Below are 258,893 nucleotides of genomic sequence, written 5' to 3'. Positions count from 1 at the left end.
AAAACAAGCCCAAAAGTGGCGAGCCCTTCGCCCTTTAAACATATGCATATGAAACATTTTTTGACACATGACTGAGCACTCTAAACCCATACATAATTTTAACAACACAAATCTGGTATTTTTAGATGGGGGTATTAATGTATATATTTATATTATAATTTGGGGGTCCTTGACAAGAAAATGTTTACTTCGTTCTTTAATGTTTAACTACTATTATTTCTAATTTGTGTGATAATTTGGTTGACTATTTTGAGTTGTCTCTCTTTTTTGTATAGCTTTGTTGCTGTTATTATGTTACAGTTTGTGTTGCAATTAATTTGTTTTGGTTTCAAAAGGTTTCAAAATGTCACTATTGTTCATGTATGTGGTGCTATATAATACTGCAACAACTGACAATAAAAAAAAGGTTTAAACAAACAACAACAAAAAACAACAATAACAGTTATCAGGGGTATGTCGCCGCCCCGTGGCTCTTCCAGCGCATTGCACGTTCGTACTTCCTGTACATTCATAGGGCGGAGGAGAGGCGGAAGCACTGAGTAGACATTTCTTTCGCTGAGCAGCAGAAACATTTCTGTATTTATCATTCAAGATGCCGGTGAGTAAATGATCCTCAACAACTGAACAACCATCGTTTGCCGTGAGATTTGACAGGAACATTCTTATTGAAACTATAACTGTCGATGATGGCAACGGTCGTGGATAAACTGTGGGCAAAATGACTCGAGCCTCTTTGCTATCCTGGTTAGCTTACTAAATGGATGCACGAATGATCTATTTACTCTGTGGATGTACAAATGTAACCAGGTTACTTCAATTAAACGGGTTACGTTTGTACACTGGCCGAGTTGTAAATGGATGGCTGTGTGTAACGTTAGTTAATTTGATCATTTGTTCCAGGCGTACCACTCCAGCTTGATGGATGCAGACACCAAAATGATTGGGAACATGGCTATGCTTCCACTCAAGACACAGTTCAAGGGACCTGGCCCCAAAGAAAGTAGGTTTCTGTCCCGCGTTTCATTGTTCAGCTACTTGAAAGAGATCAAACCACTGTCTGTCACTGTCAAGTAATGCGTTCTTGATCAATAGAACATCCCTGGTAGTTTTATACACATTCTACCACTGATATATGGCACTTATTAGGCCTGATTTATTGTATGACAAGTACTCTGTGTATAATTAAGGATGTAGGTCACAGGAGTTTGCTGTTATTACCATATATGGTATTATGTGTCCATCATCAGTTTGTGGTTTTTAGGTCCAGCTGTGTGTGTGTGTGTGTGTGTGTGTGTGTGTGTGTGTGTGTGTGTGTGTGTGTGTGTGTGTGTGTGTGTGTGTGTGTGTGTGTGTGTGTGTGTGTGTGTGTGTGTGTGTGTGTGTGTGTGTGTGTGTGTGGACAGATCACAGGTTTTCAAGGTGTAATTTTAAGTCCTGGAAGGGTTGTTCTTGGTACTCAATCAATGTTTTGTCGTTTCAGCCAAAGACACGGATATCATCGATGAGGCTATCTATTACTTCAAAGCCAATGTCTTCTTTAAGAATTATGAAATCAAGGTGAGAAAATAATCTTGGTGCCAATGCATGGTATGTGGCCAGTGTTCATTATTTTGACTGAGACTAAAAGACTAAGGTTTTGATACTAAGACTAATCAATTTCAGATGACTAAAATATGACTAAAACTAAATGGTGTGTTATTCAAAAGACTAAAACTAAATCAAGAATTTGCTGTCAAAATGAACACTGTATGTGACTTGGTGTGACAAGTGTTTTAGGGAAGTGACTGACTGGGGCCTACATCAGCCGCTTTAAACATTAAGAGGCACAATGCTTTTGCTGAGTATTGTTTACCCCTTACAGATACAAATGGGCAGAGTCCTTGTAGTTACCAGCTGCTGCTGCTGTTGTCAGTCCATTTACTGTATATAGCTGTTAGCATTACAATGTTATGAATTCTCACTATATTGCTGTTAGCCCTGCCACTTGGTGTCGCTTTTTGCTCTGTTTCTCCACATGTCTCAACTTGATTCTGCCCTCAGCAATGCAATCTTCTCATAGTTTTGTAGTAGTTAGACATGACAGGAACTGCATTTAAAGCAAGTTTCTGTACCGTAGTAGTTTGCAGGATGTACACAGTGGAAAAAATATTTCATTTGATTATAATCACTAATGTGTTTTTTTGTTTCAGAATGAGGCAGACAGGACATTGATCTATGTCACATTGTACATATCTGAATGCCTAAAGAAGCTACAGAAGGTAAACTACAAGTAATTACAATTTAAGTATACAATGAGCCTAAGGATATGGTACTTCCAGCACAATAAGTTCCTCAGTGTTTATTTAACTCTGAGGGTGTGTAAAAATGGAACCAAATGCATCTGGGTCCAATTTACCCTCACAATTAACATATTTACTATGTGTAGCAGAACAAACAAAATAGGGATGTGTACACTGTATTCAAGTATCGGTACAATGAATATAATGTGACTGATGCATAGTGAATTAAAATAGTCAATCAGAATAAACTGGTGGATGTGGATAGGAGGGTTATTGTTGAGGTCTTGAGTGTTCATTAGCCTCCTTGTCACTTGGAATGGTTGTGTGATCCCACGCAATATACTTTGCATATAATTGCTTACTTCAATTGTGATGAACCACATTTGAATTTCAGACATGGCTTATTGCCTCTTATTTGGCTAATGTGCAAAGCAGATTTATGAATCACTGCATTCACCTTTAGCTTAGGAATAGAAAACTGCAAGGCATAAAGAAAATGGTAGTTAATGCAATGGCCTAATTGAATGGACAACAACAACAAAAAACTATTAGTTTCATTGTTTGGTGATCTCACGCATGCATTGCTGTGCTTTGATCTTTCCAGTGCAGCTCTAGGGGCCAGGGAGAGAAGGAGATGTATACTCTGGGCATAACTAACTTTCCCATCCCTGGGGAACCTGGTTTCCCTCTCAATGCCATGTATCTCAAGCCTACAAACAAGCAGGAGGAGGGTACGTAAAACCCACTGACATGCTGGCCAGTGAAATTTTACTGTAGCAATAATCAACTCAGAGACGTGTGGTTATCGAAAAATAACACACTCTGGAGACCTAATTGCATTTGTGTGCATTTGTTCTGTTTCGATAAGTTCTTCATCCTAGTGGCAACAATTCAAATATATAAGTAGTGTTTATTCATATTTTGGGACAATTTACTCTTTAAAATAGAAACTTTGGGACCTGATAATAAGTGTTACTACTCCAGCGAGTGGGTGAAGCTGTGACATCCCATCCCATCCTATCATATAATAGTCAAGTCTTTTGCACACACGTAAAGTTGAGTTTGACAGTCATGGTGTGGTGTGTAATGATGCCAACATTGGATTTTTTCCTTGTTTCAGAAACCATGAGGGCGTATCTCCAGCAGATCCGCCAAGAGACTGGTTTGAGGCTCTGTGACCGTGTGTTTGACCCTCAGACAGACAAACCAAGCAAGGTGAGATCAATTGTGGAACTCAGAGCATTTATAAAATAAAGCATCCAAATAGTTCTTCTACTGTATAATTGGCTTACATTTGTCTTTTGATGGTCAAAAAACGTGCATATCTTGCTCTGTTCCAATAGCAGTTACCTAAGGCTATGTTCCATGTTCAATCTTTTGTTCAATTCATTCTGAGGTATTTGATCTATATGTGCTTAAAAATGGACAACAATGAAATGCGGGGCTGCTTCTGTCCATAAGCTAACCAGCTTTGTGTCCAACAAATGTATCAGCCCAAAATATGCCAGCAACAATGGGAGACTACTTGGTAACAGTAGACTGAAGTAGCAACAAATTAATTGTAATTTAATGCACTTAAGTGGAAAAAGATACACAATGGTTACAGTAAAAGGAGCGATTTAAAAAATGAGTGACATGGGTTTTAGTTAAGGTTTGGTTCTAAAATACTGCACTTTACATCAATGATTTATGAAGAAATAGTCTAATTGATAGACAGTGTACATTATCCATCTGCTCAGCTGTTGAATTGATGAAACACTATACAATTGAATACAATTGAATAGCTAGTCTCAACATCAAGTACAAATTCCAAGTATAGTTGTGTTGTACAGTACATCTTTCAACATAATACCAATGCAGTGAATGGTCTGGCTGAAAGTTGTTTTTAACTGTGGATTCTTTCTTTCTTTCAGTGGTGGGTGTGCTTTGTCAAGAAGCAGTTCATGAACAAAAGTCTGTCAGCTCCTGGACAGTAAAGAACTTATGATCTCCACTTTGTACTCTGCACATTTAAGATGGGTGGAATTTTGCTTTTTTTTATGTTCTTTTGTGCTTCTGGGTTTGTGTGGCCAACGTGATTTTTATATTGAATACAAGTCCAAGGGTATGTCTTAACTTGTATGGTTGTTAAACCGTTTTGAGCTGTTGCTTAATTCAATAAAGCAATCATAGAGATCGGAAATTAATCTGTCCTATTTAATCCTCTGTGCCTCACATTTTAAAGAGTGAATAAAGTTGGTCATAATAATCATCTGTTTCAACTGATTGTGGATAAACACTAAAGAAAATGAGTACAATTTAATGCAGCACTGTAATTACGCATAGTTTGTAGTGTCCCTTTTGGATATACAACTCAAATGAGTAACAAACAATGTTAGTGAAGAATATCCACACAGAGCTTTATTGCTTGTAACAATAATGCGCACAAACCTTTTAAATGGTTGACATTGCACACCGAAAAGACTTCACCAAAAATATCCATACAAGGAGCGTAACATGACATCACCTAGATCAGTGGTTTTCAAACGTGTTGCCTAAAACACACCAATGGGCATGTTACAATATCAAGGCGTGCCTGTGTTCTTACTAGCGACAATAGCAGCTGTGCAATGTCAACATGCCACATTGTGCACTTGTGGAGCAGCACATTCTCTGTGTGAAGAATATCCACACAGAGCTTTATTGCTTGTAACAATAATGCGCCTTTTAAATGGTTGACATTGCACACCGAAAAGACTTAACCAAAAATATCCATACAAGGAGCGTAACATGACATCACCTAGATCAGTGGTTTTCAAACGTGTTGCCTAAAACACACCAATGGGCACGTTAAAATATCAAGGCGTGCCTGTGTTCATACTAGCGACAATAGCAGCTGTGCAAGGTCAACATGCCACATTGTGCACTTGTGGAGCAGCAATTTTTAGATCTCATTTATGTATATATTGATTTCGCCTCTATTAGGAAATGAATGCTGTTATAGTAAATTATGAAATTATTCATAACCTTGTTTAGTTTTATACAGGTATTGAAATGTGTCACAAAATCAAGGCACGCCTCGACTTGTCTCACGCACACCAGTGTGCCTTGGCACACCGTTTGGGACCCACTGACCTTGACCATTCACCCGAATGGTATCGTGCAACGCAAAAACAACATGAGCTTCTCCAAGAGAATACAAAGGCAGGCAACTTAAGTTTCTATACAATTCTTCATATTTACATACACAAAAATACTGCTGTAGAGCTGAGATCTTGTATTACAAAAAGTATCTGCTTCATGTCTCAATTGCTTGATTTTTGGTTTCTCAAAAATACATTGAGCTAAAAAAAAAACAAGTGGAAGCATCCGGACAGGTTTCACATAAACTCTCTTTTGCTTACAAGGAGAGAAATTAAGGCAGTTTTGTGATGTTTTCCCCCTATGAGAAGGAACACTTTCACTGCCAAGCACTTATTTGTCTCTCCATCTCTCTTGAAAAGCTACAAATGTTGCAAACCTGAAATTGCATAAGTGAGGACACTGTATATGTGGAGTAGATGGCTCAGTGTGGCAGGTTGAATGAAAATATCTTCAAAAAGATAGAACATTTATAAACAATAAATAAAGTAAACTAAAAAAAGACAATTAGGCAGAATAAGTGGGTATATGTTTCTCCAGATCTTTTTACAAATATGCTCATATGACAAATTATAGGCAACCTCCTCAATTGCAGCCGAGCCTGTTTGATAGCTGTTGCATGCAGTGGCGGCTGGTGCTGATTTTGTTCAGAAATTCAGTGACATGTTTTTGGAAACCCTAACGAGTCACCTTTACATTTTGTTTCTTAAGTTTGTTTGGATGCGCTGGATGGTGTGCCTCCCAACCTCTTCATTTCACGTTTTTTATTCCAATTTCAATGTAATAAATGGGTGATTTAGTAAAGAAGTCCACCTCATTAATTTCTGCTTTGTTATATAAGGATTTGCAATTTTTTTTTATCATGTCTTGTTTTGCTGCGAGATATACCCTTTAAATGAGCCGCCCCTTCTTGCAAGTGTCAGGTTTACCAGTTTACTGTATTACACAGGCTTGGGGCAACTATTAAAATACCCACAGCAGCCCATAGAACAACTGTATACTCTGCAGAATTCCATATACATATTGTTTTAATAGTTTAGAAATTCACCATAATCACACCACCATCCAATGTATTTATCATTATACAGTTTTGTCTGCATACCAACATTTTTAAAATTCCTAAAAACAAAATTGGGGGAAAAACAACTCATTTGTTGCTATACTGGACCATATACTGTAAGCTTGTTCAAAAGGTAAGAATCTACATATAGAAACATTGCTCAACAGGAACCTGAGTTCTGCCCAGCAATCTTATTATTCAACGGTTGAGCTTTCAGTGCAACCACTACTTCAGTCCCCTTCAATTCCTATCTGGGGAAAAACAAAACAAACATCAATGCCATGCAATTATGATCTGATCACAGAAACATGGTTGGTTACATATTCAGAAAGCCTGCATACGGTAATACTGAAATTACCATTATCCAAGTATTTATGATTAATACAATGCCAAATATTGATGTAGTTCTAAAGCAAAATTCACCCTCATGAGTTCACGTAGGGGTGGGTAATATGATGAAGGTACATTGCCAATAAACAGTGCCTCATGATTTGCTTTGACAGGTTGTGTGCATTGTGTGTAGTCTGCAATCCACTTTCACCAGGCAAAACAATGAAATAAAAGAAACAAACTATTTGAATTTTCTTTGTGAATTCATGGCAATTCTTCCTTCCTGTAATTTGGAGAACAGTTTTGTGATCATAATCTTGTGAGTTTATCGTCTGTCACCGTTTGTACTTCCTGGGAGTGACGGTTATAAGGGTAATGCTGCATCCTTGGCTACTGCCACAGACACAATATCCATAATGTCCACTTCGCTCTGTCTTGTCAAGGCACTGTTGAATAAAATGTGGACTGACTGAAGCCAGATCACAACATAATATCACCCACTCAAATTACCAAGACATTCTAGGTAACTTGTAGCTCAGCAGTGCAAGTTGTACTACATTGTATTTACCATTTAAAAGTTACCACATACTGTAGATAAAAAAGATAATCTTACAAAGATAATCTTACACAATTTACAGATCATGCAAATTCATACTCATCCCTTTGCAACTCACACAGGGTGTTCCACAAGCATGCTGGCTGAATAGCAGAGTATTTAAACATTTCCAGACAGCTACTTATTTACTGCCCTTTCTCGTGAGCTTCATCTTGACTCTGATCGTCCTACTGACACAAGGAACCTTGCATCCAACTAATTTCAAATGAAAGATCAACTGTTACACATTGCTTGTTTGTGTGTGCCTGTCACATATCCAATATATATTTGTCTGTCTAATCAAACATTCACTCACTTGTGTTTGTAACATTAATGTTCCGTGTGTCTCATCAGTCATACTTGTACAGAATAGAGCTCAAAGACACAGTCAAATGATTTACCAGGTCTAATTTTTTATGCTGGTTAAAACATTTGTTTTCCCACTACAACAGAACACAGTGGACCAAAATGGAAATGGGGCTTTACAATATTTGCTTATTGCTATAAGCTACTGTACCCTAATAGGCCTTCACCTTCCATCTAAGCTGCTCAAAGTTGAATAAGACTTGGTAATAATTTGGCTAAGATTGCCTGCTAGAATACAGCCATTATGGAAGACCCCTGGGCCCTTCCACCCAACCTTCATACTTTCCCACCCCGGTTTTCAACTGGCTACCATTTCCACCCAGCTAGACCCTGTACTCCCTTGTGGAACACCCTGAACTCACAGGAACATCAGTCAGCAGTCAACACAAATCCCCTGACAAGTGGTGGTACTCACTCCCAAGTCAATTAGAAAACCTAGTCAAAAGCCATCTCCTGACTTTTCCGTACACAGCGTGCAACTTTCTTCTTGAACTCCCCCTTGGGATCCTTCCTCCATTCTTTCTGCAAAGCAGAGCACAAAAAACAAAAAATATTTCATCACAAGCACTTTTCATAGGCTAAATATGTCTAAAACCCACAAGACGAACTTAACGGCTTTCAACCTGGGGTCCCTATAAAAGGGAATGGCATTATAGGCTAAATGTTTTTAAAAATCTACAAGTTCCCAACACATCACAACATGTGAGCTTGTAGATCTGCCATTTTAGCTAATTTAATGCAACACTAATATACAAGTATAGAAAGGGGCATTAATTTATGAAGAAACATGAAAAACAGATGAAAAATGGAGATACAAAGCTTCTGCCCGACAGTGACGACACATCTATTTTGACCAAACTTCATAAAAGTGCCATCAATTATAGTATAATAATAATGCTTTTTTTAAATATAGTTTATAATCCACTTTATATCAAGTATAGTTCCCAATGCAACTGAATTAATAGGTGTTTGAATCAGGTGATCGTGTTTTAATTGCAGATATTTTACATTTGACATCAGGACCAATCCCAGCATAGAAATATCCAAAAGCAAAACCATAAAAAGGCACTTACAGCTGCATCTACATTGGCAGGAGATTCATCGTTGGGGTCTGCCAACATGGATATAACGCTGATCATGATGGTCTCCACTGTGTGGATTGGCAGCCAACGCTCCTCTGGTTTCTCATAGCCATACTTGTCCTCTCCAGGCTCATGCAGAATTGAGATGCATACATCGCCATTCTTTGCCACTGGTAGCAAGCAAAATGAAAAATCAAGACATGCACTAGGATTTCTGATGTTCTGATATGCATCAGTAGTCAAATCAGTCCAAACTTTAGTCCACATTGCTCTGCCTAGATATACTGACTTTCAGTGGTGAAAAAAGTACTCAAATGTTTTACTTAAGTAAAAGCATCAATACTGCAATGTTGAAGTACTCTGTTACACGTAAAAGTCAGGAATAAAACAAATTTGGCATCCAAATGTACTTAAAGTACCAAAAGTAAAAGTACTAAAATGTTTGAAAATAGCAGATATACAAGCTCACAACGCGTCGCGATGCGTCGTGTTGTGAGCTTGTAGTATAAAATAGGGCTAAAGTGGTTAATGTATGTTTTATAATTTAATAATTTATATCTGCAAAGTAACTAGGAAATTAAGTTTTCAAATCATTGTAGTGGAGTAAAAGTACAATATTTTCCTCAGAGGTGTAGTGGAGTAGAAGTAAAAGTATAGTGTATACTGGAAATACTCCAGTAAAGTGAAAGTACCTTAAAATTTGACTTAAGTACAGTACTTGGGTAATTGTAATTAGTTACTTTACACCACTGATCAGTAGTCAAATCAGTCCAAACTTTAGTCCACATTGCTCTGCCTGGATATACTGACTATTATACATCTGTAGTCAGTTACTTTCTAGGCAGAGAAAATGTGTTCATGAAATCTTTGGCCACAAGAGAGGTTATGATTAGGACGACCCACACACTGCAGAGTGCATTTCAAGGCAATCTAGCCACTAGTTTTCAGGATATGTCCCAGAACACATATGAAACATGTTCAGAATAAGTGAGCATAAATCCAGTTTACTTGCTTGATACCCAACCATAGGAGCTGTAAACCACTATATATCTCACATAGACTGCTGACACCTGACTGTCTCTGTGTAATGTATGCTACCATACGATCATATTAAACCTGGTTAATTACCTGATCAGATTGAGACTTCAGTGTATTCCTGTCAAGTTACAGGTTTATTTCACATTTATGTTTTATTAGACTTAGTGTGAGGAAGAGCATACCGCTTGAAATGTAACTAGTGGATGTGGATAATAAACATTATTAACAAATTAATTAATGGGAGCTACGTGTGGGCTGTCTTAATTAATGTAACCATTACTAGCCTAATAACATATTTTGTCATGTAATGAAGGATAGGGTTTACCATTGGGATGCCAGATTTCTGTGATGAACTTCATCTTGGGAGGTCTCAAAGGGTAGTCATGGGGGAAGATCAGGTTTGCTTTGAAGAAACCTCCCTCACTGCAAATGAGAGAAATGTCACAGTGACCAAGGACCAGAGCAAGCAGTGTCAGTGAAATAGCATAATATAGCACAGCCCTGAAACATGACTGTCATGACAGACGAGCGTCATGTGAACCATGGCTAAATATATCACAGCCATTTAATGTAATATCAACTCACAACAGTGTGTCTTGTGGACCAATGATGACCACTTCCCACTGGTAGATGTCGTCATCGTCTATGAGACCAGCAGAGAAGCCCTCCACAGGGTTCTTGTTCAACTCTGGAACATAACACTTGGATTAGGATTTATTGCCCATAAATCCTAGATATTCTCAAGGATTTGAGATATTATAATAATTGTAATGTTGTGTGATGATAAGACATCCGATCGTCTAATCCTTTTTTTTTTATTACCATCGCAATATAGATGGTCATTTCCAGTGGTGGAAAGTAACTAAGTACAAAAAATAGCCGATCTACAAGCTCACAACATGTCGCGTTGTGAGCTTGTAGATCGGCTATTTTCCAAGTATTTTAGTAGTTATACTTTTGGTACTTAAAGTATATTTTGATGCCAATACTTTTGTACTTTTATTCTAGTAACGTTTTTAACACAGGCCTTTTACTTATAACAGAGTATTTTTATATTGTGGTACTGCTACTTTTACTTAAGTAAAATATCGGAGTACTTCTTCCACCACTGCCCATTTCTTTAAAAACAAATCCTGATATTTGATTTTTGTCCATCAATCGGCTAGCCCTAAAATTGACCATGCTATGCAGGAGTTTGACCTAAACAACTGAAAAAACTAAACAATCTTATTCTCATTCATTGCTGCACTTTCCAATCTGACATCACATTGTTGATGATGAGTTGATGAGTGTGTTCTCTGCGTCTTCTAATCTAAAGGATCTCTGACTCTGAGCTGCCCTTTAAACATCATTAATGGACAGATGGGAGTGCTGAAATACTACCAGTGGTGGAAGAAGTAACTCAGACATTTCACTTAAATAAAAGTAGCAATACCACGTAGAAATACTGTTACACGTAAAAGGCCTGTGTTCAAAATGTTACTTGGAGTAAAAGTACATAAGTATTGGCATCAAAGTATACTTAAAGTACCAAAAGTAATATTTGAAATGTTTGAAAATAGCAGATCTAGATCTGCTATTTTCAAATAACCTGGCCTGTGTATAAAACAGGACTAAAGTGGTTAATGTATGTTTTATAATCACGATGTATATCTGCAAAGTAGAGCAGTAAAAGTATTGACAATTGGAAATACCTCCATTTTGTACTTAAGTACATTACTTGAGTAAATGCACTTAGTTACTTTACCATTGAACACTACCAGCAACGATTGCTAACAAACATTTAGCATCAACATTTATGTTCGCATATATAGTTCATTATTAAGGATCTACGTATTCCAGAAAACAACAACAATGACATCACAGCTGTTGTCCAAAATTAACACTTTATTTAGCGAATAGAACTTTTACCTGAAAGTTGTTTACGAAGTAACAGTGATGATTGTTCAGTCATGTTATTATTGTGTGATCTCTCTAGCAGCGTGTTTCAATAAGTGACTGATGATCCAGTTCAACTAAACAGCTAAACGTTACTATATATCCGCAGTGCTGTGGACCACGTTTGTTGCAGGCCTGTTGTTAAGGGTTGGCTGGTGGCTGCCGGGAGGGACGTGTAATCTGTGCAAACAACTCAAATTACCAGAAACGAGGTTAACAGTGTTCTCTACTAGAGCACCACAAGCTGCCTGGAATTTACACAGCGCGCATGCGCACCTTCACGCTGTGCTTCCGGGTTGGTTGCCAAGGAGTACATTGAACAAGGAAAGGCCAGGTACTTTAAAGGTAGGGTAGGTAAGTGATTTTCTTTGGTTAAAATAAGTGTTAAATAGCTCTATATTCTGATAGTACTCATTGCTATAGAGTGTTTGTTCAGTAAAAGGAGTCTCCAGCTCTTTATAAAACAGAACATGCATTTTTGTTTCAGTTTCATTTCCAATTTTATCCAATCAGGATAGAGAACTCAATCAGGATATAGATTAAACAAGTGAAATTGGAAGTGATGACACTAAGAAATGAGCAGGCAATATTGGAACTGGAACACTATAAAAATGAAGCTTAAAAATGGGTACTTTCTCCTGATTGGCTGAGATTTTGACACCTACCGGAAAATATATTTTATGTTTATTAAGAGCTGGAGAGACGGGGAGACTCCTGTTACTGAACAAACACTCTACAGCAATGATTACTATCAGAATATAGTGCTTTAACCTTTTAACAAAATACTTCTTGTTTTAACCCAAAAATATCACTTACCCTACCTTTAAGGTACCAAAAGTAGACTAGAAAGTACTCATTATGCTGAATGTCCCATTTCACAAGTGTATAAAATCTTTTGAAAATAGCAGATCACAATGCATTGCATCGCCACGCGTATAGATCGGCTATTTTCAAATGTTTATAGGGCTGAAGTGGTCAATGTATGTTTTGTAATAATAATCAAAACTAACAAAGTAACTATAGTAAATACAAATTTCAAATAATTGTAGTCGAGTAAAAGTATAATATTTGCCTCTGAGATGTGGTGAAGTAGAAGTAAAAGTACTGAAAATTGGAGATACTCCAGTAAAGTAAAAAATACCTCAAAATTGTATTGAAGTACAGTACTTGAATGAATGTACTTATTACTTTACACCACTGCTATTAATGTAGAGCCATCGTTGTAAAGCAACTTCATGTCACTGTCACACCCTCTGACCTGCCCTGTCTTCCAAGTCTGTTTTGGTTAAGACAACCAAAACAGACTTGGGCTTCAAGGAGCCCTTTTATTCACAACCACTTATTAGCACAAAAACCTCTACATTATTTCGAAAATTGCAGATCTAAAAGCTCACAACTGTCGCACTCGTGAACTTGAGACAATAACTCTTTCCGCCAATAACCTCTGAAAATCTACATGCCACCTCAGTAATATTGAGACATCTAGCAGAACTGGGAAACCTTGAAAAGAATTAAATCTTCATTCTTTCTTTCTAATACTTTTTATTTGTAGAATTTAGGTTATTAAAGTAAATGCAAAGAATCTCTGTGAGTCTAAACAGATAGAGGAGATGATCCTCAGCCTTTCCCATTTAATCTGTTCTTTTGAAAACAACATCACATTTATTTTTTACATTTCCTTCATTGCTTCAGCATACAACATGCTTACCACTACTACAACATTATTACCACTGTGGTGGAAGATAGTAATCTACTGATAAATGTGGCGGTTGTAGTTGTATAACAGTGGTAGAAGTAGTAAACCTTGTATTCTATGTGTTCTAGTGTGTGCTTGACAGAACCGTGCAGTAGATGGCAGTGCAAGCCACAGAGCAGACCTTTTAGGTATTATAATTCTTCTATCATGCAGTCAGTGAGAGAACGAATCTAGCGGATTGAGAACTTCCCTATATATACTGCATACCTAATATATCATTACTGCACATGAAGAGCTAGAGTCCATTTATATATCTCCAGTAACATGGCAGTCAGTAAAAATACATTTTCAATTACGCCCATGCAACATCACTCATAAAGCCTCTTTTGAGAAAAACATATTTTTGTGGACACATATAGCCATAAAAGTCTTAATTACTTTCTGTCAAACAAAAACATAGCGCATGATAACATCTGCAGGTTGTACCCAATTTCAACCAGTAATATGATGACAGTTGATACAGTGGTGAAAGGGCTGGAGGGCACTTGCCTGGAATACTAACGGGATGAGCGTATACCTGTATGAGAGAGTATAAATCTGAGATGGGAGATGACCGGCTGTCCGTGGCCGTAGAATCAGTAGAATCAGTACTTCTGTACGGGGCCGAGACATGGACGCTCACAGCACAGCAGGAAAAGGCCCTGGGGCCAGTTGCACCACCTCACACTAAGTTCAAACTTAGCCTAGTTATAGCTTAAACTCATTCAATCCAGGAAAGTATCTCTGTCATTTTAGATTTTTGAATAGCCAAAGAAATCTAAAAATGACACGGATACTTTCCCGGCTAAATGGGTTAAATGGCTTTTTTAAAAGCCATTTAAGCTATAACTAGGCTAAGTTTGAACTTAGTGTGAGGTGGTGCAACTGGCCCCTGGATGGCTACACAAGAATGCTACAAATGGCACTTGATGTCACATGGGAGGAGCGGATCAGAAATGTGGACCTCTACGGGGGCCTCCTGTAGGGTCATGGACAAGGTCAGGGAGAGAAGGATGAGGCTGGCTGGGCACTGTGTCAGGCACTCAGAACTGATGGCGACCCCACTGACTCGGTGGAAGCCAACCCAAGGCACAGATAGGAGGAGATACGGACACACCACCTATACGTGTACGTGGACACACTGCAGAGTGACAGCGGAGCCCAGCAACACTGCAGAGCTCCGGACCCTGACGCTGGATAGGAGGGCGTAGAGGGCGGCGATCCAGGAGTCCCGAGTTGGTGTCAGCTAGTCCACACCCTCGCATTGCATTGCATCTGTCAATCACACTTCCACACAGAGATGATTTAATATGCTAGAGACCAGAGGGCGGTGCTACTCTGTTAAATGTCACAAACATGGCGGACGTGTGTTACAAACAATCTTGTTTTAAAGTGAAACTGGACCCAAGAATATGTTTCTTAAAACATCTGAGGTGAACAGTAGGCAATGCAGTAACATAAACCTGATGATTCAGCACTGCATTGTTGCAGAACAGGACGCAGCATGAGCGCCTTAGAGTTTATAGATACCATAGCCCGAAAGGGACATGCCGTGTGTGAAGGTTGGAGACATTGTTGGAGAACTCTGCTGATTTAACCCTGCCCCCATCGGCGTTGGCTGAGATCCAGCGAAAAGCCTTTTCAGCTGATATATATATGTGTGTGTGTGTGTGTGTGTGTGTGTGTGTGTGTGTGTGTGTGTGTGTGTGTGTGTGTGTGTGTGTGTGTGTGTGTGCGTGTGTGTGTGTGATTAATTTAAAAAAAAGAGCTAGAGTCCATCTATATCTATATATGGCAGTCCGTTTTCAAGCCCATGTAACATACATACCACTTATAAAGCCTCTTTTGAGAAAAAAACATATTTTTGTGGAGACAGTTAGCCAGATTAACAAGTAGACTGGTTTTGATTTGAAAGTCTGATGTCTCTTGATTCGGGCTGATATAGCATCACAGTGGAGAAATAGGTTTTTCACATTGTTGGAGAACTGATTTAACCCTGCCCCCATCGGCGTTGGCTGAGATCCAGCGAAAAAAGCCTTTTCCTTCCTTTAAAACCCTAAATGAACTGAAATGTTAGGCTATACTGTACATGTAGGCATGGTACTGCAAAACACATTGTTTGTTTGTTGTTTATCACTTATGTAGGAGTTGTTGTTTTTCAGCGACATACCCTGCTTTTAATAATAGAGCATTACATCTTCTTGGCAGAGCTCAAGAGCCTACATGGCTGATTACAGTGTTTTGATTTAAATGCACTCCCTCACAAATACCCTTGGAGTCTCCTGTACGTTCCACCAAGAAATTAACAGGCAAGTCAAAATGATTAATAAATGGCTGATTAATAATTCTAATTTAATCACTTTATTTCAGTGAGACCCCGCCCTTGTGTCCAATATCATAACATTAACATATACGATGATGTCATACAGTAGTTATATACTACTGTATGACAATAATGTCACATTTGTATACAATTGTGTGATATTCCAGACAAATATGATGGTGCTGCAGTTAAACATACTGTACAATGATGTCACAGTCAAATATATCAAAGTATTCTTTCCAAGACATTTTAACATGACAGTTAATCATGTTTGTGTTTTCCCTTTCATGCTGCATCGTTTGAGTGCATGTGAGTTGTTGGGCTCTTAACCACTTAAGCTCTATATACTTCATCATTCATAATGACAAATAGTGATAATAGCCGAATCGATCTATATGCTCACGACGCATCGCGGCACATTCTGAGCTTGTAGATCTGCTATTTTTTGCTATTTCTGACGTCATAGTTCATGTGGTTAACCTTACAAGCAAGGTGACACAAAGTAGTGCTACCATATTTATCAATCTGGCATAAAAATTAATCACTGTCTCCCAATTACATTAAATAAGGAACGGGCATCAAGGACAAATAAGAAATGATAGCAAAAGTTAATTTAAAATCATGGCATCTTACGTACTGTTGACAATACGGCCAAAAGATTCTTCTGGACAGGTGTGTGGCAAATATTTCCTTGAACTTCAAGAGTAATAGTATTGGTAGTAAATCTTATTTTAGGCGAGCACCATCATATGACAAAGTATAAATTGGGTTTCAGAAAGAGGAAATAAAATAAAATTTGGTGCTGGTATGGTCCCTTTGTTAAATAAATAAGACAATTTGAACCAAATGGGTGTATAATAGTTATATAGACTACCATCACAAAGCTGATTAACTCAATGTACATTTACAGAGATCAAGCCAGGAATGGGATTCTGCAGTGTAATATGTATGTAAATGACTTATCATGTCCCCGTCTATCCATCCATATCTTCTCTGTCTCTCTATCCTTAGGCCAGTCTATACAATGATAGCAGTGATGAGAGAAAGCAAACAATGTATTTGGGGTAAGAAAATGAAACAAACACAAATGGTGTTAAGTCTGGGAGACCAAATTTGTATATATCACTGTGCTACTGTAATCAGCAGGTGCAATCACAGAACATTAGTGAGGGTGATAATTATTTTGCCTCTCTCATAAACAAGTCAGTACTTGATATAATGGACCTTAAAATACAGAATGTACTGTTGCTATTTGGTGACTCTTAAAATATATTCAGTTTAAATTATTTATACTAATTGCAAACTTATGCTGCACTAGATGGTATATGAAAGAGTGGAGACTCTTCATCGAAGCCAAGATCCCAGTTTTTGCAACAAACAAATGCACATGCACACGCACACGCACACGCACACGCACACGCACACGCACACGCACACGCACACGCACACGCACACGCACACGCACACACACACACACACACACACACACACACACGCACGCGCTCTCACACACACACACACACACACACACACACACACACACACACACACACACACACACACACACACACAAATGTAGTGAACGTGAAAAACCCTCCATCAGGCACACACACCACGCACGCTTGTGGTGTGTGTGTCTGACACCCATAAATGTAGTGAACATGAAAAAAAAAACATCAGACACACACACACACACACACACACACACACACACACACACACACACACACACACACACACACACACACACACACACACACACACACACACACACACACACACACACACACACACAGTAGTATGTTTATCCTTAAACTTGGGTTGGGTTAGAGAGACTAAAGCCTGATTTATACTCTCCAACGTGATGCTGATGTGACTTGATGGTTGACAAATGAATGGTGTTCATGGTCAGATTGATCTACCTATATGTATCCCTGCCTGTATTTATCGAATTGCCTTTGCCATATTCTAATATTGTAATTAATTGTACTGAAATATATTTTTTACGGCGTGGCCCTGATACCTGTAGGAGGCTAGCCATCTATAAAAGGGTTTGCCCCTCTAGCTGTGTTTCTGCGTTTGTGTTTATTCAGAGCGAACCTTCCAACGAGCCCAATTTTGGAGTCATACGTAATCGATCACCGACGTCACAGGTCCACATGGAAGTCACGCCATTTCCGATTTTCTATTTTTTTATATTGACACAGACATTAGCTTACAATTCCCCATATCACATACTGTAGATACAATTAGCAACATAATGGACCAGTTTCTAATTTGCTTCATGAAGAAGCAATTTAGAATTTTAAGTGCTTGTGAAGGACTTCCACCACTGGGAGCTGACTCTGCTTTTTCGTCATGCTCTGTGTGGGTATATGAACCTGACCTTTCCAGCGCTGACTGGAACCCTCCCCCACAATGCTTGCTTTGCTCATTGCTGATTGGCAGGGTGGACCTGGGAATGATCGGTAGAGTGGAGCTGGGAGGATCGTCAGCAGAGCTCAGCAGTGACCGCCCACTTTTAGAACTTTTTGGCCTTGGTGCCGGAAGTCAATTTCCCTTTCATTTACCCCATAGACGTTTCAGAATATCCTTATAGTATAAATAGTTTTAAGCCTGGAAGCACGCCAACCAGCCTATTGATTTGGGTCAAAAAAGAATTGGAAAACGCGAATGTACACCACATTGTAATAGTGAAGGAACCACTCATCCTGTAAACCATTGTGCATACCTCTCCATTGATTCCAACCAAGCGATAGTTTGGCTTGCTTCTTTTAAACTTCAACCATTGTCATTATTATATTGTTTATAATTTTAATAGTGTCGTAAAATATCTTATTTGACTTGTAGTGATTTTCGACCATGATGTACAATTGTGTCTCCAAGTTATGGGATCTGCGGTAGAAGAAATTCTCGTGACATTAGCAGGAGCGGTAACATTTTCATGGTAACACATGCTCCACCAATCCTAGATATATATCGCTACTACACTTTAGGACTGTGGTAGTGTAGTTTTATGACATCGCAAATGATACTTATTTTTCTTAAAACTAAACTGATTGCATACAGACATGTGGCTTCTACATGAGCATATAGCATTATTTTACAACCACCTAGCTTGTGGTAAATCTACCTTGGATTGTTGCAACCTTGCAGCTGATAATAAAATCCTCTAGCAGAAAATGAATGGGATTTTTACTTCCGACACCTCACTGTTGAGCTCTATGGGGCACACCTGCAGGCCCGGTGTGTACCAGGCTTTAAATATCTATGCCTCCCTCCCCTCTGGTCCCTCTCCTCTCTCCACCAGGTTGCTTTGTGTTTGGAAGCCTGGCTTTGTTCTATACCTTTTCATGCAGCACATAAACTCTCGCTAAAGCAACTGCTTACGCTATGAGCTTCATCCCTACTTGACTGATCCTTTGTGGGTTTGTTATTATGCCATGGCTCCTAGGATGCGAGCTGTCTAGACGAGGTGTGTGTGTGTGTGTGTGTGTGTGTGTGTGTGTGTGTGTGTGTGTGTGTGTGTGTGTGTGTGTGTGTGGCTAATCTGGATCAGCGCCGTGTGAGCTGCCAGTAGACCAAGGAAGTAAATCCCCAAATACTTTTCAAAAAGTGTGAATATTTATTAAATAGTATATTTTTGTCTGTGATATTTTTTTTATTTTATTTACTGAGCCATTTTTTGACACTAGCACTACTTTCTGTAATGTGTGTACTTTGATTAATTTTACTAGTGCAATCAATGCCTGTTCAGGGCATGGCCAACGTGTTTGGAAGTTGAGGATCTTTCGAAGCGGGTTGGTTCCTGAGAACCTCTCATCCAATAAACTGACACTCGACACTGCACTCCTTTGGGTCCTCAGCAATACACCGACCAAGGGTGAAGTCGATTGGATGAACGGTTCTCAAGATAAGGACAGATATAGCCTACAGATAAACATACAGTACATACACAGATTCCTGGAATTTACAGATCGCTATGTTGTTCATAATGTGTTTTAGGAAACTTTTATTGTATCTGAACCAGTCAGTAAAGATCTCAGATTATTTGACTGGTTCATTTACACATTGTACTTTGGGTGGAATTATCGCATACAGTATGCCTCTTCTCCTCAATTAATGGCACACACAGAGGCCCTAGAAATATATATGACTTAAGATATTTTAGCATGCAGAGGTGCCTGTAGCGCTGGTTAAATGTCTTGAATTAAATTAGTCACAGATGGTATGCTCAGTGGACATGAAAAAAACCTCCATTCAGACACACAGATCCCACACACACGCACGCACACACATTAATACAAATGCACATAAATCCACACATTGTTGTTGTTGAGTAGCCCTACTTGTGATAATTGACTTGCATCATTTGTTTAACTTACACTTACAGTAATTTGGCACTTCGATCAGAGATTTATATCACCTTGACATTGCTGCATACTTTTCTTTTGGGTGACATACAGTATAAAAGAGATTATTGTGTTTGTGGTTTGTCCATTATATCTGACGTATCCTGCTAAATGATTGTACCTCAGGGGTGGGCAACCTTTACGGTTACATGATCACTTGCCAGTTTTCCAAGGCCATTGATTGTTATGCATTATTATAGACTGCTAAATAGAATAATGCAAATATTTGAAAATAATGAGTGTATTTAAAAGTGCCCATGTCTGACACATCAATGCAATTCTGCCTCCCACTATGACTATACCATCAGGTTTTTCCCTTTTTGGTTCCATAGTGATAATTATTATCCATGTCAAAACATGGATAATAATTATAATTAAATGTCTATGGAACCACATGGGAAGTGAAATTGTGGCATAATTTTAAGTCTGATATGTTTCCTATAAGAGTTCTAGACTACAGGGGCAAGACAAGAAGCAAGAATGTAGCTTTGGTTGTTGTAGACTGAAAGAACGAGCCCGATCGATGGTCTTGAAGGGCGGATCCAAACCCAGCCGCCCGGATTCGTGCGGGGCTTCCTATTGCTTCACCAATCTATGTCCCCGCCTCCCCTCCCCCCCACGGCCTGTGCACGGAGTACGCTGACGTCACCAAATTTAGAGCGACGCCCCTCTGCACTCTGATTGGTTAGGAGATAACAAGGTCCTAAGACCATCGTTCCTGCATCGTTCGCCCAGGCTTTTTTTCTTTTGTAACAAAAAAAAAAAGGATGGGTTTCCGAGGCTATGGTTGTTGTGACTCAAGTCTTATTCTAGGCACTACATTTGTTTCCATCAATTGAGGTACTAAAACGACTGTGAGTATTATGACACCACACCATCCAGTCCTAATCCAAACACAAAAAAAAAACTTTTAATTATTGTATTGGCTTATGATGAAGACTGACTGCCGCATTAAGATTTCTGAGGATGGTGAGTGACAGGGTAAGATTCTAGCACAGGTAAGAGGGACAGTATTGCAATCTAAACCTTCTTTCACATCTGCTTTGCATTATGTGGCTCTTTTTTCTCTCCAGCTTATTTTGCTGTGGATTGAAGAAGAAGAAGAAGAAAACAGGAAAAAATAAAGGCGACCAATGCAATTCCATCCCTATTGGACCCTTGGCAAATTGGCCCTTTATCAAACAGGGGCCTCATCTATCAGGCCAAAGACTGGTATTGAAATTGCCCCGCTGACCACAAATCAGACCAATGGATCGGCCTTTATCTGAGACAAGGCCGTCATCACTCTATAGTGGCCGAGAGGGGGGCAGGAACAGAACCTGGCCTTTTAAGAGCCTATCTGGCATTCCTATACTGATGGATGTAGCCTTCTTGACCTCTCTGTGACCAGGGACAGTTGGAGGTAGGCCAAACCATTGCTTAGCCTCAACCATTATGTTGTTGCACATGTGCTTGATTGTCTATTGGTCACTTTGTAACTCTTACTCATACTCACCTTCCTCTCTTTCTCTCCTCTGTCAGTGCTTGTCAATGTATCTCCTCCATGTATCTCTCTCTTCCAATCTCTCTCTCTCTCTCCCTCCCTGTCCTCTACCGTTCTTTTCTCTCACTGCCCACATTCATTTTCTCAGCCAATCAATGCAAATGAAGAAAGACTATAATAAAGGACAAGACAAATGGATTCTGTATTGTCAACTGTTCCTCCCCAGTTTTAAACATTGTTCCTCCCTCTGTGACTGATGAAAAGTGTAGTCAGATAATGCTTTTCCTTGTCATAATCTACACAAGCAACTTAACGTATGTCCATATATATGTACTACCCATAAGATATGGCCTATTCTGGACGGTCTATATGTGAAAGTAATATGGAGGATAGAAAATGTTATTAGAACGGGACCAAAAAACAAACAAACACCGGGAATGAGGAGATGAAGGCCTACACTTGGACTGATTCCAGTTGGCATCACGATCGATTTGCCCATAGGTCAAAAGGCATGAAAAGTTTATAGTCGACAAGTTTTGATCACGGAAGTGCATATGACAGCGATACAGGATGATCCCCCTGACCTATGATCTATCATTCATTGGCTCCCTTCCTTGGCAGCTTGCTCTTTTGTGCATCCTCACTGATCAATTCCATGAGTTATGGGTTTAACTAAAAGCCCATCTGCAATCCGACCCCCTTTTTAATTATGTTTTAAGTGCTCTGTTTTTATTTGATTAGATTCAATCACAGTGCAATTAACCCAATGTGATTTTGTTCATACTCAATCAGAGATAGTGATGTTGTCTTTATATGCAGATTCATTAACAGAGAGAGGTAAAGACACCTGCTTTGTGCCATTGGACCTCTTTGAATACTATATAGACGTTGTAGTAGAGTATAGCAGACATCCGCACATATCAGATTTACGTAAGGTTAAATATTATTCTGACACTCCTTGTGTGTTCACTGTGGCAAACTCTGAGAACATTGCAAATTAAAACAAACTATACTGTTATTTGGAAACAACAATTTGATGCCACCCTGGTGAAATAAGTATTCTGTTTAACCCATTAAATCCGGGAACGCATCTCTGTCATTTTAGATTTCTTTGGCTATTTAAAAGCTCATTGCGCGGCACCGAGTGCCGCGCTATGAGCTTGTAGATCTGCTATTTTTGAATTTGTGCAAATCTTTGAATAGATATTTTTAAAGTGAACATTTGCAAAATATTTTGTTCCAGGGACCCCTCCAGAAGCAAGGATTTGAATTATGTTCACTTTAAAACAATATATATTCAAAGCTCATAGCACAGCACTCTGTGCCACTTTATGAGCTTGTATATATGCTATTTTCGAATAGTCAAAGAAATCTAAAAATGACACAGATGCGTTCCCGGTCTTAAGGGGTTAAGGCCCCAGCTTGCCCTTGGTACCGCCAAGGAAAGTGAGGTATAGTAAAATGCTAATCAAATTTTTACGAAAACCTATTCTGAATTCTGTAAGCCTTATCCCATCCCCTTGACTCTGTATATGTGAGGCGTTATCAGTCCCCCGGGGAAAGCAGGGGAACCTTGGCCTGCACACAGCCAAGGAAGGGAAAAAAAGGAAATCTTTGGAGGGAAGAACACCCACACACACAATAGTTGCTTCCAGAAAGTAAAACAGGTCAAGACTCCAGTGGTCTGATAACAGAGGAGGCCTCATGAATTAAAGAGCGGTGGAGGAAATATGACATTTTTCTTTTCCATTCTGTCTATCGGGATTACGCGCTTGCCAGTGAAATTACCTGGAGAGAAGCTGGTCCGATAATGGACTGCCAGAAACGCGATTCACTCTAGTAATTTCCTGCACCTGTAAGGGCAGAGTGGCATTGAAAATTGGAAACACTTTAACTACCTTGTGGGAAATTTGAGAGAGGGGGGGTCACATTATCATAATAGATAGCTTGTATTTACTTCAATACCCTTTTTTTCTATTTTGTAATAGAGCCCATTTCTGCCCCTAGTTTTTGTCGCATTCCAAAGCCAATAATTTGATGACCGGTAGGAGACTGATCAATAGAGACTCAATTGAGTGTCCTACTGACCGATGACCCGGTCATCAAATTGTTGGCTTAGTAATGCGCCCAAAACAAAAACAAATCCATGAATTTAAGGCTTCATGGGGTGTGTAATTGATAGAAAATAAGTATTTTTTTTGGGTGAACTACTCCTTTAAGGGAATGATCCAGTGTTGTTAGTATAATACTACATTCATATTATATAGACACTGACACACAATAATATTACATATGGCTTTACTTTGAAGTGCCACAGTGCATTCAATAGGACTCCCATCTCACTTATGCATGGGGATAACAGGCTGGGAGGGGATAACAGGCTGGTTGAGTCTCATTCTGTTGTTTTACAGCAAAATACTTCTGTTCTGTTCTGTTCTGTTCTGTTCTGTTCTGTTCTGTTCTGTTCTGTTCTGTTCTGTTCTGTTCTGTTCTGTTCTGTTCTGTTCTGTTCTGTTCTGTTCTGTTCTCTCTCTCTCCTTAGAGAATGGAGTGATTGATAGGGAAGTGGTAATAGGAGAGCAGGGCAGGAATAGACGAGGCAGTAGTTCTTCTTTCTCTAATGATTGGTTTAAGTGAGTGTTGTAATGGGCTAGAATACTGGGGCCTGTGATTTACGGGACCTCTGCCTGTCATCGTGGCATGGAGGCATGCTTTAAGGGCTGTCCAATCTTAAGCTTTCCAAGTCCTAACTTTATTTTCCCCCAAGGAAACGAAGCTATCTAGTTGCACTGAGCAAAATGTATAACTGGTGTCCACTCCTGCCAAGTGTGGCATTGCATGCTTATAATGGAGTAAACACAAGAGGAGTGGCCTTCTCCCAAACTAACCTTTTAGTTTGGGGGGCGTAATGGTGGGTGGTGAGGCAGAGGCGTGCAATAGCAACAAAATCCCTGCAGAATGAAAAGTTGGATCCAATTTCCTACAGTATAAGCCCTGAAGTTTAAAGTTTGTGAGACTCAAGAATATTTATACCATGATTAGTGATGAGAACTAATCTGAGTTATGATCTCAGCAGAGCGATAAAAGCAAGAAAGTTGAGGCACAGTTGAGCGGAAATGACTCATGTAGTCAGGGAAAGGGATCACACACCATATCAGGACTTCAAAGGAAGTCCCAGCTGCACAGTGAACATTGCTGACTTCCTACCAGATGAGCTGAATAGTTTTTATGATCGTTTTGAGGTTATTAACAACGACTTCCTGGAGGAAGCCCCCCGACACCGCTGACACAAGCAGGGGTCTGGTCTCTCCCTCAAGTGCGTAGGCCCCGCCTGCTTCAAGTAATCCACTATAGTTCTGGTGCTGAAAAAAGCAAGGTATCATGCTTTGGCATCCTGTTGCCCTCACTCCCATAGTAAGCAAAAGCTTTGAGACATGTTAAGGGGCACATTTTTTGCATACAGTTCAGCATTCAACACCAAAGTCCCCTCCAGAGTCAACACTAAGCTCAGGGACCTAGGAATTAACCCTAGCTTGTGCATCTGGATCCTGGACTTCCTGAAAGGTCAACACCGGGTGGGGATGATGAGCACCAACATCTCTGCCCCTCAGCACAGGAGGCCCCAGGGCCGTGTCCTGAACCCACTTTTCTATCCCTGTACACCAATGACAGTCTGGCTATACGCACAGCTCCAACTTGGTGATAATTAAAGCTCACTGACAACATGACAGAGATAGGCTGATAAGTTATAACCAACAACGACGGAATGACCTAGGAGAGAGGTCAACAACCTGACACAGTGGTGCCAGGAGAACAGCCTCTCTCTCTCAATGTTGACAATACCAGAAAGCTGATCGTAGACTACTGGAAGATATATATGAGCGAGGCTGGACCCCATCTACATCAATGGATTTGCTGTGGAGCGAGTTAGCACCTTCAAGTTCCTCTGCGTTCACATCAGTGAGGACCTCTCTTGGGATATGCACACTGGCCATGGGGTGAAAAAAAAGGCCCAAATCCTATCCTATTCTACAGAGGCACCACTGAGAGCATCCTTATTAGATGCATCACTGACTGGGAACTGCACTGCACTCAACCGCAAAGTGTTGCAGAGGGTACAGGCACAGAGCATCAGTGGATGTGAGCGTCCCTCCCTCCATTATTCTGGATAAACACCAATTGTTGTGTGAGCAGGTGCCATCATGGCGTTATGGCATGCATTATTACAAACCCTGACCCTAGCCTAATGTTTTTTGGAATATTGAGGTTTCGAAATAAAGGGCTGTCGGACCAATCGGCAGGCCCCATGTGGGTGCCAAAGCCCGTAGAATTATCAAGGACCCCAGCCACCCCAAACATGACTGTTTCAGCTGCTACTGTCTGGCAAGCGGTATCGCAGCCTCAAAGCCCAGGACAGCTAGTTACACCAGGCAACCAGGCTTATGAACAATAGTAAATGTTGGCAGAGTTACTGTTATAGTACAATAGCTAATGGGGATATAAACAAACATGAACAACATTTTTTCTTCTTCTTTTTTATTTTATTGTATAAATGCAGGTGGCATGTGTGTGCACATGCACCGACACTCGCTCAAACACACAAACACGCATGCACACACGCATGCACGCACATACACACACGACTATATTTATAATTATTATATGTAATTATACAGTTATTTTTAATTACTATTATTACAATTGTTACTTGATTGCTATTCCAGAATCAGAATCAACTGAATTGTCACATTAAATGATTACAGGTTTAAAAGTTAAATTATTTTTTGTGCAACCTCACATTTACAGTTACAGGGCGAGATAGAATAGGGAAAGAGAGAATTGAGAAAAGGGGAACACAGAAGTAAAATAATAGGAAAGCACAGTCAAATAAAAGTTCAATAAAGTGTATGATTTAAAAACTAGCAATGGCTTGGATAATACTACAGATGGCAGTAATGTGTCTTGTGCAGATGAAAAACTAAGTTAAAATCACAGTTAATTAGACCCTCCAGAAAAACGCGGGCAAAAATCCTTGATTATGCGGGCTAAAACTCTTGATTATGCGGGCTAAAATCCTTGATTCTGCGACGAAATATGCAGGGTTTTTTGCAATTTTATGCGGTGAAATTGCGGGAAGTTGCGAAATATGCGGAAAGTTGTGAAATATGCGGCAATATGCGAAATATGCGATATGCGAAAAGTTGCGAAAAATGCGAAATATGTTAAAAGTTGCGAAATATGCGGAAATATGCGATGCGAATCGCATATTATGCGATGCGATGTGCGTATTATGCGATGCGATGCGCATATTATGCGATGCGATGCGGCCTTTTTGAAAAAACGTTACCCCCGCATAATTATGCACCATTTTGCTGATTATGCGGTAAATTCTGCGATCGCATAAACGCATTTTTCTGGAGGGTCTAGTGAATGTGACATGGTTAAAGAAAATAATAGTTGAAAAAGAGAAAGGTGAGCACTCATCAGTTGAATAGTTCACAGTTCACGTGTATCGGTTCTGGCAGAAACAGTATCTTTGAAACGATCACCAACACTCACTTGGTCCTTTTAGGATCTCTTATTTATTATGTAGCCCCAGCAGCAGATCACTCACAGCCTTCCTCAGTGTGAATCATTCGTGCTGAGGAAGGCCGTTGGCCCGAAACGTCTGTGAGTGATCTGCTGCTGCTGGGGCTACATAATAAATAAGAGATCCTAAAAGGACGTGAAGTGAGCGCCGGTGATCTTTTCTAAGACAAAGAAGAGAAAAGAACACCAAGTATGAAATAGCATCAGATAGCAGCAGGTATAAAAATCACGGTTTCATCAGCATGGTAAATGTGGCATGATTTACGGAAAACCTAGCAATATAAAAGTAGCGCGTATTGAGTTACCATCTCTTGTGCATGATATCAACTGTAAGTATAATATACTTAAAGGGGAATTTTGGACTAAGGTTGTCTTACCGTATTTGAATAGCTTTCCCCCCCTTTTTTTATGAGATCTGACGTTCATAGTGACAGAACACTATGCAAACGGGGAAAAAAAGGGAAAAAAAGGAAATCTCGCTAGACGAGACTTCCTTTTTTTTTTTTTTTTGCATAGTCTTCTGTCACTATGAACGTCAGATCTCACCAAAAAAAAAAAAAAAAACTATTAATATACGCGATATAACACAAGGCCTATCCGCGCACGTTTTAAGCTGTGGCGGACCCAGGATGGAGTTATGACATTTTTCTACTGTACCATTCATCCTAAGATATCATAACATCATAGAAAAGGTAAGAAAACCTTAGTCCAAAATTCTCCTTTAACTCAACTGATAGTGATAGTGTTAGTGCCACAGCAGAGAGTGCAGACGTAGTCATGAGCAGTGGTGGAAAAAGTACTATTTTTTGGTACTTATAATAAAAGTATCAATTCTGCAATGTAGAAATACTTTACTAAAAGTAAAAGTCTGGAATTCAAAATGTACTTGAGTAAAAGTACAAAAGTATTGATTGCAAAATGTACTTAAAGTACCAAAAGTAGAAAGTACTCATTATGCAGAATGTCCCATTTCACAGTTTTCTAATGTATAAAATGCATAAAAATCTTTTGAAAATAGCAGATCTACAATCTCACAATGCGTCGCATGGCGTGTAGATCGGCTATTTTCAATGGCCGAAATGTATGTAGGGCTGAAGTAGTTTTGTAATCATAAAATCTAAAATCTACAAAGTAACTAATGTTTTCAAATAATTGTAGTGGAGTAAACGTACAATATTTGCCTCTCTGAGATGTAGTAGAGTAGATGTAAAATAACTGAACATTGGAAATACTCCAGTAAAGTAAAAAGTCCTCACAGTTGTACTTAAGTACAGTACTTGAGTACATGTACTTGTGTTACCTTACACCACTGGTCATGAGTGATAATATGCCTGAATGACGGACTGTGCAATACAGCATGTCGACATTTCTTATTGTCTTGTTGATACAATGTCACAACCAATAATTGTACCTATCTATGAGATGTAACAAATAAAATCTTGACTTACAGTTTTATTTAATGCCTATGTCATATGTAAAACAGGTATTCCTCACTTTGTGAAAGGTCATAATGCCCTACACGTAGTCTTGTGATGGGCAAACAAAGCCAGAGGGAGGGAACAGTGTGTAAATAGTTTCTCTAATGGAGTTCTAATCGGAGTAGACAATCTGGAGAGAGCTGCCCCTGGCTGTGCCAGTTGGGATGACAAGACGGAGGTGACAGTGTGGCGGTTATTATTAGTGCTATCATTGATCAGACAGCCGCAGTGTCCAGGCCGGAGAGAGATGATGGATTTGGTGGCTCCAGTCCGGCTAAGCCATGGATTCCGTCAGAACTGCATGTGTGTGTGTGTGTGTAGACACTGGAGAAATAGGGAGAGAGAGTGAGATAGAGACAGATGTATGTGTGGTGACGTCCGTCCAAAGGCACTTTGAGGAATTATGAAGGTTTATATCCATCGATTGGACAGAGATTGGAATGATCAATTGGAAAGGAGATGACTTTTTTTTTTTTTACATTTCTGATTACTTTTATTTTCTTTGTGCAAAAAGAAAATGTCATGTTATTTGGTTTATACACTTTTAATTAATTTAATTAATTGTGTAAAACACTTTGTAATACCTATTTCTGAAAGGTTATACAGAAATAAATGGTGTTATGATAGGAAAATGTAATGAGGCCTCAAAAGTCATATGTCAATGAAGTTTTTATGAACAACCCACCACAGTTCAAGTGGGTTTCATAGCCCTGTGCTCAGTGCTTTGAGGATTATAGAGCTCAATGCCTTTTACGAAAAGTGAGGATCAAGTTAGTACAAATCATTCAATACTATGTCTGCTGTCTGCTCTTTTTCTCTTTCACCATACCCATGTCTCTGATACACATATGCTCTCTCTCACACACACACACACACACACACACACACACACACACACACACACACACACACACACACACACACACACACACACACACACACACACACACACACACACACACACACACACACACTCCAGTCCAGAATTAAAAATGTAAAAGTACAATATTTGGATCCGAGGTGTAGTGGAGTAGAAGTAAAAGTATTGGAAATTGGAAATACTCAAGTAAAGTACCTCAAAATGTACTTAAGTACAGTACTTGTACTTTACACCACTGCACACACTCTTTCTCTCTCCACTGTATTTGCATCTTCTATCGGAGCCTCTCCTAATGAGACATGTGTTTTCATGAGATTTCACACTTTATTATTGGACTTATTCATGCATGGTCTCTTGTGGCATCACTGACACAGAGCCAGACAATAAGTGACCTGCTTTTGACAGCTGCTAGTCTGCACAGATGCGGCATCACGAATGATATCATTTGTCAGAAAGTCGTGTAGTGTGGGCCATCTATAGCAAGCAAATCAAACGTTGGAGTCCATCATTTGACAACCAACCAGGCTGCATAGTCCTTTCCCAATGCCAATCATATGGTACAATACAACTTTGATGCGACAGTCAAATCACAAATTCAATGTTTGAACTACCGATCTTGCAAAACACTCCCTTATCTTGACCATTTCAATCAAAACACCTCTTCTTACTTCTTGCTAGCTATTCAACAGCATCTTTGCTACTGTAAACTTGGATCATTACAAAGTACGCTTTCAAAATGATTAAAACACATAAATCAGTTCTCATCTTCCACAGATCAAGCAGACTTGTTCCCAAGCTTATTTAGTGTTAAAAGAGAGGGAAAACACATATTTAGACAAAATACAATGCTGCAATAACACACAAATAAACCTTATTATACCCTCCCCACCACAAAAAGGGGTTTTGCTATTGTTTAAAATAAAAAGCTCCTTGCTACTCCTCCATGGTAAGTGCTTGAAGGATAGTGGGCGCCTAGTGAATGTGATTAGCCAGCTAGGATCTTTATTACCCTCGGTAAAACATTCGGGACTTAATGTGCGATAGAGCTCCTTTCCTTTTTTTCCCCTTTATGCACTGCTGCAGTGCGTCCCGTCCTCCTCTCCTCATTACAAACATGCTGGGCCTGCATTTCGACACCCCTTGGCTATCCTGGCCTCACACCCCTCCCTTCCAGAGCTAACAGGGGTTAAGCGCCTTCATATGTCACTCTGACGCACCCAAGGCCTGGTGGGTAAACACTGACAGGTCATCCTGCGGTGGCAAAGTGTACTTCCACTGTTCAAAGATCCATCCGGTTGTTTTAGACCAGTGAAGGGGCCCCCCAACTAATGGGCAAAACACTAAGGTTTTTATGACAACACTTTTGAGATTTTCATGGGACCTGGTCCAGAAAAGGTTGATAAGCACTGTTTTAGACCTCTCTGTCAGGGTGGAGTGCAGTGGGCATTGCATCAACTCTTTCAGTCTGCTAGGTGTAAAATTAGATGATGTACATCCATTGTGAGTCTCTGCCCGCATTTACTTTTTCCAAAATATTTCTCAGTGTACCCTCTGCTGTGTTAGTTTCATCCCTAAGACGAATTAAGTGCTAGAAATGTCTTTGCTATGTCATGTATGTTACTTTTTTATTTCCATTGATTCCAGCCCATTAAATTCCAGCTAACTGGCCTTCGCCAGGCCGGAGGGCCGAATACCAAACAACCGAAGTCCAGAGATTATAGGCAAATACATGCTCCTTCCGACGTTGGAAACAACTGCCATTTGTAGTTATATCACTTCCCTTTCCGGAAAAAGATTTTGGACATCCAAAGAAGCATGTATTGCGCTTTTTTTCATCCGTACGTCTGTACGTCCATCCGTATGTCCGTCCATCCGTCCGTCCGTCCGTACGCCCGCACCCGGCATTAAACAGTTTCACGATTTGCGTCACGGAGGTGACACGTTTTGCGTCACCTCAGTTCGCAGCCCCGTGCGCAAGCTTGTGAGACGAGCCCATTGGTCGAAACCGTTTTCGCTCGTTCGTATTAGTGGCCCCAGCTAGCCTGGTTCCAAACCATAGACCCCGCCCACTCTCTGAGTGGACTGCCTCTTGGTCTGGTGTTGAAATGTGAGCCTAGGATATCTTCGATACCGTCCAGTACCGTCCAATGAGAGTCGGAGGTGGGGGTGGGTCTAACGACAAGCCAATCTGCTAAAACAAGCTGTGCGATGACGTCAGATGTAGGCTGATCCGTCGATCTCTTGTGATTGGTTTAGGGAAATTCGAATCCCCTCCACCTTGTAATCGCCGACACTGCAGCCAATTTCAGACTGAAGCTCTACGCAGCTTCAGGCTGATAATCAGGCTAGCCCCAGCCGTTTTAAGCTGCAGTACCTATGAATGGCCAGCATGTCCAATGCGCTTGAATGCAACCACTGGGTTCTGGGGGCTTGGTTGTACCGCGGTTCTGGGGGCTTGGTTCAGAGTATGGGAAGCCATCGGCGCCCCTCATTGGCTGGCCTTTAGCCAATAGGGAGAAAGGTGAGAAAGTGAGAAAGTGACGACTAGTTGCAGCGTCTGCTTATTGACAGCTTGTTGCCAAGCTGTAAAAAAAAAAAAGCCAATTGTAACGACTGCGGACTGTAGGCAGTATACAATAGGCTTGTCTCTAAATCGACATAGCAATCGTTTAACAAATTGCTTAACAAGAACAATGTTGGTGTTACTATCTCTAAGCATACTACAAAAGAAGTTAAATCTTTCTCTGTGGAAAAAAATGTTTTGTACTCGATCGCAGTATCTCTGGTAGTAGTAGTAAGACCTTTCCAAGCCGTGGCCCATAGGGTAGGAGCCTATATCTCCTGTTTCTGTGGCATGAGATGGCTAGATGTAGAAGTACATCCCCCAGCCATAATGTACAAGTACACCCCCTAGATATGATTCTAGTATGTCGCGGGGACTTACTGTACCCCCAATCCAACCCTTGATGCCGAGTGCCAAGCAGTGAGGGATTGGGTCTCATTTCGTAGTCTTTGGTATGACCCAACCCATCTCAGGGCGGACATTCTGACCACAAAGCCACTGAGCTGGTTAGATTTTAGAGCTTGGTAGAGAGCTAGAGGTAGTCTAATAAAACATCTAGTCCTGGCAAATGTGTAACTTTTAACCAGGGCTTTTATCCAAAGAACTACTGAAACTGAGAAGTAATTGAAAAAAATATTGAATTCATTTGTGCAAATGAATTTCAAGCAATTGCACCGGAGGTTACAAGCACATTCTGTCAGTGTTACTTTAGCTCTCTATGTGGCTCGGAGTGGATCAAGGAGGCCATTTAGCGAGCACTGAAGGTACAGGTATGGGGCTGCAATGCAATCTGTTGCTGTCTATCCCACTTATTCAAGGCTGAGGACAAGGGGTTGCTGTGTGGGTAGCTGTTATTTGGTGGTGCAGAGGTGCAGAGCCGGAGTATTAGTGAGATACTAAGGAAGTATGTCAGGTATCAGTGGTCAACTGAATACATACAAATTGCCATGGATGGCCTGGTGAAGAGAACCTTGGTAGCCTCCCTTCGCTCACGTCACCAAAGGTACCAGTTTATACCGATTAATTACATGACTTGTTTGAATGCCTGCTTCTGATTGGTCAATCATGGCATTCTGAAGACTGTTATTTCTTGATGGCAGACCACTGCACTGCCTTTGTTGTCTCCACCAGGCCGGATGGCCAGAGACTGTTTTCGCCATTTGTACCAGACTACATTTTCCGCCATTTTGCTTTTCAAAACACACTTTTTGCTGCTATGACAAATTATCTCTGAAGTGATGTGATGTATCAGCGCACTTTTCTTGTTTATGTTTCAATGGAAGTGGAAACTTTTAAGTTAATAAGCTTGCTTAATACAGTAAATATAAGTAGGTGTATCAAAACATGAAAATATACAGCTTTCCGTCAGTCCTGTTTCAGTTTGACTAAATTAACAACAGTATAATCTTAAGAAGGCTACAGAGTTTATGTTGCTATGCAAACAGTTCCAACTAATCATTGTTCATATTATTTTTATTTTTTTTATCAAATTATGAATTGATTTTTTAAGTAATAACCATATAATGAGCAGGATAATGAACATCAAGGCGGACATATTGCGAATTTAACCGCATCTGTTCATTAGGCCACCCATTACTCAGTGATGATTACATATCAAGGCAAAGTGAAATGCATTTCTGTCAAAATAGTTATTCATAATTAGAAAACACAAGCACTGCCTCTGCCTCTTGAAGGAACCATATTGTCAGGTTATTAAAAAACATGGCAGGGAGCTGTCCCCTCCTCTTAGTTTGAGAGACATCATCCATGTGTTTCTGATGTGCCAAGCATGCTAATACATCATCGCTGTCGGACAGAAACCATGTATCTCCATGTATAATACCCCCCTGCACCTGTCATGCAAAATGGCAAAAAATAGTTGATCTACAAGCTCACAACACATTTTCACAATTTTTGAAAAAGTCTACCTTTTTTTTAATAAATATATGCCAAAAATAGGGATGTATGTCTGTGGGTTTGAAAATGTCACAGCATCTATTAGGTGCAATAAATATGTTTTTCAAATGGAGCCCAGCATTGTGAAAGCATTTTTTGTTTTGTTTTCTTTAGTACTGTTTTCAGCAACTGCACAATTTAGGGGTGAGGATGTGCATGTCCTTCTTCTTTTTAATTTGAAAATGTTATGCCTATAATGCCCAAAATAGGGATGCCAGGTTGAAAGTGGTTAAGCCTGTCTGTGGGTCTTACAATATTTAAGTAGAGATCAACATGCACACTCTCAAAAATGTTTGTGGCGCTGGGAGTAAATCCCCTTAGATTAAAACAAGACAAAATGAATAAATAAATCATACAAAAATGCATATTCCCACACACACTTTTCTCTGCTTTATTAATCAACGTTTTGGCCACACACTGTAGGGACCTTCATTGGATCTTGATGAAGGTCCCTATGTGACTGAAACGTGGATTAATAATTGTAGAGAAAGGTGTGTGCAGGAGTATGCATTTTTGTGTGAATGTTTTTTTAATTAATATTTAACCAATACAAAATATTAACTACATTGGATCCATTGGAACACACCTTACATATTTTCCATTTCCTGAAAAGAAACCGTTTTGGACGTACATGGTTTCCGCCCTACACTAGCAGTGACAAAATGACAGATGAATGTCTACTAATCTCTGATGTTGTAAAAGTGCTAATGACAGTTTCCTTTAACGGCTCTGTGATTGACTTCATGACAATGATTCATTGTTCACATTTTAATTGAAGCTGTCTGTTGGTCGTCCCAAGCTGTATGGAATTAGTCTGGAAACATAATTCACTGACTGGGAGGTCAAACCTTAATTCAAAAGGTAATGGGTACACCGTCCTCAAAAATGACACCTTTGTGAGTATGGCTAATTAATCAACTTTCTTTAATTTCTTTAGACAAAGCTTGGATCCTCTATCCCACCCCCAGGTGAATATATAGTCATTTAATTAAACGACGCAACACAAGCCACCAGGAGTCACATAGCTCTCAATTACAATTCTGGCTGTCCATCACATGGAGTGCCTTCGCAAAAGCAAGGATGAAGTAGAAAAACTGCTAGAAATCACTTTCACACCTCAGTTTAATATCATATCATTATTTAGAGTGCACCAGTGCTCCATGGCAACCGTGTCCACATGTTAAAAAGGACGGAAGCTAATGGATGAACATTTCCTCCAAAACAGGCCTGTCATTGTTGAAGGCTCCTTCAATTCATGTCCTCCATTCGTTGGTTCACTGGATATCCAATCGTGTGTGTGTGTGTGTGTGTGTGTGTGTGTGTGTGTGCGCACGTTATGAGCTGGGGACTTAATGACATATCTACCTATCTCCTACTAGACACCCAAATTTGGCTTTGCTACAGGATGTCACTGCACCAAATTGGCTTCTTTCTCAGTATTAGTTACTCTACAGTATGTAATGGCCAATGATGAGAGTTCAGGCTTGATCTGAGCCCTTGCCCTGACTGCCTGTCATTGGTAATGGCTGAGGGTGCAGTCCAGTGGGTGAGTAAAGAGCACTGCAGGTTACACATCATTCTTCCCTTGTGGGGGGAAAGGTCTCACTCAGAGCTTGATAAATGTTAATTACTCTACACTGACATCAGCTGACAGGGGCCAGAGAATACAGCCCTGGCAGCAAGCAGTAGTTTAAAGTTATGTCAATGATGGTCTTTGTGCATGGTGTTTTGCATTTGTGGCAGAGAGCGAGAGAGAGAGAGAGAGAGAGAGAGAGAGAGAGAGAGAGAGAGAGAGAGAGAGAGAGAGAGAGAGAGAGAGAGAGAGAGAGAGAGAGAGAGAGAGAGAGATGTAGGCCCAAAGTATAAAGCATGAATATATACAGAAGATGGTTGGATGAAAGCATACTATCACACTTATGTTGTGGCAGTAATGCTTTGTGGCATGTTAATGCTCTGTTCATTCAGTTATCCAAGGATACATCATTGTTAATGTTACATGGAACGAATGCTCTCAACGATCATACATTTCAGACTATGATCTTTCTGAGTGCACTATGTATTCTATGTTCTGTGCCACAGGCCATTACAATTTTTTTCTTCTTTTTTTTAAATCATAATTGTCAGTTTACCCACTTTTCATGTCATGTTTATCTTGTGGTTTGTGATCCTTGGTTGGTTGGTCTCTTCTCTGCATACTAAACAAAACTTCAAGATTTCAAATGATATCGCAAAACTGTTAACGTTTTCCAAGAGGAGCTTTCAAATAGTAAATGCCTCTCCTCCATACATATATCCTCCTTAAGCATACAGATCAGCTAATAGTCGCACTGCTTGTAGTCAGAAGAACAAAGGCAGCAGCACCAATGTAATCTAATCAATACTTAAGTGTTTTTGTCTGTAAGGGAACACATGGTCTTGTGTGCAAATCAGCTTCTGTATCTTGTAGAAATACTAAACAGACAAAAGCAGGCAGACTGTGTGCGGGTTCATGTGGTCTTTTTGTAGTGTGTATGTGTGTATGCGCAAACATGAATGTGTGGGTGTTTGTGTGGACAAAAATGACAAGCAGACTAAGTTCTGCAATGCTCCATTCGGGGTCCTCTTCTGTTCAACATCTACATGCTCCCACTGGCTCATATTATGGAAAACAACAAAATACTTTATCATAATCATTCAAACTACACACACATTTACATAACCGCATCATCAGCGAACTATGGTCCAATACAAACACCAAGTAAATGCATTTAACAAATCAACGATTTGATGTCTTCAATGAAACAAAGACAAAACTAAAGTAATTGTTTTTGGAGCCAAGGCAGAACGATTAAAAGTCAGTGCTCAACTTCAAAGTTAAACCCAAGCCAATATCTTGGTTTAGTAGTCATGGACTCAGACCTGCATTTCTACAGCCACATCAAGACAATTACAAAGTGAGCCTACTATCACCCTAAGAATCAAGGATAAAAGGACTTAGGCCTTGGCATGATTTGGAAAAACCTACATCCATACATTCATCTTCAATAGACTTGTCGATCAGACAACTGCAGCTGATTCAGAACACTTCTCTTGGAGTCATTACCAATACCAAGAAAGTGGATCTATCAAAGAATTGATTTCAAAATGCTACTGTTGGTTTATAAAGAATCCAGATTCCTCAGGTATTCTCAGCGATAGGGATTGGCTCAGGGAGTGGGATAGGTCAGAACTAAACACGTTTTTATGCACCACTATCTGGAACAAACTTCTAGAGTTTACAGTTCTTTTAAATCAAAACTACAAACCTTTCTTCTTGCCACTGCCTTTTACTGAGTTTTTATTAGTTTAAATAATTTCATCTGCAGTGTACATTTACCCTCTAATTTTTCTTTTTTATTTGAACTTCTTTCTTTTTTTATTGTATTCAAATGTCTTAATGTCTCAATGCTTCATGTTTTATGTAAAGCACTTTAAATTGGCTCGTTGTGTGCTATTATACAAATAATGTGTTATACAAATAAACTTGCCTCGTCTTGCTTATTGTAAGAAAGGCAGAGAGAGGCACCAGTTAAAGAGTCAATGGAGTGATGAACAGTTTGTAAGTTAACGAGACAGTGAGATAATAACATAAAATGTAATAATAACACAATAACATAAAATCTGTTCTTTCTTCCATAGTTTCTTCAACAATGTAATCCAAATGGTCTCCTGCAAACCACTATTAGTGTGTTGAGTGCATAAGCTGAGATATTCTTGTGTTTTTGTTATTCTTTTATTTTTCATCCCTGTATGCAATCGGCGCACATCTACGAGGACCTCACCTCACATGATGTACAGTACATATATATCACAATGTATATTCTGCCTCAGGTGGCTAAAGAAATACACCATGAACCCTCGCATCCTCAGGAGCAGCACCTTCGAGAGCATCCTGATGAGCTACATCACCGCCTGGTATGGAAATGCACCGCACTCAATTGCAGAGCGCTACGGAGGGTGATGCGGACGGTCCAGCTCATAATCTCTCCATCCAGCACATACTATGCCAAGCGGTGTGTAGCCATGGCTAAGTGGATCATTGAACAATCTGTTCATACTGCTACTGTCAGGCAGGCGATACTGCAGTATCAAATGCCAAATGAACAGTCTAAAAGCCGGGACAGTTTCCCCAGCCAGTCTTATATGCCCCCATTACATTGGTACTATCATTTAGGTATATGCAGTAGGACTGTGAATACACTCTCGTTGGCATACATGTCATGCATATTTGATATCTGCAGCTATTTGATGTCTTTTATCTGCACGAGACTGAGTATCTCTGTACTACACACTTTGTTTTGATATTTGATCTTTTTTTTTATTAAATGTAACTAAAATATGTAGGTAGCTTACACTAAAAAGGATTATTTTATACTATTTTATGTGACAATAAAGTGAATTTGAAGTTGAAGCTGGAGTGGAGACGGAAGGTCGCAACTGATGACCCTCCGCTGAGTAAATGATCCGCTGCAGTCTGCACCGGTCCTTGACAGTAGAGAGAACCAGATGGTGATGGATGCGGTGCGATGACTCGATGATGGCCGTGTACAACTGGACCATCATTTTCTTTGGCAGGTTGAAGAAGGTTCAGCTGCTGCAAAAAGGACATCCACTGCTAGGCACTGTTGGTGATGGAGGTGATGTCCTCCTCCCACTTGTGGTCCCGTGAGATTACTGTTAACAAGAATTTGAATGACGTCACTCCACGGTGTTGAGTGTTGTTGTTGTTCAGGCTGCACCAGGAAACTGGGTGGTCAACCTCCCAACGATATGGGTGCTTTGTTTCCTCAGCTTTAGTCCTATAATCCATTATAGCTGTCATATTAGGGGTTATGTTCTTATATGATTTTTAATTAAAACAATGAAAACAATGATGGCCTCTTGCCAGGCCATTATTGCAGAAAACGCATTTTCTGTTAATAATAATAATAATAATAAGTCTAATAATGGCGTGGCTCCTACGTGGATCTCGATGTGGCTTGTCTTTGACGTCAGTCATCTATGACGTATCTATGATTTATGATTTTTTTTTAGAGACATTTACAATTCAAAGGAAGATTCAAAAGGAAGATTTACAATTCAAACACTATCGGTATGCAACTCCAACGGCGCTAAGTGTCATAAGTGGACACTCGCTCAGCTAATGCCTTATGCCCAAGTCCACTTCTGACTGTGTGCCTGCCTTACGGTAGTGGGTGGGACTATCTGGAGTGTTGAAAAACAACATGACAGGGAGTCCCATCGTGTCAAACAGATGAGGCATGGTCAGATTTAGCGACTACTCATCACTCAGATGGATTTGTGTCACGGGCTACGCCTTGTGGACATATTTTGGCCCTGGACTCAGCAGCAGGATCTCTGGTCTGGGACTAACTATTGTCCTCAGCTAGGCTACATAATATGACGTCCCAATTACAGAAAAAGTGACGAGAGAGAGAGAGAGAGAGAGAGAGAGAGAGAGAGAGAGAGAGAGAGAGAGAGAGAGAGAGAGAGAGAGAGAGAGAGAGAGAGAGAGAGAAAGAAAGAGATTGGGGTGGGGGGGGGGGGCAGCTAGTCATGGTTTAATTGGTCTAATTTGCTCCGCCACAGCAGCACCTTGTGCGAAAGGTAATATATATTTGTTCAGATTAACCACACTTTCTTTTCTGATTCTGAGATAGGAAGCTCATGTCAACTGTTTGTCCCCTATAGGGGGCACTGTTGGTTCTCTTGAGCTATCCAGGGCAGCCCAACAGGTTGTAGCGACTGCCTGTAAACAAGACTTCAGGAACTGAGGAAGAGAGAGAAGCTGTCTGAGAGCTGAACTAGACAGTGGTAGAGAAGAATTGATCAGGAGAGGGGCCAGCGTAATGAATGACTCAGCAGGAGCCAGGAGCTGTCTGGGAATTGGAATTTGGAAGGTCCCCGGGCCGGTTGGTTATCCTCTCCGCGGTCGCCCTGGCGTTGTCTACTCTACAGTGTCCTTGAGCAAGACACTCAACAACAGCACAGATAGTAACAGCTCCCCACGAGCAGGTTCGTGTTGCCTGGCTGGCTGACTCACTGTCAGTGGTGGAAAGTAACTAAGTAGCCTACATTTACTCAAGTACTGTACTTTTTACTTTACTGGAGTATTTCCAGTTTTCAGTACTTTTACTTCTACTACACTACATCTCAGAGGCAAATATTGTAGCCTACTTTTACTCCACTGCAGTTATTTGAAAACTTTAGTTAGGCCTACTAGCTACTTTGCAGATACAAATTATTATATTATAAAACATACATTAACCATAGCAGCATTTTATACATAGGCTATTTGAATCTACAAGCTCTCAAGTGTTGTGAGCTTGTAGATCTGCTATTTTAAAACATTTTAGTACTTTTACTTTTGTTACTTTAAGTATATTTTGATGACAATACTTTTGTACTTAAGTACTTCTTCCACCACTACTCTCTGTTAATGTGAATGGGTGAAGGCAAAGCATAATAAAGCACTTTGGGAAAAGGCGTTATAGCAGACCATTCTCCATATTGAGAAAGTGCTGATATGAAGTGGAGAAAGTAAGAATTACATTTTTTATTTTAGTCGATTCACCCAGCTGTCCAGCACCAATTAGTCCTTGTGGACTAAATTGTGACTAATTGGTAATAGGCTATTTACAAGATTAACTAGACCATTTGCACTATTTTGTTTTGCAGTTGTCAACTGGAACCATGGTGGCCCTCGGGCTACTATAGGCCTTTAGAGAGAGCCTATATGAAGAATAAAAAATAAAAAACAACCTAAAAAGTAATCTGTAGCCTAATCAAGTTCCATTTTGTCTTGGAATGTGAAGGGTTACAAAAATAAATACAAATGAATTTACTTCCTATTAGAAAATTCTCAAGTAGGGTAGTTCATTAAAAAAGTCAAATGACAATAAAATGGATTAGTCATAATATCATGGTCCCTAAAAGATTTTTGTTATGCTAAGAAGTAGCGACCAGCCGGCAGCCGCCCACTGTGTAGGTGTTGTGATTCATGATGGCAGCCACGCGTAACGTTACCGCTGGGATTTCCACGTCGTTTTCAGGTTCACCTTTACTGAAAAGTTGGGTTTAATCTTTGTAGCCTTGGATCAAGACGGTCATCGGTCATAATGATAAATATGACAGTCTTGTATCATGGCTAGGTTTAATCATAAGAGGAAGACCCACCCAGAGCTTGATTTGGTGCAGCTGAGGCTGCTTGAAATGCGTTTCAACTCCAGACCAGCAGCCTATCCGTCGATCAAACAGGAAGCAAAAATAGCCTAGGAGGCCTACTGCATTGTTTACTTTTGGCAAAGAAAGTGCACTGGTCCTGGGCCAAAGATGGATTTTCTGATTAAGGAAGTTTATTAGAAACACTTCAAGATGAAAGCTATATGTTTTCATGTTTGCATTAAAACATTTGGGACCAGGCCTACTTCCCTGATGCTCTACAGCAGTGCTTCTCAAACTTTTTCATGTCAAGGACCCCTAAATTAATGTGTATTTGGCCGCAGACCACCATCTGAAAATACTTTTTTGCCAAGGACCCCATACAAGATTTGTGGTGTTAAAAATGTAAAAAATATTCAAACATTTTCAAAACAAAAAATGTAAATAGCTGATGTAGCCTATATTAGGGCCCTGGGGGTCCCCGGACCCCACTTTGAGAACCCCTGCATTAGACCACGTACCACCATAACTCTGAGTGTGTAAAATTGGAACCAAATGGACCCGACCATTTGGTTCCATGTTTACACTCTCTATCCATCATTTATCTGTGGACCCCCTGGAACCCCCACAAGGACCTGTGGGTCCCCGGATTCCACTTTGAGAACCACTGCTCTACAGTGATTATGACTGAGTGATAATTTCCACAATGCTGCCTTTTCAAGTTTAATGGACAGCCATGGTGCATATTTCAACCACCCCCAACTCCATCTAACCCATGCACTGTCAGTATACTGCTGACATTCATCAGTTTCTCCTCAAAAAAGAACTGAAAGGAAACATGGCACCAGTGTGTACACTGTCACATGCCTCATCCTCTACAATCCCTGTGTCCACTCACTGCTTCCGTAGAGAAAACATAGGCTACTCGAGGGACACGATCAAAGTGTCTACGAATACCTAGGACCCCAATGGAAACAAGACCGCAAGGACCTTTTTGGTGTTATCCTTTTACACAAAGTGTTTGACTGTACTCGTGCTGTTTTACATTTCTGTCTAATAAAATATTCAATCAATCAATCAATCAATCAATCAATCAATCAATCAGACAGACTTAATATCCACGAGAAGGAATTACTGATGACATGACTGATGACAAGCTGAAGTTTTGTAATTATAATCAAAATCTACAAAGTAACTGTAAAAACTAAAGTTTTCAAATAACTGTAGTGGACTAAAAGTACAAGGTTTGCCTCTGAGATGTAGTGGAGTAGAAGCAAAAGTACTGACAATTGGAAATACTCTGGTAAAGTAAAATTCCTTGAGTAAATGTACTTTACTTTACACCACTGTTTGCATGACCCCGCCATCAACGACTTCAGCCAAAAAGGCAGGAGAATGGACATCGTTTTCAAGTAATATTCTTCTTTCTCATCAAAGGGCAAGTTATTATTCTTTTTTTAAAACAACGTATATCCGCCATGCCAACTGATTGTATTCTGGCCACTGCTGCTGCCTGCCACTGTTTTGTGTAGCTATATGTTAAGGTTTATTTGGGAAAACGGACATGCAGAATTACCTGTCAATCTGTAAATTTACCCAGTCAGCAGCTGCTGTGCACTGCGGCTGCTGTCCGCGGTGCTGAAGTGACTGTCGCTGAGGGTTGCTTGGCTGTGTCTGCGCTCAGATGCCTGTCATGATGTCTAGGCTTGGTTTACATGACATTTTGTTGGGTTTGTGTGGAGGGGCTGCCTGTCTGCTGTCATTGCGTTTTGCTCTCCCTGGCCCATTGTTTTATTCTGCTGAAGTGCAGCGTGCGTGATTGATGGCATTTATTTGTGAAGTGAATTTGCATTGTGCTTAATTTAGCTGTTTTCGTTGAGACTGAAACTCTCGCTCATTGCTTGCGCTTTGCTCGTTGCAATGCTAAGGCTGGATTAGAGTCTTATTTTGTGTTTCATGGAACTGTCAAAGGTAGCGTTTTTGTGGTGGGCCAAGGCATAAGGCCAAGGTTTAATTCACGGTTAGTCATAAACTGTAGGCTAAATAGTGTGTTTTCATTCATGGCGACTTTTACCTCGGTCATTTCTGTTTGCATTTCATGTTTTATTTCATAATGGACATTTGTTATACTGATACATTTCGGTTTCAAACACTTTAATGTTGTCTTTTTAGCCATCCCAGTGCTGTCCAGATAAATAATAATAACAATTATTATTATTATAAAGCTTAGAACCTGCAAGATAAATACTTTCTCGTTCAAAGTCATACTGACAACCTGGCATGTTTTATTTCTGAGTTATCGAAATCCAAATGGCTTTTCTTGGCTTGGCTTTAATAGACTAAGCCTATAGACTCTAGGCTAGTAGGCAATGCAATGACATATGCCTAAAGACTTGTGCACCAAGCTTTATGCCATGATGAAAAGCAAAGGCTCAGTGAGGATTAAACAAGAAACAACTTAATTTCAAAATAATTAGGTTTGCGGCAAGCCTGACAACCAATTTCATAGCAGCCTATAGACGAACAAACTTACTTTAATGTCTCTTGCCATTGTTGTCATTCTCTTTCATTCCTGGGCCAGCTGTTGTTCAGTTTGGCAAATGTCCATGGCACTTACTACTTACAACTTGTAGCCTATACAGTCGTGCTATGGATAAGAGCGTCTGTTGTCACAATGTTCAAATTGTATTATATATTATCATATTCTGGCGCAGTGAAGTGTTTCCTATATATATTAAATTATAGGTCTTATTGTTTTAACTTGTGACAAGAGCTCGGGATTGCATGAAACAATGCTGACGTGAAGCCTGCAAACCCCCTAATTTGCCGATCCAGCCCTGAGTGCATCTCATTTTGGTTCAGCCTCACGCCCACAGTCCTGGATACTGAGCGACAGCAGCAGAGAGCACTTTATTCACTTGAGATTTGCTCGTCTTCGTGGCGCGAAAAGTTGGGACTATTTCTGAAAATGTTGCAACATGAGACTTGTCATACCACCAGGTGATTTATCTCTAGACCGTGGAAAAACTCATGACTCCGGGAACAATAAATTAGCTGCGCGTTCATACAATTTCAAGGGAAAGAGAGAAAGAAACTGCTCAACAACAGGCGGACTTAATTTTGTTCTTGGTTGTTATAAGAACATCTAATCACAACAGAAGCAGTGGTTTTGATTCCATAATCGGATGCTAGATGAAGTGACTGCTACGTCGTATAGTGTAGGTAGGTTATGCATCAAGAGGAATGGTAAGCTGCAAATAAGTCATTTTCCCTACCGGATAATCTAACTGCGTCTACGTGACAAACTTTTTTTTTTTTTAAGAAAAAAAAGACTAGTTTTCTTGCTCTGTAACGTATTAGGCTTATATAGTCTAATAGTCGTACAGGACGGCAATATTCCACGGATGATAATTGGCAGCGCATTCGTTTTTATCATTCTGATCATCTGACCCCTGTATGGACCTCTGAGGGTCTACCTCTGCCCCAAGAAGATCCGTACCAACGCGCACTTGGACCAGTGACCGGTCGGTCTAATGTGAAAACTATCATTTTAGGTTGATGACTGATAAGAGAGGCTACGTGTCTCTCCTGCGCAACCAATGAGCACCTGTTATTATCCTTGGCTGAGCTGAAACGCACCGTGCAGGGCAGGCTAAATGGTAATATATCCTACACCACGAAGCCCAAAACGAATGCTCAAAGTTCATTAATTTAGATTTAGCTGTTGTTGGAGTGTGATCTTTAAAAAATAAAATAAAATAAAATCTTTTCTACTGGTGCGAAATAAGCAGTAGCCTAACGTATGTGCACATCGCATCGCATCTCCCCGTTTTCCTCGTGGAACCAAGTGGTCGTAACGGTCTTTAGCGACCGTAATGATTCGTTCTTCCCTTAATGTATGTGATGGCCGCAGGGCACGGAATGCAACACTTTTGTCCCAGACGGAACGCTGCGCGAGAATAAATCCTATGTAAGTTTGGACGGTCTCTCCAAAGGAATATCTGTAGCGGTTGTTGGAGCCGCCAGCCGCACTTCTCTTCTCTCCCCCCTCGGTTCAACTTTGGGGATGGAAGGAAAGATGAGTCTTCGTTGTGGCATCGGATCAATGCCGTGGATGGGGCTCGCTTTGCTCCTAGTGTGCAGAGGTGAGTGTCTAAAACAAGTGATCATTTTAGAGTGTACACAACATGTTACTTTAGTAACACTCTCAGTCTATCGGAGTTACAAATGGATACATTAGGGTATTTTACTGTGCAAAAGTTCAGTATACTGGCATGCAGCTGATGGAGAATCATGGGAATGTAGCCAAGACATGCTTTCTTTTTGTTATTTTAGTTGCAATCATTACATGTACTTACATTGTTTATTTGTTTAATCTGAGGCAGGATTACATTTATTTTAGAATTAGATGTAGTTGCAAGATGTGACAGAATAAACGTGACATTGGTGTGTGTGTGGTGTGTTGGTGTGTGTGTGACAGACACGCACGCACGCACGCACGCACGCACACACACACACACACACACACACACACACACACACACACACACACACACACACACACACACACACACACGCTGCAAGCATGGCCAGCAGTGCAGTGAAATACACTACTGAGGATATTACTGGGTCCTGCTGGGGCTGGTATGCATTGTGCTGTCACTTGTAAGGAGTAACACATTATTTAAAACAAAAAAGTCAATCTCATTATTCCTTTTGTTTGGTTGAAGTACATTTGGGGCTAATAGTTTTCTCAAAGGTGTTCTGTGTTATTATACTGTTTGTAGAGCTATCCAAGGTAGAAAGTGGATGCAGCCCCAGTTACATAGTCAATCTAAATTGGGATCAACAGGTATGAAGTCAACTTTGAGTGTAATATTCTCATAATTGCAAACTTGCTATATCTGAGGTAGCTTCTAAAATGTATTAAAGTATACATAGAAAAGTAAAGTAGCACACATTTTTCATTTACAGTGTGTGTGTGTGTGTGTGTGTGTGTGTGTGTGTGTGTGTGTGTGTGTGTGTGTGTGTGTGTGTGTGTGTGTGTGTGTGTGTGTGTGTGTATCAGTGATAACGTATCTATGAGAGTTCCATTGCAAAGTTAAATTAACACTAAGGATTTGACTGTGTTTATTGGGCCATGGCCTACTGTGCTGTCCAGCTGTTGTCTTAATGAACTTTGTCATGGTCTTAAGGACCCGGTGCATTTCAAACGTAAAGTAAGAAGGAATCCTGCACACTGTGCCTGCTCCAGCTGTTGTTTGTGTGTGTGTGTGTGTGTGTGTGTGTGTGTGTGTGTGTGTGTCTGTGAGAGAGAGTTTGTTTTCAGGCCTTGTAGCTAATGCATTTATAAAGACAAAATCAGCCATCTCCATGTTTACTGTGCCATTGAACAACAACGTTACTTATTTTTTTATAGTAATAGCAAAGGATGTCAGGATATACTGTTGTGTTCAAATACAATGCCGATGCCCCCCCCCCATACACACAGAGACTGAATTTCCATTCTGGACTACTGCCAGTCTGACCACATTCCCACTTGGCACAACACATTCCCGGTTCATCGGCGACACACGCCAAGTTTGGTCGGACGGTGGCCGGGTAATGTCCAGACATACAGACAGACAGACAGACAGACAGACACAGGTTTGTGAATTAGAATAGATGGATATCTGAAGCCACTAACTATGATATGATACGTTAACATGAAGGGTGGACTCAGATTGACCATGAAAGATGTGTGCGCCAGTGTGTACGTACACCCCTTCCAGCCCCCACACGTCCAGACAACGGCCACGCACGCACGCACACACGCATGCACACACGCATGCACACACGCACACACATATGCACGCACGCACAAAGCTCCACTTCCACTCAGACTATAAGGTCTCAGCTTTCATTCTACCACCCAGTGAGCTGAGTCTCAGGGGATATTACTACAGTAGATGGCTTTGAGCAGTCTCCTCGTTCCATTGTGGGAGGGGTCAGCAGGCCTTCATTCTTCTTAAAGAATAGCTAGGAGCTTGTGGAATAACCTGACTTCGTAGAACTTCCCCATATGAACTCCCTGACTCCATCGCTGTTTCTCTATATATGGCTGTCCTGTGGACAGTAAGCCTAAATGACCAGAGTCATAAAACAAGGCAGTAGTTGTAAATGGAATCCATGGCTAAACAGCTGAAGTCTACAGGCTGCAGTCTAGAGTGAGCTATATGTTAAACATCATACGCAACTGCCATATAAAACCCTATGAGATTTAAATCCTGAGTTATATATAGTTGCGTGGCGGGTGTCGCACACAGAAAATAGCTGATCTACAAGCTCACAAGGTATCATGCTGCTGGCTGTAGATCAGCTATTGTCGGTGCACAACACCCTGTGCAACTAAGTATAACTCAGACTGTATTCACACAGCCAACCTTTCTGACAGTTGCATCCCAGGAGATATGCTAGGGTGTGGGTGTGGGTGGCTGTACAGTCCTCCTTTTGATGACAGCCTGTTAATGCAATTGTTTAGTTACACAGAATATTTTCACACATACCGCTGAGTTCATATGAGTTCATGGACAATCACCCACAAATATTGGCTGCCCGTGTATCACGATATTGTTTCTCCTGCTTGACAATTGGAAAATATGGTCCAAAACTATATCTATAAATGCACAGAAGCTCTCTCTGTGTGTGTGTGTGTGTGTGTGTGTGTGTGTGTGTGTGTGTGTGTGTGTGTGTGTGTGTGTGTGTGTGTGTGTGTGTGTGTGTGTGTGTGTGTGTGTGTGTGTGTCTGTACAATCCTCGTTTTGATGACAGCCTGTTAATGCAATTGTTTAGTCACACAGAATATTTTCACACATACCGCTGAGTTCATATGAGTTCATGGACAATCACCCACAAATATTGGCTGTGTATCAAGATATCTATAAATGCACAGAAGCTCTCTCTCTGTGTGTGTGTGTGTGTGTGTGTGTGTGTGTGTGTGTGTGTGTGTGTGTGTGTGTGTGTGTGTGTGTGTGTGTGTGTGTGTGTGTGTGTGTGTGTGTGTGTGTGTTAAGCTAATGTGTGAGCAGGAGGGAAAGCTAAGGTCAGTTTGTCAGTGTCCTCATATTGTTCTTTACATATTTGAATGTTCAACAATAGCAAAGTAACATTCTGATTAGATAACAGCTCATTCATTTTGATAACTCAGAGTGGTTCATGACAATATGACAAGAAAGGACGTTTCTTAGGTAGGATATTGCCAAATTGTCTCCCTAGAGACAAATGTACAATTCATACAAATTGGCCCAAATAAACCAGAAAGGGTGAACAAAGACCTTCTTTTAAATTATTCACATGAACCCCATCATCCTTGTTCTGGGAATGTCATAATAGGTGAACATTTGGTGAAAAGTTTTGTTTTACTAATGTGAGCAGATACTGGAGGGAAGAAAGGGGAACAGAGTATTATGTTCCGACATCAAGATGAAACATCCCTGTTTCCTTTCTTCTCTCTGGGAAGAAGCTGGAGCTTGGGGAATACTGCAGACTTTTGCCTATGGCTGGTACTGGAAGAGCCACTGATACATGCATACACAATCATCACATGAAAGCATGTGTGTAAAATTTGTGACACTCTTTGACGCAGGTATGCTAGAACACACACATAATACATGCATGCACACACACACGCACACACACACACACACACACACACACACACACACACACACACACACACACACACACACACACACACACACACACACACACACACACACACACACACACACACACACACACACCACACACACACACACACACACACAGTACAAATCTCCATGGGCAAACAACGTCTCAGGCATCCAGCTGGGCAGGAATTGCACACTGTGGGAGGTATGGAGACATTAGCATAACTAACAGAACACTCGACTTGCACGATCAGCCAATACAAAGCAAAGGGAGAATCAGAAAGTCCAAACAGAGCAGTGAGAGATACATCTGACTTTTCAGAGAGAGAGAGAGAGAGAGAGAGAGAGAGAGAGAGAGGAGAGAGCGAGAGCGCAAGAGAGCGAGAGCGCGAGAGCGCAAGAGAGAGAGAGAGAGAGAGAGAGAGAGTAAAAAGAGTGTTTAATTCATTTTTACACTCGAAGCATTTTGTTATCAGGGCTTCTATCTCAACACTGAGTTGGCCTCACACTGTTTGACTTCACCGGAGAGTGCAGATGTTTTTGGAATAACTTGTCGCAGGAAGCCCAGAAATATTTTAATTTTCACAAAGAGAGAACGGTGTAATTTCTTCTTGTTTAAGTGTATCCTGTCTGGTTTCCACACAGGATGTCGATGAAGATGGTATAGACTCTCCCTGGCATTTATCATTATTTACCCAAGACAGGATAAGAGGTGATAGCCTTGTGTTTTTAGATTCAGGTTGAATGGAAACAGCAGGGCACTCGGGAGGAAACATTTATAATAAAGATACAAAAGTAATGATTTCACCCAGCAGTCTTCTCGTCGTTCTGTATTGTAGGTGTGCATAAGTCTTGCAAATGTTTAGATATTTACGTGGAACATTTTTGGATTCCACAGCATGAGAAATGGGGGGGGGGGGCGCATATGAGCAGGGTCTTTGTTAACCCAACTCTAATGCCTGAAAGTTGACATCTCTGTAGCTTGGACAGTTACCTGAAATGTATCTACCGGTAGTTACTTTCTGTCTGAAGAAGAACAAACATCAAATGTCCTGCTTTGAGCACTTTCTCTACTTTTTTGGCGCATCCACCCAAAAGAATGGCAGGCCAGGCCTATACAAAGATGCTCCCTGGAGTGATCTTATACTTAAGCACTACACCCCATGCACAGACCGCACTCGCATACATATCATTGTTGCTCCTCCTCTTCTGAAATTATTCTGGCACCCCTGGTTACACTGCCATAAAAGTACTGTGGGGGACAGTTACTGTATACCTTTTACCTTGGTTTCTCTCATTCTCTGTCCCTGTCTGTGTCTCATTCTTGCTTCAAGTTACTCTGGGTGGCTCTCTTTTCAACTCTGTTTGATTGCCTGGTTGTCTAGTTCTCTAACTGAGGGAATTCAGAGCTACTTCCGTTGATTGATGTCGCACCTGGGTCATTGTAAGAAAACATAAGAAGTAACAAAAACAAAACACTAAAAATAAAACAGCAGAAGTTCCAGTTCCAACAAAACTATAGCCTACAACTTTATTTATTTTACTGGAAGGGAAAAAACACACAGGCAGGTGAATTTTAATTTGAAACTTGATAGACACTTCGTATCGAAAACTGAGGGAAACTATTCCACACCTTTAGAAATGTGATTCCCAAACCAAGACTCAATTCCCTTACCAATTTTCAGCTACACTGCCCCAAGAGAGGTAAACATTGCTGAGAGCTCCAACCAATAAAAAATTGTATTAGAAATAAGATTTCCTATCCTCCATAACCTATATCCGTATAGGGGTTAAATGGTTGTATAAAATAGGTCAGCCGAGACACACAGCACTTCATCCACACTGATAAACAGATTGGGATTCTCTAAGCATTTTAATTTGCTTAGTATTTCACTAAATATTGTCCAAACCGCAGAATATGGAAAGCGAACAGCAGACCATGTGATTTGTGAAGCGTAATACAAACTATAGCTGTAATATGCAGACCATAGCTAGACCATTACAAACTTTTGTTTCCTGTTCATCCAATTTGTCCTATAAATGGAATGCAGGGCCAGACTGGTGCCTGCACAGACTGGTGCCTGCACTTGTGCACATTTTGTTGTTTTTCTTCTCCTCAAACTCATTCACTGGTTGTATTTATGTTCTGTGTTTATTTTGGCGTTTAGACACAGTGGCCAGGAGAATCAGCAGTAGATATTGATCAATTTGTGGGGCCCTAGGCTACCTGTGCTCAAAATTGTGAGCACTAATATTGGTAAATTTCTAGTAAGCATTGTATGTGTTGATCGACTTTATTTGGTCGGAAGATTGCAATCTGTGCGACAACGGATTTTTCCCCCGTGCTTCAATGGTTGTGTTTGCGTGAGGAGTGTTATGTGTGTTCATAGTTCAGTTACAACGTCAAATGTCTTTTATCACAATTTGTCGAATAATGAATGTGGGTACAGAATAATCAGGATCACAAATGGTTATTGTCTCCGCCAGGCCGTAAGGCATGGCGAGAGAGTATGTTTTAACCCTCCGTCCGTGTGTCCGTCCGTGTGTCCGTGTGTTACCACCAAATCTCCGGCACCGTGGCCCGGTCGCTGCGAACTGTGCACACACACTCCCTGGATGCCAATTCAGAACCTCTGCCTCAAATTTTTCACATGGGCCTGTTTATAGGCGCCACCAGGAGGCCGATTTGTGCAAAACCGATTTTTTTCACATTTTCCTACAGTTTTTAACCCAAACGTCATGCAAATCGGTACACAGTATCTCTATAGGCATGTGATCAACCCTGATCTGTCCGATTTCCCATATTCCATCCTTATTGGTTATGGTTGCCATCCAAAGTTTTGCAGGATTGGTCCGTTTTGAACAAACTGCCTCAAACCATGAACGCAGCGTGCGATTTCCGTGAAATTTCACACGCACATTCCCACTAGCCGAGGAAGAAATGCCACCCTTTTCACATTGGCCTGTTATAGCGCCACCAGCAGGTCTAATTTAGCAAAACACATTTTTGGAACAAAATGCTTCAAATCATGAATGCAATGTCCGATTGCCGTGAACTACCTAAGAATAAATGGCACCCTTTTCACATTGGCCTATTATAGCGCCACTAGGAGGCCACAATAACGTATCTGACCTGGCGGAGACCTGTGCTCCGAGGAGCACTTTATCTAGTTCTGTCTTCATCTTATATCCAAACCCTCACTTTTTCTGATCACCTTCCAAATTGTCCTTGCTCACTATACAATAATCCTCACCCCATTATTATCATCCTCCGATCCTGCATTCCTCCCTACCCCGTAAATGTTCTCCTCCCTCTCTGCTCATGTCAATCTCCTGCCTCTCTCTTTTCCTTCCGCCGTCTTTTTGTTTTACTTGTCCCAACCTTTGTTTCCTCATACGTAATAATGAAAGTATCAATCAATCAAAAAAGACAGGAACGTGGGATGATGAGGTAAATTAGTCAGTTAAGTTTTCATTCATAACAGGCTTGAGCCCTGTGAGGTGTGCCGCAGAGAGCCGCCAGGCGGGCAAGTGCCTGAGCGGTGCGATGGCCGCACTGTCGAATCAGCGCTATTAGAGTTGGCATACTGATGGAGTAGGAATACCTGCGGGAACGATGCAAAGTTGGGAACGGTGCAAGTTGGGAATGCATGCTCCACCCAGTTACGGGTTATTATACCCCTTGTACCCATTGTCAGAGTCCCATTCTATGCCCACATATGGAGATCTCTGTATCTGTCTGTCCTTGTCCCTTGTATGCCCATACTGTATATGGGTATCTATATCTATATATGCATATATGCGTATGCCTATCCAACCAACTCGACACCAAGCACCACACTCCCTTTGCTCCTCAGAGATTGGTCGTGGCGGTTCCAAGATACGTGAACTACAGATACGCACGCATGCACATACGCAGAGTAGGGATGGTATCCGATATAAACCGATGTCGATATGAATCTCATTCTGTATAAAAAAAAAATAATAATAATTTTGTCCATTCTGAAAAAGGCATATAAACACTGAATTTGAAAAAGCAATGCCTCTTTATTCCAAATCTAGGCATGCACCGTTATTGAAATGTTGGCCCAAAATTATTTATAAAATAAAATATCTTGGGCTGTGGCCTTTACAGAAGTAAGTGTGTTTTAAAGTGCGTTAGTGGGGGAAAATAGATGCCATTTATACACATTTGGCTCCATTATGCAGACATCAAGAGAGCTACATTTGTGTTTCAAATCGTGGTTTCGTTATTTGAGCTTAATGTGGAGATTTTTGTCCCATTACATGAGATTTGAAAGTTTTGGCAAACTACCTGACCAAATCTCCTTGATTATCTGATCATTTGTAGCCATAATGTGTGTTTGTATAATCTTATCTATGCCAAGTTGGTTCTTGCATCCTATCCAAAGCCAATCACATTGGTTTTACAATGTATCCTCTTAGTCCTTCTATCACTGTGTTCCACATAAGCAATATATCTGAGCTGCTTCGGGCCTTCCCAGGGCCAGATCTGGGCTCAGTGCCTCAGTAATAGAGGATAAATCAGTTCTTAAAAGGCCCATAACGGGGAAGCCGATACCATCGCAAAAACCCATGATTTAAACAGAACCATGAAATCCCTTTGTTGTGCTGCAGGACTGAATGTGAGAGAGTGAGCTTGTGTGGGCTCTTGGTGCTGGTCTAGGGACTCTGAGTGCAGCATTTTTCCAGCAGGTAATTGAAAACTTCTCTCTCTGCCTGTGCATGTAATCTCCATAAATGCAGCATTTCGCGCTCTCCCGAGGATGCATGCCTGCATTTTTCTGTGGAGGTATATGGGATGGAGGGAGACGTGCCGCTTTTATTTGTTAACTGATGAGGGAGACAGAGAGGCTGATGTGGTCCACTCATGTCTCATCACTGCCCCAGGTGGTCTTTCTATCAGAACTTTCAGTCTCTTCCTTCCCTGCTGTACTTGAAACATACCATACTGACTGACCCGCAGCTAATGATGTACCGTAGGCTAAATGTTTCTCTGTGTATGTGATGCCACTCACAACTCAAATCTCACATCTACATCTCTCTGATGCGAGATCCTACAGTAAGTGAGACAACTTTTCTCTATGCACTGATGGCACGCATTGTGTATTTGCAAGCGAAGGTTTATGGGCATTTTATAGCCTTCGTTTGAACTGTTACAGTTGGGCCATTTTGTGCAACACACACCCCTCCTGCAACATTTGAGTAGCCAATCGGAATGGAATCTGAAGAATTTGACTGATACATCTTGATCACATGACAGCAGTAGTAGCCAAAACTGTGTTTTGAAGAAAACACAAAATGGGTTGCGTGAGTTGCGCCATGATCCAAGGATTCCAGGGGGAAAATTGTACGACCTATGGTTAAAGAGTTACAGGATGAAACTGAGAAAACAGTCAGCATACAATAAATGTCCTTTTTTTAAATGTACCTCTCCACAGACAGAGCAACGGACGTGTTTCAACCTAACAGGTCTTCCTCAGCGTAAAAGAGTTATAGGACAAATGGTGAAGCTCCATCATAAGGCCGATTTGAAAGCAACTTAAACTGAGAGCAACGTCTGGGGTGCACACAAAAGCCAGAGTAGACGTTAAAATCACCCCAGAAATGTTTTAAAGTGAATTACCCCTTCCTATAATACATTTCTAAACCCAAAACCCCCCAAAAAAACCTGCCACTGTGTGGGACTAAACACAAAAACAACATATCAATGTCACTAACAAGACACGCCACAACGTGCAGAATTACTACGCGCAGTCTGTAGGCCACTTCATACTGCTCAGCACACATCTGCCCCCTCGCAGCATAATTAATTGCGGCCAACACAAACTCACAACATTACAGTCGGCCATGTTGTTCCTTAGCGTCATCGCCGACCACCGCCCAACGAGACCCAAGTGAGGTCAGACAACACACTCCATATTTGGGCATAGCTCCATTGGGAACATCTCCTATTATGGCTTTATATATTATAGAGACCAACAAACACAAAGCACCGCGCAGCGGATAGGGGGGAGGGGCGCGCAGCGCCCCGACCCTCTAGTTAAATTACATTACATTCTACCAAAAAGAAAATGCTGGCACCCTAATAGGATTTAGGTCATTTTTTACAGGATATTTTAACAGATTTTAGACCGATATTGTATCATTTGTCTGTTACTCAGGGGCAGAGGAGGGGTCCACAAACACCATATTCCAGTTTTATGCTGAAACTGCCATGAAATCGCAGCCAAATAGAATAGTGCTGTGTAACTTTTCAGTTGACTACAACCCCCGGTACCCATGGCATTTTCAAAGCACCTTGTAAATCCCTGTTTGAAATCGTTGGCTGCAAGTGTTAGCCCCAAGTGGCTAGTAACAAGACCTCCCCTAGGCTGTAGAGATGTCACACGTATGTAGTGTAATAATATATTAGACGGAGGACTATAATCTGTGAACTTGTCCTTTAATTAATACCTGTTCACCAGACTCTGAATCATTTTGTCTAAAATGGTGTCGCTATATGGGTCAAGATGATTTTCTTTTCCATCAAATAGGCACCTTGCCATGCTGTCTCACATGCTGTGCAGATTCCTACAATCTGTAAGGCTAATTAGTACTATTTCCAATTCCTTGTCGTACAAGGCCAGAGCTCTTTCATGTGTAAATCTGATTAATTTACCCTATGGTGAGCTCATCAGATTGGATTTACATTTAGAGCTGTTTTTCGTACATCCTTCCCTGAACCCTCTCAGTGGGAGTGCTGGACTCACAGGATTTTGATGACCTGACATTTCCTGGCTAGCCTTTTCTCCAGCAGCGCTACTCACAAAGACAAGTCCGCTAAAATCAAAGCTAGGAAAAGGCACCCTGCTGCTTTTTTAAAATCCGAGTTTAGTGTGTTATGTTAATTTTGTATTGGGTCCAACTGGGTACTTATGTGGTTCAGAACAAGGATCAAAGGCCTTCCACAAGATACAGTAAAGAAGAGTGTTGCTGGCTATATTTGTTGTGGCAGTTACAGTAATGGGTGGATATAATCCAGGATGCCAAAGGACATTTTCTCAAGTTGTACAGTGGTGGTTTAACATCATGCCTGACTGTTTTAGGCTGAGTGTGGTTGATGAACAAATAAATCAAACTAAAAAAGTGCGCTCCTTGGAGCGTAAGTCTCCATCAGGATAGGTTGCCTACCCAGGGCCTGCAAAACCTGGAAGCAAGAATGGAAATGGAATCTGAGAAATCTGACAGATTCATCTTGATCACATAACTCCAGAGATAATATGTATGGATTTGCATGAGTTTTGGACAAAATCTGTAGGAGAAGTAGGATGTGTTTTTAAAAGGATCCCTGGCTAATAAGCCTTATAACCCTTAATACATTATAATTGCCCTATTTAACAAAAAATAGAAATGAAAAACACCTGAAATATTGTATTTATTTTAGAAATAGTTCATGTTTTACTCAATAGGGACAACTTCCGTCGCAAATTGATGATGTAATTTATCCATGTGTGGTCCAGCCCTATGGAATGTATGGAATGCATGTGCTAATAAAACATAATTCAAATATTGCTTTGATGCTCATATTAACCTTAGGAAGTATTAAGTTGTTTTTTATTAGCACATGCATTGGGAGCGGTCCCTATTGAGTAAAAGATTAACTATTTCTAAAATAAATAAAATATTTAAGGTGTTTTTAATTTATAATTAGTTATATAGGGCAATTATAATGTATTAAGGCATATAAGGCTTAATAGCCAGGGATCCTTTTAAGAAGACGCTAAATGGCACAAAGGGCGGGGCCTATCTGGGTAGTTGCGTCATAATCCAAGGAATATAGGGGAAAACATTTCTTGATTGTCCGACCTATGGTTTAAGAGTTATAGGCCAAAATGTGAAGCAGGCTGTTGTAGCCGACTTAGAGACTTTAGGGTGGCGGTTCTTCCTTTGCATGGACAGAATCTAAAGGAGTAGCAGCAAAAACGATGTTTAGCAAAATGGAAAATCTTGTTAGGTAAAAATTGGCCATTGCCTATTCCTTGATCCAAGGAATTCAGGGACATTCTTTTCTGACTGCATGACCTACAATTCCAGAGTTGTAGGCAAAAACATAAATTCCCCTGTTATAGCGCCACCATGAGGCCAATTTGAAGTTGATTTGAGGTTCTTCCTAGGCCTACTGGGAATTTGCGTGCAAAGTTTCACGCTGATTGGTCCAACAATGCCGGAGATTAGCTGAACAACTATTTGTCTGGCCTGGCATACATTTTCTACACTTACAGTACGTTTTAACTGCGGGCGACTCTCGGGCGATCGCCGGGCGACATCGTCCAAAAGATAAAGAAAATCCATCTTTCATCGCCCCCCCGCCCACTTCGCCCTATCGCCAGTAGTTGCCGGCTCTCATAGACATATAATGCACTTCCGGAAAATACTATCCTGATCGCCCGCAGTTAAAACGCACCGTCAGCCACTGGAAGACTTTGAATGAATTTATATTAAGTCTGCTGCCTAGAGGAATATTAGCCCGAACAATCACAACACGTCGCAATGTGACGTATTGTGATCTATTTTCGCCAAATGTCCCAGATTACGGACACTAGTGTTGATGTGGTTAAAATGTTTAATTATTTTTTCAGCACTCTGAAGAATGATTAGCTTGCCAATCATGAGATATTCATTGTATGATGCTACATTTCAATTTCACTTTAAACAACTAAGAATTCATATGTTGCAGTAAACACAGCAGAACTAATAAGATAAAACCGCAGGCTAAATGCAGAACAGATGCACAATGAGGCACTTGTAACAATGCTATCACTATAAATTGCAATTGCTCTTCCATTCATTAGGTTTTCCTTTCCTTTCTTAATGATGTTTATTGTATGTTTGTATCCGCCAGGCCGAAAGGCATGGCGAGAGAGTATGTTTTACCCCCTGTCCGTCCGTCCGTCCGTCCGTGTGTCCGTCCGTCATTCGATCTGTCTGTGTACAGCTAATCTCCGCCACCGTTGGCTTGCTCGCCGTGAAACTGTGCACACACACTCCCTGGATGCCACAGCAGAACCTCTGCCCCAAATTTTTCACATGGGCCTTTTATAGCGCCACCAGGAGGCCGATTTGTGCAAAACATATCTTTTGACAGTACTCCTACAGATTTTGTCCAAAAATCCTGCAAATCGGTACACAATATCTCTATAGTCATTACACGAAACGGGTATTTCAGATTTTTCATATTCCATTCTGATTGGCTAAAAATGTCTTCCAAAGTTTGCAGGAGTACTCCGTTTTGAACAAAATGCCTCAAATCATCAACACAGCATGCAATTTCCTTGAAATTTTGCACGCATATTTCCACTATGCCGAGGACGAATTGCAACTTGACATTTTTCAAATCAGCCTCATGGTGGCGCTATAACAGGCCGATTTGTGTTTTTACCTATAACTGCACCGATCTGTGTAAAACTTTGTAAGCGCACTCCTTAGAGGTCAAGGAAAAACATTTGCCCTGCATTTTTCACATCTGCCCTTTATAGCGCCACCAAGAGGCCGACATATGTAAATATGTTTTTTTTATATTACTCCTTCCGATTTTATCAAAATTTCACGCACATCGGTACAGATGATCTCTATAGTCATGTGATCAAGACGGATGTGTTTGATTTTTCATATTCCATCCTGATTGGCTAAGATTGACATCTAAAGTTTGCAGTAGTGGCTTGTTTTGAACAAAATGCCGCAAATCATGAACGCAGTGTCCGATTGCGGTCAAACTTTGCACACACATTCACACCATGTTGAGGAGCAAATACCACTCTTTTAACATTGGCCCGTTATAGCGCCACCAGCAGGTCTAATTTAGCAAAACACATCTTTTGAACAAAATGCCTCAAATCATGAATGCAGTGTCCGATTGCCGTGCAAGGCCAAAGAAGAAATGCCACCCTTTTCACATTGGCCTATTATAGCGCCACCAGGAGGCCACAATAACCTACCTGACCTGGCGGAGACCTGTGCTCCAAGGAGCACTTTTTCTAGTTTAGAGTATGTTTTACCCCCTGTCCGTCCGTCCGTGTGTCCGTCCGTCCGTCATTCGATCTGTCTGTGTACAGCTAATCTCCGGCACCGTTGGCTTGCTCGCAGCGAAACTGTGCACACACAGTCCCTGGATACCAGAGCAGAACCTCTGCCCAAGATTTTTCACAGGGGCCTGTTATAGCGCCACCAGGAGGCCAATTTGTGCAAAACACATTTTTTGACAGTACTCCTACAGATTTTGTCCGAAAATCCCACAAATCGGTACACAGTATCTCTATAGTCATTAAACGAAACAGGTCTTTCAGTTTTCTCATATTCCATCCTGATTGGCTAAAAATGTCTTCCTAAGTTTGCAGGAGTGCACCGTTTTGAACAAAATGCCTCCAATCATGAACACAGCATGCAATTTCCGTGAAATTGTTCACGCACATTCCCATTAGGCCGAGGAAGAACTACCATTTGAACATTTTCAAATCAGCCTCATGGTGGCGCTATAACAGGCCGATTCGTGTTTTTACCTATAATTGCACCGATCTGTGTAAAACTTTGTATGCACACTCCCTATAGGTCAAGGAAAAACCTTTGCCCTGCATTTTTCACATCTGCCTTTTATAGCGCCACCAGGAGGCCGACTTGTGTAAAACACATTTCTTTATACTACTCCTTCCAATTTTATCCAAATTTCACGCAAATCGGTACACATGATCTTTATAGTCATGTGATCACGACGGATGTGTTTGATTTTTCATATTCCATACTGATTGGCCAAGATTGACATCTAAAGTTTGCATTATTGTCTTGTTTTGAACAAAATTCTGCAAATCATGAACGCACCGTCCAATTGCGCTCAAACTTTGCACGCACATTCACACTATGTTGAGGAACAAATACCACCCTTTTAACATTGGCCTGTTATAGCGCCACCAACATGTCTAATTTAGCGAAACACATGTTTTTAACAAAATGCCTCAAATCATGAATGCAGTCAGTGTCCGATTGTCGTGCAAGGCCTAAGAAAAAATGGCACCCTTTTCACGTTGGCCTATTATAGCGCCACCATGAGGCCACAATAGCCTACCTGACCTGGCGGAGACCTGTGCTCCGAGGAGCACTTTTTCTAGTTTTTTTCTCCTTTCTTTTCTAGTACTATCATAGTATATTAGTACTAGAATAAAAAGAGGGATTGGAGGCTTAAATCTAGCCCTGCAGGTGTGGTATTACAGGCTTCTCAATGGGAATCAGACGTGTGGTGTGAAGTATAAGCTCTTGCGCTGCACAATGTATTCTGTATAATCACAATTCACTTTCCCACGCTTGGAGCTGGCACATGGAAAAGGGTATATAGCCTGTGACATGCATGGCACTGACAAGCCATCATTGACACCAGGCGTTTGCCTTTCTGTGTGACACTGCTGTGCCTTCAATCCAGTGAGAAGATTCCTTCTTAATATCAAATAACCAAACAACAATAAAATGGAGATGTTGACGGTTATTTGAGGAGCTTAAGCATCATTGCACCCATGTTATTATGTTGTGAAGTGGCTGTGTGACTTAACCTAATAGACAACACTCAGATGTGTTTCACAAAAGCACATTATCTGTCATTAGTGTGGTGATTTCTTTAATACATTTAGATGAATGAGACTCTGAAAACAAGCAGACAACAAGTACAGTATGCACCACAGCGTTTGGCTGGGCCAATCAAACAGCAGTTCCAAAATTTAATTTGTACAAATGGAACCAAATGGACCCGGGCCATTTGATTCCATTTGTACACTCTTTTGAGTTATATAGAATTGAACTCTGTGTATTCATTTATTTTCCTCCCACATTGTCTCAGAATCAAGCAACAGATCTGGACTACTGAATATTCAATCAATGAGTTTTCGTAGACTAATTATAACGTACATCTTCATAAACAGGGAGTGTGCATGTGGTGACTCAATAACTCGCGGCGGAAAATAAATAGATTTTTGTATTTTTACTCCAAGGCAGCTGTGTTGTGTGCCTGTGTGTCTGATGAGGGCTGCACGCAATAAAGATGTTATATCTTTATTCCTCTTTATATGATAATTCAGGCCAGCAACATTGCAATGCATTGTGCTGATTCCCTGCCTCAGCAGCGTCAGGATTGCAAGACATCTATTCTTAGCCATGATGAAATTAATGGAACATTTTATTGGGTGCAGGTTGTGCTTGCGGTGTTGCAGCATTGTAATGAAGAAGAATGTTGAGGAATGTTGGGAAAGGGGGGATGTTGGCACGCCCCCAGGCAGGGCCTATTTGCCATTGAATTGGAAACACTAAGTCCTCCTTCCTTGAAACAAGTTATGATTAATGTGGTTGTTGTTGTATGTTTGTGCACACATGTTTACTGATTGAGTGAGTACAGCACGTGCCTATAAGCATAGGAACATATGCATTAATGTTCACTCACAGGCACACATGCCTGTTGTTTCCTTTTTGTGACACAGCTCAATTGAATTATAGTGTGTAATGTTTTGTGTAACTGTGATGTGGATCGAAATAAACTAAACTAAACTAAAAAACGAAACTAAAGCTATAAACCCAAGTGCACTCACACATGCATGCAGACGTGGTCACGTGGATGCACATACTGTACCTGTACGTGCATGCACGCACGCACGCACGCACGCACGCACGCACGCACGCACACGCACACACACACACACACACACACACTCGCACTCGCACTCGCACTCGCACTCACACACACACATGCACACAAAAATGGTTCATTTAGGTTTTTGTAGCTCTCAATTTGACAATGATTGCTATCTTACATTTAGTAGTAAAATTCATGTTAGCAATTATATATGGTAGTACTGTATGTCAATTAAAACAAACCACAAGTTTAATTCTGATGTTCCTACTGTACATACTTTAAATACCTCCCAGGTGTGATCTGTGCCACTGTCAATAATGATGTCCTCTGACAGCAATGTGTCTTTTCTATGATGTCCTTAAGAAAGACATGGTACTACTCTCTCTACTCGCTCATAAGTCACACTCAAAACCACTTTGTGAGACTAGACAGCGATTGGCTCTGGTCAAGGTGCCACACAAAACATAGGACAATAACTATTTACAATACAAACAGCAATGTGCATATGACAGTATTTATCTTCAATATCATCAAGGAAAGAATTATACATGCTGTATACTGTGTTGTAATGGAAATCAGCTGATGAGCAGCAGTCAGGGTACAAGGTGAAAGTTACCCTCCTACAATTCTGTTTTCCATTTCCAACTAACTATATCAACACAAAAAAACACCCACAAGTACCTCCTCTCAGCTTACCGTGACCTCTGAAGATGTCATAGCTATGACATGATTTCTTGACATTGTAGAGGGCCATTAAGTCTCTGAAGATATTACTGATCAACTATTCTATTACAAACCATGCTTAATTAAATGGCTTTTCGCCACGTGGTCGTTTCCAGCACACACACACACACACACACACACACACACATACACACACGTGCGCGCGCACACGCACGCACGCACGCACACACACGCGAGTACACACACGCACGCGCGCACGGGCACAATGGAGTGTCCAATTGCTGATTATGGCAGTGGCTGTCCCAGCTGCATGTAATTGACAGGCTGTGTAAACACCATCTGTGTGTCAGGTGAGAAGAGTTCACCTTCACAGCTAGTGTTTAGCCCAGAAATGACCAGCATACTGCTTACAGACAACAGGCTAACTGCTTAGTAGCTGCTCAGTGACCCATAAAAAGATATGATAGTGTCATAATAGCCATCTGGTCTGTCTCTGTTGGTTCTATTAATACATCTGCAGGCTAATTTGAGGCAAATGAGGAGAGGAGCTGGGCATGCAAGGGAGTCACATATTAACGGTTAACGCACGCACACACACACACGCACACACGCTAACTCTCTTGGTGTCTCTCATTCATGTGTGCATTTCCGTGCACACGGCATGCATACGCATACTTACACTAGTGCATGCACACTAAAGCATACACAACGTAATGAGTAAATATTCTCAATGACTTCATAGTTTCCTTTAGACTCAAAGTTTTCTCTTGATACATTTTGTGACCTTAGGGCCCATCATTAAAGATTGGCGTGTGTGTGTGTGTGTGTGTGTGTGTGTGTGTGTGTGTGTGTGTGTGTGTGTGTGTGTGTGTAGGGGGGAGCAATTGTAATGGGAAACAAAATAGAACTGTTTTCGGCACACCATAATTATATTTCAATCATGCAAATGAGTTGGGTTTTGGTAGTTAGAGGGCTGTTGGGGTGTGTAATTGAAAAAGCGAAAGATTGTCTCGCATCAAAATGTCGTGGAATGCGCTGGCTGGCTGCTAATCAGAACAGCCCCGGTGTGCCGCACCCAGATCGGAGCCTCAATCTCACTAGAATTGAATCGTTTTATCTTAATTAACTGTGCACAATCCATCCAGGTTTGTGAACAACGCCAAATTTGTGCTCTTAGCCAATTTGTACAGAGGAAAAAAAATATCCCTTTTACTTTAATACATATCCCCCCCCCCAATTATTGGGGGTGGGGCAGGCTTGACAGGGATCTGCGATTGAATGATAGAATGTTGTCTGTCTGGATTTATAGGTGGGCATCTAAAGCAGATTATCTGCTACTGATGGAAGGCCACTAGGCCAATGGTTTTGATAATGTAGGTGGTGTCCTTACTCTCTTGGTGTCTCTCATTCATGTGTGCATTTCCGTGCACACCAGTGGCGGAGCGTCCGGGGAGGCCAGGGAGGCGGCCGTCTACGGGCCCGCGACCCTGGAGGGCCCGGGCCGTCAGATAGTAAATCGGTAAAATCAGGCAAAAATAAGAATTAAACAACATAACCCTAACCTAACCCTACCCTAACCCTAAAACCGAAATAAAGTGACAAAAAGCCTCCCAAAAAGTGACCGAATCCGCCCAAAGATTGGCGCGCGTGTGTGTGTGTGTGTGTGTGTGTGTGTGTGTGTGTGTGTGTGTGTGTGTGTGTGTGTGTGTGTGTGTGTGTGTGTGTGTGCGTGCGTGCGTGCGCGTGGGTGTTTTCTCCACAGTTAATGGCAAGATCCCCACAGAGAGAGCATGAGTAAATGAAATAATGAGAGAAAGGGGGAAAGAGACAGTGTGAGGGAGATGCTGTAATTGTAATAAAAATTAGTTTTTTTTACTAAACGCTTTATGCCCATGGTTTTGTTTCTTCAAACTTTGTTTGCTTCTTATTTTGTCTCACTGTCAACAACACCCCTCGATCGACATCCTCCCTGACTGTCAGCATAGTTCTCGTGAAGGAGTCTGTGAGAGATATGCCAGATTTATAATTGGTTGTGCATCGTGTCATGCAACTAAGTATAAATCAGGCTTTAGACAAGTAGAGCGCCCTCATTTATCAAACTTGCATGCGTCCAAAAAGTAGGCATTGCATTTTAATGCATTGCTCTCTGTTTATCAATATGTCATCAATTTGACGTAAGCGTATATAAGTCTCAGCTCGTGTAGGCTATGTTTTTCAGCGTGGACTTGCGGATAATCTGACAGGAATCTAAACATACTACTCCCAAAACCCATAATCCATGTCAAAATATTCAATTTGATAAAGCCAACATCTATATTAACCCTAACCCTATGTATCATATCTCTAACATAAATAGGTATCTGGGTTAGTAAATAAAAGAAACAAAAAACTAAAATAAATAAAATGGATACAAGTCCAGAGCACGTGCGCTAGGCCTCAATGATATGTAATGATTATGAGCTCATTCAACTCTGGCACCACCCCTCATGTGAACGTCCTTTTGTGTAAAAAGCTTTATCACTTAACCGTTGGTTCCTTGTGTCCTGATCCTGACGGCCTTTGCTGCATGTCACTCCCCACCTCTCTCCTTATTTCCTGTCAGCCTACTGTCCTATCCATGAAGGCATAAAACCCCCCAAAAATCTAAAAATAAAACCATCCCAGAGTCATCGGTGACACAAACGCCAAGTCAATCGGTCGGACAGTGTCCGGTTATGCCAAGGACAGGTGCGCACAGACACAGGTTCTGTGAATATACTGTATAGATGTTTAGCTGCAACCTTACAGCTAGTATAAGCCACTCAGTCGGTCTATCAGCCTGTCCAAAGGTTTTTAAAAAAAGTGCAAACAAGAGCTGGCCACAGCTTACCTTGGATTACGTTCTTGTTCTGCTGAGAATTTGTGGTGTCAGGAACCAGGGTAAGTATTATAAATTATAAATATTGTCTGTCATGTCTTGTACTGGGAAGGATCCGGAAGGCCTCTATCATTCATATTACGTTCCACTAGCCAACCAGAGTGTGACATTTTACTCTGGTCACTGGTATTTACCTGTATTTTAGAAACATTTTTTTTGATGAGTAAACCTGAAAGCCCTGCGCTAATCTTCCCCACATCTTCAGAAAGCAATTCTTCAATCTCAGCTAAATGAAAGACAAATGTGCCTAATTAGTCAGGCAGCGGGTGTAGTGTAAATGGTTGGTTTTGGCTGCCGGGCACGTCTCCTATGGCGGGCTATAAATATTGACTGTAGTAGATTGGGTGCAGTGAGCAGAGCAGAGGAGAGACGGTGGAACGGGGCCGACTGTGACAGTATAGTGACAGCCTCGGTGCTCATCCCTGCAACACGCTCCATAAACGGGGTGTGTGTGTGTGTGTGTGTGTGTGTGTGTGTGTGTGTGTGTGTGTGTGTGTGTGTGTGTGTGTGTGTGTGTGTGTGTGTGTTTTTTCAGTGCAGGTTGTGTGTGCTCATCTACCGTGCTGTATGTACACTATTTGTGTGACTGTGAAGGACTTGATTTGTGCGTGTGCTTTTGTCCCGTGTCTGTCGGTGTACAGTACATCTATGTATGTGCTGTGGGGGCTCTGTTTATATGTCTGTGCTCCTGTGTCTATGTGGCATAGTATACGTAGATGCAGGCTGGTGAGAAATTAAAGGAAAAATAAAACAACAACATAATGTGCCTTAGCAAGGTGTTGGGCCAACCACGAGCCCCAGAACAGTTTCAATGCACTATAGCATCGATAGTACAAGTCTCTGGAACTCTAATGGAGGGATGGAACACCAGTGTGTTTTGATGATGGTGGTGGACCTGGGAGACAACAATGTCTCCCGTTCAACTGATCCCACCGATCCGGTGGGATCCGACACAACATAACAGAGCCACCTCACTGTTGTGCTCAAACATTCAGGCCTAGATGCCGTTCTCTTGGTGTACACCGCACATGGTGTCTCGCCCACTTGTGGAGAATATGGCAAAGGATGACTCATCTGACTTCTCTTTTTCTCTTGCCACAGAGCATGATAGGATGTTATTATGGCCATATCCATTTTAAGGCATGAACGACAAGCAGGTGCATAAAGGTAGCCTTACAGCATTATATTTTGGATTTTAGACTATATTTGCACAGAATTTCCATAACTTTGATTGGCTCAGCTGGCCGGCAATAAATCAAAATATGGACTAATCTCAAGTCATGGCCATAATATTCTGTGGTGGTGAGTGCCGTCCATGTGTCTGGTTAGAGTCAGCTTTGGGACAGTTGATTGAAGTCATACTATGTTACATAAATGTTTGTATTATTTTGCGGTGACACCTCACATACAGTAGCTCCTTTGTCATTGTCTCCGCCAGGCCAAAGGCATGGACGAGAGTATGTTTTGCACCCTGTCCGTCCGTCCGTCCGTCCCAGCTAATCTCCGGCACCGTTGGCCCGATCTTAGTGAAAATGTGCACACTCCCTGGATGCCAGAGCAGAACCTCTACCCCGAATTTTTCAGATTGGCTTGTCAGCTGTTATAGCGCCACCAGGAGGCCGATTTTTGCAACAAAAAAAAAATTGCTATTACTCCTACAGATTTTGTCCAAACATCACGTAAATCGGTGCACAGTATCTCTAAAGTCATGTGATCAAGACGGATCTGTCATAGATTTTTCATATTCCATACTGATTGGCTAAGATTGGCTTCCAAAGTTTGCACGAGTGGCTTGTTTTGAACAAAATGCCTCAAAACATGAACGCAGCGTCCGATTGCCATGAAAGGCAGAGGAGGAAATGGCAACCTTTTCACATTGGCCTATTATAGCGCCACCAGGAGGCCACAATAACCTATCTGACCTGGCATAGACCTGTGCTAGAAACTACTTTTTCTAGTTACAGCATGGGTCTACATGGAAGGAATTCTGAACGCTAAATATATATTTTGGCGCAAGTGTTGGGGGCAGACACTTGCAAGTAAAAATGTTGTTTAATGATCTAAATAGAAGTTGTGAAAAACACATTTATGTCGAATGGTTATTGTGAAAAATATACCAGTGAAAGATGATATCAAATAACTTTTGTTTAATTGAAAAAGTTACACAGTATTTAAGCTTTTGCAGAGATCTTTACAAGCTTCTCGTAGAGCTTTTCAATTCAAGTGGTAACGTTTTACAGGACTGGACTGTGTATTCCATGTATTATTCATCTTTGTGATAGCATCCCGACCTGCACGCAACACAACATCGCAGTGACTCTAGTGACTGCTGTTGTGAAGTCTCTTTATGCATCTGTGTTCGATGCTTCATCTTCAATATGTGCATTGTTGTTGATTTGTGGTAGGACAATTTGGCATTGTACAGCTTCACAACACTGTTGCACACACAGTTTTATACAAAACCTTTCATATGTGGCAGTCTATCCATCTTGCTGAGTATTGCCCTCTCGTGTGAAGTGTGTGCGTGCGTGTGTGCGTGTGTGTGCGCGTGTGCGTGTGTGTGATAGATGGAGAGAGGGAGAGAGTGTGAACTTGTGAAGCAGAGGATTTGGTAGAGAAGAATATATTTTCTGCGTTTGCTCCCCCACAATAGCAGCTGAAAATCACTGATTTAAAGGTGCAATCCATAAGTGTTATATGTCTCTCCTGTAGCCTAATTTATATGATGATGTCTGAACTCCAATAAAGACGGCAGGTGTACAGTTTAGTTGAAATAATGTTGTATTCATTCAAATAAATCCTGAGTTGCAGTTTTAAGTCAATCACATTCAGCTACCCATTGTACCCGTCTGTCTGTGTTCCATGTGCCCATATTTGCAGATGTCTGTTTCTGTCTGTGTCCTTTTTATGCCCCATATATGGAGATATCTGTATCTGTCAGTCTTTGTCCCTTTTATGCCCATATATGGAGATCCCTGATGTCATCAGTATATGCCCATATATTGGAATACCACAAATTGGTTGGATTGGCGGTACTGGACAACTCGATATCCGAACTACTCGACGGCGGGCAACGCACTCCCTCGAGTCCTTTCCACTGCGCTCACTGCGTTTGAAGTCGGTCGGTCCCATATACTGTATGCACATGACCATATACTGTATGGGCATAGCGGTCAGATCTGTGGCTCTGTACAACCGGATGTTTGTATCTGTCAGTCCATGTCCATTTTATGCCCATACATGGAGCTAACTGATTTGTTTGCGGCTGATTGCCATGACGACACATTGAGGTTAGACAACACACTCCTATTTGGGTGTAACTGCCTTGGGAACTCCTTATGGTTATGGCTGAGTCAGAGTGACATCAGAGGTCCGCCTGCCCGCAGGCCCGCCGGCCAGCCCTCGCATACCAATTTTAATATAGGTTTGTTATTCATTATTTGAATGCTGTCTAGCTGTGATTAGCTAGCCATCAAACCATTTCAGTTATTGCAGACAAAAAGCCCCTTTCAGTCATCTATCACTTAAGATGGCTTTGATGGGTGCCAAATGGTATCTTGCAGAATTTAAAAGCAATGGCATTTCCTGTAGATGTCAGAATCCATTATCATGGGAAGACGCTGTAAAATTGGCTAATTTGCTAATAGTCCAGAAGGCATCAAAGTCAATTCCCTTAGAGAAGAGATGAGTTGATGCTTTTGAAGGCAACATTCAGCATAGTTGAGGCATGGCTGGCCCATGGGATTACCTGGCAGAAACTACCCATTGTGTAAAACAGCCATACTCATTAATTCAGTATAACAATAAATGGCATATAAAAGCACAGAGAATGCCAATGAGTGGTAGGCTGCATAGAGACAGAGAAAGTTAAAGCGTAAGTGGCAGAAAGACCAATAGAGACTGATAAAGGCTGAGACAGAGAGTTTACACTTTGCTGAAAAGTTAGAGCAGTGCTTGTTTAAAATTTGGAGACCTTTGTGTGGCTGTCCAATATTAATTTCACATCCAATGAACAGTGTGTGCTCTCGGGCAGGCAACAGTGTGTACCCGTAATGCACTCCTTTACATACCCCACTGCCCACTGCTTTATGGGATGATGGGCTAATCACACATCCTGGATCGCACAATCACTCAAAAACTGGAAAAAAAAACACACAGACAAGACAGATAGGACACACACACACACACACACACACACACACACACACACACACACACACACACACACACACACACACACACACACACACACACACACACACACACACACACACACACACACACACACACACACACACACACACACACACACACACACACACACACGTTTGCAACATTCCTGAGAGAGGCTCAGCATTGATGCTGAAAAAATGATTAATGAACTCTGGCATATTATCCATACATCCATACACTCACCGACCACTTTATTAGACACTCCTCTCCAACTGCACATTAACGTACATTTCTAATCAGTCAATCATATGGCAGCAACACAATGCAGGGATGTACACATGGTCAAGACGATTTGCTACAGTTCAAACCGAGCATTAGAATGGTGAAGAAAGATGATTTAAGTGACTTTGAACGTGGCATGGTTGTTGGTGCAAAACGGGCTGGTCTGAGGTCTGAGGGCTGGTCTGAGGTCTGAGGGCTGGTCTATTTCAGAAACTGCATGACCCACTGGGATTCCCCCACTTTCTCTCACATACCCCTTACAGTACCTCTATGTACATCTATTCTAGATCATCGTTCAGACTCAGAGAATCACTTGATTTTGTGTGGAGCGACAAGGCAATCTGAGACGGACAGGGTAAGGCCTTTAGTTTAGCTTACAGTTGTATCCCCCCAACGTGTATAAATCCCCCCTGTATGAAGCATTTAAGGGGTGAACCCCCCCTACCATCCTCTATTTTTAATATTATGTTACAACGTATCTCTGAGTGATGCTTTAAAACCCTCCTGTAACCATTTTAATTGAATGACTAATGTTTATTTAGTGTAATCTGTGTTTTTGCAATACTTACCACAGCACATTTTCACTATTAACTCACAGCATCCCTAGATCATTCTTAAATGTTTTATGAATATTGCCCCCTGTATGACTAAGCACAACTGCTACCCCAAAGTGCTTTTATCTCTCTAACAGCTCTGGCTGGCAAGGTGTGAATGTGGAAACAACAGAGCCTGCTGTTGACAAGGATAACTGTGCCAAGTTGGACACAGAGGGGCAAGGCATGACAGCCAACATGATGCTTTTAAGAGACTAAGTCAGGTGCCTTGTTAAAGTACCACTGATTGTTGAACATCAGTCATCAATAAAGACTTTGGTGTTAAATCAACTGCAATTACTGATAAAGGACTAATACCTCCTTTGGTTTTTCCCAGAGTGCCTCCTCTCAATATTGGCAGGAAGCCATCTCACTGTTTTGATTCATCTCTTTGAGCCACAATCAAAGTGGGGTAAAGTCTTTTGTTTTGACGGGGCCTGCATGAATCCAATGGATTTGTCTAAGGCCATGCACTCTGTGTCAGATCGATGGCAACCACCATAAACAAGAAGGGTAACTCATGCTTGTATTTAGGAGAGGTCATTATGTTTCAAAGAAGATTCATTTTGGGTTCCCAGTTTGATTTGAGATTATAATAAATTAGAAGGCTTACTGTATGTATTGATCCCCACACACACACACACACACACACACACACACACACGCACGTACACACGCTCGCACGCACGCACGCATGCATGCACACAACACACGCACACAATGCACGCACAGTAATGGGTATGCAGGCTGATGCCATCGGTGGAGAAATGGAGCAGATTGGTCTCTGTTCTAGTTGGCGTCTTCTTTGAGAATGGAATATTCACCACCATGCAATGAAACAGACGTCCATACGGATACCCTCTTTTGAAATTTGTCGCTAGAATTCTAAAGAAGTTGGTACAAGGCAAAGGATGAAAAGCCTCCCTCCTTTCTAATAATGGGTCAACCCATTAGGGTGTAATCCCGTAATGAGACCATTCCATACTTGGGCTATAAGTTCAACATCGCTGGTGAGTGGGGGGAGCAAGTTGAGGAGCTCACTAAAGAGTTTCTCCATCGCCTCAACCTGATCGATCTGTCTCCCCTCCCTATAGTCATGAAGCTCGAGGCTGTGACAGAAGTGGCCCTGGCTAAGATACAACATCTCTTTGCCAATGTACACATCCCACAAAATGCATCGAGAGAAATGACAAATAGAACTGTCCAGCTGGCCAGAAAATGGGTTGACCTAAACACACACTCCACACGAGACATACTCTTCCTTCCATATGGCGAAGGGGGGCTGGGGGTCCCAAATGTAGAGTGGATCTATGTAGCAACCAGGCTAATCCACCTACTTTACATGCTCAATAATGATGATGGCACTCTCAGAGAAATGGCCAGGGTATCACTCCTACTGGACTTACGCAGGTCAGCTCATAGGCAGTTTGGCTGTGTGGAGGAGAAGGTCCTATATGTACCCTTATAGGTGTCCATGAACTTTCCAATCCTGTTATATTTGTTCCTCTGTAAAGTATGTTTGTGTGTGTGTGCGTGTGCGTGTGCATGTGCATGTGCGTGTGCGTGTGCGTGTGCGTGTGCGTGTGTGTGTGTGTGTGTGTGTGTGTGTAGGCGTATCTATATTTATATAGGCATATACATAATTATTTTCATTGGCCAAAAGATATAAATTTTTTGGGGCTTTTGTAAATGCTTCTAAACACACTTATGAAATATACAGTATGCCAATACATTAGCTTTTATGCATGGACTGTCCGTGCGCTGACAGTTGTCAGGTTGCTGATAAGCCAGGGCAATCATAAATGCCTGTGTGTGAATGTTTCTAATAATTCTCTGTCTAAATTGATGCATGTCTTTGTGTCTTGATATATGATAACATTTCCCCCACAGTCTGTAGTGTAGACTGTTTTGGGGTTTCTCCATGCATTACTGTCATTCCAGATCCTACAAACGTCAGTGAGGCCAGCAGCTAACTTTAGAGGCTGGGGTATTGAGAATTGTATTCAGGATATTTCATGGTTCACATAGGACACCAATTCAACATGGGACAAAACTCCACTTGGACTTTAGTGCTGTCAGGTTAAAAACCTGGCTAATTACACAGAGCCGAGCCACGTGGCTGCTTGTAACTATACTTATACAATAAAGCTAATAACAACTAGTTTACTGTGATCACCATAGCCTTACAGTATATGTTCCAAGAAAGACACAGCTTACTGAACTTGTTAACAGATCGGAGGCATATCAGATTGTGCTGCACAGCATCCTGTCATATCATTATAACATAACATTACAATATCATTAAGGATGTGCCCTGCCCTCAACTTCACATCCATTAAGAGAGTTATGATATCAGCCTGCACTGCTGGCAGTGGAGATCTTAACTCAGTCTAAACACTGAAGCTACAGTATATGTGCTAGTTAGATATTGTTATCAGGCTAGAGTGATCATTTTCATTTTCATCTTTTATGAAAGCTAATTGACAAAAGTAGTCTTTACCCTTCAGCTGTAAGATATTGTTTTAAACCATATGAAATGCTCATTTAGGACCAACGTATTGTTGATTAAACACATGTATTAAACACATGTATTAACATATATCGTATTAAGAACAACAAATAATGGTTGCGTTCATGTCAGAGGAAAACGTAATACATCACAACAACACTCTTGAACCTAACACATCCCAGCTGGTTAACATCTGGTTAACAATGATTTAATTTCACATCAAGAACATTTATTTCTTATGCTTTAGAACTGTTTGCATTAGAATATAGGGTGGCCATAGCTGAGTGGGTAGTGAGCCCAGTGAATCCCACGTTCATAATACAGAAAAATAGTGGACATTGTCACAGTCTTTGACACACTGATGTTTACCCAAAGCCATGTGTGTAATATACGTTGAGCCGAGCATGCACGCCGGTGACTCCAGTCTCTCATTTTATCTAACAAGTTAAAACATATTTTCATGTTAATAACGTGACTGGAAAAAACAGATTAAAATGATTTGATTATTTGTATCTGTCCGGTTGTGTGTGGGCTATAGGCACGAGGCATAATAATAATAAAAATCACATTCAGTGTTTTATTATTCGGTTTTCAGTCAAGTGTTTCCTCATCTTCGGTTTCGGCCAAGAATGTTACTTTTGGTCCTAAAAAAACACAGCTTATCAATTAATCAATGATCGATCGATAAGGTTATCAACTATCAATTAATGAATGAATCGATAATTTGCATCCTTATATTACACCATGAATTAATACTGGCAGCCACAGGACAGGATTGCATTGTGACTCATTCTTTGCTACTACCATCCTGTCATGCATTCTGAGGTCTGCGTGTTCTGCATGTGCCTATAGAATCGGAAACACTATTGTGTAGTCTTTACTCTCCTAACAGATTCACAGGCATATCCAAACCTTGAATCATGCACCATTGTAAGCTGGTATGCCTTCCATGTATCATAGTGTGTTCTCATTGTGAGAATGAGACTCCAGTATGCCAGTTGCTGCAGGCAGAGCTTTTCACCAGAAGCATTCCTCGGTGCTATTTCACTGTGTTTTTGCAAATATTTCACTCTTTGTATAACACTGGTTAGGGTGCTGCTTAGCATGCATAATGATTATGCCCTGTGAGGCTGAATTACAGAAACATCAATGATAAAAAGTGAACATATAGATATATTCTACAGTAAGAAGATCAAAAGTAATTGTCATGCTATAGTAGGAGTCACTGTACTTGTTGAGGATAGCATGGAGTCATTGCCTGATTAGTTGCCCTCCATTTCACCTACGTTTCAACCTCTTGTGCTGCCGGGTTGTTAGAGGTGAAGCGTTGCGGGCCGAGGAAACTTGGGCGGTTGGTGTGATATTGATTTACTGACACTGGGGGAAGAAGTACTCAGATATTTTTTATAGGGCTTAAGTGGTTAATGTATATTTGTAAAAAATAATCTACATCTGCAAACTAACTAAAAATAATTTTAGCAGAGTCAAAAGTACAATATTTACCTGCAATGGAGTAGAAGTCTAAAGTATAGAAAAATGGAAACACTCAAGTAAAACAAGGGTACCGTAAAATTGTACTTCTAGGTAACTTGAAGCCTAAATTAAAAAATATTCATATATATATATTTTGCATTTTTCCCCCTCTATCAGCCACTATATAATGATGCTGGGGTGTTTTCCTGCATTGAAACACAGTCCTCTTTCTGAAATCCGTATTTTCCCTACTATTTATGTTTTGACATCCGGGTATCCAGCTCTGTCCGGTGACGTAATTGAAACGCACGCATGTGCGCGTCCGTGTTTGGATAGAATTTATATATGTGGTCAATTAATCATGACAGAGCCTATTTAAAAATAAAAAATCTGAGAACCGGCAGGGGCAAGCAGTGACATGTATGTATCCGAATAAAGTAACCTATTTTCAGCATAGCCCCTTCTAAAGTCCCCTTGCGTCATATTAGCTGGTGCTGGGGAAAATGGGCTACTGATTGGCTGAAGGAGAATGAACTGCTGATGAACAGTTTTTTTCTTTTTTTGATGTCTGAAGTTGCCTAGAATCCCTTTAAATACAGCAATAGAGTAAATGTACTTACTGAAAATGGCTTTAAAAGATAAATTAAAGCGTATGTAGGGGATATGTATGTATTATTTTATGTAACGTAACTCAAATAACATAACTTAAATATGATAGTTATATCTTCTCCATTCTGTCTCTCATAGGAAAGATAGTACCTGTACAATGCGACATCCCTCCTTGCCTTCCCCCTGCTATTTTTCTGTCATTTATCCACATTACACATACACCTGCTATCAGAAATGAATCTCTGGTTTCCAGATGGAAATACAGGTGCACCTCCCAGCTCTTTCACACACAATATGAAACTTTTTCTTACAGAATTCACTTTTTAACCATCCGTCGTTTAGCTTTTGTGGCGATGGTGCATCCCAAAACTGCCAATTTATACATATTCTTGTGTCTACAGCAAACTTGCCTCAAAACAAAACTGTGTGCCATGTTTCATTTTGTTGACATCGTTATGGACATAATGGTTTGGGAGGCACAGTAACATTCTCAGAGGTTAATTTAACTCTAAAAATGGATAAACATTTGGGTACCAGAAATGACTCACCAAATATACTTGTAACTGTATCAGCATTTGGTATAGCTTGGAAGGGTTACATCTCTGGTAAGGAGGTGACACACCATGAAGCTTTCAGAGATAACTCCATTTACACTTAATTTAATTACAGTCACAATTTAGAAGGCAAGTATTCGCACCATTACATTCTGACACCCACTATCATTATCTGGGACATTTTTAATATTGTCTCTGTCAGGTGGAAACCTTGTATGTCCAAAACGGTTCCTTTTTTATTTTTGAAAAAGACAAAAATTAAATACTGAAAATAGCCAATTTACAAGCTGCTTGTAGGTCTGCTATTTTCACTGCCCTTGTGCGACACTCTTGTATGATGGACATTAATTACCCCCTAAAAAAGATACTAGGTTTCTGACCTAGGTTCCTGACAGCAACGATAATTGTCTTTTTAAAAAATACAATAATTACCTGTTACAATTAGAAAATTACAATGCCTGTTACCTTTTCTTTTTTCTTTTTTTTTTTACTTTGGTGCACTTCCTTATTGTATCTACATATGAACCTTTTATTTATTTATTTAGTCAGTTTTCCAAAAGTGTCTCAAAACCACCTGCAGAGATGTTTAAGCAATTGGATTTCAGCTCATGAGCATTTACACCTGTCTATGCCAATAAGGGTGATCGGACTGCTATCTCATCACCCAAGATGCTTTTTAATATCAGGTGTAATGCTGTTGTAGATGACGTCTAATGTACACAGACACACATGGCTTCCTTCTCCTTTGCTGTGTGTGTGTGTGTGTGTGTGTGTGTGTGTGTGTGTGTGTGTGTGTGTGTGTGTGTGTGTGTGTGTGTGTGTGTGTGTGTGTGTGTGTGTGTGTGTGTGTGTGTGTGTGTGTGTGTGTGTGTGTGTGTGTGTGTGTGTGTTCAGAAGGTCAGATGAGAGTGAGTGGGAGAGATAGGGGAAGAGTAGCATGCATTATCTATATGCAGTTTTAACAAAATCAGTGAAGGCAGAGACCCAGATGTACAAACACAAAGAAAAGACTTATTGCTGATATCCATAACATATATTAGGCTCACCCTATCCATCACGGCCTAGTCACAATTCTTTATTTTCCTTCATTTTTCAGAAAGGGGGAAATATGATTTAGCCAATCGATTGCTGCATGAAAGTGTTGCCTGGCGATGAAAGATGAGGTCTGCTTCTCTTCCATGTGATCTGATTAACCTCAGTCATTTGGTGGAATATCTGTTCTTGCCCAGTGCTCCTGTGTCATGCAAGGTGCATGTGCACTTAACCCATTAAGACCGGGAAAAGCTCTGTCATTTTAGATTTGAACCACTTTAACCATCATTTTATACTTTGGCTATTAAAAAATAGCTCACATACATGGGTGCCGCGCTATGAGCTTGTAGATCTGCATTTTTTTTTTAATCTTGAACATTTGTGAAAATCTATGAATATATATATTTTTAAAGCAACATTTTTAACTCAAATCTTTGCTTTGGGGGGACAAAATATTTTGAGATTAGGGTCCGCGACCAAATACATATAATATTTTTAAAGATACGGTTTTCAGAAAACTGTTAGGATTTAGAAGACATTTGCAGATGCGTTCCTGGATTGAATGGGTTAAATCAATTAGTGTGCTAGTATTTCTCAACTGGCCGTAGCTGTCCCACTGGACAACTTACTAACTAGGATATTGTATTGGTGGCCATGGATGACAGTTGAACATTTAGAAGCCTAAAGGCACTCCAATTACAAAGGCGCACATAGAGTAGTGCTTACAGTATAATGAAAATATACTCTTCTGGGGGCGGAAAGAGCCGATCTGCAAGCTTGTAGATCAGCAATTATTTGGTGTGTAGGGGGAAAAGGGGAACATCAAGTATAATAGTCCATGCTTGTAGCAGTATAGGACCCCGGTCAAACAATGTTTATCACGTTTAAGTGGTTAAAGTTAAACCTCTATATTCCAGTGTTTGTTCAGTAACAGGGGTCTCCCCAATCTCTCTAGCTCTTTAGTAAACAAAATAAATGTTCAGGCGTACCAATTTAACACAATCAGGAGAGAGAACTCCACAAAGATAATTTATAATATTCAGTTTTATAGTGTTCCAGTTCCAACTAGAAAAAGTGCTCATCGGAGCACAGGTCTCCGCCAGGTCAGGTAGGTTATTGTGGCCTCTTGGTGGCGCTATAATAGGCCAATGTGAAAAGGGTGGCATTTCTTCTTAGGCCTTTCACGACAATCGGTCATTGCATTCATGATTTGAGGCATTTTGTTCAAAAATGTGTTTTGCTAAATTAGGCCTGCCGGTGGCGCTATAACAGGCCAATGTGAAAAGGGTGGCATTTCTCCCTCAGCATAGTGGGAATGTGCGTGCCAAATTTCTCGGAAATCGCACGCTGCGTTTATGATTTGAGGCATTTTGTTCAAAACTGACCTATCCTGCAAACTTTGGAAGCCAATATTAGCTAATTAGGATGGAATATGAAATATCGGACACATCCGTCTTGATCACATGACTATAGAGATACTGTGTATAGGTATAGGTACAGGTATATCTGCTCCATGACAGTGACCTGAGAGACTGACCGTGACACCACTGGCCTGCTTCCCCATGATCAAATTTTCTTAAACTAGGGTTTTGATAGGAGGAGTAATCACAACTTATCTTTTGAGATGGTTGGGCATGCTTTGTGGAACACATAAAGTGAGTGTTCTTGTCCGGATGGTGGACACGGCAACATATAGATCGCCCTTCACTCTGATTAGCCTCAATTTGTATTTGTTTTTGATAAATGTCAATGAAGAAAAGGTCAGACAGGTGGCCTGCGAGGGGAGTCTGTACACGTGCCTGAGAGGAAAATTCACACCTCTTCCCACAGCTCGAGTAGCCTAGTCAGGTTGGCTCCACAGTTCTCTTTTACGTTGAAAAACTCTTCTGGTTTATCAGTGTGATCTAGATGTTTGCTTTTTAAATACCTCTTCATTTTTACTGGATTTAAGCTTCCGTGTGCCAGAATCACAGAGCACAGTACACGAGGATGATGCCTTTCATAACATGGCAGGGGAATCTATATCGTAAAAGATTGGTGGTTCAACGATACTTGTGAGGTATCAGGTGTGGTACTTTTAGATGGATTTTGCCGTTCCCAATGTTATCGTGGTATCGTAGTAAAAATAAGGTGCGTACCCTGGACGCATCTATACTGGGCTTACTGGGTCCTTTCAGATAATTATTTGTCAGATACGCAGGACTCGTGTTCAACATTATTGGCCAATATTATATATTATTTTGCTTTAGCCTTTACCTAATAAGCCGTTTTCCCTGTAAAGCTCTTGAAGCTGTCAATTAGCAGTGTAGGTTATCTGTTCTTTTTAGCCTTTAGCTTTGAGCATCATTATTTCATTTCAGTACGATAAATGGAAAGTGACTTACTGTAGCCTACTCAAAAAGCCCAAAAGCTCTTTTTCCATTAGTCTGAGTGCCTTTCCTGAGTGCTTTTTTATAATTGATGTTAGTAAGTTTTAGTTGTTCTGTGTGGCCTTACCTCTGAATGCATTGGACATGATGTTCTTGTTTAATACAGTAGCTGCTGCTTGTACGGTTGTTTGTTGTGTCTTGCAGATTTGCCATAAAGCAATGGTTTGGCTATGATTAGAGATGTCAGTACAAGCATGTACTCCAATGTGAAACTGGGTCGTGAGAAGGGGGAGACATACGGGCCTTGCACATCACCTCATTTTCTGCTACAAGCATGCACTATTCTCTCAGCACCTATAGAGTAGAAGAATCTCAATCCCCCGACCATATCCAGCCCCCATGTAGCTACAGACACACATTTCCTCCCCTCTCTCATCTTTCCTCCCTTTACCTCAATCAATTCCTTTCGCTACATCTCTCTTGCTCTCATATAGGAAGTTTGTTTGATTAATTATTTGTAGTTATTAGAGGAAGAAGAGGTGGAGGAAAGGAAACGCCAAAGGAAGAAGGATTATATAACTTGGTTTGAGATCTGCTGATCGTACAGTGATGGAAAACGTCATAAAAAAAGGAAACTGGAGACTATATTACAGGCGGAAGTGGATACTTATTTCTAGAGTGTGTTTTTAGATGCCCATTCACTCCATGTTTAGGATTTACATAGGCTTCAGCTCATCCTATATAATAACATCCGCCATAACAAATGAATCTAATGTTAATGTTAATGACTCTAACATCCGTCTATTGATGAGGTTGTTTCATCTCTGCTCCATGTTTGATATGTGATCAGACCCCTCAGACCATGTCTTGAAGACAGGAGACTCTCAAGGGCAAGTAGGGAGTGTAATTCCCGGGCTTTTAAGTTACATTATTCAATGAATGTCTAATTATTATGGTGTGGCTCTGTATGAGGCTAGCTGTCTATAAGAGCCTGAGGGTCGGTCTGTGTTTGTTTGTGAGAGTGTGTGAGAGTCCAGAGCTAATCTCACACACCGCTGGCAATACCTTCACACATTGTTTTTCACTTATCTTTTATATATGTTTTGAAATATTGAACTATTTCAACCGAGCTGAAATCGGGCTGAAAACTTGCCCAATTTTGGAGTCATGCGTCATAGATGACTGACGTCTCAGACTAGCCACAGTCTGAAATCCACATTGGAGCCACGCCCTTCCCATGTGGATTCTGACATCAATATGATTCGATGTTTAGAGAGAAACATTCCAAATCCGGTTATTACAAATTACAGTATTGTTCTGATATAATGAGGCATTTGCAGGAGTCTGTTCTGGCATAGTAGTACTGTAAGTGGAAACTGGGACAGTGTGTCACATCCCCTCCAGCCAAACAGGAGAGGAGAGATAGAGAAAATCCTCAATGTAATCTTGCACCAGCACTATCTAGCACCTGCAGCAATGTTCATTGTCTTAACCAGGATAAACACAATTCTCTTGTAGTGAAACCATAATCCATTGACAATGATCTCTGATAGTCTTCATAACCTTATTCATGCTTGCAAGAGATATTGTAGCAAAATATATGTTGTGGTAAACTATGACAACATCCAGTCAGTCGCAAGGTCAACAAACACAAAATGTCTATCAGAACAATGACGTATTACATAATGAAGAATGGTTTGGTTTGCTTAGAAATGAAAAAAATAACCTTTAGTTCACACGTCTAGATGCCTGTTCCCTATATACTGAACCACACCACTGGAGCTGGTCTGTTTAGGATTGTAGCACTTGTGCCTGTAGCCAGCTGTCTGTCCATCTGGCCAAGCGGTCATTGCCCCACCACGACAGACCATCACAAATCACCGCCACGTCTCTCCACAGCGTGGAGTAGTCGGGACAGAAAATCAATGGCCTCTCCTGGGATCTTCCATCAGCCCAAATATCTGGAGCTTGATGGCGGAGGGGAAAGGAGTAGTTGGGGGGTGGAGGGGTGAGGGGGTGGGGTGACAGGGCTATGCTGGTTGTGTCAGGACTAATAGAAGCGATCTGGTTGTTTCTAAATGGTGTGTGTGTGCTGTGGTTGGGAACAGAGTTGTTTGTAAAGACGGGAGAGAATTGAGGGCGGGGGTTTGAGATGAAAATAGAGTTGGAAGAGAAGTGATGGAGGGAAGTTGTGAAGAGAAGGAAGATGGAAGGAGCACGAGCTAGCACCGAGTAAAAGAAGATGAGAAGAAAAGGTGCAGGGCAGATAGTGTAAAAGTGAGGAACAGACTGGAGTAGTGAGGGATGAAGTGGGGTAGAGAGCAAAAGGGAAGCAGGGTGGACTGATAAGCATGCAGGCAGCTTAGAAAGACATGTGTTTTGAATTCGGTCTAACATATTATTTAAAATGAGCGCAGTGACTCATGAAAGTGATATCAAATGGAAATGCCTTCAACAAGCCATTTAACATTCACCACTAAAATGGACTGAAGATATGATTGCCTGGCTACAGTTGCAGCTTGCAGGATTGTGTGCAAACATTACTTAGTATGCAAAGTTCGCCAGCCATGCTCCTGAATTATTCCTTTGCATTTTGTCATTACCTTCTTTTTGCTACTAGTCTTTCTCATTTTATTATCACATTTTTGCTTCCATTTCATATGGCCCTGGTTTTATTTACTTACATAAATAATCCCATTCAACCTCAATTATTTCATTCAAATCATCAGCAGGAAACATTTGGATTAAAGCTGGTTATCCAATGAAATAACAAATTCAGAAATAAATTCCTATTTGGTTTGGAACCATGATTTGGTATAATTTGTTACATTCCTGCATCTTTAAACTGTTCCAAAGTGTCATTATACATGGTAGCATTTGCTTTAACCCAATGAACATTAGTGGCATCTTTCATCAGGTCTTTGATTATATTCATGCGCCGAGTGAGTTTAGAGTTGACCCATTTTATTTTGCGGAGTTTGGCACATTTCAGTCATTTCCTCAGTCAGACCTTTGTTTCCTGAATCCTCTTCTGAGTCAAGTGAGGCAGACACAGTAGGCAGATTTTTAATAGACATTTATTTTTTTATATTTATTTTTTCAAATACCTCAGCAGTCAAAGTTAATTTCATTATCATTACAATGTTTCAGTTCACAAAAGGTATATCATAGTTCATTCATGTGACATTTTCCATCTTTGCATCAAAGTACGTCATGATAATTTCATTAGTCCATTAATGCCAACACAAAATCCATTAGTTCACATGTCCATATTTACATAGGCAGCGAAGTTCATTGTTGAGTTGCAACAGCATGCTTATACACCACTCTCCCTGGCTTTTTGCTTCCAATCCATTAATCAATCCATCTATCCATGAATCTATCAATTAATCATTTCATCCATGAATCCATATTGCACTCCAAAAAGGAAGCTATTTTATATACCTTTTGCACTTACTGGCTTGGAGCAGCAAAAGGGTTAAAAAAGGAAATGAGGAATGTCCAACAGTTAAAGTTGAGCTCAGAAAAGGCTTATTGTCTCCGCCAGGTCGAAGCATAGACTGTATAAATGAGATGGACAAACCCCCTCCGCTGCTTTCTACAGACCGAAAATGAAGCCTTTGCTGCAAGACTGTAGGTCCGCCATCTTTCAATAGAGACACACGGGCGGAAACGGAAGGCCTACAAATTCACGCCCACTTTTGAGACAGCGCTGCTACTCGGGGTCCGTTACAACGATGAACTGCAGCTCTCAATGCAATCTTTATGAGAGGCATTGTAAAATACCGTCATTTCATTGGTTAAATACTGAGGCTGTAGCAACTTTTTTGGTGTTCTAATAAAGTGTCCCATTTGTTTGATTTGTCCTTTTTAATGTCCCATATCTGTCATCTCGATATACTACCCACAATATACTATAATATACTCCATCAGTATGTCAAAACCGCTAGCATCGGAGATCTAGACTTTAAGTGGTCGCATGGTATATACGTCACGGACGCATCCCTTGAGGGTTTCAATACCCAGAAAACTGGCGAAAGTGGACGTTTTCAATATGTTTTGGTCATTATCTCTGGAACAGAAGGTCCAATCTGCTCAGTTCAAAGCTTGTTGGGTGCGTGACGTTGAGGACATTAAGCACGCAATGACACATTTTCGGGTTATTTGTTTTTTTTTAGGGGAGGCGAGATCTTAGTTGGGCAGGCGACCGCCTGTCCTGCCTCTACAGTGTACACCACTGGTCGGCGCTCGGCGCTCGTAAAGACAGTGATGTCACTGAAATGCGACAACTTGTCTGTCTGCCGTCTACCCTCTGCTGTGTTAACATTATGGGTAACTCGTTAAAGTGGCAAATTAAATGTGAAACACATCAACTATTAAGAAAACAAGAAGATATGTTGACAAAGACACTCCATACATTTGGAAACATATTTTTATTTAAATCAATATCGTCTCCAGTTAATGCAGGATAATTTTAAAAGTAGGCTAATTCTCATATCCTCTCATAGGGAATGCATTGAGAGCTGCAGTTCGTTGTTCTAACGGACCTCGAGTAGCGGTGCTATCTCAAAAGTGGGCGTGAATTTGTAGGCCTTCCGTTTCCGCCCGTGTGTCTCTATACGCGTCAGAATGAGTTCAGACCATTATTGGTTGGGTAACTTGTCAATCAAGAGCGGGGGGGCGGGGAATGAATGCTATTGGTTGTGTAGCGTGTCAATCAAATCATCCCGCCCCTCCTAGAGAATAGCCTACTTTATCGTCAATTTTATAATAAATAGAACCATAATTTAGCAAAACGCATATCCTGATGATTGAAAGGAGACTTTAAACTAGCGACTGGAAGCATATAGAATTTATGACAATTTTTATTACAGTAAGAAAATCGAGTCTAAAGTTTGTCAAAAAACCCATTCACTTGCGCTAAAATAAATTCTTTCTGAACCCACAGGTCGGCGCAGGGTAAAACAGCGCCACTCTGGCCATTTTGTCGGCCTCATCGTAAATATCTCAGCCTTGCCCCTTGGGTCGAAGGCATGGCGAGAGAGTATGTTTTACCCTCCGTCCGTCCGTGTGTGTGTCCGTCCGTCCGTCCTGTCCGTGTGTTACCAGCTAATCTCAGGCACCGTTGGCCCGGTCGCTGCCAAACTGTGCACACACACTCCCTGGATGCCAATTCAGAACCTCCGCCTCAAAATTTTCACATGGGCCTGTTATAGCGCCACCTGGAGGCCGATTTGTGCAAAACCCATTTTTTTACATTACTCCTACAGTTTTTAACCAAACGTCATGCAAATCGGTACACAGTATCTCTATAGTCATGTGATCAACACGGATCTGTCCAATTTCCCATATTCCATCCTCATTGCCTAGGTTGCCTTCCAAAATTTGCAGGATTGGTCCGTTTTGAACAAAATGCCTCAAATCATGAACGCAGTGTGCGATTTCCGTGAAATTTCACAAACACATTCCCACTAGGCCAAGGAAGAAATGCCACCCTTTTTTACATTGGCCTGTTATAGCGCCACCAGCAGGTCTAATTTTGCAAAACACATTTTTGGAATAAAATGCCTCAAATCATGAATGCAGTGTCCGATTGCCGTGAACGACCTATAAATGAATGGCAGCCTTTTCACATTAGCCTATTATAGCGCCATCAGGAGGCCACAATAACGTGCCTGACCTGGCGGAGACCTGTGCTCCGAGGAGCACTTTTTCTAGTTCCATCTCTGTTAGTTCCAGGCTTGAAAACATAAATAGACTTGAATATAACTAAAAAGAATAAGAGGGCAGCTGCAACAAAAAACAGACTAAAGGCCCTTTCAGATGGGGAGCTTTTGACGCATCTAGTAATACATTTTCAGAGAGAGGCAGGCGATTAGTTGGGACGCGCAGAGAAGTTGAAGGGCGGAGAGGCAAGCGAGCGCAGTCCCGTGAAATTCTCGCGCTCGTGCTCATTTCATGCTGGATTGTGGCCAGCTTTTTTCCCACGCTACTCGACTTAGACTGGTATTGGCCTCTAAAGAGTACTTTATGGAGCATTATACCAAAAGTCCCAAAAAAATCATTGAAGGTATTTTCAACAGAAATGTAACATCTCTCTCTCTCTCTCTCTCTCTCTCTCTCTCTCTCTCTCTCTCTCCCTCTCTCCTCTCTCTCTCTCTCTCTCTCTCTCTCTCTCTCTCTCTCTCTCTCTCTCTCTCTCTCTCTCCCTCTCAGTTTCATCAGTGGATGGCAGGGTGATCCTAGAAGGTCTGCAGAGGTATGGTCCCATGCCCATCTACCTACCTGTCAGCTACCAGATCATCAATGCTGAGTCTGCCTTCTTCCTGCAGGAGGCCAACCAAGACCTGATGAGGAACTCCAGCCTACAGGCCCGCACAGAGTCCTTTTTCATTCACCAGGCACGTCAGATGCCCTTTGTTAATGCCAGCTATGGGCCCCTATCTGTCCAGCAGCCTTTACCTCTAGACCTTTTACAGACCTCGCCAGGGCCCTTCAATGTGCCATCCTTTACGTCGCCACCATCGCCATCCTCTGGGTCGTCGCCTTCATCATCTCTCTTTACATTCAACTGGAAGGTCCATACCTACATCATCAGCGAGAGGGTCCACCCCAGCTGGCCCAAGGTCCAGGTGTTGTTCTATGTTGCGGGAAGGGATTGGGATGATTACAGTGCCATCCACAAGCTGCCCTGTGTCAGGATGTTTGCCTTTCATGAGACACAGGAAGTGCGCGGTACATGCAGACTAAAAGGTGAACTGGGGCTATGCGTGGCTGAACTGGAGCCCCTGGCCAGCTGGTTCAGCCCCCCCACTGTGAGACCGGGCAGGCAGAGGGTGTCCGAGCAGGCCCAGGGTACTCCCGTGGAGCTATACTACATGGTGCAATCTTCGGAAAACGAGGACTGCAATTCAGAGGACTCACGAAAGGGTAGCTCCATACACACTGAGCAGCAGGGGCCCATGGGCTATTTTGCAGGGCCTACACCCATGCAGCGTATTGGGAGTGTGAGGCTTTTCCAGCCACTGTCAGAGCTGAGACTGGACAACAACTTTGTGGTGATGGTCCCTTCCAAACCCATCCGGCAAAGAGAGACCATCTCAACATTTCTGTCTCTTTCTGCTCTTACTTCTGTGCAGATTTTCACTCTCAGGTGAGTATCTATACTTAGGACAACAGAGGGATAGAATCCTTATCCTTCAGTGTTTGTTTACCAGCTTTACTAGTAGGGCTGTCACTGTCTTGACATTTTAGTTGAAGATTAATTGTCATGCAAATAATTGTGATGAATGTTTTAATTGTGTATTTGGCATTGAATATTGGAACGTATAAAAATAAATATTTTTTTTTGTTTGCCAAACAAAAATTGTGGGCCGGATATGACATATAACTTCAGCAAGAGCTATCGCCTTTTATGTCCCTCCCCCAATAGTATGGTGATTTCACGTTATATTGGACATAAAAGTGGAACAGCTATACTTTGTAATAAGGATTTCCTATCTGCAAAATATATCCTAGAGTGAACTTGAATTGTCACTACAACACTTCATTAATCAGAATGGTTTTTTGAACAGTTTTTTCCAACTATAATCCTCTGTTTAAACATTGCCATCAGTCTGTAGTTTGAGATCAGTGGAAAAAGTTTTTTTTTTTTACTGAAAAGACGGACTGACCAAATGAGATCTTGTACATTGGAACAAGACACTAATACCATAACTAAATAGATAAATAGATTAGTTAAGGTATATCTCTAAATGTTGGAAAAGCATCAGGCTTAATAACCAAGAACACTGACTGCAGAGTGTTTACATAACAATCCTATTTGCAATGACAACATTGCTGACCTGCAGCAATGGGATGTGCTAGAATATAATTAGGGGAATTTTAATACAGCCTAAATTATCAAACGTATTCGTGCAAATAAGAGAAAGAAAAGTCCTGAGGTAACAGCACAAGAGCTACTGTAGCCAAGAAGCAAAACATTGCCACATCCAACACACAGTATCATAACGTAACGAACATTTAGATAAACGTCAAACATTAGTTACTTGGAACGTTATTGTTAAGTAGACCTAATTTACAGTAACCAGTAAGACTCCCTAATCGGGAGATAAGCGACCGTAGGTCACATGTATACAGAAGAGGGCTGTAACGGCGATTGGTTCCTAGTTGTGTGGGCAATGGATAGTTCCTTGGAATTTTGTGACAATTGCACATTATTATTGCAATATATACAACTACTACTTCATTTACGATTATCAGTAATTTGTGGGCACTCATTTCCCAATAGAGAAATTTGTGTGCAATGCTTTGGGAGTGTACCGATCGGCTAGTTTAGCTAAGAATACAAGTGTACCTTGAGATTTGCCCCTTGGTGTGCCTTGTCATGAAAAGTTTGAAAAACACTGCAATAGTTAAAATAACAAAATAATCTGCCTCAGTCTATCTAATGCAGTGCAATAGTTGTATTTTCTATCTTTTATCAAGTAATGTTTTGCGGGTTTGTTTAGTGACAATGATGGTTTAAGTTAAAGCTGCTTTTACTTAGTGACTAAATACTCATTTGTTTGCCATTTGTTCAGTGGTGCTGTGAAACAATTCATCACAGTGGCACGTTTTATGATGTAGTTGTTCTACTCTACTCTATAAATAAGTTGTTTGTGACTGGGATTTACAAGTTAGACAGGTAGAGATAGATGTTGAGATTATGGCCATTTCACAAAACAAACTTTGTTTGTTATACTTATTAAGGAGAAACGGTATTTAATGGCTTCAACTGTCAGAAGCCCTCTTCCCAGCTGCATCTATGACAACATGGAGAGCTATTCCTATTTTGACTTGATAGTATGCCCTATTATGTATTGTATTGTTAATGAAGAAGTTTTTCTCATGTTCAAAATTGGCTAGCTGGGAGATTTTAATTTTAATTGTGGCAGTCCCACATCAGCACAGATACAGTTGTATTGATTCATTCAGCCCTGAGCATTAATTTGAATGAGACAAAGTGACTGAGATGTCATCATGTTGTCTCATGCGAAAGAAGATGTAAGGAATCTGTATTTTCTGCTTGGCTACCTTTTATGCATGAGATCTAAATCACAGCATATGAAACAGTTAGCAGCCTCAAAGTAGGGCTGTGACAGAGAGTCTTGGCAATTTGTCGACCATGGGTGAGCAGGAAATCTGCCAAAAGACCTCATTGGTTTTTCACTCACTCCAGTGATGATGAACTCCCATAAAATGTTTGTATTTGATGTGTGTGTTTATCGCATTTGACAGTTTTTGTGTAAATTGTACCTTTTTACGGCAATATTTCAATTTTTGGCTTTTTGTAAATGCATTTGTCCGCATTAACTTAAAATTCAACCAAAATACCTAATCAGCAACCAAACGATTAAACCTAAAAGTGATTAAGAATCACAAGCAGCGTCCACACTGATGTTTGATCTCCTGTTAAAACTGCTGTTGACCTCATAATAAGACCATTTAAAGACCCTTTACGGGTGGTTATAACCACTTGATTTCAACTATTTACAGTAGCTGAATCCCAGTGGCTGGTGTTTGTCTAAAATTCAACCAAAATACCTAATCAGCAACCAAACGATTAAACCTAAAAGTGATTAAGAATCACAAGCAGCGTCCACACTGATGTTTGATCTCCTGTTAAAACTGCTGTTGACCTCATAATAAGACCATTTAAAGACCCTTTACGGGTGGTTATAACCGCTTGATTTCAACTATTTACAGTACCTGAATCCCAGTGGCTGGTGTTTGTCAGTACTAAGTATTGTGTGTGCGTGCGTGCGTGCGTGCGTGCGTGCGTGTGTGCGTGCGTGAGAGAGAGAGAAAGAGAAAGAAAGTGCCATGTTCTCTTCCTTTCTTTTCTATAATGTTTCAAGTGCTCTCTTTTGATCTCTATCTCTGTGCATAGCCTGTAAGTCTACATTTATTAATGTATGGTGTGTGTGTGTGTGTGTGTGTGTGTGTGTGTGTGTGTGTGTGTGTGTGTGTGTGTGTGTGTGTGTGTGTGTGTGTGTGTGTGTGTGTGTGTGTGTGTGTGTGTGTGTGTGTAGTGTGTACCCATGCATCTAAGTACAGCTTAGCTTATAAGATGCTCTTGGGGTTTGCTAGTCTCCTGGTGGCAGAGGCATCATTATCTATTTATGTTCCCTGGAGTAACCCCCCTTCTCCATCTTACTATGTCTCCCTCCTCCTCCTCTTCCTTTCCTCCACCATAGTCTTAACTTGAGAAAAAAGGCTAGTGAAAATCTCTCTGGACAGCCTTTCCTTTTACACATGCTTCTGTTCTGTCACCTGTGATCTGTGCTGAATGTACTTCCTGTGTGTTTAGTTTCTCCCCAACTACATCTTTTCCAGCATAGTTATGTGCTCTTTTCTTGCAACGCAAAGCTAGACCATAATCAGTTCCTTCTCTTAACAACTGCAGTGGTGGGCACACGTTTGCAAAAATCCAGATAGCTTAATCACAAATAATTGCTTGTTATATCCATATTATTTTTTTATCCAAGCCGAAATTGCTGATGAATAACAGGCAACAGATACTTCAAGACTTGTGAGATGTGATTGTTTTGAAAGGGTAGTAGATCATTTTGATATCTTAATTTCGGTAAACGAAAAAAGCTTTGCATATCTAGAATACGATATGTCAGTACACTAAGCAAAGTGCAGCATGTCATTGGTTTGTTGCTATGACGATTGGGTGTCAGCTTTGTAAACAGGTGACAAAGTAGGAACTACATTTCTCCTCACAACCCGTTCTCACTCCCAAGGCGTCACATTTTGCCGCTCTGTCAGTAGCCCTGAAACGTCAAGTTTTGACGGGACGCCATGGTGACGTCGCATGTTGACAAAACTATGCCTAAACCTAACCTAACCTAAAAACTATGCGGAGAGAGAGAAAAGAAAAGTCTTACCCGCGGTGGGATTCGACCACGGGAGGTTAAGGTACTACTAGTGTGTGTGACAAAAAAATGACAGAGCGGCAATAACTGACACCTATCTGTGAGAATGTGTTGCTTCTCAATGATCATGCAGCCAGGCTAAAACCAATACAATTAAATGGAATATAATTATATTAGGTCTCTGTCTAAATCTAAAAGAAATGGAAGCTAATGTGATGTAATCATTGAAATGCAATTACAAGGTTTTAATTTCAGCCAGTGGATATATATGCAGGCATGTGCGCATTTGTGCAGACATCTACACATGGGCCTGAATGTAGATAGACCATATATATTTTTAATCCCGAGGGAAATTCAGTAGAATATATACATATCAAACTACTGCTTCTTGCATGCACGTACAGACAGATACATGCTGTACTGTAGGCATGGAACAGTGCAGAAACAGAAACCATAGACTAAAAAAGACTGGATCCAATAACAGCATGGCTTCATGTGGATCTTGGCCTTCATGTGGCATGTTATGATGTATCAGTATCTGTGACACATGACTATTTGGACAAGGGTTTCAGCATGATTTGACTACTATTTACTTACTCTTAATAGACTGGCTCTGAAAGAAGCCAGCTGATGACGTCATCCATGCCCAAATTTGGTCTTAATATGATACTTTTTTCCCCACTCAACTTTTGTTCACATGTGAACAAATATTGGTGAGAATTGGGATTCATTATAGAAAGTGATTACAAAATAATTATAATTAAATAAGCAAAAAAGTATAGAACATACTATGTGAACATATGGCCTAGAAGGAAGGCCATATGGAAATAAGGAAGTTCATTACAATACCCCCCCCCCCCCCCCCCCCCCCCCCCCCCCCCGCCTACACACACACACACACACACACGCACACGCACACGCACGCGCACGCGCACGCACACGCACACGCACACGCACACACACACTCACGCTGGGCAAGACCTAGCCGGTTGAGTGTCTAAACAGAAGCACCGGAATTTGGCGGAAGTACCGTCCAAGGAAATGACGTTGACTCTTTACAAATCTGTTTACATTCTCCGTGAATGAAACAAGTGTTGTGATTGGTCGAAAAATATCGTTTCCCGGGGGAATTATGTACAAACGGAAGTCCCGTCCCTATAGACACTCTCTGCTTAAGGTCGTGACCAAGCTTTTCTCTTCGCAGAGGAGTAAGGCTGGGAACGAGGCTAACACACACTGCAGTTTCCTTTAGCAGACAGTACACATGTTGATTATTGTTGGAATAATATCTTCAGTCATGTCACAAAGCACTTCAGCACCACGTGTCAAAAATGATCAAAAAGAAAGAAACAAGACAACTCAATGGCAAGAGCATTAGTATATTTACATACAGAAATTAATCTTCAGCACAAAATCAATGGATACAAATTAGGCAAGGTCCAGTCAAGGTCCTTTCCCCAATATCCGTCTTTCAATTCAAAAGGGCAATGAATAAAAACTGAGTCAATAACCTAAAACCCTGTTGTCCCTAATGTTCCTTTTTGGGATCTAGTGGTGGTCGGTTGTACGCAGCACCTTCATGATCCAATTCACAAGCTTTCCATTTCTATTACCATATCATATCTATTCACGTTGGGAAACGTGAACTTGACAGTGTTAACAATCAACTCCTTTAGGTCCTGTGGAAGCTCACACTACCCTGGAAGTTCTGGAACCATCCGAATTTATAGTCAAACACCAAGCCCAGTATTTCTCATCAGGTGTGACATACAGAAACAATAATATCATAACGATGTCCAATCCTTGTTGTCATCCATTGTATGTAAATATCTGGATACTTAGGAATAGCAAAAGATTGCTGACTGTCCGATGAGGCTAAAGAAGTAGGTGTTGTTGGTGCCAGGCTTTAACCACTTAAACCCCATATAATGTATTTAGTTGAGTGGGGTCCCCCTCGGGTCTGCACCTGGCCCCATCTTTTATTCCCTCTTCACGAATCTCTTTGCCCCTCTCTCTCTCTACTCCAGCTGTATCTCTCTCCTCCAGGTGGTGCTATCAATAGCTTTTTCATATCTTCTCTCATGGCTGCCAACTCAGCTTTGTGACTGTCGTTCAGGGTTGCAATCTTTTCCTATAACTGCGCTTCCTCTTCCGTTCTCATGGCCAATGAGAAAGACAAATAGCTTTCTCTGTTGATTGCGTTGTGTGGATGCATCCTAGAGGATCTTATCTTGGCAGCTTGAATTATGAATTGAAAATGGTTAGTCCATGTGATTTGACATTATTTATCTGGATTAAAAGCAAACGCAGTATTATCTAATTAAACTCACCGCTCTTTTTCACCAAGTGCTTAGCTGGTGGGTTTGTCCCTTTTGCCCCTCTGATGCATGCTCTGTTTCTATAAAATATCTTCAGGCATTTTACCAGTTTCCCTTATTTCACCTTCACCCGCTCACTGGAATGGATTGTTCTCCTTGTTCCCCAAGTTAGCTCAGATTTAGAACTGCTTTTATGCCTCTCACACATAGAATAATGGTAAAATATTATCACCATTTCATAATTTATAAACTGCAGTTTCAACATTGTTCGGTAAACAAGTGCACACACGTGTTAAGTAAAATGATACATTTATATAGTGCCTTTTATTGTGCACTACATTGACCCATTCACACACTGACTGTAGAATGGGCTTGCTTAGGTGTCTTGCTCAAGGACACTTCGACACTAAGCCAGGAGTAGCCAGGGATCGAACTGGGAACCTTCGGAATCCCAAGAAGCCGCTCCTGAGCCGCTGCCACCCCATATGTGAGATTCTTGTCTCAAAGGGCTTTACTTGCCCACATTGAACAAAGGAACAAAACGACATACAAAAGATGTTCATTATGAAGATTGTCAAGTCACTTCTTGAATCCTACTCCTGCAGGCCTAGTTGTGAGGTTACTTATTTTAAATGCATACAAATGGAGAAAATATTATTACTGCAAAAGTCACTCGATAAGTGTTTACATCATTATTTATGAAATGAATCACTTAATCACTTTGTTTATTCATACTGTAGGTGAACCTCCACACAGCATACAGTATATGTATAGTACATACATACTGTACTGTAGGAATCAACATATCCTTTGACAGCTGGGAATAGTTAAAATGACTTCCGTATAACTCCAGACTTTTAAACTAAATGTGAAATTGATCAAAATGTAGCGACTGCATGGCATTTTTCTAGCTTAAAACTACAGTATTTGTGTTGGACTGTATAGTGAAATACAGATTGTCTCGAGTCAAGTCATATTGTCCATTTAGCACTCTCAGGACTATCACTAGTAGTCAGTCAGCATCACTTCACAATGCTTTGTGATGCTATGTTAAACATCACTCAAACCCCAAAGGGAGTGATGGTGAATTGGCCTAATTGGAGACCCCCCCCCACAGGGCCCACACGCACACGCACACGCGCACGCACACACACACACACACACACACACACACACACACACACACACACACACACACACACACACACACACACACACACACACACACACACACACACACACACACAGGGATTCATGGCTTTGTGGCATGCCAACAAAATTCATAGCATGTTTGTCATGCTAACACTGGAATGAGCATTATCCTGCTCCTTGTCTCATTAGCCATGGAGAGTATGGTATAACAGGTTGGAACGGGGCTATCCAGTTACTCATTCAACATGCAAATGAAAACACCATTTCATCCTGAACAAATTAACAGCCGTTTCAAAAGATAAATAGCCCCAGCTGTATTGTAATTTTCACTAAACAATTCTACGTGTTTTCATACGGTAGATCCCCTAGGGGCAGTATTGCTGATGAATGCAAATGAACTACTAATATCTGGCAGTGTGCTAAGGTGTGTGTATATATATTATAGTGTTCATACGGCACTCGCACTTCTTTTATTGGTCCCAGCTTTATTAGTTGAACGTGTCAGCTTCACAGTCAGGCCATGAAAACTGTGGATTTCATTCAAGGGCTGCATGGCTAGAAGATTTACAATATGTCATGTTGCTATTGTAGTACAATTCTCACTGTGAGATAAGGAATTGCGCCACTGTGTCAAGGTTTTTGCCATATCCTTTCATTTGATTGCAATCTAAAGGAGAAACAAATTGTCTTGCACAAGGTGAAATCCTAACAGTTGACCATTTTGGGCCAATTTGCACAAATTTACAAAATGATTGTACAGATTTTGTGACTGCTAAACCCGCACAAATAAAACTAAAACTAGAAAAAGTGCTCCTCGGAGCACAGGTCTCCGCCAGGTCAGGTACGTTATTGTGGCCTCCTGGTGGCGCTATAATAGGCCAATGTGAAAAGGGTGTCATTTCTTCTTAGGCTTTTTACGGCATTGAGACACTGCATTCATGATTTGAGGCATTTGTTCCAAAAATGTGTTTTGCTAAGATTAGACCTGCTGGTGGCACTATAACAGGCCAATGTGAAAAGGGTGGCATTTCTTCCTCTGCCTAGTGGGAATGTGCGTGTGAAATTTCACGGAAATCGCACACTGTGTTCATGATTTGAGACATTTTGTTAAAAACGGACCAATCCTGCACACTTTGGCCAACCTTAGCCAATGAGGATGGAATATGGAAAATCGGACAGATCCGTGTTGATCACATGACTATAGAGATACTGTGTACCGATTTGCATGACGTTTGGATAAAATCTGTAGGAGTAAATGGATTTTGCACAAATCGGCCTCCTGGTGGCGCTATAACAGGGCTATGTGAAAAATTTGGGGCAAAGGTTCTGAATTGGCATCCAGGGAGTGTGTGTGTACAGTTTCGGAGCGAGCAGGCCAATGGTGCCGGAGATTAGCTGGTCACAGACAGATGGACGGACGGACGGACAGACAGGGGGTAAAACATACTCTCTCGCCATGACTTACGGACTGGCGGAGACAATAAGACACAAAGGGTGTAATGCACCCCTAATGGCACTGCCAAGCCTGCTGCTCGTTTCCCTCAGGGGGCCAGGCGCGGGAAAAAAACGGGTGACCCCATAACGTTTTTCTCACGTGTACTGGTTTCTCACTGTAACTCCACACGATTAAGGCAATTGGAAAATACACTATTTTACTTCTCATTGTGTTCATACAGAATTCAAAACACTAAACACAGTTGTCATAGTGTAGATGCAATTCTCATTCCTCTTTGACATTCCAGTCAAAACCGACTTGTTTTTTTCCCCTCATCTGGCTATGCACATTTTCCATTTGCATTGACACAGTTGTTAATTTGGTAAATCATTGCATGCAAAATACTATGTACAATGAGCATTGTGTTTCTACAAAAGATAAGGCCAGCATGATTGGTTATTGGAGTGAGTAATTTCCACACAATTGAAGCGTAATGGAGAACACATGCTGTCAATTCCATCTCACAAGTGTAAATTGTGAACACAATACTGACAAATACATGTCAGGTGTCACTTGGGACAGTGCAAGAGGTGTTCCAATGCATGATGGTGGTGCAGAAGAAAGAGGGTTATATTACAGATAAGCAGGGAGGAGAGAATGAATGGCCAATGAGAGTCAAGTAGCACTTAGCTGAAGCGTTTGTTCCCAGATGGGTGATTGGTTGAGCAGCAGTGAAAATAAATAAAACTAGAAAAAGTGCTCCTCGGAGCACAGGTAGCCTGGTCAGGTACGTTATTCTGGCCTCCTGGTGGCGCTATAATAGGCCAATGTGAAAAGGGTGCCATTTATTCTTAGGTCTTTCACGGCAATCAGACACTGCTTGAGGCATTTTGTTCCAAAAATGTGTTTTGCTAAATTAGACCTGCTGGTGGCGCTATAACAGGACAATGTGAAAAGGGTGGCATTTCCTCCTCAGGCTAGTGGGAATGTACGTGTGAAATTTCACGGAAATAGCAAGCTGCGTGCATAGTTTGAGGCTTTTTGTTCAAAACGGACCAATCCTGCACACTTTGGAAGCCAACCATAGGCAATGAGGATAGAATATGGGAAATCGGACAGATCCGTGTTATTCACATGACTATAGAGATACTGTGTACCGATTTGCATGACGTTTGGATAAAATATGTAGGAGTAATGTAAAAAAATGGGTTTTGCACAAATCGGCCTACTGGTGGCGCTATAACAGGCCCATGTGAGGCAGAGGTTCTGAATTGGCATCCAGGGAGAGTGTGTGCACAGTTTCGGAGCGACCGGGCCAACGGTGCCGGAGATTAGCTGCTAACACACAGACAGGACGGACACACGGACGGACGGACGGAGGGTAAAACATACTCTCTCGCCATGCCTTTCGGCCTGGCGGAGACAAGAAATAAAAAACAACCATACTACTGTATATATTGTGTGTCCAGGATCTTGTATTTTTTTACTATTTCTTTTACATTGACAGCAACTCTACTTAAACAATCTGTCCAGTTTTGATGCAAATACTTTGCATTTTGAGTGTCAGGGTTACACAATGATCAGAAGGTGCTATCCTAATATACAATAGAGTCGCGCGCATGCGTGGCTGTCTGCGTCTCCAAGCTGGGCCAACATGACTTTCTATTGGCTTTGAAATAAGATTCTGCTAACTTTGTAGGATTTAAAATGTGATCAGTCAAGATAGTGTAGTAATTTAAAGCAGGTTGATGATAATGTGTGTTCAACACACAACAACATACAGTATATGTCTGTTCACCTGTTTGTTCAGTGTGAAGTGCTCCTTTAACGTGTTTCAGTTCTAACAGGCTTGTGTCTTGTGTTTGATTATAGTCCGCAGGTTGAAATATCAGCAGGAGAAAAGGTTGGAATAAAGATTCGCATTAGCATTATCTTGGCTGCACTCTTCTATGATTCAGTTCCTGGTAAAGGTCACCCCGAGATACAGGCATGTTTCTGGTTCCCATTTCCATACCTATCTGTATGGTTTATCTCCCATTTTATGTTGTCTAACCTTTCTCTTTCCCTCCTTTCTACCTCTCTCTGTCTTTACCTCTTTCTTGCACTCTTCTCTTGTCCATTTGTTGGCCCTTCCCCGAGAGGTCAATATTTATTTTTAGCCGTGACCATGCTATAAAAGGATGAATTCACATACGTGACAGTCTGCGGACAACAGCGGAGGCCCTGTGTGCCTGGCACAGCAGTGGTGGAAAAAGTACTCACATTTTTTACTTAAGTAAAAGTATCAATACTGCAATATAGAAATACTCTGTTACAAGTAAAAGTCTGGAATTCAAAATGTACTTGTGTAACAATCGCCCTTTTACTTTGAAGGGAAAATGAATAACTAAAAGGAAAAAACAACAGGATCAGCAGGTGTTCACTTAGTTACTTTATATTTAAGCCACAATTATAATAGTTGACAAATCAAATACTGAGTAAATTATACACTGTGGGCTTTTAAATTCACTTCTATCCCTACCTCTGTCCCTAATACACACACAAGAAATAAACACACAAATCAACAATCAATACTTATTTCTCCAGCCCCTCCCAACCCAAACAATTCCCAGATCCTTTGATCCCTTAAATCACAGATTTAACGCAAACAATAAACAAAATCACAACAAGGTACTGCAGTCAGACAATACTCGCTTTACACAACAATAACAAACAGTCCCACGTTCCGGGCCGAACGGTTTCTTCACACGCGGTCCCGAGAAAGTCTATTATGTCTTTGATCCAAAACGAAACGCAACGTCTCCTCCGCACGAAGTGGCCGAAATAATATATATAAAGTTCGGGGTACCCCTGTCATTTGTAATCCAAAATAACTGGACGCTTGGTTTTATCTCACCGGCCGCGGCTCCTCCCGTCTCCAAACACCGACCGGCGTTTCATTCATAAAACCTAGGGTTTTGTGAACCCTATACAGTACTTAGTTGACTGGAGTGCCCCAGGGCTCTATACTTGGTCCGCTAGTATTTCCCTCTACACCGAATCTCCTCGCCAGAATTAGCCGATCTACAAGCTTAACACGTTGTGAGCTTTTAGATCTGCTATTTGTGTCGAATCTTCGCCCCAGAATAGGGATGCTAGAGTTCAAGTGATTAAACGCGCCTAGAGTTGAAATTGTACGTGTGCATTGTGCCATCATGTCTGTCGTGGCAGCAGTTACCACAGTGGATTCATTGATGCTACTTATGTAGTGTGCCCTGTTCATATTTTCAGAATCATGCCCGCCATGGAGACTATTGTTTGTTTTTACTTTGTATATTGTCTTGTAATGCTCACAGTTGAAACTACAGATCACAGTTAAGTGGGTGAATTCATGTTACAGTTTATGCATGAGGTCTTATGGGTATTATATGGTATTTGGTTGTTTGAGATTTGTTAGAAATATCTGTTTGAACTGTTGTTAGCTTAGTATGGAGCCTAATATGCTATATTGTTGCTGTCGGGCAGAAACCTCATATCTACATATTTCAACACTTTCATAATGTCCTACTTCGGCATATAACAGTGTCGCGCAAAAGTATATATATTTTTCCGATGTACACGCTCACGATGCGTCGCATTGTGGCATGTTGGGAGCTTATACAGTATCTGCTATTTTCACTGCTAATCTCTTTTAAAAGTTTTCTTTTACTAATGAAAAGTTTATTATTATTATTATTATTTATAGCTTGTGACTATTTGACTAAATAGTTATAACTATATTGGGTCCAATGGAACACCTGACAGTGACAATATTGTATGTGCATATCCAGGGGCTGCCAGAGTTCTTAAATGACCAATACAATGTAGTGCCTCAATCCAACCTTGACAATATATTTGTTTCAAATAGGCTATAGGCTGGGTGTGCTTGTGATAGCTTATCTATTGATTATAGATATTATTTTATCTCATAGATTTGCAGTCTTTACCTGTGCGACTGCCAGTCTCTATGAAAATTGCTTGGGAATTTGAAACATTAATGTTGGAGTCAATTATAAACCGCATACTCTTGATCCGTGAGCCAGCGAACACCATAATACCAGACAGTAAGTGACATTGCGCTGTCAACATCCTGCCACTGTTCTATAAATTTGCATTTCAAACTAAATAATGAGCAATCCAAGAGAGTTATTTCCTCTTAGGCAGGCACAGAACAGCGGCATCAGCTGACTGTGTCAACTGTAGTTTTTGCATTTTTGTTCCCGCGCAACTTTTTACGGGGAAGTGACGCAACACAATGCGATCTGATCAGTCACCGTTCATCACCGTTAGTTCTTGGAAGTCAACTTGGTGTGTCAGCGCCTTTAAGCCACTCTGTCGGTCGGTCGGTCGGTTGGTTGGTATGTCTTTCGTTCGATCTTTTAAGCACAGACTGAGATCTGGTCACAGCTTAATATCAAATGATGTGCTTGTTCATTTGATGAGACTTGTCTTGCCACTGATTAGCTGCTATCCCTGTATACTAAACAAACTTATCTCTCATCCCAGACCTCTCTACTGTTCTCCTTCTTATCTATTTTGTTTTTTTTAATTCATTGGTAAGAAACAGTATTATGTACAGTGTTAAACATCTACCATTTCATGTACAGTACCAGAGTTGGCTTATACCGGTAACTAATCTTCGTCTGCAGTCCCTTCAGCACGTGACAATTAAAACATACAGTAATAGCACAGTAACAAACAGTGTGAAGCAAAAACACAGAGGACAAATAACACAAAGTTGAACACAGTACACACAAACCCACAGCAGTCTCTCTGTCTCACTTGTCTCCCTCCCTTTGCTCCAATGAACCTGCCCACTCGTGTTTACTTTGAAGTCATACAGACTTTCCTCATCCGCTCATTAATAGGTAATCAGTGATCTGCGTGCTAGAGAGGATTGTTCACTCTGTAACCCTATGTAAATTTCATGTTGGGCCCTGCCTCCACAAAGCAACTGGTTGCCTGCAGCGAATAATCTGAATGCTTACATTTTACCCATTAATGACTTTGTTGCACTTTTCCTCCTTTGATTGTGCTAGTGTGTAGGTTCAACCTTCCCAGGGGGTGTACTTACTTTTTCATGGCACTAGAAAACAATTTAGGATGAACCTTAGGCTACTTAATAGTTGAAATCTGTGAGGAAGGATGTATCCCTTCCCAAGACAACTGAGAACTGTGTTTGCAAGACAGTATATAAATCCGGATAGACCACTGGAATATATAATTTTCATATCGATACAGCGTTTCAATTAGAAATCTCAATAATCTTTAACTAAGTTACTTGTTTGCCTCCCACACTGTTGTCATCTTGACTTTAGCAGCCATGAAGTCTTTCAAAGCTTTAGTTATTTTTGCATCTATCCTCTAATTTACACTAAGCAAAAACTAAACAGGAAAAGTTCATGTTAATTTAGTTTAATGAATGTAAAATGGTTTCAAATGTCTTGCTAAACAGTAGGGTCATTTGAGTCCCACTCTCAGAGTTTAATTAACACGATTTTAAAGTGTAAATGCTGCTACTCCCTTCAGGCGATCTCTCTGTCGAGATGTTGATGTGAGACATAACCTTACCCTGGGTTTCCACATAGCCCAGCACCGCACCACACCATACCTATGGCCTTGCACAGCCACGCACAGCCCAGCACACAAAAATCTCCTCTTTCCATAGCACAGTAGCAATATAATGTAGACCAGGGTTTTTCAACCGGTGTGCAGTGGCACACTGGTGTGTCGTCTGAGCTGACCGGGTGTGCCGTAAAAAAATTGTATTGTGTGTGCGCGAGCGCACGTGCATGCACGAACACACACGCAAACGAATGGCGCATTCTCCCACAGCAGTCATGTGGCATTGATAGTGTAATTTGTTTTTGCTTGCTGCTTGGGCAAGACACCTGACATATATCCAATGTGGTTAGTTATCATGGCGATATCACATCACGTTACGTTCTTCTTGGTGTTATTGCTGCAAGCCAGGTGCTGCAAACTACTAGTGTGCATGTGCAAAACATGAAAGGATAATGTGCAAATTATTTAAAAGAAAACTCAGCGACCATGCTGGTCCTGCCACAGACCCAGCTCATTCTGCTCGGAGTGAGGAACATAAAACGAAAGCCAAATCAGAATTGTGGGTTCACTTGAAATTTCATATTAGGACCAAACATCGATCCCTCTCTACAAAGGACAGAAACAATGTAATGCGTTTGAAACATAGACTGTAAAAAGAATGGATAACACCATTACGCCCATTGACTCTACAGACAGAGAAATGAAGCCTATTTTTCAGCAATTTCAAATCCACCATCTTTCTATATCGTGTCATACCGAGCCATATCCTATGCAACCGGAAATGAATGCTATTGGTTGGGTTGCTTGTCAATCAAGAGCGGGGGCGGGGAATGAATGCTATTGGTTGTGTAGCTTGTCAATCAAATCTTCCTGCCCCTCCTAGAGCATACCCTACTTTATCATCAATTTTAATATAAATGGGACCATAATTTACCAAAACGCAAATCATGGTGATTGAAAGAAGACTTTAAACTAGCGAGTGGAAGCATATAGTATTTGTGACAATGTTTATTAAGGTAATAAAATCCAGTCTAAAGTTCGCCAAAAACCCACCCACTTGCATTGAGAGTTATTTCTTCTGACACCAGCAGGGGTAAAACAGCGAAACTACAGGCCATTCATATGAACAGTCACTTCCTATACTATACTCAATTTCAAAGGCGGATGCTGGGCCCTTGGTTTGAAACATTAAACGGCGAAACAGGCAAGTTTAATAAGACCAAGGTTTCTGAAAAGGCTTGTGAAGTTCGCCCTGTGCCGTGGGATCTTTTGGCTATAAAATGTGTGCCCTGACAGAAAAAAGTTGGGAAACACTGATGTAGACAAGTAGCCAACTGTCCTGTATACTGTATGCTATCAGTAAGAACCAAGTGGACCCTTACAGGTCTGTAAACTCAGAGTGTAAAAATGGAACTAAATGGATGTTGTTAATAAAACTGTTAACTAAAAACAAATGTATACAATGACAGCAAATCACAACAAATTGAGTGCAAATCACAGCAAATCCATGTATACGTACAAATAAAAACAAAAATTCACAGCAAACTGTACATGTTCTGAAGTCCTGGGGGAGAGCAAAAGTCCTCATTTAGTTTACCGAAACATCATGACCACGGACGGCCAAACTGTTGTAAGCAGCATTACATATCACCGGTTTGGACAAAATGTGCACCTTTTTCTGACCCCTTTGGCCCCACTGAGCCCACTTTGGCCCAGGTCCTTGTATATGGAAACAACAGCACAATTAGGCGGTGTGTGGTGTGGTGTGGTGTGGTGTGGTGACAGTGACAGTGGAAACCCAGCATGTTGGTGTGAGATGTTGGTGTGTGTGTGTGTGTGTGTGTGTGTGTGTGTGTGTGTGTGTGTGTGTGTGTGTGTGTGTGTGTGTGTGTGTGTGTGTGTGTGTGTGTGTGTGTGTGTGTGTGTGTGTGTGTGTGGTCAGGGCTGAGGACAGGATTCTTGGGTGGGGGGACAGGTTTTTTGAAAGTGGGCCCCCATGCCACATGCACGCGCGCGATTTTTTTTTCGGTTTTAATTCGGTTATTTATTAATTTCTTATTATTTTATTCGGGTTTTTCTCGGTTTTTGAATTCATTTATTATTATGTTTTACCTCAAAACATTAAGTCGGGTGTCTGCGCGATTTCGCGTTGGCCACTTTAGCCACCTCAAGCCAATATATAGTCAGTTCTGTTCATAACCAGTGGTGGAAAAAGTATTCTCATGTTTTACTTAAGTAAAAGAATAAATACTGCAATGTAGAAATACTCCCTTACAAGTAAAAGTCAATTCAAAATGTATTTCAGTAAAGGTATTGGTATAAAAATGTACTTTGAGTAACAAAAGTAAAAGTACTCCAGTCCTTGTGAGTACTTTTACTCGAGATGTAGCCTTTATAGGGTGAGATCTACAAGCTCACAGAGCTTGTAGATCTGCTATTTTCAAAAGGTTTTTTTGAAAACTTGAAATGGGACATTCTGCATAATGAGTACTTTTACTTTTGATACGAGTGCATTTTATACTTTTGCACTTTTACTTAGGCACGGCGGCCATTTATGCACATTAAACATTCTGTACTCACTCACAATAGATGTCCCTCCAACGTCCAAATATCTCCTAAATTCATAATTTCTAGTTGAAAACTATATCTGTCTCATCATAAATCCTGTTTACTTTTCTAACCCGGTCCCGACCCCTTCTAGTGTTGCCATGTATTCTGTGAGAGCAATAAGCAACCGGTCAATGAATATTATATGTTTATGAATTGAATACCAAGGACCTCAATGGAAACAAGACCGCTAGGACTTTTTTGGACGGACCTTTTAGACAAAGTGTTTTAACTGTACTTTCTGCCAATAAAATATTCAATCAATCAATCAATACTGTAAGGGCAGGTTTTCGCAAATGTTTGCTTTTTACATACACTTTACCTGGCAACCCCCCCCCCCTCTCTCTCTCTCTCTCTCTCTCTCTCTCTCTCTCTCTCTCTCTCTCTCTCTCTCTCTCTCTCTCTCTCTCTCTCTCTCTCTCTCTCTCTCTCTCTCTCTCTCTCTCTCTCTCACAGACAAGTCGCGACGCACGCAGCGCGCATACACAGTGATTATGGGTAGCTAGCTCAGCTGTGTGACCCCCCCCCCCTCCACCAGCCAGCACGGCGCAGCGGCAGCGCAGTTAAACCCGTCCAGTGACCTCGCCACACAAATATAAATAAATAAATTTGCGACGTCTCTGTTACGGCGGGACCCCCCTCACCTGAGGCCCCCCGCTCCGGGTGGGGGGACATCTGTACCGTTTAGCCCCGCCTGTCGGCGGGCCTAGTGTATGTGTGTGTGTGTGTGTGTGTGTGTGTGTGTGTGTGTGTGTGTGTGTGTGTGTGTGTGTGTGTGTGTGTGTGTACCAGAGGTGTATCAAATGATGAATGCCAGTCGTTCATAAATTGATTGTGAATGCCTGTGTGAATGATTGGCATAGTTAAAAGCCCTGTTCAGAATCAGAAGCAACTTAATTGTCACATCACAGGTTGGAGGTGGATGAAATTGTTGTTGTTGTTGTTGTTGTTGTTGTTGTTGTTTTTTTGTGGCTATAATTTACTATAATTTACTATAATTGTTTAGTTTTTTGTGAGAAGGGAGAGAATAGAGATGGAGTAAGAGCAGGAGAGAAAATAAAAATATAAGATAGAAACAGCCTCTACAGAACAGGATCCTAAAGTCCAGACTAGGGGACCTGCCTGGAATGCCTTGTATGGGATGAGGAGAGTGTGGAAATCTGACATGGGAGATGGCCTCAAGAGGCGAGTGTTTGTAGCTACAGTGGAATTGTAAGAGGCTGGGTATAGGGACCTGGGAAGTAGGAGGTGCAGGCACTGCTCCCATAGAGCAGTAAGACTCAGTCTGCTGGGGTAGAGTGTAGGCTTTCTGGTCCTGTTCAGACCTGGTTGCTACCTTAGAAGTCAGGGTGTCAACTTGCCAAGGGCGGTCGGCATGACTGAGGTGCTCACTGGAGAGTAAAGCAGTTGTAATGTGAAAGCATTGTTGCTCACCATGTGGGCTTTGGATGGGGCCCATCGGACCTTGGAGTGACCATCCAAGTCGTGTGAGGATGGCGACAGGTCCCTCCTGTGGTCCTTGGCATACAGGCTGGATGGGAGTGAGCAGGTGAGGTAGGTCAGACCCGATCAGCAGTAATGGCAGTGCGTGGTCCACTGGAGGTAATGGGAGCCCTCTCAAATGCTGGTACTGCTGCTGTAGAGCGGAAACTGGATAGGTGTGCTCGGCGAAGCTTAACCCATGAGCAGTGAAAGCATTGGAGATTCGGTACCTCTCAGTAGGCTTGAGCAGCGGGGATATCTCAAATGAGACTGAGGCACCATCAAGTAACTTGACATTCTGGTGGACGGTTCGCAACGGGAGAGTCTCTGGGCAAACAGTGAGATTGAGTCTCTGTACGACCTGAGGGAGAACAATGCTCCTCTCTGATCCGTCATCGAGGATGGCATGGGCCTCCATGGTGTGGTCACCGTTGTGGAGGAGCACCTTCACCACTTTCAGCATGACTCTCTGAGAGTGGTTAGGCCTGTCTTGGTAGACTTTGGTTGGTGGAAGGCTGACCATGAAGAACGAGCTAGAGGTTTCCTGGATGGAGTCATGCAGAGCATCTTGAAGAGCCTGCAGTGCTGCGGTATATGGCCGTGGTTCGTGCATGTACGCTTTGGCTAGCTGTAGAGCACTAGGGAGTTTCAGGTGGTTGAGCAGCACTTGGTATTTATACTGCTCACTGAGGTGGCTATGGCAGCTCACCAAACTGTCCAGCGCCATCTTCAAGAGAACAAAGTCGCTCTCCAGGCCACTCTGGAATACTGGCAAGGTAGGTCTTGGGATGCCATATGCAGAAGCAATTAGCAGTTCGGCTCCGGGTGGTGGTTGATAACCAGGGTAGGAAGCTCCAGGTGATGGTTGGTAACCAGGGTAGGAAGCTCCGGGTGGTGGTTGGTAACCAGGGTTGGGAGCTCCGGGTGCAGGAGGTGCCTGATGAGCATCAGGGTCTGCCTTGAACGACCGAGGCTGAGTGACCTCAGAGACTGGTGCTGTATTACTAGAAGGTGGCTGTTGCACGATTGGTGCTGTAGTCGGGGTGGCTGCATATGATACAGCTTGGGACATGACGACGGTTGTCGGTGGATACTGTTGCACTGGACTAGGGACAGGCAGTGACAATGCAGGTAGCATGGCAGGTAATGCTATCTGTGCTGGGCCAGAAGGCTGTGGACCCCGGGAAGCTGGGCGGGGTGCAGCTTGCAATGCTGACCACTGAAGAGGTGCAGCATGCGGTGCTGGCAGCTGGAGAGGTGCAGCAGGGGGCGCAACAGAGCCCTGGGCCCTAGGTGGCTGTGCCGGTGTAGAATGCTGTGGGAGGGGCACAGCGTGTGCTACCGGCAGCTGATGAGGTGCAGCGGGGGCCGGGACACGGCCCTGGGATGCAGGTGGCTGCGGATGAGGTGCAGCAGGGATCTGGAACCTGGCTGACAGTGCCTGTGGAGCAGCGTTAGTAGTCTGGGTAGATGCGACTACCAGCGCTGGTGAAGGGGGTACTGGCTGCTGGGCTGAAGAGGCTGCAGCTGACATCGTTGGATGAAGTGATATTGGATGCTGGGGCAAGGGGTGCTGACTGTGAGCTGTAAGTGATGCAGCGGACTGGTGAAAGCTACGGATGCTGCCCTGTGACGAGGGAGGAGCTGGTACGGTGGCGTTGGAGTCAGCAGTAAGAAGGGATGTGACGATTTTGGCCACCTCCAGTTCCTGCTCTGCTTCCTTCAGGCGGCGGCACCTTTCCAGTTGTGTGGTTAGATACCCTCTGGCCTGGAGAGCCTCCTCCTGGTACCGTTGAGCCTCCTCCTGGTACCGTTGAGCTTCCTTTGCTTGTGCATCTAGCCGTTGATACTCCAAGTCAACTTGTGAATCCTCATGTAGCTGCTGGCGGAGGGCATCAACCTCCATCTGCCTTATCCTCTCCTCCAGAATAGCAGTTTGAACGTCAGATAGAGCCCGAGCAGGATACACGCCAACAGAGACCGACGTGTGCCTACTGAAAAGGGACCTGGAGCTGGCTCCACTCCGACTGGATGTTCTCCTCGAATTGCTTCCGGTTTGGCTTAGGTGGCGGTGGGAAGCGGTTGGAGGAGGACCCTCGGAATGGTGGTAACCAACTTCATAGTCGGCAAGGTAAGAAGGCAAACGATGTCCTCTGCTGGGCCTACCCTGTGGCTCGGATAGTCCTGAAACTGCTTTGTCCATATTGTTGGATGGTGCACTCAATCTGGCTCGAAGGACCAATTTGTAACGAAGGGGACACCTCTGGTTACTTTAAAATAATAATACTGGTTGAGGCGGCGAATATGGACTGGATTCCGGTCAGAGAATCAGGGGAGTCTGGAGAAGGGATTTCTTTCCAATGATTTATTGTCCATACAGTGTATGAATGGGTACGGGTGAACATATGTGTGTGGTCTGAAAAGAATAACAATAAAGATAAACATATTAGCAGTAGCATGAACTCAAGCATTTATGATGCAATCACTAACAACAGGCTATCTGCACAGTGTCATAAGGCAAACAATAAACACTCACTCAGTGTAGCAAATATTAACACCAAAACTGTCCGAACATTGTAGGCACAGAAGTAAATACACATCATCATCACAGGAGTAACAAAAATATACACCATAAAGGTTACAAACAAACTGCAGGCAGTGGGGAGCTAAATCAGCACTAGCCAAACAAACAGGTGTTGCCAATTAAGCATATAAAGTCACATAAAAGTGATAATACAGAGTCCCAGATATAGTATAGCTTACTAAACAACACTTAGGACCTAAATACTGTACTTACATAGTTTCATGAACGCACAATCAAGAATTAAGGCACAAGGGAACAGAAACACACAGAGAGAACGTCGTGTCTAACTGACCCTGCGTGTGTCAAACACTACTCTGACTAAATACACTTGTCAGTGGGTAATACCATGCCAGGCCACTAGGCGTCGCTGGCGGGCTTTCTTACAGGAATCAAAAAGAGAGCGAAGGATGAGGCTGGCAGGGCACTGTGTCAGACACCCAGAACTTATGGTGAGCAAACTGACACTGTGGGAACTAACACAAGGCACAGCTAGGAGGGGAAAGAGGCGCACCACCTATGTAGACACACTGCAGCGTGACAGCGGAGCTAGCAACATTGCAGAACTCAAGATCCTGATGCTAGACAGGAGGGAGTGGAGTGCAGTGATTCAGTAGTCCCGGGTTGGTGTTGGCTAGTCCACACTCTTGCATCGCATTGCAATCCTTCCTGGCCCTTCTGATGGTGCTCCGGAGGGCGGAGCGATAGGCCCCACGTTCACGAATCTGAAGGCAGTGTTACGTGAGTGTAGCGTGCCACGTACCTCGCCATTAATCCACGGTTTCTGGTTAGGGTACATCCAAACGGTACTTTTGGGGATGCACTTACTGATAAAGCTAGTAACTGTATCTGAGAACTCTTTGACATTATTCCCAGAGGCGTGCTTGAGCATGTCCCAGTCTGCTTGTTAAAAGCACGATTGTAGCATAAAAGGCATAAAAGGTTTCACACCATAAAAGGCATGCAGACTATTAGGTTGTGTGTAACGAAGAAGGAGAGGGGAAGGAAAAGAAGGGGGAAAGAAGGGGAAGCCTACTATTTACTCCATCTAAAAACATCAGATCTACAAGCTAAAAATGCTTTGCTTCGGGACACATTGTCAGCTTGTAGATCTGGTGTTTTTGGAGGAGCACAGTATTTTTAATTGTGTGTGTGCATACTAAACATTTGTCAGAGATTGAAGTATTGCTCTCTTGTGTAATTGAAAAGAAAATAATTTACCAAAGTTTAAGCAGCGATGTCACAGGAACAGGTCAAATTAAAGCATGGCCGGATACCATTTACATATTGTTCTACCAAACAACTTGCTGAGGATAAAAAGGAAAGAAGTGGTGAAGCTGGAATGCAAGAAAAGGATTTCAGAAATAAGTGATAGTTTATCAACCACGGGAGGAGGATACTGCAACACCGCTATCCGATATGGATCAGAGTTTTATTGATTGCCGAGGGGAAATTTGTGCTTTGTATTTAACCATCCTATTCTGTTCACTGTCCTTGGCAATGGATGTTGTTATCCAGGCTGCATCTTCATCAGATGGTAAAACTATATATGGCATTTTGTATGGTGTGATCAACCCATTACAAGTTGGATAAATGCTAATAGAGGTTCATAATTGAACTGCTCAACCATAGGCGGAGTGTGGCGTATACGTGATTTCAAGACATGACGTTGCAAATACTTCACCAAATTGCACTTAAAACCGCACTGGCTCTTATTGACATACTGCTCACCTGCCACACTGCTCATAGTATGCTTTCCACCTCTCATGAAATTGCAGATGATCATTTTATTTTCATTTTATTTTCAATTTCCATTTGTCTCATGTCTATATGGCCAGTTATGCATCCTTAAGAGCAATAGACACTGCCGAAGTTGAACAGGACTGTGTGCGTGTGCGTGTGCGTGTGCGTGTCTGTGTCTGTGTGTGTGTGTGTGTGTGTGTGTGTGTGTGTGTGTGTGTGTGTCTGTGTCTGTGTGCATACAATATTCCATGTCATAAAAATTTCACTTCTGCCAGACTGACCAAAGTTGGCAACCCTGGCCTGAGGATGTGACCAGAGGCGTAGCTACAGGGGGAGCAAAGGGCCCAAGCTCTAGGGGGGGGCTGTTTTTGTTTGTAATTTTAAATTATTATTTTGTATCAGTGAAAGGATACCAACTAGTATACTAACGATATAAAACATGGCAAAGTGGATGTATAATTTGATTCAATTCCTTCCTGGAATCGATCTGAGCGTGTGTTGCTTATATTATCAAGATATGTGCAGCTGTGCCTGTCGCTGTACACCCTTGAGGCCCCCCCCCTGGCCTGGGAATCATAACGGATGCTGCACTGTAGTCTGTCTGTCTGTCTGTCTGTCTGTCTGTCTGTCTGGTAAATGTTTTTGTCTCAAAATAACTTAATTAAACGTTTGGTATAGTGCACGAGGACCTCATTAAACTACAGCATGGATTAGGCTAAGAAGAGACAACAAATTAGTTTTGTGTGCGTACATGCGCATGCGCGTGCGTGGCTGATTGACTGCCTAATCGCATCTTTGTTGCTTACACTGTCTGTTTTATAGTTGTAACGACTGCTGTGTCTTTATCTTTAATGAGCATAGAGTTTAAAGACAACTTTGTGTTTGGTGAGAAACGATTATCTTGTGTTCAATTGCAAATGCTTAACAAAAGGAGTGTTGTATAAAAGCACAATTCATGTGTCATTATGAGTGTTCTTATGTCTTTGCATGGCTTAGGCTGCATACAGACTAACGTACAGATGGCTGATTTGCTTTCTTGGGTATTTTTATCTGCATAAAAATGCATGCTGACTCACAGCATGCATGGCCTGTCACTGTCCGTCGGCGGTGGTGCTGAACCGTGTGCTAATCGATGCATACAGAGTGATGTGATGTGTGCTGTCCTTGGTTTGTCCAATGGATCATGACTGGCAACCTTTTTTCTTTTTTGTCCTTCAGAACAAGCTTGTCTTGCAGCTTGCTTGTCTCAATAAATGTCAGGTTGTGCTTGTGATAGGATATCAGCTATTTTACAGTCGTGAATTTTTAAAGGATTTTTATCAGAAGGGCCCCTTGAGAATGCTTCACGCCAAGGCTGCTGAGAGTCTAGCTACCCCTTAGATGACTCACTTGACCTGAAAGAAGTTGTGTCAGTCAATATATATTGGAAAATAACCCAGTTTATAAACTGGATTAATATCAAACAGACATTGCTTGGCAGTTCACTACAACACGCATAAAACATAGAGGTTTCTGGAGGTCTACAACAAAATGCATCTTAGCCGGCTGAATTAAACTTAGTTCTTGTAAGATCTGAGCCAAAACAAGCCTTCTGAGCCTTGCAAGCAAAACCTTCCATAACCTTGTCTACAAACTATGCCTTGTTCACTGATTGCCTTCCTCTTCCTCTTCCTTTCTGAAGAAAAGAACGGCAGCTGTAATACTTTGCTTTGCTTATGAAATACATTGGATATTTGACAACTTACTTGCATTTTCAGGTCTCATTTTCAGTCTCAATGAGAAACATTAAAAACACGTAATGTTGTAATATATTGAAACACTGTGAAATGAGGTTTCTTCCATTTCTGGAATGCTGCCAAATGAAAGGCAGCAGCAGGGGGGAATAGGGTTGTAGGCTTTGTTTGTGGAAGCTGTCATCATATACAGTAGTGGTGTGCTGGCTGACTCAGGTTAGATGTCTCCCTCACTGACGTGAGCTTGGTCTTTGAATAGCTTGTTTTTCCTAGAGGCCAATGATTTACTTTGATTAGTCCGATCGCTCATGCTTGAGAGACAGCTTGCAAGACAAACTCAAAGTCATACATATTTTAATACGGACTTGAGGCTAAAATATATATACAGTGTGTGTATGCGGTATGTGTATGTATGTATGTGTGTGTATATATATGTGTGTGTGTATATATATATATATATATATATATATATATATATATATATATATATGAGGAGGAGGGTGATAGCAGTGACTTAGAGGAAGAGGAGGATATATATATATATATATATATATATATATATATATATATATATATATATATATATATATATATATATATATATATATATATATATATATATATATATATATATATATATATATATAAAAGAGAGAGAGAGAATGTTGAAATGCTGTGGCTGTCATATGTGGGACTGGGAGCATGTATTAGAAACTGACAGTCAGCCAAAGCCATACAAACTGTAATGACCACGAAACCAGCTTCATTTCACCACAAAATCAATCTTATTTCCCTAGAGAGCGTGAGAGAACCACAACGAAAAGACATAATGACAGAAACACTGAGAGGGCCACAGAGACACTGTGGGAAAGAGGCAGAATAATGTAGCTGTTAGTTTGTTCTTGACGAAACCGCAATATGTTCATGTTCCTCACTTCTTAGAATGGAAAAAATTAAATAAACAATTACTAAAGTTCTGTCTATTTTATGCATTTTTTATTTACAATAAATAAAGTTAAAGAAAATAAACCATGATGTTTTGCTTTGCTTGATTTTTAATTTTGAAGAATTGGCTCTCATTCATCCATTCTTCATTTTTAATTATAATGTTACTTGCTAATCATTAATCAAAACATTAACTCTGCATTATGCACATTTATGTAAGTAAACGTGTGTGTGTGTGTGTGTGTGTGTGTGTGTGTGTGTTCGTAGTTTTTATAAATGGTTTCTGAAACACAACAGACATAAATTCATCAGAGCATCAGAAATAATACTGTGCAATATACATTTTAGTAGTCTTTTTGACGATGCCTCTGGTAGCTTCATTGTCATTACAGCTATCACAATTGTCACAAATGGTATTTATTAACTGTCTAATACATAAATAAATACATTTCTGGTACATTTCCGGTGTCTGGGGCAGACACGCTATAAAAAACTCATTTAAGTTCTATAATGTAATTTTTCTTAGTGAATCAAAATGTTATTGTGGTCAATCTGTATGGTAGAGTATGTTAATACAATATAACAATTATATACAATCGGGATGGTCTCCCTGCTCTTCTGTTGAGATATTTAGATCCTGTGTCAAGGTTGGACACAACCTTTGACATGATCCTGATATGTTTCTGTTTTGACACAAATTTACTACTGAAATTCATGACAGAAATGAATATGTTTTTCTTAGGTCACATGTAGGTTATAGTTAGACAGAAAAAAAATATATAATAGGCAACATGGATTAGTCTTTTATCAATAATGTGTGGCACTTTCGTTCGCACTGTTCGATCCCTGATTGCAAAGTGTGAGTCTGAGTGCTCTCATGAGAGCATTGCAGAGCACAGAATCATTTTGTAATTTACAAATGAGAATGGTTTAGATAGAGTGCCAAGTTGGTAAACTGAAACATCACTGTGATGATAGAAAATAACGATTCTACTATTTTAGAGCCTTTTCTAGACAGTGACCAGAACAAATTTGAAAATAACAATGTTACTTTGTGAAATGCTCTTCATATAGGAAGCTAACAAGAAGATGATGGGCTGCTTTTGCTGTTCGTTCACCTAACAAGCCACTATCACATTTTGTCATAACTTATTGTCTTCCACTATGATGCTTGGACAAACCGTCTCTTGAGCTAGAGCGTCCAGTGTGCGCTTTGAGCATTCACGGAGATGCTTATTTGATGAAAGCACTTTGAGTGTGCTCCAACATCCTCAGAGTGGATTTACGAACTCACAAGAGCACTTACGTTGGAAAATCTGCGCAGTCATTTTTATACGGCAATGCACTTCATGATTTAAACAACTCTTCATCAGATCTTTACAAATGTTCTTGTGGATGTGAAATCCTTGAACCCTTTAAGACTTGACCCTTTTGCATACCACAAAACCTGTGTGTAAAATGTGGATACATTGTAGTCCTCTGCAGCATCCAGTAACCGCTCATACTCACAATACATGGTCTAACCAAGGTAGGAGATACCCCAGGAAAGATTTTAAACTATAAAGAAATGTGTTCAATGTGTTCTCTATCTAATTTAAATATTTATTAAGGGTCTGTATTATTTTGCTTTGCTGGAAGGTCGGATCCCTTGCCTCACAAGGGTTGTGTGAGAAAAGGTGATGTTTTGCACATCCATATATTCTGTTGCTGATGCAGGACGAAGTAAGTAAATGTATCAAAAGAAAGTTTATGCACAACAGCTTACTGCTCCGAAAAATATTTCTACTGTGCAGAATAAGCAAACAACGTTTCAACCAGGTTTGGTCTTCCTCAGGAGACCAAATCTGGTCAAAACATTGTTTGTAATAATAATAGTGAGCGAGTGCATGCGTGCAGGCGGGGGTGTCAGTGTGGTGCTGATGATGACTTCTGAAATGTGTTTGTTTTTCACTCACTGGAGACTTTTAAACTCACTTTTTAGCCATGATATTTTGTTGTCCATGTTCAGTTGTAATTATTCCCATGCTTAACATACAGACTGCAAAGAGGAGAAATTAACTCGGTTGAGTTGGGACAGACTGGGGGGTTAACTACCATCAGTGGGGTTAACTGCCGTCTATTGTTTTCTTAAGTACCCAACAAGCTAGAGATGGCAACGCAAAAGCCAACTGAGATCAACTGTCCCACATTAGAAATTGCCGTGAATAGTAATGTTTTCTTCCACAAATCAACTCCTGGGCCAGACTGGGCCCCTTTGTGGCCCGCATCTGTCCTATATGGGACACCAAGCTGACACCCTAACATTAAAATCATGCATGTGGAGGAACACGCTATCCATCGTAGTTCTGCACCCTGCTGAAGGTGCCCTGATCAACCTGTAGGAGTTGCTAGTGTAGCAACAGAAATCACACTCCATTGTTCGTTGGAACATTCGGCCAAACTGGATACACAGCGAGAATAGTATCTGTGGTAGCGGGCTGGAACGTTTCTCTCTGTGTCAACCAGATGCCTGCTAGTCATTAACACTTCCATGTTTCTCAGACCTACTACTGTACAACTGACCTAGCGATGAATTTGACCCTTTTTACAAGCTTTTCATTGGCTAGGTATGGCCACTGTATTCCCTCTGGGTTTAACACTTTCTCGGGGATACTAACAGCGGGGATACCAGCCAGAATTGTATTTTAAATGTTGATAGCTTTGTTCACACAACATTTAAATTCTACTCACAACTCACAGGAACGCTTCATTTGGCTATAGACAGAATGGTGATAATATCCTACCAGAGTTGACAAAGTGTGGTGCTTACTGTATATGCTGAAGTTGATATAATCCCAATTAGGTCCTTTTTCCACTTTGAATGTACTTTTCCTACTTCTAAAGTTAAAGTTATAAAACATATAATTACAACTAGTACAACATTTTGTTATAACAGCACAGCTGTGTAGCTGTGAGCTGGAATTACTGTATGTCACAGGTCATGTCTGTGATGTCATCACTCCCACAAACATACTTTTGTAATACTTTAGCCTTCCGTATACAGTACGTCACCAGCTGTTCCTTGGATAATCATTCTTTCGAGTGCACACAGTGAACATCACAAACAAATGGCTAAAGGGTCCGCCATCCATTTGGTTACATAAAAAAATGTACACTGAGGATTTTACTGTTCAATGTGGCGTCTGCTGAAGCGAGAGAGGTGCCAACAGACAGACAGACCGACCGACCGACAGACCGAGAGAGAGATATGCTTTAAGATTGTGTGAGTGCTTTGCTTTCTAATTCTTTATATCAAAGCTCAGAGAAGTTTGGAAGCCTTGTATTGTCACACATAACACGAACATGCCCCAATTGCCCCATAATGGGATTTCTGAGAGTTCTTCTCTGGGTGTTCATCTCATGTTTTCTCAGCAAAGTGCAAATCAATGGTTGCACTTTGTGCATCGCCGAGGACCAGCGATGAAGTGAGACGAGTGCTAATGCTCTCGTCATAGGAAAGCAATAGCTCAGCCAGTGCTGAGGGATTGTGGGTACATCAATTCCGTGTACATACCCATTTTATCCTATGTTAACCGGGTAAACCATGGATGTGCATGTTCTCCACCGTGATCGCTCTGCAGTTGCTTCTTCCTTCCCTGGCAGATGATAATGTTTGCTCGTGGATGAGAGGAAACAGACCTGACAGTTTCACACGACTAGCCTTAATGCGGACAAGCTGTGTTATGGCCCCAGGGAACCTCTTTCTCTCTCTTTGGCAATATCACACACACACACACACACACACACACACACACACACACACACACACACACACACACACACACACACACACACACACACACACACACACACACAGAGTACAGCTCCCAGGGATTCTCTGTGTGGGGATCAGTGTAAACATCCACTGGTGTTGGTGAAGTGGGATGCATAGTGTTCAGGGCATGGTGTAGGCTGATAAGCACCACCACACACAGAGTAGTAGTGAGGTGGTCATCCTTGTTAAAAACACCTCCAACCTGCAGCTTCTCTCCCCATGCCACATTAGCATTGCTTCTCACTGAAAAGCAGCTTAGAAAACATCGATCAATCAAAATCAACACTCCACTGGGAGAACACGCCAAAAGACTTTAGAGTGATACCTTTGAATCGGTGAGAAGACTGCAAGAAGGCAGCAGAGGGGATGTTTTTGCCCTGAGGCAATTCAGGCACCACTTCCTCTCAGGCTGGTACAAATACTGACTCCTTTGGTAGCATTGGCAAGCCCTAACCCCAACCATATCCTACTATAATTCTAGTAACCTCTGTGCGTTTGTAGTGGTGAAGACACCCGGTTCTCCTCAGTGGCTGGACCAATTGCTCTGATTTTGCACACAGCCATTGACCATTACCATCTGAACTTAACTGTGAAGCCCGTTTTTCAATTTCATCAAATCTCAGCTTCTTATTAGCGTTTTAGTGTCAAACACTGTCGCCATGGTTACGGGCCTGCCCAGCTATGGGACGAACTGCCTCCCGGGTTGCCAGATCATGTGCGCATATCCCCCCACGGATGCGTCGACCGGGTATGGTCTAGTAGCCCTAATACTAACAGAGATAAGTGTAGAGCCAGCACACCACAAGCTCCATACTTTATGTACAACTTTATTGGACAAAATGTCTATCCTCTGTGGATATGTGGTACATAGCACTGTCATGGTTTAATTAAATACATTGATGAAAATTCATAGCGTTAAAGCTGAAGTTGATGGAACTGAAAGTGGGGAGGAAAGGACCTATAAATGTAGAGAAATTTAAAAAAGTTTATTTTTTTAGCCTTTGTTTTCAGCACTTTTTGTTGTTTTAATTCAGGTCAAAATTAAGTAATGTCCCTTAGCTGGCTGATGGCTTGATGGCTTGTCGCGTTAGACCACTTGAGGGTCTAGCAGCAAAACTAATGTATTGAATCGCCAGTGGGTGTAATTTGTTATGTACAAGCTCAAAAATGTAAATAATGTTTATTTAATGTTTTTATGTATAGCTTTAAGGTAGTTACATGAGGGTAACTTTGCTGTAATAATAATCAAGTGCCGCATTATCAGCTTGCTGGCTCCACCCCCCCCCCCCCCCCCCCCTCTCTCTCTCTTACACACTGATTGAGCCGTCCCTCCCTCCCCTCCCCTTCTCACTCTCACTCTCACTTTGTATCATGATCTGAGAGAAATATTGTTTAAAAAAGTCCACACCCCTGATCTAAACCTAGACTATGAGAACGGTGCTAATTGAATTTATTTTTAGTCATATTTTTGCATTTTCAGAATATCTTTATAAAGTGTGGAATAGGAGAAGGGTGACTTATAGAGGAACTTTCATTTAAAAAAAAAATGTATATGTTCTATGTGCAGGTCGATATGAATGTATGTACTGTATGACCAAGGTACTTCAAATAAGGCTGTATTATGAGTTGCTGGCTGGGTATACACTGGAATGTTTTTTTTTTATTATTGATGTGTCTTATAATCCAATGTGGGATGGGTCAAGAAATTGTCCGGACACGGAAATAAAATATTAATTCATTAATTCATTAATTCACTCTCCCTCTCCCTCCATCTATTCTGTCCTAGTAATATTAAGATGAATTAAGTAATTAAGATTTCTGGTTTCTGACCTAGTCACTGTTTCAGAGAGAGTGAAATAAATAGGAATGGATATCCAGGCTACCTCTAACCTTTAGCACCCACTACAAGGATCTCATTCATGTCTTAGTTTAGCTATTGGAAGTTTCTGGGAAAAGCTTTTGGTTGATGCCATTAATACAATTGACAAGCTCATTCTCAGACCTGAGGTTCTAAAAATGGTAGGATTGTTTTTCTGTCTTCAGATTTAAAATGACCAAAAGACACAGAGAATGTCCTGCCATTGAAAATAAAGTAAGATGGGCAGACAGAATTTTCTTTGGGAAAGATATTGGCTTTGATATCATGGGGTGGGGTGGGGGGGGACGGTCCCTCTTGCAAAGTACTTTTTATTTCCACATGCACACAGGGATTTTCTTCTTTTGAAGACTGCTGGGTTAGCATAATGCTGGAACACTTGAAAACACACTATTATTTTGTGATTTTCTTTCTCTTAGTTAAACTGACCCGTTCTTTACTTACTGTTTCATGAAATTGAACTATAACCTTGTATCATCCATCTACTCTTTACATGTTCTCTTTGATACCACACGCGCACGCACGCAGGGACGCACGCACGCATGCACATAAACCCTATTCACTTTTCTCACCCTGGAAGACTAAATTGACTTATTTTGTCATGTCTACTTTGCGGCGCCAAGCCTGGTGATGATGGCCGTTCAGCACTGTCCAGTGGTGCAGGTAATGAAGTGCAAATGGGGGGTAATGCGCTGGCTGACATGCCGGCTTTTACAGATCAGGCTCCAATTGATTTACCTGCGTTCCCAGTACAGCACTATCCAATAATACCAACAGTGCAGAGCAGAGTCGAGTAGAATATGGACATTAGGAGTGTGCTCTTGGGAGGTGGTGGGCCTGTCTTTAATCTGTGCCCTCAAGGAAGGCTGTGTGTGTGTGTGTGTGTGTGTGTGTGTGTGTGTGTGTGTGTGTGTGTGTGTGTGTGTGTGTGTGTGTGTGTGTGTGTGTGTGTGTGTGTGTGTGTGTGTGTGTGTGTGTGTGTGCGTCTGAGGGTATGAGGTGGCTCTCACCGCATACCCTTCCGATCTCACCACTCATGACAAATGTCACAAAACTGGAAAACACATAAAGTGGTTAATATTGACAGCACTCAGTCAACTGACCTTGTTGGATGTTGGCTCTTCACAAATACACCTGCGCTACTTTATTAAAGTGCCTCACGATACTTTGTCAGCCTTTTCCCCAACAATATCACAGGTAGGGACAGTCACCACCCCCCCTCATCACCATGACAGCTGAGTAACATACTGTAACCTCCGACCCCACACTTTGACATCTGCCAGGTTGACCTTTTACAAAAAATACAATACTCTTACATCACAACTGTCAAATCTTGAGTAAATCTATCAATACGTCACTAATAGCCTGCAGAAAAGGCATTATACTGTAGCCCTCAGCTTCCCTGTCTACCAGTGCCATACCGCACACTTCATCACTCCAGACTGGCTTGTCCCCAGCATATCATATCCTTCAAACCTCCCACATCTATTCATAAAATTTATGATCTAATTAGAGCACATACATAATAGTCAACCTTGTCCTCAAGTTATGATGTGTTTTAATAACACCTGCGCGTACTACCTTTTTTGCTTACATGCCTTGTATACTGTATCTGTGTTTGTGCAATGATATGCCTGAATATGACCTGAATATGACCCTGAATTTTGACCAAAACGTTGCCTATTAAATCTAAAAAGTGAAGACCGGTGTCTATTGTTAGTTTGCAGGGGTAATGAATGACAAAGGTAAAGGTTTGAATGGAGGATCGTGGTCATGGGCTGGGTCGATCGGGCGGAACACAGGGTTTGGCATTGTCTCGGTGGCTACATCTTATCCCCCTAGGTCAGTGGTTCCCAAACTTTTTAGCTCTAGACCCAAAAGAGAAATTAGATGTTTGCCCGGGGCCCAAACTAGTGAAAATAGTAGATCTACAACCTCACAACGTGTCGCTTCGCGCCGCGTTGCGAGCTTGTAGATCTACAATTTTAATTGCTACTTAAACAGGTTTTTTTATTCATTTCATTTGTGGAATAAAAAAAGAAAAAAAAGAAATACTTTTGGAATTGTTTTTGTTTGTCTTTTTTTTTTTTTTTTTTTTTATATCTTTACAAATTGTATATCTGAATGTAGGAAATAAAAAAAAAGGGGATATTTACTCGCAACCCATACAAACTGGTCCACGACCCAAACATGGGTCCCGACCCACTGTTTGGGAAACAGTGCCCTAGGTATCCAGGTAGAGGAGAAACAGAGAAATAGAGAGACAAGAATAAGGGTCAGTTGTGAGAAGTGAACAACAGGAAGGGAAGGTGTACTTCTAGTAATGAGAGAGTGTCCAGGTGTGGTCTTAGTTTCTTTACCTCTTACCATCCGCCTTAATACCACCTAAATTACATGGCTTAATACTGTATATCAGCTAATGACTCAGGATGATGGCTGGTGTCATTATGTTTGCATAATTTGAAAGGGGTCACCTTGAAGTGTATCTGTATGCACTGTGTTGTAGGTGAGTAAAAGATGCAGAAGTTCAAACATGGAAGACATTTCGTTTGCTGATGAATTGAGTACAATGGACCACAGTGGAAACAAGACCCCTGGGGCTTTTTGTGTTATCCTATTAGCATAACCTTTGACCGTACTACCTGTACTGTTAACAATCCTGCTAATAAAGTATTCAATCAATCAGTCCACAGAAGATTAACAATAAAATACAACCCCTGAACTCTGAACCCTTATGGTGAATAACACCATATTCTAAGATTGACTTGGAATATTAAAAAGTACAGAGGATGTACTTACTGTACAAGAGGTATACTTTTTTTTAAAGTATACCAAAAAGGTAAGGATGAGGATCTAATATTTCAATATTACATAATATTTACTTGTACATAATATTCATGCAGCTTTTCATATTGCTAGAATCCAGTGCATGTTACGTGCTAGAGTCCTATGGAGAAATACGACCACATTACACAAGTCCTTACAAAACCGCTCTGTGGTTCTATAGGCCCAAATACATCTAGCACATACTTATGCCATATGATCCTTCTCTAGGACATCTGTGCCTACTTTTTTTTTTTAAAGAGTTTGAACAAGACACGACGAAGCAGCGTTTTGTTATCATGACACACAGACCTGGTGGAATTCAACCACCTTGAATGCTTCATTGTATGAAATGTGCTGTACAAATAAAGCTGCCTTGCCTTGCCTTTAGTGGAGGTGATGAGTTCTGGACACAGTGGGTGTTGCACTGTCACTCTCCTCAGTGTCATCATCCTGTTGCCCTGCTTTCATCTTCAATATTTGCCCATGACCAGCCTATGATCTTTATTCAGACTTTTGTGCTCTCTGTTGCCCATTGCTTTCACATGTTTTTTTTTAAATACAGTTTAGGATTTTCTTAAATTCATATTTCTAGTTATAAATATGACTTAGCACAAAGCATTGCTGTTATTATACACTGTACAAAGTAAATCAGCTAGCTGTTGCCTTCGTAGGTTATAGTGATAGGCCATATTTCCTTGTGGTTAGTATAAAATGCTTTGAAAAAAAGACCTGTACAATTCCAATCTATCTGTCCTCCACATCCTCATAAAACTAATGACCTGGAAATGAAACTACACCCACGCTTGATACAAAATGTGATATATTCACCAGCTGAAAAATGTGACATTTGCTGTGAAAAATTACAGGTACCCGGTATCAAAGTAAAACATGTCATGGCATATTATTTGAAGCATTGGTTATACAGTAAGCAGTTTTGGCTATAGCAATTTCAAATATTACAATATCATACGTATATTTGATGTAGCATTTTCAGCGTTGGGGAACAAACAAATATGGCCTACAGTAACTGGTGATCTTTCCAGTTCATGCTCATTTATACTTGAAAAGGATTATGAATAATTTATTGTAGAGCGTGTAAAATGATCATGTGTCATTTTTTGTCAACCAACACTTGTCGATTGGATCATTGACCAAATTATGAAAGAGCCTTTAGATGATTTTTATGTGAAAGCCCTTCCAAGATTCCAAATGAAAGGTTCCACTGCTCAGAGATCACTGGCTGGCCTGCATTTCATTCACTCTGTAGTTGTCTTGAGCTCGGCTGTCTTGGCTTCTGGCCATGATTGCTCTTGATCTGTCGTGCTGTGAGGCTGCAGCAGTCTCACATTTTGAACCTCTTCTTATTTGAAGTCTCCCCGATCACTCACCCCTGCGACTCTGTCAGTTATTTCTTCTTTCTGTGTGTACGCGTGCGTGTGTGGGTGCGTGCCCGTGTGCGTGTGTGCGTGTGTGAGTGTGCGTCCATGGCAGGGGCCACACTGTCATTCACCCGGCTGCGTTTGGTCTGTAATTAAGAAGTACTGTAATAGAGAATCAGAAAGGAGGGAGGAGAAATCTCAGTGCTCAGTTTGTCTCTAAATTGGAGAGAATATCTGTTGCTGAAAGCAATTAACTAACTCCTCTCCTCTACTTTCCAATCTTCTACCATTTCTTTCTAACGGCATCAATACAGAAAAAGAAGGATAAGGATATAGATATGGAGCCACCTGTAAGTAGAGGGGAAAATAGATGCACTTTATCTGGGGCAGTGTGTTTAAGTCCCTGGGGTATATCAGGCTGATTGTGTGTGTCACTAGGTTCTGATGACAGTCAGCATCTCCTTTATTAAGTTGCACTCAATAGGATCCACTCTGGGCTAAAATGACTAAGTAATGTTTTAGGTAGTACTCTCCTTGATCATCTTTCTCCCCTGACAGATGAAGGCTTTAACTCTTTGCAGAACCGAAGGCCCTGAAAGCACTTACATTCAGTCTTTGGTTTTGATGACAGAGCTATTGATCTGTTGGGAGATGGGTGCGATGCGGTGATGGTCAATGGCATGATCAGGAAAAATTGACATTCCACAAGGGTAACCTCTCATGCAAGGCTAGAAGCACTATTAGAAGAAGATGACACCTACATATATCCAGTATCCCACAGTTCTCTTTTGAGTGTCAACACTCATTTTAAAACACATCATTTTTTCTCTCTGTGATGTTACACAACACTCTTTCGATGAAGCGTGCATGATAGTGCTAGACACAAGGCTACATTTTCCAAAACTATGTTCACACTCTGATTTATAATGGGGAAGAATTGGGGATATTGTAGCAGGCCCCAGTACAAAAGTTAGCATTCACTTCTGTTCTGAATCCTGTATTTAAGGTGTAAATTATGATAACCTTATTCATTTATGTTGGTATTATTTTTGCAAACATGTTCAAAAAGTCCTTAAGATGCTTTAAAAGTCTTAAAATAATAGTCAGATTTGTTTTAATAGTTCAGCACAATCAAGTGACGATAAGAGTGAAAGGTGTTTAATGAAAAGAAAAGGCAAGCAAGTAAAGTTAAGTTATACTTTTGATCCGCATGGGGAAATTATTTGGCTGTCTTTAACCCATCCTAATTATTAGGAGCAGTGGGCAGCCCTTGAGCAGCGCCCGGGGACCAGCTCCCAGCTTTAAGGCCAGTGCCTTGGGGCACTGGCAGCTGTATGGCTCTAACGTACATGTCTTTGGGTAGTTGAGGTAGACAGGGAGACACAGGGAAAAAGGCACTGAATAGGGAGGAGAAAGAGGAAGGAATGGAGAACTGAGCTTTGGAGAGGTATAGACAAGAGCGTTGGAAGTACTGTATCATATTTTCAGAAGAGAGAGAGAGCCAGTGAAAGTGAGACAGAGAGACACAGAACAATGTGTGGCTGGAGATTGGTTTTGCCTGGTGAGCGCTCTTTATCCGATAGTGTTAATCTTGTCCTCTGTTCACTGTGTTGTCACGCACCAGCACTTTTAACTAGCTCTCATATCAAATAGAAGACCTTCAGACTCATTAATTGAATTAGCTCTCTCTTTATCGCCACATCTGCCCATGTCTGCTAGGCTAGCCCCTAAATACTACACTGACTGCTATTCCCTGTAACCCTGTGCTACCGTACTATTCCAGCAGCTTTAGGTCTGGCTTGCCTGTCATTGGCTACTATATGTAATTAATATTTCCCCCACAAGTAATAGAGATGATTTACCTGCAGAGATAGGGGGCAAGTGGGTGGTTTGGTGGAGAGGAAGAAAGAGCAGAAGGGGTGCTCTAGGATCTGTAGTCTGTACACAGTAAAAAGTACAAATGAGAGTGTACAAATGGACCCACAAGGATCTGTTTGGTTCCATCTGTACACTCTCTGAGTTAAACATGGATAAATGAACATTGATGGTTTTACTGCGTAATATGATTTACTGTATCTGCAGGTGTTGGAGAATTAAAGAACATATACTGTAGATGACTAAAATAGCTGGATATAATTTGGCCATTTTGCCCTGTTTAACTGAATTGAATCAGATTCATAGAGTTTCTTATGCGATTCATAGATACAGTTAAAGCTGTATTATGTACATTTTATTAGTGAATACAATTATATTTGTATGTACAATATAACTCAAACAATTTGGGTGGTTGTATTTGGTCTCCCTGCTCTTTTATTGAGACATTTAGCTATATCCAACTTATATCTAGGTTGGACATGACCTTTGACATGATCCTGTTTCTGGTTTGACACACATTTTCTATGAAAAAAGAGGCTGCACTGCTCCTAGCCACGATACAAACAGTATTTTAATGAAAAACAACCAATGTTTTGACCAGATACGGTCTTCTTCAGGGATTGACACAAGAAGAATGAACCTCACATTCTGTACGTATATAGGGGAGGACACAGGTGAACTCCATTGGAAGACACAAATGTTGACCTCAAGGTGAACATTCAATTTCTCCCCAGAGCAAGCAGGCAGCCTCTATTAGCTCAGTGGTAAAAAATGTAAGCACTAGCGCAGGACCTGGGTTCAAATCCGGGTTAGAAAAGGAAAGTTACATAGTGCAATTTTAAGTTCCTGCCCACCACCATGGAGGGTGGGGTTCAAATGCTCTACAGTGCAACCGTCTTGGCTGGGTGCACTAATGCAGTGGTTCTCAAACCTTTTCATGTCAAGGACCCCCAGATTGATATGCGCACACATTACATTATAAATGTATTTAGCTGCGGAGCTCCATTTCAAAAGATAATATGAGCTAAGAGAAGAGTGAAAGTCTGGTGAAAATAAGCAGCTGCTGACATCATGTGTATACGTGGAAACATGGTTGTCTACCCTTTCTCTATGGGAGAAAAATGAAAAACTGTACAATTAAATTAATAAATAAAATAGTAAAAAAGGAATGAGCAAAGACATAAAATAAAGATGATCGTGGAGTAAAGTCTTAAAATCCAACATCCATCCATCCATCTTCAACCGCTTATTCGAGCAGAGAGCTCCAGACTTCCCTTTCCTGAGAAACATTAGCCAATTCATGCTGGGGGATCCTGAGGCGTTTCATGGCCAGCGTGGAGATATAATCCCCCCATGTGGTCCTTGGTCTGCCCCGGGGCCGGCCTCCTCCCAGTGGGACGTGCCCAGAGGATGCCCAGGAAGCATCGGGATGCCCAAACCACGTTAACGTGAAGGAGCAGCGATTCTACTCTGAGTCTCTCCAGAGTGACTGAACTTCTCACCCTATCGCTAACGGAGACACCAGTCACCCGTCTGAGAAAACTCATTTGGGCCACTTGTATCAGCGTCAGCGATCTTCTTCTTTCGGTCATGACCCACACACACTTCATGACCTGACTGTACTCGAGAGTAGGAATGAAGATTGACCCTTTATATTGAGAGCTTTGCCTTCTGTCTCAGTTCTCTTTTCGTCAGAGCGGCCCAGTGACTGCAATACCGCTCCTGCTGCTCCGATTCTCCGGCCGAGTCTTAAAATTGTAAAACACTAAAATTACAAAGCAATCCCAAAGGATTGGGAAACAATAGTTCTTACTTGTAAATTAAATTATTGTATGTTTTATTAACTAGTTGTTTTAGTTTCAGGAGTCTGGAAATGGTAATTCAATTATATTGTTAAATAATAAAGTTCACTTGCAACCCAGCGATGGTGCATTCTCCTTTTCTGTAATTCACTTGCACTGCCAGCACGTCCTCTGTGAGCATTTTATTTTGCTTACATTAACTCTCTACAAAACAGCTCAGAGGATGTACCACAATACCACCCAAAATCCTGTTATCCACATTTACATTATAAAATAACACAAGATGTACATCCAACGAGTTTAGCTGTATCATTTTTATTTAATTTCCTGTTGTAAAGAGCATTAATATTGTGGATGCGTGTCAGCATATTTCATTAGGAAATAATAGGTGTGTGTGTGTGTGTGTGTGTGTGTGTGTGTGTGTGTGTGTGTGTGTGTGTGTGTGTGTGTGTGTGTGTGTGTGTGTGTGTGTGTGTGTGTGTGTGTGTGTGTGTGTGTGTGTGCGTGCGCGTGTGTGTGCAAGGTGTGTTGACATGCTCTGGGCAGTGGCAGTCACAGCACATCTCTCAAATAGAGAGTTCAGGCCTGGGGAGCAGCTCTCTGACAACCCCATCACATCTGTAAATACTCATCCCACTGATGCACAGGTTTCATGGAATTAATGAGGCCGCTTCATGTGCTGATGCATGAGAAACTGGGCCTTCTTTAAATTGCTTTTCTTTATTATTGCACCCCCCCCCTCCCCAGAAATCATGTGACAAACCAATCTAATTTAAAACCTGCCATTCCTTAATTTAGCTCCTGTTTTTGTCTATTGAATGTGTTGATGCTTGTATGGCACATTCTGATGGGGATAACAAAGAAAGAAAGAAAGAAAGAAAGAAAGAAAGAAAAATAAAGAGGGATAAAGAGGAGGAAGGAAAGAAAGAAAAATACATTTAAGAGGGGATTAAGACAGTGTTTGTGCGCGCGTGTGTGAACTGTGAAAGACTGAAGTCGGGATAGGAGGGACATAAGGTCATCATCCGTTTATGTTCCAACCTCCTGGTTGCCACCAGAACTGTGAGGCGCAGGTAATTACTGTACCATGGTGACTAAGGTGAAAACAGAAGTAGGGAAGTCAGCCAGCAATCAGTCGTCTTTTCCAAGCCATTTTGTCTGCCTCAATCACAGCAGCAGGCTTTATCTAGGCTCGTTTAGAGCGGCATGGAGCTGCACATGGCCGGTTATTACCGCCTCAGAGACCTGGATAAGATCAAAGCAGACAGTCTGAGCCAGGGAGATGTGAGGACTGTGCTGTTCTTTGGACTGGGGCATGGTTTGTAGTATCATTACCCACCCGTTAACCTTGGCGCTTCTTTTTAGAAGTCATCCGCAGTTATAGCGTACAATAGTACAATTCTACGGTGTGGCCCTGAAGCGGCCAGCCACCTAGAACAGCATTGGTCTGTGTGTGTGTGTGTGTGTGTGTGTGTGTGTGTGTGTGTGTGTGTGTGTGTGTGTGTGTGTGTGTGTGTGTGTGTGTGTGTGTGTTATAGAGTACAATAGTACCATTTTGCGGTGTGGCCCTGAAGCGGCCATCCACCTAGAACAGAGTTGGTCTGTGTGTGTGTGTGTGTGTGTGTGTGTGTGTGTGTGTGTGTGTGTGTGTGTGTGTGTGTGTGTGTGTGTGTGTGTGTGTGTGTGTGTACACCAACACAATTAGACAAATCACAGTGAACCACACAGTTCAGCTGAAACTTCTGTACCAATCACATGTGACGCATTTCTTGGTGAAACAGGCTGGGTGCTTCTCAGCCAATTACAGCAGTCATTCACTGACTGAATCAGTCAGCCCTGGTCAACACGCCACTCTGGTTCAGCCGACTGTCCTGTCCATATACCTCAATGGTCCCGTCCCCTCAGGCTATGGGAAGTAAACTCCATTCTTTTTGTCGTGCGCTGCAAAAAGGCAGTGTTGAATCAAGTTTGCAACGCCATGTTGGGGACATAGATGTTAGTTTAGTTAAAACAAACATTTGCAAACATTTGTTTAGCTGCATCTGTGTGTAAACACTGCGTACACCATCTTAGATCTTTAAATAAAAATAGAGTGGCCAATAATTGTTTACCCCCTTTTCTCCCAAATTTTGTTATTGTGCCAATGACTTCGTTCCTCCCCACACATTGTTTTTTGAACATTTGTCACAGCTGTTGTGCCCTACAGGCGCACCTGCCAGTTCAGAGCCTCCACTGGGAGGACACAGCGGAATAAACTGAACTTTTAAGGAAAACCTGTCCTCTGTTCTCTGCCATTAATCCTGTTACATAGACCAAGCACAGTAAAGTACACAGCTCAGCTGATGGTTCTACACCAATCACAGCTCAGCAGCATTACCATAACAAAAGCTTCCATAAGCATCTTAGGTCATCATTGGTGCACTTGGTGCACTGGTATGCATGTAGCCCAATGCAAAGGAATGACTGAAGGGAAGCAATCCAAGTGAAATTTCACCCTGTGCTTATGTTTCACTGAGCACAATCTATCTTGGTTTTTACCTAACAAAAACAATGTTGTTGTATTGTTGTCTTTAAACAATGGCAATTCCATGTGATGTGGGAAGGGATTGGCGTGAGTGAGTGGCAGTAGGGTTGATGTGAGGAGAAGGAGGCCAGGGTTTCCGGGCATCTGTCCAATGCCTAACCCAAGTTCTCAAGATGGAGTTGGGAGGAGGAGGCGGCGGCTGTGTAGTGGGGTGGTGCCTTAAAACAACAGATGTGGAAGAAAATGACCAAAAAGTGTTCTGACTCCGTGCCACCACCTGTTTCCTGCTCCAGTGAGAATTCTAGAGAACATTGTTTTTATCGGCCACAGGAAATTAACTCCCTGTACTTACAGGGTGTAGAACAAGACTCCGGCCCGAATGTTTGGATGTGTACAGTGTACACTCATAGTGGTTACACAGTGTTTCTCAGAGGATAATTCATAGTAAGCACCGCTGCACCTCTAAGATTATTTCCATTCAGCCAACGTGCCATCTGTTGTCTTGATGCTAAGCTTGTCAGTGTAAAGTAACTAAGTACATGTATTCAAGTACTGTACTTAAGTCAAAGTTGAAGTATTTTTTACTTTCTTCAGTATTTACAAATGTAGATACTTTACTTTACTTCTACCCCACTACATCTCAGAGGAAAATATTGTACTTTAACTCCACTACAATGATATGAAAACTTTAGTTACTAGTTACTTTGTAGATTTTGATTATTATTACAACACACACTAACCACTTATATACCTATATATATTTCGGCCATTTGAAAATAGACCTACAAGCTCACAATGCGTTGCGATGTGACGCATTGTGAGCTTGTAGATCAGCTATTTTCAAAAGATTCTGAACTTGTGAAATGGGACATTATGCGCAATGAGTACTTTTGCTACTTATACTGGTAGTATATTTTGATGCCAATACTTTTGTACTTTTACTCAAGTACATTTTGAATGCTGGACTTCTACTTGTAACAGAGTATATCTGCATTGCAGTATACTTTTACTTATGTAAAACATGTGAGTACTTCTTCCATCACTGCTGGTTACACAGTGTTTTTCTCAGAGGATATTCATAGTAAGCACCGCTGCACCTCTAAGATCCTTTCAGCCATCTGTTTTGTTTTCGTGATGCTCAGCTTGTACACCACTGATGTAATAATTTGTACTTGTACCTGACAGCAGTGTGCCTAGTTAGGCTTTGCTCAGAGATTAGCCACTCGAATAAAACAAATTGGACACAAAAGCATTGTGACTTGTGCATTTATTTTGCATAGATATCAAATTCAGATTCAGCTTTATGGTCACATCACAGGTTTACAGGTGTGAAAAAAGTGTGGGAAATTCTTGTGCAAGCTCCCATCATTTGCAGTTTCGAGAATAGGGAACGGTAATAATATAATACGAGCAATGTCAAATAATATGCATAAGGTGCGTGGTTAAAAATAGAAACAGTTAAAAGGTTATTTTGTATCCATCATCTATAGTGGATAAGAATCAAAACAAGAATTACGTTCCCGTTGCATTCAGATTTACAGGTCTTACCCAAAATGACAGTTATGGCTCCTGATAATCAATCTACTTCCCACAGCCTTCATGCCTTAAATGTCTGTAGAAGTGTTATTTGAGTTACAGAATCTCTGTGCCATTTAACACAATGACCAAGTTTCATGTGAACAGCGTGCGATTGTGTCTGACTGACTATCGGTGTCTGTGTAGTGTATGTCAGTCATTCTTACACCCTGTTTCTCTTGTGACTGTGTGTCTGTGTCAGCTATAGTATCATCTAATTTAATGTATTTCTTGTGACCTGTGTGTATGTCCGTCTGTCTTTGTGTATGCATTGGTATGTGTGTGTGTGTGTGTGTGTGTGTGTGTGTGTGCGTGCGTGCGTGCATTGGCATCGATGTGTGTGCGCGGGTGTGTGTGTGTTTGTTTGTGTGTTAGGGTGAAGTTGAAGGATGGTGTGGCATTTCTTGGGGCCAGGGCCAGCAACCCAGTTGCCTGGACAGTGAGTCAAGATGTCAGGAGTGAAGGCCACAGGGTTGTGACCCTGCACTGCCGCAGGAAGGAGAGCAGCTTTGGTCAGAGGTAGGTCATCTAACAACTCAATTCCCTCTTACTGAGCTTCCTCATATTATTTCAGCTGGAAAGATGTGTTTGTCGTACAGTAGGGAGATTTAGTATTAGTATAGTATTATTATGATCATGTTATTTGTTTGTTTGTTGTCTCCGCCAGGCCGAAAGGCATGGCGAGAGTATGTTTTGCACCCTGTCCGTCCGTCCGTGTGTCTGTCTGTGAACAGCCACTCCCTGGATGCCAAAGCCGAACCTCTGCCCCGAATTTTTCAGATTGGCCTGTTATAGCGCCACCAGGAGACCGATCTGTGCAAAACACATTTTTGGATATCACTCCCACAGATTTTGTCCAAACCTCACGCAAATCGGTACACAATATCTCTATAGTCATGTGATCAACATGGATCTGTCCGATTTTCCATATTCTATCCTGATTGGCTAAGATTGGCTTCCAAAGTTTGCAGGATTGGTTTGTTTTGAACAAAATGCCTCAAATCATCAACGCAGCATGCAATTTCCGTGAAATGTTGTGCTCACCTTCCCACTAGGCCAGGGAAGAAATGCCACCCTTTTCACATTGGCCTGTTATAGCGCCAACAGCAGGTCTAATTTAGCAAAACACATGTTTGGAACAAAATGCCTCAAATCATGAATGCAGTGTCCGATTGAAAGGCCTAAGAATAAATGGCACCCTTTTCACATTGGCCTATTATAGTGCCACCAGGAGGCCACAATAACCTACCTGACCTGGTGGAGACCTGTGCTCCGAGGAGCACTTTTTCTATTTTTTTTTGTTTTTTTGTTTATGTCATTTCAATATTTGCCTTCCATTTTGCATATCAGCATTATTAGAAATTTATCAAGCTTTAGTTTGGCTTGCTCGTTCATGTGTCTGATTGTTCTGGGGAAAAAAGCTCTTTAGCAGCTAACTGCCAGTGGCCTTGTGGCTACGGAGCCACTTTCCAGGTGGCATCATCTGAAACAGTCTGTGATTGGGGTGACTGTGGTCTTTAATGATTCCTTGAGCTTTGCTGACACAGCGGTCATCATAAGTCTTGGATGGAGGGAAGATCACATCCACTGATGCGCTCATCTATCCGCACGACCCATTACGGTTGAGGTCAGTACATGTAATACAGTGATGCAGCCAGTCAAGATGCTCTCGCTGGTACCTCTCTAGAAGGCCCGCTGGAGTGTGAGTGGCAAGCATAATTTCACCATATATTTTCACGGATATCTATGATATTTCAATATGATATTGTGACTGTTCTGGCAAGTAATGTAGCTTGCACTTAGAAGTCCCCAGACGATCGGTAGGCGGAGATCGGTGATCATCTGGCAGATGAGTGGGAGCAGCTTGGAATATGACTGGCTGAGTCACACTGGCCTTCTTAATAATCTGTGTGTGTGTGTGTGTGTGTGTGTGTGTGTGTGTGTGTGTGTGTGTGTGTGTGTGTGTGTGTGTGTGTGTGTGTGTGTGTGTGTGTGTGTGTGTGTGTGTGTGTGTGTGTGTGTGTGTGTGTGTGTGTGTGTGTGTGTGTGTGTGTGTGTGTGTGTGTGTGTGTGTGTGTGTGTGTGTGTGCGCGCGCGCGCGCGCGCGCGCGCGCGCGCGCGCGCGCGCGTGCGTGCGTGCGTGCGTGTGTGTGTGTGCGCATACAGTATGCATGCATGCGTTTGTCCGTATGTGTGCGCGCGTGTGCCTGCATGAATGAATGCCGGTGTGTGTGTGTGTGCGTGCATGCATGTGTTCAAATGTGTGCCATCCAGCTGAGCATTTGAATGTTTTAGGTGAAGATACTGTAGAGTGGCTGGGCACAGGAAGTGACATGCTCTGACGGGGTTGTTATTTCCTCCTGTGTGTCAAGGTGACAACGGTGATGAACGACAAGTCATCTGTCATTTGAATGTTATTCTCTTTCATAGCCCAGCCTGTGAGCAGGGACAATGAATTATAAAGCGCTTTCTAAGCCAAGGTCATAAATATTAAAACTAGTATTTTTCCTTCGATATCTTCAGGGTGCAATAAGCCACCTTGCTACTTGCCCAATAGGCAGGCAGCAATCATAGCATAAACGGTAAAAATCCAGTGTGTTAATGTCTCCGCCAGGCCGAAAGGCATGGCCGAGACTATGTTTTGCACCCTGTGCGCCTTTGCCCAAAATTTTCCAGATTGGCCTGTTATTGCGCCACCAGGAGGCGTGTGCAAAACACATTTTTGGATATGTCCAAACATCACGCAAATCGGTACACAGTATTTCTATAGTCATGTGATCAACACGGATCTGTCAGTTTTTCCATATTCAATCCTGATTGGCTAAAATTGGCTTCCAAAGTTTGCAGGATTGGTTCGTTTTGAACAAAATGCCTCAAATCATGAACGCAGCATGCGATTTCCGTGAAATTGTGTACGCACATTCCCACTAGGCAGAGGAAGAAATGCCACTTGAAAATGTTCAAATCAGCCTCATGGTGGCGCTATAACAGGCCGTTTTGCGTTTGTACCTTTAACTGCACCGAGTTGCGTGAAACTTTGCACGCACACTCCCTAAAGGCCAAGAAAAAACCTTTGCCCTGCATTTTTCACATCTGCCTTTTAAAGCGCCACCAGGAGGCTGACTTTTGTAAAAAACATTTTTTCGCTATTACTCCTTCAGATTCTGTCCAAAAATCACACAAATCGGTACACAGTATCTCTATAGTCATGTGATCAAGACAGATGTGTCTGATATTTCATATTCCATCCGAATTGACAATTAACATTGCCTTCCAAAGTTTGCAGGATAGGTCCGTTTTGAACAAAATGCCCCAAATCATGAATGCAGCGTGCGATTTCTGTGAAATTGTGTACACACATACCCACTAGGCAGAGGGAAAAATGCCACCCTTTTTACATTGGCCTGTTATAGCGCCACCAGCAGGTCTAATTCAGCAAAATACATTTTTGGAACAAAATGCCTCAAATCATGAATGCAGTGTCCGATTGCCAGGAAAGGCCTAAGAAGAAATGGCACCCTTTTCACATTGGTCTATTATAGCGCCACCAGGAGGCCATAATAACCTACTTGACCTGGCGGAGACCTGTGCTCCGATGAGCACTTTTTCTTCATAAATGAATGCCCTATAGCAAAAATAGCAATAATCTATAAGCTTATAATGCATTACGATGCAACTCCTTCTGAAAACATGGTCAAGTCTGTTCGTGGCTTTTATGAATATTTAACCAATGAATGAACAAGAACTTGTGACTACATCACAGCTCTTTTTTCTTTTTCTTATGTCGGTTTGGACACACAAGGTTTCCACATGACGATATGTAATATGCCATATATCCAGATGAACCCAAGGTCTCTGTTTTAAATAAAATTTAAGTCAAACTGCTGGTGCAGTAATGGCCTAGTAGATTAATTAAATTCATGGATTTTTCAGCTCCCCATTCCCTGCCAGCATATTCTGCCTGACACTTGGCATAGTTTACTTCTCCTTAGCAATCACAGAGGGCATATTTTATTAATCTGTTAGCCGGTGGGTAATATTTTGCAATCTAGTGAGAAATTATCCTCATAAGCCATAATTTAATGGGGGGTAATTAAAATGTATGCATAAAATCCTACATAAATAAAATAAAGTTCAACCTCTAAATCAGTACAAATTAGATGAGAATCAGTTAATGTTTGCTTTGTTGGCTATTAACAGTGGTGGACATAGTACTCAACCCCAGTACTTGACGAATAGATCCTGTTCAAATATTATTAGATTACATTGTCACGTCACTCCTGAGATAACTTGCGTTTCATTTAGAGAGGATTGATCCCCCAAAAATCATGTTTTTGCATCGAACGGTTACATTTTGCGCATTTGTGGCGCCCCCTATGGATATATATAGTGGAAATGCTATTGGGGATTCGTTGAGTAAACCACCCTCGACATGTGATTCAAATTTGGGATCGATTGGACGTTTCGTTTGTGATTTTTGGCATTTTTGGTAAAACGGGCTCCTCCCACTAACTTTGGAAGACAATTACGGATGAACGGTAAGGACTATCAAAATGCCGTTTGGATAGGTTTATCGCATGGGTCCATAAATCACGTGTACCGATTTTTGTGAGATTTGGAAAAAAATTGTAGGAAAAGGAACAAAAAGTGTGTTTTGAAGAAAATTCAAAATGGCGGAAAATCTATCCTGACGCAAATGGTCGTGGCCTATATGGGGAGATGCGTTGTGACCCAAGGAATCCAGGGAAAAATAAATTTTGATTTTACGACCTACGGTTCAAGAGTTATAGGCCAAAACGTAAAGGGGGCTGTTATAGTGCCACCATGAGGCCGATTGGTGTAATGATTTTTTAAATAATTTCAGACTAAATTATGAACCTTCCCTCAAAGTCTTGTAACTCTAGCCCTTACGGTTTCTGAGAAAAAAAATACTTAAATGGGAGTTTTTTCACTTTTCCATTAAAGTGGATGGGGAAATTTAATGCACTAATAAATCAATATCAATAAAACTATGCAACCAATCTCTTAGCAAAATACAAGCGCACGATTCCCGGTCAAGACGGTCATTATGACATATGGCACTAAATTGGAAAAAAAAAACTGTGGGAGGAGATGCGGTTTGAAATAAAGTTTATCTTGAAGATAGTGGAATAAACTTTTTCACTAAAACAATAGTCTGGTTGCCCTGTTAGGGCAACCACACTAACTAGAAAAGGTGCTCCTCGGAGTACAGGTCTCCGCCAGGTCAGGTAGGATACTGTGCCTCCTGTTGGCGGTATAATATGCCAATGTGAAAAGGGTCCCATTTCTTCCTAGACCTTTCATTGAGAAATTTTGTTCCAAAAATGTGTTTCGCAAAAATCGACCTGCTGGTGGCGCTATAACAGTCCAACGTGAAAAGGGTGGCATTTCTTCCTTGGCCTAGTCAGAATGTGTGTGCGAATTTTCACGGAAATCTCATGCTGCGTTCATGATTTGGGTTATTTTGTTCAAAACGGACCAATCCTGCAAACTTTGGAGGCCAATCTTAGCCAATCAGGATGGAATATGAACAATCGGACAGATCCCTCTTGATCACATGACTATAGAGATACTGTGTACCGATTTGTGTGATGTTTGGACAAATTCTGTAGGAGTAATATAAAAAAAAAAGTTTTGTCAAACATCACACATCACACCTGGTAGTGCTATAACAGGCCGATCTGAAAAAATTGGGGTATAGGTTCTGCTCTGGCATCCAGAGAGTGTGTGTGCGAAGTTTCTCTGCGATTGGGCCAATGGTACCGAAGATTAGCTGCTCGCAGACGGACGGACGGACGCGGACGTGGACGCGAACACACACACACACACACACACACACACACACACACACACACACACACACACACACACACACACACACACACACACACACACACACACACACACACACACACACACTCTCTGTGTGTGCTTGTGGCAGACGGCAAGTGTAACACAGTGGGTCTGTGGATTCAACGCATGCTCATCATTCGTCCCATAGCTCGCGGAGCCATCCCACAGCTGGGCAGCCGAACCATGGCGACATTCTTTTACATGAAAACACTAATAAACAGCTGAGATTTGGGGAAAGCGGAAAACGGGCTTCGTTGTTCGCTAGTTCTCAATAGTAAATATACTGCGTTACTGTCCACCACTGGCTATAAAACATTACCTCTCCCAGAACATAAGAAACAAAGATACATATGATCTTAAGGCTATTGGCAGAGAGTGTAACATGTTCATGTGCATCATGTGAATAGCTGAGCAGCGTTAGGAGGGAAATAAAAGGCCAAGAGCATCAGTTAAATCTTAACTGTAGAAATCTATCCTCGAATGCTACTGCAAAGACATAAAAGGCGCGCACGCACACACACACACACACACACACACACACACACACACACACACACACACACACACACACACACGTGTACAGTCGCACACACACACAAAAAAATATTTTCCATCTTTGCAGTGGATATGTTGTGTGTGTGTGTGTGTGTGTGTGTGTGTGTGTGTGTGTGTGTGTGTGTGTGTGTGTGTGTGTGTGTGTGTGTGTGTGTGTGTGTGTGTGTGTGACAGCCTCAGGTCAGTACATATATGTTCAGTACCGTGGCTAAATCAATGCAGCAGTGTTGCTCACCTAAAGTAGCTCATGTTCAAGTGATGCATTGCATGTTTCACTTGTAATATTTGTCATGTGTACTGTATGTCATTGTATAAATTAGGGTTAGGGGACAGCAGTATAGGATAGAACATTGTCGGGTCCGGGGGATCACCAAGGGTCCAAAAAGAATGGAACCTTACGGGTCTGTATGTTTGAGAGTGTCCAAAACCCTTACGGTTCCATTTGTTTCCATTTTGTACACTCTCAGAGTTAAATTTAAACTGATGTGTCGATTGGTGTCCCAGGAAAAACAAATGGTATCAAATGGGGACCGTGGGCTAATGCATATCAAACTGGACGTCCGTGAAATTAAAAAGGTTGAGAATCACTGAACTAAGCTACTGGAACTCAAATCTACAATGTTAAATCTTCAGTGTTAATTTAACTCTGAGAGATGTACACATGGAACCCAACGGACTCGTCCATTTGGACCTCTGGTGGTCCCCATACCAGACGTTGAGAAACAGTGTGATACAGTGAGACAAAAGTTAAACGAGAGAACATAGAAGGCCCTGAAAAAACAGGGAAAATGGGAAAGCATGAACTTTGTAGGCAAGTAATCATGTTCATGCACGTCGACAGAAGTAGGCTCAATTACAAATCCTTGTAATTCCATATTGAGGGGTCTTGTTTTTGTGAAATAAGCAGATTGATGCAATGATATTTCTTCCTTTTACATTGGATCTCTGAAACTCATTTAAATTGGCTTTCTCACATCTGCATCTCTGTCTCTGTGATATGTCCAATGCTACTTTTATAGAGAGAACATTATTTAGATGTCTCAAAACAGTGGATTTAAGGTCACACCTAGACAATATCATAGGATAGATTAAATAAATTAAACAGGGGGGAGAGAGAGAGAGACACAGAGAGAGAGAGAGAGAGAGAGAGAGAGAGAGAGAGAGAGAGAGAGAGAGAGAGAGAGAGAGAGAGAGAGAGAGCACAGAGAGACAGAGACAGAGACAGAGACAGAGACACAGAAAGACAGAAAAAGACAGACAGACAGCAAAGCGACATGTTGCCAGCACAATAACCCCGGCAAGATGTGAACGTTTTCAGCTTGTCTTGTACAGTATCTGAAGATGACGTGTGTGGGTGTTTGTCTGTATGTGTTTGTATTATGCTCGAATATGGACATGCCTGACATCTGACCGGATTATGCCTAAATATGGTCATGCCCCGAATTCATACTGTCCATATATTTTCCTTGTCTTTCCCTCACATGCCACCTGTAAAATGTTTTTTTTTGTTGGTCTGCTCATCAGGTGCAAAAACACAGGGCCCTATTTAGATGATCTTAAGACGCACGGTGTAAGACACAGGATGCAATTATGTCAGGAGTGTGTCTATCGGCCCGGACCGCTGGCCTTGCGGGCCAGGCACCTAGGCTGCAATACGGGGTTGCGGGTTCAAATCCCGGTCCCGACGACCTTTGCTGCGTGTCACTCCCCATCTCTCTCTCCCCATTTCCAGTCAATCTACTATACTGCAAAAAAAGGAGTGTGTCTACCTCCAATTTCACTAGTTTGTAATATTTTAGGATCTGTCCTTTTGCACATCTACGAACGGACAGGTGCGTCGGAGTTTGAATACTGAATATGGAAGAAAAAGGGAGAAGGGAGAGGGAGTCCCACTGTCTTCACTTATAGAGGAGTTTATTAGTTAAGATGCAACGTTGCTTAGACCTTCATCAGGCATCCGTTGCATCTTAACTAGTTTGTAATCTGGCACAACGCTCGGCACGCCGCAAAGGGGTTGTATTCTCTGGATTAGTCATGAGGTGTGTTTTGGGCATAACATAAATTAGACCAATCAGTGTGTTGTCTCCCATTCACTTTAACCCATTCAATCCGGGAACGCATCTGTGTCATTTTAAGATTTCTTTGGCTATTCAAAAATAGCAGATATGCTACGAGCTTGTGGATCTGCAATTTTTTTGAAAAATCGTAAAAAATGTGCACATCTTTGAATATACACAGATGCGTTCCCGGATTGAATGGGTTAAGAAAAGGTGTGCTTGTGCTAGGTACATTGCCATTTAAATGGCAGATTAGAGGAGACATGAATAGTTTTCTGCTGAAGAAAAGACAAAATGTGTGACCATCTTGTAGTATTAATATAATGATTTCAGAGGCATTTTGTGCATATAATCACACCTTCCACCAGCAATGTCTCTTATGTGAAACAGTATCTTGACTTAATAATCACATGCTCATTCTCAGTTATCTTATTTATTTAAACCACCAATTAAAGCATGACAGAGACGCTAGACCACTAGAGCAGTTGGTGCATGATATATTCATAATTGTGCATACTGTATATTATCCACCTACTGCTCCTTGTTAGGATGGGTTAAATGCAGAGGACAAATTTCACATGTGTGCAAATGTAATCTCCTCATCTCCGTTAATAATTACACTTTCCGAGGGTCTCTGCAGACTGCATTCCATATGTCCTGGTGGATTTTGAATGTCTGTCAATGTTTCTATCAAACGATATCGTCCATGACTATGGTTGTCGTTATACTGTAGTTGTGGTGTGCCCGCTGAAATCCATTTGAGTTGGAATGATTTTTTTAAACAACATATAGATAGTTATCGTGATCGTTATCGTGTGGGCTAACATATACCTCATTCATTTTTGTCACATTTGTTTTACCCATCCATCCATCTTCAACCACTTATTATCCGGAGTCGGGTCGTGGGGTTTGCATTTGTTTTATACTTTTTGAAATATCAAATTTGAATGGCTAAAACTGTTCCCACATCTGGAGTCATACAGTATACATCATAAATACGTCATAGATGACTGACACAGGTTGGCCACATGACGTCCGAGATCCCATTGGAGCCGCGTACGCCATTCTCATGTGGAGCCCGAGAGCCACATGATTCGATTTCTTAATGAAATAATCTCAAAGACTGGGATGCTTTAGAGTAATCTATACAGTAATTACTGTAATCTGTTATGGTGCATTGCAAACTTCAGAGAAACCTCCCAGACCCGAGACAGCACATAACATATTATATGGGACATAATATTTCCTCCCCACTAGGGCAATAAACTGAGAACAGTCCTATAAAACCCCAAAGCAGACATTAAGTCAACCACTGCTTGTTCATTCATATGAGGCTGACCATTAAATATTCACAGCATGAACATCTAGCTACAATAGCTAGAGGAGGAGGCTGTATACAACTATACAAGTCCCTGGGCTGTAATAAAGTTGACTGATACCCAAGTCTAACTTGCTCTGTGCTCATCAGACAATAGCACTAGCTCGGTATGAAGATGTATGATGATGCTAAAAAGATAAGTGTCGTCCTTCACTGGCAAATCCTCTCTCTCTGTCCTTTAGTCACTCCCATCTGACGTCACAGAGATGACTTCTCCAATTCCAATTCACATTCTCCATGCCGCGAGCACCAACAGACTTAAATTTCCCATCAGCCAGCAGTGTAATTAAGCATGGGAATGCACTCACACTTGGTCGTTCACTCTGTGTGTGTGTGTGTGTGTGTGTGTGTGTGTGTGTGTGTGTGTGTGTGTGTGTGTGTGTGTGTGTGTGTGTGTGTGTGTGTGTGTGTGTGTGTGTGTGTGTGTGTGTGTGTGTGTGTGTGTGCATGAATGATGATGTGAGCATAGCGGGTGCTCCTTGTGAATTGAGTTGATGGTGAGATATTCCCATAGAAAGTACAGTAGCCTACACCATGCTTTCCATTTGCAGGCTCAAAAGGGAATCATCTGCCATGCATGTCAGGTGCTCATGCTGCTACTGACTCCTTTATTTCTTTTTAATGAAAGCTAATGCAATTTAGAGTTCTCTTTGATAGAGGGGAAGACTGGTGGAAAAAGACAAATGGTATTTGTCACTGCAGTAGTGGCAGCAGGGCCTATGGTGAGCCAATGCGTCAATCAGTAGTCCCAGATGAGATGGAAGTTCGATTGGTAATTGCAGGAAGCAAAAAGTGTGCCGTCTAAGAACTAATTAAAGGAACTGAACCGAATGGCCAACAATTCACACACTGCATGGTCAACACAGGGAGAGGGAAATGTTCAAACTTAAAGTGCCTTAAGAAATTCTTTGCGTTTTTAATTTACCGCAGCAGCAGTCTGACAAACGGATGTATTTTGGCTCCTCAGGCCTTCATCAGTGTTTGCCCCGCCTGGGCGGATGTGACCTAGTACAGCTGTTTGCAGTAGTCAAGTGTGCCAATCACAATACAATACATAATATTATAACATTGTGAAAATATATCAATGACAATACAACATTGATTATAAACATTACGTACTGTAGGCTAATAGTATACACAATAGAATACAAATATTAGGAATTCTCACAAATTACAAACCTACAAGAGTATAGCCAAATATACTATAAAAACGTTATGGAAATGTAGTTTTTAATGTGTGGATCCGTGCTTATCTGCCGGAGTAAACGGTCTCTGTCACCTCCTCTTTTCAAAAGATTCACCAATTCAATGCCCTAAAAACTTGAAGTGCACAATATCCTTACATACACCTACACTATACTGTCAACTATACTGTAGAATGCTGAAAAAGAGTTTTAAAAAATATCATTCTTCTAGTAAAGTAGCACAGTACCATGTCTAGTCTCGCTCTCTCTCTCGCACACGCACACGCGCGCACACACACACACACACACACACACACACACACACACACACACACACACACACACACACACACACACACACACACACACACACACACACACACACACACACACACACACACACACACACACACAGACACCTCCAGGTTTCTTTTTTCCCACTTTCAAAGTCTTTTGTAACGGATCACAAAACATGCCACCACATTCAATTTGTCTACTGTTGCTACAGAGGGATCCTGGATCGACAAGTCGAGTCATCCTTCCAGCACCTTACACAATGACCCAAGTCTATAAACAACCATCCTCAGAGCCATTATCCAACAGGAGTTGTCTGAGTGACAGCCCAACAAGTCAGCAGCTTGTGTGTTGGGTGTAAATGGAACACTGAGGGAACTCAGAAATATGTACAGAAGGGTACAAGGTAGCAAGGTAGTACGTAGGTAGATGAAAAAAGAAGGCGAGGGTTCATGTTCCACCCATTTTGTAATGACCAGGCCTCCTTCAGCAGAAAATTAAAGACACGCAGCTGAAATGGATAATACGTTTTTCCACACTTAAAGCATGTCCATGGTCAAAAAGAGAAAAGTCCAATCTTAATTACTTTCTGTCAAACAAAAATGTAATGTGTGATTACATGAGCAGGTACTACCCAACTTGAACCATTCATTTCATGACATACACCTGTCAATTAATTTTCCACACTATGAGAGGGCTATGATTCATTATGCTAGCTAGACACCAAGTATCATTGAAATGAAAGGGCAGCCATGCTTCAATGGCGTATCTAGCTCCCAGCCCTTTTCACTAGGAAATACGTCACAATATGGAAGTTGGACCTCGCGAATAGCCATTTCTAACGACTTTTTAAGTGGCCTCTGAACAGCTCAATGAGTAAGCAAATTATTTTGGCAGTTACTCTTGTTTCACTTTAGTTCAACCAACCCATTACAGCAACATGTATTTGAAGAAAAAGATCATCATCTCTCTCTCATGATCTCTACAGTAACAGTTGTAACAGCTGTAACACAATTTTTGGACAGACGACAGCCAAGGTTTTGAGTTCTCTCTTTCTCTCTTTGTGCAACCACACACTGCTTTCCATGCCTTATTGGTGTAATAATGTGGTAGACAGCCACAAGGAAACAACAAGTCAGATACCAGACCACACAGACTGTCTCTGAGAGCGCTCTGAATGTTGTGTGGGGAATTATCCTGTGTGATGCACAACAGGTGTACAGTCCCACTTAGCTCTGGGTCCAATACCCAATTAGATCAGGCCAGATGTGACTGCTTAAATCAGCCATCACCCGTCCAACAATCTCTAATCACAAATCAGCTGGTACAAATACCAATGACATAACTACTCTGTCCCTGGTTTGCTACATGTTGTAGGACCTGTATTGCCTGTCATCTCCTCTGCCGTGCAGATTCCTGTCCCTCCTCACTAACTTTTAATAAATCAATAAGAATAATCTTAAAGATAAAACAAAAGAAAACAAAACAAAAGACTGCATTTAACGACACTGCATTTTATTGTTTCTTTGTCTTGTTTTAATATGCCACCGCTGGTTTGAACATAGATTAGAAAAAAACACAACATTGTTCTGCCGTGTCACAGTGATGTTTTAAGCAGCAGGAAATTGAGGCCTGTCATTCTCTTTATGCCTCAGCCATCTGCTGTGGGATGTGATGTGCTTCTGAGGGCCTTTCAGAGGAACAGAGGAACGAAATACGAATACCAGGAATGGAAACCTGAAGTAATTTGCATACTGTGTACTCCACACACATTTAGATGCTCGATTGGCCTCAAATGCCATCCATCCAGCTGTCCAGATAGGCTGCCAGCCATTGCTGCTACACCTCCATACAAAATACAGTGTGGAGGGTTTTTACATAATGCGTCATGTTCATTCAGAGGAAAGGTTTGTTTGTAGGCAAATATTATACCAATTTACAGAGACACCTTTCAGAATAAATAATACAGTTTTGATTGCTGTAGAAATGTTGGATGTTCAAAATATGTGCAGTAGCATTTGGCAGTCAAGGGTGGTGCAGCTCCCTTACCATCATGCAGCCCGTCACCGTCAGGATGCCCTTGATGATGCTGAATGTCCTGAGGTTGCGGGGACTCACACTGAATCTCTTCAGCTGTCCAGGCAGTACAGGCATTGCAGAGCCTTTTGTTTTACCACTTATGTCAGGTTTGTTGCACATTTTAGGTCCTCAGCGATGTGTATGCTGAGGAACTTGGAGTCACTTGCCCTCTCTGCGACGATGTCGATGGAGGAATGCTCGCTCCTCTGCCTCCTTTAGTTCACGATCAGCTCCTTGTGGTCTTGTGGACGTTGAGAGCGAGGTTGTTTTTCTGACACCATGTCAGATCAGGCCGACTCATTGTCATCTGCGATCAAGCCCATCATTGACGTGTTGTCAGCACTTTGACAGTGTTGGAGCTGTGCGTGGCCACGCGTGTGTACAGGGAGTAGAAGAGAGGACTCAGCATGCAGCCCTGAGGGACATTTATGTTGAGGTGTCAGAGGGTCCGATATATTGTTGCCCATTCTCAATTCCAATAGGAATCCAGAATCCAGCTTTTTTTTATTGATTCAATATTTTATTAACAGTTTGCAAAATGTACAGAGGTACAGTTATACAACAATGCTAAGAGGATGACACTAAAAGCCCTGAGGGATTGTTTCCATTGTGGCCCTATGTATTCAAGACATATATAGACATTCAATACTATACAAGAAATCATCAATACTAGAAGCAGTTTAATTACAGAAAAACAATGGGCGGTCATTTATTTTGTCTAGGTCCAGTTTCAAATTGCAGACAGGTGCTCTTTTATGGCGGTTTTGAAGGGGGTTAGGAAGTTGCACTTTTTGATGATGGCTGGTGGTAGGGCATGTTTGTGCTGAATCTGGAATGAGATCAGTGGAGCTCCCTCTGATGTTGTGCCCGTGGGCGTTTCTCACGCTTTTGAAGTAGTTTGACAGGTACATGGGCACCGGTCCCTTGAGTATCTTGAAAACCAGGCCCATTGCAAGTTGCAGCACTTTGTCCTCTATCCTGAGCCATTCCACCCTAGCATAATGAGCCCATGGTCGGGTGCAGACCTATCTCTGAGCTTTGTGCAAAGATTGGCAGGAACTATTGTGTTAAATGCCAAGCTGCAGTTGACAAACACCATTCGTACGCAGCTGTTCCCCACCTTCAGGTGAAAGGCCGGTACGTGAAGAGCCATGGCAATTGCATCACCAGCTGGTCCGCACATGCTTTGCGATGCAGCCTGGGATGCTGTCAGGGCCAGGGGCCTTGCAGATGTTCACCTGTTTACAATTTAGGTATTTAGCGGACGCCTCTAGAGCAACTTAAGGACGAGATTGGAATAAGCAGAGTAAGCATGAACAAGGTAAATACTCACATAAATAGAGGGCAGAGAGAAGTTTGGTGCCTCAAAGAAACTAGGATGATCAATGAACCAAGCATCTGTATAAATAAGGCAAACAAATCTAAGAATAACCGACACACAATAACAAGTGACCAAGATATGTCTGCATTATTAGTAGCCATAGCTTGGTCAATCGCTAGCATCAATCAAAGGAAAAGGTTGCAAGAAGGGGTGTAGGGAGAGTGAAGTGCTAGGGGGTGAGGTGGATCCGGGTGTTTGAAGCCTATGCGCGCGTCAGCTTCCATGATGGTTAATGGGCATGCCTCCTGAGGTGGTGCTGACTCTGGCTGGTTGGTGCTGAAATCACAACAGCAGCGGACATTCGTGGTTCATGGAGCAGCAGGAGGCAGACCCATCGAAAAGCTACAGTATGTGTAAAAGTTGAGAAAAGCTTTTGAATCTTTGAATCTCCTGCACAGAGCGACAAGCCAATCAGAAGGTCGCTGTGCTCTGAAGTAGGCGTAGGCATATATTAGGCCTGTCCCCGACTAAGGATTTGTTTAGTCGAATCTAATTGGCGACTAATTGCCAATAGTCGACTGGCAGTCGACTAATGCAAAAAAAGGGCCAAAATACATTTAGGGCCAAAATACATTTTATCCAAGTCTACACAGTTTGTTTTGTGTCTCCAGCAGAGTTTCTAGTTTCTAGTGTCTCTATCTCCCTCTGGAAGAGGTTGCACATGAACTCTGCAGCCGCACTGAGGCTTTCCAACACAAACAATACCAATACAAAGACGAGGAATAAGAAGAATAAAGTGGAAGTTACGTGTGGTTGCAGGTGTAGACTTGGCCAAAAAACAATTTAAAACATTTTCGGCCCTTTTTTTTTTCTCGACTAGATTCGACACGCAGTCGACTCGGACCCCCCGCGACTAACCAGTCGACTAGTCGACTTAGTCGAGGTCAGGCCTAGCATATATACTGACACAAAATTTTTAAACTAGCAGTTGTAGGTGTGAAATTAAACAAGACTGAGCAACTACTGTACATGGCCTAAATGTATACATCCTTTACAAAAGAAATCTGTTCAGATCCTCTCTGAAGATCAGAAGGTGTAGTCTCCAAATTCCTGTATCTGAAGGCAGAGTTTTGTGCATGTGGTGCAGCGCAAACATTGCCATTAATATATAGTTTCTGGTTAAGATAAAGCATTAGTTTTCTGGAACAACATCATCTGTAGTCTAAGTCGTTCTCAGACAAGCCGTCATCCCGGTTCTCCACACATCTGGCCAGCTCGTTGCGTTGGTACTTTGTGCTCCTGCTTCTGGAGTACATCCACGTATGTTAATGTGGGACGGCCTCGTGACCGATGCCCGTGTGTTGTATCCCACAGCACCAATTTGCTGGCGGCTGGCAGCTCTTGATGTCTTTGGCAGTGTCCTGCGCTAGTCTCATTCTCCTGGCTATTTTCTCGCTCACCCCTGGTATTCCCTCATACAGATTCTTATTGGTAACATGTTCACTCTTGCTGATGTTAAGTACTGCACGCAACATTCTGGTGTAGCACCCATCTAGAGACTTCTGCAGGGTTTGGTTACTTACTGGGAAAAAAAACTGTGACTTGTGTCTGATAACTTGTTGCCATTATTCACAGAGATGTGCTGAAACTTCTCCCAGTCCATGTGATCAATGCAGTCTTGTAGCATAGAATCAATCCGATTGTTCTGACCAGATTTGAATCTCTTTTTCATTGAGAGGTTCAGTCTCTGCCTACGTACGTAGGCAGGGAGTAGACCAGCTATGATCTGATTTACTGAACGGTGAATGGAGGAGGGCTTTGTAGTCTTCCCGGAAGGGGCTGTAACAATAATCAAGGGTTCGGCTACCCCCCGTGCATATAATGTGTTTATAGTATTTTGGGAGAACTTTCTTTAGGTTAAAGTCTCCTTCCACAACAGAGGCAGCATTGGGATCAGCAGTCTCATGCACACTGACAATCCTGTGCAATTTATTTGAAGCCATGTCTGTGTTCGGTCAGGGGTGTTCGTAAACAACAATAAAAGATGACCGCTTTAAACCCCCTAGGTAGCCAGAATGGTCTGCATATTTGCATCATGTGTTCCGGGTCTGGAGAACAAAACAAAACAAAACATACGGGTTTGCTCATTCCTAAACCAGGAATTGTTTATCTTAATACACACCCCTCCCCCTCGATGTTTATCAGTGTTGTTTTGTCCTGTGTATTTGGAAAACATAAAAAACCTGGAGGCTTGATCGATGAATCTGGGATCTCCTCAGTCATCCAGGTTTCCGTGAGGCAAATAATATCGCAATCACTGGTTTCACGGTGGTTTTCGCATAACTTTTTTCCAAGGATTGTAATCGACAGTAAAGAGGCTTATTTGCACAGAGCACATGCGTATACTAAGACCTTCCCCTGGCGTTTGTGTTTGTTTGCCACTTGGTGAGCTTTGTTATTATTGCAGAGATTAATGGGACCTCTCTGACAATAAATCCAATTAGAGGATATGAAATATATCTTTTAATTCTGAATACATATTTTTGTATTTTTTTTATTACACAATACTTTTTCAGACCTTTTTGAATCTCATCCCTGACAAATACCCGATAATAAAAATAACTCAACTAAAACACCACAGCCACTTTAAAAACATATAAAACTAAATTGAAATTGAAAACATGAAGTAAAAAAAACATCAACTTTGTAATCCTCTCTGGATAAGAGTGTCTGCTAAATGCCAAATTTGTAAAAAAGAAAAAATGACATTCAACCATAATCTTGACAATTCAATATGGTGAATCTGTCTGAAAAGGGTCCAAGAAAGTCAAAGTTTTCAGTTTTTGACAGACAGTGTTTCCCGCTGATTGTAACCAGGGCTATCCTAAGGGTAAGCAACCTATGTGTCATTTTGGGTCACCTATATCCAGGTGGCGAAGTTTAAAACAAGTATGATGGGATGAACCACCATAACATGGATGAATGAGTGGTTTTCAACACTGTGTGTTATACTGTACCATCAGAGGATATGCTTTGGGCCCCAGTAGACTGTTCCATGCTGTATATGGAGGCTAGGGCATATGCATGATCTCATTATGCATGTCTCCGTGGCCCTGAAATGGCGTGTACAATTTAAACCAATTTGATGGATTGTTCTCATGATATGGTAATACTAGCCTGTGGCCTTGTATAAAGTGCAATACACCCCATGTCCCCATCTCCTCTCCCCATCTTCTCCCATTGCCATGACAGCTATCCTGCTGCCCCGACTTTATTCCACTTTCTGTATCACTTTCTTTGTCTTTTTATTTAATAATAATAGCTTGAATTTACATAGCGCCTTTCATAAACCCAAGGGCGCTTTACACCAGAACAATGAACAACTAACAGACAAATGAACAAACAAACAACTATATGCCATAAGCCTGAGAGAATAGGTGTCTTTTCAAGGCAGCTTTAAAAGAGTCCAGTGTTGGAACATGGCGAATCCCTATTGGGATGGAGTTCCACAGGGTGGGGGCTGCCACACTGAAGGCTCTGTCCCAGAAAGTTTGCATGTTTGTGTTGGGGACAGCAAGGAGGTCCAAGTCTGTGGACCGCAGGGTCCGTGACCGGCTTGGTTTATGGAGTAGGCTTGAGAGGTACTGGGTACTGTGGAGCAAGGGCCCCTCTCTCTCTCTCTCTCTCTCTCTCTCTCTCTCTCTCTCTCTCTCTCTCTCTCTCTCTCTCTCTCTCTCTCTCTCTCTCTCTCTCTCTCTCTCTCTCTCTCTCTCTCTCTCTCTCTCTCTCTCTCTCTCTCTCTCTCTCTCTCTCTCTCTCTCTCTCTCTCTCTCTCTCTCTCTCTCTCTCTCTCTCTCTCTCGTCTGTGTCATAGGCACATTGTGTGCTTTCACAAAGAAAGATAAGGTCGACAAAGCTCTCTATTTACTTACATGGTATATGTAAAATGAGTTGCAAGGCAGTTACTGTATATGTAGTCTCTTGTATGAAAATCCGCCTACAGATGCATTAGACAACAGCAGAAATTCATCATTCAGCATTATGCATTTATTAGTATGAGCAATGTGTCATCTCACAGTGAATATGTTGAATATATTCCATAATATGAGCTCCATGTGTATTTTGGGAATCTTAGCCTATGTCAAATTAGCCAGCATTGCCAAAGGCACAAATATACGCAATAGAGCTGATTTAAATAAAGAATGGTTGGTTTGTTCGTTCAAACACCCCTGTGTGCATGTGCGTGCGTGTGCATGTGTGCAGCCATACATTGTTGTGAATGTCTGAGGCAGCTTACTCTGTGGTAGAGAGTAATTGCAGACAGGCACATTGACAGAACAATGATGAGTGAAGATTGAACGGGAAAGATGTTCAATATTCAGTCCTCTTCAATTCATGAAGCGAGGTCAGAGTGCTTCTCTCTCCTCTCTCTCTTTGTGTCAAGCCTACCTCTTTTGGCCAATGAAAACATACAATCAATGGCCGGACCAAGCAACGCTGCATTTACAACCCAAGGTAAATCACAGGTCCCTTCAATGCAATCTGATTCCAATGAGCGCTCTCCATGCATCAGCCCGATGCATGTGTGTTAATGACCTAGCTCAGTGGTTTTCAAAGTGGGGCCAGGCAAAATGAAATGAGAAAAGAAAGGAGGGGGGGCAGGAGATAAAAAAGAAAAAACAACACTAAAACATAATTTACATTCAAATTCAATCAAGATTATTTTGGCAATTTAACCACGTCCAAACTGGCTGTCCTATTTTGGGCATATAATTAAAACAAAAAACAAACAAAAACCCCCAAACACTTAAACATCTTTGTTTTGTTTTTTAATAGCAAAGATTGCATATTTACAATTCTCAAAACATGCACAATGTGATGCGGTCTATGGCCACTTGGCATATAAAAGTGTGGGAACCGCTGACCTCTGTGTGTGTGTGTGTGTGTGTGTGTGTGTGTGTGTGTGTGTGTGTGTGTGTGTGTGTGTGTGTGTGTGTGTGTGTGTGTGTGTGTGTGTGTGTGTGTGTGTGTGTGTGTGTGTGTGTGTGTGTGTGTGTGTGTGCGTGCGTGCGTGCGTGTGCGTGCGTGCGTGCGTGCGCGCGCACATGTGTACAAGTGTGTGCATGTGTGTGTGAGTCATTCTGTGTATGCATGTGATGCTGTGACTAATCTGACTATATAACTGCACTGTTTGTGTTGGCCATTTCCTGCTTGTCCTTGGATATGCTTTTGAAAGTAAATAAGTGCTAGATAGGAAGAACGAAGCAATTACCTTCCCAGGTGGTATGATGAAAAAAGATTATATGTTCAGTTCACAAACCTTTTTAGTCATCATCCATCCAGTTTCTTTTTTTGCACTTTCATGTAGCAGCAGCAAATGCATGTGAAATCATCTCTCATCATGGCCTCCCTTATATTAAAAGAGATTTCACCAGTGTTCCAAGGCAGGGAGCTATATGCAATCGTTAGATGGATCTGTGGATATTGATCACGTGTTATTTAATTTGCACGAGTGGCATATGAATACTAGACGTGTGTTTCATGGCGTTCCCGGGCTTAAAGGTCCTATAATGGAAGCAGCCCCATAACCCTGATATGATCAAAAATATAAACGCATGATTTATCCACCCGTCAGAGCTGTCGTCATTAATGGAAATCCCTCAAATGGGCACACAAAACGTAATGGAGTAAAATGTATTTAATCTCCATGGAGTGCTTTATGTTGCATCCACCTACTCAAAGTTACACACTGCCTTTTCCTCTATCAGCCCTACTTTGTACTTCGTTGACTGGAGTTCCCCAGGGCTCTTAAACTAGGCCCCCTCCTATTTTCGCTCTACACCGGCGGTTCCCAACCTTTTCTGGATCAGGGACCCCTTGAAAATCTCAATGGCATTCGTGGCCCACCCATCTGACCATTTAACACGGTAGCCAATCAGTACGTTCTCAGAGTATGTTTATTTCAACCATTAATCAAATTGAATAAGATACAGTTGTAGTGCACGTCGATCGTGTTTTGCATTGGATCACCGGAAACCAACATTGTTATCAGTATGATAGTGATAACACATTTGTCAAGGTTTTAACCCTTTTTCTAAGATTACATTTTTACATTAAACTTGAATTATCATTAAAATGTTTTTATCATTAAAATGTGGCTTGGGGGCCCACTATTTAGTGTAGAGTCTATTCTTTCTCTTCTCTTCTCTGACAAAGATCAGGATGCTGGTCAAAGCCATTTCCACAATAGTTTTTATGCACCACATATCTGGAACAAACCCCCAGAAAACTGCAGGTCTGCTGCCACCCTTATTTCTTTTAAAACACAACTAAAGCTTTTCTGTTTGCCGCTGCCTTTGATTGAGTTACTTTTCTTTTTTCTTTTTCTTTCTCTTAGGCACTGTAATTGTATCGTTTTCTTTTTTTACTTCTTTTGTTTTATGCTTCCTAATAATAGTAGTATAATTGTGTTTCCTTTGCTTGATGTTCTGTGTGAAGCACATTTTCCTTGTTGTTCAGTGCTATACAAATAATATTGCCTTGCCTTGCCAATCTGACTTTTTATCAGCAACTACAGTACAAGCCAGTGCTTGCAGGGAGTTGCCCATAGACAACCTGGAGCTTGGCCATGGAGCCTGGTCGTGTTGATAACGCAGCCCTATTGGCAGTGGGAACCTTTGCTTAGACTTTGTGATACACTTAATCTTATAATAGATCATCTGCTGATGTTGCAGCCCCCCCACATATTCAGAACAAACTTTGACCTATACTTAGTACTTCTCACAGATGTAAATTAGGTATGAAGTTATTATATATATACAGAATCAGAATCCTAATATTGTCACATCACAGGTTTACAGGTGTAAAACAGTGGGTGAAATTTGTTTTTGTGCAAGCTCCATCGTTTTTGATTGTTTCCAGAAAGAGAAAGAAAAGAAAGAAGAGGGAGGGAGGGCGGAGAGAGAAAAAAAGCAGGAATCAAAGAAAGACAAAGTATGCACATATTTACACATAGCATATCCATCCAAACATTATGTACATGAGGTATTAGTGATAAGGTTCATGAGCAGCTGGCATACACTGTTCATAATAGACATTAAGGTGGAAGGAAGACTATTAGTGCGTATCAACGAGTGTCAAGTTCAACCACACAGTCCACAAAAAGTTGTGTTAATTGGTATAATCCATAGGTCCATGAGGAAAGAAAAAGTCCAAGGTCAGCCTGATGACAGGCGGTGGTCATGCCTTGTTCAACAGTCTGATGGTAGCCGAGTGGAAACTGTTCATAAACCTGGTGGTCTGGCCCTTGATACTGCGGTAGGTCGCCTTCCCCGGCCGTGGTCGTTGTAGGGTTTTGAAAAGTTTGTGGCTGGGGTGGTGCCTGTCCTTGGTGATGTGCTGAGCTTTGGCCTTGCACCTCTTCTTGTACAGTTCCTGGAGTGAGGGGAGCTCACCTCCCATTATGTGCTCTGCTGACCGCACCACCCGCCTTTTTTGTCTTTTCTCAAGCAGTGCAGTTTCCATACCAGGCTGTAACACAGCCTGACAGGACGGTTTCAATGGAGCTGTTTTAGTTCAATCTGAGGATGCGGGGGCTAACTCCGTACTTCTTCAGGTGGCGGAACCAGTATAGTCTCTACTGGGCCATTTTCCTCACTTGTGTGGTGTAGGCTACATGTTTCTTGGAGAGATGCCTTCCTCTGCAGTGTCAGACGATCTTCACGTTCTCATCCCATTGATTGGAGCTGTTATCACCGTTATCATCCCATAGCTATGGTAGGCCAGTAGGGACAACGTTCGGCACGGCGGCTCGCTCGCCTTAGCTCGCTCGGCAGTGCCTCTCGTGGCTCGAGTCTGCTTCTGACGGCGCGCCTCCGTCGGGATTCAATCCCAGGAGATTGGGGCTAAAAGTCTAATGATTAGCGAGGCACGCCGCCGAGGCAGGTGCTGGAATGGGGTTTCGTGCTGTATTTCAATGTGACTCCGCCCCGTGACAGCACATGCGGTAACATTGAATCACCCATAGAATGGCTGATAACAGCCTACCAGAGCCTGGTCAGGTCAGGTACCTAGGTAGTTCTAGGTATCGGGCAGCGTGGGCATAGATTTATAAGCTGGTCAATATGCATGCTGTCAGAGAACCTGCTTCTGTTCCTCACGTCATGTCAATTAGAGAGTTGTTTGGCTCATTACCTTTCTCAAACATGCATCAATAAAGTGTGTGTGTGTGTGTGTGTGTGTGTGTGTGTGTGTGTGTGTGTGTGTGTGTGTGTGTGTGTGTGTGTGTGTGTGTGTGTGTGTGTGAGAGAGAGAAACAGAGAGAGAGAAGTGGAAATAAATCATTGGAGCAACACTTCATATACTGCTGTTTGAACTACTGAGTAAGTCGTAGGTAATACCAGGTGGAGTGAGACTTAGGAGGGTGATGGAGTGAGTTGTATATACCTCCCCAACATCTAATTCACATTTACATCTCTTCATTCTCTCTCTCTCTCTCTCTCTCTCTCTCTCTCTCTCTCTCTCTCCATTTATGTATATTTTTTTGCATTAACAGCAAGCAGGTTCATACATGTAGCCTAACAACAGTTACAGCATTATATATTTTTTAAACTATTTGAACAGAAAAGGAGTTATATAAAACTTGAATGTAGCCTAACAGCAGCATCTTGCACAAGCGGATTAATTAGCTTCATTACAATCATGCATTTTGTGTGTGTGGCTGCATGCATACTGATTTCTGAACAAAATAATGCATCACACTATTAGATTCTATTTCATTAGAATAAAAAAAAAATCTACAATGAGCAATGAAATGGTACACGGCACAAAAATAGGCTCTGCAGATTAATCCTTCATAACGTTGATTGGCTCAACTGGCTGACAATCAATCAAATTATAGGCTACTCAACAGGTAGAATACATAGAATACTCGCCCCAAAACACGCTCGCCCCCATTTTCGTGGACCAGTGGTTCTTGTATTCTTGTATTTGTTTTACTGAGGATAAGGTTAGAAATAAGTTTAGGGTTTGCCATAGTTTTACTGAGGTTACGTTTAGGAAGAAGGTTAGGTTAGGCATAGTTTACAGAGGTTACGATTAGGAATACCAGGTGAATACCGCCGGATTTGCCCCGGGGCGAGGTGTGTTTTGGGGCGCCACCTACAGGCTGGCCCGACCGGTCTTCAAATAGATAGCAAGATTGGTAAGACCTGTGAAGGAAGTAAGGAAGAGGCCCAACTTCTTTCCAATATGGCTGCTGTGCATAGAGCCTTGCTTTGCAGTTTAATGGGATATAACTGTGCACTCCATGTACATGTATCCATCTTTGTGATGAATGTCATGGTTTCACCTGCACACAACGCAACCTTGCAGTGACGCTAGTAATGGACAGCTGTCTTTAGGCATCTCTGTTGGGTGCTTTGTCTTCCAATGCATGTGCTGTGTTGTGGTTGATTTGTGGTATAGGACAACTTGGCGTTGCATGGCTTGCTTGTTTGTCCATGTTCTAATGGACAAACATGGAACTTATCTTACAGTATGTGCCAATCTCTCCATCTTCCTTTGTATCGCCCTCTCCTGTGACTGTACATTATAGTGAGACGCAGAGAGAGAGAGAGAGAGAGAGAGAGAGAGAGAGAGAGAGAGAGAGAGAGAGAGAGAGAGAGAGAGAGAGACACACACACAGAGAGAGAGACAGAGAGAGCACTTGCGGAGCAGAGGATTTGAAATGTGTCTGATTTGCAGTGATAATAATAAATTGCTGTATTTTCTTTTTACTGACCCGGGCGTCCGGTGGGATTTATATTTACCGGCTTTTGTCATAAAGAAAACCTCTGAATGTGTGTATGTACTGTACGGTACGTATGTACTCCCTCATCCAGGAAGGGAAGAGGGCATGCAGGGTGGTGGGCTATTGGCAGATTAATGAGGTGGAGAAACAGAGGTTAGGATCCAGGTCAGCAAGGGGTCATAATGGGGGTCAGCACTCTTATTAACCTTGTCCAGACATAGCAACTTGATTCACTGAAGTGTGCTTGCGTACGTGGGCGTGCATGTGTGCGTGCGTGCATGCATACGTGTGTGATCTACAGTAATTGAATTGGTGTATGGTAATGTTGCTTTCAAATGCCTGTGCCTGAAGAAGGTCTATGACCAAAAGCTTGCTCTCTCTCTCTCTCTCTCTCTCTCTATATATATATGTATATATATATATATATATATATATATATATATATATATATATATATATATATATATATATATATAAAACGTTTTGAGTGTGCAGACTGCAGGCTCCCTTTAATTGTTCAAATGCCTGTGTATTAAAATAGGAGGTGTATAGATGAGGCTCTCGAAATGTCTAACCAAATAAAAGTAAAATAATACGCTGGTGGCACCTATTAATTTACAGAGCGTTCCATCTCAGAAATATAGAAACACCTGCAGTTGACCTGGTAGACTCACATTTCCTCTTCTTATCTCCCTGCACTGCTGCTTCACTTGTGCGATTATGAGTTGTTTTGAAAATTCTGAATTCCTACTTCTTTGGGGAGAAGGGAGTTGGTGGGTCAAAGGTTGTGTCTTTGACTCCAGAGTGAGACACTCATAACTTGGTGTCAAGTTTTAGAACTTGACACCAAAGAATTAGAAGGTAATATCAGAATGCAATAGAGCAGTGAGTCCATGGGTTTCCTCCAGGGATGTCAACATGCATCAATCAAACACATCTGAGGTTCTGGAAAGTAGCATGAGATAGAATACATATCTCTTTCCAAGTGGGAGGCTTGTCAGGAATTCTCCGTGGTTGGTACTACAAAGTACCAACCACGTGGGTAAGCCTGAAAGAGGTTCCATGAATCTGCTCATTATATTCAAGCCCGGCATTCAGCCCCGGACTTAGTTGAGCTAGGCCGATACAAGCTAACCATGGAAATCAGTTTGATGCTTGCCTTATGTTGAGCAATACTAGACCCATGAGCGGGGGGGAGAAAACCCTATTTCAGCTATTCTAATGCTCCACATAGCACCCTGTATGAAGAGGTTAACAAACAACATATTTGTCGCATCTGTTTCTTTAAGAGAGTCGGCGGAGAAGAGAAATGGGGTATAGGCACAGGTGATTACATGGCAAATTTCCTCTGCTCCCAAGGTAATGGTACATTCAGCCATGGATTGACTGAAACCAGGAAACACAGATTGGGGAAATGAATGCAGTAGGCGGGTGGCAGACCAAAGGCCAAATAAAAATGAAAAAAGAAAAGAAAAAAGCTTTCAAAACGGAAAGCTTTCCTGCAGCACACCAAGCCAACAATCACACACATCACAGGATTTAGTGGTATCAAAAGGCAGCCACTGAGATATGAGCAGCAGAGCACAGCCCTATACATCTTAATCCAATCCCCTTCCATCTTTGTCTAGGAGCTGATGAGCACCTAGGAGAACGAGGTCACTGAGTGTCAAAGAGTGGCATTTCTGATAGAGGAGCTTGCTTTACACCTCATTAGAGGCAGTGGGGAGATTAGGCCGTCAAATTGAGTTGATCTGATAGTCCAGGATTAGAAGCCGTGAGCCATAGACCCCTCTGGAGGATTTTACAATCCCTCCCACAGTATACAGACATCAATAAGGAGATGGAGGACAGTGGATTTACCTATCCTTATGAAGATCAGTTCCACTGGGATGAGACACGGTTAATGTTAAACATGACATTTCTAAGAAAACAAAAAGACCAGAACAAAAAATTATAAATGAAAAAATAAATTATGGGGCTAAATTATTACCAGGTACTATGAAATATGGGGCTTTTTCAGCTGCTGACTACTCAAATATTGATATATCCCTGCTCACATTGCTTGCCTACAGAGTCTGTTACCACCATGATTTTACAGAAAATCTCTCAACCTGACCGTTTGCAATAAGGCAGGAGGTAAACATCACTCACTCACTCTCTCACTTTTGTGGTCATCCTCTCTTTCTTTTCCCTTTGGCGTTCCCCTTGAATGATGATGTCTTCTGGTGTTCAAGGCTGGTTTAAGGAGAGTATGACTTATCCATCTCCAATGGTGGTGGCCAGGTCTCCTGAGCTCTAGATGTTCTTTAGTTGGAGAAAATCTACCCTGGGCTTTGCCCTTCCTGACTCTCACTTCAGTGTCTGCCAGTGGTGGAAAGTAAGTACTTTTATTCAAGTACACATACTTAATTACAATTTCGAGGTATTTTTACTTTACTGCACTATTTCCAATTTTCTATACTTTTACTTCTACTCCACTACATCTCACAGACAAATATTGTACTTTTTACTCCATTGAAATGATTTGAAAACTTTAGTTACTAGTTACTTTGTAGATTTTGATTATTATTACAAAACATACATTACCCACTTCAATCCTATTTAAACTTCTCCCATCTACAAGCTCACAACGTGTCACGATACGACGTGTTGAGAGCTTATAGATCTGTGATTTTCAAAGGATTTCTTTGAACATTTTATGCATTCGAAAACTTATGAAATGGGACAATCTGCATAATGAGTACTTTGTACTTTTGGTACCTTAAGTATACAGTATGTTGTACTTGTAACAGAGTGTTTCTACATTGCAGTATTGATACTTTTACTTAAGTAAAACATTTGAGTACTTTTTCCACCACTGGTGTCTACTCCACCTTGCTTGTTGACAATGCTGCCCAGGAAGGTGAGCTCATTTACCTCTTCCATTTGTTGGCAGCGTTAAGCTTCAGGACCTTGCTCTTCTGTGGATGTTAAGACCAACACAAGTTGAGTTGTCTGCGACAATGCTAGTCCTGTTTTCTAGCAACTGAAAATATATAATATTGAGCAACGTAATGTTTACTTTGATTGCATATCCATGTGGAAATCTGCAGAGAGCTCTTCCATTTTCTGCATCCAGTAACTGTCTAAAAATGTCAGGGGAATATGACATCCATCTCTGCTGCATCCACTTTGCACATAAACACCAGATTAGAAAGACCTTACGATATGCATTGTGTTTTCTGTAACAATGCATTTCACCAGCAGAGAAAGAATTCCACGACAACGACACAGAACAGATTAAAGCACATACACCAATACATATGATACATGTCCATACAACCTCAGGGTCGTAACAATACATAATTCATCTTCTGTTTCTGTCTGATAATGAGCCTATTACAGAGAGCGAACAATACTATAGCATAATGGTTTCAGTAATAGGAAAAATTGCTTGACTGTTATGCGAAGGGATTGTTGGTGATTGGACAAAAAAGGCAAAGACATTTACATTAATTATTATAACTAAAATCATAAAATTCCAGAGCCTATGGTAACGTTTTTGTTGCTAGTAAGAAATACAGTGTTTGGATCCCATCCTCTCCAGCACTAGGAGTAGAAATTGTGACTCTGGTTATAAGAATCAAATGACCTGACTTGGATTGGACTCATAAATGATGAATCCACTGTACAGCTGTGCACCTTGTTAATATCTCCTATTTCCTGGAGATATTTATATTTCCTTGGCTGCTCTTTGGGCTCTAACTGGTTTTCTGTATGATAGGCCACAGGGTGAAAACACTGTCTTTTGATTGGCCAGTGTGCAGAGCCACATCTGTTTCATGCAGCAGCGGTGAATCCTCTCATTTCACACACCGTTTGAGAGGAATATAGGAAAGATGCAGCATAGAAAATGAGAGAAAATACATCAGCCAGTACTTGGAAGAGGGCGGGTTTGAGTTAAGAAAGCAGAAAGAGGGTGCATTAAGAGAGCAAGGAAAGAGGGAAAGAGATGTTGAGAAAAAACAACACAGCCAGACAACAAAATCAAAGATGTCATGGGGTGTTGGAGGGAACAATACAGAAGACACAAAGAGCTAAAAGACGATTTGGGTGGAAGAACAGCAGTGTTAAAAGTCTTCAGTGATAATGTGTCCATTTGTAAATTAACGCTGAAGATTTTCGACTGGGCACGGTTTCATTAGATCTGCTCCCATTCAGACCCCCCACCCCACTCTCCAAGACTACCGAGAGCTACCTAATCTGTACTGACAGGGACAGGGCTGACGTCGTGGAGGCTTTGATAGATCCTGGGGGAAATCTCCATGGCACATAAATTGGTTATTCTACATTTCATCTACCTTCTGACATGGTTTCATTTTATGATCTCTTTAGTTATCTGTCTGTCACATGTCGGTGTTTATCGCGCTATAAACACATCCCATTCCACATGGATGAGAACTGGCAGCGCTGGAAAGAGAGTCACCCTGGAAAAGTCCCAGACAATGTGAAGTGTGAAAAAAGATTACTGTACTGTGTGCGAGTGATAAGTGTTTTATGAGTGTTATAAATGTGTAAAATAACAGTTTCTGCAAGGCTCTGTGAGGTGTCTTTGGAGTTGATCTCTCAGTGTTCTTGTTTCATGATGAACATTCCATGATGACTTAAATTACCATAATGGTGTCAATACATGTAATTGTCTATTCACATCTTTGTCTATACTGTAGATCGTACATAAAGAGATGTCCCCCCCCCCCCGCCCCATCAATGGCTTTATTTTTAGATATAGCTTTTATTCACATTTCCTCCATACATTAAAATTATCAATAAGTTGATTTTCAATACCATACTGAAATGAATTAAATCCAGTGGCTTCCTCTAAAGACTAGCAAACCACAGTAGGTTTTGGAAAATGGTCTGTATGTTTGGGAAAAAAAGTACTGTATGTCGTGAGTTGTAGTCAATGGACTAACCATGCCAAACCACAGGCATGGTTCTTTAATCCTAATTTATACTCTGCCTCTGTACCTATCCCTTCCTTTCTCATCCTTTCTCATCTCTTTTTCTTTTTCCCTTCTTCTAACCCCCACCCCCCGCCCCTCCCACTCTGCCCCCACAGGCGTCCTCTGGCCCCACAGGCTGCATAACTCACTTATTATAATAATCTTCTTCAAACTACCAAGTTCTGTTCCATCTCAGTTCTGCTATTCAGCAGTAATGTGCGGCAGGATGAGTGCAGAGAAGACCGTGTTCTGGTAACTTCTATGGGATCTCATTAGTGTCATAGGAGAGAAGAGACAGATATTAGACCTGAGATATTGAAACTCATTAGAGAGGAGCCGGGACTCCCCTGGGATGCGTCAAAACACGCACACACACACATGCATGCACATACACACACACACGTGTGCACAGTGCGTGCACACACACAAACACGTACACACACGTGCCATGTGCACAGACACACACACACACACACATTACACACACGTATACAATCACAGACGCACATTTTCACGTGCATATAGTACATTGGCTTGCACACACACACATGCAGTACACTCGCACACACACACACACACACACACACACACACACACACACACACACACACACACACACACACACACACACACACACACACACACACACACACACACACACACACACACACACACACACACCTGAATATATAAATCATGGTATTCTAATGACTATACTTGACAAAATGACCTCATTACACACATAGGTTAGCCAGCTCATTTGGAAGCGACTGAACTGCAGTAGGCGTAATGTCATGTGTGATCATGTTTTCTGTACCTTTTTTCTTTTTTTTTGTGGGTGGTGGTGGTAGTGGCGGGGGGAGGTGGGGGGTATTTGTCATTATACATTTGCTCGTTATGTCCATTGTCCTTGGCACTTAAGCCATCCTAACTATTAGGAGCAGTGGGGAAGTGCCATTAAACCCCAGCATTCGTATTGTGAGGAAAGCTTTCGCAGAAAATAGCAGATCGACAAGCTCACAACGCGTGACAGTGCGACACGTTGTGAGCTTGTCGATCGGCTATTTTCACTTCAGCGAAAGCTTTCCCCACATTAACAGAAAATAGAAAAAACACTAGTATAGAGCCCTGAGGGACTCCGCTCAACCATATGGGGTTGAAGTGGGTTGAAGTGGGTAATACTGTGAACACACTGTAAAGTGTAAACGTTACACCAAGAAACGATCTGTTCACTTGACACAGGTCAGCATGCGTTAGAATTGCCCTCTGATCCACATGTTAAGCTGAAAAATAACAGGTTTTCAGGCGAGTGACAAACTGGAGAGAGTTTAGAATCAATAGTGGATTCCCTTTGGAGGCTGGTGGACACTTGACTCTGTTCTTGAATCAAGTGCACAAGGGAAACACTCTTCAGTTGTTCAGTCATTCCTCACTTGAACACCTGAAGAGATGAGCTGAGTGAAGTACAAACAACATTAACCCATTCAAACCAGGAACGCATCTGTGTAACCAGTTAAACACATTATTTTATACTTTGGCTATTCAAGAATAACAGATATACAAGCTCATAGCGTGGCACAAAAATACATATATTTGTAAAGCAAACGTTTTTTACTCAAATCTTTACTTCTGGGGGTCCCTGGGACAAAATATTTTCAGATGGGGTCCACGGCCAAATACATATAATTTTGGGGGTTCTTGACATGAAACACTTTGAGCACCACTGATATTATAGCAACATAAGTGTTTCAGAAAACTGTTAGGATTTAGAAGACATTTGTAGAATTGTATCTCAGGTCTTAATGGGTTAAGTAACGGCATCAAAATGGAATCCCCCGTGGCACCGCCCATAGGAAATGAAGAACGAAGAATAAACCACAAATGGGAGCAATAATTGCATCTCACTCAGATATCTATCTCCCGTTGCAATGAATCATTCAACGTAGATGGGGAAAGATTTGAAAATGTTTTGCCATGATGTTTATTGAGCAGATTTTGGTAAAAAGCCATGGGCAAGGTGATACACAGTATAAGCTTCGTTTATGGAAATCCATTTTCCTCTCCTTGAGCAAAGCATCTCTGTATAATATTTTCCTCCTTTGGTTCCTGACTCTGCTTTACTTTCTTTTATCTACAAACTGACACATGTCGGCAGACAGGCAGTTCCCACTAGGACACGTTGCTGTAATTGTAGTTTGCACCAAAGGTCTGCTGCTTAATTAACATCAGAAGTATAAGCCATTTGTTTTATAGCCTCAGACCGCTTTGGGGGAACCAGATAATCCATATTCATGAGATTAAAGTAGAGTTATGTAAATGTCAGAACAGGGTTAACCATAATGCATTTGGAAAAAAAGAGTCAACGGCAGTCTGTACAGTCATGTACCAAGCAGTGTCATTGTCCAGGAGTTCCTTTAACCTCTAGGTGTGTGCGTGCATGTGTGTGTCAGTATGTAAATGTGTGTCCAGGACCAGGACCGCCAGGTTTGGGCCCCCTGTGTTGGCTCCCTGATTGAGTTTCCTGCTTCTCAAGCCAAGGGGTCCGCTAGCCCTTAACAGCCCCATATGGAAGCCTTCTGTTAGGGTCAGTGTCCTGCTGAGGCTAGGTTCAGGTAGCCTCTAAACCTCCGGAGCAATACGACACACAGATGGATCACCTACAGTATATTCCCTCAACCAATAGTCCTCACATCCTTTTGGTCTTGAGGCAGGGAGAAATTGCTTTTACAGTAGTTCTTGAAAGGTCCCTGAAGTTGAGTTAGTTGTTCTCAGCGCACATGCATACTGGTGGACAAAGTACTCAACCCCAGTACTTGAGTCAAAGTATAGATAGGCCTCCTCCTAAATATTACGCAACTACAAGTTGCTCAGTCACATTTTCACTCAAGTTAGTCCTGGATTATTTTCTTTTAAAAAGGAAATATTCATAAGTACAAATTACAAAGTTATACGTTTTAATATAAATGCATTGCTGTATTGATTTCACAATGCATTTACAGAACCTTGTAACTCTCTGAAACCAAATAATTAAACTTGCTTGTAGAACCGCTATGCTAAACAAATCATATAGAAACACCTATAAAAATTCAGCATAATAATGCAATCAAATCAACAAAAAGGACAGCCATTTCATTTACCTTTTTAATAGGCAATAGTCAGGCTGCCCACAGAAATAACTCGACTGCGGTAAAGGTCCAGTGAATGCTCCCTGTCCAAATATGCTTTACTTAATCAGAATGTGCGTGTGTGTGCGTACACACACACACACACACACACACACACACACACACACACACACACACACACACACACACACACACACACACACACACACACACACACACACACACACACACACACACACACACACACTTTTCCCTCACATTTTCTTATAAAGCCATCTTCCTTGTCTTTCTGGATGTAACATCCTTTTTGATGTACTACTCCATACCCGGTGAAGTGCGCAGGCGAAAGTAGTTGCAAACGTGGGGTTATTGCGCGTCCTGTCGCGCATCCCCCCAGATCAATTGCTCCAGCCACTGAGAACCGGGCACACAGTTGTGCTGTCACCACCGTCGGTCGACCGTCGGTCGACCACCCACCACAGAGGTTTGTCAAATTATAGGAGGATTTAAAGTCCTGTTTAGCCAGTTCATACTCAATAGCAAACTATGCCAGGTTATTAAGCCTCTTCATTGTGGAGCGCAGTTATGAGCTGAATTTAAAAAGTTGGTCATCACAGTTCTAGTTGGGTCCAAACTCTTGCCAACTTCCTCTTTTGTTCTCCCTTCTTTTCTGGCATCCCAATTTATGTCCTGGCATAGCACGGGAATTCACTCCAAAATAATAGTTTAGTTCGCGGACATGGTGCTGTGTTATAGCAGTCAGATTCTGTGGCCTGCCCTCACTGCAATAAGGGTAGGTCACAGAATCTGACAGGTCACCAAATGCGGTGTACCACTGCAAGAGGCGGAGGCATTTTAGAAAGAGAAAAAAAGCAAGAGTAATGAAAACCTTCCTAGAAATGTATTTAGTACAATATTTGAAATGTAGTGCAGTGAAAGTTATTTAAGTTAAATAATTATATATTTATATATTATATATAATACTCAAAACATGTACTTAGGCCTTAGGTTAGATCACATATTTTAATAGTTTTTTTTTTTTTTTTTTTTTGTGAGATCTGACGTTCATAGTGACAGAACACTGTCAAAAAAAAAAATCAGAAGTCTCGCTAGACGAGATTGAAATCTTGAGATTGAAATCTCGTCTAGCGAGACTTTTTTTTTTTTTTTTTTTGCATAGTGTTCTGTCACAGTGCTCAGTTAAATGTACTTTGTTACTGCTGCTGTGTACACAAAACTCTCTTTATATTATCTGTCTTTCTCTCCTTCTCCCGTCTTGTTATGGTGGGTCCAATTTACAGTAACATGGAATAAGCTCAAATGTGGCTTTGTGCCAAAATTGATTCCGGCCTTTGATGTATCATTGTTGTCAGTGCTAACCAAATCACTACTGTGCATGAAAGGCCCCTCAACTCCCCAAAGGAAAGGTAGACTGGCTTTCTTTCACTCCGTTTCTCAGAACCACATATCCTTAAAGGTGTTATGCGCAGATGAGAAAACACATGACTGCACACTGAATGGGGCTTTTGTGTGCCACGGCATCCTATCATTTTCTTGTTTTGAAGAAGATGATTTTTATTCTTGTCATTCATGTATATTATTCCCCACTGTGAGAAAGAGGAAGATGAGAGCGAGAAGGAGAGTGACAATACTTTTTTTTTTGTGAAGGGATTTTTCATATTGTTCTCTTTGAGCTTGAAGCAGTAGGATCGACAAATGGAGAAAACTCAGAGGCTTACTGAAAATGACACTCTTCATAACAGATTGCCCTTCTACAGTTCTGCAGCTGATACTAGAACAATGTCTGATCCTTCTTTTTCTTCTTTCATTAGGGTTTCACTGCAAAGCAGGGAAAGATAATGTATTTGTTCAAATAGGAGCATGAAGCTCTGCTGCCGGTCCATCTTTTATTTCTGATTCGTTTTCAATAGGCCAATAGTCCTGATAGTGCCTTTGTACGTTTTAAACAAATGGATAGATTAAATGGAAACCTTGGTCTGGACACAATTTTCCTACATGCAACGTAACGGATGCCCCATGGTGGTAAACGCCTGTATTCTAACTAATTAGAACACTAAAACCTCAGCTATAATTCACATAGTGTTTACTTGTGGTTTCCCACTTGCCAAGGAGCTTAACCTTGGTGTCTATAAGGTTGGGTGTTTGTTTGAGCACTGGGTGATGCAGAATAAACATGCTAATGCCTACTCAGACATTATGCTATGTGGATTATTTAGAAACATATGATTAGGTTTGCCACAATTTTCGCTCTCACATGCAGTTGATTAAAATTGAACTAAATTGCAGGTGTGAGGACTCCACCCATCATTGATGATCAAAAAGACAAGCAACCTTTTGATTCTTCAAATTTATTTGAGGAGAGGGTGGCGACTTGGTTCAGCCACTTCCAAAGACTGCTAGGCACATCGGCAGGCAGAGCAGAGGAAAATATACAAGTCTTCCTCAAGCACCTGAACATCAACGATGGTCCCAGAGCGAAATCCACAGTGAGAGAGGGAAAAAGTGCTGGGCCGGATGGCATACCCCCAGAGGTCTTAAAGAACTGTGATCTCGATGACCTCATACTAGAGTTTTGCAACCTTGCTCTACTGCATAACAAGCAGCCTGAAACGTGGTCTCTCTCCAACATCATCCCGGTGCCCAAAGCCGGAGACCTCTCAAGGCCAGACAACTACCGAGGCATCAGCCTGACATGTATCACTGCAAAGGTCTTCAATCGAATGATACTGAACAGGATACGGCCTGCCATTGACCCTCACCTGAGGGAAAACCAAAATGGCTTTCGGGAGGGGAGAACAACCGTAGCCCAGATCTTGGCATTGAGGCGAATGATTGAGGAGGTGAAAAGGGATAACCTGGCAGCAGTACTGTGCTTCATCGATTTCAAAAAGGCGTTTGATTCAATCCATAGAGGCACAATGGTGAAGATCCTTGAGGCTTATGGTGTACCTCCCAACCTTCTCCGGGCTATAGAGACCATGTATGCAGGAACAAAGGCCAAGGTGGTGACCCCAGATGGCAACAGTGAGGAGTTTGACATCCTGGCTGGTGTAATGCAAGGGGACACCCTAGCCCCCTTTCTCTTCATCATAGTCCTGGATTATGCGCTCAGGAAGGCCATCAGCGGACGAGAGCAGGATCTTGGATTCACATTAACTCCAAGGAGGTCAAGACGACACCCCACAGTGGTCTTGACAGACCTGGACTATGCGGACGACATCGGCCTGCTCTCCGACAGTGTGGAACAAGCACAGGAACTTCTAAACAGAGTGGAGCTAGAGTGTTCCAAGGTTGGCCTTGGAATAAATGCCAAGAAAACCGAGGTTATTACCTATAACTTACCGGAACACCCACCCCTGACAACAGCAGGAGGCACCGTGCTGAAGGAAGTGAATGACTTCAAGTACCTGGGCTCATGGGTCAACTCCACCGAGCAAGATCTTAAAGTGAGGAAGGCACTTGCATGGAAGGCCCTGAATGGCATGACTAGTGTATGGAACTCCATCCTCCCCCGACAAATCAAACTCAGCTTCTTCTTTGCAACGGTAGAGTCTGTTCTCCTGTATGGCAGTGAATGCTGGACCCTGAAGCCAACCCTACAGAAGTCTCTGGACGGGTGCTACACCAGAATGTTGCGTGCAGTACTTAACATCGACAGGAATGTACATGTCACCAACAAGACCCTATATGAGGGAATACCAAGGGTGAGCGATAAAGTAGCTGCCAGGAGAATGAGACTAGCAGGACACTGCCAAAGACATCAGGAGCTGCCAGCCAGCAAACTGGTGCTGTGGGAACCAACACATGGGCACCGGTCTCGAGGACGTCCCGCACTAACATATGTGGATGTACTCAAGAAAGACGCAGGAGCGCAAAGCACAGACGAGCTGGCCGGATGTATGGAGAACTGGGATGACTGGAAGCAACGATGGAGGGCTCGTCTGAGGACGACCTAGAGATTTGATACATAGTACAGCCGTTGATTGATAATGTCAGCTGAGGGTGCATGAGTTTTATACTGTGGTATATAATGGCTTTCGGTTATATATTTCTTCTCACTAAATCCATGTACTAGCATGGCGTGTGAACTGGATAGCTCAGTCAGTAGAGCGCTCCCCTTTCAGTCACATTGATACCAGGCATTGTGTATCAAACAAAACTCTGCACACAGTTCCTGTCCTACGCCAAACATCCTCTGGGTAACTAATTAAGAAATATGGTGGAATTACAGACAAATTACTTCAAGGTTTTATGAACATTTTGATTTAGACACTTATGCTGATCGACCCTCTTATATTTCTCATTTGTTTTCCTCCTCTAGCTATTTTCCATCTTTCTCCACTTCCTCCTTTTTCCATTTCCTCCTCAAATTGCCTGGCCCAAACCATTGCTGTGCAGCAGCTATTATTATTATTATTATTATCATTATTTGTATCAGTAGTAATAGTAGTAGTACAGTTCTTCCCAACAAAAAATTGCATGTGCTACAATAAGCAAGGATCAGTCCTGTCACCCAATTCATCCTAGAAATGTGAAACTTGCTGAAAAGATATATATGGGGGAACAAATGGTCTCTGGGACCCATAAGGTCCACATATAAATGTGTTTACAAACATATCAAGTCCCATGGTGATACCTTGATATTTGGAGAAAATACATCCATTTCAGCTATTTCCCATAATCCCTTTCTTTATGCATGGTCAAAAAAGGAAGTAAATAGTGCAAAATGGAGGCCATAAGGAGCGCAAAACATGAATGGATGAAGAAATAACACTGGAATTGGTCCGTATGGGGTGCTATAATGAGCACTGAAAATCTAAGGCTCAGCCTGCATGTGTCCCATTTGTCCTAGAGAGGCATCAATTGGTCCGGCTGTGCATCTGGACATATTGGACAATTTAGCCTCCATGCAGGATCCTCCCCCCCCCCCCCTTCTTCTTGTCAGTCAGTGGAACCTGGTTCATTGCTGCCAGGCAGCAATACTTCTTCTACTCCCTTTATCTTTCTCACTGTCCACTCTCTTTTGTCCTATGAGTCACAGGAGCAGAACAGATTGCTGCCAACGAGTGCACTGTATAGTAGGGTAATGGTGGCACAGTGTGGTTATGATCCTAATAAGACATGGAGGAAGCAGCCTGACCCTCCATCCATAAGGCTGTGGACATTCATCTTCTGAAACACAGGCTGGGTTGGGGGGGGGGGGGGGGGGAGAAAGAGAGAGAAAGAGAGAGAGAGAGAGAGAGAGAGAGAGAGAGAGAGAGAGAGAGAGAGAGAGAGAGAGAGAGAGAGAGAGAGACCTCTATTGGAGGCTTCCTCAAATTGCAAGGTGGGAGATGAATGATGTGTATTTAAAAGGAGGGGAAGGTCAGAGAGACAGAGAGCAAGAGCAAGACAGAGAGACAGTAATAAAGAGAGATGAAGACAACCTGTAAACCTAACAGAGATGAATAGGGAATCCAAGGGAATTGTACTGAAGGTTTCAGCACCATGGACAGTGCAGCGTTACATTGACTAGTACAGCGCCACTATAAAGCCATCCATTGTTGAAGTTATGGATTGTAGCATAGCTGTGCGCAGCATAAATCATATAATCAGCCACCACCATCACCACCATTGAGCATAAAACAATGTCAGGCTGCTGACAGCTTATTATGGCTCAGTATCATAGAACATTTTAACCTTTCATTATTTTCTCCTTGAATAGGAAAGAATAGGAGATAAATTGATGATCTTTTCCTAGATTAAAGTTAGCTCTTATCACAATTCATGTCTTTGCACTGCACAGGTTACTATGTTGTAGGACATTGTCTTTGTCTGCCTGTCTGTCTTGTATGTGTGTCTGTCTTTCTGTCTTTCTCTCAACATGGAATACAGAACATATACATTATAACCTACTATAACACACACACACACACACACACACACACACACACACACACACACACACACACACACACACACACACACACACACACACACACACACACACACACACACACACACACACACACACACCTTTTGTAGGTACAGCTGTCAATCCAAACAGCCAAGCATTCAAAAATCTAGTAAATGAAGCCTACAGAATACTTTAGAAATGGCTGTAAATGGTTTTCACACGTATAGCACATTATTGTTTGTTACATGTTTTAACATACAATAATACCACTGTAGTTTGGGCATTTACCAAAAAACACGCTCTCCACAAAATGTTCAGTAGTCCACTCCACACTGTACCTTAGCACACATAATGCATTGTATAATGCATGCCTAGCACAACAGTACAGTTGCAGACCAGTTCACTCACTATGTGGTTAGATTTGCACAAATATTCACCTGTGATCATACTGTGCCAAAGCTTCACAGGATATTTGATAACTATTTAGTACCATATATTTTTTACTTCAACGGGATAAAGAGGCTCTTTGGCTGGCCTAGAGTTGCTGCTCAAGCGCTTTCCTTCTAATACTGTTAGTTTTATCCAACGGTAGGTCTTCAACCTCCAAAACTCATATCCCCTACTTTTTTTTTTTGGTCTTTTAATACATAGTGGATCCTTAAGTCTTCACTTGCTAACTCATAAGAAGAATTGGGATGGGGGAGTTGTAAATGCAGTCTTGGCAAGAATATTTTCAAGAAACCTTGGACCCCTAGTCCCCCACACCCCCACCCTGTGCACATTCTGGGCTCTAACCTTGTTCCCAGTGTGAGAGAACGAAACAATAGAATGCAGGCCAGGATTAAAAAACCAGGACACAATGTGTACACCAACACTGCTACATCCTACTGTCTCTATTGTTCATGTGGTTGGTCCCAAATGGTATCATTGAATTACAAAAGCTCCTGTCACATTCTTTTTTTTCACAGTCATCAGAACCACAAAATAAATGCTTGCTATTCCCTTGCTTTTCTCCCTGGCGTGCCAACTCTAGGCACAATTTGTATTCTTCGAGATGCCATGTAGTGCCTGGTTGTTAGAGAGCTTCTGTGTCTTGGTTCATCTGTGATGAACAATACCTGAGGGAGAGGCAGTGGCTTGATCAAACCCAGGGCTCTGCAAATCCAATACATTTTAGGGGTTTCTGTATGCATTGTTTTTCTGCCTTGTTTGCATCATGATCAGGGGAGAGAAAATGAATTGCTTGCCAAGGAAACTTTAACTCACAAGTTGCATAGAGGAAGAGCACAAATAAAATGCTGTTTTGTGCCAATGGGATAGGTCTGTGCGATTGCAGTTTAAAAATTAACAGTTAGCTTGATACCTATTTTTGGTGATGATGTAATTATCATTGTTGCTTCTGTATTTAGGAAATATATTGTATGTAGTGGGCTGTGTTAGATTTATAAACCCTGAGTCTTCTGTCTTCATTTGCCAACAATTACATGGTATTGCATGTTAATATATAACTATCCCCTAGTCCTTCATAATTTGTCATATAATTAGCTTTTAACAGGATCATGGTAGTGTAGATTTAGATCTATTAGTCTTTATCATTTAATATGACTGTCTTTGATTGCTGGACCGCTAGCTTTAATCTCTTTAACAGCTTCACAGCTCGCCAAATGATCCTATTAAATAACGCTAAAAGTCCTTCTTCTTTTCTCTCCCAACTCCTTTGCCCTTTTCCCTCTCTTTCTTAATTTCCCTGTTCCCATCCCCATTCAATTCTACTGTCCCCTTCATTCTGCCGCTGATATCTCTCTTCCTCTTTTGCTCTCGCTTCAATTCTTGCCCATTTCTTCCCGTCTCTTTCCCCATCTTTTCTACTACTACCACTATCACACGTCTTCTCCCTCCCTCTTCTCCCGCTGACCATCTAGGGGGGAGGCAGCAGGGTACCAGCGGGTGCTACAGGTGGACCTGGAGGTGAACGCGCTGACGGTACTCCAGAGTGGCAGGGAGGTCACATGGCAGGTGGAGTACCCGCTCACCCGCACGCTCAGCAACGAGGTGCAGACTCTCATCCGCCTGGCGCCACAGGGCCTGGGGGGCATTGTGCCCCTGGCCATGGTGAGTGATGAGGAATAAGCAATGGAGATTTGGAGAATGCGTGTCCCAGGTTTCAAGTGTGTTGATACGGTATATCTGAATAGTTGTTCACTTCAGTTGGTGCGTGCGTGTGTGTGTGTGCGTGCGTGCGTGCGTGCATTGGGGGTTTATGTGTATGCATGTGTGTTTGTGCAGTATTTGGATATACTGTAAGTGTTACATGCATGTGCATGTAATAAGTGGATATGTCTGGATGGACCGACCTCAGTCAGCAGTGCACAGCAGTCTCCAATGAAAGAGCTTTTGCACCCATGCTGAAGGAGCTCAGTGGGAATCACTGTGAACTGGGTTTCATGCTGTGTATGTACACCTGCTGTACAGTAACTATTACACATGCATTGGTGTGTCTTAGCTTAGGAATGCTTACTTCTCCTACATTTGTGTGAGCGTGCGTGAGAGAGAGAGAGAGAGAGAGAGAGAGAGAGAGAGAGAGAGAGAGAGAGAGAGAGAGAGAGAGAGAGAGAGAGAGAGAGAGAGAGAGAGAGAGAGAGAGAGAGAGAGAGAGAGAGAGAGAGAGAGTGTGAGATCCAGAGCAGTGTGTGTATCCACCCTCTCTGCTTTAATAGTTGTCTCTCCTCACCAGGATGCTGGCTCTTTGTCTCACTATAAAGAACACATATCCACACACCCACGGTGGCATATATTTCAGTCGCTTTGTAATTCTAAACACATATTGTATCAATGATTTATCCATGTCTACCATGTTGCAATCTTCGTCTCTGTCTCACAGTGCAAAGATTACGGTTCTTTTGGGTCGATTTTTTTTACTCTGGGAGTTTTGTGTTGCTGTGCATGTACATCAGATCATAATACAGCCCTGTTTCTTTTTTTATGACAGTGACTATGGTTTGATTCAGCACTACAGTATTCTCTGATGAAAAGCCAGACCTCTGTACTTTTTATTTACAAACAAAGCTTGCACTTTTTAATTGTCAATATTTAGCTCAACCACATGAAGACTACTGTCCCTATTCCGGGCATGTCATAATAGGCGCACATTCGGTGAGCTTGTAGAAAGGGTATTTTTACTATTTGATATACACAGAATATAGCTTTACGTGGTTAATGCAGCATTCAGAGCTCACTGATTGAGAAGGTGACCTGAACAGTCCTTTTAAAAATGGATCCATGAGTTGGTAAGTGGTGTCAGACAGTTGGTATTCTGATTATGAACATCTCAACAGGATAATGTGGAACTGTTTGGCCATTATTTTCATTCTTTTAACCATGTGTCCCCTATTCTGGGCTGAATTGGGCAAAAGATAGCAGATTTACAAGCTTGTAGATCTGATATTTTCGGTGAAGAGATGTGGTGTATAGAGGGAAAAAGGAGCAGACCAAGTACAGAGCCCTAGGGTATAGGGTTTAAACATGATGGGAGCATCATTACGGACGCTGCAGAGAATTTATAATAGGTTAAAATTTCTCACTGATAATGGCTTTGTGGAAATCAAAAGGCCTTCAAAGCACTTCAGGGTCTTTTATGATGGCAATTTGGCAGCAAGTCACCCTCACAAACATTTATGCTCCACAGCCCATGCGGTAGCCCCTCAGACTGATTGTGCCCGTAAACTTTTGTTATCGCCTTTGCCTTTTTACAGCAAAAGACTTGCCTTGAATGCTGAGCTTGAATGATAGATCTTAAAATAACCTCCGCAAATGCATAGAGAATGATTAAAATATTTGGCTGATTGATTGTGTGGCTGACTCACAGACTGTGGAGGTGTAGTTTATGTACTGTATATTTATTGCTTTTTATACCATGGCATACTAACACAGTCAAGCATTTTAGCGATACCAAAATCATGTATCTGCAGAAGACACATTTGCATTTACATTAAATTGCGCTTAACGTTATGAAGGACAGCGAGGGCAATAACATAACTTAAATCCCTAGATACCAACATTGCAAGTAAAGAGAACGGGCCATAACACCAAGTAGTATAAACTTGTTTATTTTCTATTTTTAGGACGTCGAAATCAAAGGTTTAAAAAAAACTGTGTGTCCTTTAAGGAGAAAGACAAAAACAGCTTAAACATGCATACTTTAAATGCTGTTGACTAATTAATTGGCTCCTCACAAACCACTCTCTTTAGATGTCATACAGCATTTACAAGATAAAGTACATTTCACATCCTAATTGGACGATGATACATCTGGAAGCCAAAACGTTGCTTTATCGCAATGTGACAAACCCCCCAAAAACAAACAGAAATCAAGATTCTTACAAGCTGAGAAAATGTTGATGAATTAGCACTTTTCTTTAAAATGAAAGTCTCAGCAACATTCAGCCGATTTCAACAGAGCTGCTTATGTACACACACCAGATGCTCAGTGTTCCTTTGTTGCATCACAGTCATAAATTGCACCATGATAGCACACAGAGAGATGTTTGATGGGTTGTTCCAGATGAGAGATTACGATAACCCCATGCAGTAATGTCCCTGCAACTTCTCTCTTTCACCATATCGATTCAACAAAACCCAAACTTGAATTATTTGCCCCTATGCATTTAAAATGGTATGGCATGTGGTACCTTACACATTGAGAAAGACATTGATATGCATCATTTTGGAAGAGATAAACTGTAAAAATGTATGAATGTTGGACTCCACTACTGGAAAACTGTTTTATTTATTTTATAATTATATTTTATTTTATTATGGGGCTGCATCTCAGGGTTAAACTATGGGAGTAATATTGTCTCTCTGTCATGTTGGCAGAACAATGTAGTGTCTTTGAGTGGGTGTTAAATATGTTTAATCCTTCTCCTGCAAACTCTCTGTTGAAATCAATGATTGAAATCGATGTGTAAAAAGATTATCACATTAGAAATGTCTATCCTACGGATACAACCCACAATCCTATCAGATTCAATCATTCTGCTTTTACTTGGACCTGACACTAGAATCCAAGCACTATATTAACTAGAATGATACAGAGGCGCATATAAGGTATCTCTCTCTCTCTCTCTCTCTCTCTCTCTCTCTCTCTCTCTCTCTCTCTCTCTCTCTCTCTCTCTCTCTCTCTCTCTCTCTCTCTCTCTCTCTCTCTCGCTCTCGCTCTCTCTCTCTCTCTCTCTCTCTCTCTCTCTCTCTCTCTCTCTCTCTCTCTCTCTCTCTCTCTCTCTCCCTCCCTCCCTCCATAGGCACATTGTGTGCTTTCACAAAGAAAGATAAGGTCCCAAAGCTGCTCTGCATTGTGAATAGCTCTCACTCCACTGATAGAACTATTGCAAACAGTAAGACTCTCTTAAAATTCCTCTCTTGACCCACCAGTTCTTAGTAACTACTAAAGCTCTATTTCTGACACTCTTTATCTCCCATACATAATGTGAATTTCACAGTGAAGACTGATGGGCATGGCTCTTATCTTTTACTTGTCAACAAAAGTAATTCAGAAGAAAAAACTAAAAAGCTCTTCCCCGGTGAATATATATTCTTGACTACCCTGTACATCAAGGCAGAATGTGAATGTTATTCAACATGAATATTAAAACACATCACACATTATATTATACCTATGTTGTACTTCTATGATTACATTAAAGACTAAGCCATAGGTCTGACTCCTAACTAGTGTATATCTCTGATCTTTGCACTGAACCATGCTGAGAGCTTATCGCATGGTTTTCCTGACCAGAGAAGACAGGCCTATCTCACCTTGCCCCAGAGTCTTTCAAACAGGGTGCTGTTTATAGAAACACTTGATAACTGTATGAATGTATTATTATAACATCATTTGTTAATATGTTCATATGATTTTATTTTAGCATAAATGTGGTGGTGTAGATTTACATTTACACCATCTCATAGGTTTATATAGAATATCTTAAGTTATCATGTTCTGACATTGCACTTCCAAACCCAGGAAATTGATGAAGAGTAGATACTGTAGGTATGAAATGGTTGCATGCATTTTATACTGGCTGGTTCAACTCTCCCATTTGATTTGCCAACATAGCTGTAGGTGGCACTAAACTTTACCTTTATCTTTCTTCCATGAAAGACAAAGTCACGCACCATTCACACTGTGTTGACTCAACTCAACAACCTTAACTAACCTCAAGCCTAACTCAAAACCTAAACCTAACCACACTAACTATCTACACCCATACTACAAGTGCCGAAACGTAACTAAAATTAATGCATTCTACCAAACCAAACTTATGCCTAAACGTAATCTATAATTGCAGCAATATGGGCAAGACACATAGGCGTGCCAGACAATGGAATGGAAATGGCTTCTTCTGTGGGAAACTACAAACTGTGCAATCAAACTAGGATAACAGTGTTTGTTGCTGACTGTAAATGTCCACTTTGGCAGGGGAACTTACAGGACGGCACCAAAATCCCTGGCACTTAGCAACACTAGTCCTTTGAGTATAGTTTGCCATATGCCTTGTTCCCTTATCTTTCTGTGATGGCTTCACAAATTCACACCCACATGCATGCACGCACACACACACACACACACACACACACACACACACACACACACACACACACACACACACACACACACACACACACACACACACACACACACACACACACACACACACACACACACACACACACACACACACAGTGGTGGAAAAAGTAATAATTTATATCTGCAAAGTAACTAGTAACTAAAGTTTTCAAATAATTGTAGTGGAGTAAAAGTACAATATTTGGATCCGAGATGTAGTGGAGTAGAAGTAAAAGTATTGGAAATTGGAAATACTCAAGTAAAGTATACAAATACCTCAAAATTGTACTTAAGTACAGTACTTAAGTACAGTACTTAAGTAAATGTACTTAGTTACTTTACACCACTGCACACACACACACACACACACACACACACTAGCACGCACGCGCGCACACACACACACGCGCACACACACACACACACACACACACACACACACATACACGCACACACACACACACGCGCGCGCACACACCCACCCACCCACGCACACAATGATTCAGGCATCAGGCCATTCCTCATTGCTTTCTCAGTTTGACAGCTAAAATGCTCTGACTGATATTATAGTGAGATGCTCATGGTAACAATGGGGAAAGGGTTGGGGCTGAGAGAGAGAGAGAGAGAGTGAGGGAGAGTAGAATTAAGAGACACGTTGAGTTACACTGGGTACCCTTTTGGTGTCACTTTTCAATGTTCAGGGTACTCCAAGCGGTGCGAAAGCTATACCTTGACCAAGCTCCAACATAATGACGACCGGGGAGTGAGAGACAGCAGGGCCGGATTCATGTCAGAATGGGCCCTATAGGCCCCCCCACGGAAATGCATGTGTTCCGTGCGTGTGACAATTTGCTTTAGTTACAATTAGTTTTTTTCCGGATTTGTAACTTTTTGGGGTGTTTTTGTTACATTAATTCGGTTCATTCGGTTAATTCTGTACTCCATGAAGTGAAGATTGTCGATTGATTTTTTTTTCATCCGTGCATTTTTGCCCCCCCCACCCGACAGGACATTGCCTGTGCTTAAACACGGCCGTGAGAGAGAGAAAGGGAGAGACCTTTGTTAGTCCAGGGGGGGTGGATTCAGTTTCAACTTCACCCAGCTGATGGCTTACGGGATCCAGTTAGGGGTTAAGTGTCTGGCTCAGGGACACTTCGACATATAGACCGGGGCTGGCAGCCGAAACCATGGCCTTTCTCATTACCAAGCAGCCTCTCTACCCACAAGCTTCGGCCACCCTAAAAGTGAGAACACCTCATTACCAAGCAGCCTCTCTACCCACAAGCTTCGGCCACCCTAAAAGTGAGAATACGTTCACAGATGACCTCGTCTGCTTACCTCTTTGCTCCCTTTTATGGCAAAGGGCACAACCATGGTACACAACGGGGTGTGCCAGGGCCAAAGAAACTTACTTGCACAATCACCAAAGTACCCGTTACATTTCATAATACCTTCATAAGAATAATCTCAGATTAGTATAACACTGTTTACCCTGCTTTTCCTCCTACTTTTGGATAGCTATAGGGCTGAACCAAGAACCCAAAAGGCTGATTGCAACTATATTGATTTTTTAAATATATAGCCTCCTGTCTGCAGCTCGAACATCTCATCTCTCATTGCCATAAAACAGACACAGCCAGCACATGGTTGACTTTGTGATGGGAATGATGTGCTGTTGAATTTATTACCCATGGTATATGCTGTGTTCACCTTGCAGTACATGACAGCTCCCAATGTCCTTGTAGCTTGTTTGACAGTATTGCGGTTGTTAGTGGCCTATGTCATCAGTTAAGCCTAATATAGGGGGATTCCGTCGTACGACGGTCTCGCTCGCTGAAAATAGCAGATCTACATGCTCACAACGCATTGCATCATTAAGCATTACTTAACCTGTTAATCTATTGTAGGCTGTCTGGAGACTGATCTGATTTTAGACAAAGGGAGTGGAGAGAGTTTAGGGATCACAGAGTAAAGTCACAGCAGAAAGAAGTAGGCCTACTCTGATTATTTATTATTTAGTAAAAGTAGCAATACCTCAATATAAAAACACTCTGTTGAGTAAAAGACCTGTTTTACAATTTTTACTTAAAAGAACAAAAGTATTGGCCTGATCAGTTCCTGTACCAAAGTAAAAGTCCAAAAATGTGACTGTAGATTGGCCTTTTTGAAAATAGCCAATATACAATCTTACAACGTGATCAGCTATATTCGAATAGACAAAGTATATGGCTTAAATGGTTATAGTGTATGATTTGTATTAACCCATTGAGGAAGAAGTTATATGGCTGCTTATATATAACCTTTATATTATACCATCACTTATAATACTTCTACAATACATTATGATATTTGACCGATTGTAAGAGCCTAAATGTCTCCACTAGGCCTAATAGCTATTGTTTTGGTACAGCCTATCTTGTTATGGTTCAGTTTGTCCTTCAGGCAGCTACAGTATAGCTATGATCTCTGCCCTTGGCTCGAGGCAGAACTACCGTACCACTGACATGAGTGTTAATGTACTTCTGACCATGATATCATGTACATTTGTAGAATCGGCCTCCGGTAGTCTAAATCTGCAAAGTAGGCACTCAGAGGCAAAAAAAAATTGCCTCTGAGATGTAGAGGAGTAGAAGTATCAAAAATGTACAAAGTTACTTTCCACCACTGGAAATAACCCATAAAAGAGACAGACTTGAAAGAGAGTGCATGTACAGAACATGCTGATTCCATTGCATCCTCCCATGAGTTTTTGATCTCTCACTTCCCTCATTGTGCCTCTCTGTTCTCTCATTAGGAGGCTGCGTGCATGGCTCCATAGTGTATTCCAAGCCCTATCATTATTATTTTATTCATAGCCTCGGAAACTCTCTCAATTCCAAAGTCGCTAACATTAGTGCTGCATTCACACAGTCCCATAACATTCTAATCAGAGCCATTATCATTGTGCCTTACATTAGCTTTATTGCCATGGGTGAGCCTTTGTATACAATAATTAGGGTCTGCCCAAATGTGTGTATTCCCTGACTTGTCTTCACACTAGTTTGTGACAGATAATGTCGGACATACATCCATACTGTATGTTTTCATTTTGGGGAAAAAATCATCACACCTGAAAATGAAGATCATATTTGACATTTGACAGTGATTTGACGACAACGTCCAAGAAATGGACAGACACAATGCTTTCTACATTCAAAGAATTTTTGGTAAGACTTTATATTAAGGTCGGGTCTGTAATGCGTTATAACTACATTTATAATAAATCATTATAACACTTGATCCATCCCAGCTGCTGAAACACTCATTCACACATTCACATCCCGGCTTGATTACTGCAACAGTATCCTCAACGGCACCACCTCCAAAGTCCTCAACAAACTCCAATATGTTCAAAACTCAGCTGCCCGTCTGCTCACCAGTACCCGCTCCAGAGACCATATTACACCTATCCTCCACGACCTACACTGGCTCCCGTCAAACAAAGAATCCACTACAAAATCCTGCGTACCACCTGCAAGGCACTCAATAATCTGGCTGCCCCCTACCTCTCCGATCTTCTTGAACCATATGTCCCCTCCCGTTCCCTCAGGTCCAGTGAAGCCAACCTCCCCAAGGCCAAGTACCATACCTGGGGGGACAGAGCTTTCTCTGTTGCTGCCCCCCCTTCTGGAATGCACTCCCCAACCACCTAAAAAATGCCCCCTCCCTCCTCTCCTTCAAAACCTCACTCAAAACCCACCTCTTCAAGATAGATTTTCCCAGCAGAGGTCTGGTTAAGATGCCTCCCCAACGCATGCTTAACCTTTAATCTTTTTAATCTAGCACTTCTTTTTTATTTTTTTATTCTTAATAAAGTCGGTTCCTTCCTTTTCTTTATGTAAAGTGACTTTGGGTGCTTAGAAAAACGCTATTTAAATCTGAGCTATTATTATTACTAGAAGCTCGGCCCCGCACGCCCACGTATCGCCCGCAGCCACTTGGCAGCGCATATAAGTGGCTTAGCGTCATGAGGGCCAGTGGGGCCGTGGCTCGGTCAGTGAAGACCCTGTAGCGCGTCTGATATGTGGCATAGAGGGGCGGATTTTAAATCTCCAGAGGACACATCCGTGGGCTACCACTGGTTCAGCGATGTGTGCGGTCGCCCTGCGGCCCCTCTTCCTCCACCAATGTGCAGTATTGAGAGCCTTGACGTCACAACATTTGGAGCGATGGCCACTGCACTCTGGTTGGTTAGGGTACACCTAGGGCCCATGGAGGGACCCACTTAAAGCCTGCGTGGGCAAACCCAGTTAGGACCCGCCTCGGTCCCACATAAACGTGGCTAGTTGGGGCCCACCTAAGGGCCAGGTAGAAGCTACTTATAGCCCGCATGGGCATCGCAGTAAAGACCCACCTCGGCCCCACGTAGAAACGCCTAGGTGGGGCCCACCTAAGGCCCATTTCCGTAGTCACAAACGGTGCTAGGGTGACCACCTCATTTGGTGGCATGCAGGGGCCTTAAGCAGCAGTAATGTAACACAAGCTTAACACAGTAGAACCGAAATTAGCAGAAATTACTACATTTCCCATGATGCCCTCTGAATGGTTGCTGCCAATACGTTACATTGTGTCACAAAAACCCACAAAATACACTAAAATGAAACTCTTCAACGGGCTAAATAGGTAGAATTGATGACATTTACCAGACTAACGTTTATACTGGTTGTTGGTAAGATGTGTAACATAGCCGCTTCAGTCACGACAACAGCGTTAGCATTAGCCGCATGCTAACGCTACTCGTTCGTTAGCTTAGCTACACGCTAACGGCTCATTATAGGCAGCGCTTGGCTAATAGTCATGTAACCCAACTAACGGCAACACAGTAATGGACATAAACATTCACATACATGCTTTAGACACTATTAGCAGGCAGCATTAACAACCAGCAGCAACAGAATCCAAGTTGCAGGCCACGTTAGCAGCTAATGCTGTGTGTGTACGATGAGGGTCGGCAGGTCTGTTTGTCGTATAAGCGATTCTGTGCTTATGCATGCTAACGGCTCATGTTAAGCACCCCTGGCCACTAATCATTCAAATACAACGAACGCTATAACAGTAGTGGACATAAACATGCGTTACATTAGTAGCAGGCTGCAGTGACCTAAAAGTCTTGACAATATGAATGACAGGGCGATTTATTAGAGAAATGACGGTGATTGTGCTGTCCAGCTCCGCTCGCCCAACTATCACGGAGCCCTGCCGTTACTGCGTCTGTGATGTCGGCAGGGAGCTGTGTGTCTGAGCGAGTATTGGATGCTGCTATCTGGAAACTGCCCTGAGCATGACACAACCAATGAGAGGTAGCGCTTTCGTTGTTGCTAAGATACGGTGTGTGGCACATAGCGTCTCTGCTCGAACATGATTGGCGTAGCCTGCGTTGCCAGGTCTGCCTTTTGTATAAGCGATTTTGGGCTTATTTGGGCGCTTTTGGGGCCCGTTTCACGGATGTGGCAACGAAGGTGCTCAGTTTTTGTCGCAGATGATGATGATTGGCTGTTAAAAGAACCATCCGGAAGTAAATTGCGAGCTGCCGAAGTGATTTGCATAAGTATTGGGGCTTAATGCGTTTCATATTAATTGCACATCCTGCAAGTACAGTAACGGTATGGGAAGCAGGTGTGGACACAGGCAGAATATTGAGGAATTTTAATGGAAAGTTTGGAGTTATTTGGGCCACGTGTCTGCTTGGAGACCCTCAACATGCAGACTCCATGAGTGGGCTCGTCACTCCATGAGTGGGCTCGTCAATTATGGTAGCTGGATTATTGATAATAATTATTGTTTATAATTATGCACAACATCTTATAACAAGGTTTATTAATTTTATAACTTATAATAATATAATGTGTGTGGGTCATAATGCTTTATAAGCTCAGTGGAACAGCACACTATAAATACCATGTAACACTTTAAGTTAAGGTTGTTATAATGTGCTGTTCCACTGAGCTTATAATGCATTATGATCAGCACTTATAATATGTTAGAAACGTTGTTATAAGTTGTCAAACATGATTATAAAAATGTATAATGAGTGTTATAATTCCTTATAAGTGCATTATGCGATTATAATGCATTATAGACCCGGCCTTTAATACGATACGATAATACTTTATTGTCAGTTTGCACTGAAATTTGTCTTGCGACCCAAAAACAGCCATGTATGCAACATATAACAGTACACACATTTGACATGACACAAGAAAACAACAAAATACAAAATACAAGAGCAATGTCCACCACTCAGCCTACCCCTGGCTTATAACTCCTGATTAAGCCTCAATGTCGTCTGATGGACAAAGGACCTCTTCAGTTTGACCTTATTGTATGTAGGAACACTGTATCTCCTTCCTGAAGGCAGCAACCTATATTCTCCATACAAAGCATGGCTAGTGTTTGAAGTGATATTCCTTGCCAACCTTATCATACTGTTATCATACGTAGATGTATAGAGCCTCTGAAGTGGTTGTCCAACAATCTTTGAACAAATGTTCACTTGCTGCAGCAGTTGTGACTTTAAAGCTACAGACAGACATCCATACCAGGTGGTACTACAGTACTGCAGGACACTCATAATAACAGAAGTGAAAAACAAAAGAAGAATCTGTCTACTAGCACCAAAAGATCTCAGACGGCGAAGGAAATAGACTCTTTGTTTTGTCTTCTTACTCACCGATTCAATCTGGTCTTTCCATGACAAAAGGTGGTCTATTACTAGTCCTAGGTATGTATACGAACATACCTGGTTGATCTGTTCACTATGAATAGTAAAGTGTTACCACATTTTTCACCTTTCTGTTGTTGTACTAATGCTGGAGTAGTGTGGATGTGCAAATGTAGCAAAAGTTTTGCGTATAAAACTAAAGTTTGTGTGGATGTAGCCTTAGGCAATGAGGACAAACAGAGTAATAAGATGTGTCCTATGCAGATGAAGAGAAATAAGTCCAAAGGACAGGAGCCTGTAATCTGTAATTTACACACTGTGTTATCACCGCATCATAGCCGGCTAGCTTTATCATAGCTAGTGACCATCAGTCATCCTGCCGCTCTGTCAGGAACAGCATTTGGAAATGGCTTGGCATGAGAGCTATAATGGGCTGTGTGTGCACTGAGTCTATCCACTGGCATGCTAAGTATCCTTGACATCTGCATATGGTACTAATGCCCCTCATAGTTTAATTCAGTCCTCTTGTGGATATGCTGTCATCTAATTTTCTGCTCCATCTTCCCGCTATCTCTATCGTTATCACGTGCGTGCGTGCGTGCGTGCATGCATGCGTGTGCGTGCGTGTATAATCCCAGTTGCAGCCTCTACTATGTACTGTACATCAACCAAACTTTACTAAACTAAGCCTGTCCTTTCTCTGTCCATTTGTACGGTATGTGTTGGTCATTTCTGCTGGCTTGCGTTCTCTCTCCTTCTCCTCAATCTGTTTGTCTGGCCTGAGTCTCTTACGTATGGCCCGCCATGGCAGACCCTAACACTGAGCTAATCAAATGTCCAACAAAATAGCCATGTGTGATGCTTTGTCACAGACAGCCGTGTTACCAGTATTGATGTAGGCATTTTGCTCTCCTTACTGTAATCTGTGAGAAAGTAAGAAGGAGGCAAAACAACAGTGCCTTAATATTTAATCCCACTAAAAGTATTGCGAGCACACAGTGACAAGCATTAACAAATACACAATAACAAAAGGCCAACAGATTGTCATGCCAACAAGTTATGTAATAAATCAATATCTAATTAATGAGGAGGGTATAAATCACTGCTTTTCCTGATTAAATAATCAATACTGGTATTTATTACTTCTGTTCATGGCAGAATGCCCCCAAAGAGAAATCTTTATTTGCTAATACCCAGAAAAAAATGCGATCTTAGATGTTTTGTCAATTGCATTAAATCATGCCAGGCAATGAAGTTTATTATACAGTTTATTTTATCCTCATGAATATCCTATTATGTTTCACCCACCTTTTTTATCTGATTATTGTTCTGTTGTGTTATTTATAGATGTCGGTGCAGAGAATGTAATGTAAGATAAATGATTGATTAAACACATCTCTCACAATGAACTCTTCCATGGAAACTGGTAATTAGACCGAGAGAGGTAGAGAGAGAGAGAAAACTATAGCTAAAATGACTGACATCTCCTTTACTTATGCAGACAGAAAAGCCATTTTCTATCTTTTTTTCCTGTTCTGTCTCCTCTCTTGTCATTTTAGTTATCAGTGCCATGCTCCAGCTCATATATTTCTCTGGATATAACGTCGCGAATAACTTGGCTGCTGTACTGTACCTGTTCCCCAGGCCATAACCATAAAGAGATAACATTCGGAGGAATCCTTCCTCCCTTCCTGCTGTTGTATCCCTGTCTATTTAAAAAATAAAACATACGTATTTCTCTAGAGATGTTGATGCACCTGCCCTTGCTTTCATTTTATCTCCCGCTATAGGCATGATGTGTGGACATGTAGTATGTGTTTGAGTTGCAGGGGAGATTGTATGGGCACGACTTTTCATTGATAATTGATATGAACTGAATAGCTTGCACTCCTGCAGCGGCAATATGAAATTCTATTCACAGGTGCTGTAGGCTAGCACGGTACAGGGTCTGTGAGCTGACAGTCAGTCTCAGTCAGTTAGTGAATAGTGCAATGCTGAGTTGCGGTTCTCCACGGGTCCGAGACGTCTGTCTGGTGAGTGAATAATGAATGCTGCCCAGTGTTAAGCAGTGTTCTGGGTCGGGGACTAAGCTAAACTTATTTCAGATGTCAGACACCCTCCCAACACACACACACACACACACACACATGCACAGACACACACACACACACACACACACACACACACACACACACGTGCGCACGCGCACACACACACACACACACACGCGCGTGCGCGCACACGCACACACGCACACACGCACGCACGCACGTAGACTCACAATATATGGACTCCTAAGAACAATTTATCTGGCAGGGGCTACAGGCAGAGCCATAAACCAAGTTAAACAATTGTTTCTGTTACAGAATTACAAAGGGGATCAATGTGAGGTGAGAGTGGAAGGCGGTCTCGTGTCTCTGTGGGCGTGTTCCTTGCAATAAGATCTAGAGATAACAACAAAGGGGACACCTGTGATTAGACCCTTCAGCCGTCACTGTTTTGGCACTGCCCTTGGAAACACAATTATGCCTGATTTATATTTGGTTGCGCACCGTGTCGCGCAACAAAGTATATGGATTGGGCATTGCAGTATCTCCCCTTCAACGATTGGTCGATACCAATATTTGTGTGTGCGTGTGCGTGCGCGCGCGTGTGTGTGTGTGTGTGTTCTCCTGATTTCTCTGACTGTTACAGAAGTGTTTCCAATATGATTTTAGTTCAAGTTAAGAAAGTTAACAAGTTAAAAGTTCACCCGATAATGAATGTGTACTGATTGTCAGCACACAATCAGCTTGTGTTAATCATCTTGAGGTTTGTGAGTGGGTGATGCTTTGTTGCAGGCTCTGTTTTACTAACATTTGTTGTATCATAAGTTAGGTTATGTATATCTGGTTGCAGGAGTAGGAGGTTATGTTTTTGTGTAGGAGAGGTGCGTGTGTGTGTGTGTGTGTGTGTGTGTGTGTGTGTGTGTGTAGTCTACTTTATGTATGTGCTGACACGCGTGCATGCTTGTGTGTGCATGCTGTCGATAAGCGCCTGTGGCCGAAAACCACTGTACACCGCTGTCGGTGGCATGAGGCGTCTGCGTGGGTTGATCACCTGATTCTCCAGCAACATCGGCAACGGAACACGTCAATAAGAGAGAGGGGACGGCTGGGGGGTGGGGTGGTGGTGCTCTCTCTTGCATTTGCGTAGTGTGAAGAGAGAGCGAAAGATAGAGCAAGACAGAACATGTGTGTGTATGTGAGAGAGAGAGAGAGAGAGAGAGAGAGAGAGAGAGAGAGAGAGAGAGAGAGAGAGAGAGAGAGAGACACACAGACGCACAAACGTCATGTTTAATGTCAATGTTGCAGACAAACAATACACTTAAATCCTGCCCACTGCAGGGGTGTGTTCAACAACTCAAAAAGCCAATAACATATTTTCAATTCTCTATTCCTACCCCGAGCACATACGAAACCACAGACAGGATTCAGAGTAGCGTCAACATAAAATCTGCACAGTGCTTGCAGGTGAATACTATGATTATTGAGACAGAGGGAAACCAGAGCTTTGTGGGCACTGCCCACCATGGCTGGGGCGCTGTAAATTCTTAGGGAAACACGTTGTATTAGTGGAAGTTCAGTTTTGGAAAGTGTCCTTTCAGTGATAGAATTGTGAGCAACTGCTCTGCCTGCCTGTTAAATGTATCAACTGGCTTTGTAAAAACATGTTGCTCACATGACTTTCATTTTCTCAATTCACTGTCTTGTCTTACGCATTTGTTAAGAATTAGACTAAGACATTTTCCATTCAAGATGAAAGCCATTGAATCATGGGGATCTCGGGATCCACATGGGAATGGCGTGGCCCTAATGTGGCCAGCCTATATGACACATCTATGACATGACTATACATGTGGGCAAGGTTTCAGCCCGATCCAAGCCCTATTGACTTCTATTATAAAACCAAAGTGAAATATGAAAATATAAAACATAATTATGTGAAGGTTAGCGTCAGGATAGTGTGTATATGAAGTTCGGCGCTGATGGGCCCAGCGGTTTGCGAGATTAGCTCTGGACACACACACAGACAACACATCGACACATAGACTGACCATCTTATAGACAGTTGCTAGCCTCCTACAGAGGCACTCAATAAAAATAATTGTCTTTCCATTCTGCATGGACAGTGTGTGTCTTTTGTCTTATGGCTTCTCTTCCTCAACTCTTGCTCAATGTTGTCTCATGTTAGCTGTCGTTGAAAAGTTGTAGCTGATCACTAAACAGGTAACACACCTGGAACATTTACATGCTGCCAGGGCCATTCCTGTGTTAATTTGCACTGCACCCATGATTGGCTGGTGTTCACATTCAAATCAGCAAACCTGAGCATGATTGGACGGCAGATGATATAAATGGATGTTTTTTGTCTGGGTTTTTCAAATTGTTCTGTGATCGACCAGAAAGCCCCTCGGGATCGCCCGGTCGATCTTAAAGACATGGTTGCCCACCCCTGCTTTAAACCCTTCCAGTGAATCTATCTTTGACCAGCGGCTTTACAAATGCTATCTAAGCAGTAGTGGGTTGTCTGGCGCCATGCATGCACATCATTCATCCACCTCCATATCAGCCTTCACAACACTCCCTGCCGTCCCCCCCACCTTAACCCCCACTGCGCGGTGGTGTAATGGCCTTTTATCGATTCCCTTCCTCTTCCCCGCTTGCACCCCCTCTCTCCTCGCATCTTTTTTTCCTCCTCTACGTGCAATGACGAGAGGTTGTTAAGATAAGCTGTTGTGCTGTGTGAGAAGCCATGCCTCTGCTCTCTCCTACTGGGCAGCGAGAAACAACACTCTGTGTATGTGTGTGCGTGCATGTGTGTCTGTGTGTGCGTTTGTTTGTATTGAATGTTGTGTGTGCATGTGTGTCTGACTGAGAGCGCAAATGAGGGTGTGTAATAGTGAATGACTGCGTGCATGCAAGTCTGTGTGTGTGTGTGTGTGTGTGTGTGTGTGTGTGTGTGTGTGTGTGTGTGTGTGTGTGTGTGTGTGTGTGTGTGTGTGTGTGTGTGTGTGTGTGTGTGTGTGTGTGTATTTGTGCTCGTGCATGCACATCATTTAGGCTAATACGGGTGCTTTGGGACTCAAGTGTTTACCTACTGCTGCGTACACATAGGCTCTATGAATAAGAGATGCAGTCCTCCAGCCCCTATAGCCTACCCCCAGGAGGATGTCTGGCAGCCGAGCTAAGACCTGAAGAGAGGGACGGGGCTTCTGGTTCTCATGCCTCCCACATCATGCCTGTCTGTCACAGCAAATCTCTCATAATTTCACTCCCAAGGCCAGATGGGCAGATGGATGTAAATGTCCAGAGTTGCCAGTAGAGAGGCCAAATGTTTTAATCATGACAGGTTCCCATGCAGATATCAGTGAGTCTTGCACAATGTTTACTGTTATGGTGGTTGTTGCTGTTTTAGCAATTAAATTGCAACTTAAGTCACTTGATTGAGGTTAGAACACCCAAAACTATTGGTACTGCAATGATTGATTGTATAAATGCTTGCACACGCTCTCTCTCATGTGCACGCTCACTCTATCTTGTGCTCTGTGCTCCCTCAGTATCTCTCTCTCTCTCTCAACACACACACACACACACACACACACACACACACACACACACACACACACACACACACACACACACACACACACTTCCATTGGTCGCACTCTCTGGGCTATTAAAGACCCCCTTCATTGTTTGGGATCATAAAGCGAACTCATAGGCCTATATCTGTATGTATACTACATGCTTATGTTGCAGAGTAGCCCTGCCTGTATACTTGCGGTGCATATCTTTAACGCAGAGTGAAGGAATTTTATCTTCTTAAGAGTTGGGTGGACAAGAGCAGCCTTACAGTACCTAGAGTATAGAGTCTAATAATTAACACCAGCTGTGAACGCTTGACTGTGTGTGTGTGTGTGTGTGTGTGTGTGTGTGTGTGTGTGTGTGTGTGTGTGTGTGTGTGTGTGTGTGTGTGTGTGTGTGTGTGTGTGTGTGTGTGTGTGTGTGTGTCTCTCTTTCTGAAATGAAACTGAAAGTAACAACTTCTCCAAAAGGAAGGAATGGCAGGTCTAATATTATTGATGCATTTTGGCTGTGTGCAATAATGCAACTGCAGACATTATATTGCCTTTTGTTAGGCTATTCAATGTTAGTTTTAATTTCTTGAAATCACATTTATTTAATTTGCAATACTTCAACTGTATGGCATACTAAGGTTTTGAGACATTGTATTATATTACTACACAATAGTAAATAAATTCTAAAAATATGTTTTAAATAACTGATCTATGGATTATAGTTATGATAAGTTTTGCCATAATCATGTAGCTCTACAACAGAGGCATAGCCATGACAGCAATGGTACAAAACAATATTTAAGAAAATGTATATATACTGTATTATATATTTTTTAAATAATCATTTTCAGCCATTCGGCCAATTGTTTCCTATATTCGGTATTCGGCCAAGAATTTGATATACTGTAGTTATAGCAGTGACTGAGGTGTAGTGGAGTAGAAGTAAAAGTACTGGAAATACTCTAGTAAAGTAAAAAATACTTCAAATCTTTACTGAAGTACAGTACTTGAGTAAATATAATTAGTTACTTTACACCACTGTTGTTCTATAAATCTAATTATTTTGCTGGAAAAACTCTGGCACTGTAGTGAAAACGTGGCTTAAAACATGGTAATCATTACCTAACCACCCACACACATTACAAGGTATTGTTTAACTTCAAATTGAATTATTATACTTAAAATGGTTTATTGGGGCTCCTTACAAATTGCATTGTTTGTTTTTAATGTCAATAATTAAAGTAGCTATTCTTCTTAATACATTAAAAAAAAAGTGATCTACGTAGTTAGTAGTACGTAGTAGTAGTGGCAGTGTCCGAGACAACAGATGCTGACTGAATGCGTGTGAGCGCGCATGCTCTTCCGCAACTGGTTTCGGCCCACATCAAGTCACCATTTGACCAATTCGGCCCCTTCACCAAAATGAGTTTGACACCCCTGGTATAGACCATAATAGTCACAGTCAGACATTTGAAAATTATAGAAATCACTCAAGTGTTTCCATGTTAGTGATTCACAGTTGGTCAAGAAAAATACTGACTTTTGAATAGCAAATTTTTCATTTCATTTTGCCAGCGCTTTAATAACTTAGAGGTTTATTAGGTTTTCTGTCCTCTACTGTTCCTTTTGCCCTATTAGGGACACACTTTGAAAACGTATAAATTAGATTATACTTTGACATTCCGCTTTCAATCGGTTTTCATCAACAGATGGAAATTCTTCAAAGGGAACTTCGGCTGAACTGGACACACACTGAGCTTAAAAATGATGTCCATGTCCTTGGCCAGATATTTCCCACAAACACATTGGTGACACCTGGCACATGAATATGTGCCATAATGAATAGTTTCTCAAATATCTTGCAAGGTGCAATATTTGAGACATTAGGAGTCTAATTTAAAATATCTGTATTTTCCTCAAAATGTATATAGTATAGTACCTTATCAGAGACCCAGCAGTGGGGTACTATTTTGAAGAGAATACCTTTTTTCATGCTTAGAAATCTTAAGGCACCCCTTTTTCTAATGCCCATAAAGTTAGAGCCCCCCTTTTGACCAAAATTTGAATGGTTTCAATTTGAGAGCTTCTGGGATGAAATTCAATAGTCCATTCAGACTTTGAAAAAGTGATTTGTCAGTCATTATGGTTCACTTTAATCCCCCAACTTTCTTACAGAACATAATCTTAAAGCACCCCCCACCCCCTTCTGTTAAAGATCACATTGTCATGGGTCTTTAAAAAAATCACACCCTGTGTGAAGGAAGCGGTGCCTTTGGGGCGGGCCTTAACTCATTTCAGTTCGTCCCTATTGGTGGTGTGAGTCCACTTACCAAATTTGTACTTGGGAGCATGCTGCAAACTGGAATGATGGCTGTTTAAAGCCCAGCCAATGGGCAGACAGAGGGGGCGGGGCTTAAGTAATGACAGTTAGTCCCTATTGCTGGCTTTAGTCCATGTACAAAATTTGTACTCCATAGCATGCTGCGAACTTGAGTTATGGCTGTTTGAAGGCCAGCCAATGGGAAGACAGAGGGGGCGGGGCTTCAGCAATTCATGCTGGTCCCTATTGGTGGTCTAAGTCCACATACCAAATGTGGACTTGGTGGCATGCTGCAAACTGGAGTTATAGCTGTTTAAAATCCTGTGCTCATCCCGTGCTCATACGGGCGCGGGGGGTCCCTGGACCCCTCTTTGATAACTTCATCAATTCATGCTCGTGCCTATTGGTGGTCTAAGTCCACATACCAAATGTGGACTTGGTGGCATGCTGCAAACTGGAGTTATAGCTGTTTAAAATCCCATGCTCATCCCGTGCTCATACGGGCGCGGGGGGTCCCTGGACCCCTCTTTGATAACTTCATCAATTCATGCTCGTGCCTATTGGTGGTCTAAGTCCACATACCAAATGTGGATTTGGTGGCATGCTGCAAACTGGAGTTATAGCTGTTTAAAATCCCGTGCTCATCCCGTGCTCATACGGGCGCTGGGGGTCCCTGGACCCCTTTTTGATAACGTCATCAATTCATGCTCGTCCCTATTGGTGGTGTAAGTCCACATACCAAATTTGGACTTGGTGGCATGCTGCAAACTGAAGTTATAGCTGTTTGCTTCTTTGCCATGCTCATCCCGTGCTGAAACCGCCGGTCGGACGGACGGACGGACGGACGGACGGACATACAAAAGTCAAAAGCCACGTATAGAGCGGTTGGCACCGCTAAAAAAGTACAAAATAATGCCTCTGCTCTTAAGACCCAATCCTGGCATGCATATTGAGTTTGGGTCCACCACCCCCACACTGGGACCAGAGATTTAAGGTCTTGATAAGAAATAAGCAGTGGATGAAGGTCATTGTGAGGTCAGGTCTACTCTTTTCTGTTCTGGTCACAATTAATTTCCTGACATACAATGAAAAGATTACTATGCAATGACTTTTATACCATGCCCTTTGTTGTGGCTTTCAACACCAGAACACCATGAATTAGCATCATTTTGGAATTGGGGTAAATCTTTATTTATTTTCTGTCTCATTTCGGTAATTTAGAAGCTGTATGAAGCTGTGCATTCGATAGAAATAATTACCATTTTCATTTCAGTTAAGAAAGAATGATAGCACTAGAGAGAGAGAGAGAGAGAGAGAGAGAGAGAGAGAGAGAGAGAGAGAGAGAGAGAGAGAGAGAGAGAGAGAGAGAGAGAGAGAGGGGGGGGGGGTATTGAAGTGGAGAACACCTATTATTAATAGGCTTCAAATTCTATTTGAGATTTGAGTAATGTTATCAGTTTTATATGGGGAAGCAACAAAGCAAACAGAGCCCCTTTGGTTGTGATGAACCACAGACCAGTTTTACTTTTCCTTTCAAATGTTTTGGCCTCTGAGCTGACTTGCATTGTAACTAAGCCGGGATGAGCACCATCCAAGGCCATAGCAAATCCTCTGTACAACCAGCACGCTGAGAGCTCACGGATTACAAGCGTTGTCTTAATTGATCTCATTATCCTCTTCCTGTTCTTCTGTGAGACATTCCATCCTCAAGTGTATCTCGTGATCACAATTCGAGGCGTGCTGTTTTACAAAACGTATCAATATCAAACTTTCAATGTTTGCGTAAAATTAAATGAGTTTCTGGGAATAGCAGTAAATGAGGCCGGGTAATTACTGCACCATGAAGATATTCCACTCGAGGCCTTTTACTTTTTTTCCTTTTTTTCCCCCAACAAAACCTGAAGCAGGAGATACAGTCCTGCCAAGGCAGAGTGCAGTAACTACGAAAACAAAAATCACTGAAAAATGGGTTTAAAAGTGATTCAACTGGTCCGCCAAATGCGATATCGGCATATAAGTGATATTACACTAATTGTACATTTGTTCTTGAGGTAATTGTTTATCCCCCAACATCACAAAGGCTAATTTGACCTTTGGGATACACAAATAAGTCGGTGTGTCCAAAAACGTAGTTACTGCTCTTTGGCTTGGCAGGGCAGTCGCACTCAATGAGTTACATTGTTTATGAGTGAGCAGGCATGGCGTATGTTTGTGAGTATGCGTGTAAGCCATGCATGAGCATGGCTTCTTTTAGCCTTGCATGACCAACAGGTAGACAGCTTCACACTATTGCCGAGATTAATATTCAGTCATATACTGTATAGCATTACAAACGGACACATTTCATTTTGTGTATATTGATGTCAATGTAGTGCAACTTAGCACACATACACATTGACACTCAAATGTGCACACATACACAGATAGCTAGACATCAAGTTCCATTTTATGGTTATCATTGGATTTTATTTGTGATTTGATATTTTACACATTACCTTTACCCCAGTGCATTACCTTACAGGATACAACAGTAATGTTTGTAACCAGTCGATACAAGTGTTATTCACTACTGGTCCAAATCTAATTAGAAATTGCCGTCACTGGCATTTTAAGGCACACTATTTTAAGCCATATGCTGCTCACACACTCCAAATGTTTTTTTCTTGTGTAACATTTTTCATTAGATCTAATATTGCTTTGTGTCTTTTGTGGTTTGCCCCTCCAGGACACTGAGATCCTCAACACAGCTGTCCTTACAGGACGCACCGTTGCTGTGCCAGTCAAGGTAGTCACTGTGGGAACGGATGGAACTGTCTCAGATGTGACGGAGGCTGTGGAGTGCAAGTCAACAGACGAGGAGGCTGTAAAGGTGAGGTTGTGATCAGTGGCTTTTCAATCTTCCTTTATTTGCTTCTCTGGCATTGTTAGTATAATTTCCTCGTGGAGTAGGTTGAGCAGAATAGATTGAAGTGTGGTATACAATTGGCCTTGAGTTTTCTCCATAGTTGGACTAAACAGCCATTGTATTTCAGTAAGACTCTTTTCATTTTCCACAGACACATCATCATTGCAAATGCCAACGATAACATCCACTGGGTTTATCACAATTATTATCATAAAGCTGATCTGGCAGTGCTTCTGTATTTCCTTGTGCATTTGCCTGGGGCAGGGCAAAGTATGGTCCAAACAAAGTAGACACAGAGTGAGAGAGCATAATGTTAGAGAAAAGTAATTCTTTGCTACTTCAAATTCTACATCTACGTTTGTAATCTGTTTCTGAACCTGTCAACTCAATTTCTCAATTTCCTGAGCAGAAACTAAGAAATGCAGCCGGTTTTATTCCTTATTCGTATCTATTGTGAAGCGTTATTTGTCTTCTATCAATGTCTACTGCGTATTAATGTTGTTGCCGAAAGAATGCACACACAGTCTGGAAGGACTATGCATCTTCATCTCTTCCAGCAAAATAGTGCTCTGTTGTTGTTGTTGTTTTTCCCTTAGCCTTCATGGCAGGCCGTTAGATGAGACAAGTTTTTGTTAGGGTCACAGAGTGATAGATCAATATCCTTGTGTGAGCCCAGAGTTTCAGGAAAAAAAAAACTCAGCTGCCAGCATGTTCCTATTATTCAGGGCCTCTGGATAACAAAAAAAAACACATACTGTAGACTTTTTACAACTTTGTGGCATTTGTGGCACTCCATATGGTCAGAAGTGCTTTTGGAGGTGCATTCCATGGAGATCAAGAGAGGCTGTGGTACTCTATATTGTTTATTATTGCTTTTATAACATGGTTGACAGTGACTAGCATCAAGATTCACAGTAGGAGTGGGTTATCATATACTATAGTGGAAACCTTGTATGTACAAAACAATAGATCTATCTATCTATCTACAGTATATGCAGTGTGTGTGTGTGTGTGTGTGTGTGTGTGTGTGTGTGTGTGTGTGTGTGTGTGTGTGTGTGTGTGTGTGTGTGTGTGTATATATATATATATATATATATATATTAGGGCTGGGACTCGATTAGAAAAAATAATCTAATTAATTAGAGGCTTTGTAATTAATTAATCGCATTTTAATCGCATATCAATATTTGACCTGAGAACAGTGAAAAGCATTTTTTTCAAATGGATTTTGGCATACGTCTTTAAGTAGGCCTACATGTACTCAAGAACTGTACTGAAGTACAATTTTGAGGTATTTGCACTTTCAGTATTTCCGTTTTCTAATACTTTTACTTCTACTTCACTATATCTCAGAGGCAAATATTGTACTTTTACTCCACTACAATTATTTGAAAACTTTAGTTACAAGTTACTTTGTAGATTTCGATTATTATTACAAAACATACCATAAGCCCTATATCGGCCATTTGAAAATAGCATGTGACCCGCACCGCATCGGGCACCCCCCCCCCCCCATCAAGCAGGCTATGCAGGCGAGTCTTCATTCATGTTTTCATGCACTGACCTGGCTGCAGTTTGTTGTTGTCTGAAAACCATGTTGGTTGGTGGTGCGCAAAAAAAAAAGGTGCAAAAAAAGGTGCGATTAAAATGTGTACATTTTTTTAACGCGGTAATTTTTCTGTAATGAATTGATCGAAATTAACGCGATAAAGTCCCGGCCCTAATATATATATATATACTGTATATATATATACACACACACACACACACATACACACGCGCGCGCGCACACACAGAGTACAGTATGTTACTGTGCATACTATACAAGCATGCCCTAGAGAAATAAAGGCAGAGCTCCCAGTGGGTTTCATTATCCACTGCGTACCTCACATAGTGACGTTGACCTGGTGGTGTCCCCCCAATGGGCGAAGCATCTTGTTTCATCCTTGGGTTTTCTCTGACTTCAACAGGGTTGATTAGTGTCTGAAAAAGACGCTGAAGCTCCTGGCTATCCTTAAAGTCAGCTTGAATGTACCATGCACTTGTGGAATTCAAACCCGTTGCTTATATACCCCACCACGTGTGAGGATCATACAGTACGTCATGCATGCAAACCCAGCCGTTGGCAGGAATTAGCATACTCAATGGATACGATTCTCCCCTTGATTGATTGCCAATGAAATGTAATGATTGGGAATGGTCTGCAGGGGAATGCAATTATATTTATTATATCTGAATTTGCTTCTGAAGTTATGGATTACTTGGCTTCCTCAGGCTCATCTTTCCGAAGAAAAAGATTTATTGTCATATGTCTTTCTACCAGAAACCGCTGCGACACCCATGGAGTGGCAAGTGAGCGTTGAGGGGGATCTCACAGCACACCACTGCTCCAACTGAGTCCACACTTTGCCCAAATATTGCTCAGTGGTCTGGCTATTGGGATAACAGTGGCGTGTGTATGCATGCCGGAAGTGCACATACGCGATATGCGCCATACTCGGACATGCTGTGTTCAAGGAAACCACACGACACGGCCGGGTCAGGACAAATGAATGTGCACTTGGCGATGCACTCAGTTCAAGGCACAATAACCAATACGTCACAGACACAACTTCACGCTTTACCGCGGTCTGTACGTTGTACACTGTAGAAAGGCATGGGACCACGGAAAAAAACCTGGCCACAGCGGGGCATCTGCTCAATTCATTTCAATGACGATGCGTGCGCACACACTTTTTTTATGCCCACAGCGCACATCTTCACGTGTGCGGCCAGTGAGAGAGTGTGTGTGTGTGTGTGTGTGTGTGTGTGAGTGTGAGTGTGAGTGTGTGTGTGTGTGTGTGTGTGTCACAGAGATAGAGACACAGCGAGAGAGAGAGAGACTCCGAGACACACACACACACGCACACGCACACAAAACGTGCAAAACGTTACTTCACGTTGCCCCCAATACTTGCTACAGATTGCTGCCAAATGCACCTTTACTGTTCTCTATTACTCTCTATTGGGACAATAAATCTTATCTAAAAACAAATGCTATCTCATTTCTCACTATCCTTCTGCATATACAGTACCAAAGTCGCATCAATCATACCCACTACTCAAAACAACATCTTCATTGCTCATTACATGTACACGATTACTAATTTTTTTGCACCAATAGCACAACACTGTGCTAACTACACAGAAATTCTGCACACGCCCGAAGGCACTTTTTTCTAGTTGGTTTAAATAAATATGCCATATGTTTGACATTATGTCTGAAATGAGTCATGCAAATATCTATTTTCTGTTGTCATAACAAGACACCGATTGGCAACAAGCACTTTAACACATTTTTACCAGGTGCTCGAAGAGCGACTGAGTCTACAAACAGTCAGACTAATCATCATCATTCGACACCAGTCGACACCTAGTCGACACCTTTTCATCATTGGCTGTCATGGCTGTCCTTCACTCCTTTAAGCCAATGGGGAGACGGCCCGTCCTGCGCAGTAACCGCCCTCCGTTCCCCTCATTCACACTGTAACAGTTGAGTTGCAGACAGTGCAAGTTGCACTGCTGCCTTAGGGAACAGAGTTAGCCTAAATGCTAGCGTGCTTCATTAGACCTAGTTTGGCTATTAAGTTATTATTTGGCCATGTTCACACTGACTTCAATCTTCGCTATTGTTGGGAAGACCCGTGTGGTGTCTAAAAATGTTGCCACCACTTATATAAAAAACATTATTAGCGTTTACAGTCGCATATTTGTTGCCAGGTTTGGCGAGAAACAAGCAATCCGAAAAACAAGTAATCAGGTCTATGAAAACCACACACACACACACACAGCACCTGGTAGAATATGACTTTTGTCATTTCGTTCTTGTTTTATATTACAGGTGCATTTAATGTCTGACGAGTTTTAGGTGGGACATGATTCAAAAACACGTGGAAGTAGGGCAAAGAGACTGAGAGATGGTAGTTCAATGGAACAATACAGTGGTGCGAGTGAGTGGATTGTGGGACTTGCTGGCACACGGACGATATTAGTACCCATTCTCCCCCTAACCATTATTGTGTAGTGTTTAGTTTAGTCTTAATGTATGTCAAACCTTCGCACTCAAAGAGTAGCAATTATTACGCTGACAGACGATGGTGCGGCAAGTAATGATAAACTGGAAGGAATGCACCGTTGCTTTATATCTGTGTTTGGGAAATGTAACAATATTAACAATATGTGCACAACCAAAAATCTACAGTTGGAGTTACTTTGTCACATCAATACGTTTACATTGTCAATCTGTATTGCCGCAAGCCTATTCCTATGCCAATATTGACATTAAAGGACAGCCAATGTATTAAGTATTCAGTATTCAACCTGGATTATGGATTAACTGTGTGTGTGTGTGTGTGTGTGTGTGTGTGTGTGTGTGTGTGTGTGTGTGTGTGTGTGTGTGTGTGTGTGTGTGTGTGTGTGTGTGTGTGTGTGTGTGTGTGTGTGTGTGTGTGTGTGTGTGTGTGTGTACTCCAAATAAGAAATAATGTACTACAATGCAATGGATCATTTCCTTGGAGGAGGGGAATTGATTTGCTCTTGTTGTCAAGGCATCTCAACAGGATGCTAGCAGAGAACTGTAGAGATCAATGAAGTGGCAAATTTGTTGTGCTGAGGGTGTCTGCTCTCAGAGATGTCAATTAAATGTTTACTCTGATCATCTGCTGCACCACTCATTGTGTCAGGGAGGAATCAACCTAGAATCACAATGATGCAAAATGAGCAATTTTTGAGATTGAAAGCGTCGGATAGATTTAAATAAACTTTATTTCAAAATTGAAGTCATAAAGAGAGAGAAGAAGAAGAGATGAAACTAAAGAGTTGATTATTTCAGTTATCTGGGTGGCTGCTCATTTGAGTAAGGCTTGAGTGTACATAATTGTTTTAGTGTACATGCGTGCGTGCGTGTGCGTGGATGCATGCATTGTGTGTTTATGTGTGCATGCATGTGCAAAAGATATTTTCCATTATGCTCATTGCATAACATGCAAAAACAATGTCTATGTTCTTCTACTGACAGCTGAGCAAACAACTTTTTTTCTAAAATCCTGCTAATTATATTAAACATATGTGTTGATTGGAGCAGTGGGCAACCACCTAGTAGCCTATTTTTTTTAATTACTTTTTCTCTCAAATTTAGTCGTTATACCAATTAATTCCCCCCCACACACATTTCTGTGTGTTGTCACAGCTGTTGTATCCTACAAGCTAGAAAGAAAAAAAAAACTATGTTATGTATATTTTATTTTGATATGGTGTTATAATAAAATGTCATATTGTTATGGCACACTGACTATCAAGAAAATAAAAACACAGCATTTCATGTCAAAAAGGCAGACAAAGGATGCACCGTGGTGGATTCGAACCTCCAGACTCTGCAGTGGTGGACGTACCTGCCACTGTGCCACCTGAGCGGCATTGAGGAGCAGTTAAGCCTAAATTATTAGTAACTAAACATTCTTTGGTGTCCACCTCATTGAGACACTCACAAGGGACGTACTCAGCGATCAAGTTGTGAGGAAGGCACACCAATGCCTCTATTATCTCAGGCGACTGAAAAGGTTGGGTATGGGCCCCAAGATCCAATATGGGCCTTCTAAGAGGTACCACAAAGAGCCCCATAATTGGCTGCATCACTGCCTGGAAACTGCCTATTGACCTCAACGACAAGTGCATAAGCGGATGTGAGCTTCCCTCCATCCAGGACATAACTGACACACGTCGTTTCAGCAAAACCTGCAGGCTTATCAAAGATTCTAGCCTTCCCAACCATGGACTGTTTCGGGTGCTATCAAGGGTCAAGTGGCTTTGTAGCCTCAGAGCCATTAGCAGTACATTGCTAAAAAAAAATCCCCTGGACAACTAGGCATATAAATGATCTAGCCAGAGAAAAGAAAAATCACCACTGCGCACGCAGCTTGAGGTCTCTGAGCTTAGTGTCGAGCCTGGCTGGGGAACTATGAAAGGATGCACTATATCTGCCTTGTTTTAAAGTGATTTAAAAAGTAAGGACCAAAACGAGCACTCCTCTTCCCCTGCTATAGAAAAACAAAACTGCTAACGGTAATACATCCCAGGAAAGGTGAATATTTAAAAAAAAGTCATTGCCACAGTGATAGTGATACATGTGGTCCAGGCGTGTGATTATTAAGTATTACGGGACTCAGCCAATCAGAATCAACTTTTCCATTTTGTAAACATCACTTGACGTGTCACTTGCCAAACATAACTGATCTACAAGCTAACGCCATCGTATGATGAAGAATATAAGCTTTAGGAGTTCAGTGTCTTGCTCAATGACACTTTGAAACAAAGCCAGGAGGAGTTGGGGATCAAACCGGTGACCAGTAGACACCCACTCTTATCTCCTGACTGTGCACACCAAAAGCTGACAAAGTGACAGTTATTTGTGGCAATCATTCATTTTCAATGGCTACTGTCTACACTGAGCGACTTGGAGTGACGAGACACCTGCATGGTGACAAGATTGACATTACTTTGCAACCCCAAAAAGTTGAAAACAGTTCAACTTTATGCAAATGGACAGCGATCAGATGGCAGATTTGTTCCTCTTCATTTGTTGTGAAACCAAACTTAACTTAACTTTAATTCCTATATGTGGAGAGACAGCGAGATCCTAATGTGGCGGTGGCGTGCGCCGCGGCGGTTGTGGCGGACGCCGCGTGCGCCGCGGCGGTTGTGGCGGACGCCGCGTGCGCCGCGGCGGTTGTGGCGGACGCCGCGTGCGCCGCGGCGGTTGTGGTGGACGCCGCGTGCGCCGCGGCGGTTGTGGCGGACGCCGCGAGCGCCGCGGCGGTTGTGGCGGACGCCGCGAGCGCCACGGCGGTTGCGGACGCCACAACCGCCGTGACAACCGCCCAAAGCGCCGCGAGCGCCACGTAGGGTCCGCCATCCGATCCATCGACCATATCTGCGCTCTTCTGGCGCAGCCCCCCCCCCCCCCACCTGCGTGCCCCCCCCCCCCCCCCCGGGACCCCCCCCCCCCGGGACGCCCCCCCGCCCAAGGGGTGGATAGTAATAATTGTATATTTTGCGCATTTGATCCAGAGCAGTTGAGATTTGATTCGGCCATATCTTTCTGAATTTAACTTGTATTTTTATAATTGTATTTTTTATATGATCTGTAAAGTTTATATTTTCATTTGCTACCAGGCATGAATTTATTATAATTTATTAGATATGTTTTTCCTTATTTTCTTTCTTTATTTACACGTGCGTAATAAACGAAGCATTTCAGATTTCATCCGCCCAGATCTTTCTGAATTTTACTTGAATTATTATAATTTTAATGTTTATATGATCCGTAAATTTTATATTTTCATGTGGTATCAGGCATGAATTTATTTTAATTTATTTTATTATTTTATTTCATTTATTTACATGCGCGCAATTACACACACATCTAACTATTGGACTCAGCTCTTTGCTCTTATAAGCTAGCTCTATTAGCTCTTATCGGTCATAAGTCATATTCAGATAATGTCCTCATAGAAAGCGATATATACAAATGCAAAGTGTAAATTAATCTCTTATATATTTGCTTTACGAGCAGGGGTTCTCTCCGATGGCTTGGAGGGTCTCGGTGCGGCTGCAGAGTTCACCTTGAAATGTGTCATTACAATTTTACTGTAGCCTAATCCACAAAAGTGTGACTGACTGTTAATTCCTTGTGTCAATACATTGTGTTTTTATCACCGGTGGCAGTATTATTATTATTATTATTATTATTGTTAATAGACCTTGCAACATATATGTTAGAGCAACTTAAGTGCTTGCAGAACTTAATAATATAAGCACACTTATTCTCCAGGCAGACAGACAGAAACAGTCTGTCTGTCTGTCTGTCTGTCTGTCTGTCTGTCTGTCTGTCTGTCTGTATATTATGTTACGTGCATAAATTAAGCTTGGGTCATTGGTCAATGAACCTGGTGTGTCGGTCAGAAAATAACTGATCTATAAACTCACAACTCATCGCATCCTCATTCATTTCACTGGTTAAATGCAACAGACAGACAGCCAGCCGATCAACAAGCTCTGCAGCGCGATAGATAGATAGATAGATAGATAGATAGATAGATAGATAGATAGATAGATAGATAGATAATATAAATATATTATACTGTAGGCTACACGGTTATAACCAAACATAATTATGATAGGCTATATTATTATATTAGGCTATTAACATTATGCAAGCTAATTATATTTACCATGGTTACGTCAATAAGAAGACAGACAGATCTATATATCTGTCTGTCTGTCTGTCTGTCTGTCTGTCTGTCTGTCTGTCTGTCTGTCTGTCTGTCTGTCTGTCTGTCTGTCTGTCTGTCGGACGGACGGACGGACGGACGGACGGGCACATGTAAATAAATGAAATAAAATAATAAAATAAATTAAAATAAATTCATGCCTGATACCACATGAAAATATAAAATTTACGGATCATATAAACATTAAAATTATAATAATTCAAGAAAAATTCAGAAAGATCTGGGCGGATGAAATCTCAACATTTTCGTTTATTACGCACTAGGGGTGTGCCGATACACTAATTTCACGAAACGATACGATACGATATTTGGCTCACAACTTCGATACGATTTCGATACGATACGATACGCACTTTTTTTATTATGAAAATATATGGAGGAGAAAAAAAGAAAATGCAAACAAATAATTCTGTTTTTGCATTATTCAGACATGCAAACTTGTAGCTTTTCAGCTACAATAGCCGTTTTGAATCCAAATAGTATGACACCTGACCAGAAAAAAAAACATGTTGTCACTCTTTTCACTTCGGGGCCGTTTGCATGCCTGATTATTATGATTGTAAAAAAAAAAAAAAAAAAAAAAAAAAAACGTATCGCGATATATCGCGGGACGATATATCGGCACACCCCTATTACGCACGTGTAAATAAAGAAAGAAAATAAGGAAAAACATATCTAATAAATTATAATAAATTCATGCCTGGTAGCAAATGAAAATATAAACTTTACAGATCATATAAAAAATACAATTATAAAAATACAAGTTAAATTCAGAAAGATATGGCCGAATCAAATCTCAACTGCTCTGGATCAAATGCGCAAAATATACAATTATTACTATCCACCCCTTGGGCGGGGGGGCGTCCCGGGGGGGGGGTCCCGGGGCGGGGGGGGGGGGGGGGCACGCAGGTGGGGGGGGGGGGGGGGGCAGGTGGGGGGGGGGGGGCTGCGCCAGAAGAGCGCAGATATGGTCGATGGATCGGATGGCGGACCCTACGTGGCGCTCGTGGCGCTTTGGGCGGTTGTCACGGCGGTTGCGGCGGTTGTGGCGTCCGCCACAACCGCCGCGGCGCTCGCGGCGTCCGCCACAACCGGCGCGGCGCTCGCGGCGTCCGCCACAACCGCCGCGGCGCCCGGATGGCGGACCCTACGTGGCGCTCGCGGCGCTTTGGGCGGTTGTCACGGCGGTTGTGGCGTCCGCCACAACTGGCGCGGCGCTCGCGGCGTCCGCCACAACCGCCGCGGCGCTCGCGGCGTCCGCCACAACCGGCGTGGCGCTCGCGGCGTCCGCCACAACCGCCGCGGCGCCCGCCACCGCCACTTTGGGATCTCGCCCCTCCTGTATATGTGTATCTTAGTTCCTAGCAAACATGGAGGAGAAGCTGATTGCTGCTTTTGCAAAAAAATAAATAAACATGATGATCCGGGTTTAAGCAGATGCTGGGAGACAGGTATTCAAGGTTATTGGCATGAATTGTGAGGTTCAATCAAATTAATGCCAAATGCATCAAATTTAAGAAGTTGTCAATGATGCTACTGTACTGTATATGCAAAATTCCTTATGAACAGTAGGCCTACGTGAATGGTGCCACACAACTTTAAAAAACGAATGTACAAGTGATCAGCTAAAATCAAAGTATAAGTTCAATGTATCTCCTGAAACAGGGTCACAATTTTCGACGGTAAGTTATTTGTCAAAACAGTTTATATGGACAGCACAACAATGTAGATAGACTGGCAAAACAGTCAGTCATTTAGTTGAAAGTCACCAAAATTAAAATATCCTTTGGAATCTTACATCTAAATTCAGTCTTGGCCTAAGACTTTCATTTACACTGGATGCTATACCAGAATGTGATGAATGTGATTGTAGACAATTTGTACTTTATTTGAAATTTGCTTTCAAGAATGAGAAATTCAAGTATGTTTTGAAAAAGTGACCAGTGGTATAGAGGTTTTGTCATCAGTTAGAGCATTGAGTTAAAGCAAAGTATAAAAGAAACCCTGTAATCTAGCCCTATACTGTGTGTGAAATTAGGTGAGAAACATACAAATATATACAATATGGTCTATTAGCAATGACTCATATTGAAAGAGAGCTGCACAGTAACACATTTTTAACAGTTAATTGGATGATGGATCCCATCAAGCGACGTACTACAGTATATTCCTTCAGTGGTATTACTGGAAGATAGACATTCCACACCTGAGCACATGGTGTGACACGGGCTACACTTTGTTTTCCAAAAACTTCCCAAAGTGGTTATCTCACACTCACAGATGGCTTGACAGCCTATTGAATTATTACATCGTCCTACTTTAATTTCCGTGCAACTTCAGGTCTTTTTTTTCCTGAAGTACAACCTGTTTTCATGACAGACAGATAAAAAAAAGTTACGAATAATAGAGCAGATAATAGATAGGGACAAGAGAGAAAAAGAGAGAGAGATGAGGGAATTGTCAGGGGGAGAGAACTGTCAGTTGCCAACCTGTCAGTATTGTTGGAAAGAGAGATAGGGTTGCTCTGACATGTATCATTTGAGGGTAGCACTGCCAACTCATATTGAAAGAGGAGGGGCAAATGACAGTCTGCTTAAGATTGGCCTTGTTATAATGGAACAATTGTCACACCACTTCCACGTACATATGCTGAAATTACCAGCTATGCCAATCATGCATAAATATGATACCCTTCAGAGGCTTCAAATACATTTAAATGTTGCTGATTAGAAACAAAAGCCTTAAGGCATGTTGTGGACTAAATGTATTGCTATATATTAAGGTTTGATGAAAATATTATTGTGGTTTGAAGAAAGATGTGTTAGGTGTCCCTGATTTGTCATTGGTGTGCATTGGCTATACATGTGACAGCCTTTGTAGCTGATTGAAGTTGTAACTTCTCCAACAAATCATAAGCCAGGGCTTCATTCTTTGGTTGGAAGAAGGTTTGTGCATCTTTTCAACTCCATCTGCTAACTAGATTTTCTACCAAAGCCACATACAACACCCACAATCATCCACTTGAATGAACATGCACACACATACACCGCTATGTGAATTATATAATGAATAAACAATATACATGACAATATGGAGAGAGAAGGATGAGGCACTGTGTCAGGCACCCGGAACTGGTATTATAAATTCATATTAGTAGGCAGTTGCTACAGTAGTGTTGTGATGTATTAGGCAGTTACTAGACTGTTCCTGGGGTGGTTGTGAGACAAAACAGTGTGGGGAATCTGCAATTTCCCTTTTCTTTACTACTGAATGTGGCCAAACTGCTTTTCTTCAATATGTATAAGACAAGATCGAGGGGGAGGAGCTGATGGGGATGGTACAGAGAGTGGAGGCAACTCAGGGTGAATAATAGTATTGGGAGTCAATTAGACATAAATGAGATGTGTAGGCGCAAAAGGGCATGGGAGGGAAAGAGAGATCGGAGAGAGGGACCTCCTGGTTCACTCACTGTCGTCTTCTTTGCCGTGGTCTGTTGGGGGTATAACATCAACTCAATTGACATTTACAGTTTTCACTTCAGCTTTAACAGCCAAATTGAAAACTGATCTGCATCAATGGATCTCAGGTACGGATGATAATTGAATCCAACTATCTAACTCGCTAGACAGCACTCCTCTAATCCTTTTGTTATCGCTACTTAAAAAAATGTTGGCAGCAAATTAAATAGCACATAATAAAATAATAAATTATCTTTAGCTACACCTACTGTATATTAGCCTGACACTCAGCCTGAATTTTCATTTCGTCACTCCATTATTCAGTCTGAAAGCCCTCTCAGTGCAGCCGTTTTCTAAGATGGGGGAGTGGCCAAAGTGGGACTCTTTGGCGATTGGTTCATACTGGATTATCCCGATCCCAATTGGGTTGCTTAGATTTGCAAACGAGAAGAACCCGCCTTTTACAGCGTCACCAGAACCTGAATGCGAGGCTAGTGATTTCAGGGGCTGGAGCCAGGCTAACTGTATACAATAATCAACTCTTTCAACCAGCCAAAATTGACTTGAGATTCGCTACCTGGTTTATTCAAGGTTTGTCTTGCTTGAGTGATCTTTATGTTGATGGCACGTTTGCTAGCTTCGCACAGTTAAGCTCCACATTCAACCTTCAGCACTCTGATCTGTTCAGGTATTTCACCAGTAACACCTTATTTCCACAGACTGTCCAGACTTTGAGCATTAACCATCTTCTTCCAGTTATTCAACTCACATTTGTTTTTTAAATAATATTTTATCATCAGTGACTCCTCCTACTCTGCATAAGATCAAGAAAGGTTGGAAACTGAATTGGGCACCACGCTATTTCTGATCAATTCTGGGACGCTGCATTAAGTGCAATAAGCTCATCCTTTTGTGCGAGACTAGCCTTATATACTGCACTGCACATAGCATGCACTTTAGTAAAGCTATGTTGTCAAAAATATATTTAGAAAATAATTCAACCTCTGTCAAACGCATCTTGCGGGACTTTAATGTAATTTCTGAAATTGGAAAAGATAAAACTAGCTGTCCGTGGATCTGTTGAAAACTTTTATAATTGGCAGCCTCTCATCTCCCACTTTGAAACAATACAAACTATCTCATTACACAAGAGTGTGATTGTGGAGTACTTATAAATGACCCTGGGATGTGTGCATGAATCAGTGTCGTGTGGACACTGATTCAGGGGCTATGTGTAGTAGGTTTTTTGAGTGTGAGTAATTTTTGCATCCTGGATTATAACTTGTGAGGTACAGGCAGGGCTTGAGGTTGAGTTAACATGTATATTGTGTTGATATGTCTTTGATTGAGTTACTTTTCTTTTTTCTATCTCTTCTGCACTGTAATTGTATTTGTTATTTTTACTTCTTGTGTTTTATGCATCCTGATGCATTGATCCTTGTGTTGTTTCCTTTGCTTTATGTTCGGTGTAAAGCACATTGAATTGCCTTGTTGAAATGTGCTATACAAATACAATTGCCTTGCCTTGCCTATGTGTTTGCTTGTATCTGCGGATTGTTTGGGTTTTGGTTTGTGTTGGTCGGGAAGGGATATTGGGGAACTGGGGAAGAGATGGAGGGGATGTTTTAAAAGGGGGAAAAATCACAAGGAAGCATTGATCTGCAGTATGGTATTGCTGCTCAGTGCTCATTCTAACAATTTAGTTAATGTGTCTCTGTGTATTGTGGGGATTTCTTTTTTTATTGCATAATAAGCCCCTGTATGTTCTTTTCTGTTCTTGGACTACTGCGTTAAGCAGGCAAACCAACCTGGTGGAGATATGCGCTCCGCAGAGCAGCCATTTCTAGTCTGCCTTTGCATTGATTTTGTTTAGACATATGAAATCAATGCACCATTGAAAAAGAGGGCTCAATGTGTCCTCTGAGAATTAAATAAAGGTTAAATGAATAAATATTGTTACCCTTTCATAATACAAAGTGCAGTTTCAACTTTGTTGAGTAAACACAGCCATACTGATGTAAAATTCCAGCAGTGTTATGACTAGTGACTACCCAGGTCTATAACTCTTAATCACACTAACGCTCTCAAAGGGTTTTTCAGGCCCACATTTAACAAGAAAATGGAACACTCATTGCATTACAAAAGGTGGCATTGATAAGCAGACTGTCCGGTACCATCTTGAATCCCATTCCTAAAGTCATGAGGTTATGTCAAACAAACATGCAGTGATGAAAATAATAATATATATAATAATATGAATAATATGACAGCAGGAAAAGGTGCTGCAAAATGACAACAAAAGCATTTCCATGGCTATCTTCTTACAATAAATGCAAGGAATCTCTGTACGTACGTATATGTATGTACTGTACGTCTGTAATCCACGTATCTCGAGAACCGTAAATATAAATTATAATATTTTTTGTTGCTGATAAGACATTCTACTACTGCATGCACTGTGATGCTGCTGGTGTGCATCACTGTATGCATGCTGACTGGCATATGCAATAACTCTCTCCCCCTAGTGATAACCTTATGAAATGCACACGTTAACACGCATGTGATAAGAGTGACGTTGAAGTGGCAACTTGAAAGTGTACACAACTGTAGGATCTGGCACATGTCAGCCTGTAAATGAATATTGAAGTTGTATTTTATCATTTCTCCTATGCGTTCGATCTTCCTGTACTCCGATACTAGAGAATTCAATTGACACTTCAAAAACAAGCACGCACACACACACACACACACACACACACACACACACACACACACACACACACACACACACACACACACACACACACACACACACACACACACACACAGTACAGTATGCTACTAATGCAGTTTGCATTTCGAAATGAAGCAATGGCAAGTCTTTCAACCATCCAGCTAATTAGATTACAGGCAGTGTTCACTAAATACTATGAGATCTACTTCTAAGTAATTAGAATGCACCTTACTGTTTTATAATTGCTGGAATGTCGACATGTATCCAAGAAAATGTATTGGTTTTGTCTTGTACTGTATATCATCTATTATGCTCTTTATCTCTGTCCATCTCTCTCATTTCCTCTTTTTATGTCCTCTTTCTCTCTTGTCTGTCTGTCTCTCTCTGGTCCAGGTGTCTGAGCGCTGTGACTATGTCTATGTGAATGGCAAAGAGACCAGAGGGAGAACCAAGGTGTTGCTCAACTTCACCTACAGCTTCCTGAGTGCCCAGCTGGAGATAAGTGTATGGATGCCCCGCCTGCCTCTGCAAATCGATGTTTCTGACTCAGAGCTCAGCCAGATCAAAGGATGGAGGATACCTGTCACTACTGGCAACAGAAGGTAAGGCACCAACACTTGACACATCATTGATTAAAGCTGCAATACAAATACATATTTTAATGAGAAAAATACATTATAGATTGGTTATTTTAACTAATCTATATCAGAGCATGTTAATATAAGCACATTTGTGGTGATTGGAGTCTCCCTACTCTTCCATTGGGAAATTTCAACCCTATTTTTACCCTGTTTAGTTAAGACTGAATTGGACACTAAATGCGCCACCATCTTTATTCTTGTTCAATATCGCTACAATTACATCCCCGTTGAGAGAGGGAGACAATGGACTTGAAACCTGGATGGATTGTAGCTTTAACAATATACTGTACATACAAACCTGAATATGAACTAATACTGTTAATTTGATTGTTAAATCGAATTGTTTGACAGCTGTTTTTTAATCTAACAACATTATGGGGAAGAAATCGTGTAAACTTAATATGAGTTTCACCTAGAGGCATGGTTAAGATTTTGAGAGAAGTCCTTTGAAATGTTTGCTGCTGACTACAGCAGAGCTGGAAAAGTCGTGTCTGACCATTCATGCAAAAAGCTGAAAAATCATCCAGCAAAGTTAAACATTGATTCAAAATAGTAAACTATGGGTGTTTTGTTTTTGCTCTCATTTAAAATAAATTGCTTAATCAAGCTCAAACTAATTTATGCAAACAAGCTTGATTAACTTTAAGTAATCTACAATTTCTAGAATAAATTATCCAATACTTAGTGCCTGGACCATATGGCAAGTGTAGCAAGTCTTGCCAATGAGTGGTCAACAGTGGCTCGGCATCCCACAAGTTGTGATTTGTGATTATGCAAGAAATACTCTGTAGAAAGAAGTCAATTATTTTATAAAAGGCTGCTTCTAGCCAGCTGTAAATGAAAAAATAAACCAATGCTGTCTACATGATATTTCTAGCATAACAAATGCCATTCTGTCATTTTAAACCATTTACTGTATAAGCAATTGAAAACAGTTTTTAAATTTGAATCTTGAAAGAGCTCAGTACTCAGCATTCAAACACTGCATTCAGGCAGAACAACATGTACTGTATGCTTGAAGCTATACGAAAGGCATTCCATGACTGCATTGGATCAATAAATATTGCATACGGGCAAATGCATAAAATGAAAATTACATGATTTTGAGGAAACTTGCATATAATACACACACTTGTAAAACTTGCATTCTAATATACACATACATTTAGAACTAATACACATATTATTACTATTAATTAATCTATTAATCTTAATCTTTAATCTAATAATTAAGTACTGGACAAAATGACGATGCACTTTGACCAAGCCACTGGCCTTACAGCTGGAGCTGGTCCCTGGGCATGCTCCTATTAGTTACAATGGGTTAAAGGCAGAGGACAACACTGCTGAGCAGCAGTAATAGTATAAAGAAACTTAATGTGTGCTCCTTGGAGCTGCCTACCCAGGGCCCACAAACTTATACATCTTGATCACATGACCCCAGAGATAACGTATATCGATTTGTGTGAGTTTTGGACACAATCTGTAGGAGTAGTAGCAAAAAGTGTGTGCTGAAAATGTAATCTGGCAGAAACAAGGCCTATAGGTCATGATCCAAGGAATCCAGCGAAAAAAGATGTCGATTGTACGACCTGTGGTTCAAGAGTTATAGGCCAAAACGTGAAGTGGGCTGTTGTAGCGTCACCATGAGGAGATTTTAACCATTTGGGATGGAGGCTCTTCCTTGGCTTAGTGGGAATGTGCGTGCAAAGTTTCACGTCAATCGGACGCTGTGTTCTTGATTTGAGGCATTTTGTTAACAACGGACCACTCCTGCAAACAAAATTTGGGAAAAACTGGCTTCCTGGAGAAGCTATAACAGGCCGATGTGAAGAATTTGGGGCAGAGGTTTTTACTTGGCCTCCAGGGAGTGTGCATGCAAAGTTGTGTGCCGAGCGGACTCTACCGGTACCGGAGATTAGCTGCTCATGCATAGACGGGCGGACACACACACACATGCACACACACACACACACGGACGCACAAGGGCGAAAACATAGTTTCGGCCATGCCTTCGCCCTGGTGGAGACAAAAAATATCAATTTGTTAATTTGGTGCATTAACAGAACTTTGCCGGGTGTAGATACAACAGCATCTTGATGTTTGTTTTTGTGATAATTCAGAAATTGTTCTGACAGTGCTCAAGTGATAATCTCTTAGATGAAACAGGTTATGAAGTTAATATTGCAGGAACAAGAGCATCTATTTAGCAGCTGAGAGACATTCTAGTACAGTGTGTACCAGTTCTTAATCAAATAAGTATCCAGGAACAATTTTATTACACCAGTTAATTGAAAATGTGTACAGTTGGCTATATAATGTATTTGTTGAAAGGTTTTCTATTCACCATCCACATTGACACCCAGAATCAGAATCATCTGTATTGTCACATCATAGATTTACAGAAGTAAAGAAGTGGGTGAAATTCTTTTTTCCCCCTATCATTTGTAGTTTCCGTGAGAAGAGAGAAGATAGACGTAGGGTAGAGCAGGAGAGGTAAGAAGAAAAAAAAAAGAGCACAGGTCAAATAATCAAAGATTTACAGATTGTGTGTGTAGTTGCAGATATCTATGATTTGTTTTTACTTTAGCATTGTATCCAGATGCTTGCATATGTCCTTTTAACATCAGTATCATATGGTGTGTACATAACATGCCGCCCCCAGGAAAGCTGGAAAACTGTAAATAATACAAAGTAGAGAGTTGGAGAAGGAGAGGAGTAAACAAAGACAGTACAAACATGGAAAGGAATAAAGAGAGAAGGAAAATAACGTAGAAATCAGTCATCTTATCAATGATGTATGACAAATTTGGCAAGGTTTCAGCACGATCATGGCCACTTTGACTTCCTTTATACAATTAGAAAGTCAAATATTTCAAAAAGTATAAAACATATGTGACAAATAATTAGTGGGGTACTTCTGTGGCATACTGGGGGCGTGCATACACAGTTTGGTCGCTCCAATGGTTTGCGAGATTAGCTCCATACAGCCAGACACACACGAGACCCTCTCATAGACGGCTAGCCTCTTGCAGAGCCAGGCCATAAAAACAGAAATAAAAGTTATTAATTGCCAATAGTCTATTTCTCTTCACATAAATTCAAATTGTGTGGTTATTCTGTTTATCAATATTACCAGTGTGTTCATATGAAAGTGTCCAATAGGTGAAATGTGTATAAAGGTTGCTGCCGGGCAGAAATCTTCTCCATATTTCAACATTAAAAAGAAAATCCCGTAAAATGCCCTGCTTCGACATACAAGAGTGTTGTGCAATAGTAGCGAAAATAGCCGATCTACAAGCCATTAGTCATCTTTTAAGAGAAAGTGTGTGTGACTGTGGATTTGAATATATTCAAATATTGAAGCAATGAAAAGTATTAACAAGAGCTTGTGACTAAATAACACTCCATTGGAACAAAGATTATTTTTCCATTTCCTGGAAAGTAACGGTTTTGGATATGTACGAGGTGTCTGCCCGGCAGCGACGAAAAGCAAAGCAAATATCATCTTTGCACAAACAGTATTCCAGGCTCATTTCAGAGTCCCATGAGTCCCTACACACCACATGGTGGCACTCTTATACAAATACCCCCAACCCCACCCTTCATGCTCTTTGTCCATGCTCATTCTCTAATCCCTGGGCCATGACTGTCATTGGGATTGGGGTGGTGAATGAGTCAGAGCAGCAATTTTATCTGTGCGTGCGTGTGTGCGTACGTGTGTGTGTGTGTGCGTGGTGCATGCGTACATTGATTCCCATGAATGCATAAACCAGCTTATTACATTGCGACACCTTGACTGACCTGTCATGTGTCTGTACAAACACGACACAGCCTGTGTTTCTGTTCCCAGCCGTAAATGTCACCTCATTTCAGGTGACACTTTTTTGGTCCCATAACTGGTGTGGAAGGGGTGTGGGATGTGGGAGTAGAGCAGACGGCGGGTAGGAACTAATCCAAGCTATTCGGCCACAGCATGTTAACCTGTCAACCCATTTTTCTGCCCGACTGGCCACGCCTCATTAAACCTAATGGAAGCTGTCACTGTCACACCCCCCTCCCCCCGAGCCAGTTGGCTGGTAGAGAGGTGTACAAAACGAAGAAAAGAGAGAGAGAGAGAGAATGTGAAGAAAGCATCAAGTGCAGAAGGTAGAGCAAGAGCGTGACAGAGTCACAGTGCAAAAGGGAGTAGAAAAGTGGATGAAGAGAAGAAAAGAGAAGAGAAGAGAAGAGAAAAGAAGAGGAGAGGAGAGGGTTATAGTCTAATTTATTCTTTGCTGTGCAACCGATGTTCACCGAAAAAAGAAGGAAAAAAAAGCACAAACTGCTTTTCGGTGAGCATCACATTTGTACGACAAAGTATAAATTAGGCTTACGGTCCCAGAGAGGGAGCAGCAGAGCATTCAGAGTAGATGCATTACACAGGTGTAGGAGGGTAATAGCCATAGCTCCTGTGTTTATGGGCTGTCATGGTGGTTGACTGTTTACAGCAGGTTTAGGTCCCAAAGCCACACTCTACCTGTCGCTGTACAGAACCCACTGCCCTGCCTGTGGCACTATTGGCCAAACTAATCACCATGAAATAGGACACTCTCTGGAGAATAGAATCAAAAAGAATAGAGCGTATAACATTGCACAAGGCCCGCCAGCATCATGAATGCCGCAGTATACCCAACTATGGAACGGTTATGTATCAGGAATGTAAAACTTGTTTCTTACATTTATATTTTACTGGCCAATTTTGTGCTGCCTTTTAATTGAAAAAAAAAAAAAAAAAAAATCGAACTTCTGTGAACCTACATGCCATTCAAAGTGAAATTGCGATGGATTCATCTTCAAAATAGATGTTTCCTTCATTCAAAAGTATACCAGAATGAGGAGAAGAGAAAATAGACTAATAATGCTGCATTTAGACTAAACACACTATTTATTTGTCATGCCCTTCAACTTACAAACAGCCAGAAATATACTTTACAGTGCCATTCCTCTCCACTGCTCACTGACAAAAACATGGAAAAAAAACATAAATGTAAAAATAAATTGAAACCCTAATGGATGTTGTCAATAGAGAAAATAGTTGATCTACAATCACAAAGGCCGCATTGCGACAGCTTGTAGAGCTGCTATTTTCACAGAATATTCACCTATTTTGACCAAATGTTTGTCTTTGCCTTTTATGACATGCCCAGAATAGGGACGCCAGGGTTAATGTGGTCAAAAGACAACTTTCTTTTGTGAACCATTTTCATTGCTCTTTCGCCCCACTCCCTCCAGGTATGAGAGAGTGAGTGATGACAAGGATGGAGATGAGGAGAGGATAGAGAATGGCTGCATGCCCCAGTACCAGAGCACCAGTGTGCGTGTCCTCGCACACTTTGTGGCCAATACTGGGGAAAGGACAGAAGGTGGGGGGACCGCCGAAGAGGAGGACGAACTTGGCCAGCAAGACTTCCTACTGGGGAGCGACTGGCAGGTGGACGTCACAGACCTGGTCTGGGACTCTCTGAAAGTTGGAGACCCCAAGGTTGCCCAACTTCAGGAAGGACATGTCCTGATAGGACGAAGCGCCGGCAGCACAAAAATACAGGTATGGGTGTGTGGTAAAATCTGTGTTTGTTAAATGACCTCTGGCAGTGTAAACATGGTCCCAAATGGACCCTTACTCTCTGAGAGACATTTAAAATGTTAACACTCTCAAGGTCTTCACACTCCGGGAGCATGACGAATAAATGATCCGAAAATGCGTCTGCAAATATTTTGCATGAAACTATTGATTGCCTCATTCATACAGGTTGATTATTTTAGTTGCGTTGAAAATCAACCTAATTTCAGACACATTATGTTGCTTTATTAAAATGTACTCATGATGACACAAACAACACTTTGGGGCGAATTAATCGTACATAAACAATTCAATTGTACAGCCATTCAGAGTTAAATTAAAATGGAGGATTTGACTGTGTCTTTGTGGCTGTGTGAGTGAGTGTGTTAGTGTATGCATTGGTGCGTACTAGAGGCTGACAATAAATCGGGGTTCCCATAGGATTCCCACGGAACATGAGAAAATTCTAAATTAAGAATATGATCATGCAGCACAGGAGAAGTAAAAAAGAAAAAAGTAGGAGCGGGGAGGGTGTTTTTTCTACATGGGATTTCAGTGACATTCAATTTATTTATCAGTCTGATAAGAATGTGGCAGCATGTCTGACTTGCACAGGTCTCATTTTATGATTGACAACTAATCTAAATGAGTTAATTTAATTCCTGAAATGCTGCAGCTTCCAATTGTAACATCTGTCCACTTTGATGTATCTACTGTACCGTGCGTTTTAGAAATGGCATCTTTTATTACATGGTCCATAAAGGCTATTACAGGGTAAATGTTTTCAGACACTCAAAATGAGTTGCTATATAGTCTATGACGACTTTTCCTTTTGTTGATGCTGAAGTATTAATGTAATTGCCATTAAAAAGGCATATTCTACCTTTAACAAGACACAATTTATCTTTCTCTAAGGTTAATGATTTCCTGTGTACAACGTCATTCCTGTGTACAACGTCATTTAAAACAACTCTCAGTCACATACCTCATCAGTCTCTTTCAAATACGCGTCTAGGTTACCAACTGTACTGTTTAGGTCCCCACATATATGTGTCGCATCTACCTCAGTACATGAATACATTTGGCACAGTAAGTTACCAAATAAACTGGATGAGCCCCTTCCAAATGGGGGATGTCTCTTGGGTAGCAGTATCACAAACTTAAACTAACAAACTACAAACCAAGGGTTCTATCCACCTCTGTATTAATCACCTCAACATGACATGATAGCCAAATGGTTAGGGCCACATGGGCTCTGATGCCTGACGGCGAGTCCCCAGTTTGCCCCCAGTCGTTGTTCAATCTTTTTATTTTCTCTCTGCTCTCCTCTTTCTGTTGTTCCCTGTCGATTCTGAGTCCCGTCTAACTACTCAGTTAGACTCAGTGTGTGTAAGATAGACATTTTTTCGAATGTCTTGTTGTCTCCGCCAGGCCGAAAGGCATGGCGAGAGAGTATGTTTTCCCCCCTGTCCGTTTGTCCGTCCGTGTGTCCGTGTGTCCGTCCGTCTGTGACCAGGGGCCTTTTATAGCACCACCAGGAGGCCGATTTGAGCAAAACATATTTTTTGACAGTACTCCTACAGATTTTGTCCAAAAATCACGCAAATCGGTACACAGTATCTCTATAGTCATTAAACGAAACGTGTCTTTCAGATTTTTCATATTCCATCCTGATTGGCTAAAAATGTCTTCCAAAGTTTACAGGAGTGCTCTGTTTTGAACAAAATGCCTCAAATCATGAACAGAGCATGCAATTTCTGTGACATTTTGCACGCACATTCCCATTAGGCAGAGGAAGAAATAACATTTGAAAAATTTCCAATCAGCCTCATGTTGGCGCTATAACAGGCTGATTTGTGTTTTTATCTATAACTGCACCGATCTGTGTAAAACTTTGTATGCACACTCCCTAGAGGTCAAGGAAAAACCTTTGCCCTGCATATTTCACATCTGCCTTTTATAGCGCCACCAGGAGGCCGACTTATGTAAAACACATTCTTTTATACTACTCCTTCCAATTTGATCAAAATGTCACGCAAATCGGTACACATGATCTCTATAGTCATGTGATCAAGACGGATGTGTTTGATGTTTCATATTCCATCCTGATTGGCTAAGATTGACATCTAAAGTTTGCATTATTGGCTTGTTTTGAACAAAATTCCACAAATCATGAACGCACTGTCCGACTTTGCACGCACATTCACACTATGTTGAGGAACAAATGCCACCCTTACATTGGCCTGTTATAGCGCCACCAGCAGGTCTAATTTAGCAAAACAAATGTTTTTAACAAAATGCCTCAAATCATGAATGCAGTCAGTGTCCGATTGTCGTGCAAGGCCTAAAAAGAAATGTCACTTTTTCATATTGGCCTATTATAGCGGCACCAGGAGGCCACAATAGCCTACCTGACCTGGCGGAGACCTGTGCTCCGAGGAGCACTTTTTCTAGTTATCCTCGTCTTTCTTTTTTTTCTTGTAGTACTGCATTCATGTTCAAGATTCAAGAGGTTTTACTTGTCACTCACTCATACAAGTATGTGCAATCAAATGTTTTTGGTGACATGCTTTTTAGACTTTGTAAATGACAAGTCTTCAGTGATGTGCACATCGAGGTACTTGAAACAGCTCATCCTCTCCACTGGTGTTCCGTTGGTCACGAGTGGGGTGTAGGTCCCCTGCTGTCGCTTACAGAAATCCACTATCATCTCCTTGGTTCTACTGATGTTCAAAAAGAGGCTTTTGTCCTGGCACTACAGCGACAGGTCTACAGGTGTGTGTGTGTGTGTGTGTGTGTGTGTGTGTGTGTGTGTGTGTGTGTGTGTGTGTGTGTGTGAGAGCAAGTGTCTTAATCAGCGAGTGTGATTAAGCTATATCAAGTGTGAAGAGGGGGCAGAAGTGAAGGAAGTAATTGGTTTGATTGCGAGCAAGTGAAAACTATGAACTATGACTCGGTAAAGGTAGCGGTTGTTGGTGCCCATTTAATGTTGGTGCCCATTTAATGTGCGTGCGTGGTGCGTGCATAAGTGAGTGCTCTTGTCAAGAATTGGGTTTTAAACTTGTTTGAGATTGACACAATTACAAATGGAACCGCTTGTTTGACTATAATGACAATAGGCCCAGTCAATGTCAATGATTAATCTTACTTCAAAGTTATGATCTTCCTATCATATTTATACATCTGATTCAGCTTTCCTACTATTTGCCCAGGTATGGCCATCCTGTCAGACAAAAGATTATTTTGGCCTATTTACACGCACACGCACAGTGTTAGTTTCATTCAAGGAATCAGATAAATGTTTAAATGCATAAACGGTATATGTACGTATAAATAATAAAACTGTCTCTATTTCTGTCACATATATTTGTTTATACTCTTCTCTCCCTTATCCCTTAATCTGTAGCTTTATTTACATGTAGCACACATTAACATGTACACACTCAGTCGATTCTCTCTTACCTTCATTAGCTATATGTTGGCTCAGAGGTGTATTGATTGACTATGTTGTTAGAGAGACTGCGAAGTTTTATTTGATTGCAAAATGGCCTTTGCTTTACTGCAATGATTTTAGATCAAACTTCAAGACTGCCCTCCAATTGTCTGCCATTTGAATTCAATAGAAGTGTAATCACTGGAGTAAGCATGGAAATCTTATGAATATAAATGGTCACATACAGGGAATATCATGGCCAGAAACAGAATACACCTTATTAAAGGGCAATGTTTTTATTGTATTTATTTTTTAACCAGACTATTGTCAGTTTATATATAGCAGTGCTACAGTATGTCACATTTTCACGTTTTTCTCTCAATGTAACAATAGGATTCAAATTAAACATTGACAAATCTTCCCTTTAACACAATTTAAAATTATTAACAGCTAACTTGTGTCTCTGTGGTAACTAAAGAGCAATGTAATGCATTCTGCCATCTTAACTACTCTGCACGTTAACAAAAATATTTGCAATGTTATTTTCCTTTATTAGTACAGTAGGGTGACCATCTCAAAACAGTTTGTTTGCAGGACAGCATACTGTAACTGCTTTTGTGAGACATTGTAGATTGAAGCATGCAGCATAGAGTACGCTACTTTTACTCACAATCTATCCACTTGTATTTCCTGTTTTCAATGTGAAACCAGTGTTGCCAGTTACATGCGAGAGAGAAACAAGCAACCAGGTCTATGAATACATGTCCAAATGCATCGCTTAACAAGCAGACTTGGCAACGCTGCCAAACCAGTGTTGCCAGGTATGCGAGAGAAACAAGCAACCAGGCAGACTTGGCAACGCTGCGAAACTCAGCAAACAGTGATATTCGGAGAGAGAGTATTTTTCACATTTTGAGGAAGAGATCCACATGGAAGCACTTAAGGCATGTTAAAACACCATTGCAAAGAAATTAAAGCGCGCATAATGGTTGTGATCAAGATTTATCGTGATCCTTGACATATTCCTGTGATGATAATAAGATGCCTGAACAAGTTTGTTAATGTGGCTCTCAAAGTTAATGCGAAAATAAGACACAAAGAGTTTTGGCAACAGACCTGACATTGTTAGATAAATGAGATTTCAAAGAGGTACAACGCTACCAGTCTTTTTGAGGTGCCGGCCAACGGTAAAAAACAATGTTTAGGACAGCGATGCTGCCTTCTTCAGGGTAGAAGAAGGCAGCATCTGAAGTAGGTGTTTTTGATGAGATGTCTTGTCCTTAAATAAACATTTTGACATCACTGGCTACAAGTGTGCTGTGACTCTTTGTTGTTTTTATTGTTGGATAAAGGACCAAGAGATGACTGATGTAAGGGATCTGAGAAAGTATGAGAAATTCAGTGTTGTCAGACTTAAATTGAAGGAAACATCTGCTAGACAGTTTGCCAAATTGAAGTTTGTAAGGTTGTTAGGTTTCACTTGAAGATATACATGGGGATTGTCATAATGTTGCCAAGAGGAAGCATATAAGGAAAAGAACATTAGACCTAAAATTCTAACTTGAGGTATTCCACAAGTTAACATAAAGGTGAGAGTGATAACAGTGATTAACATTTAAAAGAGCCACATTCATGGTCATATTTGAAGACAGAGCAGGGTTAATGTGTATGAGGTTATTGATAATGACAGAATGATTAATTCGACATCTGTTCTATAGGGGGTGGCAGTGGCTCAGGAGGTAGAGCAGCTGTTTGGGAATCGGAACGTTCCCGGTGTCGAAGTGTCTTTGAGCAAGACACTGAACCCCGACTGCTCCCGATGAGCAGGTTGGTCCCTTGTACAGTTTCCCCTACTGTTGGTGTGTGAATGGGTGAATGTAAAGCACTTTGGATAAAGGCACTATATGAATGCACCATTTACCTGCCTAGGTCTGGCGAGGTCATTATATTTCAGTCGTCGATGGACAGAAATCACAATAGGAATAGATAAATATCATCAAAGAATTGGCCAGTAGATTAACGCATGGTTGTCCTTATCAAATATTTACTTACTGAACGTCACATACTGTAGATCAAGGGTGTTCAACGTTTTTTTTAGGCCAAGGACAGCACTATCAATGTGTAGCATTGTGTTGGATTCATGTTAATGTGTATTTTCAGTCCACTTAAACCCTCAATACTATAAAAAACTTAGTTTTTTCTCTCTACACCAATCCTCTTCCCCCTGTTGAAGACCCCTGCTGTAGATAACAATTAGGGGCCATTGTTCATCCCGACTGAGAATATGATTATTTGAGGAAGTGGAGGATATTATGAAATGGTTACTAAATATGAAAATCTTAAAAACCATAGACACCTATGGTTTTCAAATTAAATTACATTTTCCACTGAAAATTGTTTTTTAACTCATTAACCGGCAGAGTAAAACATCGTCTATAGCCGACATTGCCAGCGATTCCGAGTGTTTTCACTAACTTTTGAAAAATGAATATTATTCTTCAGAATAATTTCTATACAAACAACTCAACTGCCTGCACAAACTAGACCTTTAATTTTTCCTTCAACTTCATCAGTCTGAGCTTTGCACAGTTCTTTTCAGGTGGATGTGTTCCTGGAGGCATGTACTGTATTAAATCCACTCCTCCAATAGTTTAAGCCTCCACGGAGACTGAAGTTCACCTTTCAATTTCTTGTGGATTTCACTTCGACTTAACGATTTTGTCTTTGCCCACGGTGTGATGAACTGTACAAAAACATTAGACACAATAGCCATGGACTTTTGAAATAGTTTTGTTTATACAGTATTTCTAAGCTTTTACATCTATTAATTATTTGAATAGATCTTGTAGATAGGCTGTTTTTTTGCAAAGAGATTTGGTGTAGTGTGAAAAAATGACCACCAATATCTTGTAGAGGGGCCGAGCTTGGAATGTCAGGCATATCAAGAAGAGGAGGTGAAAGTGAAGCTATTGCTTGTTCTCAATGTGAAGATGATGCTAATGTATGAGCGTCAGCCTTTTGAACTTCTAATGAGATATCACCTTTTAGGCACTGGGTCTCTCAATACCTTGCATAACTTGAGTTTACATTCATCCAAATGCATATCCTCCTTCATCATACTGTATAATTTATATTTATATTTTTCACACATCTAAGTCAATTCTTTTGCCCATGAATTTAAACTAACCAGACTTAATGGTAACATTGGCAGTAAGCCTGGTTGTACAGCATAGTCTTGTTTTTAGAAGGGTAAAATGTTCTGCATTTGAAAATGTGGTATTATCATTTTAATTGTAATCAGTATTTGTATTATTATTAGTCAAGATTGGAACATTTTCATAAATAAGAGCCAAATGTACATGAGTGTCAGGTCATGAAACTGCACTTATACTCTTACAATTGAAGAGCTGCGCCTTTGTTGAGAGAGGTTACTGTATAATGTCTCTTGTTAAATATGAATAATTATTACAATAATGCAACCTTCGACCAGCATATTCTCAACATTATTAAAATGTATAGCATATTAACATGAAATATTACACTTCCACTTTCGAACGTTCACTGTGCACTCCAACAGTAACCATTCTTATACACATATCACCTTTGCCCTTATAGCTTAGAGGTATGATTAAACTGCATCTGCCAGCTCTGAGCCCTCGGTGACTTTATCTGTGCTTTTAGCATTCAAGGTTAGCGATGTCAGCATGTGGGAAGAACAGGGTAAAGGGTAGATGCAAACGGAGAGGAGGGAAACAGGGAACAGAGCCTGTACAGATGAGCAGGTGATCAGGGCTGACAGTTCATTATAGCTGGGTAAACGTGGAGATGTGGGGGTGGCTGGGCCAGAGACTGGGGTCCTAATTGGAGCGGATGGGAGGGCTTCCCATCTCATCACAACATCACTGCTGTTTACAGGTCTACACCACAAGCACCTCTGGGAGATGGAGGATGTATCAGTGAGGCGTAGATGGTCTGTATAGTGCTGTGGTTTTTTGGTGGGGAGGGATTATGCAGCGGTGTAAAGTAACTAAGTATTTACTCAAGTACTGTACTTAAGTACAATGTTGAGGTACTTTTACTTAACTGGAGTATTTCCAATTTTCTATACTTTTACTTACTACTCCACTACATCTCAGAGGCAAATATTGTACTTTTACTCCACTACAATTATATGAAAACTTTAGTTAGTGTAACCAGACTATAGTACTCTTCACACTTTATTAATCTTTGTTTATACAGTATAGACTTATAGACTTTATTTTGGACCGCTACTCCTACCAGAGTTTTTATCCCCCAATGTCGTGCCATATGTCAAAATGACCGGCTTCACCGGGAATAGTGCGCGTGTATTTTGCTAAGAGATTGGTTACATAGTTTATATGAATTTATTAGTGCATTAAATTTCCCCATCCGCTTTAATGGGAAAATGAAAAAACTCGATGTCAAGTATTTTTTTCTCAGAAACTGTAAGGGCTAGAGTTACAAGACTTGGAGGGAAGGTTCATAATTTACTCCGAAATTATCAAAAAAATAATTACTCCAGTCGGCCTCATGGCGGCGCTATAAAAGCCCCCTTTACGTTTTGGTCTATAACTCTTGAACCGTAGGTCGTAAAAAAACATTTTTTCCCTCGATTCCTTGGGTCAAGACGCAACTCCCCATATAGGCCACACCCATTTGCGTCAGGATATACTTTCCGCCATTTTGAATTTCCTCGAAAACACACTTTTAGCTCCTCTTCCCACATATTTTGTCCAAATTTCACAAAAATCAGTACACATGACCTCTGGGGCCCATGTGATAAACATATCCAAACGGCATTTTGATAGTCCTTACCGTTCGTCCCTAAATGGCTTCCAAAGTTAGTGGGAGGGGCCCGTTTTACCCAAAATGCCAGAAATCACGAACGAAATGTCCGGTCAATCCCAAATTTGAATCACATGTCGAGGGTCTCTGAGAAAAAAATACTTGACATCGAGTTTTTTACATTGGCAAAATATTTGTATAATAATAGCATTGGTTGCATTATATTTTTAGCACAGGGCAGTCGTGTAGTGTACAAAGTAGGATTTAACTGCTTTGGCTCAAGAACATTTATTGAACTGTACAGTATTGGAACTGTGGTATTTCATCATGTTTGGTCAGATTTGTGCACATCTTGAGTGTGTGTGTGTGTGTGTTTGTGTGTGTGTGTGTGTGTGTGTGTGTGTGTGTGTGTGTGTGTGTGTGTGTGTGTGTGTGTGTGTGTGTGTGTGTGTGTGTGTGTGTGTGTGTGTGTGTGTAGGTATGTGTACCGTTTATGAGAAAATTGTCACCAGGTAGAATTACAAAAGGTGGTGTATTATAAGTTGGAGAGCATTTGTATTTGTACACTGCGTTTGGCAAATCATTTATTAGGGTAGGATGAGGTCTGTGAATTTCAAATGTGGCATTGTCTTGTTACTGCAACTCACCTGAAATCTTGCCATCTGAAGTGTGCCTAAGTTTGTTGATAAGGGAACTTTCATCAAGCGCAAGATGTCACACAGAGAGACATGTGCAAGAAGTGCACATGTCAATCCAGGGTTGGATTTAATCTGAGACTTTGGATTCACAACCATGCTTTCCACCCTGGCCCTGGACTAATGACCAATGTGACTATTGCTCATGCTTAGACTTAATTATCTGGGCTTCCTTGTCTTTTTTATATCCTTAAATTTTTTTCTAACTTGTCCGACTATAATTTATTATCTGGTGTGCTTTCTTGTGTTCTTATGACTGCTTTAACTGCCATGGCGACTGCATTTCAATAAAGGTCTGTCTACCGTCATCAGCCACACAATAAATAAAATGGTAAATTGGCTCTTTAGTCTTTGTCATAAAAAAAACCCCATCATCCTCAGACTCCATGGATGTGTGTGTTACAGGTGCTGTCCCCTCTGTCGTCATCGGTCCTGGCTGAGAAGAGCATCAGGGTGGTGGATGATAAAGTCAGCGTGACAGAGCTGGGAGTTCAGCTGGTATCTGCTCTCTCATTGTCTCTTCAACTCAGCCCAGGGAGCAACAGGGCCATCCTCGCCACTGCTACCACACAGGAAGTCATGCATACTCTCAAACAGGTACAAGTAATCTGCATTGCTTGTGGCATTTAAAAGTTGACTTCATCATGCCTCAAGAAACAGCTAAGAAACCCGTCTGGAAACATCAATCTCTGCCACGACCTCCACCCACAATACTACATTCTGTTTGTCTTATGTTTACTACACCATCAGTTGCAGTTCCTGAATGTGATTTATATACAGTATACTTTATCCAGTATACACTGACTGACTGACGCAGCAATCAAATAGGGGAGACTCACTGTACTCATAACTTCTTTGTGTTTGTGTTTTTTCTTGTTTACTTAGGAGTCCCTCCTCAGTGCTTGGCTCCAGTTCAGTGATGGCTCTATGACTCCTCTGGATAGTTACAACCCTGCACACTTTATTCTGTCAGCAACTTCTTTGGATGAACAGGTAGTGGTGGTGCGACGTGACATGGCGTGGAAGTGGCCCGTTATCATCGCGAAGGGAGAAGGTCAAGGATTGCTAGTCCGTGTGGAGATGAGCCAGTCCGAGGTGTGTCAGAAGGGAAAGCGGCGAACCGTTTTGGCTGCTGGTGTAGGGAGCGTACGGGTGAGGGTTGGCCGGCCTGAGGAGCCTTTCAACCGGCCGGGAGACCGCCAAACCCACCCTGACTCCCCTTACTATGGTGGATCTTTCTCTGACATGGAAGCAGGAATAATGAACCGGGGGGCCACAACCGTCAAGGGCCACATGCCAGTGAGGCCTAATGGGGGCCGTCTCTCAGCTGACAGTGGGGTCGGGGTGCCGGGGGAATTCTCTGAATACCCAAACCAGGCAGAGGTCCCTCCGGGTCACAGCACTGAGGAGGACGTGTCATCCCGTCGGGGCCTGACAGACCTGGAGATCGGCATGTATGCCCTGCTTGGCGTGTTCTGCCTGGCCATCCTAGTCTTTCTCATAAACTGTATCTCCTATGCTTATAAATACAGGAGCAAGCAATTTTCCATAGAGACCCCTGAGGCTATGCCACATGCCCATGACTGGGTTTGGTTGGGTCAGGAAGAGGGGTTGTGCCTCCAGCAGCAACAGCAAGATGAGTTGGGTGGCTCTCTAGAGGAAGGCAGCCAGCTACTTAATGGCGGGGCCCTGCGCAGTAACACCAGTGTCCAGGGAGGCTGCAGCTCAGCTGGAAGGGATCATAGGAATGAGTCGCTTAACTCACCCACCACCAAGAGGAAGAGGGTCAAGTTCACAACCTTTGCTAATATCAAGCCCAGCAATGGATGCCCTGTACTGAGCCCACTAGCACTGGTGCAGACCAGTGATATAAAATGGGTGTGTCCGGATATCCAGCTGGGGGACTCACAGGAGCTCCGGAATTACATGGAGAGATTGAATGAGAATGCTACCAAGAACATTGTGTAGAGTTAGTGTAGTATATGTGTTTTCACTGAACTAAAGAGAAACTCACCTGAATGCCTTCAGAGTAAGAAGGGAACGAGGAAGGAGGGGGATGATGTATGGAGTAAAATGGATGGAACATGTAGCCTGGAGCTTGGGAACTGTACCTTGACAACAGGCCATGACAACAGGATAGAACATTCTGCCTATGTTGTTTCCATGGAAATTGTCATAAAAGGTTGAGCATCAGACTTAAAGTAATTTGCCACCACTTCATACATACAGTAAGAGGGGGGAATGTGAACTTGATATTGTTGCTTAACTTAAATGTATGTTCTTTGTGTTTAATTTGACTTTTCTTTGTTATTCTCCATTACATTGATATGTTTTCTTTTTTTGGATCCGTTTCATTATTTATTTGATATAGTTTGCTTTTCTAGAATTACAGTATGCCCTGTGCCACCCTAAAGCAATTATAGATTCTAGGAGTGTTGAAAGCAAATTGTATATAAAATGCACAGAGCTTGATTTGGAGATACTATATGTATAGTGGTATTTTGTAGTGTTTTTGCTCTTCCAAGACCAGATCCATGCATGCTGTTACTTAAGACGAGACATGCGTGTCTGATCTGGTACCTTGAAAAGAAAGCGTGTAGATAATGCTAATGCCCACTTAAGCCTGATTTATGCTTAGTTGTACGATGGTGTCTTGTACTGAAAATAGCAGGTCTACAAACTTAAGTGAGCTTGTAGATGTACTATTTTCCATACGGAACACCGTCATATGATGGAGAATAAATTAGGCATTAGAGTCACTGTGGAGCTGAGCTTTGGGTTGTTTTCTGTTGTTATTTTTGATATTGGTGAAGGAATATTCTATTGTTTCATCCTGAAGAATCGCCCTCTTCACTTGAATGTTACCATCCGTTATGTGGACACCCACCTATCGACCCTGCATTTGATTTGATCAGATACTGTACATTACGTAGAATTTTTGCCATTCTGATTAAACAAGGCCAATTCTGAACTTACTGGTCGTTGCACATTCAAAACATTTACTAGACATGGGTGACAAGATGCATTTTACAACACAAAGAAATTATCATCATCAAGAGCATTAATAGACAATCACCTTTCATTTAAAATGGCGATACCAATACCAATATTTTGGTATTGGTATCGCTTGTTTTAGGATGCTGATTGTTTCTTTATTGACGCAGATACAATATTTGAAGTACTGTATATGGATTTATAGTGTTCAACAAAGTGTCACAACAAATTACCATTACAGTGTGAGCCACAACTAACTAAAACATTAAAACCTAAATTCTGACTTCCTCATTCATCATGCTATTTGTCAATATGAGTCACACCCACCCCTTTCTATACCTTTTTTTAAACTGGTCATTGACGTAATTAAACCTTAAGGGGACACTTCTCCATCTTGCTGCTGTGTGATTCATCTGTCTGACTGTTCTATTTCTCAATCTTGATTTGCCCGTCTAACCTGTAGTGTGTGAGTAAAGAGAGAGAGGTTCCATAAAACATAAAAATGAGCCACCTTGTCATCTGTAGTTGTCTTTGTCCTGGGTGACTAAGGAGAAACAAGTCATAATTTACGTATTATACCACCATTGTGTGCATTAATTTCAGACCTAAATAAGTCAGCTATATTTTTCTTTTGAGTCGTTTCTGAGATCTAGGCTACTGTATGTGGTTGATATACTAGTAGACTGCAAATTAATTCAGCTACTGTAAAGCTTTTTATAGTGTAAAAAGCACAATACAGATTATTTATGTTACATAATACGTTTTATTATGTATAGTTTAATAAACACCTCCCACTATTTTGGGAAGTCAATCACGGGCAAACAGTATGGGTTATCAACAAGCTGGTTGAAGGTCATTGTCACGCTTCCCGAAGAGATCATGTGAAACATTTTTTTTTGAGAAAAGGCAGCAACTTGAGACAGGTACTCACTCCCCCATCAATAAATTGTTGCTTTTACACTTCATGTTTTGAGCCGATCAGATTAGCTACAAAACTGAGATGTGTTAATTTCATGATTGGTTTAGCTTGGTTTGTACAGTCAGGCTAATCGTTTCCCCTATTTCCAATCAATGTGATAATTAAGCATACTGGCCCCTGGCTTTAGTTTGCCCCCATATTAAAGTTATGTTATGTTAGGCTGTTTGTGGTACAGGAGGCAGAGGAGATAAGGGGGTAATAGCAGGAATGGCATGGACCAAGTTATTGTGGAACATCACTACAACATTTTGTTGAAATGGCGCAAGGGACCCCTAAAAAAGTTCCCCGTTGTGGGTGTGTTTGTGTGTGCGTGCGTGCGCACTTTCTGCATGGTGAAAAATCATTGGTTAATGAAAACATGCATTCATGTTCCTAAATGTTTGTAATTTAATACTTAGCCTGGTCTCCTGCACCACAGAGGCATTGAAGATATTTGTGACAATTAAATACTTAACTCAATATGATTTAGAGACCTATAATAATAATAATATCTGGAATTTATATTGCGCTTTTCTAAGTATTCAAAGACGCTTAACATGTGTGTGGGGGCCAGGGGAGAGGGAGTTGAAATCAAAGTCAACTCGGAAAGGCGAGTCTGAACAGGTGGGTTTTCAGAGTGGTTTTGAAGGGAAGGAGGGAGGGGGCGTCTCTGATATGTTTGGGAAGTGCATTCTAGAGGGAGGGGGCAGCCACAGAGAAGGGCGAAACATCATCCATGTGTACTACTACTACTGATGGTGGCCCCTGTGCCCCAAAACATAAAAACAACTCTTGTAATCCCATTACCCATGCCCACCATCACAGTTGAGAGATGAAGTGTGTGAGAGAGAGAATTAGTTTAGGCCAATTAGCCTAAAAACATGTTGTAAAAGTCAAGTACAGGGGAGAGGGGGGAGGGGCATATGGTGTAAGCATAAGAAAACATGAGTCATTTGCATTATTGCGAGCATGAAGCATAATGTAGTACAGTAATTAGAACATGGCAATGGACATTTTGAGGCCATGTTGGTTACATAGTGCAAAAGGTGGCCACTTGTACAATTCTCAATTAGTCTATCCTCAGGATAACAGTGCTCTCCTTTGTAAAAGGGCAACCCAATTAATGATTACTGAGATGAGTTTTATTACATGTTAATGTGACATTTTCTATGCAGCCTTTCAAGTCAAATTATTGTACCCATTTAACTACCTAGATGTCAGTGATGTCCTAATTAAAGGCTAGTTGAAACACCTGTAGATAGGATATGGCCCTAAGTTCATGGAGATGGCCCTGGGTCATCATCTTTTTTTCACTAGTTAATTGAGTATTTTTATAAAACATTAGAATTTGCAATAAGTTACAGTGAATTACTGACCAACTTGCCTGCTGCTTCCCAACATGGTTAACATTATATAGACCATTACCTGCATGAACCCACATTTACACAAAAAGTATGCACATTTTAAGATTTTCTCTTGTACCTGCACCCCATCCACCCATGGTCATTCCAAACGTTTTGGGTTTTTTCCTTTTTCCTTTTACCAAACCAATGCTTCCCTTACAGGCAGATCCGGATAGGGACCAAAATTCGGACCTGGAATTTGGTTCCAATTGAGTCATGACTTTAAAACCATGCAACCATGAATTCAAACATTTTCCCCATTTAGCTTTTTCCGTAGGCTTATGGACGTTGTTTAAATCATTTAAATAAGAACGGTGTTTCAAATATAAAAAAAAATAACACTGGAATTTTCTTAGGTATTCTCTTGATCCTTGCTTGCTGTCAGTAAGGTTTCGTTTTGTTTCTTTTGGTATAATAAATGTTTGGTATGTCCATCTTTTATTCTACATCGTAGCGCAACAAGTGAGACTAAACTAATTGATTCGCATTATCTGAAATGCACCTCCGAAATGCGCTGCTCCGCCTCGGCTATTGACTGACCGTGAGACTTATGTGTCTCTCCCACCTCTGTTATCCTACGGTTGAGATCGTGTTTTAGCACCGTCATCTCCTCCTTAAAGTCCTTTCTCACATCCACTTTAAGCTCAGAAATCGCAGAAATCGAAGCTTGTAAGTCTCTCTTCAAGTCATGGAGATCTTTAGAGAGCAAAGCCATTTCACTTGACTCAGCTCTGTGCCCAGGAGTTTCCCCACTGGCATGGGAGGCGCCATTATCCACGCTTGCTGTTACTGTCTCCATTTGGGTTCTCTTTGCTGTTATTTGTTCAGTTACCCACTGTTTCAAATTCCTTTGATTTATATCTTCTCCATTCAAAAGTTTTAATCACAATTATTCGAGTGGGGAAGCAATTGATTACGCGTCTGTCTCTGTCATCGCTCATCCCGCAAGCCCAGAGTATACATTTAAAATAGGATGGTGAGGATGTAAATTAATTTTGGGCCGAAATTGGGACGAGTTAAAAAAATAAAAATAAAAAATGCTAAAAATTAACAATGAACGCCACCGGTGGATTCCAGATGACAAGAGTAGATGCATAGGTTGTGTGTGGTACAGAAGAGAGAGAGAGAGAGAGCAGAAAAAGAGGAACAGTGGCTGTAAATTCAAAATGTCTCACCCTCATATGACATACTACACTCCATACCATAGGTATCTGTCACAGTCTCGAAAGTTTTTACAGGACCACATGGGACACAGACAGACAGACAGACAGACAGACACACACAGGGTCGAAAACATAGCCTTTGTCCCTGCCTTTGGCCTGGTGGAGATAATCATGAGTGGCAAAAGGAAGCAAGGCCGTGTTGCACATTGGGATGTGTTTCTGCTTCTTACAGTACATGCACTTATTGATCCTATGGCTTTATATTTAATGAAAGTCCAAGGACAGATTAAACTCTCTCCACTTTGACACCCCACCAAGTCCATTAATTTCCAGCTCTGTGTGCATGTGAATGTGTGCATGTGTGCATGTGTGCGTGTGTGCGTGCGTGCGTGCGTGCGTGCGTGCGTGCGTGCGTGCGTATGCACGCGGGTGTGTGTGTATGCGTGTATGTTTGTGTGTGTATGTGAGAAGAAACATCAAGATGAACGATTGCTGCTCTGATGTTTCTTTTTTCTCTTTAAGTTGATTTAAATTGCATTTCTATCAGTGGAAGGATTTGTGTTGGAAGCCACCAGAAGCCAATGTGAAGATTATTGGAGCTGGCAGGCCTCTGATTCTCTGTTGTTGCCTTCTTCTGAGTGTGTGTATGTGTGTATGTGTGTGTGTGTGTGTGTGTGTGTGTGTGTGTGTGTGTGTGTGTGTGTGTGTGTGTGTGTGTGTGTGTGTGTGTGTGTGTGTGTGTACGTACTGTAGGGGCGCTGAGGGTTTTTGTTATTTATTTTTTGAAGGCCTGCCCAACCCCTGTGGCCCTTATCAAGATGAATACTTGATAAATAATAATGATGCTATAAATATAATGAGCTTGGCTGGCTTCAGTCAGTCCCCTTCATGCAGTGGTGGACAGTAACATAAAGTACTGTACATTTACTTGAGTACTGTTGTTCAATACATTTTTGGAGTATCTTTACTTAACTTGAGTATTTTTGGATACTCCACTCACTCCACTGTATTTCAAAGACAAATGTTGTCACTTTTGACTACAGCACATTTCCAGGAAGAGAAAAGGGTACAATATGAATTAACCACCAGATTTACAAGCTCACAACGTGTTGCATTGTGTGACGCAGTGACGTCCTGTGCGTGTGTGCGCGTGCGTGCGCGCGTGCATACGTGTCTGCTCCCCATTGTCTGCACCATGATGATCATAATCCACCATCATTGGAGGGTAAGTGGATTTTGACCAAAATATGTTAATAAACAAGTCCTTCTGCTTAATCTTGGGGAAGTGAAATAGCTGTATTCATGTTAGATTAAACTTGATGGAAGTTCTCCAACACAGCAATCAATTGTCAAATCAATAGGTCACCATTACCGGTGTAGGCAAGACAAACGGAAGAAGTTACATGTTTATTATTAAATATTGTCTGAATCACCCAAAATTGTCCTGATATGTAGTGTTATCTACTGCCTTCAATCAATGGAGCTTGCCTCTCTACTAATACTCCTCTCTCACTCCTTTTCCTCTGGTCTCTTTTGACTCCACTATTCTCAGGCCTCAGTTTTTTCAATGAGCTCAGTACAAAAGTATTGTGTATTGTGTAATGTAACTGAATTACCGTCTGGATCAATAAAGGTCTGTCCGACCAAGGGGGGAGGAGAGAGAGAAGGGTTAGTGGGGTGAGGGTTCAAACGATTAACTACAACACTGCAAAACACACTTACACACTAGGTAGGTTTGGTTACACACTAGGTGGGTTAGGTTACACACTAGGTGGGTTAGGATACAAACAGACACACACAGCATGCAGTGGATAGAAGGGGGGAGCAAAAGTGCTTCAGACAGTTCTCCCCCAGTGTGACTGCAGGGGGAGAACTCAATCTGGTTAACACAAGAAATAAGAATTCATAAGTGGCAGTTGGGTTAATCAATGAAATGAAATGCCATACAGAAGAATAAAAAGGGTATAAAGAGGCGCAAAAGTAGCAATGGAGCTAGGGAGCTACGGCTACGCCTACAATAAAACGAAACATTTAGCCCCCATTATGTACAAGTAAGACACGCGAACACTGGAAGCGAACGCAGCTCGAAAATATATTGATTGTGTGTGTGTGTGTGTGTGTGTGTGTGTGTGTGTGTGTGTGTGTGTGTGTGTGTTTTGACTGTAGCTGCACTCTGGCGCACTCTGGCGGCTGCACACAGGTAGTGCATGCACACAATGCCGCACACACACAGACACACACACACACACAAGCCGAGCAGGGTTTCATAGTGAGCTGCACTTGGGCGGAGGCGCGGCTTCGCGCCTCCTTCCGCGTTCGCAATTATAATTATATATCATGATAAAAAATACTGCAGTGTACTTGCTTCTGGCTATGATGAGGCGAGTGAGTGAAATAATGCCACGACAAGCAATATCCACTTCAGGATGTTTGCTTGGCAGAACGGCAGGTTTACAGTGCTCTTCAACAGGTCGGCAATAATAACAGCAGTACAGGTAGGCTCTCAATAACTCACACATTCTACAACACACTGTCACACAGTATTGGCTGTCAGTCTGCGGTCCCTGGCACAGACGGAGGAAGGCTCACTCACACGTCCATACACTTTGGGATCCGGAAGATAACTGACTCCCTAGGTGGGCTGAACAAATACACACAAGAACCCGCTGTGCCCAAAGGCCAATAAGAACACATTACATTGAGTAAACACACAGACAGTGACAATACTGTAGCTGGGAATAGGCTGGCATTTGTTACCGCGATACAATACAGAATGTTATGATCAAAATACAGAATACTATATTACCTCAACAGTCCAGGTCTGTGTGTATAGGGGAGGGGCACCTATGCCTTCCACAGTGGCAGGAGTACACAAGCCTATATCATTCTGTTAGAACCAGAGTATGAAGGTACATTATTTACAAAGGCAACATTACTCCACGTACGTGAGGATGCGTGAGTGCATGTGTGGGTCTCAACTTGTGTCAGATGTAAGAAGGGAGGTTCCAAGGAGGAAAAAAGGCTCGGAATCACTGCTACATGTAACATTTCTAGCCCGCCATAGATTTGCATGTGGGTGAGTGAGATCTTTGTGCTCACTGAAGCTAGTGGATTTCTGATACGCAGAGACCATTTTTCCTGGAGAACTGCTATAGCTATCAGCCTGCGCTAGCTGAAATCCGCAATGACTCAGCATTTAATGGACTCAGTAATTGAGGGCAGAGTGTAAATGCCTTGCCAATTCAATTAACCCTATAACAGTGGGCAAGGTGTTTTTTGTGTTTTTTTCTTTCTTTTTTAGATGTGTGTGTATGGGGGGGGTTAGGAATATCAAGAGTCAGCACTACCAGATGTCAGCCTTCCCACTGAAACCCTCACAGACCTGTCATTGGCCTTGAAATTTAGATGAACCACCATGAACGCGGCAGCTAGCTACTACTGCCACCGATGGGAGAAATACTTTATGGAGCCCAAATCTCCTGAGACAGATAGCTCACACTATTTTCAAATGCTTCTGGCTTGACCATCTTACCAGCTGGGCTTTGCTTCAGCTTTGCCTGACTGGGTGACCAGCCATACTAAGATGACCAACTATACTGACAAACCAGCAAAACCAGCCTGGCCCAGCCTGGTAAAAATAATTTGATAAACCAGGCTAACACCAGCTAAGACCAGCTGTTCTATGCTGTTTTTCTTTTCTTTTTATCAGCAGGTAGAACGGCAGGTATCTCTTAAGGTATAGGTGGTGTCTATAGCAGCAATGGGGAATGTGCAAGAAGGCAGAGGGCATACATAATCAGACGACAGCTTCCAGTTCAACATTTTTAGAGGGCAGAATTATAGACTTTCTTTATCCATTCAATGATTATGGAAGAGATAGTCTGGCTTGAGAGACTATGGAGCACTTGGATGCTCAAGCGCAAAATGTGGAGATAATTCTCGGTGCCATTTCACTAGATGCCTTGGGGAAAGCAGCGGTGGAGAAATGTCATTTTACTAATACAGCTAATGAGAGTGCGAGTCTCAAGAGGCCATAACAAACCAGTGTCTAGCCTGCTGAACAAAACAATCAGAATACCCATAATGGCTCTAAGAGCCCTATTTCCAATTAGTGATATTTAGCACCGCACTCTTAGAAGTACTTAATACTAGGCCGCATAGCTATGGATATTAATGCTAGAGTCCTAAGTCCTCATAGACCATACGTAACTGTAACTACTTTGGAAAGTACATATCATATGGCCACTCCACATTTCCCTGGAGGGATTCATTTGTGGGTTTAGACCAGAGTTACTCAATACAAGGCTTGTGACCACATGCAGCTCGTAAGACTGTTTTACAGCTATATAGATCCATCCAGAATAATATAGCTTCTATAGGTTATCTGTACTGTGTGTCCGGACTATTTTAGCACATGAAATTTAATTAATTGTCCACTAAGACTCTCAATAAGAATAAGACTAAGACTCTCAATCTAATCAAGTGATGCGACTCACAAGTCTGTACAACAAACCGTTCAAAGTTATAGTAAAAAATTGGAACGATCAAATATCGCTTCGACGTTGAAAGTTTATACGGGCACAATTGAGCCATTAGGCCACGTCCCTTTTTGAGACCGTTAAAATACGTTTTTTTTTGCCACGTGTGATGTGTGTGCAAAGTTGCACAACTTTCTGAGTACGTTAGACCCTCAAAAACGCGATTAATTTGTGTGAAGAAGAATAATAATAATCTTCAATAGGGCTTCGCACTGGTGCAGTGCTCGGGCCCTAATAATAATACAAATATAATTGTAACACACAGCATTTTCAAACCTTTATTTTACACTGAAATGGAGAAAGTCAAAGGAAAGGCAGCTTTGGCCGAAACCAAAATAAGGAGTTTTCCACATTATTAAGGTCATAGACTGTATTTTGTGCCTATTTCCAGGTGTTCCAGACTTGCCCCTACACATTGTTCTGTTTATTCATTAGAGGTTTTTAAATCTTTACTAAAGGCTCATTTTTTCTCCCTGGGCTTTAACTAGGTTAAACTGTGTAAACCCTGGCCCTTGCTTTAATAATTCTATAATGGTGTTTTTAGCCCTATTTTTACTCCTGTTGTGTAATGCGTTATTTGTTTTACCTTTAATTCTTCTTGTTTTAATCTGTTTTTCTCGTTTTTTTTTCCGTTTGTCTTTAAATTTGACCTTGTATAGCACTTTGGTCGATCTTTTGGTCGTTGTAAATGTGCTTTATAAATAAAGTTTGAGTATCCCTAAGGGAAATCCCAGCCTGTTTGTTGCTCTTTTACCTTGTTCTTTAAAGCACGTTGTAACCTTGTTTGGAAAAGCGCTATACAAATAAATTAATTATCATAAAATTCATTACCCTCCTGAGAAAACTAGTTTGGGCCACTGTGTATCTTGTTCTTTCGGTCATGACCCACATTTCATGACCATAGGTGAGAGTAGGGATGAAGATTAACCGGTAGATTGAGAGCTTTGCCTTCTGGCTCAGCTCTCTTTTTGTCACAACAGTTTGTCATCATGTAGGCCTATATAAATCCATATTCCTGGCCACACAATCGTGTGTGTACAGTGAGTACAGCAGAGGACTCAGCATGCAACCCAGTGTTGAGCATGAGCGTATTTGAGGTGTGTCTACTGTCTACAGTATGCCCACCTAGACAATCTGGGGTCTGGCAGTCAGGAAATCTAGGATCCAGGCACAAACAGAGATCTCACCCCCCCCCCCCCCACAAGATGGCAAGGTAACTACACAACCCAAACCTCTACCTAATTGTAATGTTACAATTACAACATACTGTGTTACGCCAGAGAGATCGAGAGATCTATCTATCTATCTCTCTATCTCTCTATCTCTCTATCTATCTCTCTCTCTCTCTCTCTCTCTCTCTCTCTCTCTCTCTCTCTCTCTCTCTCTCTCTCTCCCCCCCCCCCCCCCCCCCCCCCCCCCCCAAGAAATCTGCCTCAAACCATCTGTCTCCCAGTCCAACACATGACCATGGTAGTCAGCAGAGAGGAGGAGAAGAGCATGCAGGGACAAAATAGGCCCATTACAAGAGAACATTCTCCTTCTCCTCCTCATTCTCTCTCTCTCTCTCTCTCTCTCTCTCTAGTCTCCCTCTCCATCCATCCAGATGTCTGAGCCCAGGAGTCAGCCACAATCAGTACAGGGCAAAATTGTTGGATAGATATACACATCTAGCAACATAGCTCAGTCAACCCAGTCCTCTACCTCCTTCCCTTGGCTTCATTTAGCCGACAGGCAGTGGGTTCAACCGAAGTGTGTGTGTGTGTGTGTGTGTGTGTGTGTGTGTGTGTGTGTGTGTGTGTGTGTGTGTGTGTGTGTGTGTGTGTGTGTGTGTGTGTGTGTGTGTGTGCGCGCGTGTGTACATGCACGTACAGTAAGGACAATGTATATGAATCTATAACTTATACTTGTACAATAATAGATTGGTAGAAACATTGCACAGGTGAAGTATGTGTCCTGTCTGTGTGTATCAGTCATATCATATACAATAGCTTTAGTATATAGCTATGGGTCATAGACCTCTACGTGCTTTGGCCACTCATTCTGTTCTCTACTGCATTTAATTGACTGGCAAATGAAACTTGTGAGATATTAGATGCATGAGTGAGCTCCACTTCTTCACTCACTGTGTGTGTGTGCGCGCGCGCGCGTGTGCGTGCGTGCGTGCGTGCGTGCGTGCGTGCGTGCGTGCGTGCGTGCGTGCGTGCGTGCGTGCGTGCGTGCGTGTGTGCGCGCGCGCGCGCGTGCGCGCGCGCGTGCGTCATACACATGTGATTAAAGAGCAAGTCTTCATCAGTTCCATCTCTGTAGGGTGGAGGAGCAATCGGTGAGACAGAATGAGAGCAAAGGAGAGACAGCAAATGAGTTCGACAACTTCTCCCCAGAAGGTCTAATGAGCCCAAAACAACAGCAGATAAAACAAAGTATTTAGGGGCCATTCAACCTTCTCTGTGCAAAGGCCTCAGGCTACCATTACAAACAACTTAGCCAGCAAACATTTATGAATGTATGCTCATGAATAAGTGATCCTCGGTTTCACAATTTTAACAAGACACACACCAAGGTCTCCATCAATGTCTCTTCATCTCTGCCGGGGTGTTGTCACCACAAATATAATAAGTCTCTCTCTTCTCTTCTCTCTCTGCTTTTTGTTTCCCTGTCTGTCTCCTGCCTAATCTTTCAGGCTACATAATGCAATTACATGTCCCAATAGTAAAGAGTGTTATTGATACTGTAACCCATAACCCAGACTCCCTGTGTTTGTGAAGACATCAGAAAGCAGTGTGCTGTGAGCAGACACGCACCCCGCTGATTCCTCCAACACATGCCACCCCTTGATCTGTAAATCCAGTCCCATATATTTGGCATGTTGAAATATAGACAATCAAAGCCTGTATAGGTTTCTACTGTCGGGCATGCAAACAGAAAAAAAAAAGAAAAAGAAATATCTCTTCTATCTCCATGTTTCATCTTTTTTCATTTTTTTCATCAATTTACACACCATTTTAAAGCCTACGTTATATCACTTTGTCATGCAAAAGTAGCAAAAATTGCTGATTTACAAGCACTAAAAATCTAGAATAATCTATAATGACGTGAAAAGGTTGAAAGTGGTTAAGTCTGTTGCTGGATTTCCTAAATATTTAACCAATGAAGTTCATTGTCTCCGCCAGGCCGAAAGGCATGGCGAGAGTATGTTTTACCACCTGTCTGTCCGTCCGTCCGTCCGTCCGTCCGTCCGTCCGTCCGTCCGTCCGTGTGTCTGTCTGTGAACAGCTAATCTCCGGCACTGTTGGCCCGGCCGCTGCGAAACTGTGCACACACTCCCTGGATGCCAAAGCCGAACCTCTGCCCCAAATTTTTCAGATTGGCCTGTGGAGGCCGCTTTTTGCAAAACCCATTTTTTGACAGTACTCCTATAGATTTTTTCAAACATCACGCAAATCGGTACACAGTATATCTATAGTCATTAAACGAAATGGGTCGTCATTGATTAAAATGTAGCAGCGTCATGTGATTATAATAATAATAATAATAATAATACATTTTATTTATATGGCGCCTTTCAGGTCACCCAAGGTCGCCTAACAAAACAGAAATTAGTGAATTAGTGTGAACGCCCGCCCGGCCCCCGAAATGATCAGGTCCATGCGGATTTACAGAGGCCTATGTCTAAAAACATATTGAATGCAAATTATCTCGCACACACTCTCTCTCACACACACACAAAATAACAGCCACAACACTACCAACATAGTCGTACTACAACCTGAAAAAAACTACCTCGTAGATTCAACATGCAAACAAAAACTACACTACCAACATAGTCGTAGATTCAACGTCGGTGTTCGATTCCACAACCTGGAAAAAAAGCAGCAGAGCAACATCTTTAACCACATCAGCACGCATACTCAGCATCCAACACCTATGCTGCTGCATTGTCTGAAGGAAGCCGAACCAAAATAAGTGTTACTCTTATGTACCTGTACACAAGATGTAACAATAAAGTACAACCTTGAACCTTGAACACCAACACCACAAGCAGCATCCAACAAACTGCAGCATGAAGCAGCTGCAGCATCCAGCAAAGGAAAAGGAAAAATTCCTACTTAGAGCCGTCTTCAGAGGAAACCCCCGGCGGGCCAAGATCTTTGGCGGAGACCGACGGCAGAGACCACCGAAGACACATACGCACTGTCGTGGAATTCTGCATCAATGAAGACACATCATACACACTGTCGTGGAATTTTGCGTCAATCGGCAATCGATCCACGGTGGAGACCACCGAAGACCAGGGCCGTTGGCGCGGAGGAATCCCCCATGCAAACAAATCCATGGATAGAGAGAGATCTCCATCTCTACGGGCATCCTCGGGTTGAGCCTTCCAGCGGTGTCGGGCAGGGTGTTATACTGTAGGTGAGAACCTCAGTCTTCTGGGCATTCATGGCACAAGACCAACCTCTGCACAGTCTGTCTCCACTCTGAGAAAGAAAGAAAGAAAGAAAGAAAGAAAGAAAGAAAGAAAGAAAGAAAGAAAGAAAGAAAGAAAGAAAGAAAGACAAACAAACAAACAAACATTAATTCAAGTGAGCAGATCTATAAGCTCGGCACATGAGCTTGTAGATCTGCTATTTCTTGAAATATAATTGAAAAATCATTCTAAAATGTACAGGGAGCCAGTGAATTGAGGCAATATGTTTACTGTATACGTATACTGAATCCTGTCACAATAATCGTATCGCAGATATTTTAATTTATCGTGAAATTGTCCTCCTTCATACACTAGGATGAATAAGCTTTTGTTAGGATGCAAATTCAGGACCACTTAAACACTCTATACTTGATAAAAACGGACCTGTAAAGACCGCATTTGGTATGCTCTTCTTTCACAAATCGATTCGCCAAAAATAGCAGATCTACAAGCTCACAACGTGCAACGCGTTGTGAGCTTGTAGATCGGCTATTTTTGCTGAACGTCCCCCCCAGAATAGGGATGCTGGGGGTTAAAGTGGTTAACAAAAGTGGCATTAAGTCTTAAGCTTTTGATCATCATGGAGAGCTGACAGATATTCAAGCACAGTGCCACTAGGGGGCATCAACAAAGTATAGGCTACGCAACATAATTTGTATTTTTATTTTCAATTGCTTCTAAAAGCAGATGAGATATTGACTGAAAAAACGCCATTTAGATTTATCAAAATATTTTCAACATTGCATTTTTACATTTTCTTAAAGGTAGGGTAAGTGATATTTTTTGGTTGAAAAAGTTTTTTGTTAAAAGGTTAAAGCACTACATTCTGATAGTAATCATTGCTATAGAGTGTTTGTTCAGTAACAGGAGTCTCCCTGTCTCTCCAGCTCTTTAATAAACAGAACATACATTTTATTTCAGGTAGGTGACAAAGTTTCAGCCAATCAGGAGAGAGTGCCCATTTATCAGCTTAATAAGTATAGTGTTCCAGTTCCAATTGTGTCTGCTCATTTCTTTGTGTCATCACTTCCAATTTCACTTGTATGTATGTATCCTGTCTGAGTTCTCTATCCTGATTGGATAAAATTGGTATCTTGACCTGAAAATTCATTTTCTGTTTAGTAAAGAGCTGGAGAGACATGGAGAAAGACATGAGAAAAGTTTGAGAACCACTGATATCATAGCAGCATAGATTTGAGTTAAAAATGTTCGCTTTAAAACATATATATATATTAAAAGATTGGGCTCCATTTGATAAACATTTCAAGTACTGTACTTACTGTAAGTACACTTTTGAGGATTTTTTACTTTACTGGAGTATTTCCCATTTTCAATATTTTTACTTCTACTCCACTATACATCTCAGAGGCAAATATTGTACTTTTACTACACTACAATTATTTGAAAACGTTAGTTACTAGTCACTTTGCAGATATACATTATTACATTATAAAACATACATTTTTACCAAATTAGCCCCATTTTATACCTAGGTTATAGTGATGCGCGGGTCGGGTTTTTTCATGACCCGCCCCGCCCCGCCCCGCGACGGAACCCAACCCGCCTCAACCCGCCCCGCGAACCCATATATAAATCTACGGCTCAACCCGCCCCGCGACCCGCGATTTCTTTTTTATTCTGGAAAATCATGGTTAGAAAATAATCCCCAAGTGTATTCAAACTGTTTTATTGTTATTATTCTTATTCTTATTAGGAATAAAGACAAAACAAGAGCATGTTATTATTTTTATTTTTTTTGCGTGTGAGAGCGCGTGACCCGCTCACCCGCAGCCCGCATAATTTTCTCCGAAATTCTGATCGACCCACCCGCGCCGCGGGTTGACCCGCGGGTCCCGCGGGTTACGGGTCAACCCGCGCATCACTACTAGGTTATTTGAAAATAGCACATCTACAAGCTCACCTTTGTTGATTCTTGTGGCCATTCGGGTCCAGTAACCAGGGGTGCCTCCTCCATCTTCCTTGCTCTTAAAGAACAAATCCAGGTTCTTCTCCAGATCTCTCAACTCATCCAGCATCACCTAGGAATCCATGAGATTCCCCCTTTCAGATTACTGTCCTGAAACACACATTAGATTAGATTTATATTAGTGTTTATTAAGTGGATTATAACTTGTTTAAGAGTAGTATATTTGACTTGCTTTTTGGACCAAAAATGTATGTAATACACCTCTAACATTATTTGGCGAAAGGTTATTTTTTTCTTCTACATTCATACACTACACACATGGTGACTTGTATAAAGCCAGTGTGTAAAGTAACAGTAGTAGTTAGTGATGCGCGGGTCGGGTTTTTTCATGACCCGCCCCGCCCCGCCCCGCGACGGAACCCAACCCGCCTCAACCCGCCCCGCGAACCCATATATAAATCTACGGCTCAACCCGCCCCGCGACCCGCGATTTCTTTTTTATTCTGGAAAATCATGGTTAGAAAATAATCCCCAAGTGTATTCAAACTGTTTTATTGTTATTATTCTTATTCTTATTAGGAATAAAGACAAAACAAGAGCATGTTATTAGTTTTATTTTTTTTGCGTGTGAGAGCGCGTGACCCGCTCACCCGCAGCCCGCATAATTTTCTCCGAAATTCTGATCGACCCACCCGCGCCGCGGGTTGACCCGCGGGTCCCGCGGGTTACGGGTCAACCCGCGCATCACTAGTAGTAGTACATTTAAAAATGAGCCTAGTTGCTTCTTTTGGCCACTTGTTTCTTTTGCAAAATCTGGCAACACATTGATAACCTGCATTCAGTGGTGTAAAGTAACAAAGTACATTTACTCAAGTACTGTACATAAGTACAATTTTGAGGTACTTTTACTTTACTGGAGTATTTCCAATTGTCTATACTTTTACTTCTACTCCACTACATCAAATATTGTACTTTTACTCCACTACAATTATTTGAAAACTTTAGTTACTAGTCACTTTGTAGATGTACATTATAAAACATGCATTAACCACTTTAAGCCCTGTTTTATACCTACTGTAGGCTATTTGAAAATAAATTTGGAATTCCAGACTTTTACTTGTAACAGTACTTCTTCTACATTGCAGTGTTAATACTTTTATTTAAGTAAAACATTTGAGTACTTTTTGCACTATTATGTGTCAATTTTGGGGTCCTTGACATGAAAAAGTTTTAGAACCACTGAGCTAAGCCATTAGTTCTCAAAGTGGGGTCCGGGGACCCCCAGGGGTCCTTGAGGGAGTTCCAGGGAGTCCCCAGCTAAATGATGGATAGTTAGGAACCAAATGGACCCTTATGGGTCTGCAACTCTGAGAGTGTACAAATGGAACCAGGTCCATTTGGTTCCATTTTGAACACTCTCAAAATAACATTGATTTTACAATATAAATTGGGGTCCCAGAGATAGAAATGGCATTAAATGGGGGTCCGTAGCCTAAATGCATATCAAACTGGGGGGTCCTTGAAATTAAAATGGTTGAGAATCACTGCTAAGAGCTATAAACAATCTTCTCTAATGGGGGTCCTGGCATATCTTTTCAAATGGGGGTCCGCAGGCAAACAAGTGTCAATTTGGGGGTCCTTCCTTGACATGGAAAAGTTTGAGAACCACTGAGCTATAAGCTAACACACCTGCAGTAAAACTCACCTTGGATGGAGAGATAATTCACTTGTTTCCACAGTCTGGTCACAAAGCATGTTTTAGCATATTTTTTTCACCACCATAGTAAACACTGACAACTCTGACGTCACTTTTGAGTAACGTTATATTATGAGTTGTTTAATTCACTATAAGAGTATTTTATTACTTCTAAACAAGCAGCGCTTGTTAACAAACCGTGTGTCATCGTGTTTGCTGGTGTGCGTGTGTGTGTGTGTGTGGGGGGGAGGTGCCGCGCGCGCGACAATTGGAGTACTCAAATCAGCTGGAGGAGAGAGAGTTACGTCACGCTGAGGGGCTCCTAATACCCGTGTTGCCATGTCTGCTTTTAAATGAGCAATTTGTTGTTGTTTTTTTAGTGTAGTCGCTTCATTGGGCTTGCTTTCTAATGTTTTTTAAACCAGTATTCCCACATTCTTTTCATGTCAAGGACCTCCAGATTAATATGTATTTGTCGCAGACCCACATCTGAAAATATGTGGTGCCGTGCCAGGGACCCCCATACAAGATTTGTGTTGATAATGTTTCAAAAAAATATTTTGAATATTTCACTTTTTTCCCCAATATTTTTAGAAAATAGCATATCTACAAGCTCACAGCGTGTCATGACGTGACACGTTGTTGTGAGCTTGTTGATCTGCTATTTTCAAACAGCCGATGTAAAAGTGGAAAGAAATTAGCCTAGTTGCTTCTTTTGGGCTTGTTTTTATCGACACGGCCGCTTCTTTCTTTTGCTAAATCTGGCAACATTGCACCAAGGTATATAAAAAGAAGGTACTATGACATCGACATCAGTGAGAGTCAATGAGAGTCAGGTGGACCAGCTTAACAAACATACTTTGGGCTTATTTTTGGTTGTAAAATTTGGTAGTTGTGGGTTGTGGTTTCTTGGGCTTAGTTGCTCATTTGGGCTTGCTTCACAATTTTAAATTTAAATTATTTTAACCAGTGGTTCTCAAATATTTTCATGTCATGGACCCCCAAATTAATGTATTTGTCCCCTAACCCCCATCTGAAAATGTTTTGTGCCAGCCTGCCAGGGAGCCCCCGGGGCAAAAACACATACCTTTTCCAGGGTCATAGCAGCACTGGCATGTACGGGTGGGTGGTAAAATCATGTAACTTCATGTTCATTCTCATTCATTTTATTTGTCTGCCTGGAGTCTGCATAACCTCAGTGTTTTCTCCTGTTCCTTTACCAGCTGAAGAACTAGAGCTCAAAGCAGCCTTTGACAAAAACATCACCAGATTTCTAACCACGATGGTGATGTGGGGCAAGCATGAGTGGGAGTTTGACAACTTTACATACATCAAACTCAACGGGACCACCTACAAACCCCAGCATAGGATTGTTTACACTGTAGGTATTGCTCATAACTTCTAGGATGTTTTCTAGCAAACTGCTGCAGTTGCATTTCTCAAACCTGATCTAGGCTGACCTTCTAACATCTCCTCCTATGAAGAGGAAGGCCATCCTCTACATCGTCAACTTCCTGTTGCCCGTCTTGTTCTTCTTGTGTCTAGACATGGCGTCTTTCCTGATCTCGGATATCGGTACGAAGCTGGGCTTTAAGATCACCATGCTGCTGGCCGCCACAGTTTTACAACTACTTCTCAATGATATCCTGCCCGCCACGTCCAACAGAATGCCAATCATAGGTAATGCTCTTGGGATTAGGGCTGGCCCTGAAACTATTTATAAGGAATCAAAGTTCAAAACTGTTTTTGTCTCTGAGCGAGAGTATGTTTTGCACCCTGTCCGTCCGTCCGTCCGTCCGTCCGTCCTTCCGTGCGTGCGTGCGTGCGTGCGTGCGTGCGTGCGTGCGTGCGTGCGTGCGTGCGTGCGTGCGTGCGTGCGTGCGTGTGTGTGCGTGCGTGCGTGTGTATGTATGTGTCATTCTGTCTGTGTACAACTAATCTCCGGCACCATTAGCTTGTTGGCAGCCAAACTGTGCAGAACCTCTGCCCCAAATTTTTCTATAGCGCCACCAGGAGGCCAATTTGTGCAACACCAATTCTTTGACAGTACTCCTACAGATTTTGTCCACACATCCCACAAATCGGTACACAGCATCTCTAGTCATTAAACCAGGTCTCTCAATTTTTTCACATTCTAATGGCTAAGATTGGCTTAGCCATTAGATTGCAGTGAATCTTTGCACACACATTCACACAACGTTGAGGAACAAATTACACCCTTTTAACATTGCCCTATTATAGCGCCACCAGGATCCGATTTTTCATATTCCATCCTGCTTGGCGAATTCCGAACATTGCTGGCCCTCAATAACCTACCTGACCTGGCAGAGACCTGTGCTCCGAGGAGCACTTTTTCTAGTTAACAAAGTTTGTGACAAATAATAACTGCATTGGATCCATTGAAACGCAGGTTATTTCTTTCATGTCCTAAAAAAACTGTTTTGGACGTTTCCCCAGCGACAAATTATGTCTAGGGCTTAAAGGTGTCATGTTACAGTATCTCACATCTGAAGGCTGTGCAGACTTGCACAGTCACTGCAAAATTGTCACAAGACCACATGAATGGTAGAAATACAACACGTGACACATAACGTGACTGGCCGTAAGATTCTGAATATTAAAACAACAATATTGCAGGAAAACAAAAGTTTTATTAAGCAAAAAATCTATAGGCACCAACTGTCCCTTTATTTTAGTGAAAGATGCCGCTTGCAGCTTATATTGCATGGTTAAACAAATGATTTTTCTCAACAAAAGTCTGCTTCCTAATCTTAAAACAGTATAACTAAATAATACTGATATATCAAAATGTAATAATGATAATACAAATTAAACATTGGCTATAATACCTGCAACATACAGTATAAGTTGGTGGAATAGGTTACAGCACAACCCACGATTCTGTTATGTCCTGGATGATGATTTTTCTTTTTCACTGTTAGGATGTCCTGATGATGGCATACAGTACAGAGACCACAGTAGGATGGTGGGGAGTGAGAGAACAAGAGAGGCAAGAAAACCAAGGTTTTGCTGTCTCTCCATTACAGGCATCTCAATGCTACCACATCGATCTTGTACACACACACACACACACACACACACACACACACACACACACACACACACCTTTTCCAGGGTCATAGCAGCACTGCGGTACAGAATAAATGGAGCCATGGACCCAGAAAAAGGCACTGCTGGTCTGGACTGTGGCCAAGAGCCAGGCTTCTTCCCTTGGGAAGACATTTATTGAAATGTGAGTCTAATTTTCATAACTTCTTTTACTTCTACTGGAGCGAACTTGCGAACTTTGAATATACCCAAATAACACTTCACTTTTACTGCAGATCCGTAGTCTACTTGCTCCCTTGCCTAATGAGGAAGAGTCTCATATTAGGGATGGGCAATAAACCAATCCGTTTTCACTCCAAAGGTGTCACATTTTCCAGCTCTGTTGGTTGCCCTTGTCAACATTTGACATCACGGGTCACCCCCACATGTTGACAAACCTAACCCTAATCATAACCTTAACCTCACAAAAAAACATGCTTAATCTTAACCTCACAGTAACCAAAAATTTGTCGTGACATGCTTTGGAATAAAAAGAATACAAAGACAAGAAAGTACACCCTTAGTGGGATTTGGACCCGTTATCTGGGAACATGGTGCTAACATCTTAACACAGTGAGCTACATAGCTCACTGTTCCACCCACTACGTGTCACATAGGCCCCAAATAGGCCCCACCCGTCACATTTCCCAACCCGGAAAAAGGGGTGAAAAGGTAGTATGCGCTGGGCGAGCAACTCCATACGTAAGTATGAGTTGTGAATGGGCGGGGATTTCCGGTGTCCTCTCTATTATTGATCCCAACTCATCACAGTGCAGCCCTGCCATTTGTTTTCCCCAAATTGTCACTATATGACAACTATTTGTGAGAATGTGTAACAACATACCGATATATTGATATTGTGATATGAGACTAGATATCGTCGCAGATATCGTCTCGATTTTGGAGTGCTGTCTTTCCCTGCTTTCACCTAAAGGAGTAGTTCACCCAAAAAAATATTTTTTTTCTATCAATTACACACCCTGTGAAGCCTTAAATTACACACGGGGTGTGTAATTGATAGAAAAGAAGTATTTTTTTGGATGAACTACTTCCTTAAGCCCTGTTTTATACCTTCAAAATGTTTCAAAACGTTCAAAACGAATGCATTATTGTTATCGTCACAATATCAATATCAAGGTATTTGGTCCAAAGTATTGCGATATTTTGTTTGATTTTGTCCATATCAATCAGTCCTACAGTATCTCACATACAGCATTTGCTGATGGTGACCAGTTAGATGAAAGATCTCAGATAGTTCTCTATACCAGTAGGCATGATCACCAGGTTTGTAAGTCAAAATAGAGGATTAATATCTGCAATCCAGACCAGGAGCTGCTGGCGGCAAAAGTTCAGACAATGCTAAACATGTCAACGTCACTTCAAAAGCTTTCTGAACCCTAGATCTTGTCAGCTGAAAAAAACCTGTAACTCTCTTTCTGTCTTCAGCACACACACAAATGTGCATGGCACATGTAAATGCACACCTACGCCTCCCAACCCCCACTGAGAGAAAAATCCCTGCACAGTGGGTGGCTCCATTTCACATGACAATGTTGCAGACACCTTGCCGCACTTGTGGTGCAACACCTGTTTCTGTTATGGAGCCTTAGTCCTGAAGACATGCCAATGGAGAGAAAGTGCTGTGGTAAACACACTAGTGCTGCTTATCAACACAGTTAAAAGTGTTTTGTGCTTTTTTAATAAGTTGTAAATAGCTATAGCAATATACTCATAGCGTTCTGTAACAGAGGTCTCCCCATTTCTCCAGTTCTTTAGTAAACAGAAAATACATTTTCGGGTCAGGATACCAATTTCATTCAAACAGGAGAGAGAACCCATACAGGAGGAACAAAAATCACTCACAGCAACTTCACACTCTCCAAAGATTGTACCTTACTGTATATTACTTACTTATTATAACTTATATTAACCCTAAGGATTTTACTGTGTAAGCAGAGACACCTTATTTTCTTGTCCGTGAGCAGAGAGAGAGAGAGAGAGAGAGAGACCCTACTCATGTCCCTCGAGAACATGTTTAACTGATTATCTACAAGATGTGAGAGAGCAGAGGGTGCTATAGGGAGTGTTAATTCAACAGAGTCTAGAAATTGACTCTTCCAGGTAGACATCAATACAACTCATGTATCCTAGTGAATCGAAGGACAGTGGAGAAGGAAGAATTGGATCCAATCTTGCTGCAAATTCTATAATGAATTGATCTGATTCCAACTAAAGAAAGAGCTACGAGTTTCCCTGAAATAATTGAGCATCCTTTTACTATAGAATTTGAGAACACTGTCAAAACAGAGCAAATGCAAGAACACAGGTACAGTAACATTTGAAAGTTAAATGTCAATCAGCTAAATATTTTCATCCCTCTTTAAATTCACAATGAAAAGCAAGAAGTTAATCGAGAATTCTTACCCATGTGCAATTGAACCCCAGGAGAACCATTTTCCCTTTGTACCCGACATCGTGTGATATTGTCTGTAGAGAGAAGGTATAAACAAAACAAAAAAAAACTGAAAAAATGACTTTTTACTTACGAAAGTGCAAAAAGTGACATGGTGAAATAACGTGACACAGAGAGTGGACGTTTTGGTCCTCAGACCATCATCAACATTGCATTGAATGCAGGTTGCCCATGTGTAATTACAATGAGTAAAAAATATATTTAAGTAATTAAAATTGGTCACAGTACTTAAAAATAATGAAAGTAAGTAAAAGGACTAATTAAAGTGTAACTACTTAAAAGTAGTAGTAGAGTAGTAGTAGAGTAGTACTGCCTGAATACCAGCACCCACACATCAAATAGAGTAGTGCCGTCTGAATACCAGTGACCACACATCAAATACAGTGGTACAGCCTGAATACCAGCACCCACACATCAAATAGAGTAGTGGGTGACCTACCTTCAAGTGGCGCTGTTGAGCAGCCTTGAAATGAATGGACAGGGATTGAACATCGTTCCTCTGGTTCATATTTAGCTTAATGAAATTAACTTATCAAAGACACCGCTCATTCACACTGGGTGTGATTTTTGTTGTACAGTGTATATGGACTTTCATGCTGGCCTCTTGCATCTGTCTTCAGCCCCAGTAAGCTTTGAGTTTAGAGTGCAAACTTCTTTTTGCTTCTGGAGAGAGGAGGAAAACCTCAATGTCAGAGGGGAAAAAAACTGGAGAACAAATATCAATAGCAAAGATAACTACTGTAAGTTAACTGTGGCATTCGGTGAGATTGATGGTGGGCGAGTGGCGGTGGAGATACCTTGTTCAAGACTGTAACATTGACAGGGCAGCTGATGCTGCAAGGAAGAAAGCATGCGGGTGAAGGGCCAGAGAGATACAGAGAGAGAGAGAGTAAAATAATGGTTGTCAAGGATCAAATGGATAGAGAACACAGAATCTGTTTGCTATATGTGAGCCAGGGGCAGATTTACAAACAAAAGGGTTTGTCTGCTGCTGAAAAATTGGCCAAAATGTTCGGCAGCTGTGAAGAAGAGACAAACTCAAGCATCTCTTAAGACTCAAGCGATGCTTACCTCGCGTCACCGACCCAACAGTCCTTCATTCATTTTCCTTATTCCTCCTGCCTCTGACAGGCCAGTTCACTCTCCATGCTTTTTCCACCTCAGCCCACACAGTTACAGGCATTCACTGTCACACACTGAGCCACACATGCATATTGAGAAATATATACAGTACACACACACACACACACACACACACACACACACACACACACACACACACACACACACACACACACACACACACACACACACACACACACACACACACACACACACACACACACACACACACACACACACACTTCGGATCTGAAATGAGGTGGAAAAGTAACTGCAGTGCTAGAGTGATGCCTGCAGACTCCTTCAGGATGAATGCTGGTATTCCATTACAAATACCTTTAATGTTGCCATCATGGAACTTTTAGTTCGCTATGCAGTCATATTATTCAATTTTCTAGAAACATATGAAGGAAATTGCTTCTGGTTCCAATTTTATGGCACACATCACTCACAACGAAGCCAGAGAGAAATGAACCGTTATGTTCTTGTAGCAAGTGCTTGGGCATAGAAATAGTGTAGCAGAAGAGGCATAAAGTAAATATGCCGTGCTTGGAAGGAAGAGAATTTAGCAGGATAAGGAGGAATTTAATCATGACACTTGAGTGCATTTATTTAATTGGATTGTTATCGCAGACACTTTTAACCACTACTACTACTTGTTTCCCTCTTCACCAGGGGTCTTTTTTCAGGCCAAGACCCCTTGGCGGAGATAGAGACAATCAGGGACCCCACCACAATGTCTACTTCGTGCATGCGTGCGTGCGTGTGTGTTTTGAAAGCCTTCCATGCAACTTGATAAGATGCTTTGGTCACTATATTTAGCGGATTGTCTCATCAATGTCTATTGACTTGAAGAGATTTGAGACAAGTTTGGAAGTATTCCCTTTCCTTTTACAGGTTATTCATTTTAAATGCCTATGGGTTGCCTCCAAGTGATGCCAGCACTTTCATCAGTCTTGTGCAAACTAATGGGTTTTCCCCGCATTAACATTTTTAAAATGCCATGCTACACTATGTCATCCAATGTAGAAACCATTAAAAAATGCCATGCTACACTATGTCATCAAATGTACAAACCATTAAAAATTGCCATGCCACACAACACAATGTCGTCCAATGTAAAAAACATGAGAAATGCCATGCTAAACTATGTCATCCAATGTAGAAACCATTCAAAAATGCCATGCTACACTATGTCGTCTAATGTAAAAAAACATTTAAAAAATGCCATGCCTGGTCAACAAGTCGAGGATGTGTGTTTCCTTGGTACATCCTGTATTAAAATTATAAAAAGTATAAAGGATAGCGGCAGGAAAGATGAATAATCTGGGATTTCTTTAATGCTCCTCTTGTAACCATGATCATCAAATCAGTAAGAGAAAATATAGCACATCCCTGTGTTTGGATTTCCACTTTGGAAAATAAGAAGAGAGAGCGACTGCTACAAAAAGGTGAAGGGTCTTCACCTTCACCTCTACTTGTGACTAAATATAAGTAATTACACCTTGTTCGACTGGCGGCAGTATGTCTGTCCATTAGTGTCCTATTGTCCTGAAGGTGTTTTCAGATCCTACCAAGTTCTATATCGTTCTGCATATCACAAATTGTAATTGTTGGTGTCAAGCAAAGCTCACAATTGGAAATGTCAGTTCTTCACACTTGCCACAAATTCTAACACCCTGAATATCACTGTTCTGGCGGAAGATTTGCAATGGAGAGAAGCTGTTTCTTACGAGAAGCTGAGGCTCTTGGAAGAAGAAACAAGGCATAATGTTTCATGAGCAATAGGTTGTAAAATTACAATTCAAGCTGTATTTCATGCTCATAAATATTGTTTGGTTACATTACTCTAATTCCAAATAGTTTTCAGTCAGATCCTCAATTGTTCCCCATGTCTTTCAGTCCTGCATGTATAGTAATAGCATAGATTGGAGCCGGCATTGTAAACAGGCCAGCTGGTGCACACTGAGGATTACTGAAACAGAGGAGAATTGCATATTCTCCTCTGTTTCAATAATCCTCAATGCGCACCAGAATTTAGAGTGAAATGACAGAATACAAACAGAATAATGCAACTGGTTGCATATAACTACTGTCCATGTAATTACTAAATAAACTAAAGGAGATGTAAAGATACCTTAAGCTTGACCAAATGGAAAGTAGGAAACAATAGTGCTCAGCAGTTGGATAGCTGAGCAGTAGTCAGAGAGCTGCAGGGCTGATGAGGAGTGGAGACAGGTGTGTAACTGGGATTGAGGTGTGCTATATTGCAATGTGGGAGTGGCCAGAGTTAGTAGAAAGACAAAAAGCAGGCCGAGAGACAGACAAATAGTCGAGAAACAGACAGACAAAGAGAGAAACAGACAGGTGGAGAGACAGAACGTGACACGGACAGACTGGCCACCTGGCCTGGTGGAGATATGGTATGCTCTCCACTGATTGTTGCTAATGTGTTATATTGATCACTGGCACAGCAGTGAAGGAGGCCTAGAGGCTCGGCTCAGACCAGGTTGGTTGCTGGTTGGAATTTACATTTTGCAGTTTAGTTCAGTAAATCTCTCTCACATTTATCTTCCAAGTGTCAATGTGCCCATAAGTAAGGCACCACCAGTAACTGTTTTTGAGCAGCTGTTGGTAGCCAGTCACATAAACTGTAGCTGTCCCAGACAGTGGCGTAGCATAGTTATGCCTTGCCCCAGTGCAGACTGTAGGCTCACAATTGCGAGCATGTGCACCAATATATGCAGTCACGCATATCGCGTGACTGCATCAGAGGCTTGACAGTGGACAACAACATTACCCAGAAATCATCATTGCATACAGTATGTCAGACAAAGATATCAAAGAAAATAAGAAATGATATTATACCAAAACAAATGAAAACCATGACTGTGTGGGTTTGCGTTTTTCCAGGGTATATATATAGCAAATGGCAACAGGACACTGATTGTATTTTAATGCGAGTTATTAACATCTTTGAATGTACTTTCAAGGTGGCAATCTGAATCACTCGAGAAGGGACCATTCTCCATCCAACATACTGCAGGTGTGCTGAGGCACCTCAGGCTGCACTGTCTGTAGCTATGCCACTGCTCCCAGGTGTGAATACGAAATGGGGTATGAAAGTGAAGCAGGGTACTACTAAAAAAGATCATGCATGCTCAGCAAACTTTCCCTGGTAAAATGAATTATGACCATTATGTGTTTAAATTTACCTTTTCCCATGACAGAACACTAGGAATATGCAGGTATCTCCTAGCCTGGCATGGCCAGACTAACAACACTTTTTTTTTTGCACTGGCAGATTCGTCTGGTCTCCCACTCCTCCCTTGCTGATGAAGATCAGGTGTCACATTCTGGTAGAAAAAGTAATTTCAACAAACCTAATTAATAGTTTATTCTAATTAGTTTAATCTCTTATTTCAGTGTTTTTCCCATGATGAATTAGGTGATACTGTTATTGAGTTTCTGATATTTTAAATTAGAATAGCAGCATGTTGACATATCAGTTTATTCAATCTTATTTTCTCCTACAGTATGTTGTCAAAAACAAAAACGGATGTCATTTGAGTTGTGCATTCTATAAAAAGCATTTGACTCCTTGATACCCTTGATGTTTTCTTTCAGGGATTGTCTCATTGTAAAGTGAGGCATTTTAATAGCCTACTGTGGGCTAAATATTTAACATGCTATATAAGTCTGGAAGGATTGAGGTTTGTGTAGTGCTAAAACCTATGGACTGGTTAGTTTTTGTAATGGTGAATTATTTAGTCCAGACCCAGGGGTAGCCTACATGCAATTGGCACAACAGATCTCATAGCCTGTGGCAAAACTGGTCATTATGTCACAGACTCTTGAATGCTTTGCTCTGGGTTCTTGCAGACACAATTGATGGGACCATTTGTAATTAAAGCTTCCGCTTTTTATTGACCGCACGTATTGGTGCACCAGTCTCTCTCTCTCCTCTCTCTCTCTCTCTCTCTCTCTCTCTCTCTCTCTCTCTCTCTCTCTCTCTCTCTCTCTCTCTCTCTCTCTCTCTCTCTCTCTCTCTCTCTCTCTCTCTCTCTCTCTCTCTCTCTCTCTCTCTCTCTCTCTCTCTCTAAAAAACGTACAAAACGCTCAGAAATGTGCTTTGGCGGTCAGAAATTAAACCATTGCGGGCATGGGTGGTAACGGTAAGAAATCCAATGGGAGTGGGATTAAGAAAACAGTCCAATGCACTGGTGCGCAGAGCTCTAGTCTCTATAGGGTGCACTTCCAAGAGTGATTTCACTGACCCTGGGCACCACAGTTTCACCGTATGTCATAGAAATTCTTTCCCCGCCTCACGTCCCAGTGGCTATAACCCACACACAGCCCTGGCTATAGGCAACCCAGCCTGGCGGAGATATGCACTCCCCAGAGCACCCTTTTCTATTTTTTTTTCTTTCCTAGACAGACCAAAATGTTCTGTCTTTATTCCCTTCAGTTAAGATTTATTCACACTTCAATCACATCTGTTTCACTGGAAACACTCCTGCGCACACTACGCTACTCTGCCGTTATCCCTGCCCTTTTCTTTGTGAAACAGGTGATGTTATCTCACGACACGTGCCGATGACTGTCACTGTTTCATACGATGACAATAACAAGTGCACTCAATATGTCATAATGAGCTGCCAGTGCAGGCACGAGTTGCATTACCCTCCACCTTGACACTGCTCTGATCTCCTCTCACATTCATCTTGAGAGAGAGTTGCAGTATAGGGAAAACACTATTCACCTCTTTAACAAAGTGTTGTTGTATGAATTACCTTCAGAATGGCAGTCCCCTCTCCCTGTCTCTATCTAGATGAATGTCTAGCTCAGGGTTTCCCAAACCTTTTCAGCTTGAGACCCAAAAGACACATTTGGTGTCTCCCTGGGACGCAAACGTACAATTTTTAAGCACTTGAGCCCTATTTCAATATAGCGAGATGTATACATTTTAAATATAAGGAACATAAAAAATTTATTTAGGTTTGCGAACCTTACAAAATGCTTTGTGACCCAAAAATGGGTCCTGACCCATTGTTTGGGAACCACTGCTCTAGCTCAGCCTTGTCTGTTTTGGCCCACATTAATGGGAATGGAGAGGGTCCACTAATGCACACTAATCCACAAACACAATGACCCCAATCCCTTAAATCTGTCAATAGGGAAGCTGATGCTCCAGATTAAAAGTCTGCTGTTATGATACTGAGATACTCTCCTCCTGTAATGTTGTTCATAAGACAAACAGATTTTTATTGAAATACTTCATTGTGTGCATGCAGGGTAGCCTGAATTCCACTACGCCTATATAATTATTTGACTTGATCAGTGTAATAATACAACCTCATTCAAAACAAACCCATAGTGCAGGCTTTGATTAAAGTCAATTCTGTGTCGTTGAGGACCTCTGCCATCCTGAACCATACTAAGCCCATATAGCTTATGCATAATACACTAAGGGAACATACAGTATTTGCCTGTTGGTTTGAGGCTTGGTGGATTTAATATTTACGGTAAGCATTTAAGCATGACATTTTTTTCTGTTCATATTTCAGCAAAAGAAATACAAAAAGAAGTTATGCAAGTTATGTCCACAGTAATGATACAGCATCTGAAATAAAATATGCTGGACCACAATGCACTGTGGTGACTGCAAAGGAGAGAGTTTATCCCCATAACAAACCTACTAGGCCAGTAGTGAAAGAATTTTGAGACAAGCTATTAAAATGCTTTTATCAACCTTCCAAATCCACCTGATGCTGTTGTGCATCATGGAGTGGTAATGCAAGCTGCCAGTTGCTGAAGTGCTAGATTATTAGATTATCTGGGTTAGTTTTAACTCAGTACCATGTTTATGCATTACATCTCCTCAAATGTAATTTAGAGATGCGTGGCTGTGTTCACGTGGACAGGCAGACAGACAGGCCGATGAGAGAGACAAAGGTTATCATTTGTGTGCCGTCATGGGTGATACCTTTATGTAATTTCATGGGAAGCGCCGTTAACTGCACAAGATGAGGCTCACTTTCTGTCTTTTTTGTTGCCTTTCTCTATCCGTCTTTCTCTCGTTCTCTTTCGTCCTCTGTTCCTCCCTCTCCAAAATACTTATTTATAGGTGCAGGGCATATTACCTGCAATACTTTTAACACGTATTGGTGCATAGATTGGGTTTATGCACTACCACAACTGAAATGCTATGATTTATATTAGTTATATTATTGTTTTATGTTTTGAAAACAATATAAGTAGAATCAGTGGAAATTGAGAGAACCCAATTGAATTGTATTCCCACTACAAAGAAATTCTCCATTAGTTCTTTATTGATAGAATATAGGAATTGCTTACAACTTAGTTTAAAAAAGGAGCCTGCTGCATAGACAAGGCATCATCCATCTTCATTTGCACATGAAAATCCTATTGTTTAATATGCATTGCTGTGTCAAGAAACCTAGATTAGACATTTTGCAAATTGGGAAACGATGCCTCAAGCCAAAGGTAACTCCATAGCAAAGTCTGAGAAAATATTGACTTTATTTTCTGCATGGAGTGTTTGCATAGCACACTTGTTCCAGATAAATATTTAGTCAAGTCAGTGGTGGAAGACATAATATATTGTCGCTGTCGGGCAGAAACATTGAATGTCCAAAACTGTTACTTTTCAGATAGTGGAAAAAATTCCAATGTAATTATTATTTAGCCAAAAGTTCTATTTAATACTTTTCATTGGTTAAATATTTAAAAACCCCAGAGACAGACTTAACCACTTTAAACCTGGCGTCTCTATTTTTGACATACAGGCTCACTATGTGGCGCAATGCGACCCATTGTGAGGTTGTAGATCGGCTATTTTCACTACTTGTTGTGTGCAACACTGACATACAACAAAGTATAAAATAGGGCATGCATTTATGAAAAAAAGCTGATATATGGTTTCTGCCTGACAGCGATGATATAGACTACAGTTAATAAATGTTGAATTTGTCTGTAAAACTCTTTTCTTGTAAAACGCTATTCTCAGTCCAGAAGAAACATACAAATGTACGAAAGTCTGGAAAGCATAACATCATTTACAAGAAATAATCTCCGCGTTCAACGTGAAAACTTGCTAAATATCAAGCTATTTCTAAAGGAGCAATAGAAATGTAAAACAAAAAGGGAATTTAAGAAGTAATAAAGTATAATTATTTAGAGATAGAAATGTGTAAATAATAAACAATATAAATATATGTGTATTTACAATGCCAGTTCCATAGAGCATGTCTTTTTTCCATTTCGTTATCATCATATATAAACATTCTCCATCTAGCATATTAAGATTTTTTGGTTTGGACCATTTTGAAAATAATGCTATTCATGTATTTATCAATGTATACTGCATTTACATAATCTGCAATTGAAAAAACACATTTTATATAAAACCCCTCTGAAATATATTTATCCTCCCAGTTAATATTGACAAACCTCTCCACCTCAGATATTATACCCTATTCATATTGTACACATAAAAACACATGCACTTGCATAAATGTGGAGACACACACACACACACACACACACACACACACACACACACACACACACACACACACACACACACACACACACACACACACACACACACACACGTTTGATTCGCGCATGCAATCAAACAGACACATTCAGTGGGGCTCGCCAAATGTTGTGACTACAGGCCAGGGCATGTCAGGTAATGCTCTCTGGGGCTCAGCAGGGTACTGCTGCTGCTGTTGCTGACTAGCCCAGTTAAAGTCCACACCATTCTTCTTCAATGCATTCAAGTGCTTGATGTCCAGGGTGGTGAAGGTGGTGAACTGGACCTGGTTCCTTTTGCTGGTGGGAGAGTGAAGAGGCTCATTGCGTTGTGGCTTGGCCAGCAGGGTGGCTGAGCGGTTGATCATGGGTTCTACAGCCCTGGTCTGAATGTACTGCTGTGAACTGCTCCTGCTACGACCCAGCGTGGCTGTTCTCTCGGGAACAGCAGTTGCGATAATAGAAGGTGGACCGCTGTCCAAGCTGCAGTGACCCATGGAATCTACAGAATGGCGTGACTCCAGAGATCTGTGACTTTCCCGTTTCAAGGTGGAAACCTGGACGGGGGCGTCTGGTGCTGGAGGGCCATGGTTGTTGTTGGTGGCCAACCACACCCAGTCATGCTTATGATTAGGATCTCCAGTGGGGGGTGGGCCTGCCTGTATGGGAGTCTTGTGAGTCGGGAAGCAGAGTTTATATGACGCACAGTTGATCAAGAAAGCCAGTATTGCCAAACATGAAACCCCCACCAAGGCATACATGCCAATCTCCAGCTCTGACATGGCTCGGAATGTCCTGATAAGGTCACTCTCAATTACTTTGGTTTTGGACTTTGGAGGCTCCCTCTTGTGTGTCACCTTGGCTTTAGGGAGGTCTTTCTTAGGGGGTGCTTTGGGCTGGTCCAACATATTCCCATAGCTTCTCTTCTGCCCATCTATTTTACCCAACACACCCAAGCTTTTGTCTGAGCCTGAACCACCGCTACCCACTGTTATGTTTGTGTTAGATGTACCAGTAGTTGTTGTGATGCCAGTAGTTGTAGTGGAGGGGTTGTTACTTGTCATATAGGTGCTGCTACTGGCAGCTTTGGAAGTAGATGTACCAATCCATACCACTTGTGGCTGAACCAACCTGGTGGTTGAGACAGTGGTTGTGGTGGTGGTGGTACTTTCTAGAACGGTGGTCTCTTGCCGGTCAGGAACAGTGCTCCTGAACAACCGTCTATCTCCATCCCCCTCTGTCGGAGCATTTTGTGGTGTCACCATCAACATGGGCTCTGCTGTCAGTTCTGACTCATTTCCACTTACTACTCCGCCACTGGCTATGGTGTCAGACTGAAAGTTGATCCTAAGAAGCCCAGCACCCACTGCTAGCTTGCTCTTCCTCTTAGATTTCTGACATTCCTCACAGATCCTCAGCTCCACCCGTACAAGTGCCCCCTGGCCTTCGCCCTTGCCCAGTGCAACCACAAATGTGGACTGTGGTGTGTAGCGCACAGTCACTACCGCCTCATCTGGGGTGGAGACAGTCAAGGAATAAACACTTCGGTCAAACAGTTCCAAAGGAGTCACCGATCCATCGCTGAACTGAAGCCAGCAGCTGACCACTGCCTCCTGCACAGGGTGGGTGTAGGGAGGGGGATGGTAGGAGAAAGAAAGAAAGAAGGAAACACACAGTTTATGAGAACAGTTTATGAGAACATAGAAATATTTTTTCCATATTCATATGGATCAATACAAAATGTACCCATTGTTAGAGTACCCAGTGTGGTACCTGTTACCACAGCACTAATAATGTTAGATAGATAATACAATCAATGGGTTATTAATAAGCGGGTCAGGAATGATGCCAAGTTGGGAATGCATGCCCCACCCATTTATGCAATATCCGTTGTACTTATTGTCAGAGTACCTGTTGTATCATCGTCAGAGTACCCAGTGCAGCCACTACCATGCGACCATTCAACTAAATATGGAGATACGAGGATCTCCATATTTGGAGTTCTAATGGAGTTCTAATGTGCACGCCTCCACTTATATTGGCACAGCGGCGAAGACGTGATGCAAAGCTAAGCCAATCCGTGAAGGCTTAGCCAATGGGTCGGGTTGGCCAATCGGGGAAGCCGATGCCTACACCCCCCCTTCCCCACAGAGATCCGCTCCACAGACCCGTGGACAGACAGATACAGGCATCTGTGGTTTTTCACTTCTCTACAAATGTTGGTCAGACCGGATTCCCACTTGGCACTGCACACCCTCGGGTCATCGCCGACACACATGCCAAGTTTGAAGTCAATCTACCGGATGGTGCCAGAGTTATGCCCGGGACAGTCACACATATAGACACACACACACACACACACACACACAGACACACACACACACACATGCACACGCACACGCAGACACACACAGACAGACAGTTTTTGTGAATTTATAGAATAGATAGATAGATGAGCCACAAGCCTAACTTATATACGTACGCTGAGTTAGAATACATTATGAATAGCCTTGGGCAGTGCATTAACAGTGGGGAGTCACAGTAACAAATGACAAGCCATGTGCATTGGCTTGGTTCTAATAGTTCACTATTGACGGGGGCAGGCCAGCCACTGTGAAAGGCTTGATAAAGAATACTGTTGTTCCGACAGCTATGGACTGCCTAATGGCTGCCCTCTGCCACACTTTGGTTAGGTGGTGGAAAGAGGGCATGCTGCCATGGTAAAATGTGTGAGCGGGCTTTTAAAAACATCAGTCATCAAAGCAATCATTTCGGCTCCATGTCTGCCTCTCCCTCTCTCTCTCTCTCTCTCTCGCACAGAGTGGCAAATCAAATCAAATCAAATTTATTTATAAAGCACATTTAAAAACAATTCTCGTTGACCAAAGTGCTCTACAGAAAATGAGGTAATAACCGCAGACATAAATACTGAGACATACAACTCAGACGCACGAATAAACAATCAGCAATAACACACAAACATCCATCATTGAAAACAAAACAAAAAACAACCATATCAGGGGAATTTGAATGCTAGTGAATAAAAGAGAGCCTGAACGAGGACTCAGAAGATTCAATGGCGACTCTAAATTAAGTTCCCATACTGTATCACAATGACTTGATGTGCTGGGATACACACATGATGTTAGGTCATAATGGTGTACATAAATGTTGTATTTTGTTGCAACTTTAATTAACTAGATTTTCAGGCCGCTATGCGGCCTTCAAACCTAGTCCTATGTTGCGCAAATGAGGCACCCCCTGGCTATTCTGATGGCAGACCCCTGAACAGTGTTTGTGGCAAGTTTGGTGCGGATCGGAGCGACTGTGCGCCTGTGGCTGCCATGCAGGGGCCCCTGCCGGGGGCAATTTTAATATAGGATTAAGTACAGTTAAGCCTGGTCAGTCAGGTTTGGTAACTTCCAAACTTTTTCAGCCTGGACCCAAAAGAGAAACCTGTTGTCTCCCTTGAACCCAAACTTACAAATAGGTCGGAGGGGATTATTGTCGGTATCAGCTAGAGTGCAGGAGTTTAACCGTGTTTCACCACGCACTAGACCGCTGGGAGATGGATTACTGAGGCCGAGCGCAACACCTAGCATCAGAAGCCGTGCTACTCATAGACATATAAAGGTAGACGCCTCCTCCGACTCTGTGGCGTCTGTATCGCTGCCGCCATATTCATAATCTAGTTGTATAAAAATATAACAGGATATTCTTATAGAACTAGATTAGAACGTGATTGGCCAGTAGTCAAGAAGCGTGCCTCCTCAAATATGGTGGCCTCGATACAGGTTGCTCCAATAAACTGCAAGGGCCAATAAGGTATCTAGGTTTCTATATCTATGGTGCTACTCATAGCTGAGTTGGCGGAGCCCAGGATCGAACTCAAGACCTTGTCATCGGAAGGCGAGTGCTTTACCGACTGAGCAACCCGGGAACTGTTTCCCTATT

The 258,893-nt window shown here is 41.7% G+C and overlaps 4 protein-coding genes across 5 annotated transcripts in view; 2 read left to right on the top strand and 2 right to left on the bottom strand.

Annotated features, from left to right (window-relative positions):
- Positions 1-499: 499 nt before the first annotated feature.
- Positions 500-4,532, top strand: arpc3 (actin related protein 2/3 complex, subunit 3). Its single transcript, XM_084047626.1, has 7 exons — positions 500-598; positions 901-1,000; positions 1,481-1,557; positions 2,190-2,258; positions 2,884-3,010; positions 3,400-3,494; positions 4,193-4,532. Exons 1-7 carry the CDS (start codon positions 593-595, stop codon positions 4,253-4,255), a joined length of 537 nt encoding a protein of 178 aa, XP_083903752.1. The 5' UTR covers positions 500-592; the 3' UTR covers positions 4,256-4,532.
- Positions 4,533-4,935: 403 nt separating this feature from the next.
- On the bottom strand, positions 4,936-12,043 carry LOC311038234 (ubiquitin-conjugating enzyme E2 G1-like). 2 transcript variants are annotated; one of them, XM_084047627.1, is made up of 6 exons: positions 11,782-12,043; positions 10,456-10,558; positions 10,196-10,293; positions 8,824-9,002; positions 8,166-8,272; positions 4,936-6,710 (listed from the first exon to the last, which is right to left on the bottom strand). In XM_084047627.1, exons 1-5 carry the CDS (start codon positions 11,822-11,824, stop codon positions 8,186-8,188), a joined length of 510 nt encoding a protein of 169 aa, XP_083903753.1. In that variant the 5' UTR covers positions 11,825-12,043; the 3' UTR covers positions 4,936-6,710; positions 8,166-8,185. The 2 variants fall into 2 exon arrangements, with proteins under 2 accessions (XP_083903753.1, XP_083903754.1); XM_084047628.1 differs by having other exon boundaries at positions 4,936-6,706.
- Positions 12,044-38,095: 26,052 nt separating this feature from the next.
- Positions 38,096-223,497, top strand: LOC311037885 (transmembrane protein 132C; the record flags this gene model as incomplete). Its single annotated transcript, XM_084047177.1, has 12 exons — positions 38,096-38,160; positions 45,402-45,551; positions 63,860-63,943; positions 70,488-70,573; positions 85,152-86,088; positions 129,483-129,626; positions 169,586-169,775; positions 191,654-191,797; positions 206,746-206,954; positions 212,268-212,580; positions 221,935-222,126; positions 222,415-223,497. 12 exons carry the CDS (start codon positions 38,096-38,098, stop codon positions 223,495-223,497), a joined length of 3,597 nt encoding a protein of 1,198 aa, XP_083903303.1.
- A 31,552-nt stretch (positions 223,498-255,049) lies between these two features.
- LOC311037884 (transmembrane protein 132D) overlaps positions 255,050-258,893 on the bottom strand; it is a gene marked incomplete at both ends in the record, with an annotated part of 36,566 nt that continues 32,722 nt past the window's right edge. Inside the window, one exon of the mRNA XM_084047176.1 lies at positions 255,050-256,552. Within this exon, the coding sequence (XP_083903302.1) occupies positions 255,050-256,552 (1,503 nt within the window). The remainder of the gene's footprint in view (positions 256,553-258,893) is intronic.

The sequence above is a fragment of the Gymnoscopelus microlampas genome (assembly GCF_963454915.1).
Source record: "Gymnoscopelus microlampas genome assembly, chromosome: 21".
Classification (NCBI taxonomy): Eukaryota; Metazoa; Chordata; class Actinopteri; order Myctophiformes; family Myctophidae; genus Gymnoscopelus; species Gymnoscopelus microlampas.
This window is presented reverse-complemented; position numbering and strand designations above follow the sequence as displayed.

Bases quoted from the DNA above. Each gene is read 5' to 3' on its own strand.
- LOC311038234 (XM_084047627.1), bottom strand. From the start codon at position 11,824: ATGACTGAACAATCATCACTGTTACTTCGTAAACAACTTTCAG. The intron at 10,294-10,455 runs GTGAGTTGATAT...TCTCATTTGCAG, and splicing joins GGTCCACAAGACACACTGTT to TGAGGGAGGTTTCTTCAAAG. The intron at 8,273-8,823 runs GTAAGTGCCTTT...TCTGCTTTGCAG, and splicing joins CTGCCAATGTAGATGCAGCT to AAAGAATGGAGGAAGGATCC.
- arpc3 (XM_084047626.1), top strand. The intron at 3,011-3,399 runs GTACGTAAAACC...TCCTTGTTTCAG, and splicing joins TACAAACAAGCAGGAGGAGG to AAACCATGAGGGCGTATCTC. The intron at 3,495-4,192 runs GTGAGATCAATT...TCTTTCTTTCAG, and splicing joins AGACAGACAAACCAAGCAAG to TGGTGGGTGTGCTTTGTCAA.